The sequence below is a fragment of the Trachypithecus francoisi genome, unplaced genomic scaffold (assembly GCF_009764315.1).
Source record: "Trachypithecus francoisi isolate TF-2019V2 unplaced genomic scaffold, Tfra_2.0 Lachesis_group11, whole genome shotgun sequence".
Taxonomy (NCBI): domain Eukaryota; kingdom Metazoa; phylum Chordata; class Mammalia; order Primates; family Cercopithecidae; genus Trachypithecus; species Trachypithecus francoisi.
In genome coordinates this window covers 78,508,529-78,791,209 of record NW_022681456.1, presented here as the reverse complement: position 1 = coordinate 78,791,209, position 282,681 = coordinate 78,508,529, and the positions used below count along the sequence as shown (strand labels likewise).

Sequence of the window (282,681 nt, the reverse complement as noted above, 5' to 3'; positions counted from 1 at the left end):
ACTGCAAGCTCCGCCTCCCGGGTTTACGCCATTCTCCTGCCTCAGCCTCCCGAGTAGCTGGGACTACAGGCGTCCGCCACCTCGCCCGGCTAGTTTTTGTATTTTTTTTAGTAGAGACGGGGTTTCACCGTGTTAGCCAGGATGGTCTCAATCTCCTGACCTCGTGATCTGCCCTTCTCGGCCTCCCAAAGTGCTGGGATTACAGGCTTGAGCCACCACGCCCGGCCAGGAAATTCTTGCTTAAGCCAAAGTCTAAAGGCTTTTTCCAATGTTATCTTCTAGAATCTTTATAGTTTCAGGTCTTAGATTTAAGTCCTTAATCCATCTTGAGTTGATTTCTGTGTAAGGTGAGAGATGAGAATCCAGTTGCATTCTCCTACATGTGGTTTGCAAATTATCACAGCACCATGTGTTGAATAGGATGTCCTTTCTCCACTTTATGTTTTTGTTTGCTTTGTTGAAGATCAGTTGGATGTAAGTATTTGGGCTTATTTCTGGGTTATCTATTCTGTTCCATTGGCCTGTGTGCCTATTTTTATACCAGTATCATGCTAAAAACAGACTTTTTAATGAGCTAAAGATAAACGCCATAGTTCATTAACTTCAAGCCACCCATTTTAACATCTCTGAGATTGAGATTATCTTACAATCAATGGTATCTTAGCATAATGCCATAGTCTTCTTGGCAGTCTTTTTTCTTTCTTAATGGCACATAAAATAATACTGTATATCATATTAGATTGTATCCTAGATTTTATGAAATATCATATAACTTGAAGGATCTCATATCTCCTTCCCATACCCCAGTGGATCGTGTGGCCTATCCCGTGATGTGAGCAGCCTCCCCATTTAAAGACCAGTGGCAGAGGCCATGGAGTTCCTGGGCCATCAGTCTCAAACAAAAAAAGAGAGAGTGAATCACTCTTTAGATTTTTACAGATTTCTCCAGGGGGAAAAAATCCCTCTTCTACGGAGTAAAATAACAAGCCTGAGAGCCTTAGAGAATCTGATCATGGCAAGAAAATATTCAGGTGGCTCCGAGATAAGTTTTAGAATCTCACTATACCTTAGACTAATAGTTAATTTCTCTGGATTTTACCTTCCTTATCCAAAGATGAGTGTAATAAGCCTCACAGGGTTTCATTTCTGTAGATGACTATCAAATGCCAGGCCCCAAGAATGAATATGAGAGAGGGGAGTGAACAAGGATGAGTAAGATATTCACTATCTTCAAATCTCTTCCAGTTCAGATGCAAATGTCAGGCAGTTTTTAATGAGGATCTAGTGTAAGCAAATAGCAGGGTAAGTGAAAATGTCTTCTTCTTCCAAAACTACATGCTACATATGCAAGCAATACTTTACAAACTAGGAAGCTTTGCTGTGAATGCAGATCTGAGAAGGCCAGTGCCTCTACTAGAAAGGGGGAGGTAAATGCTAAGATACTCAGATGAACAAAAAGTCTGTGAGCTCAAAGTGTTGGTAGTTTAGCACATAAGACAGGCTCTAGCCTATATAGCTGACTATCGAAAAAGTATGTTATGGGAGCCATGAGGAAGCAGCTAATTCAGCCTAGGACTTACAGATAAGTCTTCATAGAAGAGGTCACACTTGAGCTGGATCTTGAAAGATGAGTGAGTGAGTGGCAGTTCTAAAGAGAACTGAGAAGAGCAGCAGAGAATTCTTTGTAAGCTTTCTCAGAGCCAAAAAAAAAAAAAAGGAAGCAATAAAAGAAAAAAACAGGGAGGAAAAAAGGGAGGGAGACAGGAAAGTCACTGTCATTCAATAATTCCTCAGATTCTGAAAGAGGCAACTTTTCTTTCTAGGGAAGAACCTCCAGAAGCTTCTGCTCTGCTTTCCTGAATCCATGGGGAAGTGGCAGGGAGGGGGAAAAAAATGATGCATTTCAGGAGAAATTTTTCCCTTTTCATCCTAATTTCTGATGGTCCTATCTGCCCAGAATTGCACATTTCTGGAAAGGGCTTGAGGTCCACAATGGCCAATCAGACTGTGGTGACTGAGTTCTTCCTCCAAGGCCTGACGGACACCAAAGAGCTTCAGGTGGCCGTTTTTCTGCTCCTGTTGCTTGCGTACCTCGTGACTGTCTCTGGGAACCTGACCATCATCAGCCTGACCTTGCTGGACACCCGCCTGCAGACGCCTATGTACTTATTTCTCCGGAATCTGTCCTGCTTAGAAATTTGGTTCCAGACAGTCATCGTGCCCAAGATGCTGCTCAACATTGCCACGGGGACCAAGACCATTAGCTTTGCTGGGTGCATTACCCAGGACTTTTTCCACATCTTTCTGGGAGCCACAGAGTTCTTCCTCCTCACAGCCATGGCCTATGACCGGTACATTGCCATCTGCAAGCCCCTCCACTACCCTGTGCTCATAAGCAGTAGAGTCTGCACAGAGCTCATCCTCACCTGCTGGCTACTAGGGTTCTCCTTCATCATAGTGCCTGTCATCCTGACCAGTCAGCTTCCGTTCTGTGATACCCACATCAACCACTTCTTCTGTGACTACACGCCTCTAATGGAGGTCGTCTGCAGTGGACCAAAGGTGCTGGAGATGGTGGATTTTACCCTGGCCTTAGTAGCACTGCTCGGCACCTTGGTACTGATCACCCTGTCCTATGTCCAGATCATCCGGACGATTGTCAGAATCCCCTCTGTCCAGGAGAGGAAGAAGGCTTTCTCTACCTGTTCCTCTCATGTCATTGTGGTTACCATGTGTTATGGCAGCTGCTTCTTTATGTATGTCAAGCCCTCTCCAGGAAAGGGGGTTGATGTCAACAAGGGAGTGTCTCTGATCAATACAATTATTGCCCCCCTGTTAAATCCCTTCATCTATACTCTGAGGAACCAACAAGTCAAGCAGGTAGTGAAAGACCTTGTCCGAAAAATGACTTGGTTCCAAGATAAATAAGGGCCCCAAAAGGCATCTTCTGGGGAAAAATGGGTGCCTTCCCCAGAGTAAGTCCAAATGATGTCAGGCCAAGAGGCAGGAGTCAGGGGCTTAGGCCCCCATTGCACCCCCAGTAAGGTGCAGGTTTCCCCACAGGCCATAAGGAAAATGTCCTGATATCATATGAAGTGTCTTATTACCTAGGCTCGGTCTTAGGTTTGCACCTTCTTTTAGCACTCTGTCAGCCAAAGAAATGAGAAAGGGCTAGCCTATATCCCCAGGTGCCCTCATCTAGACTCCAGTAACAGCTGACATTCATCAGCATGACAGTTTCATTTCTAACACCTATAATGTTTGTAGAACAATTCACAGTTTCAAAAGCATTTTCTCAACACTAACCTCACTTAATCTTCACAATAACCCTATGAAGTAGATGGAAAAATTATTATTCACATTTTACATAAAGATGTTGATATACTCAAACAGTTTAAGTGTATTGCCAAAGATCACACAGGACACCAGGGTTCAAATCCACAACTTCTGGATCTAAATGCAATACCACGTTTCCTACAGATGTGAGACATCTGGCTTTAATAGTCATCTTTTGCTGCACACAAATTATCCCAAAATTTAGCAGCTTAAAACAGCAAGCATTGATTATATCGGTTTCTATGGGTTAGTAATTTGGGTTCAGCTTAACTCAGAGCAGCTTGTTCAGCAGGGCTGTTGTCTCATCTAAAGACTCTACTGGGGGTGGCACATGGTGGTTCATGCCTATAATTCCGGCACTTTGGGAGGCTGAGGTGGGTGGATCACCTCAGTTCAGGAGTTTGAGACCAGCCTGGCCAACATGGCAAAACCTCATCTCTACTAAAAATATAAAACTTAGCCAGGTATGGTGGCATACACCTGTAATCCCATCTACTCAGCAGGCTGAGGCAAGAGAATTGCTTGAACCTGGGAGGTGAAGGTTGCAGTGAGCCAAGATCATGCCCCTGCATTCTAGCCTGGGTGACAGAGTGAGACTCCATCTCAAAAAAAAAAAGACTCAACTAGGGAAGGATTAACTTCTGAGTTGTTCACTCCAGTTGCTGTTAGCAGGCCCTAATTCCTCAGTGCTTATTGCCAAGTGGGCACTCCATAAGGAAGCTCATAACGTGGCAGCTGGCTTTCTTTAGAGCAAACAAATGAAAGAATGGCCAAAAGTATTTTATAACTTAATGTTAGAAGTGACATCACATCACTTTTATCATACGCTATTTGTTAGAAGCAAGTTGCCAAGTCCAGCACATATCAAAGAGGAGGAGAGCACACAAAGACATGAATATCAGGAGGCAGGGATGATTTGGGAAACATTACAGTCCACCCTCTGGCACAGTCCACCAATGATTCATGTCCCTCCCATATGCAATATATATTCCACCCTTCTCGAAGTCATCAAAGGTCTCATTTGTTATAGTTTCCAATCAAAATCCACAATCTCATCATCTAAATAAGGTCCAGGTATAGATGAAGTTCCTTGGGTATAGTTCCTCAGGTACATACAGCCCCCTAACTACTGTTCTCAATCTGTAGACCTGTGAAACTAAAAAAGACAAGTTAACATCCCCACACACACCCAACATACAATGATGGGGTAGGCATAGAATAACCACTATAACTATTACCACTCAAAAATAGGAAATGCATAGGAATTACTGGTCCAGAAAAATTATGAAATCCAGCTGAAAATGATGGAAACTCCTTGATTCATTCAAAACTTGGAAATAATTCATTATTGCTCTTGGGTCCTTGGTCCTGTCCTCTGAGTCATTTTTCCTTTTTCATGAAAAGTAGCACACAATTGTAGCCGAATAGTTTTCTCAGCCTTCTTCCTTCTAATAGAATTACAGTGACCCAAATGCCTTTTTTTATTTTGTACTGTCTTCTTTTCAATCCAAGATGACAGAGTTTCTGCTGATGTAACTCATTTGGGAATTTTATGAATCTCCAGTGTATCTTCTTGATACTTGTTTCATTAGATAAAATCCACAGCTAAGGCCTGAAAGATCTTTAAAGGTTCTAGTATCCCTATTATTTTATTGAAAGGACCTCTGAAATACATTCTTAACTTCTTGAAAAGGTCTTTTGTGCTTGGCACTCAGGCACAACCTTGATATTTCTGAGGTCTTAAAGTATTACAGTCACACTCTTGATATCACCTCTGGACTGGTTTTCCTGACAGTGCCCTGATTTGGACCCTTACTTAGAAACTATTTCTTAATTTTAGCATAATTTATCATTAGAAGAGAATTTCAAAAACTATCAAGTCCTGCATATCTCCTGTTTAACAGTGTTTACTTCAACCTTCCTCTCTCCTCTTACTATAACCATCAAGAAGAAATCAGGTGGCACATTTGACACTTTGCTTAGAAATCTCCTTAGCTAGATTATCCAGTTCACTAGGCACATTTTCCATTTTCCACTTAACTGCAGGAGACAGTGTTGCTAAGCTTTTGTCATTACATAACAAAGGTCCTTCCCCAGTTTCCAGTAAGATTTTCTTCAGTTTCCTGAAAGCCCTCATCCATAGCATCCTCAAGGTCCAAAATTCTACAAAAAGTATTTTCAAAGTCAAGCTTTCATCAGTAGTCTTCTAAAATCCTTAAAGGTTTTACAGCTTCTACCCACTACCTAGCTCCAAAGACATTCCTACATTTTAGGTAGTTGTTATGACAGTACCCCACTTCAAAAGGTGTATTTTCTATCTATTGCTGCTTAACAAATTACTTCCGAAACCTAGTGGCTTAAATAGCAAGCATCTATTATCTCACAGTTTCATCGGTCCAGGAATCTAAGTGTTGATTAGCTGAATGACTCTGGCTCAAGATCTCTCATGAGGTTGCAGTTAACCTGTCAACCAGGTCTATGGTCTCATCTGAAGGTATGACTGAGGGGGGATCTCCTTCCAAGCTCACTTCTATGGTTGCTAGCTAAATTTAAATCCTCATTAACTGTTGTACTCCCTCAATTTCTTGCCATGTAGGCCTCTCCAAAAGATAGTTTATAACATGGCCACTGGATTCCGTCAAGTTAAGTGAGCAAGAAAGTACCCAAGATAAAAGCCAGTCCTTTTGTAACCTAATCTAAGAAACATCATCCCATCATTTTTGCCGTATTTTATTTGTTAGAAATAATTCACTGCATCAACCCTATATTCAAAGGGTGGGGATTACACAAGTGAAAAAACAAGAGGTAAAGACTATTGGGGGCCATCTTAAAGGCTGCCTATCCTGTGGGCTTAGCCTCTTTATTTTACAAATGAGGAAATTGAGGCCAAGAACTCAAGGCCCTCCACTAGGGAGTTGTTCAATGTAAAGAGTCATTATACCCATTTCAATTAACAGTATAAAAAATTGTGTTCAATTTTTAACAAACAAAAATGAGTGACTCTACATATAATTAATACTCAAAGATGATTTCTCAAGAGAGATTACTTTCAAGGACAACAAGGGATGGAAGTTTACCAAGAGTTTCTTCTCTCTACTGTTGCCAATAAACCAGGAAAAGTCAATGGATGACAAGAATTCCAAATATGGGACTAATACATTAATAGAGAAATGAATGAGATGTTTGGAAAGATAGGAAAACGTGTTGCATGTGATGAGAGGTGACTTCTCACTTTCCTGCCTGATGCTAACATCTCCTCTAGCTCCCCCACCAAGTTTATATCTACATCTAGCCCCAGAAGAATGAGCTGCTTCCAGACTCCAACTCAGTAAGAAAAAGTTCCAAGTTTATTTGCCAGCAGGTCGGCAGGACTTCTCTTCCTACTACCTATCCCACAAATAACCAAGTCCTTACCACTCCTCAGCTCCCAGGGCCCTGTGGGTTTTCTGTAGGAAAATAAACCTAAGAGACAGTGTTGTCTTCAGACTTTCTCTTGCCTCTTCATCACTTTTTCCTCCATGTCTTGTATCTCATTTCATGCTCTACTTCTCTGCAAACCACATCCAATATTCCTTCTATACTTCACCTTTATTTGAAACAGAATCGTCCCTATTAATAGAGGCATGAGGCAGACAAATGCCTAAGTAGATAGGGGCGGGTCCCCAGTGAAACCCCACCTACAAGCCAAAGACAGTTTAAAGCCTGAAAGTCAAGCTACGAGTGAAATCCACAGATCAAATTGAGAACCTGCCTTCCTGCTTGGTGCACTTTCCTCTGATTGATCTCCACCCTTCAGCTATTTTACATATGCCTGCCTACCCTTCCCTAATTGGTTTTTGTAACACTATCATGCCCACCTTTGAATGATGCCTTTTTTTTTTTTAACTTTTTTTCATGCTCACAAACCAATCAGCATGCACTCCCCTATTCTGAGCCCATAAAAGCCCTGTATTTAGGCACATTGGGAGACAACTCAACTTCAGATGAGAAAGCATCTTCTCATCACCTCTCCACGGAGAGCTGTTTTGTTACTCAATAAAATTCTCCACCCTCATCACCCTTCAATGGTAGGCATATCCTCATTCTTCTTGGGCATGGGATAAGAATTCAGGAACTGCCAAACATGGGTATGAGCTATAACACAGGTGTGCAGGGGCACACCTGGCCCAGCCACAGGCTGAGCCAGTGCACAAGCCAAGCATGGCCCTGGCAGGCCAAGTGGGCGGGCTCTCTTCTGCAGCAGATAGCGTGGCTGAGGAAGGCCCAGGCAGGGGTGTCGCCAGTTGGAGGGCCCCAGCTTGTTGCAAAGTGACCAAGAAAAATCCTGCATCACTATTTCCCCTATTAACTTTCATCCCTAGCCCCTCACCATGTTGCCTCTTTTGAGGTAACAGAGATGCAGAGATATCACCTTCTCTGAGAGGAGTTTTATCTGAACACTTCAAATCATCCCCATTTACATCCATGGCACCATTAACCTTTCACTCTTTGAGACTAACCACTTTGAAGTCATCCCTGACTCTTCTCTACTATCTGTCACCCACTCCTGTTGTCTCTTCCTTTAGAATCCCTCTTGGATTTACTCTACTCCTGTATTTCAACAGCCCTCACATAGTCCACATGTCAAATGTGACCAACTGTCAGAGACTGCAAGAAATGATCACACATTCTTTGCCTCCCTACAGTCACCCTCTTTGGTAGTGCCCTTATACACTGACTCTGGAATTGGCCATGTGGCTTGCCTTGGACAATGTCACACTAGCAAACATAATGCGAGCAGAAACACAAAAGGCATATCCTCCGACTACCATGTGAACAAGCCCGGGCTGGCTTACTAGATGATAAAAGACACATAATCCCCTTGCCCCCAACATCCCACCTGACAATAATCTCACATACACACACACCCCTTGGCAGAACTGCCCAGCTGGCCACTGAAGAGGCATGGGCGAGCCTATCAAAGACCAATAGAAGAACTACCCAAATAAGCCTACACTAAATTGCCAATCCACAAATCATAAACTAAAGAAATGATGTTGTATAAGCCATTAAGTATTAGGGTGATTTATGAATCAATGAAAATTAGCCAATACACTAACAAAAAGTAAATATATATGGCAAACACATGGTGACCCTTGATTAAGGATCTAGGATTAAGAAGTCAAGATAAGAGAGTGTTTTCCCATGTAAGTTGAAGTTGATTTGATAAAATCAGGAAATTTAACTTGGTCTCTTCTCATGTATGGTCACAGGCTATAGGAAGCTATCAAGGAAATAAGCTCTAAACAGAAGGCCAACTGAGGCAGAACTATTTCTTTTTCTTCTGGAGCATTCAATGCTCTCCACACTGGGCAACTGGCCTCTGAGGTGAGACTCAGATGGGGATACTGACCTGGTGGATTTTGAAATTCTAGTCCCAAGGAGCCTGACTTGAATGCATATTCTATGTGAAATAAGATTGTAAAGTCTCCAGAAAAGCTCAAAAGTCATTTGTGGCCTGAAGTCCCACACTCTTGTCAGGAGCATTTCTGGGCCACCCTTCTCCAAGGAATAAAATTCTCAGATGGTCTGCAAGAGAGGTGCCCAGAGGTGCCCAGTCTGAGTATGTATTTCTCAAAAGGTACAGAAAATGGGCAGGAGAGCTGGGTGCAGTGGTTCGTGTCTGTAGTCCCAGTATTGGGAGGCCGAGGTGGATGGATTGCTTGAGTGCAGGAGTTTGAAACCAGCTTGGGCAACATGGTGAAACTCCGTCGCTACTAAAAATACAAAAAAAAAAATTAGCCGACCGGGTACAGTGGCTCACACCTGTAATCCCAGCACTTTGGGAGGCCAAGGCAGGCAGATCACCTGAAGTCAGGAGTTCAAGACCAGCCTGGCCAAAATGGCGAAACCCCATCTCTACTAAAAGTACAAAAATTAGCCAGGTGTGGTGGGAGGTGTCTGTAATCCCAGCTACTCAGGAGGTTATGGCAGGAGAATCACTTGAAGCTGGGAGGCGGAGGTTGCAGTAAGCCGAGATCTTGCCACTGCACTCCAACCTGGGTGACAAGAGTGAGATTCCGTCTCAAAAAAAAAAAAAAATTAGCCGGGTGTGGTGGTGCATGCCTGTAATCCCAGGTACTTCAGAGGTTGAGGCAGGAGAATCACTTGAACCTGGGAGGCAGAGGTTGCTGTGAGCCAAGACCACGTCACTGCACTCCAGCCTGGGATACAGGAACGAAACTCCATTTCAAAAAAATAAAATAAAATACAATTAGCAGGGCATGGTGGCTAAGCTACTGTGGTCCCAACTACTGAGGAGGTTGAGGTGGGAGGATTGCTTGATCCCAGAAGGTGGAGGCTGCAGTGAGCCAAGATGGCACCACTGCACTCCAACCTGGGTGACAGAGTGAGACCCTGTCACAAAAAAAAAAAAGAAGAAGAAGAAGAGGAAAAGAAAATAGGCAGGAGGAGAATGTACCCATCTGCTTACTTCCCAACCTGAGTTAGTCTTGATTGAATGTTTGAATGTCCAAACCCCATAGACATACAATTTATGAGCCAGGTGAAGGTAAACAAATACTGTATGTGCCAACAACAGGCAGTCTCACATTGAACACTAGTACACCGCATTAGTAGCTTGCAATTTTATCCCATCTTCCATTTCAAGGTTATTATGATGTGAAAATAATTCCTGTATAAGGCCCCCATGGGAACCATGCAATGGGAGGTGGAGGCTGAGGACCTAGGACATTGCTTTTAGCATGTCTATGTGTAGAAGGGACCAGATTATCAGGTCATGGACTCACTATTCCAGAGATAATCTGGGTAAATGGCTCCCTCTAGTGGGACATATTATTTTTACAATGTCTCACACACACCACATGTTAAGAAATTCTTGAAAGGACTTAAGTTCTCACAGGGTGGAATCACTGTCCAGGAATGAGCTAAGCAAATACTTCCCTCTAGTGGAGATTTTTTCTTTAGAAAATGTCAAACACTGAAGGGGAGTACTCACAGATTAATAAACTGCCTAAATACAATTGCCAAGTAGGCGCCTTAAGGGCACTCAATAAAAATTAAAATATCACCAGGTGTGGTTGGCTCACACCTGTAATCTCAGTACCTAAAGAGACAGACGGGCAGCTCACTCGAGGTCAGGAGTTTGAGACCAGCCTGGCCAACATGGTGAAAACTTGTTTTTATTTTTTTTAATTTTAAGGAAAAATTTAAAAATCAAATATGAAAATGAAATTATCAAAGAAAATCATTAAAATTGACCATAGGGGGTGGAGCAAGATGGCCGATTAGGAACAGCTCCAGTCTCCAACTCCCAGCGCGAGCGACACAAAAGACTGGTGATTTTTGCATTTTCAACTGAGGTACGGGAGTCATCTCACTGGGGAGTGCCGGTCAATCGGTGCTGCTCAGCTGCTGCAGCCCAACCAGCGAGAGCTGAAGCAGGGCGAGGCATTGCCTCACCTGGGAAGCGCAAGGGGGAAGGGAATCCCTTTTCCTAGCCAGGGGAACTGAGACACACAACACCTGGAAAATCGGGTAATTCCCACCCCAATACTGTGCTTTAAGCAAATGGGCACACCCAGAGATTATACCCACACCTGGCCGGGAGGGTCCCACGGCCACGGAGCCTCCCCCATTGCTAGCACAACAGTCTGCGACCTAACCGCAAGGCAGCAGCGAGGCTGGGTGAGGGGCGCCCGCCATTGCTGAGGCTTAAGTAGGTAAACAAAGCCGCTGGGAAGCTCGAACTGGGTGGAGCTCACAGCAGCTCAAGGAAACCTGCCTATCTCTGTAGACTCCACCTCTGGGGAGAGGGCACAGCTAAACAACAAAAGGGGAAGCAGCAGAGGCCTGTGCAGACGCGAACAACTCTGTCTGACAGCTTTGAAGAGAGCAGTGGATCTCCCAACACGGAGGCTGAGATCTGAGAACGGACAGACTGCCTGCTCAAGTGGGTCCCTGACCCCTGAGTAGCCTAACTGGGAGACATCCCCCATTAGGGGCAGTCTGACATCCTACACCTCACAGGGTGGAGTATACCCCTGAGAGGAAGCTTCCAAAGTAAGAATCAGACAGGTACACTCACTATTCAGCAATATTCTATCTTCTGCAACCTCTGCTGCTGATACCCAGGCAAATAGGGTCTGGAGTGGACCTCAAGCAATCTCCAACAGACCTACAGCTGAGGGTCCTGACTGTTAGAAGGAAAACTATCAAACAGGAAGGACACCTATACCAAAACCCCATCAGTACGTCACCATCATCAAAGACCAGAGGCAGATAAAACCACAAAGATGGGGAAGAAGCAGGGCAGAAAAGTTGGAAATTCAAAAAATAAGAGCGCATCACCCCCTGCAAAGGAGTGCAGCCCATCGCCAGCAATGGATCAAAGCTGGTCAGAGAATGACTTTGACAAAATGAGAGAAGAAGGCTTCAGTCCATCAAACTTCTCAGAGCTAAAGGAGGAATTACATACCCAGTGCAAAGAAACTAAAAATCTTGAAAAAAGAGTGGAAGAATTGATAGCTAGAATAATTAATGCAGAGAAGGTAATAAATGAAATGACAGAGATGAAACCATGACACGAGAAATACGTGACAAATCCACAAGCTTCAGTAACCGACTCGATCAACTGGAAGAAAGAGTATCAGCGATTGAGGATCAATGAATGAAATGAAGCGAGAAGAGAAACCAAAAGAAAAAAGAAGAAAAAAAAATGAACAAAGCCTGCAAGAAGTATGGGATTATGTAAAAAGACGAAATCTACATCTGATTGGGGTGCCTGAAAGTGAGGGGGAAAATGGAACCAAGTGGAAAACACTCTTCAGGATATCATCCAGGAGAACTTCCCCAACCTAGTAGGGCAGGCCAACATTCAAATTCAGGAAATACAGAGAACGCCACAAAGATACTCCTCCAGAAGAGCAACTCCAAGACACATAATTGCCAGATTCACCAAAGTGGAAATGAAGGAAAAAATCTTAAGGGCAGCCAGAGAGAAAGGTCGGGTTACCCACAAAGGGAAGCCCATCAGACTAACAGCAGATCTCTCGGCAGAAACTCTACAAGCCAGAAGAGAGTGGGGCCCATATTCAATGTTCTTAAGAAAAGAATTTTCAACCCAGAATTTCATATCCAGCCAAACGAAGTTTCATAAGTGAAGGAGAAATAAAATTCTTTACAGATAAGCAAATGCTTAGAGATTTTGTCACCACCAGGCCTGCCTTACAAGAGACCCTGAAGGAAGCACTAAACATGGAAAGGAACAACCGGTACCAGCCATTGCAAAAACATGCCAAAATGTAAAGACCATCGAGGCTAGGAAGAAACTGCATCAACTAATGAGCAAAATAACCAGTTAATATCATAATGGCAGGATCAAGTTCACACATAACAATATTAACCTTAAATGTTAATGGACTAAATGCTCCAATTAAAAGACACAGACTGGCAAATTGGATAAAGAGTCAAGACCCATCAGTCTGCTGTATTCAGGAGACCCATCTCACATGCAGAGACATATTAGGCTCAAATAAAGGGATGGAGGAAGATCTACCAAGCAAATGGAGAACAAAAAAAAGCAGGGGTTGCAATCCTAGTCTCTGATAAAATAGACTTTAAACCATCAAAGATCAAAAGAGACAAAGAAGGCCATTACATAATGGTAAAGGGATCAATTCAACAGGAAGCTAACTCTCCTAAATATATGCACCCAATACAGGAGCACCCAGATTCATAAAGCAAGTCCTTAGAGACTTACAAAGAGACTTAGACTCCCATACAATAATAATGGGAGACTTCAACACTCCACTGTCAACATTACAGATCAACGAGACAGAAAGTTAACAAGGATATCCAGGAATTGAACTCATCTCTGCACCAAGCGGACCTAATAGACATCTATAGAACTCTCCACCCCAAATCAACAGAATATACATTCTTCTCAGCACCACATGGCACTTATTCCAAAATTGACCACATAATTGAAAGTAAAGCACTCCTTAGAAATGTAAAAGAACAGAAATTATAACAACTGTCTCTCAGACCACAGTGCAATCAAACTAGAACTCAGGACTAAGAAACTCAATCAAAACCACTCAACTACATGGAAACTGACACCTGCTCCTGAATGACTACTGGGTACATAACAAAATGAAGGCAGAAATAAAGATGTTCTTTGAAACCAATGAGAACAAAGATACAACATACCAGAATCTCTGGGACACATTTAAAGCAGCATGTAGAGGGAAATTTATAGCACTAAATGCCCACAAGAGAAAGCTGGAAAGATCTAAAATTGACACCCTAACATCACAATTAAAAGAACTGGAGAAGCAAGAGCAAACACATTCAAAAGCTAGCAGAAGGCAAGAAATAACTAAGATCAGAGCAGAACTGAAGGAGATAGAGACACAAAAAAACCCTCCAAAAAATCAATGAATCCAGGAGTTGGTTTTTTGAAAAAATCAACAAAATTGACACACCGCTAGCAAGACTAATAAAGAAGAAAAGAGAGAAGAATCAAATAGACACAATAAAAAATGATAAAGGGGATATCACCACTGACCCCACAGAAATACAAACTACCATCAGAGAATACTATAAACACCTCTATGCAAATCAACTAGAAAATCTAGAAGAAATGGATAATTTCCTGGACACTTACACTCTTCCAAGACTAAACCAGGAAGAAGTTGAATCCCTGAATAGACCAATAGCAGGCTCTGAAATTGAGGCAATAATTAATAGCCTACCCACCAAAAAAAGTCCAGGACCAGATGGATTCATAGCTGAATTCTACCAGAGGTACAAGGAGAGCTGGTACCATTCCTTCTGAAACTATTCCAATCAATAGAAAAAGAGGGAATCCTCCCTAACTCATTTTATGAGGCCAATATCATCCTGATACCAAAGCCTGGCAGAGACACAACAAAAAAAGAGAATTTTAGACCAATATCCCTGATGAACATCGATGCAAAAATCCTCAATAAAATACTGGCAAACCGGATTCATCAGCACATCAAAAAGCTTATCCACCATGATCAAGTGGGCTTCATCCCTGGGATGCAAGGCTGGTTCAACATTCGCAAATCAATAATGTAATCCAGCATATAAACAGAACCAAAGACAAGAACCACATGATTATCTCAATAGATGCAGAAAAGGCTTTTGACAAAATCAACAGCCCTTCATGCTAAAAACCCTCAATAAATTCGGTATTGATGGAACGTACCTCAAAATAATAAGAGCTATTTATGACAAACCCACAGCTAATATCATACTGAATGGGCAAAAACTGGAAAAATTCCCTTTGAAAACTGGCACAAGACAGGGATGCCCTCTCTCACCACTCCTATTCAACATAGTGTTGGAAGTTCTGGCTAGGGCAATCAGGCAAGAGAAAGAAATCAAGGGTATTCAGTTAGGAAAAGAAGAAGTCAAATTGTCCCTGTTTGCAGATGACATGATTGTATATTTAGAAAACCCCATTGTCTCAGCCCCAAATCTCCTTAAGCTGATAAGCAACTTCAGCAAAGTCTCAGGATACAAAATTAATGTGCAAAAATCACAAGCATTCTTATACACCAGTAACAGACAAACAGAGAGCCAAATCATGAATGAACTTCCATTCACAATTGCTTCAAAGACAATAAAATACCTAGGAATCCAACTTACAAGGGATGTAAAGGACCTCTTCAAAGAGAACTACAAACCACTGCTCAGTGAAATAAAAGAGGACACTAACAAATGGAAGAACATACCATGCTCATGGATAGGAAGAATCAATATCAGTGAAAATGGCCATACTGCCCAAGGTTATTTATAGATTCAATGCCATCCCCATCAAGCTACCAATGAGTTTCTTCACAGAATTGGAAAAAACGGCTTTAAAGTTCATATGGAACCAAAAAAGAGCCAGCATTGCCAAGACAATCCTAAGTCATAAGAACAAAGCTGGAGGCATCACATACCTGACTTCAAACTATACTACAAGGCTACAGTAACCAAAACAGCATGGTACTGGTACCAAAACAGAGATATAGACCAATGGAACAGAACAGAGTCCTCAGAAATAATACCACACATCTACAGCCATCTGATCTTTGACAAACCTGAGAGAAACAAGAAATGGGGAAAGGATTCCCTATTTAATAAATGGTGCTGGGAAAATTGGCTAGCCATAAGTAGAAAGCTGAAACTGGATCCTTTCCTTACCCTTATACGAAGATTAATTCAAGATGGATTAGAGACTTAAATGTTAGACCTAATACCATAAAAACCTAGAAGAAAACCTAGGTAGTACCATTCAGGACATAGGCATGGGCAAGGACTTCATGTCTAAAACACCAAAAGCAACGGCAGCAAAAGCCAAAATTGACAAATGGGATCTAATTAAACTAAAGAGCTTCTGCACAGCAAAAGAAACTACCATCAGAGTGAACAGGCAACCTACAGAATGGGAGAAAATTTTTGCAATCTACTCATCTGACAAAGGGCTAATATCCAGAATCTACAAAGAACTCAAACAAATTTACAAAAAAAAACAAACAACGTCATCAAAAAGTGGGCAAAGGATATGAACAGACATTTCTCAAAAGAAGACATTCATACAGCCAACAGACACATGAAAAAATGCTCATCATCACTCGCCATCAGAGAAATGCAAATCAAAACCACAATGAGATACCATCTCACACCAGTTAGAATGGCAATCATTAAAAAGTCAGGAAACAACAGGTGCTGGAGAGGATGTGGAGAAATAGGAACACTTTTACACTGTTGGTGGGACTGTAAACTAGTTCAACCATTATGGAAAACAGTATGGCAATTCCTCAAGGATCTAGAACTAGATGTACCATATGACCCAGCCATCCCACTACTGGTATATACCCAAGGATTATAAATCATGCTGCTATAAAGACACATGCACACGTATGTTTATTGCAGCACTATTCACAATAGCAAAGACTTGGAATCAACCCAAATGTCCATCTGTGACAGACTGGATTAAGAAAATGTGGCACATATACACCATGGAATACTATGCAGCCATAAAAAAGGATGAGTTTGTGTCCTTTGTAGGGACATGGATGCAGCTGGAAACCACCATTCTTAGCAAACTATCACAAGAACAGAAAACCAAACACCGCATGTTCTCACTCATAGGTGGGAACTGAACAATGAGATCACTTGGACTCGGGAAGGGGAACATCACACATCCGGGCCTATCATGGGGAGGGGGGAGGGGAGGGATTGCATTGGGAGTTATACCTGATATAAATGATGAATGATGGGTGCTGACGAGTTGATGGGTGCAGCACACCAACATGGCACAAGTATACATATGTAACAAACCTGCACGTTATGCACATGTACCCTAGAACTTAAAGTATAATAAAAAAATAAAAATAGAAATAAAATAAAATAAAAAGAAACAGGAGAGGAAACACAGATCTAGTCACTGGAGGAATTGTTGAAAACTGAGAAGGCACCCCAGTTGTATTTCAAATGCTGAAATATGAATAATTCCTCATTTTAGCATTTTTTCTTAATAAATGACTTACAATATTCATATTTTTAAAAAAATTGACCATACATCTGCTCTTTCCACATCATACCTCAAGTAGGGAAAACAATAACGGAGTTTTCTTTTCCTCCCTTTGTAATAATATGTGCCAAGGTCTTCTATGAGGAGGAGGGGGACAATGGAGCTCAGAACTGCTCTAAGTTTGCAATGCTATTTTAATATGTGTAAAGTAATAAAGTTTTTATCCTCAAAAGGCAACATCTTCTGGGTGGTGGGGATATGGATGAAGGGAGAAGAAAGGGGGGAAATAAAGGCTAAAGAAGAATTGAAGAGGGCAAGAAAGGAAAGCAACAAAAAAATGGGAAGGCGAGAAGGAAGAAGGTGGGAGGGAGAGGAAATTAGGAACCCCGTAACCTCGAGGCTGCCATCTACAAATAGATTTTAAGGTGTTTTCTAAGGAAGACTTCTCACAAATTACTCTGTACTTGGAAATTTCCTTGTAAGTACAAGATTTTTAAATATATTATTGAAATATGAAACTTGATTTGTGAAGACACAAACCTTTTTTCAACTTCTATTTAAAGGTTGAACATATGGATATGTCCTGGCCAGATAGGTTGGATGCTTGGAACAAATCTAATGAGTAAAAATGTATTTCTAGATTTCAGTATTTCTAAGACCATCCATGGTTTCTAGATATAAAAATTAAGGCCGGGCGTGGTGGCTCACGCCAGTAATCCCCGCACTTTGGGAAGCCAAGGTGATTGGATCACTGGAGGTCAGGAATTCGAAACCAGCCTGGTGAACATGGTGAAACTCTGTCTCTACTAAAAATAAAAAATAAAACTTAGCTGGGCGTGGTGGCACATGCCTGTAATCCCACCTGCTCGGGAGGCTGAGGCAGGAGAATCGCTTTGAATCCCGGAGGCGGAGGTTGCAGTGAGCTGAGATCGTGCCACTGCACTGTAGGCAACAGAGAAAGACTCCATCTCAAAAAACAGAAAACAGAAAAAGTGTTATCAAAATCCCAAAATAGCAGAACTTGAGTAATTGGCATATGAGGATTCACTATAATCTTCTCTATTTTGCCTGTCTATAAAAAATGTTTAACTTTTGCCGGGCGCGGTGGCTCAAGCCTGTAATCCCAGCACTTTGGGAGGCCGAGACGGGCGGATCATGAGGTCAGGAGATCGAGACCATCCTGGCTAACACGGTGAAACCCCATCTCTACTAAAAATACAAAAACTAGCAGGGCGAGGTGGCGGGCGCCTGTAGTCCCAGCTGCTCGGGAGCTGAGGCAGGAGAATGGCGTAAACCCGGGAGGCGGAGCTTGCAGTGAGCTGAGATCCGGCCACTGCACTCCAGCCCGGGCGACAGAGCGAGACTCCGCCTCAAAAAAAAAAAAAAAAAAAAAAAAGTTTACTTTTTTAACGGGTAAACATAAAATGGGTGGTGCTCAAATCAAATCACTATCTTTTTTGGTCTCAGGTTTGATATACTTTCTAAATAAAAAGAGAAACAGAGACAGACTTCAGCAGCCCTGATAGGGTAAAGCAATCACAGATCAAAGTCGGAAACATTTAAATAGCCACAGGCCAACAATCAGTGGCCATTAGGCTTTGTTTTAGTTCTGTTTTAGAGAAAAGTTTAAAGCCTTAAAGCAAATGTGGCTTGAGTTCTTGGCCATTCTATTCATTTTATCTTGAAATCATGGTGGTCTAAGAAACACTAAAATCTACAGATACATTTGCTCATCAGATTTATCCCAAGCATCCAAACTGTCTGGCCAGATCACATCTATATATATATTCATCTTTTAAGTAGGCATTTCAAAAGAAAAATTTCGCATCTTTACAAATGAAGTTTTATGTCTCAATAAAATGTTTTAACAATTTATACTCAGAATGGAATTTCCAAATAGAAAGCAATTTCTGGGAACCAATGCTCTGAACTCCTTTAAATCAATTTGTACACAACAGTTTCAAGATTAGAGTCTCTCTCTCTCTCTACCCCACCCCCTAAAAGAATTTTCAACATCTTTCTAAGCTGAAAAGGGACAAGAAACTCCTTTTTGTTTCTGATAAAAGCAATTTTAAGGTGATTAAAGTAGCATGTTCCCAATATTTTTAAATGTGCATCATTCTCAGCTGGTGTTTATGTAAGAAAACTTCATGTTTCATTCCAAAAACTCCAGACATTTCAATAAAAGCATTGTGTAGTCCTGGGTTACATTCTAAATACACAGAGAAATAATTTGAAATAGGCGTCCTGAGAAAGAATGTGCATATTGAATGTTGCTGGCTAGAAGAAAGCCTATATTGTTACATACAATGCAACTGTTTGCTAACAACCATGTTAATTGATGATCAGGTGTGATGTTTTAAGCATTTTCTCTCCAAACATAATAGTCTGTTATTTGTGATAATATGTTACTTTATCATGTTTTAGGCAATTGGCTGAAGGTTTAGGGTAGACATGTATCACATAATATTTTTTCCCACTCAAAATGATGAGAAATAGGTTCCCAGTTAGCATATTTACACAGAACATCTGATTTTCATGAACAGATTATTGATATTAAACAGGAGATGGCTGTATAAGGATTCAGATAACTCAACACAGCATTGGAAGCCTGAAGACAACAAAACAATACCTTAGAAATTCTAAAGAAACATTAATTTCATCTAGACTACTATACCCAGCCAACTCTCAATCAAGTACAAAAATAGAACATTTTTCAGATGTGCAAAGTCTCAAAAATTGTATTCCACCATCCAATAGCACATGGAGCTACTGAAGCTTAGAAAAGTAAGCTAAGAAAGAGAAAGACATTGGGTCCAAGAAACGGGAGCTCTGATTAAAGGAGCTCTGATTAAAAGAGCTCGGCGCGGTGGCTCAAGCCTGTAATCCCAGCACTTTGGGGGGCCGAGACGGGCGGATCATGAGGTCAGGAGATCCAGACCATCCTGGCGAACACGGTGAAACCCCGCCTCTACTAAAAAATACAAAAAACTAGCCGGGCGAGGTGGCGGGCGCCTGTAGTCCCAGCTACTCCGGAGGCTGAGGCAGGAGAATGGCATAAACCCGGGAGGCGGAGCTTGCAGTGAGCTGAGATCCGGCCACTACACTCCAGCCTGGGCGATAGAGCGAGACTCCGTCTCAAAAAATAAAATAAAATAAAATAAAATAAAAGAATATGAGTCTTTGGTGGTCTTTCTCCACTGGTTTTCTCATGCAACCAGCACACCAGACAATCCCTTGGGGGTTGGTTTGGCTTGGTTGGTTTGGGGTTTGGTTAGGATCACTATGTTTTCCCTCTTGGGTTTTAAAGTGAGCACCTTCCTGCTCACATTGTGTGACAACCCTATATCAATAAGCTAATCACCATCAATCACCCCATCCAACATGAGATTCTCCTCTTTTTTGCTTATGTGCACAGTGTCATGAGAAGCCTTAAATGGACAGAAATAAGTCTGAACTTCTAATTCTATGAAACCATTATTTTGTCCCTGGTAGTGGCATTCCTGCTATGTCGGTTAAGGTACAGGTTAATCGCTATAACAAAGAAACTCAATAGCACAGTGGATTAAATAAGATTAAAATTTCTTTTTCTGTAATGAAACTGAGATATGCTGTCCAAAGGTGAGAGGTCCAGACCTGCCAGTGTGGATCTGCTATGTGAAGTGATGCCAAGATCCAGCTCCCTCCAATATCTTTGCTCCTGCCACCTCCTCAACTCCTCATACACAGGAGTATGAGGGTATGTGTTACCTCCATACCTTCATACTAACCCAAGGGAAGGAACAAAGAAATTCTGTGTAGGCAGCTTGAACACCAAGGAGATCACTGTCTTAGTATATTTTCTGCTGCTGTAAGAGAATATCACCTGAGTAATTTACAAACAGTAGGCATTTACTTGGGTCATGGTTCTGGAGGCTGCTGGGAAGTCCAGAGAATGGTGCTGGCGTGTACTGAGGGCCTCTGTGCTGCAGGAGGTGGCAGCCAGAATAGCAAAAGAGCATGCATGGGAGAGAGAGTCCATATAACAAAGCCACCGGCACAATAACCCACTCTCAAGAAAACAGCATTCATTAATCCACTCATGAAGGTGGAGCCCCCATGAGCTAATCACTCCTTTCAAAACCCACCTCCCAACATTGTTGCATTGGGGATTAAGTCTCTGACACATAAATTTTGGAAAATGCATTCAAACCATAACAGTAACCCAGAAGTTTCCCACATGAATTCTACTCACATCATTGACCCAAATTTAGTGATTTGATCACATTTTAAAACAAGAAAGCTTAATAACAGTGGGTTCTTGTTTGACAACCAAGTGCCCAGCTAAAAATAGGTGAGTTTTACTGCCAAAAAGTTAAGAGTAAAATGGATAATGAAAGGCCATTTATACCCCCTTAATGTACTAATATCTCTAAATCAACAAAGCCCAGAGTCACAAGGACAGGAAGCAAATATTTTGCAAGTAAGTTGTTAGGTTTAGTGGCAAGCGGTGCCACTCCTACTTCAGCCACTTGGTTACCAATGTATTTTGTATTTGTATTTTGTATTTGTAATTTGACTATTGTATTTCGGCTATGGGAGAATACCACATATTGGTCTGGAGTTCAGAGCCTATGTCTCACCTATAAGAGATCACTCAAACTTTTCAAGGTTTTTTTCTCCCAACTGGTGCTGTATTTGAGTTTTTAGTTGGCCATTCTATAGTTCAAAGAAGGCCAGGTGATTCTGGGGAATGAAATTACATGGGTAACCCCAATGAGTCCTGTGAGCATTAGCACATGGTCTCACTTGTTTCGCTATATATTTGTTCCTTGGTTAGATGCGATATTATGTGAAATATCATGACAACAAATGCAGCATTCAGTAAGTCCATGGATGGTAAAGCTGGCAGATGCAGGCAGGCAGGCAGGAAAGGTAAATCCATGCCCAGAGTAAGTGATTATCCCAGTGAGTGCAGAGCATTGCCTCCTTCAGGCAAGGGGTACAATGTAATCAAACTATCTCCAGACGTATTACTTACCCATTGCTATGTAACAAATTACTACAAAACGTCCCTGCCTAAAATGACAGACAATTATCATCTCACAGTTTGAGTTGACCAAGAATCCAGGAGAGAGCAATGAGCTGGGTGCCTCTCACTCAGGGTCTCTCAGGTGGATGGGGTCAAGCTTTCACTGAGGGTGCAGTCACCTTAAGGGACAACTGAGGTTAGGAAATCCACTTCTAAACTCATTCATGCGCCTGTTGGCAGGCCTCAGAAGATCTATTTCCAGGCTCACTCACATGGTTGCTGGCAGGCTTTGGCTCTTCAGTGAGTCTCTCCACTCTGCCGAGTGTCCTCAATATGGCAACTTGTGAGAAGGGGGAAGAGGAAGACAGAGACAGAGGCAGAGGAGAACCAGAGAGGACCCAAGATGAAAACCAAATCTTTCTGCAACATAATGTCAGATATCCCATCCCTTCTGCCATGATCCCTTCAATAAAAGCAGGTCACTGGTTCCAACCTACACTAAAAGGGAGAGAATTACACAAATGCATGAATATCAGAAGATGAGGATCATTGAGAACTTTCTGCCTACCACACCAAGCTATTTTTATTGGCAGGTTACACACTCAGCCATGGTGTAGCCAGACCAGTCTTGGTGAGGGGAACCATTGTTGGTAAGCCTGTGCCTAACCTTCATCCCTTACACCATGGACATTTTGATTGTGATCCCTTGAATAAGCACCAGAGATGCTGGAGAAAGCTGACTGACATCTACCAGCTGGGTCATCTTGATCCCTCAGTATTAACAGTATCTTCTGCAGTGAGAGAACTTTCGTGAGCATTCACATTGTCTCACATATTCACAAATAGTCTCGCAGTCTGGACCCATTTTCAAAAGCTCATTCATAGTATAGTAAGACAGTTGACAGCATGAACTCTGCAGCCAGGTCACCTGGATTCAAATGCCAGCTCAGCCTTTTACTAGCTGTATGGTCTTGTCCATGTGTCTAACCACTCTATGCCTCAGATTCCTCTTCAGTAAACCGAGCATAATAGTTGAAACTACCCCACAGCGTTCTGGGAGGATTCAATAAGTTAGTATATAAAAAGTGCTTAGGACAATATCCGACACAGAGTGAGTATTACAGAAGTATTAGTGATGATGATGATGATGATGATCAGCAGAATGCCTTGTCACTCATTCTCCTGTATTGTTCCTTCTACTTCCCAAACCTCCTACCAAATAAACCATTAGCTGCTGCTCATGGATCAATGTAAATCCGTATCTCAGACCATCCTTCTTCCGGGAAAAGGGGACTCTTTAAGTTGTACTATCAAAATTCTGCTCAGCAGTCATTTTTCTTCTCCACTCTTCCTTAGGTCACCCCTTTTTTCCTCAGGGTCAACCCCCATTACTGGGGCTATAATGCCATAGACGTCCATATCTAGTTAGTCACAGCAGAGTTGTGCAAAGTTCTCTGTAAGCTAGACTCAAATATTTTTCCTCTTCCATCAACCTGTCATGAGGAACACTTCATGAGGCCATAGGAAGAAAGGACATTAGTTTGTCAAGAATAGACGTGATGAGAGTGTGGACCATGAACTGGTAGAATATCCTTATGACTTCAGGACTTCTTCAAGTCTGATCTCATGTACGCCTCTTCACTTGAAGACAGGGTGCTTCTGGGCCTGACCATGCAGCTTTATCAATTGGAAAACACCCAGGTCATAAAGGGCAGTTCAGGTTGCAGAGTCACCTGGTATCCCAGGGTCAGGTGTTTATCCTCTGCCAGAGATCAGATAACAAACAATGGCCCAGAGCAGTGGCTCACACTTGTAATCCCAAAACTTTAGGGGGCCAAGGCAGGAGGATCTCCTCTGCCTCAAATTCTCAGGAATTTGAGACCAGCCTGGAGAACATAGTGAGACCTCATCGCTACTAAAAATTTTTTAAAAATTAGCCAAGCATGGTGGCACACACTCTGTAGTCCCAGCTACTCAAGGGGCCAGAGGCAGGAGGATCGCTTGAGCCCAGAAAGTCAAGGCTGCAATGAGTCCTGATTGCATCACTGCACTCCAACCTGGATGACAGAGTGAGAGTCCGTCTCAAAAATACATAAATAAATAACAAACAAGGAGGTATTTCTCAAAAGTATAGTAGTTACTTGCTGAAGAGGGCATGGACTTTCTCTGAATCCTTGGGGCCTCCACTACAACTCTCCTGAGAATGGGGCTTTTCACAGGCTCCAAACAGCACCAGTGTAGCCATGGCACTTCACACACCTTCAGATTCCCTTAGTCATAAAAGCCAGCAGCAGAAATAGCTGTTTTGCAGCCTGGACCGGCCAACATCCTTCTCTTACTCTGGGCCCCTGGCAAACCTACAAGTTTTATGTGTTCAGCTGAAAATATAAAAGTCCTAAGCCTGACAGTTTCTTTCTTTAAGCTGCCAGAGCAGTTGTGAACAGCAACCAAACTCACTGTCATTTAACTCCTTATACTCATACTATGCTAAGGAATTACCATTCAGTGGCACTTCAGATGATGATAGGTAATTATTTATGTAACTGTTTCACATCTGAAGGCTGAAAACGAAAGACTACCAGTCTTCTATCCTCCGATAGTACTGAATCCTCATTGTCTTTAAACCCAATGAGATCAAATGATCAATCCCAGATTTCCACCCTTGCAACAATTTCTGGTACTAAACTCTGTGTCAGTCTATGTCAGAGTTCAACTGCAAATAATGGATACCATCCTAGCTAGTTTAAGCAGAAATATGTTTAATTCAGATAATTAGGTGCTTATAACACAAAATCAATGGAAGGACTAGAAGAGCACCTTCTCAACTAAGTTTCTAGAAATAATTTTAGAATAACACTGTAGATCAGACCTGCCATAGAATCTGCTACACTGCCAAGGTCAAGAAAGTGAGGCATTAGGAAGACACTGCCCCAGCTGCTGGCTCCAAAACCATATCACCTCCAGCTCCATCCATGCCAGGCAAAATGGATACTCCAGGCCTTGCCTTTGGACACCCACAGCACTGAGACCTCTGCTACAACTGCCACAGAAAATCCCAACTAACCTTTTCAGGAGAAACAACAGAAGCAAGAGAAGCACCGCCTCTGCCTCACTCCCTCTGCCTTCCATACCTCACACAGGTGCTACAGCTTGGCAGAAACTAGGTCACGTGTAGAGCCTTGAGCTGTAAGGGGATTTGGGGAATGCAATCTTTAGCTTTCCAGGCTCCAGGGGACAGAAAGGCATGCATAAAAGTTGGAATGGAATTGAATATACAACCTACAATATGTGTCAAAGCAGCTCTCCTAAGCTGTGTACTCACTGTTCTTCCAAGCTCTAAAGCAATAGCTACAAACAAAACAAAGTCCCTGATTTCATGGATCCATCTTCTAGTGGAGGAGAAATACACTAAACACCCAAACAAATAAACAAATGCTATAATTCTGATTGATATACATGCAACGAAGAATATGAAACAGGGTGATCAGTGTATGGTGCTACTGTATCTAGGGCAGTTCAAGAAGGTCTTTCCAAAGAGGTGAAATTTGAGCTGAGACTTGAATAATAAGAAGTCACTTGGGGGAAGATCCAGGGCAAGAGCCTCTGGACAGACAGAACAGAAACTGCAAAGTACCTGAAGTGTGTAAGAGAAAGAGAAAGCAGGCTAGCATGGCTGGAGCATAATGGACAAGGAAGACAAGAGCAAGGGGTTTTTAAACATAGGTTGTATTATTATTATTCCGATATGGTATAACCAACAGATCAGGAGACAAGCCATTGGGAAGATAGTCTATTACAATTCCTGAGAAGGGGGACACATACAGGGCCACATGGGAAAGCACCAGGTCAATCAGAAGGCAGAGGGAGCAAGCGGTAAATGTGGGCAGGAGCCTTTCTTGTGGTTTTCATGGAAGAAATGTGCAAGACAGAGGAATCAGGCTAAACAGGCTCAGAATTGACTGGTTTGAGTAATTTCAGGGGGCTCTGGGGTATAGGGCTGTCTCTAGGTGTCTACCTGACCCTGGGATGATTAGGACTGGGGGATATTGCCCCAAAGTGTTAGAGCCCAGTAAAGGAGGCAGTTGAAGGTATGGACCCTGGATTGGTTAGTTTGCATACAAAAGGCACTGTTGGTGGGATTTTATCTAGGAATTAGCTGGCTCTGGGAGGGGCAGTCTCTCCAAGGTCAGTAAGGCCCCAGATGTCAAAACATCAGAAGAAAACAACAGGCCAAAGTGGGGTGTGGTGGTGCATACCTGTAGTCCCAGCTACTTGGAAGGTTGAAGTAGGAGAAATGCTTGAGCCCAAGAGTTGGAGTCCTGCCTGAGCAACATAGCAAGACCCCTTCTCTAAAAAACAAACACACACACACACACACCACACACACACACAAAGAAAGGAAAGGACAGGCTTAAGACAAGACAAGGGATCAATCCACTAGGGTCTTATAAATCAGTGAAAGGAGTTTGTATTTTATGCTCCCTATAATGAAAAGCTATGAGCTGTTCAAGGAAGGCAATGACCAGACATGGTGGCTCGTGCCTGTAATCCCAGCACTTTGCGAGGCCGAGGCAGGAGGATCACTTGAGGTCAGGAGTTCGAGACCAGCCTGGCCAACATGGTGAAACCTCATCGCTACTAAAAATACAAAAATTAGCCTGGCGTGGTGGTGCATGCCTGTAATCCCAGCTACTGGAGAGGCTGAGGCAGAAGAATTGCTTGAACCCGGGAGGCAGAGGTTGCAGTGAGCCGAGATTGCACCACTGCACTCTAACCTAAGCAACAGAGCGAGACCCTGACTCAAAAATAAAAAATAAAAATAAAAATAAAAAATAAAGGAAAGGAATGATATTGTCTGACTCACACTTGGAGAAAATCTCACCAGCTGAATGAGATGCAGAGGGCAAGAACGGCTCAGTGAAAAACAATTTGCTGAGCCCAGGTTTTAGCAGCAAACATGGTAAGAGAGGGTTGCTTGGGATTAACTTTTTGAGGTAGAACTGTGACAGGACTTGCTGAGAAAAATTAAGTGTGGGATGTTAAAAAAGAAATGTTAACAAAATGGACAGCTGGATTTTTGGCCTGAGCAACTGGGTGGCAACAGGTCCCTTACCGCACTGGGGAAGCTCAGGAGAGGAACAAGAGCTCTAGTTGGGACATGGTAAGTTTGGGGTGACTCTGAAACATCTAAGGGGAAGTATTCAGTTGTATCAATAAGGAAAGGTCAGGGACAAAGAAATATGTTTGCAAATCATAGAAGTTAAAGGAAGTGTTTCAGGAAGGGGAGGGAACAAAATGTGTTAAAGACTGCTAAGAGATTAGGATGAGGACTGAAAATTAACCACTGGATTTGGCAACATGGAAGTTGTTGGTTATCTTGATAAGAGAAAATTCTGGAGTGGTAGGGACAATTGGAGAAAATGGGAGATAAAAAGTGGAGACAGCAAGTGTCAACTAGAGGACATCAGGGATTTAGGCAAAGGCCCAGGTTATCTCAGGTAACACCTCTGTTCTACCCCTAATGTCACCACCCTCCTTCATCATTTCTATGCTGAAAATATTCAGAAGGCTGAACTCTCTGTGTAAGTGCCCCACTCGGTACATCTGCAATGACGTGGGAGATCAAAGATTGATGGAAACCCAGCTCTCCCTCCTGTGAGCCCCTGGATAAGCAGACAGGCGGTGTCCTCACTGGAACACTTTCTAAAAAGCAAACTAAGCATGGAGATCAATGACTTCACTGGCATAGCTTCTAGAATTCTCCAGGAGCATCTCCATTGAACAGAAGCTGAGATTTCACTCACAGGAGTTAGTTCCCAGGATGAGACTCTAGACAGGAGGGACAGAGACCCTCAAACCTCACGTCATCTGTAACCAAAGAGACCCTTCATGAGTGGGGAGGCGATAGTTATCCCAGAGAAAAAAAAAAAAAAAAGGTGTCAGGAGGTTGGCCAAGGGCAATGAGCTTAAGGAGAGGAGAAGAACACAGCAGGCACTGGGGATCCAGACAGAATTATCTGGCTCATGACACTCTCTCAGCTCAGGGTTACCCAGGGAAACCCCAAGAGTCAGGGTTCCCAAATCTCCAGCAGGGTGGAGGCACAACGCCAGCTGGAGAATGACATGGGCGCCACAGAGGCTGAGGCTTCCAGGGAGGAGAGAGGGCAACAGCAGAGCCTCGCCTGTGCCCAACAACCCCCCTCCCTGGCGGGATGATCATTTCACCTCCTCCGGTAAGTGCCGCACACAGTGCCAGGAAGCCTTGGGCCTTTCCCTGATGTATCTAGACCCTGCCAAAAACAGGAAGAGAAGAAGAACCAGTGAGCAGATCAGGGCCCATTCAGGGCCTTAGGACCTCTTGCTGTGTGTTGGGAGTCAGTATCTGTCCTTGGGCGTGGGAGAAAAAAGTCCCGAGAGGGTTCCCAGATCTCTACTATTGCATTTGCAGAGGTGTGATTCAGATGTCATTAAGCTGGCTGGACAGGGAGAAGGGCTGGGAAGGAGACAGAGAATGTTGGACAATTTCTGCCAGATAAAAGTGTACATAACAGAACAAGGCAAGTGTGTATATACACAGACTGTGCAAACCTTTGATGAGGGCATGAGTAGGTATGCTGTGGGGGATGTGTAGCATGTTATAAGTGTGGTGATAGGCATGTCTGTGGTGTGTCTAATAGGATGGGGTGTGTGGGATGAAGTGATGGAGTGAGGCAGTGGATAGTGTGCACAGGCTTGTGGGTTTGCATGCAGCGTGTAAACCAGCCGGGCATCACAGCCTCCACACTGTCTGTGGTCAGCATCTCGCAGGCTCCTGCTAATGGGTCCCATCCCAGAGCCCACAGACAGCTCCCTGCATCTTTGCTGCCCCACACCCTCCCCACACACACACACACACACACACACACCCCATGTGCAGCTCCCATTAATACTTTAGACAAAACAAAAAATCTGAAAGAACAAAAGCCAGTTTATTGCCTGGCTGTGCTCCCCCAGACCTCTCTGACCCAATAAAGGTTGCCCTTCCCCCATTTCCCCCATTTCCTGCATCCCCCATTAGGCTCCAGAATCCCAACTCCCTTGCCCCTGAGATGTCAAAGCTAACCCCTCAAGATCTGCTTTCTGTTCCATTCAGCCTTTAATGGCCTCACCTCCTGCATCCAGGGGTCACGGGGTGACCAGTCCTGTAGCCAGCCAGCCACACCCTGCCGGTCATCCTCTGTCCATCTAGCCGGTTAACTACAGATTGTCTCTTCCCCAATCCATGTGCCCATTCGCTGATGAATTTGCCCATCTGCCTGTCTCTCTAAGGCTTATTGGAGGCATAGGGATGGTTTTACGGTTTTAAAAAGAGCCACAGGAGGGGGAAATGGAGAGTTGCTTAATGGGTATAGAATTTCATTTTGCAAGATGAAAAAGTTCTAGAGCTCTGTTGAATATACTTAACAATACTGACACATACACTTAAAATGGTTAAGATAGTAAATTTTATGTTATATGTTTTCACCACAATTAAAAGTAGTGTTTTTTTAAAAAGAACTTCATCCCCTCTCTGTGACCCCTTGGGCAGTTACTCTCTGTCTTTCTCAACGATCCTCTGTGGGAGGCTTTGAAAAAGATAGTGGTGACTCCAGGGCCAATGTCTCTCTGAAGATTGTCCCAACTGTGTCAGGATGTGTGGGAAGAGGAAGAGGGAAATTCACAGAGTCAGAGTGGAAACAGGGAAGGAAGAGCAGACAGTCTGGGAGAAACTTGCCTCTCCACCCTCACGGATGACATCTTGAGGCAAAATCTAATTAAAGGTCTGAGAGTGAAGAAATGCTCACAGCATGGAAAAGGTGAGGTGAGTATGGAGGGAGGGAGAGGGCTGGATGAGGACAGGGAGGGTCAAGGAGTCCAGAAGGCGGCAGGGTGAGAGAGGGCTGAGGGAAAAAAAAAAACCCTATTGGCACAATGTACACTATCTGGGTGACCGGTGCACTAAAATGCCAGACTTCATCACTATACACTTCATCCATGTAACCAAAAACCACTTGTACCCCTAAAGCTACTGAAGTTTTTTAAGGATCCCAGTTTTACTAAGAGATGGAAGGTTGGTATTGCCACTCATGTGTCCAACTACAGGAATCCAAAACAATTATAACACAGCCAGACCCATAAAAATGTCCACATGCTTAGCCAATAATATTACTCCTAATTTACCCTAAGGGAATAAGCTAACAGAGGCAAACTGAGACGCACACAAAAATATTGTTTGCATCATTATCTACCATAGCAAAAAAAGATGGGACGGCGTAAAGTGCACGAGGATGAGAAGTGTCTGTTAAATATTAGTGGAGAAATTCAATGGACTACTACAAGAACTTTCTTAGAAAGATTGTTCAGAATACCATGTGGTCTCATGGCAAAAATGCTTACAGCAAACATTAAAAAAGGAAAAGAAGACAAAATGGTATATACACTATGACTACACACATAGCAAGTGGGTTTGCAGTGGGACAAAGATTTGAGGGTGATTACAAGAAAAAAAAGAATTTAAGGTGATGGAATAATGGTGGATTTATTCCAAATGTTTCCTAAATAGTTTTAATTGAAAAAGAAACAACACTTTTAAAATTTGAAAACGTCAGGATCTATTTCGTGTTTTCTTGGTGATGTGGACATCTGAAAAGTTGTTTTTTTTTTTTTTCCTTTTTAATCAGCCAGCCCAAAATGTCATGAAGATTTATTGACGAAAGTAGAGAGGACTAATGAACTAAGATACTCCTTCTGTCCAGACTGACTACATGCAAGTTCATCTCTCAAAAGTGTAGGGTGAGGCTGTTGGCCTCACTAGAGATATAGTAAGTATGTGGTTGATATCTCAGGCTCGAAATTAGAATCCTGGTTCTGCTGTTCACTGACTTTGTGATCTTGCATAGGTCGTTTAAACCGTCAGAGCTCTGGTTCTTTATCTGCAATGACAAAATAACAATTGTCACTAATGTTGTTATAAAGGTCAACTGATATACTGTATAATCCCCAGCACACAGCACTCTCTAAACATAAGCTAGAATAAATAGTTTAAGGCCACAAAAAAAAAAAATATATATATATATATATATATGGTGAGAGAGCAGAGTGAGGGTGGGATGGAAGGTAAGTGCAATCGGTAGAACTTTGAGGCTCTGTTTCCTAAATATGAAGATGGTTAGACTAACCTCATGTGTGGGTCAATGTGGGTGATCAAAGTTCCGCGAATCTTGGGACCAGAACTTCTGAAAGTCCAGTCCAGTTTCCTATCTTTGTCTAACTAGCTGCCTAAATGTAGGCAAATCACTTAACTGTTCTATTTATCAGTTCCTCTGTCTTTATAATTGAGATTCGTTCACTCGTCTAATAAATGTTTAGCGAACACTCGACATGGCCCAAGTACTGAGCTTGTTTTCCTGGTGATTAACCTCTAAGGCAGTTGATAACTTGGTGGTTAAGATCACAGGCTCTGGGGTTAGGCAGACCTGGATTTGAACCCAAACTCTGTCATTTACGAAATGTGCGACATTGAGAAAGTTACTTACACTGTCTGGGCTTCCCTCTCCTTATCTGTAAGATGGAGAAAATGAAGGTTTCTATGTCGTAGTGTAATTAGGAAGATTCAATGATTTAATGAATGTTTAGCCCTTTGCATGGTGCCTGGCAGGAACCAAGCACCTGGGAAACACTAGCAGCTGCTAAAATAGGCAACTGCCTCCCCACCTCCCCACCCTGTCCTGCAGGATCTCACAGTGGAGTAATAAGTGCTGGGACCAAAGGACAAGCAACATCTCATGAAAGCAGAGATAAAAGTGCCTTCCTCAAATACTCAAGAGCTCTCTGGTGCAAGAGGAGTTAAACATTGTATGAAACACTAAGCATTTAGCCAAGACCAATACAGTAAAGCCTTTTCCACAGGCAGAAGAGGCCATAGCTAGAAAGGGCTACCTCAATAAGTGGTGAGTTCCCCATCACTGCAGATGTTCAAACAGAGGCTGCATAGCACCCTTCTAAAATGTTGAAGATAAGATCCGAGTACTGTCATATGGAAATATATGTTCCTAAATGTCACTTTTAATCTCGAAATGCCATGGATAATTATTTCTGAGCCTGAGGATCACAGAAAGCTGCCACCGAGATAGCGGAACTTGAGTGAAGGCTTGGAGTATGATGGGATTTTAATACAAAGAATAGAAATATTCTCTGCAAGGAGATACTATGGCAATGCCTGGAGGCCTGAGAGAACAGGGTGTGCTGGGACAGGGCAGCTAGTGTAGCTGAACACAGGGGTCCAGATAAGAGGAGAATAGAGAAATCAGGGAAGGTGTCAGAATCCCAAAGATACAATTGGGCAGTATTATCACAAATAGTCATATCACTGTGTGACACTCTAAATCCACAGCTCACTATGGTGAACATTAGACACCAGTTCGAGACAGTCCCTAGTGTTACGAAGTTTCTTTTGGGCCTCAGCATCCGTCTAGAGAGTACAAAGGGGCCTAGGTCATAGCAGCTGCTCCACCCCTCACTCTGGAGAGAGATCCAAAGATCAGAGTTAGAGTCTCTACATATGGGAGTCAGGCCCCAGGCACAGGACGAGAGCACAGGAAACAGTGAGAAAGGCATCAAATTTGAAGTCAAGAGACCTGGATTCAAGTTCCAGGCCTGCCACTTTCTAGATATTATCTCAACCACATTATTTAATCTCTCTGAGACCCATGGCTCATTCAGAGAGAAGATATTAATTCTCTCACTTGATTTTGAGAGGAACTGTGTGGAAAGTGCTTTACCAAATTACAGAAATGTTGATTGTTATTTCTAAATAACTTCTCTTCTTGGCTGTGCCTCAGCTTCTGGCCTGGAGTGATGGCTGGGGAAAACCATACTACACTGCCTGAATTCCTCCTTCTGGGATTCTCTGACCACAAGGCCCTGCAGGGTCCCCTGTTCTGGGTGGTGCTTCTGGTCTACCTGGTCACCTTGCTGGGTAACTCCCTGATCATCCTCCTCACGCAAGTCAGCCCTGCCCTGCACTCCCCCATGTACTTCTTCCTGCGCCAACTCTCAGTGGTGGAGCTCTTCTACACCACCAACATCGTGCCCAGGACCCTGGCCAATCTGGCCTCCCCACATCCCCAGGCCATCTCTTTCCAGGGCTGTGCAGCCCAGATGTACGTCTTCATTGTCCTGGGCATCTCCGAGTGCTGCCTGCTCACGGCCATGGCCTATGACCGATATGTTGCCATCTGCCAGCCTCTACACTACTCCACCCTCTTGAGCCCACGGGCCTGCATGGCCATGGTGGGCACCTCCTGGCTCACAGGCATCATCACGGCCACCACCCATGCCTCCCTCATCTTCTCTCTACCTTTTGCCAGCCACCCAATCATCCCACACTTTCTCTGTGACATCCTGCCAGTACTGAGGCTGGCAAGTGCCGGGAAGCACAGGAGCGAGATCTCCGTGATGACAGCCACCGTAGTCTTCATTATGATCCCCTTCTCTCTGATTGTCACCTCTTACATCCGCATCTTGGGAGCCATCCTAGCGATGGCCTCCACCCAGAGCCGCCGCAAGGTCTTCTCCACCTGCTCCTCCCATCTGCTCGTGGTCTCTCTCTTCTTTGGAACAGCCAGCATCACCTACATCCGGCCACAGGCAGGCTCCTCTGTTACCACAGACCGCGTCCTCAGTCTCTTCTACACAGTCGTCACACCCATGCTCAACCCCATCATCTACACCCTTCGGAACAAAGACGTGAGGAGGGCCCTGCAACACCTGGTGAAGAGGCAGAGCCCCTTGCCCTGAAGGGACTCGGAGGATGTCTGCTCACTCACTCACTGCTCATCCTCCCGGCCTTCAGGGGCTGGATTTAAACCCCACTCTCACAGAAATCATGCAGCACTTCAAAAGAAAAGGCTTCTTGGAAGGAAGTGCTGAAATTAAAACAGAGATAAATCTATATATTGCCTCTTATTCCAGAGTCCACACTCACTATCAGAGCATGGGTTATTAGGCCAAGGTAGAATGGAAGTGATTGCTGCCTTAGGGAAAGAACATTTATTTAGCATCTTCTAGATTGTTTTGGATCCCTGAACACAGTGATTGCCATGGCTGCACCAGTAGCCAGAGGTCCGTGTCAGTCATGAAAGCAGGTGTCTGTGAACTTGACTTCCAACTAAGTGACCCACCCAAAGCCTGTGTAGGAGTTTACCAAGCCGCTGTGTTACATTTTCTTCCACCTGTGTCTGAGCCTTCCTCTACTCAGTGGAACATCTATTCTGCCCTTGGCCTTCAGGAAGAGGGGCATCTGAGGGTTCCAGTCATAAGGCTCTCTCCTTCCCAAGATACCAGCACAAAAGGCAAGATGGTCAGATGGCGTCAAAAAGGACCAAGTTAGACATCAGGAAAAGCTATCTCCAAGGACAGCCTATACATGTCTCTCAGAAACACACTGGGGTGTCCTGCTCTGGATTCTTTTAGGAAAGAGCTGGTCAGGGATTCCAGAAGACCCACCAGCCTAAGAGGCAGGATCCAGAGCTGGAGCTAACCAGGGAGCCAGAAGCAGGACATGGTGGAAGCAAAGCACTCCCATCCCTCTATGCTGAGGTGCCACCGGCTGCCCACCTCCCTCGGGCCAGGGACAGAGGTTTCTCCTGCTTTTTTACCTGGAGTCCCCCATAGCTAAAGAGCAGCAGAAGGCCGAGGCAAAAGGACAAGCTGTTCCAGGTCCCCTCTATTCCCTCACCTCTCACACACCATTACCACCTTTGTGTCCTCTAGCCAAGAAATGCCAGAAGCTCTGACTCTCGGTGAGGAGAGACCTCAGCATTTCATCAGTAACATGAGCTGTTCAGGAAATGACGGGAACCCAGTCTTCCCTCTTACCACCCCTGTGGACTTCAAGGAGTCCTTATCCCCCACAGAGACTCTGTTCTTGTGCTAAGGAGTATTCAATCATGGGAATCGGTGTGTTCTTCTGTAGCCCAGCCTCTGCACCCACTTCTTTCTTTTTTTTTTTTTTTTTTGACAAAGTTTTGCTCTTGTCGCCCAGGCTGCAGTGCAATGACACAGTCTCGGCTCACTGCAGCCTCCACCACCTCCCAGGTTCAAGCAATTCTCCTGCCTCAGCCTCCCAAGTAGCTGGGATTACAGGCACACCCGGCTAATTCTGTATTTTTAGTAGAGACAGGGTTTCACCACGTTGGCCAGGCTGGTCTCAAACTCCCGACCTCAGATGATCCCATCAAAATAAGTCTCATGAAGTTGATCTCATTCCTAGAAGTAGAGAGTAGAATGGTGGTTTCCAGAGCCTGGAGAAGGAAGTGGGGAAGGAGACATAGGGAGAGATTAGTCAGTGGATACAAAGGTATATTTAGAAGGAATAAGTTCTAGTGTTCTATGGCACCATAGGGTGACTCTGGGTAACAATACTGTACTGTAGATTTCAAAATAGCTAGAATAGAGAATTGTGAATGTTTTCAAAACATGGAAATGATAAAGGCATAAGATAATTATAAATTTAGAAAGGAGGATTTTTTTTTTTTCCCTAAGACAGGGTCTCACTTTGTCACCCAGGCTGGAATGCTGTGGTATGATCTCAGCTCACTGCAACCTCAGCCTCCCTGGTTCAAGTGATCCTCCAGCCTCAGCTTCCCAAGTAGCTGGGACTACAGGCACATGCCACCACACCAGCTAATTTTTTGTTTTTGTTTTGTTTTTGTTGGGTTTTTTTTTTTTTTTTTTTTTTTTTTTGTAGAAACAGGGTTTCACCACGTTGCCCAGGCTAGTTTCGAACTCCTGAGTTCCAGTGATCTACCCACCCCAGCCTCCTAAAGTGCTAGGATTACAGGCGTGAGCCACCACCCCCGGAAAGAGGCTTTCTTTCTTAAAAGACTGTTGCAGCATGTAAGGTGGCCATTCTAACAGGCTGGGAAGCACAGGCTCCAGTCAAAGCCCAAAAGGTAGGCACTTCGAGGGAGAGGCAGGTGGAACAGGGATTTATGTGCTAAGCAGGTTGGCCAAGTGTACACATTCAGTAGGTTATGGGAGGACCTAGGAATATTCCTGAAGGTGGTCCTAACATATCTGTGCTAAATAAACATGTATGTAGCATATGACCCATGTCCACCTTGGGGTGCAAACTTAACATTTAAATGCATTACAATTTAGGGGCCAATCAGAGCTGTAGCTATGGCTTGTGGAACAGGGGAGTAAGTCAGTAAGTGTCTGGTGGTGGAGGAGCTACAACTGTTTTACTATTGCTTATCTCGAGGCCAGAGTTGTTTAGCTGCTAAAGAAAAAGGAAAACCTTGTAGCAGTTAGAACGTAGTTTATTCTTTAAGTATAGGAATATGTGACTTAACCTTTGCCTGGCATGGCCTTAAGTCCTGTTCACAATTTGGTATCTTGTTGCCACAAAGAATCTATTATGTCAATCTCATGATCTCTATTTTAACATTAATGCTGGTCAATTGTTGTGTCTAAACCATAGAAGAGAGGAGGTATAATAAAGCGTGTCTGACCTTCCATTCCATCACGGCCGAGGACTCAGTTTTTAAGGTTTCTCAGTGGGTGGAGGGCTTAGGATTTCATCTTTAGTTTATAATATGCTAAATATCTTGATTTACTTATCATACAAATGTATACATGTATTGAAACATCATACTGTACCCCACAAATATGTATAATTATTATGTGTCAATTAAAATAATAGGCCAGGTGCAGTGGCTCATGCCTGTAATTCTAGCACTTTGGAAGGCCGAGGCAGGAGGATTGCTTAAGACTAAGAGTTTGAAATCAGCCTGGCCAACATAGCGAGACCCTGTCTCTATTTAGGTTTTCTTAATTAAAATAATAAAACAAAATAAGTGTCACACTCCCTGCATTCACCACTATCTCCCAGTTACAGACAGAGGATCCACACAAATTACAGGTCACTCCAAGCAGGGGCTCACCATTTGAAGGGAAAAGAGTACATGTGGCCAAAGGCAGGCCAGCCTGAAAGAAAAACCAAAGAAGGCAAAAATGCTCTCTACAGTACCATGAGTAACTAAGGTCACTCCCCCAGCCACGAAAAAGCAAGTCAGGGGCCAGAGAGGGCGGCAGGAAGTGTTTCTACCCTTGTTTCCCTCTGGGAGTGGAATAAAAAATCATTTCACCTTGTGGAAAGCCTAAGGATCGGGTAATTACTAGTGCTCCCATCTCCACTGAGAACAGACCATAAGGATGTTGTGGGTTACTTGAGAACTTGGGGGCTCATCCTCACTGACAAGATCAAGTTTGAGTTTTTAAAAGATCATTCTAGCTGTGGTATGGAGAATAGGTAATAGAGACACCAAAAACAGACACAGAGACCACAAACCAGTCCATCAGTCAGGGTACTTGGTTGCAAGCAACAGATTCCACTCTGATCATCTTAAGCAAAGACTAATTATTCAAAGAAGGTTTCACAGTGCACAGCGTCTCCAAGGGGACCAGGTTCCCCAGCCACGTGGCCGGGGTGGCACTCAGCACTGAGTGTCAACTCCACAGCACTGGCAGCACAGTTCATGCAGCACTGTCCAGTGACTACAGCTGGCTCTCGGGACGGCATGCCTGGGCTCCGCCAGATGCCTTCCCTACAAGCTCCTTAGATGATGAATTCTGCGTCCTCCTCTGTAGGATCTGGAAAAGCAACTTACCTTGGGGAATGAAGACCAGTGAGGCATAAAACTTCCCAAACGTTGAAAGCGTGTTCAAAGACACTGGACAGACAGAAAAAAAGACAAACATCCCCCAGAGATGCCACTGCTGCAACCAGGATCCAGGTGGCCAAGACACTCTACTGAAAAGATAGAGAGATACAGTGCAGTGATCTGGAGCAGGCAGAACTTGAGATGGTTAGAATCTGAACGGGAAGCATGGAAAGACAGTCAAACAGGAATGAATAGTAATAAGAATAGCTAACATCACATACATGCTATGTACCAAAGACTATACTAACCTCTTGACTAGTAACTGTCTTATTTAATCCCCACAAAAACTCTATGAGGTACAGATTCCAATTTTATGGGACCTAAAGCTTATACAATTGAGGACTGCTCTATTTAATACAAAGAACCTACAAGTACAAATATTAAATTAGCTACAAATATTTATTTAAAATAAAAACATAAATTACCAAACTTAGAAATGTTTTTAAACTGGTAAATGCCAGAAACATCAAACAATTCAGAAAAAAAATATTTGTATTAATTAACTGTCTATCTCAATAATTCCTTCTCTCTCATGGATTTTGATGCACACTATTTGATCACCTTTTCATATGACAATTATTTTTGTCTTTTGTCCTTTTATTTTTGAGACAGGGTCTTACTCTCATCCAGGCTGGAGTGCAGTGGCATGATCACGCCCCACTGTAGCCTTGACCTCCCGGGCTCAAGCAGTCCTCCCATCACAGCCTCCTGAATAGCTGAGACCACAGATGTGTGCCACTGCACTCAGCTTGTTTTTTGTTTGTTTGGTGGAGACAGAGTCTCGCTATGTTGCCCAGGCTGCTAACTCTCGGGCTCAAGTGATCCTGCCTCCTCAGCCTTCCAAAATGCTGTGATTACAGGCATGAGCCACCGCACCTGGCCCAACAATGATTTTGTAAGACAAGTTCTACAGGCAGATTAGAAAGATGATTGGTCTTACCCCTAGGATAGTTGACTGAAATGTATTTGTTCTTTTATTGATAGTGTAGGGGCAAAACTTTTTCAACTTCACAACTCATTATTGGTAATTTTATATAAATTTTTAGAATGGTTGTCAAATTTGGTCAAACCACTATCAACTTTCTCTTATATATTAGTTATGGTATTTAACAATATTCAAGTTTTCCTGTACAGTGACTTATCTTAAACAGGCTTTGCACTGACCCCACTCATTAACCAGTTTGTCTTCAAAGTTACCATTATAGTAGCATATTAAAATTTATGTTATCTTCTTTGATGTCAGTATTATATGTCAAATCTGCAAGAAATCTAAATCTTTTCCCAATGTCTTTATAAGACTCACTCCTCTTCATCAATTGGATGATGTTCAAGTTTTCTAAGGCTGCATAACAAGCCACCCCAAGTCTAGTGACATAAAACCACAATTACTTTTTTTTTTTTTTTTGTGAGATGGAGTCTCCCTCTGTCACCTAGGCTGGCATGCAGTGGAGCGAGCTCAGCTCCCTGCAAGCTCCACCTCCCGAGTTCACACCATTCTCCTGCCTCAGCCTCCAGGGTAGCTAAAACTACAGGTGCTCGCCACCACGGCTGGCAGATTTTTCTTTTTTTTTTTTTTTTTTTGTATTTTTAGTACAGACGGGGTTTCACCATGTTAGCCAGGATGATCTCGATCTCCTAACCTCGTGATCTGCCCGCCTTGGCCTCCCAAAGTACTGGGATTACAGGTGTGAGCCACTGCTCCCAGCCCAATCACTTTTTATTATGCTCCCAATTTGGCAGAACAGAAATTTAGACAGGCACAACAAGGAGATTTGTGTCTGCTCCATAACATCTGGGTGCTCAGCTGGGAAGACTCAACAGACACATGTGACTGGAATAGCTAAAAGCAGCAGCATCTAAAGGTTCCTTCCTTCAAATGTGTGGTGCTGCACTTTGTCCCACAATGCTGAGTGGCATAGCACAGTTTGGGGAAGAAGTATTCCTGGAAGTCAGTCATACATCAGAACAGCTATTAATAACTCGACTATACCCAAAAGTGACTGTGAACCACACAAACATATCCCACCAAACTCAATCTATACCGAACTCAACTTTGCCTTAGATCCAAAAATATCCATGGCTACTTCAACACCCCCCAGCACAAAAGGAAATGTGACAGAGAGGAAGCGAGAGTGAAAAAGACAGACATTACAACAGCCTGCAGTTAACACATCACTTCTGCAATTTATATAAGGACATTTGACCACAGGAACACGATTGCTAAGGCTCTTTCCACGCCTTTAGGAAGGACCCCATACAAATGAAGGGCCCCAAAGCTTAAGCTTGACAGTAGGTCCACCTGTAGGTCCACTCTATTGTTATCAACCAGTTGAGGAAACTGAGGCATAGAGACATTAAACAACTTTCCCTAGGCAACACAGCTAGGAAATAACTGACTTGAGTTTCCAACTCAGTTCTCCCTCTGAAAACACGAGTTTGGAGAAAGTAGAAAGATGAGGGCAGCCAAGGAGCTAAGGAGCATAAACAGAGGGGCAGGAGTGAGAAAAGGAGATCGGTGACACAAGGTGTCGGGGGCAGGGACAGGGGAGCCTCCTCTGCTGGAAGCCACTTCCTTTCACCTGGACTGGTTATGCAAATCTTGAGAAAGAAAATGCATTTTTTCCCATCTCATAAGCAGAGAAGATTCCAGAAGCTATTTGCTGTCGCCCGGCAGGGCACAAGGTCACCCTTCTTGTCTTGCCTCAGGGTTACATCGGCTTTCTCACTCTGTGTCACCAAATCCACAGGCACCTTGATCAGGTCACCACCCCATAGAGCACCACACTGGTTCATTCTATTGATGAAACTACACTGACAGCATCTGGAGAGAAGAAAATGGCAGGTATCTTTGATGTACATTTATACCTAGGAGATAAATTTAGGGGCCCGGCCCCTCTGTGAAGGTTTTCTGGGGATATCAAGGTATCTCCTCAAATGTTACAGACAAGTTGCCTCACCTTTTGCTCCCTACAGTAAGAAAAGACCTCCTGTGGTTATCTGGATTTGGGAAGGGACATATAGTCCTTTTGGGTTGGCTGCTTCAACCCACTTATCGGATGTCTCAAAAGCTAGAGGAAGCAAAGGCTCTCCCAGTGGCCCATGCTGCAGTTCTGCCACTGGGCCTCCCAACTGCCCAGCAGACCGTAAGAGGCTCAGTGTCAGTGGCACTGGAGCCTGTGGTAAATCCAAGAGGTTAATCACAGATTTGGGAGCCAAACCTTGCCCTTTGGGGCAAACAATCAAGATCCTTTTGTAAAACTGTTATTCGGCTGCTTATAGACAACGGTATACACTGAACAGCTGACCACTGGACACCAGGTAACTGTGGAACAGTATTGCACACCATGAATTGGGTGTAATTTGACCCACTCACCCAAAAGTTAGGTATCCCCAACAGCACTTAATAGACAAGTGAAACTGGTAAATTCAGATGAGGCCCAAGTACATCCTGAAAACAAAAGGAGGTTGCATCTACCTCATTGTCCAGCAAACCAATCTTTTTCTGGGGAGATGGGGATGTGGGAGCAGGAGCTTTCTCTGTCGCCCAGACTGGAGGGCAGTGGTAAAATCAAGGCTAACTGCAGTTTCGAACTCTTAGGCTCAAGTGATCCTCCCACCTCAGCCACCCAAATAGCTAGGACCACAGGCACATGCCATGACATCCAACTAATTTTGTATTTTTATTTTTGTAAAGATGAGGTCTTGCTATGTTACTCAGGCTGGTCTTGCACTCCTAGCCTCAAGTGATCCTCCCACCTTGGCCTTCCAAAGTGCTGGGATTACAGGTGTGGACCACTGAGCTTGGCCCCAATTCATTCTTAATAGGCCTGCAAATAGAAGGGTCATAATGGCAGGAAAGGAGGCCATCCATGAACTTAACAACAGGGTCTTCCCCACAAGCTCTAAGTGGATAGAGCTTGTGGGGGACAAAGTTCTATCCACTTCTACAGAAGCCATTAGGCCCAAATTTGTGGATTCCCTAAACTCTGACAGACAAGACACAGGCCTGTGATCTTAGCTAGTCCTAGCAGATGCAACTGCCTAAGACTCTGAATCAGGTGCAAGTGATTCAAAGAAGTAGAGGAAAGTTTACAATTCATTTTGGTGATGACCGCAGTGGCATCCAGGGCCCACCAGCAGCAGCCTCAGCACCTGCACGTGCCAGAGGAGTCACCAGCAACAGTGCCAGCAGTGCCTGCAGCGTCCTAGCCAACCACCCCTGCGCTATGACCTGGCCTGTGGTTCTGACCTCTCAGGTTCTTTTGGTTCCTGATCATTGCCTAAGCCTGGTTTTCCAAGATTCCTCTCAACAACTTGAGCTACCAGAGTGAGGTTTTCTCTAACCCGGAATTGTTCACCTGCTTCTTTCCTCCTCTTCCATGGCCCTTAGGGTCCATCTGATCCTTTCTGAGTTATCCCCCTCATAGCTCACACCAGGCTTTCCTCTTTTCCAAAAACTGAGGAAAAGTGAATTTGTGTCTTCATTGGATCCTTTCTGCATCATAAGAATATTAAGTATCTATACCTTCCCCATTCTTCTCTTCCCTGCGCCATCTCCCAACTCATTCCTGACTCTTAGTTCATTTCCCTACCCTGAAAATTGTGGAAAAAGAGGGGAAAGACATTCGATTGGACTGTAAAGCAATAAAAATTTCTGTGGAGAGAAATTTGGCAAAATGTTTCAAATGCTCTAAAACTATGCATGCGTACATTTTGACCCAGCAATTCGCTTTCTAGAAGTTTGTGCTAAGAAAAGCATTAAGTAATATATAAAGATATAAGTGCAACAATTTCCATCTCAGTAATATTTACAAGAAAAAAATGTTAAATTCCAGTGATGGAATATTGTTTAAAATTTTGTACATCTGGCCAGGCGCAGTGGCTCACGCCTGTAATCCCAGCACTTTGGGGGACCAAGGCGGGTGGATCACCCGAGGTCGGTAGTTCGAGGCCAGCCTGACCAACATGGAGAAACCCCATCTGTACTAAAAATACAAAATTAGCCGAGCGTGGTGGCACATGCCTGGAATCCCAGCTACTCAGGAAGGCTGAGGCAGGAGAATCACTTGAACCCAGGAGGCAGAGGTTGCAATGAGCCGAGATCGCACCATTGCACTCCAGCCTGAGCAACAAGAACAAAAAATCTCTGTTTCAAAATAAAAAAAATTTGTACATCCACATAGTAAGATGCTGTATGAATATTAAAATCATGCTTTAGAAGTCTACTGATGTAGAACAATGTTACAATATAGTTTAATAAAGTAGAAAATAACTGTTATGAATTAGTTTAGACAATATAATCCCATTTTTAGTATATATATATTTATTATATATACAGTTTAGACAATATAATCCCATTTTTAGTATATACATGTTATATATTATTATATATAAATTATTGCAGTCTGTATATATATACATATATACATAATAATATGTGTATATGTGTATTATTATATATGTATAATATGTATATATGCATATATACATATTATTATATATAATTATTATATATGTATTAATATTATATTATATTACATATGTATCATATTATATTATATATTATATTATTTTATATATAATATATACATATACATATCTAATACATATATATTATATATATATATGTATTATATATATATATGTATATAAATATTATACATATATTATTATGTATATATGTATATATATACAGACTGCAATAATTTGCCAAGGACATTATTAACACCAAAGTATTAAGATTTCATTTTCTTCTGGATGCAAAATTCTCAGCAATTAACACTGTAACCTTTGTAAACTAAAAATCAATGTTTTTTTAATTATAAAAATGAGGCATTTATTAAGAGAGTGACCTGAAAACTATGATTTTCCTGATTTTCTTTTTTTTTAACTTTTACGTTTAGGGGTACACGTGCAGGTTTGTTACATAGGTAAACTTGTGTCATAAGGGTTTGTTGTACAGACTATTTTGTCACCCAGGTATTAAGCCTAGCACCCATTCGTTATTTTTCCTGATCCTCTCCCTCCTCCCAACCTCCTCCCTCTGAAAGGCCCCAGTGTGTGTAGCTCCCCTCTCTGTGTCCATGTGTTCTCATCATTTAGCTCCCACTTATAAGTGAGAACCTGTGGTATTTGGTTTTCTGTTCTTGTATTAGTTTGCTGAGGATAATGGCCTCCAGCTCCATCCTTGTTCCGGCAAAGGACATGACCTTGTTCTTTTCGTGGCTGTATAGTATCCAATGGTGTATATGATGGTTAATACTGAATGTCAACTTGATTGGATTAAAGGATACAAAGTATTGATCCTGGGTGTGTCTGTGAGGGTGTTGCCATAGGAGATTAACATTTGAGTTAGTGGCCTGGGAAAGGCAGACCTGCCCTTAATCTGGGTGGACACCATCTAATCAGCTGCCAGTGCAGCTAGAATATAAAGCAGACAGAAGAATGTGAAAAGACAAGACTGGCCTAGCCTCTCAGTCTACATCTTTCTCCTGTGCTGGATGCTTCCTGCCCTTGAACATCAGACTCCAGGTTCTTCCGTTTTGGGATTCAGACTGGCTCTCCTTGCTCCTCAGCTTGCTGATGGCCTATTGTGGGACCTTGTGATCATGATCATGTGAGTTAATACTAATAAACTCATATATATTCTATTAGTTCTGTCCCTCTAGAGAATCCTGACTAATACAGTGTATGTGGATCACATTTTCTTTATCGAGTCTACCACTGATGAGCATTTAGGTTGATTCCATGTCTTTGCGATTGTGAGTAGTGCTGCAATGAACACATGCGTGTATGTGTCTTTAAAATAGAATGATTTCTATTCCTTTGTGCGTATACCCAGTAATGGGATTGTGAGTCAAATGGTATTTCTGTTTTTAGGTCTTTGAGGAATTGCCACACTGTCTTCCACAATGGTTGAACTAATTTACACTCCCACCAGCAGTATATAAGTGTTCCTTTTTCTCCACAACCTCATTAGCATCTGTTTTGTTTTTGTTTTTTGCTTTTTAGTAATAGCCATTCTGACTGATGTGAGATAGTATCTCATTGTGGTTTTGATTTGTATCTCTCTAATGATCAGTGATGTTGAGCTTTTTTTCATAAGTTTGTTGACTGATGTACGTCTTCTTTTGAAAAGTGTCTATTCATGTCGTTTGCCCACTTTTTAGTAGGATTGTTTGGTTTTTATTCTTATACATTTAAGTTGCTGGATATTAGACCTTTGTCAGATGTAGAGTTTGCAAAAATTAAGAAAAACAAAACAAGCTCAGTCATGCTGTGCCATTGCCACCTCCATGTTCCCAAGGCCAGACTGGAGGACGGGGCCAGAGGAGGGCTTGTGCTGCCCCAGGAGGCATCCAGGCAAAGACAAAGGCCACAGCAGGAAAGCTGTGGGAGAGGCCGCAGGAAAAGCCCAGCTCTCCTTCCCACCCAGAAAACCCCTCTGAACAGGAAGAAGATTAGCCGGGGGAGCTGAGGGAAAATGGCAGGACCTTCCTCAAGGCTGGGGACTTAATGGACACCAGGGTGGTTCCACTCACCCGAGTTCTGGGCTCTAGGAGCAAAGAGCTGGGACCGGCGGGACAGCTGCCTTTGAGAAAGTGGTTGAGAATGTGGGCAGAAAAGTGGGTGCGCAGACAGAATAAAGCTGACAGGAGACCAGAAGAAAAATGGATCCACCATGAGGCGGAGAGTGAGTGGGAGTGAGAGCAAGAGTGAGAGAGAAGACAGGATCGAAGACCACAGATAAAGGCCCAGTGGGGCTTTACCTTCAGATGGGACCCTCCTGGGCAGGCCTCGCAGCAGCTCAATCTCCCCAAGAGCCTGGTTCCCAGAGCAGAAAGTGGGGAGGGAAAGTAGGCAGGACAAGATGAAGAAGGGGGAATAAAGTTTTGCCTAGGGAACAGGGAAAAGGAAGTGACTTTCTCCTGACTCATCACCATGCCTGAGCTCCTGGGTCTGGAGACTCTATCCCAAGGACAGTGGAGAGACCACATGAGGAGGGGGCTGGAATTTATTTAGGGTCTGTCAGCAAGGCCTGAATGAAGCTGGGCTCAGAAATCAAGTGTTTCAATGCCTTGGCCAATCTCTATCTGCTAAACTGCCCAGCCCATTGCCCAAAGGGCTGCCTTCTGCCATTGTGGCCCATGTGTAGAATTATTCCCTAGCTTAGCTGCCTTCTTCTTTTATATACATACATATAATTTTTTATGAGACTCTCTGACACCCAGGTTGGAGTGCAGTAACACAAACACAGCTCACTGCAACCTGAAACTCCTGGGCTTAAGTGATCCTCCCACTTTAGCCTCCCAAGTAGCTGGGACTACAGCACACACCACCACATCTGGCTAATTCTGGAAAGTACTTTTCAAAAATCCTTTTGTAAAACAGTGCTAATCTTCAAAGAAAAAAACTGCTGAATGAGAAACAGGCCTGACTTGTGGGAGAATTTCCCAATCCAGCCGAGGGGTTCAGCCCACTCCCTAGCTGCTGCAAAAGACTTCAACTTTCTCTGTCCTTTAGAAATAGGAAACATTCTCTTAGACCTGAGTTGGGGCAAATGACATCTACTGCAGCAGGGGATGACAGAGGTGACACAAAAGAAAGGATTTCTCAAGCACTAATGGTTCAATGAATAAAAAATTGTAGGTCCTTAGTATGTGATATGGTCTGGCTGTGTCCCCACCCAAATCTCAACTTCAATTGTGGTTCCATAATCTCCACGTGTGGTGGTAGGGACCCAGTGGGAAGTAATTGAATCATGGAGGTGGTTTCCCCCGTGCTATTGTCATGATAGTAAGTTCTCACGAGATCTGATGGTCTTATAAAGGGCTTCCCAATTCACTCAGTTCTCATTCTTCTCTCTCCTGCCACCATGTGAAGAAGGATGTGTCTGCTTCCCCTTCTGCCATGATTGTAAGTTTCCTGAGGCCTCCCCAGCCATGCTGAACTGTGAGTCAAACCTCTTTCCTTTATAAAATACTCAGTCTTGGATATGTCTTTATTAGCAGTGTGAGAACAGACTAATACAGTAAATTGGTACCACACAGAGTGGAGCACTGCTGTAAAGATACCCAAAAATGTGGAAGCAATTTTGGAACTGGGTAACAGGTAGAGGTTGGAACAGTTTGGAAGGCTCAGAAGAAGACAGGAAAATGTGGGAAAGTTTGGAACTTCCTAGAGACTTGCCTAATGGCTTTGACCAAAATGCCGATAGTGATATGAATAATTAAGTCCAGGCTGAGGTGGTCTCAGATGGTGATATGGTTTTGTTCCTGAACCAAACTGAGGGTCAAGCTGCTATTTCTCAGGGCCCAATAATGAAATGCAGAGGAACTGGGGAGGAAGAGAGTTGTTATTTCTGCAACCAGCTACAGGGAGAATGCCTGGAAAGTATCGACAGACCAACTCAAAATTACAAAGTTTGCCAGAGGTTACATGCCTTCTAAGCTATATGTCTACATGTAAGTGTGTATTTATCTAAACACATAAGTGATTAACTTCTTTTAATCTATAACTAAGATCTGAGTCCTAAAGACCTTCCTCTCGACCCTCAGTAAATTTACTTAATCTAAATGGGTCCAGGTGTTGGGGTGATTACCCTTATCTTGTCTCCCACTAAATCATGGAGGTTTGGGGAGTTCCTTCAGACCCCTAATAAACTTGTTTGTGGAGGCCTGAGGAGTTTCTTCAGACCCACAATAAAATTTGTTTAATCATAAATGGGTCCTATTAAGAATTCCTTCATTATTTCATCATGCATTAAGGTCCAAGGAAGGCCTATGCAAAACTCTTGATGGGCTATTGTTACATCTCAGCGTTTGTATAAGGGCACTGGCTTTTAATATTTAACTTAAACCACTCAGTCAGTACTGAAACAGTTGTTATGGAGGCCTGTGTTAGTGAGACCTGGCCTGCCACAGTTGGTGGTGGCCCCACCCAAATCTCATTTTGAATCGTAGTTCCCATAATCCCCACTTGTTGTGGGAGGGATCTGGTGGGAAGTAATTGAATTACAGGGTCAGTTACCCCCATGCTGCTGTTCTCATGATAGTGAGTGAGTTCTCACAAGATGTGATGGTTTTATAAGTGGCTTCTCCCCCTTTTGCTCATCACTTCCCCTTCCTGCTATCATGTGAAGAAGGACATGTTTGCTTCCCCTTCCACCATGATTAGGTTTCCTGAGGCCTCCCCAGCCACGTGGAACTGTGAGTCAATTAAACTCTTTCCTTTATAAATTACCCAGTCTCAGTCCTTTATAGCAGCATGAGAATGGACTAATACAGATGGAGATAAGGAACTTGTTGGAAACCCAGAGTAAAGGGCGCTCTTGCTTTGCAAAAACACTGGTGGCATTTTGCCTCTGCCCTAGAGATCTGTGGAACTTTGAACTTGAGAGAGAAGATTTAGGGTACCTGACAGAAAACAATCTCTAAAGCAGCAAAGGATTCAAGAGGTGACAGGGCATAAAAGTTTGGAAAATGTACAACCTGACAATGCAGTAGAAAAGAAAACCTCATTTTCTGGGTAGAAGTTCAAGCCAGCTGTAGAGATTTGCATAAGTAATGAGGAGTCAAATGCTAATCACCAAGACAATGGGGAAAATACCTCCAGGTCATGTCAGAGATTTTCACAGCGACCCCTCCCATCACAGGGCCCCAGGCCTAGGAGGAAAAATTGGTTTCTTGGGCTGGATCCAGGGCCCCCTGGCTATGTGCAGCCTCAGGACTTGGTGCCCTGTGTCCCAGCCGCTCCAGCCATGGCTGGGGCCAAGGTATAGCTCAGGCCATGGCTTCAGAGGGTGCAAGCCCCAAGCCTTGGCAGCTTCCACTTGATATTGAGCCTGCAGGTGTACAGATGTCAAGAACTGAGGTTTGGGAGCCTCCACCTAGATTTCAGAGGATGTATGGAAATGCCTGGATGCCCAGACAGAAGTTTGCTGCAGGGGCAGAGCTCTCATGGATAATCTCTGCTACAGCAGTGCAGAAGAGAAATGTGGGATTGGAGCCCACTCACAGATTCCCCACTGGGGCGCTGCCTAGTGGAGCTGTCAGAAAAAGACCACCGTGCTCTGGACACCAGGATGGTAGACACACTGACAGTTTTTCCACCCTTGCACCTGGAAAAGCCACAGACATTCAACATCAGTCATTAAAGCAGCTGGGAGGGGGGCTGTACCCTGCAAAACCATGGGGGTGGAGCTGCCCAAGGCCATGGGAGCCCACCTTTTGCATCAGTGTGACCTGGATGTGAGACATAAAGTCAAAGGAGATCATTTTGGAAATTTAAGGTTTAGTGACTGCCTTATTGGATTTCAGACTTGCATGGGTCCTGTACCCCTTTGTTTTGGCCAATTTCTCCCATTTGGAATGGGTGTGTTTACTCAATGCCTGTACCCCCATTTATCTAGGAAGTAACTAACTTGCTTTTGATTTTACAGGCTCATAGGCAGAAAGAACTTGCCTTGTCTCAGATAGGACTTTGGACTTGGACTTTTGGGTTAATGCTGAAATGAGCTAAGACTTTGGGGAGCTGTTGGAAATGCATGATTGTGTTTTGGAATGCGAGGACATGAGATTTGGGAGGGGCCAGGGGTGGAATGATATGGTTTGGCCGTGTCCCCACCCAAATCTCATCTTGAATTGTAGTTCCCATAATCACCACGTGTGGTGGGAGGGACCCGGTGAGAGGTAATTGAATCACGGGGGCGGTTTCCCCTATGCTATTCTCATGATTGTGAGTAAGTTCTCACAAGATCTGGTGGTTTTATAAGGGGTTTCCCCTTTACTCAGCACTCATTCTCTCTCCTGCCACCCTGTGAAGTGGTGTCTTCCACCATGATTGTAAGTTTCCTGAGACCTCTCCAGCCATGCTGAATTGTAAGTGAATTAAACCTCTTTCCTTTATAAATTACCCAGTCTCAGGTATATCTTCACTTTCAGTGTGAGAACACAGTAATACATTATGTGTGTCACTTAACCAAGAAAGGAGTTTTCTTCATTGTCACAGATTCACATCCTCATAGTGTTCTTTGGAGATACTTCTAATACAAGGCAGTCTCTTGTTTGTTTGGGTTATTCTTTCTTTTTTAGGTTGCAAACGTGTGTTAAAAACTCCAAAACATATATGTAGATAGCTTGCCCTCAAGGACGGAAGACATAACCCCCTACTCCTTAAGTGTGGCTACAGATAGTGACTTTCTAGAAAGGAGACAAAAAGGAACAACTTCGCCGTAGACCAACCTGACAAACACACCACCTCAGGCAGGTGACTACGGTCAACATTGACAGTGACAGCCCCTTATAAAACCACCAGATCTTGTGAGAACTTACTCACAATCATGAGAATAGCATGGGGGAAACCGCCCCCATGATTCAATTACCTCACACTGGGTCCCTCCCACCACACGTGGTGATTATGGGAACTACAATTCGAGATGAGATTTGGGTGGGGACACGGCTAACCCATATCATTCCACCCCGGCCCCTCCCAAATTTCATGTCTTCACATTTCCTCTAGGGCCTTCCTCCCAAAATCCATAATCCCAGACTAATCGTGATAAAAACACCAGATAAATTTCAATAACTGGGCCGAGCGTCGTGGCTCATGCCTGTAATCCCAGCACTTTGGGAGGCCAAGGCAGGTGGATCATGAGGTCAGGAGATCGAGACCATCCTGGCTAACACAGTGAAACCCTGTCTCTACTAAAAATACAAAAAAATTAGCCAGGTGTGGTGGCAGGAGCCTGTAGTCCCAGTTATTCTGGAGGCTGAGGCAGGAGAATGGCGTGAACCTGGGAGGTGGAGTTTGCAGTGAGCCGAGATCACGCCACTGCCCTCCAGCCTGGGCAATGGAATGAGACTCCATCTCAAAAAAAAAAAAAAAATTCAATAATAGGGCATCCTAAAAATACCTAATTACTCCTTGAAATTGTCAAGATCATCAAAAACAAGGAAAGTCTGAGAAATTAGGGAGACATGACAATTGGTTGTAATATGTTATCCTGGATGGAGTCCTGAAACAAAAAAAAAAAAACAGAAAATCTGACTAAAGTACAGACTTGAATTAATAATAATGTATCAATATTGGTTCATTAATTGTGACAAATGTACCTACTAATTTAAGACAATAAGAAAGGAAACTGGGTGTGGAGTATATGGGAATTGTATGTACTATCTTAGCAATTTTTCTGTAAATCCAAAACTATTCTAAAACAAAATGTTATTCTTTAAAAGTCTTTTGACATAGAAGTTTATAATATATTGCTAAATGATAAAAAAAAGATTAAAAATATTAAATTTTCAGCCGGGCGCGGTGGCTCAAGCCTGTAATCCCAGCACTTTGGGAGGCTGAGACGGGCGGATCATGAGGTCAGGAGATCGAGACCATCCTGGCTAACATGGTGAAACCCCGTCTCTACTAAAAATACAAAAACTAGCCGGGCGAGGTGGCGGGCGCCTGTAGTCCCAGCTACTCTGGAGGCTGAGACAGGAGAATGGCGTGAACCCGGGAGGCGGAGCTTGCAGTGAGCTGAGATCCAGCCACTGCACTCCAGCCCAGGCGACAAAGCGAGACTCCGTCTCAAAAAAAAAAAAAAAAAAAAATTTTCCAATAAAATGTGTATTCAGATCAATACATGACAGATAGATACACACATATCTGGATAAAATATGTATCTAGATATATAAAATATATGCATTCAGGTCAATAGATGATAGACACATATATACCAAAGTATTAACAACGATAAGCTCTAAGTGGAATGGATTTGGGTGTTCGTTATGTTGTTTTGGTTTTGTATTTTTATATTTGAGATCCACTAATCATACAATAGGAAAATAGTGTATAAAACATTCAAACAAAATGATGGAATGTTTTATTGTATTTTGATATTTTTAAGAAAGGATATATATATATATTTTTTTTTTTTTTTTTTTTTTTTTTAAGCAGGCTCTGGGAGCAGGATTAGTCCATTAGGGCCTTCAGTGTTCTGGTGGTGATTTTGTCCTTCTCAGTGATGTGGACAATGACTCCCATGCCTGACACTGCATTCTGGTCCACAGCATTCCTCATGGCTTGGAATATGATTTCAAACAGGTGTTCTGGATCCATGTTGGACTCCTAGAGGGACTCGCACATTTCATACATTTGTTCTGCACAGGTGCCACTGACCATAAAGTCATCAGTCACCATGGGGCAGCCAGTGAGGTCTAGAGAGCAAATAAAGGGCTTAAAGGTCTTCAGGTCCAACCCAGCAATGACTGGCTCAGTATAGTAGGGGCCAAACCGTTTCTCAGACAAGAGGCCTTGGCCACCATGCTCATAAGGGTGTAAGATTTGACAGCTGACCTTCCTTCAACTCACACAGGTTCAGCCGGAACTTGAGGCACTGGACAACTGTCTGGATATCAGTGACGAGCCGGGCCAGATGGATATAGAGCCGGTCATCCATGGGAAAGATCTTCTGGAAGTCCGTGGTAACCATTTGGGCCTGGATTCCGAAGCGCCTGTCTGCAGCTATAGCCACGCAACTCTTCTTCTTCATGGCCATGACAGCCCCTCAGCTATGGGACATAATAGACATGATTGTGGTATACTAGGAACCGTCCATCACCAGCGCAATTCCGGTAAACTGGATCTAGCCTTCCCTTATTTTGACATTTTTAACGCGTAATTTATTTTTAACCAATTATGCCTACTTTACGCCTTTAGAAATGTTTTATCAATAGTAGTTTTGTAGTTCGGGTGCGGTGGCTCACGCCTGTAATCCCAGCACTTTGAGAGGCCTAGGTGGGAGGACGGCTTGAGCCCAGGAGTTCAAAACCAGCCTGAGCAACATAGGGAACCCCATCCCCCACCCGCTGCCGTCTCTACAAAAAAAATACAAAAATTATCCGGGTGGAGTGGCGCCGCCTGTGGTCCCAGCTACTTGGGAGGCTGAGGTGAGAGAATCACTTGAACCCAGGAGGTGAAAGTTGCAATGAGCTGGGATCGCACCACTGCACTCCAGCCCATGAGACAGAACCAAACCCTGCCTCAAAAAAAAAAAAAAAAAGTAATTTGGTTACTAGTGAATGTTTCCCAGTTGTCAGTGCATTTTTTATTTATTTATTTATTTATTTATTTATTTATTGAGACGGAATCTCACTCTGTCTCCAGGCTGCAGTGCAATGGCGTGATCTCCATTCACTGCAGCCTCCGCCTCCCGGGTTCAAGCAATTCTTCTGCCTCAGCCTCCTGAGTAGCTGGGACTACAGGTGCGCACCACCACGCCCAGCTAATTTTTGTTATTTTAGTAGAGACAGGGTTTCACCATGTTGGCCAGGATGGTCTCAGACTCCTGACGTCGTGATCCGCCCGCCTGGGCCTCCCGAAGTGCTGGGATTACAGGCGTGAGCCACCGCGCCTGGCCGTCAGTGCACATTTTTTAAATGCATGCGAGGTAGAAAGGCTACAAGCAGAACACAGAGTGCTAAGTACTTACATTGTTTCCAGCTTTAAGATGTGCAAAATTTCTGAAATTTCTGGTTAAGGTAAGTCAAAAATAAAAATAAGGAGTAGAGTCTGAAAATGGACCAAAACTTGAAGTTTTGTTTGTTTTTCCCAAAAATCTGCCGTTCTGGAGCCGGTTCAAATGAGGTCATATCGCCCCCGTGTGGTAAATCTCTGCACAGCCCTGTTCAACAAGGCATCCCCTCTCCCTGAGCTGCCTGGGAGCGGTAAAGGAAGTCTTGAACATCTTCTGCTGGTCCAAACACCTCAGTCTGCACAGGAGGACGATGAAGTCGAGAAGAACTCATTTAGTTTACCCAAGATCAATTAGTGAATTAATGAGTGAGCTAAGCCCACTAATAATATATGTCATGTACAGGACACGGCACTGTTACACAAATCACCACCTGATACAAAGTTTAAATAATCCCACTCTACTGATGAGGAAACTGGAGTGAGAGAAATGGAGTGCCTTGTCCGAGGTCACACAGCCCTACAACAACAGAGCCAGACCCAAACTTAGTCTATCTGCCCCCTAAGCCAGTGGAACTAGACACTATAAACCCAGCCTCCAAACACAATGCCCACCCCTCCTTTCTCTGTAACATGTCTGCATCTGGGTCACAGGAAGAAGATCCTTGGAGACATCTGCTCTTATTCCATCATGTGGCAGAAGAGGAAACAAAGGCAGAGAAGAATGTAGTTTATCCACAGTCACTGAGGGTCAGAGCTGGGGCTTGAATCCATGACTCCAGGATGCTGGTCTAACGCTGTCTCTAGGGCTGTTCCACCAGCCCATTTACTGCAAGTCTATATGTGGACATGTACCTTGTGTTGAATGTGTCAAGGTGTGTGTGTGTGGTGTGTGTGTGTATGTGTATGTGCAGGACAATCCTACCCACAGAAAGAGCAGCCAGGAAAGCCCAGAGTAATCACCACCAGTAAAGGTAGCTTTTCCAATCAGCACCTGTTCCATTGCAGAGCCATGAAGTCAGAGGCAGGGATCAAAGTTTAGGGAAAGGAAGGGGCCATTGGTGATGTAAGGTACCACAGCTGGGCCCTGGAGAGACTGAGGGTGCTTCCATGGGTGCAAGATCCCAGAGACTTACTTCACCGAAGTCCAGAGTGCAAAGCTCAGAGGGTCACATAGGCCACCATGGGACCAGACATTGTATGAATAGGAAGAGTAAGCCACAAGCCTACCTTCCCAAGACAGAAGCCTCTTCCATGCTCCTGCCTCAGCAGCAGAACTCAGTGTGTCTACATGGATCCTGGGGGAGGAACAGGCACATTGAGATAGGGGACAAAGATGGTGCAAGAATTGGCCCTGGCAAGAGAGTGTCAAGCATGGCCAGAGATAGGGGCAGAATTTCCCTGATGCCCCCATGGCAGGGGCTCCCTAAGTGCCAATGAGCTCAAGCCAGAGCACCTAAGGGCAAGGTGTGAGGCAGCACAGGACAGAGGCCACAGGTCCTGTGAAAATGTATACCCATGCACAAGACAGTTCACTCTCACTCCAAATGGGACGTCCTCCAAATGGAGAAGGAAGGAATGAGGGAAGTCAAGGGAAGGGAAAATGAACTGAAGAATAACATGAACATAAGAGAAGGGAGACTATGACCACAGAGGTCTACAAAGAAAAAACAAAAGGAAAGGGGATCAGAGGCTGTTGGCCAACCCACAAAGTTAGAAGGTGAAACTGGCCTCAAGTTGTAGTTGAAGACATTGCAATTAGACCCAGGAAATTAGAATTGTGGTGGTCTCTTCCCTAGAGATCATGAACACAGATGAGGGAACAGAGCTGCTAGGAGAGGGGGGCCCAAAGGTGGGCGGCACTGGGTGGTGTATTCCCACATAAGTCTGGGGAAGCCGTTTACCCTGAACCCTGCAACTTCTTGACTCTCCTGGGCAAAATTCTGGGGTGGTGGTGCCATTGTTTATTTATTTGTTTGTTTGTTTGTTTGTTTTTTCTTGCAGAAAATGTGTGAGCAAAGATCTTACCTGTGCTAAGAGTTCCTGAGAGAGAGTACTTGAGACAGGGGACTGGCCTCTGTAAACCCCTGAGATCCTTTTTACTCTAAAAGTCTAAGCAGTAAACGGTCTACATCCGAACGCAATGTAATAATTAACAAATACTTTCTCCCCACAGCTGCTGGGTAAGTTTTAATTAATTCCCTGGGGTCAGTCAAGTCTCACTGTTTCCCTGAGGCCTGCTCCCCAGCTCCACAGCACCCAGTGCCTCTGCCACAGTCATTACCTGCTCCAAATGGGACCATCTCCGTGAAGCACAACTGTAATCACAGCCAAAATAATTCCACAATTACTTTTGTCCCTCAACAGTTAAAAAAAGAAAATATTTGCAGCCTAGCAATGAATACAGCACTTGTGCAATTTCTTTTTTTTTTTTTTTTTTTTTTTTTAGACGGAGTCTCGCTCTGTCACCCAGGCTGGAGTGCAGTGGCCGGATCTCAGCTCACTGCAAGCTCCACCTCCCGGGTTTATGCCATTCTCCTGCCTCAGCCTCCTGAGTAGCTGAGACTACAGGCGCCCGCCACCTCGCCCGGCTAGTTTTTTTTTGTAATTTTAGTAGAGACGGAGTTTCACCGTGTTAGCCAGGATGGTCTGGATCTCCTGACCTCGTGATCCGCCCGTCTCGGCCTCACGAAGTGCTGGGATTACAGGCTTGAGCCACCGCGGCCAGCCGCACTTGTGCAATTTCATTGCATCATCTCATTTGGTAGTCACATCAACCCCAGAGATAAACCTAGCAGGTATTCGTTAATACTCTGGTTTAGTGATAGGAAATTAAGGAGCCAGGTGACTCCTTAGTCACCGGGCCAAAGTCACTTGGCCAACAAGAGCGGAACTCAGACTTGAAACCTAGAAGCCTAAGCCTCAGCTCCCAGTCCAGGACACTCCCTAATATACCACCCAGTCCTGCCCACCTGAGAGCCCCCTCTCCTACCAGCTCTGTTCCTACATCTGTTATTTGTCCTCTGAAAGCCCAGCTTTTTCCAACACTAAAAGACTGCAGTGTCCGGCACAGCAACCCAAGAACAGCTGATCTCCTCTAGGAACCCCCTACCTCTCATACCCTGATTCCTCAGCACCCGCCCAGGCTCCTGGAGTGGGAAGTACCCGCTATGGGGAGGTCACTGGTTCCTGCCCACAGACCTCACTATGCCTCTGTCATACCACCCACAACTCTTCCCGCCACTCCCATGTCACAGCTAAGGAGAGATTCGCTGCTTATATTTATTTTTTCAGAGTCCTGTTGCACAGCATAAATAGCTTACCAAGACATGTAAAACACCATGAGATGACAGATATTAAAACTAGGAACAAATAAATAAAAAGAAAAAAAAAAAGACTTTAAAAAAGAAAGACGGAAATAGGGATCTAAAATCGAACCAGGAATGGAACTTAAAAATGTGAAATATAAGACCTGTACCCTTCCTAAGGGTGAGCCACAAGTCTGGCTCAAAACTGCTCAGCAGCCAACCCAAAAAGGAAAGTCTGGTCTGTTCTGGAGTTCACAGTGTCCATGAGATAAAACAGACAGATGACACAGGGAAGCACAACTATTCTTGGAACTGAGACCAGACAGAAGTTTCTCCCAAGGACACTCCCAGAGAGATGACGGTGGTTCACAGCCTTACCATTGCCCTGACAGTGAGTTTCCCGGGATCGATTCTAAGAGCCGCCCTCAACACAGGGGAGGCCCTGGCACTGAGGGACCTCTGTGGTTGTGGGAGAGAGAGGATGCACCATGACCCTGCTCGTTCCCAATGAGTTTGATGTAAGGCAGGACTGTTCAACCTTGGTACTAGTGACGTTAAGGGAGATAATTCTTTGTTGTGGGGGCTGTTCTGTGCATTGTAGGATGTTTAGCAGCATTCCTGGTCTCTGCCCACTAGATGCCAGTAGCATCCTTCCCTCCAATTGTGATACCACAATGTCCCCAGACGTGGCCAAATGTCCCCTAAGGGACAAAATTGCCCCCAGTTGAGAACCAATGATCCAAGACTAGAAATCATTGCTATTTTCCTTTTAACATAGAAAGGCAAAAAAGGAACATCTAGTTTTGTTTCTATTTTGTTACAGGTTTATTGAGGTATAATTTGTATACCATAAAATCCACTCATTTAACATACACAATTTAGTGGTTTTTACTATGGGGTTATAGTAACCTATAGGTTACTATAGGACACAGGATTATGCAACCATCATCACTGATTTTATGGTCTCTCTATGGATTTGCCTATTCTGGACATTTTATACAAATAGAATCATGCAATGTGTGATCTTTTGTGACTGGCTTTTTCACTCAGCTTGATGTTTTCAAGGTTCATCAATGTAGCATGTTTTAATACTTCAGTCCATTTATTGACAAATAATATTCCATTGTATGTATATATTATTTCATTTATCCATTCATTGTATAGACATTTGTGTTGTGTAAACTTTGGGACTATTATGCATAATTCTACTACGAATGCACATGTACAAGTCTTTGTGCAGACACATGTTTTCAGCTTTCTTGCATGTATACCTAGGAACTGAATTTTGGGTCAGATGGTAACTCTATGTTTAGTATTTTGAGGAACTGCTAAACAGTTTTCCAAAATGACTGCATCACTTTACATTTTCACCAGCAATGAATGAGGGTTCCAATTTCTCCAGCTTTTCATCAACACTTGTTACTGTCTTTATTTTAGCCATCCTAGTGGGAATGAATTGGTATCTCCTTGTGGTTTTGATTTCCATTTTCCAATGGCTAACGATGCTGAGCATCTTTCATGTCCTTATTGGCCATTTGTATATCTTCTTCAGAGAGGTGTCCGTTCAAATCCTTTTTTCATTTTTTGATTGGGTTATTCAACTATTTGTTGTTGAGTTATAAGACTGCTTTTTGTATTCTGGATACAAGGCTCTTACTAGATATAATTTACAAATATTTTTTCCTATTCCATGGATTATCTTTTTACTTTGTTGATGGTAGCCTTAGAAACACAAAAAGGTTTTTTGTGGGTTTTGTTTTTTGGTTTTTTTGAGACAGAGTCTCATTCTGTCCCCAGGCTGCAGTGCAGTGGCGCAATCTTGGCTCACTCCAACCTCTTGGCCGGGTACAGTGTCTCAAGCCTGTACTTTGATCCCAGTGCTTTGGGAGGCTGAAGTGGGTGGATCACTTGAGACCAGGAGTTCAAGATCAGCCTGGCCAACATGGCAAAATCCCGTCTCTACTAAAAATACAAAAATTAACAGGGCATGATGGTACACACCTGTAGTACCAGCTACTTGGGGGGCTGAGGTGAGAGGATCACTTGAATACAGGAGGTGGAGGTTGCGATGAGCCAAGATTGCACCACTGCACTCCAACCTGGGTGATGAAGTGAGGCTGTGTCTCAAAAAAAAAAGAAAGAAGGAAGGAAGGAAGGAGGGAGGGAGAGAGGGAGGGAGGGAGGGAAGGAAGGAAGGAAGGAAGGAAGGAAGGAAGGAAGGAAGGAAGGAAGGAAGGAAAGAGAGAGATCAAAAATAGAAAAACAACAGAGAAAAATGCAACAAAATGAAAAGTTCATTCTTTGAAAAGATTAGCAAAGTTGACAAACTCATAACTAGACTGACCAAGAAAAAAAAAGAGAAAGAGTCCAATTAAATCAGGAATGAAAGAGGGGACATCATTACTGATCTTACAGAAATAAAGAGGATTATAAGGAAATATTGTCTGTCTAAGTCCAACATCTGAGCTTTCTCAGAGTTCTCAGAGAAACAAGCCCATTGATTGCTTTCTTTCTTTTTTTTTTTTTTTAATTGAGACAGAGTCCCGCTCTGTCGCCCAGGCTGGAGTGCAGTGGCGTGATCTCAGCTTACTGCAACCTCTGCCTCCCAGGCTCAAGTGATTCTCTTGCCTCAGCCTCCCGAGTAGCTGGGATTACAGGCACATGCCACCATGCTCAGCTGATTTTTTTGTATTTTTAGTAGAGACAGGGTTTTGCCATGTTGGCAGGCTGGTCTCAAACTCCTGACCTCAGGTGATCCGCCCACCTCAGCCTCCCAAAGTGCTGGGATTACAGGTGTGAGCCACCGCTCCTGGCCAACATTTTATTTTCTAATCATACTGTATTATCTTTGACTAAATGAAAAGACCTTTCCAACATGTCACCTAGAGACCATTTTACTCACTGCTCTGTTTGACCATCAATCAGTCTCTTGTCCCTCTCTTTGACAATGGTGAGGTGGACACATTTTCCTTGGGGAAGAGAAGTCTATGGTTTGTTGCCTTTGCCAATAACAAAAATGCTGAAGAGCTGGGTGGCAAAGCTGTTGCCACTGGCATCTTTCACAGGAACCACAATTTTTTTTATTATTACTTTATGTTCTAGGGTACATGTGCACAACGTGCAGTTTTGTTACTATGTATACATGTGCCATGTTGGTGTGCTGCACCCATTAACTGGTCATTTACATTAGGTATATCTCCTAATGCTATCCCTCCTCCCTCCCCCTACCCCACAACCAGCCCCAGTGTGTGATGTTACCCTTCCTATGTCCAAGTGATCTGATTGTTCAATTCCCACCTGTGAGTGAGAACATGTGGTGTTTGGTTTTCTGTTCTTGTGATAGTTTGCTGAGAATGATGGTTTCTGGCTGCATCCATGTCCCTACAAAGGACATGAACTCATCCTTTTTTATGGCTGCATAGTATTCCATGGTGTATATGTGCCACATTTTCTTAATCCAGTCTGTCATTGATGGACATTTGGGTTGGTTCCAAGTCTTTCCTATTGTGAATAGTGCCGCAATAAACATGTGTGCATGTGTCTTTATAGCAGCATGATTTATAATCCTTTGGGTATATATCAAGTAACAGGATGGCTGGGTCAAATAGTATTTCTAGTTCTAGATCCTTGAGGAATCGCCACACTGTCTTCCACGATGGTTGAACTAATTTACAGTCCCACCAACAGTGTAAACGTCTTCCTATTTCTCCACATCCTCTCCAGCACCTGTTGTTTCCTGACTTTTTAATGATCGCCATTCTAACTGGTGTGAAATAGTATCTCATTGTGGTTTTGATTTGCATTTCTCTGATGGCCAGTGATGATGAGCATTTTTTCATGTGTCTGTTGGCTGCATAAATGTCTTCTTTTGAGAAGTGTCTGTTCATATCCTTTGCCCACTTTCTGATGGGGTTGTTTGTTTTTTCCTTGTAAATTTGTTTGAGTTCTTTGTAGGGAACCACAATATTTTAAGTAATACACTGTGGCAACTTCAGAAATCAGATTCCTACTCCCTCAGGACTTTTTGTTGTTGCTGTTTGTTGTGGCTGCTGCTGCTGCTGCTATTGCCGCTCTCGTGTGTGTGTTTGTTCAGTGACTTTCCTGATCTGTAAATTGTGTATTCTTTGTCACGTGTGTCAGCTTGGTTAGCTTAGCAGTCAGCTACTGCTGAAACAGAGATTTTCTTAAATGCCTTTGGCCATTAAATCTCCCACCCTTTGTTGAGGGGCATGTGTGTGCGTGTGCGTGTGTGTGTGTGTGTGTGTGTGATGCCTTCAATACTCCAGCAGTTCATTACTCTGACCTAGCCTTCACTTGCTGCTTGCACAGGGCTTTAAGGTGAGCCAGAAGTGAGAAGTGCACAACCTTGCGCATGTGTGTTGCCTTCTAGACCCCCAGGAATAAGCAAGAGCTTTGCAAGTTCCCTATGAACATCCCCAGATTTTCTCTGTAAGATTTTGGCCAGCCTGATTTTGCCCCAGTGTGTATCACTATCTCAGGCAACTGCAATTTTTAAATTGCCACTGATTGTTTGACCAATGCCCTGGGGAAAGGGCTTTCCTCAGTGACCAAATAAAGATAAGCCCTATGAATGAGGCTTTCCCAGGGATCTTCTAGACAGGTCGAATAGTGACAATTCTCTGGCAACCAGGTCTTTTGGGATCTTGAAACCCACTCTACCACCTCCAATGGCTGCTAGGCCTCTGGTTTTCAGTGACTATGGTTCCAAGGCTGCTGGTTTCAAGGCCACCATAGAGCTAGGAAGAAGGGGTGGAAATAGGACAAGTTAAAACACCACAAAGCTCACCGTTCTTACGAAAGCCAGCACTTTTCTTGAAAAAACTCTTCAGATTGCTGTAAGGCTTTGGTTAATTTCTAGAGTTCTGAAAAACTTGATATTGATAATTTTTGCCTATGTTCTTGCTGCTCTTACAGAAGAGCAGATTTTCAGAAGTGTTTATTCCACCATTCCAGAAGTGCTTTCTCCTGGTATTATGTTTTAACCACACTTCCTTAAGAGTCCCCTAGGGCCTCAGGAGAGAGTGAGTCCTGAAGAAACAACCCAAGAATGAAATATAGATTGGTGTAGGCATTACGGAAAACAGTAAGGAGGTTCCTAAAGAATTAAAAACAGAGCTATCTGCAAGGTGCAGTGGCTCATGCCTGTGATCCCAGACTCTTAGGAGGTTAAGGTAGAAGAACTGCTTAAGGTCTGGAGTTCAACACCAGCCTAGGCAGCCCCATCTCTATTTATTAATTAAAAAAAAAAAAATACAACTACCATCTCCTCTGGGTCTTTGTAGTCAGGAAAAAAAAATTTTTTTTCAGGATCTTTAACTTTATTACCAGCTACTGAGCTACAGAATAAAGCCAACCAAAAACATTAAAGAAAGGCTGCTTGAAACAGGTATGTACAGGTGTACTACACGGAAGTGAAAGCTGTAGCATCCAATCCCAAAGCCACCCCTGTGGGGAAGGATGGCCTTAGCTATGGGCCAAAGGAGTACAGAAGTTACAACATCAGAGTCCCATCCATCCAGGAAAGCAGTGAACAACTGTAGCCACATGGATACCAAAAATTTATCTGAGATTAGGTTTGTTTGTTTGTTTGTTTGTTTTGAGACGGAGTCTCACTCTGTCTCCCAGGCTGGAGTGCAGTGAGGGGATCTCGGCTCACTGCAAGCTCCGCCTCCAGGGTTCACGCCATTCTCCTGCCTCAGCCTCCCGAGTAGCTGGGACTACAGGCGCCCGCCACCACACCCAGCTAATTTTTTGTATTTTTAGTAGAGACGGGGTTTCCCCGTGTTAGCCAGGATGGTCTCAATCTCCTTACCTTGTGATCCGCCCGCCTCGGCCTCCCAAAGTGCTGGGATTACAGGCGTGAACCACCACACCTGGCCCTGAGATTAATTTGAAAGGTTTAAAGGTTCCATGAATCAAAGTTTTCAAATGAAAATAGGTGCCCGTCTTTTCCTGTAGGCTTTCCAGCTCACTACCCAAAAGACTTGAGTACTTCTATTAAGGCAGCTGGAAGCCTACCCTAGACTTGAATGGCAACTTGTCCTTTCTCAGCCAGTAATGCAATCCAGCAGAATATGCTACAGGGAAGACAGGAATTCCCACAGTGCTGCCCTCCGGTAAAAGGCAAACACAGCACTCAAAGCCAAAGGCCACAGAGGGCTCCCTGAGAATCCAGTACAACTAAGCGAGGCCTTCAACCGTCCAGACAAACTTTGGAAGTGGATCCCGGTGGGACTGTGCCCTGTGGCAAGGAGTAGTGTATATGCCAATGAGAGGGTCCAGCTTCCAGGAACCGTTACAATGGCGTCCTGAGTCATTTTCTCTCTTCCACTTGCATTCGAGAGTGAGAAAACACACACCATGGCCTTGACTGTCACTCACCACAATCCCCCTGTACAGAGGGGTTTGTTTCTAAGTTTGGAACCTCAACACGAGGCTGGGATGCTTCATGACGTGCTCTCTCCCACTGTCCAGCCATCTTTGGTGGTCTCCCCACAGTGCTTCCCCATCCTCTCTCGCTTCTGTGGAGGGACCGTGGGACGGGTCCGGAGGAAACTTGGGATCGCTCTGACAGGAAACGGACAAGCACAGCTGCCAGCTGCTCCGGCCTCAGTCTCCAGTTGTTAGTCTCAGGATCAACAGAGAACTGGAAAGACCTCTGAGTCTTTGTAGTCAGGAAAAAAATAGAACTACCATAAGACCTAGCAATCTGTCTTCTGGGTATATATCCAAATGAAATGAAATCACTACCACATAAAGATATCTGCACTCCCACATTCACTGCAGCATCGTGTACAATAGCCAAGATATGGAAACAACGTACACGTTCATCAACAAACGAATGGAGAGGGGCAGTCGGAGGAGGCGGCGGCGCTGGAGCTCCTCCTGCAGACCAGCGACCCGGGGAGCAAGCAGGTCGCTCCGCACCGCTCTTCCTCCAGCCGCTGAGCAGTCCCTTCTCGCCATGTCCCAGAGCAGGTACCCTCCGAGGCCCTGCCGCTGGAGCGCGAGGACAGTGGGACCTTCAGTTTGGGGAAGATGATAACAGCTATGCCAGGGAAAACACCGATTCAGGTATTACACGAATACGGTGTGAAGACCAAGAACATCCCAGTTTATGAATGTGAAAGATCTGATGTGCAAATACACGTGCCCACTTTCACCTTCAGAGTAACCGTTGGTGACATAACCTGCAGAGGTGAAGGTACAAGTAAGAAGCTGGCGAAACATAGAGCTGCAGAGGCTGCCATAAACATTTTGAAAGACAATGCAAGTATTTACTTTGCAGTTCCTGACCCCTTAATGCCTGACCCTTCCAAGCAACCAAAGAACCAGCTTAATCCTATTGGTTCATTACAGGAATTGTCCATTCATCATGGCTGGAGACTTCCTGAATATACCCTTTCCCAGGAGGGAGGACCTGCTCATAAGAGAGAATACACCACAGTTTGCAGGCTAGAGTCATTTATGGAAACTGGAAAGGGGGCATCAAAAAAGCAAGCCAAAAGGAATGCTGCTGAGAAATTTCTTGCCAAATTTAGTAATATTTCTCCAGAGAACCACATTTCTTTAACAAATGTAGTGGGACATTCTGTAGGATGTACTTGGCATTCCTTGAGGAATTCTCCTGGTGAAAAGATCAACTTACTGAAAAGAAGCCTCCTTAGTATTCCAAACACAGATTACATCCAGCTGCTTAGTGAAATTGCCATGGAACAAGGTTTTAATATAACATATTTGGATATAGATAAACTGAGCGCCAATGGACAGTATCAATGTCTTGCCGAACTGTCCACCAGCCCCATCACGGTCTGTCATGGCTCCGGTATCTCCTGTGGCAATGCACAAAGTGATGCAGCTCACAATACTTTGCAGTATTTAAAGATAATAGCAGAAAGAAAGTAAATTTGGAGCAACTTTAAAAATCTATCAGTAGCACATAAAAAGTTCCCCTCTGGCCCCTTCCCAAGTAAAACTTTTAGCGTAGTGTTTGAGTTTATGTCTTATTTCTAAATCTCTTCATAGATTCCATCAGCACTCCAGATGTAACTGTCTCCTCGTGGTTGTTATTAAGCTCTTTTTAATGGCTTCAACTTTGTATCGGTATATTGTATTTATAAACTTTGTACCATAAGACAGAGTGTAGCACCCATTTTACAGTGCCATGCACATCGGAGAAAGAAACTGCATGTTTGTTGTTGATGATGAAATAAGAATGTTAGCAACAGTCTTTCTTACTGGTGCTTAAGCTCTTTGCACAAAGCTTTATAAAGGGAATTCAAAGGAAGCCCTTTAGAATTAGAGTCTTGAGGGACAGCACTAACAGGCCTTTAAGTATGATTGTTAAATTTCAGGGAACATGATTGGTCTGCTGTGTATTTGAATTCATGTAACAAAGAACTGTTATGATGGGATTCTGCTCATTTTATTAAAAAGTTACTGACTTGAGAAAAAAAAAAAAACACATGGATAAAGAAACTATGGTGGCCAGGTACAGTGGCTCACACCTGTAATCCCAACACTTTGGGAGGCCAAGGCAGGTGCATTGCTTGAGCCTAGAGTTCAAAACCAGCCTGAGAAATATGGTGAAACCCCGTCCCTACAAAAATAAAAATAAAAAATTAGCCAGGCCTGATGGCATGTGGCTGTGGTCTCAGCTGCTTGGGAGGTTGAAGTGGGAAGATCACTTGAGCCCGGAAGGTCGAGGCTGCAGTGAGCCATGATTGTGTTACCAATGGAGAGAGTCCAGATTCTTGGCATCTTGAACAAAGAATTGGACAAAATGCACAAACAAGGCAAGGAAAAAATGAAGCAACAAAAGCAGATTTATTGAAAATGAAAGTACACTCCACAGGGTGGGAGCAGGCCTGAGCATAGGGGTTCAGGAGCCCCACTACAGAATTTTCTGGAGTTTAAATGCCCTCTAGAGGTTTCCACTGGTTACTTGATGTATGCCCTATGTAAATGAAGAGGATGAAGTAAAGTTACAAAGTCGTTTACTCAGCGTACACCCTATGTAAATGGAGAGGATATTGCCTAACATAGCTGAAGTGTTTCCATCTGATTTAGTTCAAGGAAGTCAGCATGAATTGGCCTTATGTTCCCTGCCTCCAGACTCTATTCTCCTGCCTCAATTGTACCACTGCACTCCAGCCTGGGCGACAGAGCAAGACCCTGTCTCAAAAAAACAAAGATTGGCCGGGCGCGGTGGCTCAAGCCTGTAATCCCAGCACTTTGGGAGGCCGAGACGGGCGGATCACGAGGTCAGGAGATCGAGACCATCCTGGCTAACACGGTGAAACCCCATCTCTACTAAAAATACAAAAAACTAGCGGGCGAGGTGGCGGGCGCCTGTAGTCCCAGCTACTCGGGAGGCTGAGGCAGGAGAATGGCGTAAAACCCGGGAGGCGGAGCTTGCAGTGAGCTGAGATCCGGCCACTGCACTCCAGTCCAGGCGACAGAGTGAGACTCCGCCTAAAAAAAAAAAAAAAAAAAAAAAAAACAAAGATTAAAAAATAATAATAATAATAATAAACACAATAGAGTACTATGCAGCCTTTTAAAAAGGAGATCCTGTCATTTGCCACAATGTGGAGGAACCTGGAGGACATTATGCTATGTGAAATAAGCCAGACATAGAAAGAAAAATATTGCATGATCTCACTTACATGTGGAATCTATAAAAGTGGTCAGGCTAGGCGCGGTGGCCCACACCTATAATCCCAGCACTTCGGGAAGCCAAGGCAGGGAGATCACCTGAGGTTGGGAGTTCGAGACCTGCTGGACCAACATGGAGAAGTCCCATCTCCACTAAAAATACAAAATTAGCCGGGTGTGGTGGCACATGCTTGTAATCCCAGCTTCTCAGGAGGCTGAGGCAGGAGAATCGCTTGAACCTGGGAGGCGGAGGTTGCAGTGAGCCGAGATTGTACCACTGCACTCCAGCCTGGGCAACAAGAGCAAAACTCCATCTCAAAAAAAAAAAAGAAAGAAAAGAAGGGGAGAATGTCATTTTCACACTGTTTCAAAGCATACAGAACCATGAGTAACTTTCTGCAGCTGTCATAGCTGATTTCACTTTCTACCTATCACCTGGGTGCAGCAAGCAGGGCTACTCACAGGTATGGAGGTAGGAGGCAGGACTTGACTTCAGAGTGGGGGCTCAGACACTGAACCACATTGAGAAGGGCTAAAATAGGGACAGGTGAAAGCAGCTTTCCTTAAGACACACCCACCAGTGTGCCTTGTCAGTTTACCACTAACATGGCAACACCCGGGATTTGTTGCTCCTTCCCATGGCAATGACCTGATGACCCAGAGGTTTCTACCGTTTCTCTAGAAATTTCTGCATAAATCACCCCTTAATCTGCATGCAGTTAAAAGTAGGTGTAAACATGACTGCAGAACTGCCCTGAGCTGTTACTCTCAGCACACTGCCAATGGGGAAGCCCTGCTCTGCAGAAGCAGTCATGGAGTTGCAACACCGCCTAGGCTGTAACTCTGCCACTTCAATAAAGCTGTTCTCTTCTATTACAGGCTCATCCTTGAGTGTTTTCCTGGGAGAAGCAAAGAATCCTCCCAAGCTAAACCCCAATCTGGGGCTCGCCTGCCATGTATCAAGAGGACTAGACTTCTAGTTTTCAGCCTCTGGGTATATTTTAAAATGAAGAAATGCCAGAAATGAGTCAATATAACAGCGATATGATTTAGATGTTTGTTTTTAACCAACCAAAACTTTGAGTTCAACCAATAAATACAAAGGCAGTGTGATCTTATATGGCAATAATAGCAAAGGCCCTTCATGAATACCAGGTCCAGGCCATGGTCCTTCTGGTTCTCTGAGTGATAATAAGACCCTTCCTTTCCTTCCTACTGGGAGTTCTTTACTCGCCTATGGACAGAAGGGAATGAGAATTCAGATAAATCAGCCTTATGTTCTCTCTTGCTAGGAGAGCCACTTGCAGCTCAGTGGATCAAAAGTTGGCTCCTCCTAGCAAACCCAAGGTGATGGGGAGAAGTGCATCCCCTCCCTAACCATGGCCATCACATCTCAGCCCCTGCCACCATCCTCTTGCCTCTCCAGTCTTCCTCAGGGAGAAAAAAAAATCACTCTCACTGCTTTAGTGGATCTACACTATTTTATTTCCTGTCACACCAGGGAACTATTACAGAGAATTGTAGAGTAAAAGGACTAGAAGTTGCTGATTTATCTAAATAACTCATTCCCAGGCCACGCATGGTGGCTCCTGCCTATAATCCCAGCACTTTTGGGAGGCTGAGGCGGGTGGATCATTTGAGACCAGCCTGGCCAACATGGTGAAACTCCATCTCTACTAAAAATACAAAAATTATCTGGGCGTAATGGCGGGTGCCTGTAGTCCCAGCTACTCGGGAGGCTGAGGCAAGAGAATCGCTTAAACCCAGGAGGTGGAGGTTGCAGTGAGCCGAGATCGTGCCTGGGCGACTGCACTCCAGCCTGGGCAACAGAGCAAGATTCCCTCTCAAAAAATAATAATAATAATAATAATAACTAACTCATTCCCTTGTATCACATAAGTAACAGCCCTTTTAGATCTAGGTTTTAAGAAGAAAAGAATTTCTCGTGGATGATTCATTTCTCTCAACCCATGTTAAGCTTCAGATTTTAGCCAAATAATAACAATCTTTCTTCTTTCCAGATTTTATCAGGTCCAAAGTGGCAAGGAACTATCTCTGATTCCATGAATCCAGTTTCCTCACAGATTACCAAAGAAGCAAGCACACCTCACCATAACAAGGATTAATTTTTCTATCAAGTCAAGACAATCTAGTTTCATATTAAGAAAGCATAGGCCAGGTGCAGTGGCTTACGCCTATATCCTAGAACTTTGGGAGGCCAAGCAAATGGATCACCAGAGGTCAGGAGTTCGAGACAAGCTTGGCCAACATGGTGAAACCCCATGTCTACTAAAAATAAAAAAAAAATTAGCCGGGTGTGGTGGTGGGTGCCTATAATCCTAGCTACTCAGGAGGCTGAGGCAGGAGAACTGCTTGAATCCAGGAGGCAGAGATTGCAATGAGCCAAGATGGTGCTGTTGAACTCCAGTGTGGGTGACAGATCAAGACTCTGTCTCAAAAAAAGAAAAAGAAAGAAAGAAAGCGTATATTGCTCCTAATGTTAACATTTTTACCATATTCCTTGCAAAATGATAACACTAATATGACTGCACTAAGGAATAACTGAGTTCCTGAGCCTGCACTAGCTCTAACAGGTCACTCAGTCCCTCCCAGACCATGGGTGCAAGCTCCAAATTCTGATCCACAACTCTCTCTCCTGACAGAAAGAAAAGGGAGGTCTTAGTACTCTTCTTACGCATATAGTAGTTCACATTCTAACGTCTATCTGGATGGCTTCAATTATTTTTGCTGTGAAATATCAAACCATCATATTTGAACACGAGAGTGACATGTGGGAGTCACACAACAAATACATATAACAAGAGCACATTAGGGTGCTGGGAGGGCACATGCTCCTCTGCAACTTCACCCCATGCTCCCTGTGAGATATCCTTAGCACCAGAGGCCTGAAAGTCTGCTAACTTCAGTAAAAAGCAGTACATTTTAACAGCCACCCCTTCAAAATGTAAAAATATTGCTTCAGATTGCCAAAAACCATTTCACACTGAACATTCTGACCCTTACCCCAACTCTGAACCTCGCCCCATTCCTGAAGCTTGCCCTATCCCTGACCTTCTGAGCTGAGGGCCCAGCCCCAGTCCCTGCCCCAACCCCAGGAACTGCCTCATCTGATTCTTGCCCTGACCCATGCTTGCTGACCAGGCCTCTGACTATCTGGCCTACCAGTTCCATCTAGGCCCACTTCCTGCCACACCTAGCCAGCCTGATTTTGGCTAGATCTATTTAGACCTATTTAGCCAAGCCCAGTCCCAGTCCCCAGACAGCTCCTGTTTAACCCTGCCTGTGAGATGCTGAGTCTCCAGACCTGCTCATCTGGTCACACCTACTAGATTCAAGTCCCTTGCTCTATTTCTCCTGAAGTCCAGCTCTAACATCCATCAGCTGAGCCCCACAGAGCACTATATCCTGAGGAGCAAAAGAGACCTAAGACCCTGAGCTCACAGGTTCCATCCTTTCCCAGGCAACAAAGTCGTTTTCTTGGACAGTGCTTCTCAAAATAGAATGCACATACGAATGACCTGGGAGTCTTGTTAAAAACACAAATTCAGATTCAGTAGGTCTGGAGTGAGGCCCTAAAGCCTGCATTTCTAACAAACACCCAAGTGAAGTCAATATTGTTGGTCCAGAAAGCAAACTTTAATTAGCACAGTTTGCTAATTAAACTTGGAAAACCAATTATAGTTTTGCAAAATTTAAAAAAAAAAAAGTTTACAGTAACAACAGCCCTGATTTCTACCAAGGGAAGAGAACTCATCCCCTCCATAGAATGCTCCAGCCCACAGAACTTGGAGTCTGTCCAATTTATATTGTGCACTAATCACATAGTGCTTTGAATTTCACCCAATAGTTTCCTATATGTGTGTTTTATTACTCATTCATTTGGTTCCTTTACAGCATTTGTTCATTCTGCAAACATTATTGATCATTAATCTATTAGGGCCATAAAAATATATAAGGCATAGTCTCTGTGTCCGATAAGGCAACAGGCCATTAAAGAAGATAGATATGGTCCAGGTGCGATGGCTCATACCTGTAATCCCAACACTTTGGGAGGCCGAGGCAGGCGGATCACCTAAGGTCAGGAGTTCAAGACCAGCCTGGCCAACATGGTGAAACCCCCATCTCTACTAAAAATACAAAAAAGTAGCTGAGTGTGTTGACACATGCCTGTGATCCCAGCTACTCCAGAGGCTGAGGCAGGAGAATCACTTGAACCCAGGAGGTGGAGGCTGCAGTGAGCCAAGATCATGCCACTGCCCTCCAGCCTAGGCAACAGAGCAAGACTCCGTCTCAAAAAAAAAAAAAAGATAGGTAGATAGATATGTAAGCAGATCTTTTCAGCACAATAATAGTATCTGTATACAGTGTGGAGGAAAAAGACACCTGTAACCCCATCGGAGTTGGGGAATCAACAGGAAAGCCATTCTGGGCCAAAAAGTAGCCTGAGCTGAATCTAACAGAGGAGTGAGTCAAATGAAGTGCAAGGGACCCACCAGGCAGAGGAGTAGCCTGGCAGAGGCCCCGGGGTGAAATGGCTGGGTCGGAGAAGAGCTGCACGCACCCGGGTTGTTGGAGCACAGTTAGCAGGGAGGAAGCCTCCAAGAAGAAGCTGAGGTGTTGGCCAGGGGCCAATCACAGGGACCTTGCCTGCCACGTTAAGGATCTTGGACTTTAGCCTTTGGACAATGAGGAAACAGTTTAAGTTTTTAAACAAGGCCAAGGCACATTTGGGCTTTAGGTAAATCATGTTTGGTGACTGTGCAGAAAATTAAATTGAAGGTGCCAAAACTAGAAACAGGCGAGGCAAGGTAACTCACACCTGTAATCCCAACACTTTGGGAGGCCAAAGTGGGAGGATTGCTGGAACTCAGGAGTTCAAGACCAGCCTGGACAACATAGCAAGACCGCATCTCCACTAAATATAAATGTAAAAAATTAGCCTAACATGGTGGTGCCTGCCTATAGTTCCAGCTACACTCTGTTGCCCAGGCTGTAATGCAATCATATAATCATGGCTCACTGCAGCTTTGACTTCCTGTACTCAAGCAATCCTCCCACCTCAACCTCCTAAGTAGCTCAAGCAATCCTCCTGCCTCAGCCTCCCAAAGTGCTGGGATTACAGGCGTGAGCCACCACATGCAACCAATGCTACCTTTCTAACACCTGTATAAATATCCTCCTCTCTGTCCCCACCACTATTGCCTCCCTTCTCATGAGCCCTTCCTTGTACCATAGCAATTCATCTCTTAACTGATCTCCCAGCCTCCAGTATCTTTTCCCTTAAATCAAACATCAGAGAAATATTTCCAACAGGCTAATCTGACTATCTTGTCTGTTTTCTGCTGCTATAACATAATACCACAGACTGGATAATTTATAAAGAATAGGAGTTTATTTTGCTTGTAAGTCTGGAGGCTGGTAAGTCCAAAAGACCATGTTGCCAGTGTCTTGTGAGGATCTTTGTACTGTTTTATCCCATAGCATAAGGGAAAGCAAGTCTATGAAACAGAGAAAAAATTAAGCCTATTCTCATGATAACTAATCCGCTCCTGTGACAATGGCATTAATCCATTCCTGAGAGCAGAGCCTTCACAACTTAATCACCCCTGAAAGGCCTCCTCTCTCAATACTATTGTATTGAAAATGAAGTTTCGGGGCTGGGCGCGGTGGCTCAAGCCTGTAATCCCAGCACTTTGGGAGGCCGAGACGGGCAGATCATGAGGTCAGGAGATCGAGACCATCCTGGCTAATACAGTGAAACCCTGTCTCTACTTAAAAATACAAAAAACTGGCCGGGCGCGGTGGCTCAAGCCTGTAATCCCAGCACTTTGGGAGGCTGAGACGGGCGGATCACGAGGTCAGGAGATCGAGACGACGAGGCGGGCGCCTGTAGTCCCAGCTACTCGGGAGGCTGAGGCAGGAGAATGGAGTAAACCCGGGAGGCAGAGCTTGCAGTGAGCTGAGATCCGGCCACTGCACTCCAGCCTGGGTGGCAGAGCAAGACTCCGTCTCAAGAAAAAAGAAAAAAAGAAAATGAAGTTTCAACATGAGTTTTGGAGGGACCATTCAAGTCACATGGCACTGACCATATGACTCTTGCCCATTTCCTACAGGACAAGAGGCAAACCTCTTAGATTAGTGTATAAGATCCTCAATGACATAGACATTTCCCAGTGATATGGGTCCTTTCTCAATGATATGGATCTTTTATTACTACATCTACTAAATGCATATTGAGTGGTCCCTGAGACAGGCACTAGAAATGGCCCTGAAGATATTACCATGAAGAGAAAAATATACTCAGGTATTGTAGAGCTAACATGCTAGAGGAGACAGCAGATTTTAAAATATAGACAAGCCAGGCATGGTGGTGCATACCTGTAGTCCCAGGTACTCAGGAGGCTGAGGCAGGAGGACCTCTTGAGGGCAGGAGTTCGAGGCCGCAGTGCTATGATCACACATATGAATAGCCACTGCACTCCAGCCTACACAACATAGTGATACCCCATCTATAAAATTAAATTAAATTAAAATATAGACAAATTTAAAAGCTTAAATGTGATAAAGCTATTCATCATTTATTTGACACACATATTTTTAGCGTCTCCTACTTGCCAGGCACCATGCTAGATGCTAAACATGTGGTGATAAGGGGAAAAGACACAATCCTTACTGTTATGGAGCTCATGGGCAGACACTAATACCATAATAAGAGTTATAAACAGTATCACAAACTGGCCTAAGGGCTGTTGACCAAAGTGAAGAAGGGAAGGAATGCTTGATACAAGAACCAAAAAATGAGTGAAAAAGTTAACTAGGCAGGAGGGAGGAGGGACTGCTGAAAAGAAAGCAAGCATATCAGGAGGGGAAGACAAGCTCAACCACACTGAAGCTAAAAGGAGTGAGAGTATGAGGAACTGAAAGAAGATTGTAAGGCTGAAACATGGGGTTAAGGGAGGGTAGCCTGAGAGGTGGGCAGGGGCCAGATCACACAGGGCCTTAAGGGCTACAGTAAGGAGTTCAGATTTTGTACCAAAAATAATGGGAATTCACTAAAAGGTTTTAAGCAGTGGGTGAAAGTGGAGAGACAGTTAATGAGGCCCTTGCAGTGGGCAAGGCAGCAGAGGGTCATGATCTGGTCTAGGGTTATGCCAATGGAGATGAAAGAAATGCATGAAATTAATGAACTGCGAAGTCGAGCTGACAGGACTTGTGAGTAACTTGAAAGTTACATATATTTTGGCCTGGCACAGTGACTCACGCCTGTAATCCCGGCACTTTGGGAGGCTGAGGGAGGCGGATCACGAGGTCAAGAGATCGAGACCATCCTGGTCAACATAGTGAAACCCTGTCTCTACTAAAAATACAAAAATTAGCCGGGTGTGGTGGGCACCTGTAGTCCCAGCTACTCGGGAGGCTGAGGCAGGAGAATCACTTGAACCCAGGAGGCAGAGGTTGCGGTGAGCCGAGATTGTGCCACTGCACTCCAGCCTGGCAAAAGAGCGGGCTCTGCCTCAAAAAAAAAAAAAAAAGAAAGAAAAGAAAGTTCTATATATTTTATAGAGAGATGCAGATGGAGATGAAATGACATGATGTTTAGGATTTGCTTCAAAATGACACACAGGAGAAGGAAGTAGAAAGTAGAAAAGGATGTGGATGGGGAAGGATTGGCTGTGGGTTGATAGTTGTGCAATGAGTGATGTATACATGGGGGTATCTTATACTATTCTGCCAACTTTTGTGTATATTCAAATTTCTCCATTATACAAAGTTAGAAACGAGAAAAGAAAAGGAGGAGACAGAGAAGAAATAGAATAAATCCTAGGTGTTTGGTTGAGCAATCAAGAAGCTAACGGTGCCATTCACTGAGATGATGAAGAGGGGCAGAGTAAGACAAGAGACTTGGGGAGTACCATAAGAGTCATTTTGGACATGTTAAGTTTGATACGTCCAGAAGATATGCTGAGAAGGAGGATGTCGAGTACACAACTGGGTTTAAAAATTTGAAACTCAAAGGAAGAATCTGCACTAAAGAGATAAATGTGTGAATAATTTGCATATACATGGCATTTTAAATCATGAAAAGGGATGGGATTTGGTAATAATTACATGTCAATGTAGGTTCATCAATTGTAATAAATGTCCACTCTGGTGGGGGATATTGATAATGAGGAAGGCTACTCACATGTGAGGACAAAGGGTATGTGGAAAATCTCTGTAATTTCCTCAACTTTTCTTTTTTTTTTTTTTTTTTTTTTTTTGAGACGGAGTCTCGCTCTGTCGCCCAGGCTGGAGTGCAGTGGCCGGATCTCAGCTCACTGCAAGCTCCGCCTCCGGGTTCACGCCATTCTCCTGCCTCAGCCTCCCGAGTAGCTGGGACTACCGGCGCCCGCCACCTCGCCCGGCTAGTTTTTTTTGTATTTTTTAGTAGAGACGGGGTTTCACTGTGTTAGTCAGGATGGTCTCGATCTCCCGACCTCGTGATCCGCCCGTCTCGGCCTCCCAAAGTGCTGGGATTACAGGTTTGAGCCACCGCGCCCGGCCTCCTCAACTTTTCTATGAAGCTAAAACTGCTCTAAAAAATAAGGTCTATATTAAAAAAAAAAAAAAAAGATGAGGTTACTTAATAAGAGAATTTAGACAGAGAAAGACCCGAGACCAAACCCAAAGAAACAAAATTTCAAGGTTGAGTAGATGAGAAAGATCTATAAAAAGAAGTCTTGCCGGGCGCGGTGGCTCAAGCCTGTAATCCCAGCACTTTGGGAGGCCGAGACAGGCGAATCACGAGGTCAGGAGATCGAGACCATCCTGGCTAACATGGTGAAACCCCGTCTCTACTAAAAATACAAAAAACTAGCCGGGCGTGGTGGCGGGCGCCTGTAGTTTCAGCTACTGGGAGGCTGAGGCGGGAGAATGGCATGAACCCGGGAAGCGGAGCTTGCAGTGAGCCTAGATCCACCACTGCACTCCAGCCTGGGCGACACAGCGAGACTCCGTCTCAAAAAAAAAAAAAAAAAAAAAGAAGTCTCTAAGAAGTAACAGCCATGGGAATGTTCTAGAAACAAGAAGACTGTTATGTTAGGACAGCCTAGATAAGAGAATTTTTCAAGGAAGAAATAGTAGCCAACTATTTCTGAAGCTGTTGAAAGATCAGGTAAGATGAGAACAGGGAATATTTGCTGGGCCTGGCAATGTGGAAATAATTAACAGGCTTGATAATAATAGTTTCGGGTTTCTTTTGTTTTGTTTTGTTTTGCTTTTAGAGAGAGGGTCTCTCTCTCTCTCTCTCTCTCTGTCTCCCAAGCTGGAGTACAGTGACCCAGTCATGGTTCACTGTAACCCTGAACTTACAGGCTCAAGCAATCCTCTCACTCTGCTTCCTAAGCAGCTGGGGCTACAGGCGCATGCCACCACACCAGCTAATTGGTTAATTTTTTTTAATTTTTTGTAGAGAAAAAACACAGGCAACAGCCTATGCTGCCCAGGCTGGTCTCAAACTCCTGGGCTCAAGCAATCCTTTCCTCTTGGCCTCCCAAAGTACTTGGATTACAGGCATGAGCCACCACACTGGCCCAAAGTCATAATTCTTGAGTCATCTGCTCATGTTATCTTGGTTTCCTCACCTTCCATTCACTCTTTCTCCCACTCTAATCCATCACTAATAAAAACTTGGGCTTGGCACAGTAGCTCACACCTGTAATCCCAGCACTTTGGGAGGCCAAGACAGGAGGATTGCTTGAGGCCAGGAGTTCAAGATCAGCCTGGGAGAGACCCTGTCTCTACAAAAAATTTTAAAAGTTAGTAGGCATGGTGGTACACACCTATAGTCCTAGCTACTCAGGAGGCTGAAGCAGGAAGGGCAGCATGACCCCAGGAGTTTGAGGCTGCAGTCAGCCAGAATGGGTGCACTCCAGCCTCGGCAACAGAGCAAGATTCTGCCTAAAAAAGAAAAAAAGACTTTGACATAGATTTGTAAAATGGAATTTTAGTTAAAGTGACTTGTGGTGTCAAGAGGGTCAGTTTATTATTAACCTGAAATGTATTAGAGCATATTCATACTTTGAAAGATACATGGAAAGGCAGAGATTAATGATTTAGGAGAAAGAAAAGATAAAACAAAGACAAGAATTCACAGCAGCATTGTTTATAGCACCCCAAAAGTGGAAACAACCCAAATGTCTATCAACCGTTGAATAAACAAAATGTGGCATATCCGGCCGGGCGCGGTGGCTCAAGCCTGTAATCCCAGCACTTTGGGAGGCCGAGATGGGCAGATCACGAGGTCAGGAGATCGAGACCATCCTGGCTAACATGGTGAAACCCTGTCTCTACCAAAAAAATACAAAAAAACTAGCCGGGCGAGGTGGCGGGCGCCTGTAGTCCCAGCTACTCCGGAGGCTGAGGCAGGAGAATGGCATAAACCCGGGAGGCGGAGCTTGCAGTGAGCTGAGATCCGGCCACTGTACTCCAGCCTGGGTGACAGAGCAAGGCTCCGTCTCCAAAAAAAAAAAAAAAAATGCGGCATATCCATACAATGCAACGCTACTTGGACATAAAGTATTGATACATGCTACAATGTGTGTAAATTTTGGAAGCATTATGCTGTGTGAAAGAAGTCAGTCACACAAGCCACATGTAGTGTGATTCCAATTACATGAAATGTGAAGAATAAGTCAATCCATACAGACATAAGTAGAGTAGTGATTGCCTACAGAAAGGAAATTGATGGTATTAGGGTCGGGGTGGGGATGGGGGAAACGGGAGTAAGTGGTAAAAGCACAAGTTTCTTTTGGTGTAACGAAAATGTTCTAAAATTGATTGTGGTGGTGGTTGCACAACTCTGAATACACAGTCACATGTTAAGTCATGTGTTGCTTAACAACAGGAATAAGTTCCAAGAAATGCATCGTTAGGTGATTTTATCATTACGGGAACATCATCATAGAGTGTCCTTACACAAGCTTGGATGGTGTAGCCTACTATACATCTAGGTTATATGGCGTAGCCTGTTGCTCCTAGGCTGCAAGCCTGTACAGCATGTTACTGTACTCAATACTGTAGGCAATTGTAACACCATGTTAAGTGTTTATGTATCTAAACATGGAAAAGGTACCATAAAGAAAACAGTATAAAAGATGTAAAAAATGGCATGCCTATATAGGGCACATATCATGAATGGGCCTTGCAGGACAAGAAGCTGCTCTGGGTGAGTCAGTGAGTGAGTGGTGAGTGACTACACTAAATTTATTTTAATTTTTTTTTCTTTTCTTCAATAATAAACTAGTCTTAGCTTACTGCAACTTTTTTACTTTATAAACTTTTTAATTTTTTTAACTTTGACTCTTGTAATAACACATAGCTTAAAACATAAATATTCTACAGCTGTACAAAAATATTTTATTTCTTTATATCCTTATTCTATAAGCTTTTTTCCATTTTTTAAATTTTTTTAACTTTTTCGTTAAAAGCTAACACACAAAGACACACATTAACTTAGGTCTACACAGGGTCAGGATCATCCAGACATCACTACAGGACAGGGATTTTTCAGCTACATTATAATCTTATGGGACCACCATCATATATGTGCTCTGTCTTTGAGCTAAATGTGTTATGCAGCACATGGCTGTAGAGCTGACCCTTCAACAACTCAGGGCCTAGGGGACTGACACCCCTCACAATTGAAAATCTGTGTATCTGGCTGGGCGCGGGGGTTCACGCCTGTAATCCCAGCACTTTGGGAGGCAGAGGTGGACAGATCATGAGGTCAGGAGATCGAGACCATCCTGGCCAACATAGTGAAACCCCATCTCTACTAAAAATACAAAAATTAGCTGGACATGGTGGTGCACGCCTGTAGTCCCAGCTACTCCGGAGGCCAAGGCAGAAGAATCAGTTGAACCCTGGAGGTGGAGGTTGCAGTGAGTCGAGATGGCACCACTGCACTCCAGCCTGATGACAGAGTGAGACTTCATCTCAAAAAAAAAAAAAAAAAAAAATTGTGCATACCTTTTGACTCCCTAAACACCTAACTACTAATAGCCTACTGTTGACCAGAAGCCTTACTGATAACATGAACAGTAGATATATGTTTTGTATGTATTAATAAAATCATAAGGAACGTGTATTTACTATTCTTTAAGTGGACGTGGACCATCATAAAGGTCTTCATCCTCTTCACACTGAGTAGACTGAGGAGGAGGAGGAGGAGGAAGAGGAGGAGTTCATCTTGCTATCTCAGGAGTGGCAGAGGTGGAAGAAAATCTGAGGACAGGCATGATGGCTGACACTTGTAATCCCAGAGTTTTGGGAGGCCAAGATAAGAGCATTGTTTGAGGCCAGGAGTTCAAGACCAGCCTGGGCAGCATAGAAAGACCCCATCTCTAGAAAAAAAAACTTTAAAATTATCAAGGTGTGGTGGTGCGTGCCTGTAGTCCCAGCTACTCCAGAGGTTGAAGTGAGAAGATCTCTTTAGCCTAGGAGTTTGAGGCTGCAGTGAGCTAGGATTACACCACTGCACTCTAGCCTGGGTGGCAGAGTGAGACCTTATTTCTCAAAAAAAAAAAAAAAAAAGAAAGAAAGAAAAAGAAAAAGAAAAGAAAAGAAAGGAAAATCTTTGTGTAAATGGATCCATGCAGTTCAAACCTGTGTTGTTCGAAGGTTAACTGTATTAAATATCACTGAATTGTATAATTTAAATGGGTGCATTTTATGGTATATGAATTGTGTTTCAATAAAGTTATTCTGTTGCCTTGGTATCCACTTTTAACTGTAAGTTTCACTTTCTCATATCAGAAGCAAGGTTTAGCCACCCTTAACAGTTTTCTATATTATAATACACCCAGATGGTTCAGCCAGTGGCCAGAGATAAAACTCAGAAGCATCTCTCCCACCTAGAAGGCTGGGCTCCCCTACCACTTCATGTAAACAGACCATTCAAACATTTGCCCAAGGCCGGGTACAGTGGTTCACGCCTGTAATCCCAACACTTTGGGAGGCCAAGACAGGTGGATCACCTGAGGTCAGGAGTTCAAGACCAGCCTGGCCAACACGATGAAACCCATCTCTACTAAAAATACAAAAAAAATTAGCCAGGTGTGGTGGCGAACACCTGCAATCACAGCTACTCGGGAGGCCGAGGCAGGAGAATCACTTGAATCCAAGAGGCAGGAGTTGCAGTGAGCCAAGATCACGCCTTTTCACTCCAGCCTGGGCAAAAGGAGCAAAACTCCATCTCAAAAAAAAAAAAAAATTTTGGCCAGGCGCGGTGGCTCAAGCCTGTAATCCCAGCACTTTGGGAGGCCGAGACGGGCGGATCACGAGGTCAGGAGATCGAGACCATCCTGGCTAACACAGTGAAACCCCGTCTCTACTAAAAAATACAAAAAACTAGCCGGGCGTGGTGGCGGGCGCCTATAGTCCCAGCTACTCGGGAGGCTGAGGCAGGAGAATGGTGTAAAACCCGGGAGGCGGAGCTTGCAGTGAGCTGAGATCCGGCCACTGCACTCCAGCCCAGGCGACAGAGCAAGACTCCGTCTCAAAAAAAAAAAAAAGAGTTCTCCTTAAAATATAGTCAATATAATCTTAATAAAATGCCAACAGAATTTTTTTAAATAAACAAGCTAGTTCTAAAATTTATGTGGATAGGCCGGGCGCGGTGGCTCAAGCCTGTAATCCCAGCACTTTGGGAGGCCGAGAGGGGCAGATCACGAGTTCAGGAGATCCAGACCATCCTGGCTAACACGGTGAAACCCCGTCTCTACTAAAAAAATACAAAAAACTAGCCGGGGGAGGTAGCGGGCGCTTGTAGTCCCAGCTACTTGGGAGGCTGAGGCGAGAGAATGGCGTAAACCCGGGAGGCGGAGCTTGCAGTGAGCTGAGATCCGGCCACTGCACTCCAGCCTGGGCGACAGAGCTAGACTCCGTCTCAAAAAAAAAAAAAAAAAAAAAAAATTTATGTGGATAGGAAAAAAGAAGAAGCAAGAAGAGCAAGGAAAACTCTGGGAAAGAATAGTGGGATGGAACTAGCCCTCTCAATATTAAGACATATCAATCTGACAAACAGAGAAATTTCAGCAAAACAGAATAAAAAGTCCATAAATAGACCCAAATGTATGCCAAAAAATACTACATGGAACAGGTGACATTTCAAACCATGGGTGGGGTTGGGAAGAATGGATTATTCAATAAAAGTGTTAATAAAACTGAGTAGCTACCTGGAACAAATCAGGTTGGATTCATAGTTTACACCTTACACCAGCATGCTTTCCACACAAATCAAGGATTTAAATGATTAATAATAATCCCAACACTTTTGGAGGCCAAGGCAGGAAGATTGCTTGAGCCAGGAGTTTGAGATCAGCCTGGGCAACATAGCAAGACCCCCATCTCTTTACAAAACAATTAAAAAATTAGCCTGGCATGGCCGGGTGCAGTGGCTCATGCCTGTAATCCCAGCACTTTGGGAGGCCGAGGCAGGCAGATCACAATGTCAGGAGATCGAGACCATCCTGGCTAACACAGTGAAACCTCATCTCTACTAAAAATACAAAAAAAAAAAAAATTAGCCTGGCATGGTGGCGGGCACCTGTAGTTCCAGCTACTCGGGAGGCTGAGGCAGGAGAATGGCGTGACCCCAGGAGGTGGATCTTGCAGTGAGCCGAGATCAGGCCACTGCACTCCAGGCTGGGCAAGAGAGCAAGACTCCGTCTCGAAAACAAAACAAAACAAAACAAAATTAGCTAGGCATGGTGGCACATACCTGTGGGGCCCGCTACTCAGGAGGCTAAGGTGGGAGGATTGCTGGAGCCTAAGAGGTTGAGGTTGTAGCGAGCTGTGATCGCACCACTACACATCAGCCTGAATGACAGAGCAAGGCTCTGTCTCAAAAATAAAAAATAAAATGAAAATTTCTAGAAAAGGAAATACAGAATCTCTTAATTGTAAGAAAAAAAATTCAACCTCACGCAGAAAAGAGTAAGTAAGCCACTCATGGCAGCTCATACCTGTAATCTCAGCACTTTGGGAGGCCGAGGCCTGTGGATCACCTGAGGTCAGGCATTCGAGACCAGCCTGGCCAACATGGTAAAACCCTGTCTCTAAAAAAAATGCAAAAGTTAGCCGAGGGTGGTGGCACACGCCTATAATCCCAGCTACTCAGGAGGCTGAGGCAAGAGAATCACTTGAACCTGGGGAGCAGAGGTTGCAATGAGCCAAGATCACGCCACTGCACTCCAGCCTGGGCCACAGAGTGAGACTCTGTCAAGAGGAGAGGAGAGGAGAGGAGAGGGGAGGGGAGGGGAGGGGAGGGGGAGGGAGGGGAGAGGAGGGGGGATTAATCTGTACTGACAGAGAGCAGATCAGTGGTTATCTGAAGATGGGGATGAAAGAGGGGAGAATGGATTACAAAGAGGCACAAGGAAACTGATATAGTTTGGATGTTTGTCCCCTCCAAATCTCATGTTGAAATGTAATCCTCAATGTCAGAGGTGGGGCCTGGTGGGAGATGTTTGGCTCATGAGGTCCCATCCCTCATCAGTGGCTCAGTGCCATCCCCTTGGTGATGAGCGAGTTCTCGCTCTGGTATTTCACACAAGGTCTCTCTTGCTCCCTCTCTTGCCATGTGATACACTGGTCCCCTTCATCTTCCACCATGATTGTAAGCTCCCTGAGATCCTCACCAGAGGCCGAGCAGATGCTGGTGCCATGCTTCCTGCGCAGCCTGCAGAACTATGAACGAAGTAAACTTTTTTCTTTATAAATTAACCAGCCTTAGATATTTCTTGACAGCAATGCAAAAGCCTAACACATAGACATGTTCATTATCTCGACTGTGATAATGGTTTCCCAGATATATACTATGTCAAAACTAATCTAATTATATACTGTAAGTATGTAAATCTTCTTATATATATTATATCTCAAAAAACTATAAATAAATAGGGTATTAGGTTACAAATCAGTGAATAAAATAGGAATCTATGTATCCATAATAATATGAACACATAAAAGACACATAAAACCAAATATTGCTGATGTAAATGGGTACAATCACTTTGGAAAACCATTTGCTACTATCTACTAAATCCAATACATTGTTAAGAAGGGGGGGAAGCAAGGTATACAAGACTGTGTACAATATACTACCATTTGTAAAAGAAAAGGGAATATGTATACATTTATTACATGTACATGGATCTAAACACGTGGTATGTGTGCTCCCTGCTCATTCACAGGTCATCTCTGGAAGGATTCACAAGAAATTGGCAATGCAGTATTTAGTGCCTCTAGAGAGGAGATGTGAGTGGTTGGGACACAGGAGTAGAGGAGAGAATTTCCCCTGTAATCTCTTTAGTATTTTTTAATTTTGTACCGAGTAAATGTACTGCCTCTTCCAAAAAAAGTTGTTTAATAATGTTTTGTAAAAAGAATTCTTCTCGGCCCGGCCCAGTGGCTCACAACTGTAATCCCAGCACTTTGGGAGGTCGAGGTGGATGAATCACCTGAGCCCAGGAGTTCAAGACCAACCTGGGCAACAGGGTGAAACCCTGTCTCTAAAAAATACAGAAAAAAAAAAAAAAGCTGGGCTGGGTGGTGTGCACTTGTAGTCCCAGAAGCTCGGAGGCTGACGTAGGAGGATCACTTGAGCCTAGGGAGATTGAGGTTGCTGTGAGCCAAGACTGCTGCCACTGCACCCCAGCCTGGGCTTCAGAGACCCTGTCTCAAAAAAAGGAAAGAAGGGAGGAAGGGAGGAAGGGAGGAAGGGAGGAAGGGAAGGATCTCTAAAAAGTGGCTACTCTCTGACCTCACTTCCCCCTATTTCTCCAACTCACCCCATTCCCCACAGAACTAAACTTCTCACCCTTTCCAGGAGAGGGCATGCTGTCTCTGTCCCCTACACCTACTTTTTCCTCTGCCAAGAGCACCCTTCCTTTCCTATGGCCCCTCTGAAGTCCCAGACCTGAGGACGGAATGAGGCCAGGACATGTCCCATGAGTCAACTCTGTCCCCAGCATTCCCTACTACCCACCCCCAACGCCCTGCCAGTCCCCCACCCCGCCCCTCCCGCCATGAGTCTGTCATCTGCAACTTATCACCTCACCCCCTCCCACTCCCTCTGAGATGACTCAGCAATCCCTGCCCCCCTTCAGCTGGGCGCAGTGCCCCAGAACCCAGGAACATGGGTACCATCTGTCCCTCCGCCCTCAGAAAAGTCGTTGAAGAGCCTGTGGGGCTGTGGGACCTGCGCCCTCTGGAGGAATTCCATACACCCACTCAACCCTGGCAAATAGGAAATTGTCAAGTAGGAGACAAGGAGCAAAGTCCTATCACAGCGGGAGGGGACGCCAGTGCCTGCAGAGGCTGAGCAGGGAAAAAGCCAGTGCCCCAGCGGCAGCACAGCGCAGAGCTGGTCTGCCATGGACATCCTGGTCCCACTCCTGCAGCTGTTGGTGCTGCTTCTTACCCTGCCCCTGCACCTCATGGCTCTGCTGGGCTGCTGGCAGCCCCTGTGCAAAAGCTACTTCCCCTACCTGATGGCCGTGCTGACTTCCAAGAGCAACCGCAAGATGGAGAGCAAGAAACGGGAGCTCTTCAGCCAGATAAAGGGGCTTACAGGAGCCTCCGGGAAGGTGGACCTGCTGGAGCTGGGCTGCGGAACCGGAGCCAACTTTCAGTTCTACCCACCGGGCTGCAGGGTCACCTGCCTAGACCCAAATCCCCACTTTGAGAAGTTCCTGACAAAGAGCATGGCTGAGAACAGGCACCTCCAATACGAGCGGTTTGTGGTGGCTCCTGGAGAGGACATGAGAGAGCTGGCTGATGGCTCCATGGATGTGGTGGTCTGCACCCTGGTGCTGTGCTCTGTGCAGAGCCCGAGGAAGGTCCTGCAGGAGGTCCAGAGAGTACTGAGGCCGGTAAGCAGAGTGGGAAGGAGATGGGTGTGAGGCAAGCAAACGCAGCATCAGCCGCTTCAGGGTTCGGCTCCCAGAATGGGGCGTGTGAGGTAGTAAGTAGCCCATTAGACACCCCATCCATCCCTACCTGCTGGTGAATAAGAGACATGACCAGTGCCACGACAGGGAAAAATTGGGTGCTGTGGAAGCAACAGGAGAATCACCTACAACCGTGGGACAGGGAGGGGAGCAGGGAGGACACCTAAGGGACTGAAGTTTAAATCGAGATCTGTGCTTGGGAGGCTGAAGCAGGAGGATGACTTGAGCTCAGGAGTTCGAGCCCAGCCAAAGCAACATAGTGAGACTCCGTCTCTACAAAAAAAAAAAAAAAAAAAAAAATACAAAAGCTAGCCAGGTGTGGTGGCGCATGCCTGTAGTCCCAGCTACGCAGGAGGCTGAGGTGGGAGGATCACTGGAGCCCAAGAGTTCAAAGTTATAGTGAACTATGATTACACCACTGCACTCCAGCCTGGGCCACAGAGTGAGGCCCTATCTCAAAAAAAAAAAACAAAAGAGAGATCTGAGGGATTAAGCAGAGTGACAGGGTGGGGAAAATAAAAGAGTGTTCTAGATGAAGATAGTAGGGGAAGTAGAGTAGAATCCATCAGATTGTCGACAGAACATTCAGGATAGTTTCCAGGTTTCTAGCATGAGCAACTGAGGGGAGAGCCGATGAAAGTGCCATTTACTGAGATGGAAGAAAGCTGTTTTGGACTTACTAGGTTTGAGATCACCTAGATCACTAGGTGAGGAGCTTGAGGAACCCCAGCTTCAGTCAAGAGTTGGGCATGAGGTTTCCCTGGGATGTTCACAGCGATGTCCAGGAAGCAGTTTGTGTATGCATCTGGGTCTCGTGAGAGAGGCTGGTGTGTGTATCTCAGAACACAATGAGCCCAGCTGGGTGAGGTGGCTCACGCCTGTAATCCAGCACATGGGGAGGTGAGGCAAGTGAATCTCTTGAGGCCAGGAGTTCAAGACCAGCCTAGCCAACATGGTGAAACCCTGTCTCTACTGAAAAATACAAAAATTAGCCAGGCGTGGTGTCTCATGCCTGTAATCCCAGCTCCTTGGGAGGCTGAGGCAGGATAATCACTTGAACCCAGGAGGTGGAGGTCACAGTGAGCCAAGATCACGCCATTGCACTTCAGCCTGGGCAACAGACTGAGGCTCCATCTCAAAAAAAAAAAGAATAAAATGAGCCCTCCACTCCTGTTTCTCAATTTCCCCTTCTGCCTGCCCTCGGCTATTCTAGTCAGCCTTTAAAGATCTTCCACCAGCCATGTCCCTTCAGTTATGAGGTTCTTTACATGCACTTTGAAGGTGGTAGCAGGGGATGCAGAATAGGTCAGGGGCACAACAGTTTGCTCCATGAACTCTCAGACCAGCAGCTCCCATTTCACCAAGAAGTTTGACTGTCTTGATCAGCACGATAGGGAGCAGGGTCAGAATGGAGCCAAGTGACACTAACTCTCTCTTCCCTCCCAGGGAGGTGTGCTCTTTTTCTGGGAGCATGTGACGGAACCACATGGAAGCTGGGCCTTCATGTGGCAGCAAGTTTTAGAGCCCACCTGGAAACACATTGGGGACGGCTGCTGCCTCACCAGAGAGACCTGGAAGGATCTTGAGAATGCCCAGTTCTCCAAAGTCCAAATGGAACGACACCCCCCTCTCTTCAAGTGGCTACCTGTTGGGCCCCACATCATGGGAAAGGCTGTCAAATAACCTTTCCCAAGCCCCAAGGCACTCATTTGCTCCTTCCCCAGCCTCCAATTAGAACAAGTCACCCACCAGCCTGTGTATCTTCCACTGAGAGGGACCTAGCAGAATGAGAAAAGCCATTCCTGTCCCATCTCCTAGTTCCTCTCTCCCCAACCTCTGCCAGGGCAATCTCTAACTTCAATCCCTCCTTCGACAGTGATAAAGTCTACTTCTACCCTGACCACAGGGAGTAAACACTTGTACCGTGTTGTATCCTTAACTGCAAGTTTCTGGACTAGTCTCCCCATGTTTGCCTCCCAACGTTGTCCCTTTCCTTTGTTCCCATGGTAAAGCTCCCCTTGCTGTCCTCCTGAAGCTACACCCATGTGTCTCTAGGAACTGGTCAGGAAAGTCATGGTGCTTGCATCCCTGCCAAGCCCCCCTGACTCTCTCTCACCACTACCACCTTCATCCTGAGCTGGGGGCGCCAGGGGGAATCAGAGACGCTGGGGATGAGGGAGCAAAACTCTAAGAGGCAGAGGTTTTGTTCTCAAATATTTTTTAATAAATAGACAAAACCACAAAACCACTAGACTGATGCAGCAAATTAAGGTCAGATGAGAGGGGAAACTAGAGAAGAGGAGCCCCTGAGTCAGTGACGCAACCTCCTCCCCGACCCTCCAGGCTAAGGCACTTCTGCGGAGGCAGGTCCTTGGGGTCCTATTACCCCGGGTGAATGGGAGAGGAAGGGATGAGGATCCCTTCTCCCCACCGTTGCATCAGGACACCCCTGCCCTTCTCACCCTACCCCATGGCCCTATCCCTGATTTGCCCTCTCTCATCTCACAGCACTCTAAGGGGAAGTTGGGTGGGAGGAGTTCTTGTGGGTGGGGGAGGTCTGTGCCCCTGAGGAAGCCGATCCTGCCAAATCTTGATGCGACACCAGCAGCCCACTCTACCCTCTTCATCCCAAAGAGCCATCTCTGGGGAAGGGGTGGAGGGTAGCCACAGGCCAGGCTGGGACATGGGAACCTAGGCAGTGCCTGGCCCCGCATGCCCATCGGGGCCCAGCTCGGAATGCCCATCGGCAGCCAGGATGGGGTGTGCATCCGGGCCCTCCCGCCGGGGGCTGCCCCAGTTGTTCCTCAGGATGGTGCCCGTCTTCTCCTCCTTGAACTGCTGTCGGTCTTCCCGAGGAATCTTCACCGCATGGTACTGGGGCACGGTGGCCTCGGGGTGCTTCGCCCGTTTGAAGAATCCCATCTGTAAGGACACCAGGCCGGACCATGAGGAGCCTGAAGAGCTGTGGTCCCTGGAGCAGACGCCTAGCACAGCACAGCTCCTCACCCTCACCATCCCTGCTGCGGCAGAAAGGAAACAGGCTGAACAGCATCTGGTGCAGTGGGCAACACCCACGGTGCTCCCATCAGTGCCGGGTCCCCAGGTTCTCATTCACAGCAAGAGAGAGACCAGGAAGGCATCCAAGAGGCAGGACCAAGGGCATCTCCCTTGGCGCCTGAAAGAGGGCCTTGGACCTTGAGGGTGGAGCATCACGACCTGACTCAAGATTTCTACCCACTCTAGCTTCTTAAGAGACAATAGTGTCCCCCAGAACACAAATAAGACCTGAGGAAGAAAATGGCTTCCTAGTCCCCTGCATCTCTGGAATGATGCCTCTCAAGCCTCATAAACATGCACCCTGTGTACTTGTACCTTGGGCAGCATGCCCCTTACAGCAACGCCCTCTTGTCCATCAATACAGTAGTCTAGCCCCACCCTAAATCAGGACCATGCTGGCCCTTACACACCAGGGTGGGAATGTGCCCCTGCACACTCACACTCAGAGGCCCAAGACTCCTACACGCTCAGACTGCATGGCATCTCCTTACACATTCATCTCCTTGCACACTCATGCCCCTAGAAAAAAGCATGCATGCGACCTCCCCACACCCACATGCACACCCCATGAGCCCACCAACCCTTTGTGCACGCCTCAGGCTGTGTAGACTTACCCTTATATCTGCACCCTTCTAATTACCTCTCACCTCACATCACTCTCATGCAATCTCATTTTTCACCCTGAGCATTCCTGATCCCCTGAGTGCTGGGAATTCTCCTTATGTTCACACACATACATACCCACACACACATATACACATGCGCACACACAACAGTTACCCCACAGTCCCTGGACCCCCAGCTTCCATGGCTGAAGGCTGCACAGCCAGACAGGCCCGGTGATAGTTGGTGGGAAAAGGTGAGCTCTGACTGCTCCGATGGAAGAAGCCACACTGGGATGTTGAGGGAGAAGCAGGACAGAGGAGGCAAAGGAGGGAAAGATTGAGGAAGGACGGGAGCCCCTATCTCTGCTCTGTCTTCCTTCCATGGAAGCAGGGAGCAAGCATCGTGGGGCCAGTTTCAGAGAGGCATCAATCTCCCCTGGGAAGACTGGGAAGGTCCCCAACAGCTTGGATGCCACTCCAGAGCCTGGTTTACTGATGACTCACACTTGCCAAAGGGTGGCTTAGTCTGTGATTGGTCCCAAAGAGCAGGTGCAGGCAGGGGCAGTTCTCCAGCGCCCCAAGGACATGTATGGTTCTGAACACAGCCCCAGATGTGGCAGATGGCTCAGCATATGATCCCTGGTGATGTATGTGACTCCCTGTACTGACGTGTGCATGTGCATACTTTTACGTTGAGCCCTGGATGATAATATGATTCTGTATACAGCTCTGGGTGTACAAGAATGCTTCCGTGCAAAGCCTGGTATGTGGAAACTCCGAGTTCCGCCCTGAGGGCAGTTCCCTGGAGGCTGTTCTCCATGCTTGTTGGCTTTCTTGGCCACACTTACCTTTCCAGTTTTCACTGCCACATTCTAGTTAAGTCAGATCACACTTCTCTGCCTCCATGACTTTGCCTGCCATGGTCCTGCTAGACCCCACCTACCTCATATCCTTACATCCTGACCCTACCACCCGACCTTCCTCTACGGACCGGTTTCAGTGCTACCTCCTCTCAAGCTTGTTTCCCTCTAAACTCCCACTGCCTTTTCTCAACTCAACACTTTCTGCCTTGTCCTTGACTACAGGCTCACCACTCCTACCCCACTAGACTATAAAATCCTTGAGAATGAGGTCTGCATCTGATTTTTTTTTTTTTTTTTTTGAGACAGAGTCTCACTCTGTCGCCCAGGCTGGAGTGCAAGGGTGCCATCTTGGCTCACTGCAACCCCACTTTTTGAGTTCAATCAATTCTCCTGCCTCAGCCTCCCAAGTAGCTCGATCTACAGGCATGCACCACCACGCCTGGCTAATTTTGTATTTTTAGTAGAGATGGGGTTTCACCATGTTGTCCAGGCTGGTCTCAAACTCCTGACTTCAAGTGATTCACCTGCCTAGGCCTCCCACAGTGCTGGGATTCCAGGCATAAGCCACTGCACCCAGCCTGCATCTGATTTATCTTTGAAACATCCAGGGACTAATAGAGTTCCTGAGACATGCAGGGTAAGTGTCAGTGCAGATTTGCTGAATACATGAGTGTGTGGGTGGATGACAGAACCACAGTACAAAAGGCTGCCCACCCGACCAGGAAGTCCACCTCCATCAGCCCCACCCTCTCCAAGCCTCACCTTCCACAAGAGCAGCACCAGCAGTGCTAGCACCAGCAGCCCAGCCAGTACAGCCAGGAGGATGACCCACCAGGGCACTCCTTCTGCCACCACAGCCATGGGGTCCAAGTATACCATCACCGGGATCTGGGGAGCAAGGCATCAATGGAGCAAGAGGTCAATGGAACACGAGCTGGAGGGAGCAGGAAAGAAGAGAGTCCTCCCCACCCATCCCCCAGCCCTGCAGCTCACCACTATGGAGGCATCTCGGAGCATCAAGTTCTTTATGGAGGACTTCACTGTGATGTTGGCCCGGACAATAACTTCCAGGGACTTCACAGCTGAGTACTCCTAAGGGAACAGGAAAGGAGACCCTTCTCCTAAATGCCCCATGTCTCCCTCCCTTCCCCTTCCCTCCTGAAATTATCAATGTAATGGTGCCCAACACAGAGGATGTTTCTGCCTGCTTTGGGTTGAGTATGCTGCATTTCGGCTGGGCACAGTGGCTCACACCTGTAATCCCAGCACTTTGGGAGGCCAAGGAGGGCAGATCACCTGAGGTCAGGAGTTTGAGATCAGCCTGGCCAATACGGCAAACCCCCATCTCTATGAAAAATACAAAAATACCGGATGTGGTGGCACGTGCCTGTAATCCCAGCTACTCAGGAGGCTGAGGCAGGAGAATCTCTTGAACCTGGGAGGCAGAGGTTGCAGTGAGCTGAGATCACATCACTGCACTCCAGCCTGGGGGACAAAGGAAGACTCCGTCTTGAAAAAAAAAAACAAGGATGCTGCATTTGGACAGTGAGGAGGGAGGAGGAGAAGTGAGTCCTGGAGGGGCTTTTGGGGAAGAAGAAACAGACTAGAGCCCCAGTGGTATCCTCACCTCCAGGAAGGTGCTGTTCCAGAGACGGCCCCAGACATGCAACACAGCCGCGCGGTCAAAGCTGTAGAGTGGGCAGCTGAACACTACACAGTTGGCCGTGCCCCGGGCGCAGTCCTAGGGATAAGGACAGACAAGGGTCTAAGCCACTCAGTTTGACCCTGCTGAGACTGCCATCTCTCCCATTTTCCTTACTTGACCTCAAACTCCCCTCCTCCAGGAAGTCTTCTCAAACTAATCTTATATCCAAAACAGCTGCCTACCCCAAATCTGAGCTATTCAGCTTTGAAATGCATGGAGGCGGCAGCATGGAGGGGAATCTTTTACTTGACAGCACAGGCAGAGTAGCTTCCCCAAGTGATGCTTAGGTTACCTAATGACAGTCCCATTTCTTGAGCACCTACTACTTGTTGGGCACTTATCTCATTTAAGCTTCGTAATAGTCCTGCAAGGTGCACGTTATTATCATCCTCATTTTTCAAAGGAAGGAACTGAGGAAGCCCAAGGAGGCCAAGTGACCTGCCTCAGGTCACAGCACTAGCAAAGCTAATAAGTGGTGGAGTAAATATTTGAACTCAGCTCCATATTCAATACAGCCACACCCCTACCCTAAACCCAAACTCACTGAAGCAGGAGGAGGCTGCCTTAGGAGCTCCTGAGGGGACAGGGGACTCAGGCTCTGTTCTTTCCAGGACTGACCTAAATCCATTTGGCCCAAACACTACCTCATGACCCATTTGCCTGAAAGTTATGTTATATCATCACACCACAATCCAGACACAGAAGAATGGCTTTGAGAGTGTCTGAATTCTTTGAGTCATCTTTTCTTGTGCCACTTTTGAGCCATTCAAGAATCCTCAGCCAAGCTGTCTAAAAGCAAGGCCTTCTGCCTTTTTTGTAAAAGAATCTACTTTAGACATTATGCTAAGCAAAGTAAGCCAGACTCAGAAAGATAAATACTGCATTATCTCACTTATATGTGGAATCTGAAAGTTGAACTCACAGCAGTAGAGAGTAGAATGGTTGTTACCTAGGGCTGGGGTGAAGGAGGGGTGTGGCTGGGGAGATGGAGGAGGTGGTGGTCAAAAGGTACAAAGTTTCAGTTAGACAGAGGGAAGAGATATCTATTTAAGAGATCTATTGCACAACATTGGGACTCTAGTTAATTACAACATAGGGTATTCTTGAGAATCACTAAGAGAACAGATTTTAAGTGTTCTTACCACAAAAATAAGTATGTGAGATGATGTGTATGTTAATTAGCTCAATATAGCCATTCCACAGTATATACATATCTCAAAGCATCATATTATACATAAATAAAATTTTTGTCATTTAAGTGAATAAATACATTTCAACATGAAAACAAAAAGAATCTATTTCAAAGTTCCCATTTAAAAGGGAGACCTCTCAGGGGAAATTGGTCAGGTGGAGAAGGGAGGACTATCCATGTAACAGAGCAACAGCTATGACAAAGGTTCCTACATCCCCTGACATTCTTCAGCTTGCCTCATGCCATGCTCCCAGGGGAGCTGAGGGCCCAGTGCAGGGGCTGCAGCAGCTGCTAACATTCCCCTGCAAAGGATCTTCTTGGCTCTACCTGGGGTTTACCTCCACCTCCTTACAATCAGGCCAGAGACCTTCCTAATCTATATCCCCACCACATTCTCACTGTGAGCCCCATCCTAGCAGGGACGGGCACAGAGCATGTGCGGATCTGCTCAATACCTTCACCTAAACAACACAACTCTGCAAAACAAGCAGAAAAGGGGAAAGCAAAACTGCTCAAAAGGGGTAGACTTAATAAATCACATCTAATATACTAGCATCTTCATTATTAGAACTTTTAGAATTTAGTGTTTTTGCCAAGCATATGGCTCAGGCCTATAATCCCAGCACTTTGGGAGGCGGAGGCAGGCAGATCGCTTGAGGTTAGGAGTTCGAGACCAGCCAGCCTAGCCAACATGGTGAAACCCCATCTCTACTAAAAATACAAAAATTAGTCAGGTGTGATGGCATGCACCTGTGGTCCCAGCTACTCAGGAGGCTGAGGAAGGAGAATTGCTTGAACCAGGGAGGCGGAGGTTGCAATGAGCTGAGATCACACCACTGCGCTCCAGCCTGGGCGACAGAGCAAGACTCTGTCTCAACAACAACAAAAAAGAACTTAACATTTTTAATACTGTAAACATCGAGCAAGAGTCCTTACACAAATTGACTTTTTTATGTTATAAGAGTTCAGAAGAATGACCAACAGACCTCAAAGTGTGAGGATGGGCTAACCCCATCCCATCACCTATAAAATGTAATGCTTTATATAAATGTAAGGCAAATCAATTGCTTGGCTAACTAACTTGCTTCAGGTGGAGTGACCTGTTCTAGAGTGAGCAATTGCAGGGGCTGAGCAGGAAGGAGGTCTGCAGTGTCAGTAGCTGCCTCCCGGGCACCCCCTCCTATGTACTGTGATGGGAACATCTGGTCAACTTGCACCCAGGCGTTTGGCCATCATGTGTCTCAATAGGCTACCCTTCCTGGACACACAGTACCCTGCAGCTCTGTGCCCCCACACCCCACACTCCCATTCCGGCTCCCCAAGTCTGGCCTGCCCTCACCAGGGTGATGTTTTTCTTCTTCTCAGCAGAGGACACTGGCCACCAGGACATGCTGGGCTCCTGCCGCTCACCAGGCTCCCGCTGCTCAGGCTGCTCCAGCTCCCGCCGCCTCCTATCCCTACTGTCCACATCCTGGACACAGAAGGGGGGTCTCAGTGAGTGTCCCCCCAATCACAGCCGTCCTGAGATAGAATCTCCTCCCCACCGCCTTCCTCCTGCCCCATCACTGCATTCACTACCCTTATTCCGCATGACATCTCTCCCAACATCTAACCCCACCCCCACCTAAGCCTCACCAGGTGGAGGATGTTGGGCCTGGGAGAGCAAAGCCCTTGCTGCCCAGGCCCCTGCCCGCCCTCCAGCTCCACCCGCATTGGGTACAGCAACCACTTCCCATTGGCAATCTCATGAGGCCACATGATGTTGAGGAAGGCAGAGCCCAGGGTTTTGAGCGACTGGCCTTGATTGGAAACCTGTGGGAAAAAAAGAGTATGAGGGGAGGGACCTCAGTTTTTCTTTTTTCTTTTTTCTTTTTTTTTTATTTTTTTATTTTTCACAGAGACAGGATCTGGCTATGTTGCCCAGGCTGGTCTCTAACTCCTGGGCTCAAGCGATCCTGCCACCTTGGCCTCCTATAGTGCTGTGATTACAGGTATGAACCACCGTGCCCAGCCAAGGAACTCAGTTTTCAAGTGGATCATAAATCCACAGAGATGGAAGGAACAAGGGCTGAAGAGAAGGCCCTCAGGAAACATAATTTCAACAAACACTCAGGATCCTAGACCCCACCAGGCACCATTCTTCCCACCCATCAAATCCAGAAAACCCTGGAAGTGTCCCTGGAAGGTGTGAGGAGAGGCCCCAGCCAAGCAAAGGCAGAGTTCTAGGGAGAGACATTAACCCCCACCCCATGTTCCCATCTCCTAGCTGAGGCCTACAGCAGAGAAGCTTCCCTGGACTCTCATGGCCTACCAGACCAGCAGGTGAGACAGCCAGACAGAAGGACCAGGAAAGGTCAGGTGAGGCCCCAGCAGAAACACCTTACCACAGCTGAGGTCCAGATGCAGGACAGAAGCCTCAAACTCACTGGACCAGCATGCTGCCACATGGTAGAAGAGCCCCAGCCCTGGGGACACAGCTCAGCCTCTCCTCTGTGCCAAGGAGGGAGGGCAACCATGGAGGGGCCACATCCCTGACACTTACCGTGACCTCATACTTGACCTTGCTGCCCACATCCCGCTCAGACTGCATGGCTCTTTCGCCCCTCACCACGCCAGAGAAGAAGAGTTGCTGGGGAGTGGCCATCCTGGTGTGGAGAGATCAGAACAGGAGTAAGAAGGTCTGGGGCCTGGCTCAATGGAGGCAGGGCCCTGGCCAAGGTTTGGAAGTGGCAATGCCCCCTCCCTCCAATGGAGGTGCCCACTTGGGCCAGGCTTACCCTGCAATGGACAGTGGCAGCTCAATGAAGACACGGGCTCGTGCAGAGACTGGATGCAGCTCCTGCTCACTGATCCTGGTGAGTGGGCAGGGGCAAGTATGGGCATCAGGCACAGGTGCCTCCCAAGGGGTCAGATGAGGTCAATATGACAACCCCCACCTCACCCCTCAGGCCTCGCCTGGCTTACGTGGCCAACAGCAGCTCTACCTCCAGTTCCGTGGTCTCAATGCTGATCCCTGAGGTGCTAAGGATGAGGTAGAAGGTGACCTAGGCCAAGGGTGGAAAGAGATTAGAGTCAGGGGTGGTCTATGGGCTTACAGAGAGGCTACTCACATAGGGATAAGGGCAGACGTGCCAACCTGGGCACCTCTCTTCATGGGGTTCCCCAGCTCACACTCAACATGGGAGGCATTCTCGTTGGACAGGCAGAGTGGCTTCTCCTGGAATGGGAGAGAAGGCAAGGTCAGTCTGAGTTACTGCAGTCCCTCAAGACCCCACCCCATCCTGCCCCCAGGTCCTCACCGCAGGGTCCAGGGCCCGGACTCCTGAGTAGTGCAGTGAGTCAGGAAGCATGACCAGGAGCTGGGCTTCGTGAGCATCATCCCCATCAGCCTGGGGCTGGGCTGGGTCCGATGGCAGGTTGGTGACCATCAGCTCCAGGCCAATGACTGGCTGCCCACTCAGTGCAAACAGGGCTGTTGTTCCATCCGCATCCCTGGAGAGTCAGACCCCACTCCCGCTAAGAACACCTCCCCCTACCACTCCCCCTCCCAGTCTGCTCCCCCAGTACCTGCCTTCACTCCCTGAGCCTCTCTTCCCACTCCAGGTCCCCATCACGCCCGTCCAAGCCTCAGGCCTCTGTACACACAACTGGGAGTCAGAGGACCTCCATTCTCATCTCAGCTCCACCATTACTTACCTTGGGCAACTGACTTAACCTCTCTAGGCCTCAGTTCTCCATCTATAAAATGAGACTAATATAATTCCTACCTCACAGAGGTTTGAAGACTAACCAATGAGATGTATGTAGACTGCATATTATTAGTGTACTGTGAAGGATTGCTATCCCTTGCCATGGGAGCCCCTGCGGCCCCATCACTGACCCTCATCGCAGTCTCTAAGTCATCAGCAGGTCCTCTTCCACTTTCTGCCCTCTCTGCAGGCTCAGCCCTCCCTCTGACTGGTCCTCCTGAGGGGGCTTTCTCTCAATCCTTGAACTCTTGCCCTCCCACCCCCACCCTGCTCTCTGCCCCCCTCACATGGGCAGAGGCTGGAATTCCGTGTCGCTGACCCGGGCACAGAAGCGGGCGCGGACCAGCTGCAGATTGCTCTGGCAGATCTTGTCTTCACCACAGCCTTGCTTCAGGAAGTGGATCTGGGGAGAGACATGAGATAAGGGGCATTCCTAGGGGGCAAGGCAGGGGCAAACCTGTCACCATGGCATACGGTGGGTTAGAGTATCACAGGATTAAACAACCTGTGCTCAACTCTCATCTGCTGCTTACCAGTGTGTGATCCTGAACTACGTCCTCTCCTCTGCAGTAAAATGATGGGAGCACTACCATGCCATGGTAGAGACTAACAGCAAGTCAAGAACTGGACCCCACTACCCCAGCTCACATGCATGTCACTGAGTTCCAGATTTAGAACGGGAAGGGATGTCAAGGGCACCACTTCTGGGCCGGCCATAAAAACCATGCAAGGGGCCTCTTGTCCCCCTCTTCCAGCTGAACGGGATGAATGTGACTTCAACAGCTTGAAGGCCTCATTTGAAGATTACAGAATCCCATCAACCTGAGCCCCTGAATGACCACATGGAGTAGAGGAGCTCTGTCCCCTTGACTAGGAGCACATGGTCATTTGGGCACCCAGAGATATGAGGAATTACTGGAGCAGCATACGTGAAAGGGCTCTGCGAGCTACGAATGGGTGTCACTGGGGAGGGACCATGATCTCTGCCCTCCCAGCTCCTCCTCCTGGGCTAAACCAGAACCCATGCTCACCTCTGCCCGCTGGGTGCTGGGCTGGTGGGCATTGAGGATGGGGGCCACTGGAGGCAGCCCCTGGCCAGGAGCCTGTCGCCGGAGCCGAGGGGTCTGGAGACTGTAGGACAAGGTCACTACAATGGCCCGCAGCTTGTCTTTGACATTATCCTGGGAAGAGGAAGGGCTGTTCCTCACTGGGACAGTCCCCAGGCCTCAGCCCTGCTCTGTGCCCCAGCCAGACCTAGGACCCATCCTACAACTTGGAAAGAAGCTTAGGGAGATGAATGAGAGAGGTGGAGAACTGAGCAAGGAGGAGGGAGAAAGACTGGGGTAGGGGGCAGGAGAAACCCAAGATTTAAGGCTTTGAGGACCAGATGTGATGATAAAAGCTGCCACCTCCTCCATTCAGCTGGAAGAGGGGACATGAAGCCCTTGCACCTCCTCCTCCTCCAGGGAGTGCAGAAATGACAGGAGAGGGCAGCAGATGAGCAGAAAGTGAGCTCAGAAGACAGGCTTCCCACGTGTCTGGGTCTTAGAAGGAGGCACGAGTGTGTTCGGGAAGAAGCAGCTAAGAGGAATCACAGAAAAGAGATGGAGCCATGACAATGACCCTCAGAAGCCAAGGGGTCAGTGTCCACCTGGAGCTGGAACACGGCATCTCCACAGACTCGGTCATGCTGGTGCTTCAGCCACACAGTGCCTGAGGCCTGGTGCTTGGGTTCATCTGGGCTACGGCTCAGGAAGGTCACACGGGGAACCTGGCCCCGGAGCCTCCGGTCTGTGTCCGCATCTAACACATAGTCCAGGGCTGCGGCATGTTGGGAGAGGAGGAGTCACTGAGCTGCAGAGCTGCTCCAGCTCACCCTATTCCCAGGGTGACCTCGAAGTGAACCCCCCTCCCTGGGAAACCCAAAAGGGCGAGCCGCAGAGCGGGGACTGCACTCACCCACAGTAGGGCTGTAGCTGCTGGGGACTGCAATGTAGCTGAAACAGACCCTTAGGTCCACGCTGCGGGGGCAGAGGGTGGCTCCTGAGCCAAAAACGAGGCCGATGGGCCAAGGCCCCCACCCCCACCCCATCTGTCACATCCTGTCACAGCCCCAGCCCCAAACTGGGGAGATAAAGGGATCAAAGGGAGGGCAGGGGAAGCTGCCAGGGTCCAGGTGCCACCCCATCCCGCCTCACCAGACCGAGTGGCCGCCAGCACAGTTGGGCTGCTCCAGGTCAATGCTTCGTGGAGCAATAGAGACCTCATGGGAGACATGGAGGACGGGTCTGGCCCTGGGATTGGGGAGTCAAGGGCACCAGAAACATGAGAACGCGAGGCTGGGAAACAATCTTCAGCATTAGATTTGGCACTGGGATGGGGGTCAGAGTCACAGGGAGGGGCTGACACCCTCAGGGAGGGAGAAGTGGTGGTGAGGGGCTCACCTGAAGAGCACGACAGTGTCAGCCAGGGAGCCCACCAGCAAGTCAGGGTATTGGTTCCCATCCATATCCAAGCTGCCTGACAGGGAGTAGCCGAAGCTCTTGATGCCCACAGCCTCGCCCTCCAGCACCTACAGAACCAGCTGTCAGCCTCCCTCAATCCCAACTCCCGCAGGCCTCTGCCTCCCCGATGCCTCTGCTGATTCCACCCACACCCATTCCCTCATCCCAGCGACTCCCCTCACCTGCGAAGGTTTGGCAACAACCCCCAGGCTGCTCCCATGGTAGATGAAGACTTTACCATCACCATCAAAGGGGGCGCCCACTGCAATATCTGCAGGGCACAGGGAAAAGGCAGTCACCCTGGCTGGGGGCCTTGCAGACAAGGTCCAGGCCTCAACTTTCCCCCAGTCACTCAGGTATGTTTTCTATTTTATTGAGAGGCTACAAAATCCCAGGCACTCTACGTACATCATCTTTAATCCTCTTGGCCACTCCCTTCAGATATTACTAATGCAAAAAGGTTAGGTAACTTGCCAAGGTCAGAAAGCCGGTCAATGGTAAAACTCAGACATAAGCCCAGGAACCCTCACTCCCTGAGTCCTCAGAAGACCACACCCTGACCTCTGAGGGGCTTCTCCATCCCTCCTGCGGCCCCTCCCTCCCCTGAGCGTTTCAGTTCCCAGTCATACCTGGAAAGCCATCTTGGTTGAGGTCCCCCAGGACAGCCAGGCTGATCCCAAACATGGAGTCAGGGGAGCCGCAGAGCCGGAGAGGGGAGATCTCAGCCCAGTGACCCCCCTGGTTCAAGTACACATACACGGCACCCCCCAGCTCTTCTTGGCGCTCAAAGAAGTAGGGGGCACCCACTATCAGGTCTGGCCAGCTATGGAGAGAGGGAAGCATTCAGTGCGGGTCCTCCCTGGCCAGAGGAGCCAGCAGGAGACTAAGTGGCCTCAGCCAGAGTAGGGCTACTGGACCCAGCCTCCCTCAGGTGGCACGGCCCTCCACCCACTCACCCATCACTGTTGAGGTCAGCCACAGCCAGCGAGTAGCCAAAGCCGGAGGTCAAGCGCTCCCCAGACAGCATAACTTCGGGCACCAGGCGACTGGCGCTGTCCTTGCGCAGGATGACCACAGCACCCTTATGGTTGGCACGGGGGGCCCCAGCCACAAAGCTCAGCTCTTCTGCACGCACCAGACCTTTCCCCGAGTCAATAGAGAAGCCTGGGGGAAGGGTGACTTACCCCTAAGTCTTCACCCCAAGACCCAGAAGCTGGGGTTTGTCACAGCTCCCCCAGCCCCTGCCCCCTCCCCTAGGTTAAGAGTCAAAAGATAGGTTCCCCCAAGTCATCAGCACCACAGCTGGATGGCTCTTCCTCCCTGCAGGGCCTGGCAGCCCCCCACACCCACCAGGCCCAGAGACAAGCTTGGCACAAAAAAAATGCAGTGAGGTCAGCCTCAGGGAATGGGCAGGAGACAGAAAGGTGATGGCTGAGAAGGCCAGGAGCCCAGATAGGAGGCTGAGCACAGTGGCCTGATCCTGCCCACACCCAGGGAGCTAGAAGAGCTAGAGGTCCCTCTCAGGCCCGAATCCCACCCAGTGCACCTCTTCCCCCCACTCCCTCATCCTGACAGGAATGGGAAGTCTTCACAGGGATGAGGGGGAGACAAGGGGGAGTGAGAGAGAGCCTGCTTCACCCAAACATCTCCCAGGCCTGGTTTTCTCCTCCTCTACAGAGGGAGGCAGATGAGACAATGAGAGGGCTTACCAACAACACTAGCCCTTTCCTCAATATGTGCCCACCATCCATCCCTCAAGGAAAGTCCCCCTAGAAGGCAGGACTGTCCTTCCCAGGATATCCTCAGCCCTGGCCCTCTCACTCCACCTGAATCTTCCTCCCTGGAGACCCCTGGCTCACAGCCCCAGAGGCCATCACCCTCGGGGCCTCCTCTTCTTAGGCCTGGTCACTGGACCCGGCTCTTCTCTGCAATTTGGGCCCAATGTGTGTCTCCCTGGGTGTGTGTTGGGGGAGGAGGAGATTATAAGGCACCAAAGGTCAAGTTCCCTGGGGAAGGAGGGGAGGCCAGGCCATGCCCCTAGAGTCCAGGAGGTGGGAGCTTACAAACCTAAGTAGCTATTCAGGGCCAAGTCTCCGGCTGGTCCTGGGAGCCGGTCAGCAGGGTCCAAAGTTTTATACACCAGCTGGTCAGGGTCTGAGCTATCAATGTTGGTCACAAAAAGCAACCCTGTGGGGGATGGGGGAAGACACCAGGGAGGGGACATCCAGAGGAGGGGCCACAGAGTAGGGAGACAGAGCCACAGAAAGGCCAGAAAAAGGTGGAAGAAGAAGAGGTAGAGAGAGAAAAAAAGACCAGAGAGATCACAGCCAGAGACAGAAAGACAGAGAGAGACAGGGTGAGAGACAGAAACAGAGACAGAAGGATGGGAGCATGGAGAGGGAGGACAAGAGAGAGGAGCAGAGGATTAGAGCAGCTCTGGGCCGGGGAGGGGTCCCTACCAAAGTAGCTGTTGGCAGGGACCGGGATGAGGCGGGGGTCCTGCTCCTTCTCACCCCCCGCCTCGTAGGGACCGTCGTCCAGGTGTGCCAGGTCCGCTGAGCCCTGAGCACAGAGCTCCACCCTGGCCGTGCCTGCAAGGACAGTCCTGTTAGTGCCCAGGGCAGGGTGCAAGGAATACCCCTCAGGCTGGACACTGAGTTAGACAGGCACACGGGGAAGCCCCTCCTCTTCTTTCTAGCCCTCTCCCCACCCTGTTCCCAATCCAGGCTTCCTGGGGTCCCCCAGATGTGGCATCACACTCACCGAGTGTCAGCTCAGCCAACAGCAGCGTGCGGAGACGGGAATGGCAGTGATGAGGTGTGGGCTAGTGTGTTGGAGCATGCAGGCCCCAGCTGCAGGCCCAGCGTGCACTTGGGGCCCATGCCAGCACGTTGAGGAACACTTGGCCGTGCAAGGGAAAGGAGGCACCCCCCACTCACGTGTGCACTAGCTCAGTGGGGGTGGAAGGCATGGCAGTGCCCTGGGGCCATACAGCAGTGCACATGTGGTCATGCTTGGCCATGTCTCTGAGGTAAGAGGAGGTTTCGCTCCCCTTCTCCCCTCCCTGAGGAGTGACTCACCCTTCCAATTATAGGTTCCTGGGGCCCCAAAGAGGAGGTAGTGGCTATCAGGGGAGAAGGCGGCAGCTGTGCCCTGCTGGCAGAACCCAAATTGCTCATGGCCTTGGGGGCGCCCCTCACAGAACTTCCATTCCCCACCATCCAACTCATCCCGGATGGCCAGGTCCTGGCTTAGCACAAAGCAGCGACCAATCATATCCCGTGTCTCCAGGATCTGGTCCACTCGCTGCCTTGCCTCATATCGGTGTGCACAGGTCTAGGGGAGGAAGGGATGGGGATCATTTCACTCTGTGGGCCAGGGACCTGCTTGAGGCATGCTGCCCACATGCAGAGATTTGGCAGACACTGATACGTGTGTGCTCACACACACACGCACATGCACACATACACACACATACCCCTATGCTGGCACCACTCAAGCACCATTACCCTGCCAATTTTATGCAGGTCCATGCATAACCCAGCAACCTGTCTGGACCCACTTCCTTGCCCTCAAATGGACATCTCCTTGTTCCACATTCTGCCTGGAGCCAAAAGACACGACTAAGCCACCATATAGGATGTGTGTCTCCCTGATCATTTCACAGTCTTCCAAAATGCTAAGCTTGGCCCTGTCCCTGGACCTTTGTAAGTGTTAGCACCAGCTCTGCAAAGAACTTGCTGTCCTCTTCACTCTCCAAGTATTACTATATTTTTTTCCTGAGGCAAGGTCTCACTCTGTCACCCAGGCTGGAGTGCAGTGGCACAATCATGGCTCACTGCAGCCTCGACCTCGAGGGCTCAAGTGATCCTCCCACCTCAGCCTCCTGTGTAGCTGGGACTACAGACATGCACCACCATGACTGGCTAATTTGTTTCTATTTTCTGTAAAGATGAGGTCCCACTATGTTGCACAGGTTAGGTATTACCTATTGTTAAAGCCTGGCTCCAATCACCCCATCTGCAGGTCTTCTCTCTACTCCTCCTTTGGATTTTTATAGACTGGAGACTAGACCACTCACTTAACATTAACCAACTTCTGCCCCATAGTGATCTGTATTGGTAACTGTGTGTCTGTGCGTCTTACTGAAAGACACAGTGAGAGTGAGAAACAGAGAGCCCTGCCTTTTTTTTTTTTTTGAGATGGAATTTTGCTCTTGTCTCCCAGGCTAGCATGCAAGGGTGTGATCTCAGCTCACTGCAACCTCCTCCTCCCAGGTTTAAGTGATTCTCCTGCCTCAGCCTCCCGAGTACCTGGGATTACAGGCACCTGCCACCACGACTGACTAAATTTTTTGTATTTTTAGTAGAGACAGGGTTTCGCCATGTTGGCCAGGCTGGTCTCGAACCTCTGACCTCAAGTGATTCACCTGCCTCAGGCTCCCAAAGTGCTGGGATTACAGGCATGAGCCACCAAGCCCAGCCTTCCCCTGTAGTAACTAGCACAATGCCTGATGCTTAAAAGGTTCTCAGTAAGACTTTGACAAATGGATGGATGAATGAATAGACAGACGTTTTTACATTTATAAGGACAAGGACCAGGCCTCACACCTTTTTATATCTCCCTGATGTACTTGATATCATACCATATTCCTAACTTATGTTCTCTAAGCACACCTGTGCATATGCACACACCATAAACACACACACACACAAACACACACACCATCTTTACATTCAGTCATGAGAAGCAATACTCACAACAATCTTGCCCCCAGGCCCCTGGCTCCGAACACTGACTCCCAACCACTGGTTCTCCTTGCTTTCCTTTTGCACATCAGCTGGAGGCAGAACACTGGGAATTAGGGGAGGGAAGAGGAGCTCAAGTCCTCTCCTCCCTGCTCACACGCTTCCCCCACTCTGCTCATGCAGGGCCACACCTCCCTGGTCGATGTCCACTCTGTAGCAGTCGGTCTCCTCCAGGCTCAAGGGGCAAGCGAAGAGGCCTCCAGTGCGATTCGCCTGCTGCCCAGGAAGAGCCAGGGCCTGGGGAGCACCCACCAGCAGCCTGCAAGATGGGGCAGGGACAGGGACAGGAGTTAGATGTCAAAATGATCCAACCTCCTTATTGCTGCCCAGGCCCAACCCCTCAGTACTAAAGAGAGTGTTCAAGGACTAAAGAGAAGGGGCAAATGTCAGTTTTCTCAAACCCTGGCAAGGACAAATTAATATACTTGGTCATGCAGTCATCATGTTGCATGTACATACCAGCTGGATGAGGAATCAACATGCACAGTAGATACACACACACACACACACACACACACACACACACACACACAAGCCAACCCAAGCAGCCAGGCCAGCACTGCTGGTTTGAAAGAACCGCCTGTTCCCAGCACCTGTTCCTGTGTAGGCCTTCCCTACCCCCTCCTTGGCCCCAAGCTCTGCCCTGCTCCCCCAACCCAGTCCAGTTGAAACCCAGCCAGAAATGCCAAGAATGCTGGGAGCAAAAGTAACAGGGCCCCAGACCGGCATCAGACTGTGGCTCAGGGACCAGCTTCAGAGGACAGGCAAGAGGCTAGATACGGATCCACTTCCCCTTCATCAGGGAACCAGCAAAGACCCCATCTCCCAGAAGCTGTGCCAGCCCAGGATTCGATCAGTCACTCTGGCTGGCATAGAGGTAGGGACAAGTTTCTCCTTCTGAGTCCAGTGCTACCCCATTCTCTTCCCGACATCCTGAATCCTCTTCCCCATCCTTCCTTCTCCCCATGTCTATGATTTCTCCTTCCCTTCCACCCCCACCCAGTCTTCTCTCCTGCCTCCCCCTCAGCCTCTTTCCCAGCTACAACTTTCTTGGCAGGACAATTTTCCATGATCACAGCCAAGACATCTTCCCCAGGGAAGCACTGTGCTGGGAATGGAGGCTGCCTGGGTCCCCCGGGGCTGAAGCCCCAGGCCAGAGTGAAGGCTGGGATGAGGTGAGATGACTGACACCCAGCTGGCTCCATAGGTCCTCTCTTTGCAGAAGGAGAGACTCAGAAGTGGCAGTGGCACAAACCTCAAGGCCTCTCTCCCACACTCTTCTCCTCCATCTCCCTTCCTGGGGGGGCAAAGCCCAAAACCATGTTAGGCAGTATTACAGATAGGCATCTGTGGGACACTGTGCCAGGTCTGCTGGGGTGGAGGGGGAGGGCAGAGAACCATTCTTCCTTCCCACAACTCCTCCTCGTCTCTTAGCAGCTGCCACCCCTTGTCAGAGCCAGTATCAAGAGAGAGAAGTAGAGCATAGGGAGTAGTAGAGAAGAGAAGACACATTTGACATTCAACTACTTATTGAGAGTCTATCATATGCCAAGCCCTGTGTCAGGTGCTGGTGAGACAAGGAAATCATATTTATTCAGCACCTACTATGATGTCAGATCCGAAGCTAGACACCAGGGATATGAAAAACTAACATCCATCACTGTCCACATATGTGCCAAGCACCAGGATAGGCAAGTCACATGCATTATGTCATTTAATCATCACAACAGTCCTACGAGATAAGGATTCTTTTCTTGTCTTTCAGATGAGGAAACTCACTCAAAGACATTAAGCAGTGATGCTGGAATTCAAATCCACATGGGCCTAACTCCAACACTTTGTCATTCCACTCAGTGACTGACCTGTCTCTAGAACACTGAGACCACCCCAGAAAGGGAAGAAGGGAGAGGGGAGATGAAGGTATCCTGGGCAGAAAACGAAACAGGGTGATACAGCCCTGTGCAAATAAATGGCTACCTTCAGGCAAGTCAGCAGTTCCCCCAACCTCCAAACATAGAGGTGATCATCTCACTGAGGGTTGGGGCTGTCTTTTCATCTTTGTGCTTGCCCCATAGGGAGTGTCAGGATGTGTTTTACTGAACACACACATTTTGTGGACTCATAGAGATACCCAGTGTCACAGCTGGTCAGTGCATAGCTAAGCACCCAGACAAGTTAACTTTGTTCTATGTTCACATCTCCTCTGGAGGCCAAAAGTAGGGAGGAGGGGAGGGGCCCATGTGGAGGAAAGAAGCTGAGTGCATAGATATGCCCAGTCCACTCTTGGTGGAGAAGAGATCACTCGATCCCTAGTGGAACAAGAGCACCCAGCCGCAGCCTCTCTAGTCCCTCCACCTCTGGTCCAGCCACACACACACTCCTTCCTGACTTCATGCCATAAGCCCTAACCACCCCAGGCTTCTGGACAGCCACAGTGCAGCCACTGCAGAGAGAAAAGCAAAAAAAAAAAAAAAAAAAAAAAAAAAAAAAAAAGTGTTGGTAGCTGGGGGCAGAGGGACTCCCTGGGAGCTCAGCTAAGTGAAGACAAAGGAGTAGCCCACGACCACTGCACTTCTCGATTCTCCACACACTCCAGGGCCCCAGCCCAAGTCCAGCCCCTCTTTGGCCCCTCTCAATCTGGGTGGCCCTCTGGAGAGGATGCTTGGCCTGGAAGGCTGGCTCAGCAGGGGAGGCCCTCTAGCCAAGCCTTTGGATCCAGAATCTCTGTAAAGCGCTCTGTGAATCACAATACAAGAATAGCAGTACTACTAACACTTTCACAGCACTCACTGTGGGCTATGGACTATTCTAAGCATTTTACATATATTAAGAACTCTTAATCTGCACAACAACTGTATGTAGTAATACTATTGTTTATATCCATTTTACAATTGAAAGAAATAAATAAGGCTGGAACCAGCAGCAAAGGTTAGACCTCAAAGTCTCATCCCAGAGCTAGACTAAAAGACATCGAAACAGGCAAGAAGTTTTTTTCATCAGGGCGTGCTAAGGCAGGCAACCTGCAACTAAAAAGTTAGGGACTGAGCAGTTGCCTGGCCTCTCACATGCCCCCCTCCCCCACCCCCCCCTGCCGCAGAGCACCCCCTGCTGGAGCAAAAGCAGGGTGAGGCAGTCAGGCCCTCTGGGAATGCCCCCAGCCTGGCTCTGGGAGACAGAATCAGGGGCCACCTTCAGAGAGGAGGGGGAAATGACAAGAGACCAAGCTATTAAAAATAACCTAGAATTTCCCTGGAAATAGCTTAGAGAGTTCAGCATGTCCTAAAAAGGTCTCCAGTCCTCGAACTCTGGCAGATGGGGGAAGGAGGGAGGAAGGGAGGAAGGGAGCAAAGGTGAAGGAGGAAGCAGATGGTAAACAGAAGAAGAGATGAAGTCCATTGCTTTCTATCTCTCCCAAAGTTTTGGGGACCACAGCCCCAGCTACCAGATGATAGGGATAATGGAGGAAGAAAGATTAGAGCTAGGCCCCCACTCCCCAAGCAAGTGAGGAGAAATGAGCTCTTGTCTCTGTCCCCTGCCCCCAGACCAATAGTAGAGGGAGAAGACAGTCCCAGTGGACAGCATTGATTCCAGTAATGGATACTTAATGTGGCTTAGGCACTGGTTGGAGAGAGAAAAGCCCCCTAGCAGGAGCGGGTTTCGAAGCTTTCTTCATCTCTGGCCTCTCTTTTTACAATCGGACATGTAGCGAGAGCCAAGGATACAGGAAACATGACCAGTCACAGGCCCCTCACAAAAGTATATCCATCTCCCATGGGTCCTGAACTGATTAGAAAGAATTAGAATTGTCCTCCACCCCTTACTCCTCCTGTCTTTGACCTGCTACTGAGATTCCTGGAGCTGGAAATTTGCTGAAGAGGAGGAAGGGGAGCAGCCTGGCCGGCATCCTTCCTGGATCTCTCTCACTGTTACAGCTGCTGCGGCTACTACTACTGCTGCTACTAGTACTTTGGGGGCTCAGTTTTCTGCCACTGTCTATCACCAAGCCACCTACTGCAGGCTGCCAGACCTGGAGATCCTCTCCCAATCATCCCATGGTCTTAAACCACAGAAGTGGAAGCTCTGTCCTGGCCTTCCAGTGCCCTGCTGCCCTCATTCTATCCATGGCAATGCTCTGGCAGGAAGTTATTTCTGGAGTCTGCCCTGCATGCAGCCCTCTCATGGCACCCTCAACCTCTATGTCCTTTCCATCTCCTCCCATTCTAAGCAGAGACAGACAGTCTCCCTCCCTTGGGGAATCCAGCCCTTGGAAGAAGCAGGGGAGCCAGAGGCCCTGGGGCTGGATCAAGGATGCAAGTTGGGGGAAAGGCCCAGAAGAAGGAGATGGTTCGCTGCCAAGACAAGAACCTTCCTTTCCAACTCATCCCTAAGGCAAAATCCTGGGTCTCAGTGCCGGGAAGTGCAGCTTCAGACCCAAGTCAGATGAGGCAAGGCTCCAGGTTGGGGTGCGAGATGTCTGTGGGCAGTCAAGGTCTTGGTGGGGCTGGAAGACAGAGAAATGAGGTGCCCCGCAGAGTGGGGAGGAGGACGATCTGTGGCTCGAGCATGGGGACTCCGGGCGGGTGCAGTGACTCACCAGCTCTGGGGTCGGGGCTGCAACTGCCGGTGCAAGGCCACAGAGAAGCCGAAGAGACTGCCTGGCTCGCCCTCCTTGCGCAAGGCACCCATCACGTCCAGATTGAAGGCGACAGCCCGTGAGAAGAGCAGTTCGACGAGCAGGGAGCCAAGAAGGTAGCAAATCCAGGAGGCCCCCCAAGGGTCGCGGCTCGGAGCCCCGGCCATGGGACGATCCCCGCGCGCGTTCCCAGCGAGTGCAGGGGAACTCTCGCACGCCCCAAGCCCCAGGTCCCCCCAGGCGCGTCTCTGGTTTCCGAAGTCTCGTTGGTCTTTCAGAGGTTTCCCAGTCTTTCGCCCCGCCAGCCCTCCGTCCCGCCGCTCCGCCGCCCCAGCACCGGCTAGGATAACTACAGCAGCCGCAGCTCGGGCGTCCACTCCGGCTCCCGCCTCCTCTCCCGGGAACACCGCGCAGGCCCCGCCCCCTGCCCCGCCCCTCGTTCCCGCAGCAGGTGGAGACCCAAACGCGTCGCCAAGGGAATGCCCAGGCTGGTGGCTGGGGTGGAAACTAGCCTTGCTGACCCCCCGCCACCACGCCCCCCAAGCCCAGCACCGGCTCCGGCTCCGCCCCTGCGCGGCGCTCTCCTCCCCTTCTCCCCCCGATCCCATCCCCAGCCCGGGAGTGGTGGAGGCGGCGCCTTGGAATGCGGTGGGAGAGAAGCACAGATAGAAAGAGAGGGGCCGAAACAGAGGAAGGAGGGTAAGAGATGAAAAGTGGGAAGACGCTAAAAGACAACCTGGGAAGAGAAATTTGCAGAGAGAGAGGAAACGTAAGGGGAACGGTCCTGGGCCTGGGTCCAGCGTGGCATCTTAGTGCTCCCTGTTCCCCATGGTCACATAGAGCACTCTTTCTGCTGTTGGGATCAGATCGCTGCCCTCCCCCATCCTATCCCATCCCCCGCCCCCAGCCTGGTAATGACCACAGCAGTGCTAACCACATCGTCAGGATTCAAGGGAACAGAGAAAAAGAGGCAAGAAGAGAGAGAAAAACTCGGGAGATACGGGGAGCAAATGGAGAAATGGAAAAAAGGAAGGAATGGAGAGGAAGAAAGAAGGGCAAGAGGTTAATTGACAAGGGATAGAATGAAGGGAGAAAAGAAAACGACTGGGGATTATTACAGGAAGAGGAAATTAAGCAGTGGGGAAGGGAGGGGGTGTCAAAGAATGCAAAGATGAAAGAGACTGGACCCGAGAGGCAGAGGGATGTAAAGGGTGTCCCCAGCTACCAGACCCTTCCCAGGACTGCACATTTCGTATCCATGAAAGGGGATGGGAGGGGGCAGAGTCCTGGGCTGGCTCAGTAGGACCTGGGTGGGGCGGAGATGGGATCTCCACAGGGACCCAATGGCTTGTCCCTCTTCCTCTCCCTTTCCCTCAGGCTGGGACAGAGGCAAAGGGGTGGGGGGACACGTTCCAACTCTCTGCTGTTTATTACTCCGATAAAGAAATGGGGCCAGGAGGAGAGACAGGAAATAATTTGGCATAATGGGAACCTCGATTGCTCCCACTTCCCCTTCCTACTCCTCTTGCTTACTGGTGTTGGTCTTGTGAATATACATCTGTCCGTCTTCCCTTCTCTCTCTCACTATCTGATTTTGTCTCATCCCAAATTATGTTTGGTCATCATTCTTGTCTCTGTCACACTTGGAATCTTTCTCAGAGTATTTCTCAATGTTTCTAATGTTGTCTCTGCCCCTCAAACACTGTCATATTCTTACGATTCTCTCTTCTCCTTCCCTTTCTGAAAAGTTCCAGTATGTGTCCTACCTCCTTCCTCTTCCTGTGTTCTCTTTGTCTCTCCTACTTCATTGTTCAGGATTATATTTCTTTGGGAAAAAAAAAAACTGGGTTCTCACTCTGCTGGCCCCGGGACAGTCTTTGCCTTGGATAAGTTGACATTTGGAAATCTGGCCCTCTGTTTTCCAATACTACACCTGTGGATATCCCCTCCAGAGCACTAACACATCTCTAAACAGGTACTATAAGGAAATACATATGCTGTCATCAGGGCTGGCTCCAGGATTCTACTTTCACCATGCCCTCCCCATTCTTTTTAATATCTCAGAGCCCCAGACAGTAGAGAAGAGCTGACATGGGAATGCAGAATTGCAAAATCAGGATAGAACAGGGACTACTGACTCCCTGCCCAGGCCTCCCCGACCCCAGCTCAAAATACCTTTAGAGCCCAAGCTGCCTCCTATCAGCACCTGCAGCTTCTGCCTGCCTCCATTCCCACTCCACTGGCTTCTGTGATCGAGGGCTGAAATCAGATGCCAAGAATCTGCCTCTGACCTCCTCTGCCCAAATATTTGAGAAGTCACCTCACCACCACAGGAGGAAAGATCAGGAAAGAAGAGAGAGAGAGGCCACCCAAAATTAGCCTGGCTATAAATAGAGGGTCAAGGGAGGGAGGGGAACACACAAGAGTACACTAGACCAGCCTAGTAAATTTAGACATGTAGATTTCTCTCAAGGAGAAATGAGACCAGAATGTTGGAGTGGAAGATAATATTGTAGGTGAAGAGGGAAATTAAGAAACTAGAGGGGGCCGGGCACGGTGGCTCATGCCTGTAATCCCAGCACTTTGGGAGGCCGAAGCAGGTGGATCACCAGAGATCAAAAGTTCAAGACCAGCCTGGCCAACATGGTGAAACCCTGTCTCTACTAAAAATACAAAAATTAGCCGGGTGTGGTGGCGGATGCCTGTAATCCCAGCTACTCTGGAGACTGAGGCACGAGAATCACTTGAACCCAGGAGGTGGAGGTTGCAGTGAGCTGAGATGGCACCACTGCACTCCAGCCTGGGTCATGGAGACTCCATCTCAGAAAAAAAGAAAAAAAAAAGAAACTAGAAGGATCCAGAGAATGGGGTAAGCTCAATATTAAAACAAATAAACTGTTAGAGAACTTCTTGTATTTCAGTCAAGAACTTAGGAATTAGTTAAATTAAAAACTAATGCTGAGCTGGGCACGGTGGCTTATGCCTGTAATCCCACCACTTTGAGAGGCCAAGGCATGAGGATCACTTGAGCCCAGGAGTTGGAGACCAGCCTGGGCAACATAGGGAGACCCCCATCTCTACAAAAAATACAAAAATTAGTCAAATCTGTGGTCCCAGCTACTCAGGAGGCTAGGTGGGATCATCGCTTGAGCCCAGGAGGTCAAGGCTTCAGTAAGCCGTGATATTGCCACTGCACTCCAGCCTGGGCGATAGAGTGAGACCCTGTCTCCAAACAAAAAATGCTGAAACTGTATTATTCCACTTGCATATCATTCTCAAAATGACAAAACTATAGAGATGAAGAGCAGATTACTGGTTGCCAGGGGACAAGGAGGGAGGGGGTGGGGACAAATACAAAGGAATAGCACAAGAGGGTTCCTTTGTGGTGATGGGTTTTGTATCTTGATTATGGTGGTGATTATCCAAATCTATACATGATATAAAACTGCACAGAACTACAAACAAACAAATAAATGCATGTAAAAAATGGTGAAAACTGAGTAAGGCCTGCAGGCCAGTTAACAATACTGTACCAATATCAACTTTTTGGTTTTAATTTTGTGCTACAGTTATATAAGATGTCGTCATCAGGGGAAATTGAGTGAAGGGTACACAAGATTTCATGTGCTATTTTTGCAACTTCCTCTATAATTATTTCAAAATAATTTCCAAGCCAGACATGGTGGCTCACACCTGTAATCCCAGCACTTTGGGAGGAAGGGAGGCGGATCACTTGAGGTCAGGAGTTTGAGACCAGCCTGGCCAATATGACAAAAACCCATCTCTATTAAAATACAAAAATCAGGCCGGGCGCAGTGGCTCACGCCTGTAATTCCAGCACTTTGGGAGGCCGAGGTGGGAGGATCACGAGGTCAGGAGATCAAGACCATCCTGGCTAACACGGTGAAACCCCATCTCTACTAAAAATACGAAAAATTAGCCGGGCGTGGTGGTGGGCACCTGTAGTCCCAGCTACTCGGGAGGCTGAGGCAGGAGAATGGTGTGAACCTGGGAGGCAGAGCTTGCAGTGAGCAGAGATTGTGCCACTGCACTCCAGCCTGGGCAACAGGGCAAGACTCTATCTCAAAAAAAAAAAAACACAAAAATCAGCCGGGCATGGTGGCACACGCCTGTAATCCCAGCTACTCAGGAGGCTGAGGCACAAGAATCGCTTGAACCCGCAAGGCAGAGGCTGCAGTGAGCAGAGATAGCACCACCGCACTCCAGCCTGGGGGACAGAGTGAGACTCTGTCTCCAAAAAAAAAAAAAATTAAAATTTTTTGTGCTTCTAAGGATACCATTAACAAAGTAAAATGATAATCCATGGAATCGATTATCCACTCCACTCCATGGAATAGATTAATCCACTGTACTTCAGCCTGGGCAACAGAGTGAGACTCTGTCTCAAAAAAAAAAAAAAAGAAAAGAAAAGAAAAAGAAATGTGGCTAGTATGACTGATAAACTAAATTTTTAAAATAAATTTAATTTAATTTAAAAATGAAAGATTAATAATTTTTATAAAAATTTCCAAAATTTTGGAAGTTGAGAAATGTCCAGATCCAGCCAAGATTTTAGCCCTTTAGCTCTTGTATGACTGGAAGCTGAGGTTTTCTCCAGCTCCTTCCCTTTTTAACATCTCCTTCCCTTCCATTTGAGATCAGTATTTTTCAGCTCTCTCAAATCACACTTTTTGCACCTGTTGTCTCTAGCTTACAAGCAAACACTTCCAGAACACACACTTCAGGGCTAACTTCTCTCTCCACCTCATCTGGCAACAGAGGCTTGGAGCTTATGTCCCAGGGTCAGGCTTTTCCATCCCAACACGCACACCGTGAGGACTTTTTCACTTCACTTGCCTCTCCAGCACCAGAATCCTTCTGCCTGCCTCTGAATTCTGGTTGTAGTCAAAGCTTGAACTATGGGAGTGGCCGGGAGGAAAAGAACATAAATGTGATGGAGGGCATTCAGTGGGGAAACAGCTTGACTGCTCTGGTCTTTGAGGATCCAAAAGAAACCCTTACACTTGAGAAGGACTAGGAGGTCACTCACCAAAGACAGCCATTTAGACTGTCTTGAGGGCCCCTTTTCTTTGAGCACTGGCTTCAGGCCAACATTTGGAACTTAGCCACACCACCAACAACCCCCTCTCTTGAAGCCCAGCCAGATTTCCAGTATGTGAAGCCTTCTCTACTCACTCTGTGTCCTGCCTCAGTCCTCATCCAACCCCTAACAACTCAGCAGCTTCCAGCCCTCTTTGGCCAAGCCAGTCAGTTTGGAGCTTGCTAATTAAAGCTAACTCTGAAAGAGACCTCAAAAGAAGAGGGAAATGAGTGATGACTGTGGAGTTGCATTCATTCAGTCTAAGGGAAAATAATCTGAGTAGGAAATTGTTAAGGAGAGGTGAGCAGAGACTTCAAATTTCAAGAGTCATCCTCCAGATAGATATGTATGTGAATTGTGTCCATCTCTACCAAGGACAAGTGAAGCTGAGCTTCAACCGCAGCAGAAACTAAGGTTAAACAGAGAATAATAAAGGCCCAGAAAAAGAACAGATGAAGGATAACCCTAGAAAGATCAGATGGGGACGCTAGATACAGATACCCCATGTCCTCTGCTCCGCTCTAGGGCGAAGGAACAGCCAGTGTGCGGGAGAGGAGGGAGAGGTTAATGTCTGCAGAATCCTGGCATTCTCTATACCGATTGTGAAAATGTCAAGCAGTTGTGCCAAGAAGGGTGAGGGTAATACAGGATGGGCCTGACACTCTCCCTGAGTCGGCCTAATCTTAACATTTAGACTCACCCTTGAAAGCCCCCCAACACCAACCCCCCACATTAGCCCTCACCCTCTGTTTCACTTATCCCATGTCACCATTATCTTGACACTTCCAACCCATGTCCTTCTCTCCCAGGCCCCACAGCTCTGGAGGTGAGGCACCAGGCATTTCCAATCTGCCTCTATTTTGCTTGCTCACTGCAGTTGGAAGCTGGAGCCAGAGAGGGGGAAGGACTGCGCCAGCCTGCCCTGTGATGTTCTCACTCTTCCCGCTTCTATTGATTAGCCCTTCTCTGGAGCAGAGCCTCTTTCCAAACACTCCTCCCCTGCCAGGATTCCCTACAGCTCATGCCCAGCAAGCTAGAGGGGTGTAATGATTAGAGATACGGAGATTCCCAGAAAAGTGCTCTGGGTCTACCCTCCTGGGGTCTCAACTATGGTGTATGCAGTATACAGTGGTAATACTCAGGCTCTGGAGTCAGATAGCCTGGATTTGTATCCTAGCTCTACATGAATGAACTCTATTACTTAACTGCCTTGTACCTCAGATTCTTCATCTGCAAATTCGGGATACTCATAATAATATTTCACAGAACTGTTCTAGGGATGAAATGAATTAATACATGGAAAGTGCTTGACCTTGATTGATGAGTCCTCAGGAAATGTTTAAAAAGAAGGCACAGTACACATATAATTTAGACGCATACACACAGTATCTCACGTTTTTATTATAATTTTTATTTTGGCACTTAAAATGTTTTGCTTTATCTACCACTTAAGCATTTCATGTGCTTCTCCTCACTAATCCTCTGACAGTTGCACATCTCCCAGGATTTGGGATGCTATTCTGCAAATAGCTGAATGAATCATTCATTGATCAGTAATTCTCAAATCTTACTCAGAAAATTCAAGAATGTTTTCTTCTAACTCAATCAGCACCCATTTCTCCCCCCCCGGAAGTAAATATAATGAAGTCAACTTCAACTATGCCAATGAATCACAAAATGAGAGAATGCCAAAGTTGGAAATAGTTTTAGATATGGTTTAGCCCAGTGAGTCTCAACCCCGGATACACATTAGAATCACCAGAACAGCTTTTAAAATATACTGATGAGGCCGGGCGTGGTAGCTCACACCTGTAATCCCAGCACTTTGGGAGGCCGAGGCAGGCGGATTACCTGAGGTCAGGAGTTCGAGACCAGTCTGACCAACGTGGTGAAACCCAGTCTCTACTAAAAATACAAAAATTAGCCAGGCGTGGTGACACGCGCCTGTAATCCCAGCTACTCAGGAGGCTGAGGCAGGAGAATCGCTTGAACCCGGGAGGCGGAGGTTGCAGTCAGCTGAGATCATGCCACTGCACTCCAGCGTAGGGGACAGAGCAAGACTCTGTCTAAATAATAATAATAATTATTATTATACACACACACACACACACACACACACACACACACAGTGATGTTTGGTCTCCACTCCTTAGATTCTATTTAATTAGTCTGGAATCAAGACTTTTTTTTTTTTAAGACAGAGTCCCACTCTGTCACCCAGGCTGGAGTGCAGTGGTGTGATCTCCGCTCACTGAAACCTCCGCCTCCCAGGTTTAAGCGATTCTCCCGATTCTCCTGCCTCAGCCTCCTGAGTAGCTGGGATTACAGGCGCGCATCACCACGCCTGGCTAATTTTTGTATTTTTGTATCTTTAGCAGAGCCAGGGTTTCACCGTGTTGTTCAGCCTGGTCTGGAACTCCTGACCTCGTGATACACCCGTCTCGGCCCCCCAAAGTGCTGGGATTACAGGCGTGAACCACCGCGCCCGGCTAATCAAGGCATTTTTATAAACCTTGTGATTTTTGTGATTCTAATGTTTAGATTCTAATGCTTAGCCAGGATTGAGAACCACCGATTTAATTCAATCCCTTCTCCTAGTTTTACTAAAGAGAAAACTAGAACCCAGAGTGGTAAGCAACTTGCCCAAAGTCACCCAACATGTTAGTGCAAAGTGCACCGAGAGAGATTGTACCAGTAGCAAGAATAGGCTGATGATGTTTATATTTGTTCTCGTTGGAGTTAATCCCGGAAGCATTTCTTTTTAGTTCACAGAGGCCTTATATAAATTACTTTTTACTTTGGCACAGCACTTAAGCTTCTGCTAAGACTGAAATGGGTTCGCATTCCTGACCACAAAAGGACAGAGATGAAATTCTACATTCACACCGCTCGCCAAGTTAGCCAAGCTCCCTAGGAGGCTGTCTGAAGTGCCTAAAATGCTTCTCTACAATGATCACCCAGAGTTGGGAGACTTCAGCGGGGTAGTGAGAAGAAAGAGGGTTGGGAGAGACAGGAAAGCATTCTCTCCCTGAGGGAAGGAACTGGGAATCAACTGAGAACCAGCTAGCACTGCCAGGAGGTAAGGAGAGGGAAGGAGAATAATTTAAATGAGCACAGGGAGCTTCTGCTCCCTCAACAACCAAACGGTGATAGACGGCCTGGCACCACCAGCCCTCGAAGCCTGAGAGCCACAGAAAATGTTAAAAACTGGCTTGGCAATATGAGTATTAAAAAATACTTCTTCCAACACTCACCAAAAAGTAAGCTCCCAATAAAGAAAACAGTTCGCCTGCCCTCCGCAACCCTCTATCTCCCTTCTCCGCCAAGATTTTCACCCAGCGTCTCAAAAGAGGGTGGTTCCCAACCTCACGTGACACAGCGGCCACGTGACATGGCCCCGGGGAGCCGAGGTGAGCGTTCCAGCTTCCGAGCCAGAGGGGGCCCGGCGTACCCAGCCCCCAGCCCGACGTGACCATGCTGTCCCGCCTCCTAAAAGAACACCAGGCCAAGCAGAATGAACGAAAGGAGCTACAGGGTGAGCCAAATATTCTGTCGGCCGTTTTCTTTCCGGCCGCGGCCTAGCTTCAGCCCGGAGCCTGGATCTCGAGTGACTACCCATATCCAGGGAAGGACGCTAGCTAGCGGGCAACGGGCATGGGGGAGAGGGAATTTCAGGGCGGCTTTTTTTTGAAACTCCTTTCCCTTGCCAACTGGCTCTGGTCCCTTGGGCAATACTCCGGTCCCCTCGACAACGCCCCTAACCCCCGACCTGCCGCACCTCAGCCCCGCCCCTGCCCCGGAGCGCCCTGCTTATTGGCCCTGGGAGCCTCTCGTCCTGGCGGTAGGAAGGAGCGATTCTGTAGGGAGGAGGGTGTGGGGAACCCTCCAGAGATGGGCTTCTTGGAGGCCTGAAACCCCCGGAACGGAGGTGGGGCATTTGTTTCCTGAGTCCGGGCTGGAATCTCGCAGTTACCGATTCTTCGGCCAAGATAGTGGAGAAAGAGTGTCTGGGAGTCGGGAGTCCTGGGCGCTGCCGCTGACTTCCTGGCGTCCCTGAGTGAGTCCGTTTCCCTCCCAGGGTACCAGTTTCCTCATCTCTAAAATGAAAGAGGTTGCGCTGTGTTTTGCAAGGTCCTTTTCAGCTCCGGCATTCAGAGATTAGTTAAGAAATTTCGGCAACTAGCAAAATAGTAATGGGTGGGTAAGGAACCTTTAACACTACCCCTCAAAAACCCAAGTCTCCCCTCCAATTCCTTTTCCCCCTCTCCCCAGAGAAGAGGAGGCGAGAGGCTATCACTGCAGCGACCTGCCTGACAGAAGCTTTGGTGGATCACCTCAATGTGGGGTATGAACCTCTTTCTCATCAACACCAGTTTCCTCCTTCCCCAACCCGCCCAAGTTTAGGCACTGGCCAGTCTGGCCCTCAGACCGCTGTTGAAGTGGTGGGATGTTCCACTAATTCACCTATCCTACCCCGCCCCTCCCAGCTCTACATAGAGAAACTTGAGTCAACTCTGAGTCCTAGCACTGGGCAAGGGAGGAACAGCTGCAGTGGTTAGAGAAGCAGCCAGATTTCCTCTTCCCCACATTAACTTCCCTGGCATTACAACTTGATGCCATCTGCCCACCTCCCTTCACCCTTCCAAGTCCAGCTGTCATTTCAGCAGGAGGGAGAGCACCCTCCTTCATTACAGCTTACCACCCTTTCCTTGCCTCCCACCCTCTGGCAAGCCTGGGGAGCAGCTGGCAGGAAAGAGATGGCACAGCTGGTGGTGGTGAGAATAGAACCTGTTCCAGGAGCTATGGCAGAGCCAGGCTGTCTCTTACCCTCCTGCTGGGTCTCTGGGGACCACACCCTGCCCCAGCTCTAAATGAGAATGCCAGTAACAGCCAAAGACTTGGGAGAAAGCAAAGAACATTGTCTCTTGACCCTGAGTGACCCAGAAGCGTGCAGAGATGATGATTTGCTAGTCTGCCTGTTGGAAGAAAGGCAGTATGGTACCTTCCACCCCAGGTCAAGTAGAGCAGCTTGGTGTGAATCCAGAGACTGAGTCATCCAAGTGATCCATGCAGAGGCTGGGGTCATCTTCATTATTCATCATGGGGGAAGGTTGAGAAAAAGAAAGTTGTGGTTGGGGCCTCTGATCTCCCTTCTCTCCAGGCAGCTCTCTTTACTCAGTGTGAATATAGAAGCAGGTGGTCAATGGGGAAAACCAGGAGTTCAGGAACTCTCAGGGGAGTCTGTTTCAGTTCCTACCCCACCCTTGACAGTGACCCAGCTGTCTCCCAAAAAGAAGGGACAGGGTCTGCCCTCCCACTTCCTCCCTCCCACATTGATGCCTCCTGGGCTCTGCTGTGCCCATCATTAGTGAGATTGGCCCAGGCTTCTCCCTCTTCTTTTCCTTTGCTAGAGGCCACCCCATTTTCAGCTTAGAGGGCAGCTAAGCCAAAGCCAGATTAGAAAGGGTTTTGTGTTGCTGCCCACAGCTCCCCTCATTCCCAGGAAAGGAAAACAAAGGCTTAGTCTATCTTGGCCCCTGTCAGGTGTCCTGCCCACTCCCTCAGCCCTCACCAACCCCTTCCCCGCTCTAGCCCCCACACATTCCAGTGGGTAGGGGCACCGGATGTGGAATCTCCTGGCTGACTAGAGCTTTGGGGTGGGAAGTGAAAAATTCAGCAGCCAATAAAGGAGAACAGTTATTGCGGGGGTGGAGGAGGGCAAAAAACATTGGCAGAAGGTTGGGGACACCAACCCCATGGTAGTAATGGTAACCACAGCCCATACCTTGATTGAAAAGAAAAACTAGTGTCTAAGACAGAAGGGAGGGAGCGTGTGTGTGTGTGTGTGTGTGTGTGTGTGTGTGTTCCTTGATCTGTGTGGGCGAAGGCTTGGAAGAGCAACTGAGAGCTGAGGAGAAACCCCTGGGATATCCTCTTTTGACCCAGAGTTTCTGGGGAGGGGTTTGCGCTCCCATCCTACCCCAGCTTCAGGGAGGGGCCCAATTTCCCTCTCCAACTTCTTGCATAGATCCCTGGGTTTCCAATCACTGCCAGATGTGTCCCTCCTGCTGGATTTTCCCAGTTTTTCCATGCCCCTTTTTCCCTCCCAGCTTTTTCCTCAGGGATATCACTCCAGGTTTTCCCTCCCTTCCCCCACTCAGCTGCAGGAACTCCTTTTTGGGGGTTGGAGCTGGTATGTTTCTAGTCAGCTCCGAGCTTGGCTCTCCTGGGAATCCTGGGAGTGAGAGGAAGGAGCTGGGTTTATTTGCATGTACTGGTAGTCATTTGCATCACATCCAAAAATGGCCAAAATTATGAGCCCTGATTCTTGGCTGAACTCCCACTGCTGCAATGGAATATTGGTCCTGGAGACCACCCCCAACTAGCCGGGTGAGCTCATCTCTTCCCTCCTCCAACCCCTCAGTGTGGCCCAGGCCTACATGAACCAGAGAAAGCTGGACCATGAGGTGAAGACCCTACAGGTCCAGGCTGCCCAATTTGCCAAGCAGACAGGCCAGTGGATCGGAATGGTGGAGAACTTCAACCAGGCACTCAAGGTGGGCCATACTCCCTACCTCACCACCCCAATCCTGGGTCTCCATTGGCTGCCTCCAGTCAGTTTACCTCAGGTTTAGGTCAAGGAGGAAGTAGGGTGGTCCCAGAAACCCCATCTATAGCCCCAGTGTCAGAAAAGGTAGAGAGAGAAAGAAAAGCAGTTGGTGGGTCCAAGTAAAGCCTTTTCCAGGAGATGAATAAAACGTATTCCCCAGACTGGAAGCCATACTCTACCCATTCTGATTCCTGGGCTCCCACCTCCTCTCCCCCTTCCCAGGAAATTGGGGATGTGGAGAACTGGGCTCGGAGCATCGAGCTGGACATGCGCACCATTGCCACTGCACTGGAATATGTCTACAAAGGGCAACTGCAATCTGCCCCTTCCTAGCCCCTGTTCCCTCCCCCGACCCCATCCCTCCTACCTCACCCACAGGGGGAAGGAAGGAGGCTGACAAGCCTTGAATAAAACACAAGCCTCCATTTCTCTGTGGTGTGTTTCGAAGAGCTACTAGCTCCTGTGTTGGGGGTGGGAGTGGAAGGTTCAAAGGTGGTTTCCCTGAGGGACAGGTATCTTTTGGGTAGAGGGTGGAACTAGCTTCCTCTTACTGTCCCAACTCTCTTCTTCTCCATGGCGTTTGTGCAGGTGTCTGTTAGGCAAGCAGAGGGTGGGAGTTCCCATCCCTCCTGAGAGAAGGTCCTAGTAGCCCTGCCCCAAGCTTCCTAATTCAGGACTTATTTCCTACAGAAGAGAAACAAGGCAAGGTACAGGCCTGGTCCCCAGCTCTGGCTCTCTGCCTCTCCACGTGCTCATGGCCTCTCCCAGGCTAACACTAAGCAGTGTCATGAGTCTGAGCCAGGTGGGAGATTAATTCCTGGGGGCGCTTCAGGGCTGAGAAGGGAGAGGGATGACAGGTCCAGTAACCATTACCAACAGAGCAGTGCAGCTGCCATCCTTGACAGCTCCCTCCTCCTCCGAGACCATGACATAGATGGTCAGGAACCCAGGCTGAGAAAGACAGCCAAGGGGTGGGGGGAGCCTAGGCAAATCTGGCCTCTGCCAAGTCCTGGCTTCAGCCAGGCAAGCAAGCTCCAGCCTCCCTGGCTCCTCCTCCTCCCCAGCCCTATCCCCACCCTGTCACACATACACTTAATACGCCTGGCATCCAAGTCCACCCACTCCAGACTTTGGCCTTAGCAGTAGCTAGTGTGGGAGGCTGGGAAGACTGGGAGGAGTCCTTTAAACAAAAGCAAAAGAATCAGCTTTGGGTGCTGTAGTACCTGCCAGCTTTCCCCCCAGGAGGTAAGTAGATACTGGGAGCTGGGGGAACTATGATAAGACTAGCTAGATATTACATGTATTGCCAACTCAAAACTTTCAGCTTTTAACATGCTTCCTCACACATTGTCCCCTTTGATCCTCCACAACTCTGAGGTGGACCTGGTGGGTCTTAGCCCCGTTTCGTAGGTGAGAAAATAGGTTGAGAGAGACAGTGAGATGCTCAGCATCACACAGCAAATCTGAGGCCACCAGGACTAAATGCAGGGTTCTTGGCCCTATACATCATTCCAAACACAAGACCCAGGTTGCATATAGAAGGTTCAGTGTCCCTGGTTTAGTAGGAGAGAAAGTGTGAGGCAAGCAAGAAGATGCCTCTGCTCCATACAACAGGTCTGTACACAGGACCTGGCTCATGTGGCTTTAGTTAAATTAGCCACAAATACAGGGTCTGCCCACATCTTTGCTTTGCACAGATGAGCCATAGTTGGCCAATTATCTACCAACCAGATAATTTCTCAATATGCTCACACCAGATGCTTCCAGCTAGGGAAGGTATTAGGGGAAACGGCTTGAGGGCTGCAGTAAACTGGACAAGTTTTTCTGCCCAGCCTAGGCTGCCACCTGTAGGTCACTTGGGCTCCAGCTATGTGGCTGCCTCTGCTGCTGGGTGCCTTACTCTGGGCAGTGCTGTGGTTGCTCAGGGACCGGCAGAGCCTGCCCGCCAGCGATGCCTTTGTCTTCATCACCGGCTGTGACTCAGGCTTTGGGCGCCTTCTGGCACTGCAGCTGGACCAGAGAGGCTTCCGAGTCCTGGCCAGCTGCCTGACCCCCTCTGGGGCCGAGGACCTGCAGCGGGTGGCCTCCTCCCGCCTCCACACTACCCTGCTGGATATCACTGATCCCCAGAGCGTCCAGCAGGCAGCCAAGTGGGTGGAGACGCATGTTAAGGAAGCAGGTAAGTATGGTAGACCACCAGGAATATGGTGTGGGGTGTCCTGATCCCCACAGTGACCCCAGGAGTCACCTGCAAGGGCTGTGGTAAGCTAAAGGGACTATTTGAGGAGGAGCAGTTTTCAGATGCTCCCAGGAAGAAGAGGGGGCTGTGGGAGTGCCTTATCTACCCCCAGCATCCTTCTCATCTCCCCACAGGGCTTTTTGGTCTGGTGAATAATGCTGGTGTGGCTGGTATCATCGGACCCACACCATGGCTGACCCGGGATGATTTCCAGCGGGTGCTGAATGTGAACACAATGGGTCCCATCGGGGTCACCCTTGCCCTGCTGCCTCTGCTGCAGCAAGCCCGGGGCCGGGTGATCAACATCACCAGCGTCCTGGGTCGCCTGGCAGCCAATGGTGGGGGCTACTGTGTCTCCAAATTTGGCCTGGAGGCCTTCTCTGACAGTCTGAGGTGAGGGGTACAGGGCTCTGGGTTCCAGGACTAAGAGCAGCCCACTCAACAAACATGGGCCAGCAGAGATGGTTAAGATACAGCACATTGGAATAGTTAAGAAAAGACAGTTTAAGGCTAGACTTCATGAGTTCAAACCCCACCCTTATGTAAGCTTTGTGACCATAAGTAGATTACTTCTCTTTACCCATTTTTAACGCATTTGTTTTTTGTTTTTTGTGATGGAGTCTCACTCTGTCGCCAGGCTGGAGTGCAGTGGCGCGATCTTGGCTCACCACAACCTCCGCCTCCCGGTTTCAAGCGATTCTCCTGCCTCAGCCTCCCAAGTAGCTGGGGCTACAGGCCCGTGCCACCATGCCTGGCTAATTTTTGTATTTTTAGTAGAGATGGGGTTTCACTATGTTGGCCAGGTTGGTCTCTAACTCCTGACCTCGCGATCTGCCCGCCTCGGCCTCCCAAAGTGCTGGGATTACAGATGTGAGCCACCACACCCGGCCTTGCCTCTCTCTCATCTTTAAACAATAAGGTTCAAAGTTCCATGGGAGCATGAAGGAGACATGATGAGGACAACAGGGGAGCAGGGCCTGAGTTCTTTTTGTTTGGTTTTTGTTTTCTTGTTTGTTTGAGAGTTTTCCTCTTGTTGCCTAGGCTGGAGTGCAATGGCAAGATCTCAGCTCACTGCAACCCCTGCCTCTCAGGTTCATGCAGTTGTCCTGCCTTAGCCTCCCAATTAGCTGGGATTACAGGCACCCACCACTACTCCCAGCTAATTTTTTTGTATTTGTAGTAGAGATAGGGTTACACTATGTTGGCCAGGCTGGTTTCGAACTCCTGACCTCAGGTGATCCACCTGCGTGAGCCACCACACACAGCCCAAGGCCTGAGTTCTTAGCAGAAGTACAAGGCGCCTAAGCTTAGTCCACCTTCTAAGGAAGCCTGCCTTTGTCACCATCACTCAGCAAATAATCTCCTTTTGTCCCTCTCAGCCTGAATTTTCCAGGCAGCATCATGGAACACACGCTTTTTTTTTTTAGTTTTGAGACAAGGCCTTGTTGTCATCCAGGATGGAGTGCAATGGTGCAGTCACAGCCCACTGCAGCTTCAAACTCCTAGGCTCAAGCAGCTCAAGCGATACTTACACCTCAGCCTCCTGAGTAGCTGAGACCACAGGCGCGTGCCAGCATGCCTGGCTAGTATTTTTTTTATAGATGGGGTCTTGCTGTGGTGACCAGACTTGTCTCAAACTCCCGGCCTCAAGTGATGCTTCCGCCTGGGCCTCCCAAAATGTTGGGATTATAGGCGTGAGCCACTGCATACTGGAACACATACTTTATGCTTGGATTTTTTCTCCCTTCCCCTCCTGCTCCTTACCTATACTTGGATTTCTACATCTGTGCCAGAGCAATGGGATGTATCCCCACTTTCCCCATCAGCTTACCCTCCAGCAAATATGAGACTATACCCTTCAATATCCAGCACTCAGGGCTTAACCCTGTGTTTCAGGAGCAAGGAAATGGGTTCCTCTAGGTCAGGAATTGGCAAACTCAGTACTCAAGCCAGATCTGGCCAGCTGCCTACAAGCTAATAATGGTTTTTAGATTGTTAAATGGTTACATTGTAAACTGTTATATAAGTACCTGATAATATCATTAATTTTGTTTCTTGGCCTGCTGTGCTTAAAATATTAACTCTCTGGCCCTTTAAGAAAAAAATGTGCTGACCCCTGCTCTAGATCAAAGAAAACAAACCTCAAAAATACTTTCCTCCCTCTACCCCACTTGACCCTTGTCCCAGGGCAGTAGGCATCTCCGTCAAAACTCTTGTCCCTGGTCTGTGGTAACTTTCTCAGCTCCCCAACCCATGTCCCTCAAAGTCCCCTCCCTATAGAGCAAGAACCCAGCAACTTCCCTCTGCCCCTCTTCTAGGCGGGATGTGGCTCATTTTGGGATACGAGTCTCCATCGTGGAGCCTGGCTTCTTCCGAACCCCTGTGACCAACCTGGAGAGTCTGGAGAAAACCCTGCAGGCCTGCTGGGCACGGCTACCTCCTGCCACACAGGCCCACTATGGGGGGGCCTTCCTCACCAAGTGTGAGTAGCCAAGCCCACACAGGGCACATGAAGGGAAACGAGTACCAGAAAGGCCAGTCCTGCAGAAGACTGCTGGAAGGTGGGTGGGGCACCCAGGGCAGGGTTGAGGGTGAATGGGATGCCACAAGAGTGCTCAGGCCATGTGGAACCTGCCCACTCCCCACACTGAGGAGGGGACTGAGGGTGACAAGCCCAGGGCCCCAGAAGACAGTACCTAAGATGGGCTGGAGTGGGGAAGGGAAACTGATTGCAACCACCTATGGGGTGCAGACCTGAAAATGCAACAGCGCATCATGAACCTGATCTGTGACCCGGACCTAACCAAGGTGAGCCAATGCCTGGAGCATGCCCTGACTGCTCGACACCCCCGAACCCGCTACAGCCCAGGCTGGGATGCCAAGCTGCTCTGGCTGCCTGCCTCCTACCTGCCAGCCAGCCTGGTGGATGCTGTGCTCACCTGGATCCTTCCCAAGCCTGCCCAAGCGGTCTACTGAATCCAGCCTTCCAGCAAGAGATTGTTTTTCAAGGGCAAGGACTTTATTTCTGCCCCCACCCTGGTACTGCCTGGTGCCTGCCACAAAATAAGCACTAACAAAAGTGTATTGTTTAAAAAATAAAAAGAAGGTGGGCAGAAATGAATGTGCCCAGTGGAAGGCTGACCCCATTTAAGTGCCAACTACGCCAAACCGACATGCTCACGGTCTGTGGCCCGTTTAGTGCCTGCAAAACAGCTAGCACCCACAGTGGGGCGCCAAGGAACTGCCTCACATCTACAGCTGCACCTCGAGGAGTGGCCATCAGAGGGCACTTTGATACGTTTCCCTTATTTTCTGAAGGGGAGTAAGGTTGCAATTCAGTGTCTGTACTGGGAATGGTCTTTATATTCCTTGGGGGAGAAGAGCAGGTGATGAAGAGGGGTCAGGGCCACGCTGGGTGGCTTCCATGGAAGAAAAGGCAATGTTCACGTAAATTCTCCTGCTAAGGACACTGGCCACACAGGTGTCAAGGCAACTTAACCACACTTTGAAAGGAGCTGCCGGGCGTGGTGGCCCACGCCTGTAATGCCAGCACTTTGGGAGGCCGAGGTGGGCAGATCACGAGGTCAGATCGAGACCATCCTGGCCAACGTGGTGGAACCCCGTCTCTACTAAAAATACAAAAAATTAGCCGGGCGTGGTGGCAGGCGCCTGTAGTCCCAGCTACTGGGAGGCTGAGGCAGGAGAATGGCGTGAACCCTGGAGGCAGAGCTTGCAGTGAGCCGAGATGCACCACTGCACTGCAGCCTGGGCGACAAAGCAAGACTCCGTCTCAAAAAAAAAACAGGAGCTGGATCCCTTGAGGATTGACCAGGAAGGGAGGTGCTGGGCCCTTAGCAGTGCACAGAAGGCCAGGAAGATGTCCAAGGCAGATGTGGGCTGGGCTCTCCCAGGTGGGACCTTTCTGGGGAGCTGCTTTGACTTACGCAGCAGATGGCTTCATGAATGTTCATAGTGAGCCTGGCAGCATAAGACTAGGGGGCAGAAAGCACTACAGTCTCTGGATCCTCACTTTTCCCACTGCCTGTCCAACCAACACCTTCAGCAAAGTCGTCCTTTCCCAAATACCCCCCCAGAATAGACCTTCTCGAAGTACACATGCAGCAAGGTCCCAGAGGACAGGCAACATGAGTAAGGAAAGGAAGGAATCAAGCATCACTCTAAGACAAACTCAGACCATTTCTCTTTTCGGTCTGAAAAAATAATCCGTTTAATTGAAAAACCTGGAGGATACTATTCCACTCCCCCAGATGAGGAGGCTGAGGAGACCAGACCCCTACATCACCTCGTAGCCACTTCTGATACTCTTCACAAGGCAGCAGGCAAAGACAATTCCCAAAACCTAGAAGGAAAGATGGGGATGGGGATGGAGAGGAGTCAGAAGGGCCAGCTACCCGAGACCCATGCAAGAGACTCCAAACACACACTCCCAGGTCAGTACCTCCTGCTCAGCACCCTCCTCCCCTTGGCCCCTATCCTCCAGGCACCCTGGATTGAGTCCCAGCCCTCTCTCAGGGTTATCTCTTACCTCGACAAAAGCAATTCCAAGAGCTGCTGCAGCCACCACCAGCACGTTTTTCCTCAGCCAGCCCCCAATCTTCTCCACACAGCCCTGAAGGGTGGCAGGCACAAAGGATAAAAGCACCATCAGAAACTTCCCACCCCAATCCCCTCCCCTGGTCCATCAGTCTCTTCCCTGCCCCGGTACCTTTCACCCCACCCTTACCATTTCCAGATCCCCTCCCCATCCCTGACGCTGTCCACCTCCATCCTGGGTCTCTTACCTTCTAAAACATTTCCCAGGTTTTCCAAGTCCCATACACAGTTTCCTCCCTACCTCCTTATGGATCGCCTTCTCGTTGAAATTAATCCCACAGCCCACAGTGACATTAATGCAGCAGGAGTCAGGGACTCGGTTCTTCGACATGGAAGGGATTTTCTCCCAATCTGTGTAGTTAGCAGCCCCACAGCACTTAAACTGGGGGGAGGGAAGAAATATGGAGAAGAAGGGTGTTAAGTGAACCTTCACCATCAATATGGAGATGAGAATTCTTTTTTTTTTTTTTTTTGAGACAGACTTGCTCTGTTGCCCAGACTGGAGTGTGGTGGCTTGATCTCAGCTCACTGCAACCTCTGCCTCCCAGGTTCAAGCGATTCTCCTGCCTCACCCTCCTGAGCAGCTGGGATTACAGGCACTCACCACCACACCTGGCTAATTTTTGTATTTTTAGTAGAGACAGGGTTTCGCCATGTTGGCCAGGCTAGTCTCAAACTTCTGACTTCAGGTGATCTGCCCACCTCGGCCTCCAAAAGTGCTGAGATTACAGGTGTGAGCCACCACACCCAGCCGTGGAGATGAGAATTCTCTATTCCCATCACCCCTGCTCCCAGCAACCCCACTCACATCTGCCTGCATCCTGTCCAGGATCGAAGCAGTGTGGTTGTTTTTCGGGTAATTCTCCATCTGCTGCCGGAAGTTGTTATTAAACTCTGACATCACCTGAGGGTACGGAGGAGCACTGCTGCCGTCAGAATTCAAGCACCTGGGTCCCAGACCAGGCTGAGGCAGGCCCTTCCCGTTATTCCCTGCTTACCTTATCTCTAAACACATAGCCAGCAATGGCTGCAGCCACCTCCACCAACATGATAAGAGACAGAAAGATGGCAAACTGCAGGAGCAAAGGACAGGAGTCAGGTTTGGAGTCTATGCATTACAGGGGCCCGTCCTGGCATAGCCGGTCCCTGGACACTCACAAAGGTCTTCCTTACCCACCCACCTCACCTCACCCACCTTCCTGAGCCCCAACCAAGTTGCTCTGGCAGTCCCAGACCACCCATGTTGGTCCTGCCTCCCACTCACCGTGATCATAAGACAATAGTTCTCCTTGCAGGCCCCGCAGCAGCCCACAAAGGCCACGAGGAAGAGGAAGACACCCACTGCGATGATGACCACAGGCAACAGAGAGCCAGGGGTAGCCCCCTGGATTATGGTTTGACTCAGGACAAGCTGTGCCCCAACACCCACAGCAATCAGTCCCACTGCACAGGCCTAAGAGGAAAGCAGGTGAGCATTAGGCCTGATCCACAACACAGTGGTCCTCCGTGGTGGAGGGCAAGGGGTACACCTAGGACACAGACGTGACCCCATCCGGAGGAGAGATTCTCACACCTCCAGGGAACTTCTTTGGCTGTAGGGAAGGGGGATGACCCATCCTTGCCTGCCCCCACCTCCCTTGATCCCCTCCCAGCTCTTCAATCAGGGACGTGACCAAATTCAAAGACCTCCCAGAAAGCCTTGACCCCAAGGCACGTATTTCTGACCTAGAATAATGCTTTCTAAGGGCCTCCAGGACTCCCAGTTCAATTCTCTCCCAGAACTGCTCCCTCACTATCCTCCAGTGCACACCCCACGCGCATCAGCTGTGACTAAGGTTCCTCTGGCCAGTTAAGCCAGGAGAAGAGAAGAGGAAAAGGGGGCAAGAGTGATGTGCCCCTCCCTAGACAAACAGTAGCCTCTCAAGCCAGGAGCCCAGGGCAGGAGCAAATTGACGTGGGCAGAGCCCTTCCTCACCCCCAAGCGCTGGGAGGACGGAAAGGGGGAGAGGGACTGGAGAGGGATGAGGGGGGTGGGGAGGAAGAGAGGGGAGAAGGGAGAGCAAAGGGAAGCCTCATGGCGATAGCATCAGGCGGTTGGCTGGTTGCCCCACTGCCCCATATCACAAGTGGTTGGGTCACCAGACAGGAAGGGCCAGGCAGGAGGGATGGGGGTAGGGGTTGCTGCACACCCAGGATGGCCATTCTCGGTGGAAACAAGCCTCAGGTGTCCAGGAAAACTGGAGGAGGGAGTGGCCGCGCTGTCTTTCCCTGGCTTTCTTTCCACATCTGGTCTCCAGCTGCCTTAATTCTTATTCCCTCAGCCCTCACCACTGTGGAGCCAGGTGTCCCCGAACCCTGCCGGCGCGCCCCCCAGGACCCCTCGCCACTCACGCAAAAGGCCAGCAGGAGGACGTAGAGCAAGAACTTCACACATTTCATTCCTCCTTCCACCGCCATGGCTGCCGGGCCTGGGGCAGAGACGAGGGCGGGGGGATTAAAACTGGCCGAAGGGGGACCTCGGTTTCCGGGCTCCCGGCCGGCCCTCGAGGGCTTCCCTACACGGCCCCGATTCCCGGCCCCTCCCACCCGGAAACCCGCGGTCGGAACCACGTCTCCCAGCCCCCTCTCTACCCGCAGGAGAGGGGTGGGGGCGACGGCCAAGAAGCCCGGACCCCGCCCCGCCGCCTCTGGGGCGCAGGATAGATCCGAGGGCGTCGGCAGGGGCTCGAGCCTGACGCCGACCCTCGGCCCTTCAGTCTCCGGGCGTCAAACACCCTGTCCCCACCCAACACCCAGCCGGGAGAAACGGTCTTCAGCCCTACCCCGACCCCTGCCCCAGTCGCTTTCCCCTGGGCTCTGACCTCCCGCCCACCAAAAAAAAAAAGTGCGGCCGGCACCCCCGCCACACCCTGCCCAGGCCCAGGGAAGTTCGAATCAAAGTTGCTCGAGGGCGGCTGGAGAGCGCCGGGCGAGTCTCCGCGGGCCTGGGGCGAGCCCTGGAGGAAGGGACCGCCGGTGGTCTCTCCCAGCCCGCGCCGAAGTCCGCCGGGGCCCCGCGGCCTCACCTGGGCTCCCCAAGGCTGCGCGCTCCTCTCCCGCCGCGGCTCCGGGGCTCTCTAGCTGCGCCCCCCAGCTCCCGCCCCGCCTGCCGCGCGGCCCCGCCCCGGGCTCCAGCCACGGTCCCCTCCCCCGCCCAGTGGCCGCCGGCCTCCCTCATGTGACGCGGGAACAGCTGCGGCCTGAGTCACTGGGCCCGGCGCGGGGTGGGCCGAGCCCCCCGCCCGGCCAGGGCCACGTGGCCCCTACCCGGAAGAAGGCGCCCACCCCCGCAAACGGAGAGCCGCAAGGGCAAGACCTCGGGGCGCCTGGGGCCCCCCTCTGGCGCCCCGCCTCCGTGCCAGCTCGGGGTAGGAGAGCAGGGCGGAGCGCAGCCTGGGTCACTCTGGTTACGAGAAGCGGACGAGGTGGGTGAGAGTTATCCTCTGAGCGCCGGGTCGGAGAGCTGAGGCCGGGTGACAAGGTGGTCTGAGAAAGGTTTCACCATCCTTCTCCAGTAGCCCAGCTCTGTCCTCTGGCTCCAACTCTGTGCAAGCCCCCTCCCCATACGACTGTGCAGACAGCTGGGGACTGCCTGGGGTCGGGTGGGGCCAGAACCAACAGTTCCAGAAAGTCCCTGGCCTCACATCCTGGGTGCCTCCCAACATTCTAGAGCATTCTAGAGTGGGAATTTCTGGCCCCACTCTATTAGCACAGCTTCTCCATTTTCCAGGGTTCCTAGTCTGAGAAAAGGGGAGGAAGCCCTTCCCCGAAGCCACGCTACCCAGTCAATCAATACACGTCCGCGTCGGGTCCCGCCCTCTGGGGGAGGATTGACAAGGTCTGCGCTCCCAACTCCCGGACAGCTCCTGCATCGTCTGTGATAGCGAGGGTTTGGGGGAAGACACGAAGGTGGGAGAGGCTTACATCCTCTGGATTTCCTCGTCTTATCCCAGAAGACAAAGCCAGGCTGGAAGCGGGCTAGGGGGTCAAGCTGCCTCCCTCCCTTGTGTGCCAGGGGTGGTCTCCAGAAGGAGCTGATCTGAACAGGCCAGAGAGTGGGACCGGTCGTCACACCCCCACACCTCCAGCCTCGGACCCACTCCTTGGGCTCTTAGGGTCCTGCCTCAAGAACCACTTCCTGAGTCTTGGTGTATGTGTGTACACAAAGAAGGAAAGAAGTCTCGAGAGCAAAAGGAAGGAGATCCGGGCTGGGCTAAGAAGCATCTTCCAGGATCACGGCCTTCCCGTGGGACACACCAAGCCCATTCCGGACCTTGTTCTTCCTGACCATGGCGGGCAGGCTGTGGAGGAGGAGTGGAGAGCTGAAGAAAGGAGTATTCATCAGGTTCCTTATTGTGCTGCCACTAGATGCCAGGCATATGCTAGGCTCGGGGGCTGCAAGGAGAGGAAGACAGCGGCCCTGTCCTCTGCCAGCAGGCAGAACCAAGTTCTGGCCACACTGAAGAAAGGCAGAAGCCTGCGGTGGCAGCTGGTTAAGTTCAGAGGGAGGGAAAGGGAGAGGAGAATGGATTTCACGGAGCAGGTGGATGTGCTCAAGGTGACCTTGGAGAATAAAGGGGAGAGCTCCAGGGACAGAGAAACAGTTGACTGTGGAAAAAAGGAGCATTTTTTAAAGTACATGGCGGTTGGGTTTGACTGTTTCAAAGGACTTGGGAAGGATGTGGTGAGATGGGTTGAAGGTGGTCTGAAGATCAAGATTGAGAGACTCTAGATACATAACAACCAACTGCAATGTTTCGTCCTTCATTGAATGGTTGAACAAACCAGCTGTGAAAGACATTTTGGGACATACGAATATGGACTGAGAATTAGACATGAGAAAATTATTTTGTTAACTTGTTATCATGGTTAACAAAACGGTCATATAATATGATTATGTGGAGAAGTTACTCTAGTTTTTCCTTTTTTTTTTTTTTTCTTTATTCTCATATCAGCTAATGCATTTGCTACAGGAAAGGGGTCCCCATCCAGACCACAAGAGGGGGTTCTTGGATCTCATTCAAGAAAGAATTCAGGACAAGTCTCAGTGCAAAGTATAAGCAAGTTTATTAAGAAAGTAAAGTGGTGAAGGAACAGCTGCTCCATAGACAGAGTAGGATGTTCCTGAAAGTAAAGAGGAAGGGCCAGGTGCAGTGGCTCCCCAGGCCTGTAATCCCAGCACTTTGGGAGGCCTAGGCGAGTGGATCACCTGAGGTCAGGAGTTCGAGACCAGCCTGGCCAACATGGTGAAATCCCGTCTCTACTAAAAATACAAAAAGTAGCTGGGCATAGTGGTGTGTGCCTGTAGTCCCAGCTACTCAGGAGGCTGAGGCAGAAGAATCGCTTCAACCCAGGAGGCAGGGGTTGCAGTGAGCAGAGATCATGTTACTGTACTCCAGCCTGGGTGACAAGAGTGAAACTCCGTCTCTCTTTTTTTTTTGAGACGGAGTCTTGCTCTGTCACCAGGGTGGAGTGCAGTGGTGCGATTGATCTTGGCTCACTGTAAGCTCTACCTCCTGTGTTCAATTGATTCTCCTGCCTCAGCCTCCTGAGTAACTGGGACTACAGGCACGCGCCACCACGCCCAGCTAATTTTTGTATTTTTAGTAGAGATGGGGTTTCACCATATTGGCCAGGATGGTCTTGATCTCTTGACCTCATGATCCACCGCCCCGTTGTCCTTCCAAAGTGCTGGGATTACAGGCATGAGCCTCTGTGCCCAACAAAACTCCGTCTCAAAAAAAAAAAAAGTAAGAGGAGGAACACATTCACTGTAGGTATAATGCTTGTGTATATGGAGAGATGTGCTTTGCTACAAGGGTTTGTAATAAAGGATTAATTATCTTAATTACTATGTTTTGTAAGAATCAATATTATCTTTTTTTAGTTATTATTATTAATTTGTTTCCTTAACCATAAACATCTAGAAGCTAAAAATGCCTAACATTCTGAGAATGCATCCCAGCAAGTCCCAGCCTCCTTTTCCTAGCCCTGCTCAAAATGGAGTCACTCTGGTTCAAACGCCTCTGACACATTGATCTAACCCAGTGAAAGGCAGTCTTAGAATTTGAACCCAGATCTCTGGGGAGTTCCAAAGCCTTTGTTTTTTTCCCCTCATTCTAGGGGGTCAAGAGAAAAGACAACTTTTTTTTTTTTTGAGACAGAATCTCTGTTGCCCAGGCTGGAGTACAGTGGCACTATCTCAGCTCACTGCAACCTCCATCTCCTGGGTTCAAGCGATTCTCCTGCCTCAAGCCTCCCAAGTAGCTGGGATTACAGGCACGCACCACCACGCCTGGCCAATTTTTGTATTTTTAGTAGAGACAGGGTTTCACCATGTTGGCCAGGCTGGTCTCGAATTCCTGACCTCAAGTGATCCACCCGCCTGGGCCTCCCAAAGCACTGGGGTTATAGGTGTGAGCCACCGCGCCCGGCAGAGAAAAGAGAACTTTGATAGGAGGCCTGGGCACTGTGGCTCACACCTGTAATCCCAGCACTTTGAGAGGCCAACGCAGGCAGATCGCTTGAGCTCAGGAGTTTGAGACCAGCCTGGGCAACATGGTGAAACTCCATCTCTACCGAAAAAAAAAAAAAAAATGCTGGGCTTGGTGGCAAGCACCTGTAGTCCCAGCTACTCTAGAGGCTGAAGTGGGAGGATCGCTTGAGCCCAGGAGGTGGAGGTTGAAGTGAGCTGTGATCACACCCACCACTGCACTCCACCCTGGGCAACAAAGCAAGACTCTGCCTCAAAAAAATAAAAAGTAAGACAGGAAGAGGGAACTCTGCCAAATAGTGTAAAGAGGGCAACTTGGGTAAGAAACAAGAGAAGGCCATTGGATGGGATGCTTTCTCTGGAGCAGTGTCAGGAGCACGTGCTGGGGCCCCAGAGTAAGGGGAGGAAGTAGAGACATCCAGGTGAGCAGAGGGATAGCTGAGGTGAAGGCCAGGAGAATGGGACCCTCCTAGAGGAACACCAGGGGAAGGGGCTGAAAGCAAACTAGCAAGTGCAGAGTGGTGGCAGCAACTTGGTAAAGCAACAGGAGAAGAAAGGAGAAGGCCAGGGAAACCCAGAGAACAAGCCTGTGTGGAGTTGGAAGCCAATGCATTTGCCACAGGAAAGGGGTCCCCATCCAGACCACAAGAGAGGGTTCTTGGATCTCATGCAAGAAAGAATTCAGGGTGAGTCGCAGTGCAAGGTATAAGCAAGTTTATTAAGAAAGTAAAGTGGTGAAAGAACAGCTGCTCCATAGAGTAGGATGTTCCCAAAAGTAAGAGGAGGGGCCAGGTGCGGTGGCTCACCATGCCTGTAATCCCAGCACTTTGGGAGGCCTAGGCGGGTGGATCACTTGAGGTCAGGAGTTCGAGACCAGCCTGGCCAACATGGTGAAACCCTGTCTCTACTAAATATACAAAAAGTAGCTGGGCATAGTGGTGTGTGCCTGTAGTCCCAGCTACTCAGGAGGCTGAGGCAGAAGAATCGCTTCAACCTAGGAGGCAGAGGTTGCAGTGAGCAGAGATCATGTTACTGCACTCCAGCCTGGGCAACAAGAGTGAAACTCCGTCTCTCTTTTTTTTTTGAGACGGAGTCTTGCTCTATCACCAGAGTGGAGTGCAGTGGCGCGATCTTGGCTCACTGCAACCTCCACCCCCGGGTTCAAGTGATTTTCCTGCCTCAGTCTCCCGAGGAGCTGAGACTACAGGCGCGTGCCACCACGCCCAGCTAATTTTTATATTTTTAGTAGAGATGGGGTTTCACCATATTGGCCAGGATGGTCTCAATCTCTTGACCTCATGATCCGCCCCCCTTGGCCTTCCAAAGTGCTGGGATTACAGGCGTGAACCACCATGCCCGGTGAAACTCCGTCTCAAAAAACAGTAAGAGGAGGAACACATTCAACCTAAGTACAATGTTTGTATACATGGGGAGATATGCTCTGCTACAAGGGTTTGTGATAAACGATTAATTTTCTTTTCTTTTTTTTTTTTTTTTTTTGAGGCGGAGTCTTGCTCTGTCGCCCAGGCTGGAGTGCAGTGATGCAATCTCGGCTCATTGCAAGCTCTGCCTCCCAGGTTCACGCCATTCTCCTGCCTTAGCCTCCTGAGTAGCTGGGACTACAGGCGCCCGCCACCGCGCCCGGCTAATTTTTTGTATTTTTAATAGAGACGGGGTTTCACCGTGGTCTCGATCTCCTGACCTTGTGATTCGCCCGCCTCGGCCTCCCAAAGTGCTGGGATTACAGGCTTGAGCCACCGTGCCCAGCCTAATTTTCTTAATTACTATATTTTGTAAGAATCGATATTATCTTTTTCTATTATTATTATTAATTTGTTTCCTTAACCATAAACATCTAGTTTTTTTTGTTTTGTTTTTTGTTTTTTTCGAGATGGAGTTTTGCTCTTGTTGCCCAGGCTAGAGTGCAGTGGCACAATCTCGACTCACCACAACCTCCGCCTCCCGGTTTCAAGAGATTCTCCTGCCTCACCCTCCTGAGTAGCTGGGATTACAGGCATGCACCACCATGCCTGGGTAATTTTGTACTTTTAGTAGAGCCAATATTGTGCCACTGCACTCCAGCCTGGGCAACAGAGCAAGACTCTGTCTCAAAGAAAAAGAAAGATGAAAATGTTGTGGAGATGGATGGTGCTGATGGTTGCACAACAATGTGTATGTACTCAATGTCCCTGAATTTTATGTTACATATATTTTTCTACACACATACACACAAAGAATGGCCCACTTCTACAGCCTGGAAAGTTGACACAGAGCCCCATGTGTTTGCTGGGCCGAAGGATAGAGGGGCCTCTTAGTGGGAAGTGGTTGATCTCAGACCTGGCCCTTCACATCCTTCAGATCCTCCAGCACCTGCTCCAAGTGCCTGACATCCAGATATGCCACCAAGCCATCCCAGCCAGCCCAGGCTGCTGCCCCTTGGTTGTCTGGCACCAGCTGGGGATAGGTGCACTGCGGAGGGGACCCTTGCCCCTCCACGCCAAGCAAAGCCAGGTTGCCCTCCAGCTCCACTACGCCTCCACCTAGGCCCAGCGACACAGCATGGGGACCACAGACGTCTCAAGCAAAGGTGCAGCCTTCTGAGAGCATGTAGGCATCAGCCAGACCCAGTGCCATGCACAGCAGCTTGTAGCCAGCACCCAAGCACAGGAAAGGGTAAGGGGATTTGAGGAAGGTGAGGAGGAAAGAAGGAATCCAGAATCAAGGGGAAAGAAGAGTTGAGAAGAGTTGGGAGAGGGATGAGGAAAAAACAGGAAAGTGGGAGACACAGAGGAGGGTGAGAGGCATGGGGAAGGATGGGGGCAGGGGAGGCAAAAATGCATGAGGGATCAATGCTTCTTGGACTTCAGTTTAAAAAACATTTTCTTTAATTTTTGAAAAATAGGTGTAAGAGAGGAGTGGGGAGAGGGAAGAGAAGGAGATAGGGATGGGAGGGAAGAAGGAAACAAGGATGCATCATCAAAGCCATCTCCCCACTGAGGAGGGTAAGGAGAATGGTGGATAAAATTCAAGGTCCAGAGGTTGGGTCTGAATTGGGGGCCTGAAATTTAAGTCCAGAGGCCTCAGCTTTGGATAAGGAGAGAGGCACGGTGCTTGATGGCATCTCAGACTGCAGGGTGAAGGAGGGACTGCACCTGCGCGTTCGCAGGTCCTGCTGGCAGCAAAGCTCATAGACCACCCCGCGGGGCTCCCCAGAGAGTGGGTTATAGGCCCCAGCACTAGCACTGAGTGCAGCCCCCAGGGGAATACTGTGCATGGGCTCCACGGCGACATCACCGCTATGTACTTACCGGTTGGTGGAGACTGGGGAACACAAAGGAGTCTCCAGGCTGGGCGTGGTGGCTTATGCCTATAATCCCAGCACTTTGGGAGGCCGAGGCGGGTGGATCATCTGAGGTCAAGAGTTTGAGACCATCCTGGACAACACGGTGAAACCCCATCTCTACTAAAAATACAAAAATTAGCCAGGTGTGGCCAGGGCGGTGGCTCATGCCTGTAATCCCAGCACTTTGGGAGGCCAAGGCAGGCAGATCATGAGGTCAGAAGTTCGAGACCAGCCTGACCAACATGGTGAAACCCCCATCTCTACTAAAAAATACAAAAATTAGCCAGGTATGGTGGTGCACGCCTGTAATCTCAGCTACTCAGGAGGCTGAGGCAGGAGAATCGCTCTAACCCTGGGGGTCGGAGGTTGCAGTCAGCCGAGATCACGCCACTGCACTCCAGCCTGGGCAACAGAGTGAGACTGTCTCAAAAAAAAAAAAAAAAAAAGCTGGGCATGGTGGTACATGCCTGTAATGCCAGCTACTCGGGAGGCTGAGGCAGAAGAATCGCTTGAACCTGGGAGGCAGAGGTTGGTTGCAGTGAGCTGAGATCATGCCACTGTACTCCAGCCTGAGCAACAGAATGAGACTCCATCTCAAAAAAAAAAAAAAAAAAAAAACAAGAAAGGAATCTCCAGTCACTGGGTGGCCATCTCTGCTCCAACTTTTTGAGGGAGGCCACACCCTTCATAATTGGCAAGACTGCATTACTATGGTACCCAGAAGAACATATTGCCAAAGTCCCTTTATATCTCACTTCCAGGAAAGTGGGGCTCAGAAAGGTAAAGCCACTCACTCAGGGTCAACAGGTCAACCTGCAGGCAAGAATCAGGGTCTTTTTTTTCTGGAGACAAAGTCTCACTCTGTCGCCCAGGCTGAAGTGCAGTGGCAGTCGGCTCCCCAAAACCTGCACCTACCAGTTTCAAGTGATTCTCCTGCCTCAGCTTCCCAAGTAGCTGAGATTACAGGTGCCCACTACCACAACTAGCTAATTTTTTAAATTCTTTTTTTTTCCCCCGACAGAGTTTCACTCTTGTTGCCCAGGCTGGAGTGCAGTGGCACCATCTCAGCTCACTGTAACCTCTGCCGCCTGGGTTCAAGCGATTCTTCTGCCTCAGCCTCCTGAGTAGCTGGAATTACAGGTGTCCACCACCACGCTCAAGTGATCCAGCTGCCTCGGCCTCCCAAAGTGCTGGGATTGCAGGCGTGAGCCACCACACCCTGCCAGGGTCTTGATGTACCACTCCAGTGCTGTCACACCTGCTGCCAGCAAGAAGCTCTCTGAGGCCAGAAGCCCTGGTGTGAGACCTGGTTCTGCTGCTCACGAATGGGGTGACCTCTCCTCCTGAGCCTCAGTTTTCTCCCAGTTGAGTAGGAGGAAAACAACTCCCTTCCCCACCTCACAGGGCCGTTGTGAGGATTACAGAATAAATTAAGGGAACTGGTTTTATTACTTTAAGAATGGTGGCCGAAGGCCGGGCGCTGTGGCTCAAGCCTGTAATCCCAGCACTTTGGGAGGCCGAGACGGGTGGATCAAGAGGTCAGAAGATCGAGACCATCCTGGCTAACACGGTGAAACCCCGTCTCTATTAAAAAAATCCAAAAAACTAGCCCGGCGAGATGGCGGGCGCCTGTAGTCCCAGCTACTCAGGAGGCTGAGGCAGAGAATGGCGTGAACCCGGGAGGCGGAGCTTGCAGTGAGCTGAGATCCGGCCACTGCACTCCAGCCTGGGTGACAGAGCGAGACTCCGTCTCAAAAAAAAACAAAAAACAAAAAAAAAACTCAGTGGCTCACGCCTATAATCCTAGCAATTTGGGAGGCCAAGGTGGACAGATAACCTGAGCTCAGGAGTTCAAGACCAGCCTGGGCAACACAGTGAAACCCCATCTCTACTAAAATACAAAAAATTAGTCGGCCATGGTGGCATGCACCTGTAGTCCCAGCTACTCGGGAGGCTGAGGCAGGAGAATTGCTTGAACCTGGGAGGCGGAGGTTGCAGTGAGCTGAGATTTCAGCACTGCACTGCAGCCTGGGTGACCGAGCAAGACTCCATTTCAAAAAAATTAAAAAAAAAAAAAAATGGTGGCTGGGCACAGTGACTCACGCCTGTAATACCAGCACTTTGGGAGGCTGAGGCGGGCAGATCACCTGAGGTTGGGAGTTCGAGACTAGCCTGACCAACATGGAGAGACCCCCCCGTCTCTACTAAAAATACAAATTAGCTGAGCGTAGTGGTGCATGCCTGTAATCCCAGCTACTGGGGAGGCTAAAGCAGGAGAATCACTTGAACCCAGGAGACGGAGGTTGCCATGAGCTGAGATGGCACCACTGCACTCCAGCCTGAGCAACAAGAGGGAAACTCCATCTCAAAAACAAACAAAAAAAAGGAATGGTAAGGCTTGGCTGGATGTGGTGGCTCACACCTGTAATCCCAACACTTTGAGAGGCTGAAGTAGGAGCCCAGGAGTTTGAGATCAGCCTGGGCAAGATGGTGAAACCCCATCTCTATTAAAAAAAAAAAAAAAAAAAAAAAAAAAAAACAGGATCAGGTGGCTCACGCCTGTAACCCCAACACTTTAGGAGGCCAAGGCAGGTGGATCACCTGAGGTCAGAAGTTCAAGACCAGCCTGACCAACATGGCGAAACCCTGAATCTACCAAAAATACAAAAAAATTAGCTGGGTGTGGTGGCATGTGCCTGTAGTCCTAGCTACTCAGGAGGCTGAGGCAGGAAGATTGCTTGAAACCAGGAGACAGAGGCTGCAGTGAGCCAAGATCATGCCACTGCACTCCAACCTGGGCAACAGAGCAACACAGATCAGCCCATCTGCCAGCGTTTTGAGGTCCTTCTCCAAGGACCTCAAAAAACAAAAAAGAATGATAAGGCTTTATCATACCCTATTTTTAGACTCATGGGAATTAAAATTATTTTGCTTTGAAAAATATCTGGATACTCCACCCCAACTGACGTAGCCAAGGTAGGAGTGGGAGGGATAATCCAGCCTCCTTCTGCCCCTCACACTCACCTTGGCCTTGGCCTTGGCCTTGGCCTAGAACCCCCAATTTAAGCCTCAAGGTCTAGCTCCTCTCACAACCCCACACTCCAGCCCCACCCCTCACCAGGATCTGTCCTCAGGGCCCGCCTCAATTCCTTTCCCCATTTCTTGGGCCCCTAGTTCCTGACCTCTGGCCCCTCATTGTCACTCCTGTCCCAGTCTCTTCCCAGCCAGTGCCATCACTAACAAGAGGTCCATCCAAATGCCCAGCTGGTGAGTGGGCAGGATGAACAGCTCCAGCCCATCCAGCTTGGGAGCCTCGTCCAGGCTCATGTCTTGCTTATGCACTCCCTTGGCCAGGATCTTAGCTGATATGTGGTTCTGGCCCAGAACCAGGCGCAGGAGCACAGAGGTATCTACCTGAGAATCACAGAGCCTCACAACTGAAGTTTTTCCTAGGATGGAACAGAGATGAACATAGGAGAAATGACAAGAGGTGGTGCTGGGGCTCGGTGGCTATCTCAGGTTTCTGTTCCTTGGGACTAAAAGGTCAAGAGGCCTAGGCAGGGGCTCAGGAAAAATTCATTCATGGATTCATCCATGTATGGGGAGCCTAAACATGGAGATAAGGAAGACATGTCCCTGCCTTCAGGGTGCTTACAACCTTATAGACACAGACAAAAAATATAGTGTGGCGAGAGGGCTATGACAAAGAGAACCCCTGGATTCTGGAGGCTGCCTAGCACAGCCTGGGGGATGCATTGGGGCAGCAGAGGACCTGAGATACCTGCCAAAGAAGAGCCTATGGCAGACTCACCCAGGCTGTTCTCAAACTGGTTGGGTTCTTCCCCATGGATGTGGTCTTGCAGCCCAGGGAACCGAGCGGGGATGAGGAGTGCTGGCACCCCTTGTTAGAGCCCAGACCAGTTTCTCCTGCCCTCACCAATTTCAAGTTCCCATTCCCAGATCCCAGCCAGACCCTCTGGTTATCCTCACACCCTCACCATTCACACACACACACGCCCCTCATCTGACAACTTTGACCTTCACTATCCTCTGCTTTCTCCTTCATTCCCTCTGGAGACAGAATTTCCTCTGAACACTCCTGCAGTTCCCTCCTGCTTCCCAGCAGCTCCCTCACCTGGCAGCTCAGGCCGTGCTTTGTCGCCTCCCGGATCAGCCCATCTGCCAGCGTTTTAAGGTCCTTGGAGAAGCTGACATTTCCCTCAGAACTGTTCTTTTCCTGGAGCAGCAGCTGGAATAGTGGTGCCTCCTGCTGGTAGCATTGGCCACTGCCAGAAACAGGGCCTACAGTGAGGACCCACCATGGGCCCGGAGAGGGAGCAGTAGGTGAGAACTCAGGGAAGAGGTGGGGACCCTAGGGAGGCCAAGAATGAAGATAAGAAGCAGCTTGCACCCAGTGGAGTTGTAGAGCTGGCCTGCCATGAAAAGAGGAGAGGGGACAGATTGGGGATGAGCAGGAGGGAGGCCAGAGGCAAAGGAAGACATAACCCCAAATGATTCTTAGAGTCCCCCAGTTGTATCCTGCCACAGTGTCCCCCACCCCAAACACAAACTCTTTGGCCCCCTTCTCCCAACTCCCAACTTCTCTTAGAGGGCCCTGGGGCTAAAGAGGTTAACAAGACTGCCAAGTGATCCCAGCAAGATAATTGTAGGGTTTAGAATGTGGTGTGGGAGAGGACAGTAATTACAGTGACATCCTCTCTGGGGCTGCAGGATTTGTGGGCAGAGGACTGGAAGGGGTCCACTCTGCTAACACACCATCCCCAGCCCAGAATAACCTCCCCACTCCCCCAGAGGCACATGCAGGGAGAGCAGGAGAGCTGGGGAGTAAACCTCTCCCCTCTGCTACATCTCAATGAGATGTAGCCCCTCCCCTCCTTAGAAAGCCCTGCAGTGCCAAAGAATGAGTCCACTGACCCTCAAAATAGAAACTTTAGGAGAAAAAAGGAAGAAGAGATAGGATTAGGGATCCTCCCCAGGGAGGAGAGAAAAATAGCTACTCCCCACTGAGCCTAGCTCTGATAGACAAGGCAGTTTGGGTGTGGAGGTGGCCATTGTGGTGAAGGTGTGAGGTGGCAGGAGTCCCTCCTTACAGGGTTCCCTTACAATGGTTCTCCTGTTCTGGCAGCAGCACTTCTGATCATGGTCCAGGCAACTCTGGCCTCAGACCCCGGTGACAGGCTCCAGGGAGCTGCAGCTCTTCCTGAGGATGTAGCAGACCATCTACCCAAGCACCTCTCTCTCTAGCACGTCCTGAAACCTCATACACTCCCGCGGAACACAGCCGCCTTCTCTCCTGGCAGTTCATACATTTTAAGCCTAAATGCCTCCCTTAGGCTGTGACCCACATTTGCTATGAACCAGTCAGGACCTTGAAGAAGGCGGGCCTGAAGGTTGCCTGGGTAACTCTGGGAGAGGGGCACCCTTGGCAGGAAGACAGTTGCCAGGGAGACTAGGACAGTGGGCGGGGCCCCAAACCTTAGCATGTACTAGGATAAGGAAAGATCTAATGTCCAGACCCCTCCAAATTTCTTTTCCGTAAAGCCACCAGTGCCCCATTTTTAGGGAGTCTGGGGAAGCTGGAGTTCTGAAGCTCCTAAAAGAAACCACCCGGGGTTAGTTCCTGAAACTCAGGGGATCCCAACAGGACCATACCTGAGGGAACTCAAGGAAAGAGGCAACATCTAGGAGGCGCTGTAGAAAGGACAAGGCTTAATGCATTATGATATAGAACTTTTCAAACTAAACATCTAAAATGAAAATGTACAACGTATGCAAAAATAAAACAAGCCATGGTTTTAGTTCCACCTCCAAGGAGCTGATATTCCAGATTCTACCATCAGATGGCAGTCTTGTCCTCTTATTGGATTAAGTTTAGTCTTGGAAACTGAGGAGGCTATCAGGAGATACTAATCCTTTCTATCTCAAATGTTCCTGACTCTAATTCCCTGTATTTGGCAGATACCAATAATCCCTCATATATACAAATACACTGTTTTGTCTCCCCTACCCAACTCTAAATGAATCAAATTCATTTAGTAGGGCTCATTCATTCTTTATTCAAAACTGTTAAGGAATACTTTGGTGAAAAAGTTCTTGCTCATTCTGGTCTCCCAAGGTCAGGGTTGTACCTTGGAGTAACTAATGCATTTAGAATCGTTTTTCAGACATTTAATCCTCATAACCTTATGAAATAGGTACAATATTGTTATCCTTGGCCAGGCACAGTGGCTCACACCTGTAATCCCAGCACTTCGGGAGGTGAGGCGGGTAGATCACTTGAGGTCAGGAGTTCAAGACCAGTCTGGCCAACATGGTGAAACGCTGTCTTTACTAAAAATACAAAAATTAGCCAGGCATGGTGGCGCGTGCCTGTAATCCCAGCTATTCAGGCAGCTAAGGATAGGTGAATCGCTTGAACCTGGGAGGTGGAGGTTGCAGTGAGTCGAGACCTCGCCACTGCACTCCAACCTGGGTGACAAAGCAACACTCCATCTCTCTCCCTCTCTCTCTGAATATACACACACACACACACACACACACATATATATATACACACACACACACACACACAATTATCCCCATCTTATAGGTGAGGAATCTGAGGTATAAAGAGGTTTAATAACTTGTCCAAGTTCACACAACCAGAAAAGTGAGAGAGCTGGAACTTGAGCCCAGCCAGCCTACTTCTAGTCTAGAAGCTAGGTGATTAATCTCCATACCTCATAGAATGGTGCAGATATATCTGGAAGAAGCAGCTACTCTATACCTGAAGTCAGGAAAGGATTCTTGGATGGGATCTATGCTGAGACCTAAAAAAAGAGTAAACTTGGCCAAGAGATTGGTGGGTGGAAGGGAGTGGAAGTAGTCGGGTGAGTTGTTCCAGGAAGAAGAAACAACCTGTGCAAAGATTCAGAAATGATCAAGAGGACAAGGGTGAAACACAACATTCAGGTTTCTAGCCTGGATGATTGTCATTCACTAAAGTGAAAAGCTGCAGGATGGGACACATTTTAGGGAGAAAGAAAGGAGGAGTTCTCTAACCTGTGATGTTTGAAGTGCCTTGAAACACCCAGATTGAGATACCCAGGGGGCATCTGGCCTAGAGTTCTGGCTGGTCCTGTTTACTTTTTCTTTTCTTTCTTTTCTTTTCTTTCTTTCTTTCTAAAGAACTTCTTCCTTTCTTTCTTTTCTTTTCTTTCTTTTTTTTTTTTTTTGAGACGGAGTCTGGCTCTGTCGCCCAGGCTGGAGTGCAGTGGCCGCATCTCAGCTCACTGCAAGCTCCGCCTCCCAGGTTCACGCCATTCTCCTGCCTCAGCCTCCCAAGTAGCTGGGACTACAGGCGCCCGCCTCGTCGCCCGGCTAGTTTTTTGTATTCTTATTAGAGACGGGGTTTCACCATATTAGCCAGGATGGTCTCGATCTCCTGACCTTGTGATCCGCCCGTCTCGGCCTCCCAAAGTGCTGGGATTACAGGCTTGAGCCACCGCGCCCGGCCCTTTCTTTCTTTTTCATCCTTCCTTCTTTCCTCCTTTCTTTCTTTCTTTTTTTTTTTTTGACAGAGTCTCACTCTGTTGCCCAGGCTGGAGTGCAGTGGCATGATCTCAGCTCACCGCAACCTCCACCTTCCAGGTTCAAGCGATTCTCCCACCTCAGCCTCCTGAGTAGCTGGGACTACAGGCACACACCACCATGCCTGATTAATTTTTGTATTTTTAGTAAAGACGGGGTTTCACCATGTTGGCCAGCCTGGTCTCGAACTCCTGACCTCAGGTGATCCACCTGCCTCAGCCTCCCAAAGTGTTGGGATTACAGGCATGACCCACCGTGCCCAGCCTACCTAGTGTCTTTTCTAGTTTATTTGTTCTCTGAGGAAAGGAGCTGTCTTACTTACTTTTGTATCTCATTTATTTTTGCACCTGCCACTAGATACATGTTTGGTGAGGAAGTGAAGTCTGTACTACCTTCTCTAAGGGAGGAGAAGAAGGTGACACCAACTTTGCTCTCACAGCCTTTCCAATTTTGCTGAAGAAATGACATCAGAGAAACATTTTAGAAAATAGGATATGCCGTTGGCCGGGCGCGGTGGCTCAAGCCTGTAATCCCAGCACTTTGGGAGGCCGAGACGGGCGGATCACGAGGTCAGGAGATCGAGACCATCCTGGCTAACACGGTGCAACCCCGTCTCTACTAAAAAATACAAAAACTAGCCGGTCGAGGTGGCGGGCGCCTGTAGTCTGTAGTCCCAGCTACTCGGGAGGCTGAGGCAGGAGAATGGCATAAACCCGGGAGGCGGAGCTTGCAGTAAGCTGAGATCCGGCCACTGCACTCCAGGCCGGGCGACAGAGTGAGACTCAGTCTCAAAAAAAAAAAAAAAAAAGGCCGGGCGCGGTGGCTCAAGCCTGTAATCCCAGCACTTTGGGAGGCCGAGACGGGCGGATCACGAGGTCAGGAGATCGAGACCATCCTGGCTAACACGGTGAAACCCCGGCTCTACTAAAAAATACAGAAAACTAGCTGGGCGAGATGGCGGGCGCCTGTAGTCCCAGCTACTCGGGAGGCTGAGGCAGGAGAATGGCGTAAACCTGGGAGGCGGAGCTTGCAGTGAGCTGAGATCCGGCCACTGCACTCCAGCCTGGGCGACAGAGTGAGACTCCGTCTCAAAAAAAAAAAAAAAAGAAAGAAAGAAAATAGGATATGCCAGAATACGTGCTAAAGGCAATCACTGCTCTGGAAAATCAGAAAGGAAGAATCATGAAAGAGAAGAAGCCCATGAAGGCCACTATCAATTGCTTATATGTAATCCCCACAACCAGTTAAGGGTAGGAATTGTGACCCCCATATTATAGATGAAGAAACTTGATGAAACGCTGAAATGCCCATGTCTTGGTTGAAAGCAAGGGAGGGAACAAGCTGTCTAAGTTTTTATTCCAGTCTGTTTTGGTTTCAGTTTCTGTTGCCCATGGAAATGGATTGTCTCTTCAAAGCTCCCCAGCTTGGTCCTCCTAACCCCTACCTAACCTCCTCCCCTCATACCCAGATCCCCAGTTTCTTCCCTTATTCTACACCAGTTCCTCAACCCAACCGTATCCTTATGTCTGGTACTCCTGATGCCTATGCCAACCCAACTTTAAGATATCTTATTGGGCTTTAATTCCAGAGAGGAAACCAATGCCCCTGTATTCTGAGAAGCCCAATAATAAAGTTCATCAATTTATTAAATAAACATTGTGGATGCCAGGAAATTAGCAAGACCTGATTCCTGCAAACATTTTCTTTTTTTTTTTTTTTTTTTTTGAGACGGAGTGCCTCTCTGTCGTCGCCCAGGCTGGAGTGCAGTGGCGCCATCTGCCATCTCAGCTCACTGCAAGCTCTGCCTCCCCGGTTCACACCATTCCCCTGCCTCAACCTCCCCAGCAGCTAGGACTACAGGCGCCCGCCACCACACCTGGCTGATTTTTTGTATTTTTAGCAAAGACGGGGTTTCACTGTGTTAGCCAGAATGGTCTCGATCTCCTGACCTCGTGATCCACCCGCCTCCGCATGAGCCACCCACCCAGCCTGACCCAAACATTTTCAATTTGACTATTGCTCCAGGGCTTTCAGATCCAGAAATAAGCCTGGAAAACCTAAAGTCAGAAGTTAAGCACCTTCAAAACAGTTTTTCACCTTAGTACTGTTCTACTGTGCTCTCTGGCTGTGTCCAGGGTCACACCTGAAGACTAGGGATGGTCCCACATCTGTATTTCATCTACTACATCTGAGCGCAGACTTCTCTCCCATGCTCACCCTTGCAACCTCCAGCCTCTTCTCAGACTTCTCAGACCCTGCAGTTCCAGATATAGCTAGAAATCCAGAGATCCAGATTTCTCCCCAAGTATAGCAGCCTCCAGCCATCTCCTTCCCACCCCTCCCCCAGTGGCCTCTAGCTCCTGCCTTTTCCAGCGGCTGACTCCCTTAGCCCTGTTAAGCCCCAATTTCAAGCTCACAGTCTTCCCAGCTCTATGTCTTCCCTCTGTTTCAGTTCTTCCCATCACCTCTCCACCTTCTTAGGTTGTCCCTGACCTCTTCCTCTCCTAGTCCCCTTAATCCCTCTGATGAGCCTAGCCTGATGCTTCCTTCCACGGCTTCCTTGAGCATCTTCTTTGGGCTACCTCTGATGGCTAGAGCTCCTCTAGTCTCAAGTTCTCCACCTCTGTCCCCTGGGCTCTCCGTGCTCCCACTGAGGCTGACTCTCGTGGCTCCTTCTCTCAGGAGTTTCTGCCTTTCCTCTCCCCTACCCCCAATCCCCTGCACCTACCTCCTCAGGGGCTCCCTTGGTATCTCCCTATCTGTGTCCCTCTCTCTCCTCCCCAATCCTGATTTCTCTCCCCACCTCTCTTTCCCAGGGCACTTGTCTGTCCTGTGTTCCTCTGCCCCTATTCCCATCTCCATGACCCCCGATCTCTTGCGGTCTGGCTCTGTAGACCTCTGTCTCCCCCCTATCTAGTGGTACCCCTCTTCTCCCTATTTTTGTCTCCACTCTGTCCCACTAGTTGTCCCAGTCTTTCTCCTTCTTGGTTCTGTGTCTCCCACAGACACACTATTTCCCTCTCTAGCTAAGTCTCTCACCTCTGCGTCTTCCCCCTGACTCTTCTTTTCCTCCTTTGTCTCTCCCTCTCTCTCCTCCTCCTTTTCCTATCTCTGTCTCTTCCCCTTTTTCTCTGATTCTCCTTGGTCTCTCTGGCTCTGACTTTCCCCTATATCCGCCCCCCCGCCCCCTCATATCTCTGTCTCTTCATCTCTCTCTGGCCCTTGCTCCCTCACTCCCTCCCTCTCTCTATTCCTCGGATCTCTCCGGCTCCCTCTCTCGCCTCGGATGACAGCGCTGCCTCTTTTGTTGGCTCCGCAGCCAATCGCGGCCGCTGACGACACGGGGGCCGGGGCTATAAAGGGCCTGGCCCGGGCTCGGGCCCCCCCAGCCGCCCGCCCCGGCCGCCCTCCCGCCCCGCCCGCGCGCCCGCCGCCCCCGGCCCCCCGGGTCCCCCCTCGGCCGGGCAGCCCCCAATCCCGCGCCGCCCGGACCCCCTCCTCCTCCTCCCTCCTCCCTCCGCCCCCTCCCCGCGGGACTCCGGCGTCCCCGCCCCCCAGTCCTCCCTCCCCTCCCCTCCAGCATGGTGCTCGCGGCCCCGCTGCTGCTGGGCTTCCTGCTCCTCGCCCTGGAGCTGCGGCCCCGGGGGGAGGCGGCCGAGGGCCCCGCGGCGGCGGCGGCGGCGGCGGCGGCGGCAGCGGCGGGGGTCGGGGGGGAGCGCTCCAGCCGGCCAGCCCCGTCCGTGGCGCCCGAGCCGGACGGCTGCCCCGTGTGCGTGTGGCGGCAGCACAGCCGCGAGCTGCGCCTAGAGAGCATCAAGTCGCAGATCTTGAGCAAACTGCGGCTCAAGGAGGCGCCCAACATCAGCCGCGAGGTGGTGAAGCAGCTGCTGCCCAAGGCGCCGCCGCTGCAGCAGATCCTGGACCTACACGACTTCCAGGGCGACGCGCTGCAGCCCGAGGACTTCCTGGAGGAGGACGAGTACCACGCTACCACCGAGACCGTCATTAGCATGGCCCAGGAGAGTAAGTGGGCTGCGGGGCGCGAGCAGTGGGGTGCCGGCTCTGGCCCTGCGATGGGCGCCTTCTGCTCCAAGCGGGGCGCTCCCTGCTGCCCCGGCCCGGAAGCTTTTTCTGCGAAAACTTGACGAATTAGGGAGCGGGGGCTGCTTCATAGAAGTTTTTCCAGCGATGGAGATGGGCTGCAAAGTTGTATGCACGCCCAGTTCCCGGAGGTTGGGGCGGGGGGAAATGGGGCGGGTTTCGAGATACTGCCTTCCACCCCCAGTATGCGAAAAAGACCGTTATTGGAGTCCGGGGAAGCTGGGGCTGGGCAGCGACTCTGTCCTGAAGAGCCTTGGCGGGGAGGCTGGAGAACAGAATCGGGAGGCTGCAGGACCCCCGCACCCCCAGCTGGACTGCAGTGCTCCCTGCCTCCCAGTGGCCCTGGCGCTAACTCCCCACTCCGTGCTCCGTTCGCAACGTGCCCACTCGGCTGCAGAGAACTGTGTGCTCTCTCCCAAGAATAGGGTCCCAGAGCCCTGTACACCTCCTGGCAGCCCAGCTGGCACCCTTTCCATCCTGAGCCTTGTCTCAGACCGGGTATCTGAAGGGGTGGAAAAGCTGTGCCTTCCTGATACTGACCGAGCTCAGAGAACTCAACTCCATTGCGCTGGGGGCTAGGGACACTCATTGGCTACTCAAACCTTAGTGTTCCATCCCTTATTTGCCCGCCCCTACCGCAGCTGGACTTGAGAGGAGGAAGACCTAGGAAAAAAGAGAAAGAAATAGATGGGGGAGCAGGAACCCAGGCATCCAAGCCCCTGACCAAACGGAAGATGAACATATAATAGACATGAGCTGCTTTGAAATTTTATGACCTGGAAAATCCAGGCGAATACCACACACGCCCCCCCCCCCCCCGCCCTTTCCAGCTCTCCCTAGGGTCAGGTGACTCCTTCTCCTCCTCCCCCACTGAGGTCTCCCCCCCTCCCCAACTACAGGGAACCAGGCCTCTCTCATTCCCTAGTGGTTTGGCAAGGTTCCCCCCTTCCCACAGCCCCCTGCAACACACACAGAGTTTGGTTTTATGGCTGTGAACAGAAGACGGGGGAGACTGGTTTATTGGCAGATGGGTCATAAAAAGCTGGGGGCTGAGGGGAGTCCCAGTGGCCCACCCCCATGGGAGAGGCACAGGAACCCAGGTGTGCATCTGGGAGGCTGAGTGCCTCACACTGCCCTTGGTATTTCTGCAGACCTCAATTCCACAATAGTTGGTCGGGGCTGTTAAGCTCAAAGAACCAGGAAACTAACTGGCTGTGGGGGTGGGAGGCATGGGGATCTGGTCTCGGGTTCCTCAGTTTCCCTTCTATTCTTAAGGCTTCTGCTTATGGAAGCTAGTAGGATCAGTCTCAGATCGACTGAGGGTAGGGGGTGGGGTTTCTAGGAAACAGAGTTATAGAGGAATTCAGATCAAGAGTTTGCTGGAAGATGAAGGTTACAGAGGGAAAAGATACTCTAGTCTATGTGGTGTAGTGTGTGTGAAGATTTCCAGGATGGGTGATGGGGCTGTGGACTTCCCCTTGCCCCTAAATATCCTTAGCATCCCTTAACCAACAGTCCCGAGCCCGCCAGAGTTAGCTCTGGCAATGGGAATACACGAAGTGAAGGGACCCTGCCTACATGAGTTGGGCTGTGCAGGTGAGGCCTGGGTGGGTGGGGAGGGGACACTAGCTGGTGGGATCCCATCCCAACTTCCACTCCGGTGCCACCCCAGGACTTGTGCAAGTAGGGAACTGGGTCTCTGGCCAGGTATTGTACGTCCCCTTTAAGAGCCTAGCTGAGCTCTTAAGAGAGGGAGGGGGAGTGGAGGGGAGGAGAGGGGAGGGAGAGAGGGGAAAAGGAAAAAAGAGACTTTTATAGTCTAATCCCCAGGGACCCGCTTTAATAAGAGACTTGTGCTCTGCTAATCGGGGGAGGTGTTTGTCAGCAGAGATGGCCTCCGTTCCCCTCCCCCTCCCTCCCCTCCCCCAGCCCTCAACCCTGGACCCCAGCCCCCACCTCTCCTAGGCTGCTCTGCCTGCCCTAGTTCCCTCTACCCTCTCAGGCTCTCCCACCGAGCCTTCATCCTGGGAACCCAGCCCCCTGCCCTTCTGGGAGCCAAGCCCAGCCCCTGAGTTTCTCTCTCCTCCCCACACCAAGAGGCCCCTGCCCTCTCAGCCCAACCTCCTGCCCTTAGGCCTTCCAGCCATGGTTGGGAGTGTGTGTGTTGGGGGGGTTAGGGTGGGGGGAAGGGGAGGTGGTGTGCACGGAGGGGGTTGGGCATTTGCTGAAAATAGTGCAGTGACCTCTCTCTCCCACCAGCGCCGCCTACTAAACCTGACCTGCTGCCTGCCACCAGCCCGATCAATTCAACACAGATGTGGCCCCTTTTCCTCCCCATCAGAGCTTGGCATATGTGTGTTGGGGACTCTCTCGAGCCCCGTTTCCGTCTGTGGCTCTACCTGCTTCTCCTTTGTTCCTCCGTCTGTACCCTTTCTATCCTTTCTCTCCTTTACCCCACTAGGTTTAGCTTCCTCCCACCTTTAGCTTTCTAACCATCACCCACTCCTTTCTATCACTGCCCCCGCATCAGGATTCTCAAACTCCCAAACTTATTCTCCCTTTGCCATGATTATCCCCTGCATTTTTCCACTCTAGCCTCTATTTCTCTCCCTATATCTACTCATCTGCCTTCAACTCTTAACTCATCTCCCTCACCATCTCCAGTCTCTCCCCTGGCTCTTCTCTCTGCTCTTTTCCTTTTCCCTATGCCCTACCTCCTTGTAGCACTGACTGTCCCCTGTCCACTGGGGGACAAGTACGTGGAACCAAAGACTTAGATGTAGCCCTCATCTTCAAACCCTGGATCAGCTTAGGTAGAGGGAGGGTTATGTTTAGAGCTTAGTAGAGAATGCGAAAATAGTAGTAGCTTCTCAATAAATGTTGGTTTGTTCGTTTTCTAATTTTCACATTCTCTAGTTAATGCTCAGCACTCATGTGAAGCAAGAATTATCTGTATCACACGGAGAAGTTTGGTAAAGTTAGATAGTGGTTAGCAAGGAATCAGGCAGTGATTAAACCCACTTCAATTATAGTCAAAGAACAGAATTTAGATGCCAGGAAGAACTTTCAGGCACTTGCCTGTATAATTTAAGATTGGGAGTTTAGGGAGTTCATTCACTGTGTATTTACTGAGTGCTGTCTGCCACTATGGGAGGCACTAAAGCTACAATGGTGAGCAAAACAGACACAGTATAAATAACATAGTGTCTACTCTCATGGAGGTTGGTACCTAATGGCAAGAAAATAGACAATTCCTATGCTGAAATTAGGTAGAGTATGCTATTTGGGATGTTGCTTGTCACTCCCCATCTCACTAGTAGCTTCCCTACCCCAGCTACTTCTAATCTCTGAATTCTCACTCCCCAAACCCTGCTCCATTGCACCATCACTGAAGCTCCAGCCAGTAAAATAACTGGACTACCAGGGCCCTGGGACCTCAGAGAATAATCAAGGAAAAAAAAAAGCTATAGAGACTTTGGGTATCATATCCTGAATATATGAAGTTCATTAAGTATTTTCCTCCTCATCTCACTTAGAAGGTCCTCTTTCTCCCAGGGTGGGAGTGGGGAAGAGCTGACAGGACATCCTAAGTCCGTCCTGATTTTGCAGAACTCAAGACATGGGGAGGATACTTAAAGGCCCAGACTTCCTGACCCTGCTTCTATGGCTCTGGAAGCTCATTCCTGATTCTTCCTATCTAGAGCGAGGATAGACATATACTGTCTAATGGAGACATGTTGTAGGGCACTCCCAACTGACTTAGGAAAGGCAGTGAAGAGGAGCTGGAATGGAAGCAGAGGCAGATATTTATTGAGAATCGTTCATTAGACCCAAGAAGGATCAATTTATGGTCCAGAGCAAGGGGAAATGGGTCAAAATGTAAAACTGGGATGTTAAAACTTTGTAATGACCTACTGGCACTAGACTGAGAAGCCAAAGGAAGCTCAGGGGAGAAAAAAGGCATTGTAGTTGATCTGGTGTATTTAATATTATTTCTGGTGCTTTAGGCAAATAGGAGGCAACACCATGAAGGTAATTATTTCTTTCCTCAAGAGCTGGAGCAGTCATGGTGATGATGATGAAGCGGCAGCTGAAGAAACTTCTTAGGAGAGAATGGGGAGACAGATGTATAGGAAGTGCTTGGATAGTTCCATTTTGCTAGGTGTTATTCCTAATGGGAGTGAGGCAAGAAGCCTAGATCTGAATTCTGGTTTACATAATGGGATAAATTTAGCTCATGCTCCCTATCTGGACCCTGGGTTATCCCCTCTCTGAGGCCATCTGTGTTTTTTTGTGGGGAAGGGATGTGCCAGGCTCTACCTGCCCAGCAGATAAGTCAAAGCAGATAGGGGGCAAGGTGACGTAAGGGCAGTAGGTGTGATAAGAGGTATGGCTTCTATAAAGAGCTTCAAAGATTCAGAAAATGTTGGAGCCTTACATGCTGGGAAAAGTTGGAGGCCAGTAAGGATGGTGGTGGAGGAATAATTTTGCAGGTTATCTGGTAGACGGGAATCTATACATTAGGGCAAGTGGATTAGGAAATGAATACATATCAGTAAGGCCTTATAGGGCCATCATCCTATAGAGGAAGTGCTGTTTTAGGTACCAGAGACATGTTATAAGACAGGCATGGGAGAAGGGTAAAGAATTGGAAAAGTCAGGCTGAGAAGTCCAAATTGCCAATGCCACCCAGGACTACTGATCCCCTGCACAAACACCCTTTGCTGATGCTGTGCCCTTCTCTCTTATCAGCGGACCCAGCAGTACAGACAGATGGCAGCCCTCTCTGCTGCCATTTTCACTTCAGCCCCAAGGTGATGTTCACAAAGGTACTGAAGGCCCAGCTGTGGGTGTACCTACGGCCTGTACCCCGCCCAGCCACAGTCTACCTGCAGATTTTGCGACTAAAACCCCTAACTGGGGAAGGGACCGCAGGGGGAGGGGGCGGAGGCCGGCGTCACATCCGTATCCGCTCACTGAAGATTGAGCTGCACTCACGCTCAGGCCATTGGCAGAGCATCGACTTCAAGCAAGTGCTACACAGCTGGTTCCGCCAGCCACAGAGCAACTGGGGCATCGAGATCAACGCCTTTGATCCCAGTGGCACAGACCTGGCTGTCACCTCCCTGGGGCCAGGAGCTGAGGGGCTGGTGAGCAGGGGGCCTGAGGTGGTGGATATGTGTAACCTGGCCCTGAGGAGATGGGGTTACATTGGAAAAGATAGACAAGGAATGTGAAGGAGGTTGGGGTAGATCTAGCATTACTTCTCTGGGGTCAGGAGCTCATTCTAGAGGAGCTGAGGAGTGGGGTGGCAACTGTTACTTCTCAAGGATCCAAATCAGACAACAGCTGAAAACTGGATTTGAAGGTAAAGGTGTCAGTTAATGGAAGAGCTGTGAGAACACAAAAACTGGCTGTTGAGGCACTGGGCCAAGGGGCTGACGGGCATCAGTTTGCCAGAAGAGTAAGAATTAGAGATGGTGAGTTGAAGGAGAGCTAGCTAGCTGGCAAGAAAAGTGGGCAGAAGATAAATTCTGGGGGTGGGAGCAATGGAAAAGCTGAGAAGTCAGCGGTCTCTATTCTGATGCCCCTGGCAGGTGGGAAAGGAACAGGGAAGAGGAACTGTTCAGGGCCGTATCACATTTCTTTCCCCTCTCCCTGACCCTCAGCATCCATTCATGGAGCTTCGAGTCCTAGAGAACACAAAACGTTCACGGCGGAACCTGGGTCTGGACTGCGACGAGCACTCAAGCGAGTCCCGCTGCTGCCGATATCCCCTCACAGTGGACTTTGAGGCTTTCGGCTGGGACTGGATCATCGCACCTAAGCGCTACAAGGCCAACTACTGCTCCGGCCAGTGCGAGTACATGTTCATGCAAAAATATCCGCATACCCATTTGGTGCAGCAGGCCAATCCAAGAGGCTCTGCTGGGCCCTGTTGTACCCCCACCAAGATGTCCCCAATCAACATGCTCTACTTCAATGACAAGCAGCAGATTATCTACGGCAAGATCCCTGGCATGGTGGTGGATCGCTGTGGCTGCTCTTAAGGTGGGGGATAGAGGATGCCTCCCCCACAGACCCTACCCCAAGACCCCCAGCCCTGCCCCCATTCCCCCAAGCCCCAGAGCTCCCTCCACTCTTCCCATGAACATCACACCCTGTTCCCCGACCAAGCAGTGTGCAATACAACAGAGGGAGGCAGGTGGGAATTGAGGGGTGAGGGGTTTGGGGGAAAGGGGAAGGAGGGGCATAGTCAGGGTGGGGAGTGTTTGAAGTTTGCAGATGCGAAGGTTTGACAAAAAGACAGAGAGATGTAGAGACAGAGGGATAGAGACAGAGGAACAAAAAGAGCAGCAGTGAGAAGGCAAAGAGAGAGAGGCAGAAGAGACAGACTAGGCAGAGACAAAACACTGAGAAAGAGACTGAAATGGAGTAATAAATGAAAGCCCCACACCAAGCCTCCTTTCTTCCACTGGCAAGGTGAGGGGCTTGGTATAGTTTGGGGAGATCCCCTGACTACTCAGTAGGAGAAGAAATCAAAAATCCATTCTTTTTCCCTTCTCTCCCTCCACAGTGGCCAGGGGAAGGGAAGTGAGGGCAGGGGCAAAAGGATTTGGGAATTTTTATTTATTTATTTATTGTGACTTTTCATTTTTTTGGTATTTGGCTTTACTGGAATAGGAGGGCCCCTGCCCACTGTGCCCCATTTATCCCTTATTCCCCAAACCCTGCTCTCCCCAACACCTACCCACTTAAGCACTTGTATAAAGCCTCCAGGGTTGGGAATGGGAGTAAAGGGCAAGAGGGCTGACACATGAAGTTTAGTTTCTAACCCATTATCACCCTAACTCAACCTTTTCTGAGCCAAATGGGTTGAATTTAAGCCAGTTGTCATGGAAATAGTAAGAGGTTAGGGTTTAAGAGCTGGGGATAGGGGGGTGGGAGAGAGAACCCTCAACATCCAGGATCTATATAATGAGAGCTACTTTAAACCCTCAGGTCAACCCTCATGATACTGAGTTACTTAGCCAGAGGGTGCAGCCTGCTTAAGCCCAAATTCCCTCAGCCAAGAGAGAGACCAAAGAGCCTCTGGAATGGCCCTGCTCCCAGCCTCTATCTTCAGGTCAATAAGAAAGAGTATAGAGACCCTAGAGTCCCCTGGGTCTGGAAAGCATTAGGAGAGGTCAAGAAAGGAGCAGTAAGGAGGCTGAAGGTTACAGGGCATTTGAATCCAAATCACTGCTCTGGGCTGGGGAATAAAGCCAGCAGACCAAGGTGGGAGGGATTCTGGAAGGGGGATATTTTAGTCCCCTAACCCCAAAGCTCAGGGTGGAAGAGGGGAGAACAAGGAAGCAGAGTGTATAATTATTTTCCTTTTATTTTTGGAATCTAACAGTACCTGGCAGCAGGGAGGGGAAAGTACAGTGGGGAAAAGCATCTGACAAGGCCAGTTAGAACAGAGGATGGGAAGGATGGAGACTCCCGGGTTTGGAAGGCTAGGAAGCAGGCAGAGACTGGTTGCCATTTCAAGTTACTAGCTAGGCCCATTAATTCCTCCCACAACCCTGACCCATTCTCCTCTGGACTCGCTGTGCCTCAGTTTCTTCCCCTCAATGGAATGAGAAATGACAGCACCCGCCACAGCCAAGAGATGAATTCTGAGCACTTACCACGGGCACTTTATGGACATAAAATACCTCTCGCTGTGGGACAGATAACCAGGGCACCAGAGTAGTGGTGAAGAGATGTGAGGCTTAAGAGGAGTCACAGGCTTCAGAGTACAAGTTCCCCTCTGCCTCCCAGCTGGACAGTGCCTAGAAGCCAAGTTGAGAATCTCCTGATCCACACCCTATCCTTACTTCACCACCACGCCTCTTGGCTCCAGGCAAGAACTTAGAGGATGTCAGGAGAGGTGGGGCAAGAACCTTCAGCAAAACTGTCACTCTAAGTAGAGCCAGCAGTTACGGGTCTGATAAAAACAGTACTGAACTAAAGTAAAGCCCAAGCTGGTGAGCAAACCTGGATGGCTCATTGTTCCCAAGAGTATGACTCTCCCTCTTGGCCAGTTGGTGGAAGGGGCAAAGGTATGTGACCACCCTTGAGAAGGTGATGTTGGTGAGCTTTAACATCTTATTCCTATTCTTATAGTGAGAAAGTGAAACAAGGTGTTTCAGTAGAGGAATGGGCAGGGGCTGTTAGGCTCTTCAGCTTGCCTTCACCCATATAGCAGCTATGCTAACCCCAAGCCTCTCTGGCCCTGTTCTTCATCCTTCCTTCTGCCCCAATCCTGGAGAACAAGACACACCTGGCCATCAACACCACTCACATTTCCTTGGTGGAAGGAAAGGAACAGAGAAGTGAAGAACAGATGATATCTCCCTCCAAGGTCAAATGCCTCTTGATCTTCGCAGAGTAGGGATTGGGCAATATGCATCAGGTATAACTTCCTTCTACAGATTCTAGAGAGCTGGGCCATTAAATATGGGGGACACTTAGAATACTGCCCCTTTAATACCACCAAATAAAGACCTTTATGTGTGTGTGTGGTGGCGGGGGCAGGGGTCTTTCTCTTATGAACATAAATCTGTGAGCTGAACTCTCATTCCCCTGTTCCTCCCTACCCCCAAAGAGGCATGGAGTAAAGGGGCTTGGGGGACAGCTCAGCAACCCAGTGGGAGTTAGCACCCCCTCCCACCTATGATATGTGTGGACCTGGCCAGTGCCCCTCTGAACATATCATTATTAGTGTAATTATCATTTATTTTGTGTATTTGTTACAATGTGTGCATGACAGCCTTTGTTAAGGGTGTCTGAGGAGTATGGAGCTGACAGGGGCACTGGAATGCCGGGAAAGAACTTCTTCAACTGAGATCAAGGCTTCCTGGAGGGAACCACTGCAAAAAGGCCATCAGGCAGTTTTCAAGTTATGTGACAGAGGGCAAAGATGGCCATAGGGTGCTCTGAGTTTTGGGATGGTCACATGACACAATCCAGCACTTGAACCTGAAAAAAAAAATAAAAGCAGTCAAAGAGTTTAGAATTCAGTGCTGAGCTCTTCTCCCTAATCAAGTGCCACATTTACACCTTGGAGAACCAGAGGTGAAGAGGATCTGAGACAGGAAACCTCGTATTCAATGACTAAGAAGATGGGGTCCTGGAGCAAGACAGAAAACACTAAGGGCATGGTGGTATGAGGTTTGGGACATGGAGGCCAAGGAAGGATGGGAAGAGGACAGGAAACTGGGGGTGCCTAGAACAACCCCTCTCTGAAAAGCTTGAGCCGAAACAGTCCCAAAGACTACAAAACCCCTCTCCCAGCCTCCACAGAATGGAAGATCTAAAGATTCTCTTGACATGATCCAGCTAGTGTCCTATTCTCCTGCAGTCCCTGTTCCTAGATTTCCTCAACGAAGTTTGACAAAAATCTGTAAACCAACATAGCCATCCAACTTGCCTTGTTACACAAGAGTGGCTAAAATAGCGTCTCAAATATTCTTTCAGTTCACTGTAAAATTTTTTCCCATGTAACTAGAGCACAATTCCCCGGGCATATGAGTTGGGAATGGCAAAAGAATATTGCCTGACTCACATTTTTAAAAAATAAGGAAAGCAGGACCCAGTGGTGTGCTCCTGTAGTTCCAGCTATTCAGGAGGTTGTGGCAGGAGGACCACTTGAGGCCAGAGGGTCAGGACTGCAGTGTGCTATGATTGGACCTGTAAATAGCCACTGTACTCCAAGATGAGCAACATAGTAAGACACTGTCTCTAAAAAAAAAGTAAAATAAAAATAAGGAAAGCTCCTGTGACATCAACCTGATCCAGAATTGGGGACAGGGCTACTGAGGGTTCAGTGTACTGCCATGCTTTCCCTGTCTTATCAGTTCTATCAGCACATTGACCCTACCGGAGACCAACTACAAGACTGAGGCTGGAACTGGTTGAGTAGCAGAAGTGTTATGTATTCTATCTTCCCAAGGGAACTATATCCACATCTACCCCTAACTTTGTCCTGAGCTGAAAATGGGTTTTCTCTCCCCGTGGCTCACTTGTTTCCTATATTGAGAGAACACCCAAAAGAGACCACTCAAGATGACTTTTTACAAGTCTTTTCTTCTTTATCTTAAAACATCCTCCAACTAAGGGCATGAGAAGCTATCCTAAACTCTGACCTTGCCCATATTTTAAATGGCAGGGTCCCCAAGCTAAGAATCAGCAGGCAGTGGCATTTACAGCTTCTGGTCTATAAGTGGAGCAGAAGCAGGAAAGTCAATGCTCCAAAGCAACAATGTCCAGCTTTCCTGTCAGTGAGCTGGGGTTGAGGGAGTGAATGGGACTCTTTCTGCCTTTTCTTTTTCACCAAATACAACTGCTAACTGGGTGTATGCACACACAAACATGTTCAAACTAGGGCACTCACACCTAGCTAGAACCTACTCGGAAAGAAATATGTATTTCCATAGTATCTTGACACCCAGTAAGATTAAGAGCTAATATTTATTAAATGATTACTATGCAAATTACGGTAATCAAATTGTAGTGTGAATACATGATATGAGAATATCACTTCATTCACACAGCAACCTTCACAATGGGGTTCCTTTTGGTACAGTCTGAAAAGAGAATGATTATCTGCCCAAGGTCTCAGAGCTAGTGTGGCAGAACAAGAAATTAAACCTAAGTAGTTGCTAAACAATATTACATTCTAATCTATCCTATTAAAAGTGATCCAGGAGGTAGAAACCTAAATACAGGAACAACATAAGGGAAAGAGATAACAAGAAAGTTGGGGACACCTTAGGCTCAAAGAATCTGGAAAGATGTGAAATCTGTAATTGTCAATCCTTTTGGAGGGAAAAACAAGAAAAGCCTAGGTATGGCAAGAGAAGGGGAGGTTAAATTTTGGGGGGATTCCAATAATCATGTAAGAGAAGAGCAAAAAAGTTATCCTCCCTTAAGTTCCTCCCTCACTCCTCATGTCAGACACAGCAAGAGAACTCAGCTCAACACCAAGAAGTCCTGACCTTATTCACACCTTCCTTCCTATAGCCCTCATCCTCACAGAATCTTCTAGCCTCTATCTTCAGCAGTTCTTAAGAGATGGGGTGAGGGGCTGGGCAGTTTAGAGTGAAAGTGGAAAAAAAGAGAATAATCCTAGAGAACCATAAAAAAGTACAGATTTACAGCTGAGGAAGCTAGTTCTCCCCACAGCTTTTACAGACTCCCTCATTAAGAGCTTCCAGGTATGCAGAGAATGTCACAGCTTCAGAAATTGGAATCAGTTAACCACATCTGGATGCTGGATCAGCTACAGTAGGGAAACTGGAGGATAGGAAGGAAGGGTACTAAGATCTCAGGTAAACAATTACAAGCCCCAATGTCTGTTCCATCTCCAAATGGAATTACTGTTTTAAAACTGAATTGGGAAAAAGGCATCCTGAACTATTCATGTTCAAAGAGTACGTGGGGAATGATTCTAACGAGATAGGAAGGGGAGGATTTGATCTGGCTTGGAGGTTAGAGACTTCTGACCAACATAGGAACAGCTGCTGAAATGGGAAGAAAAAGGTTAGTAAGAAAAAAAAAATCCTCACCAACTGGAAAACACTGTTCAAAGATCTGGGGGAAGATGAGTGAGGAGAATAATTAGGCTTCAAGAAAAGAATCCTGGCAAGTAAGGCTGAATATCTTTCTGGAAGGTTATAGAGGATAAAGAGACAAAGTGAAGAAAACTTCCAAAAGATCCACTGTTCCACTTCATAGTCAGCATCTGCTCTATTCCCTCACGTATTTTTCTCTTTTTAAAACCACATTGAGGTAGAAACCATTAGTGAATCTATGATCTCTCAAATTACAAATAAGATCTATTCTGTTTTCAGATGCAGACACAGTACAGACAGGAAAAGCTAGCCCCAAGATCAGAGCCTGAGGTAAAGAAAAGGGAGGCAGACAGAAAAGAGGGAAAAAGGGAAGGTCATTCCAATTGTAAGGTTTATTTGGATGAGGAGGTGTCAGAAATTTAACCAGCATTCCCTTTTGCTCACTTCTCCAAAGTCTCAGAATGGGGCAAACTTCACAACAAATGGGCAGCAGTTTTTGGATCTGCTCTCCGAGGCACAATTTTCCTAAAGTATCTAAGCTTCCTCACCAACCAGAGACTTTAGAGAAATTTTCCTAAAGTATCCCTGCCTTCCTCACCAACCAGAGACTTTAGAGAAATAAAGAGATTCTTGACATTAGAAAGGTGATCAAACCATTACCATTTCATTAAGCACAAAACCAGGCAGGTTTTAGTAGAAATAAGGATAAAGGATTATACCACAGTAACATGGGATCTGATATAGTACCAAAGTTTTCAGGTAAGGTGCCAGGCTCCTAAATCTTATTACCAAAAATAACTCAAACAAAAACCAAGCTTATATAAAGATTAAGAGGAGAAACTCTGCACGAACATATCCAAAAAGATTAAGTAGGAGGTTTCAGACCTACATGAACTTGAAGCCTCCAGTTCCACTGCTTATGTTCCAATGACTTAGCTAACAATGTGTAACAGCTCTGACATCCTCTGTCATGCTTTGATTCTGCATACAAAATTTCTTCTATCTCTGAGGGATATCCAACCCATCTCCCTTCCTGAACTGACTGACCAACACAGTATCATGCCAGGCCACCCTTGAAATGAGGGCCCTTTTCCTCTAATGTGGGACCCTGGACTCCATTTTATCCAAGAAAAAGTCTGCATGATTAGCTCAGAACAGAAGGCTGCTAATCACTGCCCTTGTATTTATGTCCTTTGCAACACCTAAAACCTCCCATGTTCTGTTTTATTTCAGTGGGTCACTACAAGCTGCTGGAGCAAAGACTTGGTGGGTGGGTAACTTAACCTCTTCACAGAGGATAAAAAATGCTTGTGAGTATGAGAGAAGGGAATAAATAGGCTTAAAGGGTAAACTCAATCTTTTTCCTTGTCTTCTCTTCTAAGGGATAAAGATGTTACGGCCAATTCTCTCTCTATAATATTGCCCTTGAAGCTCCTCTTATCTGGTCTAATCTGGCTCCAATAAATCAAAGGAGCACCTAATAAAACACATTGTTCTCTATTTTTTTTTTTTTTTTATTAACGAGCAACATAATCAAAAACAAAAACACAACAACCTTAAAGCTGAAACAGCAATAAGTCAAACTGCTGCCGCAGTTCACGGATGTACCTGGGGTACATGCTCCCTCATTGCGAGGCAGGACGTAGGCACGTGACTGTGCATTTAGGCATATATGTGACCAAGAAGAATGAGAGAAATGGAAAACACTGGAGAACAGAAAGTATCAAGAACTTTTCATCAGGCAATCCCAAAGCGCTCTGCTCTTTTCCTCTTCTTTGCCTGTAAAGAAGCAGCAAGAAGAAAAAAATTAGACTGAAGACAATAGTTGCCTGGGTTCCTGGCCACTTTAACCCAAACTCACATGAACTGTCACAAGACCCGAGAAGGAAGGATGGCCCAGACTTGAGCTTGGCAGCTAGAGATTTCATTCCTGAATCTCTCCAATCTTTCTAGTTAACCAGGAGGAACTGGGAAAGTTTAGCGGCTAAGGAGGGTGAGAAGTAAAGATTATTGGGGGCGAGGAAAAGAGAGAACAGTGGTAGAAAATGGGAAGATTCCTGAAGGAGGACCACTCAGCCTGAGATCAAGCTAGCCTGGAAACAACGGGCTCTTAACAGGCTGGGGAAAGTCTTCCAGTCAATGGGGAGATGGAAGATTTCAGAGGATAAAGGATTAAGAAATGCTATTCATAGAGGTGAAGGAGATGCCTTTCTGAGCAGTCAGGCCCAGACAGTAGCTATTCCTTAGGACTCCAACTCACAAAAAAGGCATATAAATCTTTGATGCCAACAGAATGAATAGGGAGTGAGTGGTATGTGGGTGAGTCCCTATCATAGATCTCTTAAAGGAGGCAGCAACACTGGAGAGGACACAAAATGGTGAGGGAAGACTTCTGGTTCTGGAAGTGACTCACAGAACAGTACTGAGTCCTTCATGGGCACTCCCAACCACTGCCCCTCACAGAATACAAACTCCTCTGGCTTTTTTCTAGTGAAGAGTGCTAACTGATCTGATTCTAAAATTTTCAGGGTTTAATTTACAAGACTAACTCTGATACTTATTCATAAAGAAGCTTTTCATAGGCCGGGCGCGGTGGCTCACGCCTGTAATCCCAGGACTTTGAGAGGCCGAGACAGGCAGATCATGAGGTCAGGAGTTTGAGGCCAGCCTGACCAACACGGCGAAACCCTGTCTCTACGAAAAACACAAAAATTAGCCAGGTGTGGTGGTGCGCGCCTGTAATGCCAGGTACTCGGGAGGCTGAGGCAGAAGAATCACTTGAACCCGGGAGGCGGAGGTTGCAGTAAGCTGAGATCGTGCCACCACACTCCAGCCTGGACGACAGAGCAAGACTCTGTCTCAAAAAAAAAAAAAAAAAAAACCTTTTCATAAAGAATCATCCTGTTGGTACAGTCCTCAAGATAGTAAGTTTTTGTAAGATATGGCCATTTCTTCCACCATGATTGTAAGCTTCCTGAGGCCTCCCCAGAAGCCAAGCAGATGCCAGCACCATGCTTCCCAGTCTCATGTATTTCTCCTTTATTGCAATGCAAGAACAGCCTAATATACTTTTTTTTTTTTCTTTTTTTTTTGAGACGGTCTTTCTCTGTTGCCCAGGCTGGAAGTGCAGTGGTGCAATCTGGGCTCACTGCAACCTCTACCTCATCCTCTGGAGTAGCTGGGACTACAGGTACATGCCACCACACCCAGCTAATTTTTTTTTTTTTTTTTTTTTTTTTTTTGAGACGGAGTCTCGCTCTGTCGCCCAGGCTGGAGTTCAGTGGCCGGATCTCGGCTCACTTCAAGCTCTGTGTCCCAGGTTTATGCCATTCTCCTGCCTCAGCCTCCCGAGTAGCTGGGACCACAGGCGCCCACCACCTCGTCCGGCTAGTTTTTTGTATTTTTTAGTAGAGACGGGGTTTCAACTTGTTAGCCAGGATGGTCTCGATCTCCTGACCTTGTGATCCACCCGTCTCGGCCTCCCAAAGTGCTGGGATTACAGGCTTGAGCCACCGCGCCCGGCCACCCAGCTAATTTTTAAACAACTTTTAGTAGAGATGAGGTATCACTATGTTGCTCAGGCTGGTTTCCAACTCCTGACCTCAAGTGATCCTCCCACACTGCTCTCCTGAAGTGCTGGGATTCTTTCATTTTGAGAAACTATCTGTAAACAAAGTGACAAGAACAGGAAATCTCATTTGAGTCCATTGTCCTTTTCCAGAAGGGAGTTAGGCACAACCAGTACTTATTAAATATTTTTAAACTATCCCTTTTTACACAGAATCGTTTCATTCTTTAAATATCACTTTGAGGTAGGTATATTATCTCCACTTCCTGGATGATGAAACTGAGGCTCAGGAAGTACTATAACTTATTAATACTAAGTGGCAAAGCCTTTCTTTTTTTTTTTTTTGAGACCAAGTCTCACTCTGTAGCCCAGGCTGGAGTACAGTGGCATGATCTTGGCTCACTGCAACCTCTGCCTCCCAGTTTCAAGAGATTCTCAAGTCTCAGTCTCCAGAGTAGCTGGGATTACAGGCACACGCCACTGCACCCAGCTAAGTTTTTGTATTTTTAGTAGAGATGGGGTTTCACCATGTTGGCCAGGCTGATCTTGAACTCCCAACCTCAATCTGCCCGCCTCAGCCTCCCAAAGTGCTAGGATTTCAGGCATGAGCCACCGTGCCCGGCCACCTTTTTCTTTTTTGAGACAGGGTCTCACTCTATTGCCCAGGCTGGAGTACAGTGGCAACATCCAGGTTCACTGCAGCCTTGACCTCCTGGGCTCAAGTGATCCTTCCATCTCAGCCTCCTGAGTAGCTGGGACTACAGGTGTGTGCCACCACGCCTGGCTAATTTTTGTATTCTTAGCAGAGACAGGATTTCTCCATGTTGCCCAGGCTCGTCTCGAACTCCTGGGCTCAAGAGATCTGCCTGCGTCAGCCTCCCAAAATGCTAGGATTACAGGCATGAGCCACCACACCCAGCACAGAGCCACTTTTAAAATCCAAGCCTACCTGATTCCAAACGTTATACTCTTTGCCACTAGTCTAACAGACTCTAACACTGAATTAAGTATACTGATGGAATTCAGTGTTGCCACTTCATCCAGAAAAAAATTTATCAAGAAAAAGGCAAAATATTTGGGCACTTAAGAAGTAGGTGGGTGGCCAGACATAGTGGCTCATGCCTATAATAATCACAACAATTTGGGAGCTGAGTGTGGAGGATCGCTTGAGTTCAGGAGTTTGAGACCAGCCTGAGCAACAGAATGAGACCCCATCTCTACTTAAATAAATAAATAAGTAGTAGGTGGGAAAACAGTGTTTCTCTACTCAGTTTATTCACTCACTTCGAGAGTAACAGAGACCCCATCTCTACTTAAATAAGTAAGTAAGTAAGTAAATAAATAAATAGGTGGGGAAACAATATTTCTCCATTCAGTTTATTCACTCTAATTTCCCTTCAAGGTCTATAACGCATTCCAGGTATATTTTTACCTCTGTATCCTCTGTGGTTCCAGTTCCAGCTGAACTTGTGACAATCCCAAATCGCTCCTTCCTCTTTTTCAGTTTCTCATCATCTTCAGACTGTTCAGGAACAAAGGAAAGAATTGAAACAAACTAGCCTCCATTCACCAAGTAAATGGGAATGAAATGATAACTTATTGGTCACAAGGTGCTAACCAACCTTGCACCAAGAACTAAGGATCACATAAAGAGATAAGATACATAAGAAACTGAATAAGCTAGCATATACTATATTGTACCTAGAATGACTAAAAACTTAATTTTAAGCAGGGCCTCAATACTCATAAGACAAGTAGAGTACATAAACAGTAAGAGGCCGGGCATGGTGGCCCACGCCTGTAATCCCAGCACTTTGGGAGGCTGAGGCGGGTGGATCCGGAGGTCAACACCAGCCTGGCCAAGATGGTGAAACACCATTTCTGCTAAAAATACAAAAAAATTAGCCGGGTGAGGTGGCAGCCGCCTGTAATCTCAACTACCAGGGAGGCTAAGGCAGAGAACTGCTTGAACCTGGGAAGCAGAGGTTGCATGCACTAAGCTGAAATTACACCACTGCACTCCAGCCTGGGTGACAGAGCAAGACTCTGTCTCAAAAAAAATAAACAAATAAAATAAACAGTAAGAAACACCCATAAAACAAATTTCTATGCTCAAGCAATTTTGGCAGATGAGGGATATGGAAAACTAAGGTTTCACTGAGTTAACACCCAGTTACACCTAATAACACCTAGTTAGAAGGTACCCAAACTACTTGTTGAACACTGCTTACACGTTAACAAGGAAAGAAAGGGGAAGAGGACCAGAGTGGTATTTCTGAAAAACTTATTTGCTTGAAACACCCAGCAAAGCCATAGAAGGCTTCTTTGAAATGATTCTTAAAACAGGTCAATCAAGGTGACAGCCACGGTCAACTTTCTAAGAGAGATGCTGTGGACATTTTCCAACTGTGAAACTCATGATGTCTGCCTGGGAATGAGACAATATTTCAGTTTACCATGAGTTGGAGCTGGCCATTATCCTAGGTGTTGGACATCATTCATGTCCAACACTGTTCAGTATAAGAGTCTATATATTTTCCTATCAGAACCTAAACCCTACCACTTTATTTAGCCCACTTTAACAGTTATTTTCTCTTTCTCCACCTTCCCCTCACATTTTATCACCAGTCATCAGAAGCTCAGCCTCAGGATTAGAAAACATCTGAAATCAGGTAGGTTCCTCAGGTGTCTTTCCCCCAGGAAGGATTTTCTAAAATTTGGCATATATATACAAAGATCTCATTCTCTCATAATCTCAAGAGACCCTCTACTCCCTACACATGTACCCATCCTCACTAAAGAGCAGGACAGTTTCTTTGACTTTATTTACATAAGTTAACCCAACAGAAGGACAGATCAGAAGAGTTCAAACAAGGGCACGGTGGCTCACACCTGTAATTCCAGCACTTTGGGAGGCCAAGGCAGGCAGATCACTTGAGGTCAGGAGTTGGAGACCAGCCTGGCCAACATGGTGAAACCTGTCTTTAATAAACATACAAAAATTGGCCAGGTATGGCAGCAGGTGCCTGTAATCTCAGCTACTTGGGAGGCTGAGGCAAGAAAATAGCTTGAACCCGAGAGGCGGAGGTTACAGCGAGCTGAGATCATGCCATTGCAGTCCAGCCTGGGTGACAGAGCGGGACTCCGTCTCAAAAGAGTTCAAACAAACCACTTTTTTTCTTTTTTTTTTTTGAGACAGAGTCTTACTTCATTACCTAGGCTGGAGTGCAGTGGCACAATCTCAGCTAACTGCAACCTGTGCCTCCTGAGTAGCTGGACTACAGACATGCGCCACCACGCCTGGCCAATTTTGTATTTTTAGTTGAGACGGGGTTTTTCCATATTAGCCAGGCTGGTCTCGAACTCCCAACCTCAGGTGATCCACCCGCCTCAGCCTCCCAAAGTGCTGGGATTACAGGTGTGAGCCACCGCACCTGGCCTCAAACCAACTTTTAAAGAATGTCTGTGTGGTGCTTCTGAGCTGGATTTGTTTTTAAACCCCAAGGAAATTATATTCCTACAGTCCATAGGCAGGCTGTCTCTCTGGGTGTCCCAAAACTACAGGGTCAAAAGCAAAGGTAACCAAAAGACCTACAGAAACACAGGAATTTTTCAATGCCTCTACTCTCAACCCCAACTAAGGAGTTGCCTTTGTCCCTGTGGCCACAGCAGCCACCTGTACAAATTAAAAGCAGGGCAGCTATCCAGCTTTCTGTGCTCAATTTAACTAGTCCACCTGTCTGAACACAGCAGGCAGGAGTACTGTCTTGGTCTTTAACACTTTCAGCTTGAGAAAGATGTTCATTTTCTCCCTTTTGCTGCATCTGCTTTCTAGTGAGTAGGAAGGGACCTAAGAAAGAATGACGGTTACAAAGCAATTAAAAATACTATACAAGTTATCATTTAATCACAGTGTTGGGATCACAGGCGTGAGCCACCGCACCCAGGCTCATTTACTACTTTTATTTTCATTTTTGCAGAGAGGGGGTCTCGCTATGTTTCCCAGGCTAGTCTTGAACTCCTGGGCTCAAATCAATCCTCTTGCCTCGGTCTTCCAAAGTGTTGGGATTACAGGTGTAAGCCACTGTACCTGGCATCATTTACTTCTTATAATAATCCCATGGAGTAGGCACTATAATTAAATTCATTCCATAGATAGGAAAACTGAGTCTTGAAGAGATTAAGTGACTCGCCCAAAATTTCACAAATAATACAAGGATTGGAATCCAGGACATTTTACTCAGCAATCCACTTTCTTAGCTTTACCACCTCCTCAAGGTATCTCACTTAAGTATTTCTTTGGAAGAACAGTAGGACAATTAAGTGCTTAATTCAGAAGGAAGAAGGATCATCAGAACCCTTAGCTAAAAAAACTTGTAAATTTTAATTACTTCACTCAAATAATCAGGTCAAGAATACTAGGACCCCTTCTTTCTAGCTTACCATATACCTACAATTTATAAATAACAGTATCTAGGGAAAGGGCTCCAGTTAGTAATCTTGTACTAATGTTTTTCTCAGCTGAATCTGTTTCTAATTTTGCCTCATTGGCTATTCTATTTGTTGAGATGTAATAAAAGAATAAGGGGCTAGGAGCAGTGGCTCACACCTGCAATCCTAGCACTTTGGGAAAATTCCAGGAAGGATTTTCTAAAATCACCTGAGGTTGGGAGTTCGAGACCAGCCTGACCAACATGGAGAAACCCCGTCTCTACTAAAAACACAAAATTAGGCTGGGTGCGGTGGCTCACGCCTATAATCCTAGCACTTTGGGAGGCCGAGGCGGGTGGATCACCTGAGGTCAGGAGTTCAAGACCAGCCTGACCAACATGGAGAAACCCCATCTCTACTAAAAAATACAAAATTAGCCAGGTGTGGTGATGCATGCCTGTAATCCCAGTTACTCAGGAAGCTGAGGCAGAAGAATCTCTTGAACCTAGGAGGCGGAGGTTGCAGTGAGCCGAGATCACGACATTCTCCAGCCTGGGCAACAAGAACAAAACTCCATCTCAAAAAAAATAAGACTAAAAATAAGAATAAGGCTGGACGCAGTGGCTCACGCCTGTAATCCCAGCACTTTGGGAAGCCGAGGCAGGCAGATCACAAAGTCAGGAGATTGAGACCACCCTGGCCAACACAGTGAAACCCTGTCTCTACTAAAAAAATACAAAAATTAGCTGGGCGTAGTGGCGCACGCCTGTAGTCCCTACTCAGGAAGCAGAGGCAGGAAAATCACTTGAACCCAGGAGGCGGAGGTTGCAGTGAGCCAAGATCGCACCACTGCACTCCAGCCTGGTGACAGAGCCCAGACTCCGTCTCACAAGAAAAAAACAAGAATAAGGTTTCCAACAAACATTAAGTCCCACCACATTTTTTACTAACAAAGTCAAGAGGGAAAGTTTTCTTAATCTACTACCACTAAGATAAAGTGAATATAGAATATAAATAGAGATTTCAAATTGAGAACCTCTAGAATGTTCTAGTTGATATATCTTCACTAAGTCTCCTGGCCAAGTAGGAAACAGTTTTCAGGAAAATAAATGGAGGCTCTCTTCTTGTGGAGAGGCAAGACTAGACCACTATCTTGTTAAACTACCATTATAAACTTTTTTTCCATTCAATTTAGCACTAGCAGTACTTCAGCAAGTTCAAATCACAAAGGAGATAAGACTTTTGAAACTCAGAGATTATATTAGCACAAACCCTGAGGCCACGCCCTCCCCCAATGTATGCACTTGGAATGTGCGGGCCAGTTTTGCTCCTGGTTCTTTATTTTGCTATATCCTGAAATGGGGAGTCTGATTTCTCCATTAGCCACCTGCCTCGCTCCCCACCTTTTTAAGAGACAAGGCCTCACTCTGTTGCCATGCTGTAGTGCAATAGCATGATCATGGCTCACCGAAATGTTGAATTCCTGGGCTCAAGTAATCCTCCTACCTTAGCCTCCTGAGTAGCTAGGACTACAGGTATGTGCCATGCCTGGCTTTTTTTTTTTTTTTTTTTTAAATAGAGACAGGGGTCTTGCTATGTCGCCCAGGCTGGTTTCAAACTCCTGGACTCAAGCAATCCTTTCACCTCACCTCCCAAAGTGCTGGGATTACAGGCATGAGCCACCACACCCAGTCTAGCTTCCCTCTTTATAAGATCTTTGGTGCCTCTTCCAGAGATACAGGCAGAGCATCTGTTCTAAACCCATCAGGGGCTCCAGGGGAAACAACAACAACAACAATACATCTTTTCCCCAACTCCCCACATATAGATTGCCCTTCCCTCCCCACCCAGCACCCCTCAGCTCCTCTCTTAAAGCCTCTTTCCTCCTTTCCCTGCAGGGAAAGTGCACAACTGGGCCCAGTAAATCAACACAGTTCTAATGATCTCTCTCACTTGACCCTTCTAGCGTGACGGTGTCGCATGGAAACAAATGTACAATAAACTTCACTCCATCTTTAGCTCCTTGCTGACAGGTTTTGATTCATGGGATGGCAAAACCCATCTGAGGGAAATTACCTCGATCAAAACGCATGTCTCTCTGCATTCATCAGGCCAATGCTCCCTCAGGCCATGCTCAAGTGCACAAATGGGGTTGTGGCATCTGCAGGCAGCAGTGACCCCTCTAGCCCAGTGTCACATGCATTTGCAAACCTTTCCCTTCTTCATCCCTCCCCCACTACCCTCCCTCAAATCCTCAACTACTAACAAATCTCTTTTTTCTTCCCATGCCTACTGCTGTGTGAGAAGAGAAGTGCTTGAGTCTGAAGTGCCCTTATTTCCTATCAAATCTATACTCCTAAAAACAAACAACTTGCACACAAAATTAAAAAGAAAACTGTCCTTACTGGCCAAACACAGGCATTGGAAGTTCAGGTTAATCCATACATTTCAATTCCTCCCTCCTCTTCCTTCTCAAGATTTAAAACACCAAGCCAAGCAACTGACGGATGCCAGTAATTTCAATATATGCAACCCTCATGGTACCCAATACCTGCCTTGTTTGCTTTCCTTAAGATCTCATTTATAAAAAAGAGAAATAACTGTGCAATATCTGCCTTGTTTGCTTTCCTTAAGATCTCATTTATAAAAATGAGAAATAACTGTGCAAAAGAGGAGAGAGTACCTATATAAGAACATAAAGCATAGTTTTTAGGGTTTTTTGATTTTTTTGTTGTTGTTTTGAGACAGTCTCGCTCTGTCACCCAGGCTGGAGTGTAGTGGCTTGATGTCGGCTCACTGCAACCTCCACCTCCCAGGCTCAAGGGAGCTTCTTACCTCAGCCTCCCAAGCAGCTGGGACCACAGGCACAAGCCAATACACCCAGGTAATTTTTGTATTTTTTGTAGAGAGAGGGTTTCACCATGTTGCCCAGGCTGGTCTTGAACTCCTAAGCTCAAGCAATCTACCCGCCTCTGCCTCCCAGTCTCTGCCTCCCAAAGTGCTGGGATTACAGGAATGAACCACCATGCCCAGCCCCAGGGTCTATATTTAATAAAACCAAATACCCTTACTATCATTGTATTTTCCATTGTAGAATACAGTTCCAAACTGAGCCCTTGAAAACAATACCTGGAAGAGAAAAGACAGACATTCAAGTCTGCTCTAAGATACAAATTACATTTGCACACAGGAACTATAAAACGTATTTAATAAATGTTAGCTATTACTTTTATTGCCGTATTGCTCCTGGTCCTTGAAACTAAGTTTGAGATCACAATCAAAATTTAAGCTAACAATGCTATTCATTCTTCTAGATAAGAAGTGAAATCATGGTGGCCTAGTATGGTGGTTCACACCCGCCATCCCAAGCACTTTGGGAGGCCGAGGTGGGAGGATTGCTTGAGCTCAGGAGTTCAAAACCAACCTGGACAACATATTGAGATCCCATCACTTAAAAAAAAAAAAATTTAGCTGGGCATGGTGGTACATGCCTGTGGTTCCAGCTACTCGAGACTCGAGAGGCTGCTGGGGGAGGACTGCTTGAGCCAAGGAGGTTGAGGCTGCAGTGGGCCATTGTCATACCACTGCACTTCAGTCTGGGCAACAGAGTGAGATCTTGTCTCAAAAATATACAAATACAAATAAACAAATAAATAAATGAGCGAAATCACCAAAGGCTGGTAAGAATCAGATCCATTACCAAGGCAACAAGAAAACTCCCTTTAGCTGCAAGAAAAATGAGTATATACTTGGACAGATGACTAAGGGTTAAATTTTGGGTTGTGGAAGAACAGTTACTGGACAAAATCAGTCTTCTCCACAAAGTCCTATTAACCATCTCCCTCCCTCCCTCCCCACCGCCTTATTTATTTATTTATTTATTTATTTATTTATTTATTTAGAGACGGAGTCTCACTCTGTCATCAGGCTGGAGTGCAATGGCGCGATATCAGCTCACTGCAACCTCTGTCTCCCAGGTTCAGGCGATTCTTCTGCCCCAGCCTCCCAAGCAGCTGGGATTACAGGTGCCCATCACCATGCCCAGCTAATTTTTTTTGGTACTTATAGTAGAGACAGGGTTTCTCCATGTTGGCCTGGCTGGTCTCAAACTCCTGACCTCAGGTGATTCGCCTGCCTCAGCCTCCCACAGTGCTGGGATTACAGGCGTGAACCACCGTGCCCGGCCCTCTTATTTATTTTTTTGAGACCAAGTCCCACTCTATTGCCCAAGCTGGAGTGTAGTGGTGTGATCTCAGTTCACTGCAACCCCCGACTCCCCGGTTCTTGAGATTCTCCTGCCTCGGCCTCTGGAGTAGCTGAGATTACAGGTGCCCGCCACCACCACACCAGGCTAATTTTTGTATTTTTAGTACAGACAGGGTTTCGCTAAGTCAGCCAGGCTGGTCTTGAACTCCTGACCTCAGGTGATCTGCCCGCCGCAGCCTCCCAAAGTGCTGAGATTACAGGCATGAGCCACCACACCCAGCCTCTTTCTTTTTTTGAGACAAAGTCTCATTCTGTTGCCCAGGCTGGAGTGCAATGGCACAATCTTGGCTCACTGCAATCTCTGCCTCCTGGGTTCAAGCAATTCTCCTGTCTCAGTCTCTCGAGTAGCTGGGATTACAGGCGTGAGCCTGATGCCCAGTTAATTTTGTGTATTTTTAGTAGAGATGAGGTATCACCATGTTGGCCGGGCTGGTCTCAAACTCCTGACCTCAAGTGATACACCCGCCTCAGCCTCCCAAAGTGCTGGGATTACAGGTGTGAGCCATCACGCCAGGTCAAACTATCTTCTCTTTCTCAGACCTTGAAAATCTGGGCTGCTAGGCTTTACTGATTTCATAAACCCTAATAATTAATGACTACCAATAAAAGATATCTATTTAAGGTAATATATGAGAGGATTGAATCTATCTATGTAGATCCAATCCCAGGTTCTCTAAAGGCCCCTGCGGAATCTCTTTCACTGAATTATGTGACATCAACATTTTCTTTTTTTTTTTTTTTTTTTTTTGAGACGGAGTTTCGCTCTGTCGCCCAGGCTGGAGTGCAGTGGCCGGATCTCAGCTCACTGCAAGCTCCGCCTCCGGGTTTACGCCATTCTCCTGCCTCAGCCTCCCGAGTAGCTGGGACTACAGGCGCCCGCCACCTCGCCCGGCTAGTTTTTTGAATTTTTTTTTTTAGTAGAGACACGGTTTCACCGTGTTAGCCAGGATGGTCTCGATCTCCTGACCTCGTGATCCACCCGTCTCGGCCTCCCAAAGTGCTGGGATTACAGGCTTGAGCCACCGCGCCCGGCCACATCAACATTTTCAATAGCACTGCAGCCATAAAATTAATTCGTTCATTCACTAGTCAAATGAGTATCTACTTTGGGTCAGGTACTGGGAATACAGAGACGAATAAGATAAAGTTAAGGAATATGATCCTTAACTTCATGAGGCTTATGAATTCACCAAGTTACTATAAAGGTGTATACTACTGTTCTTTTTTTTTTTTTTTTTTTTTTGAGACGGAGTCTCGCGCTGTCACCCAGGCTGGAGTGCTGTGGCCGGATCTCAGCTCACTGCAAGCTCCGCCTCCCGGGTTCACGCCATTCTCCTGCCTCAGCCTCCCGAGTAGCTGGGACTACAGGCGCCGCCACCTCGCCCAGCTAGTTTTTTGTAGTTTTTAGTAGAGACGGGGTTTCACCGTGTTAGTCAGGATGGTCTCGATCTCCTGACCTCGTGATCCGCCCGTCTCGGCCTCCCAAAGTGCTAGGATTACAGGCTTGAGCCACCACGCCCGGCCTACTGTTCTTTACATAACTGCATTATGAGGACTCATGAGGGAAATTTTCTTTCTAGCCCCCAGATCCAAAAGAGTTATGCTTTTCTTAGGCAACTTGTTAGTTTTTACCTTCTGAATCCTGTGAATAACCATAAACAGCGCAACTGTGCTTTCCCTTTCTACTGGCTGCCATAAGGCTTGGAGCCAAATGTTTGGCCTGTCTTTAGCAAGTGATTTTGAACATACAAATGGTCCCCAACTTACGATGCTTTGACTTAAGATTTTTCAACTTTACAACAGCGAACGATGCATGCTCAGTAGAAACTGTACTTGATGTATCCATATAACCATTCTGTTTTTCACTTTCAGTATTCAATAAGTTACAAGAGACATTCAACACTTTATTACAAAATAGGCTTTGTGTTAGATGATTTTGCCCAAATGTAGACTAATATAAGTGTTCTGGGCATGTTTAAGGTCAACTAGCTAAGCTATGATGTTCAAAAGGTTAGGTGTATTAAACGAATTTTTGACTTAAGATGGTCTTTTTTTTTTTTAAGATGGAGTCTCGCTCTGTTGCCCAGGCTGACATGCAGTGGCACGATCTCAGCTCACTACAAGCTCTGCCTCCCGGGTTCACACCATTCTCCTGCCTCAGCCCCCCCAGTAGCTGAGACTACAGGCACCCGCCACCATGCCTGGCTAATTTTTTTTGTGTGTGTGTTTTTAGTAGAGACGGGGTTTCACCATGTTGGCCAGGATGGTCTCGATCTCCTGACCTCGTGATCCGCCTGCCTCGGCCTCCCAGAGTGCTGGGATTACAGGCATGAGCCACTGCATCCAGCCTAAGATGGGTTTTTATCAGGATATAACCCACATCGTAAGGTGAGGAGTACTTGTTTTTCTATTAGAAGAGAGAGGCCAGAAGTATTGAGGTGAGAGAAAAACATGAGATCCAGAGATGAAAAGCAAACACACAGAAACAGAGATAGGAATTTAGAAAGCAAGATGAAGTGCAGTTAGTTACAAAGTTGCTGTTGGTCTCTTTAGAAGGTACTCCTCTATAAACATTAAAATACTTACTGTCCTGAGAAGAAAAAAGAGATGGGATAAGAGTTACCAGGTTACAACTACAATTTTTTTTTTTTTGAGACGGAGTCTCGCTCTGTCACCCAGGTTGGAGTGCAGTGGCGAGATCTCAGCCCACTGCAAGCTCCGCCTCCAGGGTTCAGGCCTTTCTCCTGCCTCAGTCTCCCGAGTAGCTGGGACTATAGGTGCCTGCCACCACACCTGGCTAGTTTTTTTGTTGTTGTTTTGTTTTGTATTTTTAGTAGAGACGGGGTTTCACTGTGTTAGCCAGGATGGTCTCAATCTCCTGACCTCATGACCCACCCACCTCAGCCTCCCAAAATGTTGGGATTACAGGCACGAGCCACCACGCCCGGCCCTGAATTTTTTTTTTTTTTTTTCCTGAGACAGAGTCTTGCCCTGTCGCCCAGGCTGAAGGGTAATGGCACAATCCCAGCTCACTGTAACCTCCACCTCCTGGGTTCAAATGATTCTCCTGCCTCAGCCTCCCGAGTGGCTGGGATTACAGGTGCCTGCAACCACACCCAGCTAATTTTTGTTTTTTAGTAGAGACAGGGTGTCACCATGTTGGCCAGGCCAGTCTCAAACTCCTGACTTAGTGATCCACCCACCTCGGCCTCCCAAAGTGCTGGGATTACAGGCGTGAGTCACCACACCCAGCCTATAACTAGAAATTTTAAATTAAGGCTTCTTAGCAATGATTTCCATGGCATATATACTGTAGCCAGGAAGTAAGTTGCAAAAGTAAGATCGGATGCAACAATTGGCAGCTGAATACCACAGATATTTTCTAAAGTGTCTGTTCCCTTTTTACAGCAGAGTACCCTTACTATGTCTACCCAAAATGGAGTTCTAACTTTATTTTCTAAACCCAACCTGTGTCTTCAAGATTCAAATTCATGAGAACATTTTTCGAATCTTACTAATTTTAACCTAAATACAATAAAGAATACTGCTCTTTGCTTGTGTGCCATGGCTATTTACTCTGCCAAAAGGGGTCCAATTTGATTTAATTAGCACCCCATGGGTTGTGTGTTGAAAGCATTCACCTTCTTCATCACCTTCTTCAATCTTTTTTTTTTTTTAAGACAGTTTCGCTCTTGTTGCCCAAGCTGGAGTACAATGACGCAATCTCGGTTCACTGCAAGCTCTGCTTCCCAGGTTCAAGTGATTCTCCTGCCTCAGCCTCTCGAGTAGCTGGGATTACAGGCACGTGCCACCATGCCTGGCTGGGGTGGGGTGGGGAGGGTGTGTGTGTGTGTGTGTTAGTAGAAACAGGGTTTCACCATGTTAGCCAGGCTGGTCTCGAACTCCTGACCTCAGGTGATCCACCTGCCTCAGCCTCCCAAAGTGCTAGGATTGCAGGCGTGAGACACCGCGCCTGGCCCACCTTCTTCAATCTTATTACCAGTGCCACTCCGGATCATATAAAAAGAAACTAGGATAAACAAAGCAAAGTGTAACCCAAGCATCATTAGGGAATTTGAACTCAGTAATTCCCAAGAACATAAAACATGAGTACTTTTACTGGATTCAAATATGAAACATCGTTATTCTCTGCAACCAAAAGAATTAACCAAGCCAGGCACTGTTCCTGGTCAAGTGTAACAAGCTCACTCACTTATCAACCCTCCTTATACCACGTGTGAGAAGCAGAAATTCCAATCTAAAGAGTCCAGTGAGAAAAATCCTTACAAGCAGCAAGAAGCATTTCAGGGGAGCTCAGGTACTGCTATTATTTTCCCCCCTCAGAAGTCTTTTCCCTAGAGTGATAGAAAAGAGGTTGACAGAGAGCTAAGATGTCATATTTCACAAAAATAACAAATAACTGCCCCCCTCTGTAAATGAGTTACCATATTAAGATGTTAATAGTTCTCAGGCCAGTCTGATTTCCAAGGGAATGCAAGGTAGTATGGAAAAAGGAAAAGAGGGAGCCTTTTGGCCACTTTTCTTTTTTTTTTTTTTTTTTTTTTGAGACGGAGTCTGGCTCTGCCGCCTAGGCTGGAGTGCAGTGGCCGGATCTCAGCTCACTGCAAGCTCCGCCTCCCGGGTTCACGCCATTCTCCTGCCTCAGCCTCCGGAGTAGCTGGGACTACAGGCGCCCGCCACCTCACCCGGCTAATTTTTTTGTATTTTTTAGTAGAGACGGGGTTCACTGTGTTAGCCAGGATGGTCTCGATCTCCTGACCTCGTGATCCGCCCGTCTCGGCCTCCCAAAGTGCTGGGATTACAGGCTTGAGCCACCGCGCCCGGCCTGGCCACTTTTCTTGAATCTCAGTGCCACATGACTGATGGCAGGATGAAAAGCAGAGCCTGGGGGCTTTCAGGCGATGGTAGATTAATGATGACATGGTCTTGACTTCCCAGAGGTAAAGGTTATGAGACACTCCAGGGTAAGCAAGCTTCCAATTTCATACTCTCAGGATGAATGACAGCAACTGATGGTTATTCTCTCAGAAACACTTGGATGCTTAAAAACACAGCTGTCACCTCCCCTGCCCCAGTTTCTGAAACTGTTTATTCCCGAGCCTTTATGCCAGCCAGACAACAGAACATACGGTGATCCCAAAAATCAATGCACAGAGCTTAAGTAGATGAAGGTGAGAGACTAGACTAGCAGCAAGTACACCACCTTAGCAAATAATATGGTAGAGACACTCTAACACTATCCACACACATACACCTAACACACCTCCCCAATATAACCATCTTAACCTACTCTCAATAGTCTCTTTCAAGTGTGAGATCAGTATCAACTTTCTAGGGCTGGTAGGGTGCTAGGAACTTTAAAGAGAACACCAGGAATCATATCTCCTCTTATCTTCACAGGATTTGAAGCCCAAGAACACAGTCAGGTAAGAACTACTCGCTCACTAGGTTCCACCACCTTTTCTTTCTCTTGTCCAAATCAAGCTCTTTCCCCAACCCCCACTCCTCTTCAACCCCAGAGGAGGTCGTTTTGGTCTTGCTCTAGCTGATTGTAGGACAAAGCAAGGCAGGTAGAGGAAATGAAGGCTTCACACTTGAGACCCCCAGAAATCAAGTTTCTATTAAAAGTCCCTATCTCCCTCTCTTAAAAGCCAAGGAGCTGCTGCTTTTAAGGATAAGTGACGCAGAGCCTGGCAGAAATGTCAAGAAGTCAGTAGAGGGAAGCTGAAATTTTTTTTTTTTTTTGGAGACAGAGTTTTGCTCTTTCTGCCCAGGCTGGAGTGCAATGGCACAATCTCAGCTCACCACAACCTGTCTCCCAGGTTCAAGCGATTCTCCTGCCTCAGCCTCCCGAGAAGATGGGATTACAGGCATGTACCAGCACACCTGGCTAATTTTGTATTTTTTAGTAGAGACAGGGTTTCTCCATGTTGGCCAGGCTGGTCTCTAACTCCCAACCTCAGGTGATCTGCCCACCTCGGCCTCCCAAAGTGCTGGAATTACAGGCATGAGCCACTGTGCCCAGCCTGGGAAGCTGAAACTTTTCAGGAGAGGTGTATGCTGTTTTAGCCAAAACATACAGAGAAGGGACAACAGTTAACTGACCATTCAGAAATTTAAGAGTGAGCACTAGGAAACCAGATTATTTTCATATAAAGTATTTAAAAATGCAGATTTCAGGCCACAACCCAACCTAATAAATCGACATCTCAAAAGGGAAGGCCTACAGAACTGTATTTTAAAAGGTTCCCCGTAACCCTTATGTGCAACCATTATTTGGGGCCAATTTCAAGTAGCTTTGAAAAAATACAGACCAAATAACTTTTTAAAATTTCTCATTAAGTCCAAAGAAGACTCCCATCCTGCTCCAATTATCTCCTATAAATGCTAAGGGTATTCCAAAGTTTATGCTTCCTACAAACACTATTTCAGTCGCAGAGATGTGAGGGGTAAAAAGAGAGCTGTGACGAAATCACAGAGGATTCTGGGTAGCACACCTGTCTTACTGCTCTCCTACAATTCAAATAGAAAAGCAGAGAGAATCTTTCATCATAGTTCAATACAGGAAGAACATGCCAAAACAAGATCAGGGCACACTGCAGTTATGTGGGGAAAAGAGGGAGGCAACTAGGTGGCAGCACACAAAGGCATTTTTTCCTACAGAACTGATACAAAGGAAAAGGAGGAATATCAATAAAGTGGGGGAAAGGCAAAATGGGATTTCTTCTTCTTCTTCTTTTTTTTTTTTTTTTGAGACAGTTTTCCTCGTTGCTCAGGCTGGAGTGCAATGGTGTGATCTCTGCTCACTGCAACCTCCACCTCCCAGGTTCAAGTGATTCTCCTGCCTCAGCCTCCTGAGTAGCTGGGATTGCAGGTGCCCACCACCACACCGGCTAATTTTAGTATTTTTAGTAGAGACGGGGTTTCACCATGTTGGCCAGGCTGGTCTCAAACTCCCGACCTCAAGTGATCCACCCACCTTGGCCTCCCAAAATGCTGAGATTATAGGCATGAGACACTGCACCTGGCCCTTTTTTCTTTTTGAGACAGAGTCTCTCGCTCTGTCACCCAGGCTGGAGTGCAGTGGCACGATCACAGCTCGCTGCAGCCTGGACCTCCCTGGCTCAAGCAATCCTCCCACCTCAGCCTCCCAAGTAGCTGAGACTTCAGGCATGCCACCCCGCCCAGCTAATTGTTTATTTTCTTGTAGAGACAAGGTCTCACTATACTGCACAGGCTGGTCTCAATTCCTGGGCTCAAGTAATCCTCCCACTTTGGCCTCCCAAAGTGTTGGGATTATAGGCACGAGCCACTGTACCACCTCTGTTCATTTCTAATTGCTCCTTCTTTTCAACCACCTCATACCTAAGCATGGGTATGATATGCAAATTCTGTAACTGCCTCCTCTATACCCCAATAAACTCCCTACCAATAATTACTTTCTAATGTCAAGATCAAGGGGCTGGGCACGGTGGCTCACACCTGTAATCCTAGCACTTTGGGAGGCCTAGGCGGGTGAATCACTTTGAGGTCAAGAGTTCAAGACCAGCCTAGCCAATATGGTGAAACCCCGTCTCTACTAAAGAAAAAAATACAAAAATTAGCCAGGCGTGGCGGCATGCACCTGTAATCCCAGCTACTCGGGAGGTTGAGGCAGGAGAATCGACTGAACCCAGGAAGTGGAGGTTGCAATGAGCTGAGACTGCATCACCGCACTCCAGTTTGGGTGACGAGAGTGAAACTCCCTCAAAATAAATAAATAAAATAAAGTCCAGATCAAGTATTTCAAATATAATCTTCTCAGTTACATATCTCCCTGCTAGGGACTTCCAGATTTAATATTTGTTACAAACTCCAAGTGTACAACACCCTGAAAACAAATTTCTATTTGTATTTTTTTTTTTTTTTTTTTGGAGGTGGAGTCTTGCTCTGTCGCCCAGACTGGAGTGCAGTGACGCAATCTTGGCTCACTGCAACCTCTGCCTCCCGGGTTCAAGCCATTCTCCTGCCTCAGCCTCCCAAACAGCTGGGATTACAGGTGCCCACCACCACGCCCGGCTAACTTTTTTTGTATTTTTAGTAGAGACAGGGTTTCACCATGTTAGCCAGGATGGTCTCCACCTCCTGACCTCGTGATCTGCCTGCCTTGGCCTCCCAAAGCACTGAGATTACAGGCACGAGCCACCACGCCCGGCCACACATTTCTATTTCTGTCCTAAGAATCTGCTCTGGAAGTTAAAAGGTTAAATTAAAAAAAAAAAAAAAAAATGAAAAAGAGATGGACAAGTATGGTGGCTCACACCTGTAATCCCAGCACTTTAGGAGGCCGAGGTAGGTGGATCACCCGAAGTCAGGAGTTTGAGACCAGCCTGGCCAACATGGTGAAACCCGGCCTCTACCAAAGATACAAAAATTAGCCAGGCGTGGTGGTGCCTACTTGTAGTCCCAGCTACTCAGGAAGCTGAGGCAGGAGAATTGTTTGAACCCAGGAGGCAGAGGTTGCAGTAAGCTGGGATCACATCACTGCACTCCAGCCTGGGAAACAGAGCGAGACTGTCTCAAAAAAAAAAAAAAAAAGAAAGAAAAAAAAAAAAAACTACGAAAAAAAGAGTAGCAAAGGAAGGGGAGAGGAAAAAAGGAGTTAAAATTTTCTAGATCTTAACAAGGGACTTCATATTATATTAAAAATGGGGTCTTTGCTAATTTACAAACATCACCACCAAGTAATCCCCTTAAAGTATCTCCAATTTGATGTCCTGCCTCGTCCCCACCTCCACCTCCAAAATACTATGGGATCTGACCTCCTTTAGGTATCTGTCATGAAGAGCAACTCTGCTACTTTGGTGAGTACATAAGAAAATGAACTATCCCATAATTGTTCAATCTTATTTTAACTGAACCCACATGTATAAACCTCTCAAGTATTAACATACATTTTAAACATTCCCATTCTGCTGTAGCTCTCACAACATGAGGAGCCTTTAACCAAAATTTCCTATCAAAAAAATTAATCACATACACATATGCCAAAAAATTCCTTCCCCAATACCACTTTATTTCCTCCCATAGAGACTCTGAAGGATATACAGTTGTCCCTCAGAATCCAAGAAGCATTGGTTCCAGGACCACCCCTGCCCCCACCTGCAGATACCAAAATCTGTGGGTGCTCAAGTCCCTTATACAAAATGACATAAGGCTAGGTGCAGTGGCTTCCGCCTGTAATCTAAGCACTTTGAAAGGCAGGAGCACTGCTTGAGCCCAGGAGTTTGAGACTAGCCTGGGCAAAATAGGGAGACCTTGTCTCTGCAAAATAAAATTAGCCGGGTGTGGTGGTGCATGCCTGTGGTCCCAGCTACTTGTGGGGAATGAGGTGGGGTTACTTGAGCCTAGGAGGTGGAGGCTGCAGTGAGCCAGGATCTGGGACACAGCACTCTATAAGACAGTGAGACCGTATCTTTTAAAAACAAAAACAAAAAAACCATAGTATTTGCATATAGCCTATGCTCATCCGCCTATATACTTTAAATCATCTCCAGAGTACTTACAACTAATAGAATGTAAATGTTATATGAATAGCTGTTATACGATCCTGTTTCACTTGTATTATTTTTTATTGTTGTTTTTTTCCCCCCAAATGCTTTTGATCCACAGATGTAGAATCCATGGATACAGAGGGCTGAGTATACTTGGATTCAGAGAGCTCACATTTCACCACAGCTGGGGAGAGTATCTGGGAGCGTGGATAGATATTGCTTCACTCAGAAAGGCCAGGCCAACTATCTATCACCCCAAAATTGGATATATAACCAGATATAATGTAATTTTTAAAATTATTTACCTTATGTACTAAGAGTGGTACTTCCAAAAGAAAAAAGAAAAAACTCTTACCCAGAGTTATATATAAGCCCATCTCAAGAAAGAGGCTGGCAAAAACGACTGAACATATTGAAAAGTAAAACAGACTTAACAGAATCCACCACTCCTCTCCCTTTCAGGCTGTGTTTACTCTTGCATATTGAAAAGTAAAACAGACTTAACAGAATCCACCACTCCTCTCTCTTTCAGGCTGTGTTTACTCTTGTGGCAAAGATGAACAGGGGGCCAAAGAGAGGCATAAAACTTGTTTTTTTATCAAAGTCATCAATTCTGACATGTTAGACAAAGGAATGCAAAGACATTATGGAGAGGGTATTGACCAGGGGAAACAGAAAAGAGTTTTTTCTTACTACAAATTTCTTTACCTGAAGTTCTTCAGGTGCAAATTCAATGAATGAAATGAGAGAGAAATACATAAAATTAAAAGGTACGAGAGCTTTATGATCTCAGCTATGCACCTTCAGGGAAGTCTAAACATCTAACAGAACTTTCCCAAATACCCAGTTTACCATAAATTTAGCACAAACTGCCAGCCATGAATGCTGACATAGCATCAAAAATTTCACCTTGTTTCCCTAAACATTAAAGACTTTTCCTCTTCATTATTATTTTTTTTTTTTTTGAGAGAGAGTCTCGCTCTGTCACCCAGGCTGGAGTGCAGTGGCGTGATCTAGGCTCACTGCAACCTCTGCCTCCCGGGTTCAAGCGATTCTCCTGCCTCAGCCTCCCAAGTAGCTGGGACTACAGGCGCATGCCACCACGTGCTGCTATTTTTTTATATTTTTAGTAGAGACAGGGTTTTTCCGTGTTAGCCAGGATGTTCTCGATCTCCTGACCTCACAATCCACCCGCCTTAGCCTTCCAAAGTGCTGGGATTACAGGTGTGAGCCACTACACCCGGCCAAACTTTTCCTCTTAAAATGTTCAATTTTTATTTCCAACATCTCTTGTCCAATTTTTTCCTCATACATTGGCTAGGTAAAAAGTATGTGTTGGAGGATTACAGGGAATAGTCGGACAGTAGAAGGCGAAGTTGAGCAAAGAAAATCCTGTCTCCTACTTCTCTGGTTGAAATTAGAATACATTGTCTTGCTCTAGTCAGGAGAGAGAAAAATTCCATTCTGCCTCTTCGCTCTTCCAAATTCCTATAGCCAACTTGTTCAACAGCAGTTGAATGGTGCACATAATTGACATCACTGACTGGACCCATAATAAAAGGAAGTGAGATATGTGGGTGTAGGGGAAACTGGGAAGGGAGGGAGATGATGTATTTGTGTTACAGACAAAAGACAAGTTCTGTTCCTCTGCAGGGACCCAGATGAAGAACCAGATGATGGAATAAACTGAGGTCAGAGAGTTTCCCCTATTGTTTCCTCTTTATTATTATTATTTATTTTATTTATTATTATTTTTTTGAGACGGAGTCTTGCTGTGTTGCCCAGGCTGGAGTGCAGTGGCGCGAACTCAACTCAATGCAAGCTCCGCCTCCCGGGTTCACGCCATTCTCCTACCTCAGCCTCCTGAGTAGCTGGGACTACAGGCGCCCGTCACCACGCCTGGCTAATTTTTTTTTTGTATTTTTTAGTAGAGTTGGGGTTTCACCGTGTTAGCCAGGATGGTCTCGATCTCCTGACCTCATGATCCGCCCGCCTCAGCCTCCCAAAGTGCTGGGATTATAGGCATGAGCCACCACGCCTGGTCTATTTTTCTTAATATTATATTTGAGACCAAGTCTCTCTCAGTTGCCCAGGCTGGAGTGCAGTGGCATGATCTCAGCTCACTGAGACCTCCACCTCCAGGGTTCAAGCAATTCTCGTGATTCAGCCTCCCAAGTAGTTGGGACTACAGGCGTGAGCCACCATACCCAGCTAATTTTTGTATTTTTACTAGAGATGGGGTTTCACCATGTTGGCCAGGCTGGTCTCAAACTCTTGACCTGAGGTGATCCACCCGCCTCGGCCTCTCAAAGTGCTGAGATTACAGGTGTGAGTCACTGTGCTGGCCTGTTTCCCCTTTAAACAGCTCCTTTTACCACTCTCTCAAAGTTTGTTCCACTGGGAGGGTGGGCAAGAGTACTGCATTTTTTTATCTTGAAGGGGAGGAGACAAAGAAGAAAACAGATATAGGATTACACATTGTATCTCTCCTTGAAAAGGCCCAATATTTATTTTCAAAGTATTATGAATGAAAAGGGAATGTAAAAGAGAGGTTAAACATTTGTTTAGTCTTAAAAATGCTCCAAGAGGCCAGGTGCTGTAGTTCATGCCTGTAAGCCCAGCACTTTGGAAGGCCGAGGCCAGCAGATCACGAGATCAGGAGTTGAAGACCAGCCTGGCCAACATGGTGAAACCCTGTCTCTACTAAAGATACAAAAAATTAGCCGGCCGTGGTGGCACGCACCTGTAATCCAAGCTACTCGGGAGGCTGAGGCAGGAGAATCGCTTGAACCTGAGAGGCAGAGGTTGCAGTGAGCCAAGATAATGCCATTGCACTCCAGCCTGGGGAACAGAGTGAGACTGTCTCAAAAAGCAAAGCAAAACAAAACAAAACAAAACACACAAAAAAACAAAAAAACTAAACAAAACAAAACAAAAAACTCCAAGAAACATTATCTAAGAAATCCTAAAGACGGCCGGGCGCGGTGGCTCAAGCCTGTAATCCCAGCACTTTGGGAGGCCCAGGAGGGAGGATCAAGAGGTCAGGAGATTGAGACCATCTTGACTAACACGGTGAAACCCCGTCTCTACTAAAAATACAAAAAATTAGCCGGGCGTGGTGGCGGTCGCCTGTAGTCCCAGCTACTCGGAGGCTGAGGCGGGAGAATGGCATGAACCCGGGAGGTGGAGCTTGCAGTGAGCCGAGATCGCGCCACTGCACTCCAGCCTGGGCGACACAGCCAGACTCCGTCTCAAAAAAAAAAAAAAAAAAAAAAAAAGAAATCCTAAAGACTATATGAGGTTGAGTTTTAGCTTTTCCTGAAATTTATCTTCTAAGATATCCACTCTCTCAATTGCTATCTCTGTCTACCATAGAGTAATCTTTTCTTGTTGGTTAATCTAAGTTGAAAAGAACAATTATTGAAATAACCTAGGATGAAGGAGGGGGGAAATTCCCCCAAAAGCTCTTGATCAGTGAGGTATCAATGGCTGAGGCACCTACATTTAGTTTTGTTTTTTTCCACTTACAAATCTATTATCTGCGTTTTTCTTGGTCCCATGGCTGTATAAGAAAGAGAAATGGAGAATTAAATTTTACACCAAGCCTAGGCACTGCTGCTTGAGTATATCTGAATAGAACCCAAACTTACTAAGCAGGCTACTTTTCCAACCTATTCTGGGATCTAATTCTTCTACCACTACTTCCTTTAAAGATACTCTACCAAACTCTTCACCATAGTTTATGGTTCCTTAGGTTTATAAAGTTCCATGTTGGTAATATCCTATGCATGGCCCCATCATTCTTCCTTTGGAAAAGGTTTATACAGCCATACTTAAACAAACAAATCCTAATTACAGACCCTCTGAGAAGGCTGGTGACCAACTTCTAAAACCATAGTAGTTGGGACTACAGGCGTGAGCCACCATACCCAGCTAATTTTTGTATTTTTACTAGAGATGGGGTTTCACCATGTTGGCCAGGCTGGTCTCAAACTCTTGACCTGAGGTGATCCACCCGCCTCGGCCTCTCAAAGTGCTGAGATTACAGGTGTGAGTCACTGTGCTGGCCTGTTTCCCCTTTAAACAGCTCCTTTTACCACTCTCTCAAAGTTTGTTCCACTGGGAGGGTGGGCAAGAGTACTGCATTTTTTTATCTTGAAGGGGTTCAAGTATAGTAGTTCCTCTTATACAAGAGGGATACATTCCAAAACCCCCTGAAGCCTCAAATAGTACCAAACTCTATATATACTGTTTTTACCTGCAATTTTAATTTTTAAATCAGACACAATAAGAGATTAACAGCAATAATGAAATAGAACAGGCCAGGCATGGTGGCCCAACCCTGTAATCCCAGCACTTTGGGTGACCAAGGCGGGAAGATCACCTGAGCCCAGGAGTTTGAGACCAGCTTGGGTAACATAGTGAGACCCTGTCTCTACAAAAAAATTAAAAAATTGGCTGGGCGTGTTGGTGTGTACCTGTGGTCCCAGCAACTCATCAGGCTGAGGTGGGAGGGTCACTTAAGCCCGGGAGGTGGAGGCTGCAGTGAGCTGTGATCATGCCACTGCACTCCAGCCTGGTGACAGAGCAAAACCTTGTCTGTCTATAAATAAATAAATAAATAAATAAAGCCGGGCGCAGTAGCTCATGCCTGTAATCCCAGCACTTTGGGAGGCTAAGGTGGGCAGATTACAAGGTCAGAAGTTCAAGACCAGCCTGGCCAATATGGTGAAACCCCATCTCCACTAAAAATACAAAAAAAATTAGCCGGGCATAGTGGCACATGCCTGTAATCCCAGCTATTCGGGAGGCTGAAGCAGGAGAATTGCTTGAACCCAGGAGGCAGAGGTTGCAGTGAGCTGAGATTGTGCCACTGCACCCCATCCAGCCTGGGCGACAGAGCAACTCTATCTCAAAAAATAAATAAATAAATAAAAATAAAATTAAAAACTAGCTGGGCATAGTGGCACATGCCTGTAATCCCAGCTACTTGGGAGGCTGAAGTAGGAGAGTCACCGGAACCCAGGAGGCAGAGGTTGCAGTGATCCAAGATCACGCCACTGCACTCCAGCCTGGGCAACAAGTGCAAAACTCCGTCTCAAAAAAAAAAAAAAAAAAAATTACAACAATATGCCAGCATCACTACTCTTGTGGATTAGGGCCAATATTAAGTAAAATAACAGTTACTTCAACACAAGACATTGCTCTAATGGGGAAGTAGTAGGGATATGCTGGACAAGGGGATGATTCACATACCTGAGCAGGACAGGGCAAGATTTTATCATGCTACTCAGAACAGTGTGCAATTTAAAAGTTATAAACTGTTTCTGGAATTTTCCACTTAATATTTTAGGACTGTGGTTGACTGAGGGTAACTGAAACAACAGAAAGCACAACAACAGGTAAGGAAGGACTGCTGTATGAACTTCTTTCATCTTTCCACATCCCAATGACTAACCTCTACACCAAAACCCAGCACAGAAGCAAAGGAACAAACAAGTATTTCTTCACTTATTTCAGATGGTGGGAGAATAGAAGATAGAATACAACAGGCCCTCCAGAGAGTGAATTGAGAACAGCATGCCATTAGTTAGCTACAATGAAATCTGTATGCTAGAAGACTGGTGCCCGTCTGTACTGTGAATTGACTTTGTCTCAGCTTCCTCTTTGGTACCTCAATGCAGTTAAGTGACAAGCTCCTAACAAACAAGGCAGGTCCCTTTGGGAGGCCAAGGCGGGCAGATCACAAAGTCATGAGTTCGAGACCAGCCTGGCCAACATGGTGAAACCCGATCTCCACTAAAAATACAAAAATTAGCCAGGCGTGGTGGCGGGTGCCAGCAATCCCAGCTACTCGGGAGGCTGAGGCAGGAGAATCACTTAAAACCGGAAGGCAGAGGTTGCACTGAGCTGAGATCGCGCCACTGCACTTCAGCCTGGGCAAAAGAGCGAAACAACATCTCAAAAACAAAACAAACAAACAAAAAAAGGCACATCCAATATCTCACTTACTGTGAAGTGGTTCATCTCCTACCAATGGTGATAAAAAATGTAATACAAAAGGTTCATGACAATGATCACTGCAGCTACCCAAGAATATTCTAGTCACCAGCCTCATGAAGAAGTCAGTAGAGGCATAGTCTATTTTCAACCTTTTTATATTCTTTTTTGTTGTTGTTCAGATAGGATCTTGCTCTGTTTCCCAGGCTAAAGTGCAGTGATGCCATCATGGCTTACTGCAGCCTTGACCTCTTGGACTCAAGCAATGCTTCCACCTCAGCCTTTCAAGAAGCTGGGACTACAGGCACTCACCACCATACCTGGCTATTTTTATTTTTTGTAGAGATAGGATCTTATTATGTTGCCCAGGCTGGTCTCAAACTCCTGGGACAAGTGACACTTCAAAGTACTGGAGCTAGGATTACAGGTGTGAACCTCTGTGCCCAGTCTAAACTTTTTATATTGTGACACTGTGTTAACACAGATCATACCCATCAGAAAATAAGCGTGGCAAAAATCATAAACCTGGGAAAAGTATCCTTCAGGGTTTACTGGACTTAAGATAACTCTTTTTTTTGGATATGGAGTCTCGCTCTGTCGCCCAGGCTGGAGTGCAGTGGTGCAAACTCGGCTCCCTGCAAGCCCCACCTCCCTGGGTTCCCACCATTCTCCTGCCTCAGCCTCCCGAGTAGCTGGTACTACAGGCGCCCGCCACCATGCCCGGCTAATTTTTGTATTTTTAGTAGAGATGGGGTTTCACCATGTTAGCCAGGATGGTCTCAATCTCCTGACCTTGTGATCGCCCGCCTCGGCCTCCCAAAGTGCTGGGATTACAGGCGTGAGCCACTGCGCCCGGCTGAGATAACTCTTTAGGACAGTTACCTATAGGAAGGGCTGGAAGTAGAAAAATCCTGGTACTATTCTAATACATAAAAAAGGAAGATGTACTAAGGTCAATAATGATATAAGATGCTTGTACCTTCTATTAGTAACCAAGGATCAGTAACATATACCGCCCTCACATTCCTGGGGAAAGAAAAGAATATCAACCACATTCCAGTTTTCTGCTTAGTGCCTGGGATTAGACTTGTTTTGTTTTTTAAATACCCATGTAGATGAATTTCCTATAATGTCCTAAAGTACCAAGTTCCTCCTTCCCGAGGTGCCAATGTTTGAAAAATACAAAACAATCCACTCAAATTAACACAGCAGTTAATACTATAGCACTAAGCCCAGACTTAGTTTTTACCAAAACTAATATCCCTTGACTACAAATATATTAACTGAGCTGGCTTTATTCCCTCTATCCATCTCCCATTCTCTTCTTTTTAAAAATTTTTTATGGAGATGGGGTCTCGCTCCATCACTCAGGCTGGCATGCAGTGATATGAACATGGCTCACTGCAGTCTTGACCTCCTAGGCTGAAGCAATCCTCCCTCCTAAGTCTCCTAAGTAGCTGGGACCAGAGGCGTGTGCCACACTGCACCTGGCTAATTTGTTTTTACTTTTTATAGAAGACAGAGTCTCATTATGTTGCCTAGGCTTCAAACTCCTTTCGAAGATGAGTTTCCAGTCACAGTGGCTCACGGTTGTAATCTCAGCACTTTGGGAGGCTGAGGCTGGAAGACTGCTTGAGTCCAGGAGTTCAAAAAGACCAGCCTGGGCAACATGGTGAAACCTCATCTCTACAAAAAATACTAAAATTAGCTGGGTGTGGTGGCACACACCTGTAGTCCCAGCTACTCAGGAGGCTGAGGCGGAAGGATCACTTGACCCTAGGAGGCTGAGGCTGCAGTGAGCTATCATTGCGTCACTGCACTCCAGCCCGGGTGACAGAGTTAGACCCTGTCTTAAAAGAAAAATAAAAACGGTTTCCTATGTGCCAGGCTAAGTTCTGTCCTTCACCAACGGCACTGACCCACTACTTCTCTTGGGAGGCACGGGAAACAGAGGGAGGAAAAACAACCAGTCAAGCACAAGACAGAAAACCCAGCTGGTGATCAATGAGAACAAACCAGCTAGATGTTATTTATTTGAGTTTTGTTTTGTTTTGTTTTGTTTGAGGGGGGGTGGGAGGTTCGTTAGTCCATTGTCACCATGAGATTTATGAGAAAAGCCATGCCACTCCATCCTCAAACAGTCCAAAGAGTTGAAGGGGACAATTTACAGCCTCTTGTGTAAAAAATTTCTGTAAATGCCAATGCCATTCTTCACCTTGTCACTTTCCATTAGTCTAAACCAATAAGATTCTATTCACTGAGACTTAAGCTGGAAACATGAACGAACAGACTTTTCTTGGGCAGAGGGAAAAGGAGATGATGATTTAGGGGAGGCTGGGGGAAGGTGGGAGAGAGATTTCTTTACATTTCTGTGTAGTGCCTGATATGTGTATAGTACACTAGTGGAGCTAAAAACTGAAATATATAAATAGTCATGCAAAAGTCAGCCTAGGAAAAATAGCAGAGATTCAGGTTCCTTAAATCTGTAATATGCTCAAGCCATAAATCTAAAATATGAAAAGGAGATGAGCAGATTGTGTCAATAAAAAAACAAAAACAAAAACAAAAAAAGGCTGGGCACAGTGGCTAACACCTGTAATCCCAGCACTTTGGGAAGCTGAGGCAGAAGGATCAGTTAAGCCCAGGAATTGGAGACCAGCCTGGGCAACATATGAGACCCTATCTCTAAAAAAAAGAAAAAAAGAAATCAATCATAAACATTATTCAATCCATGGCTCATTTGCTCTCACATACTTCCTCTCTTTATTCATATACTACACTGATCAGTAGCCAAGTCCACTAAAGAGAAATCAGCAAGCAAGCAGGGACATAAGTGGGATCAAGCAGACAAACCCCATGCAATAGAGATGACAAAAAGTGGGTTTTTCATTGTCTTGCTTAGAATACTAGGAGAAGAGGCTACATTACCTGCTAACTGCCACTATGTGTACCACATCTAACTGAGTAAAATCTGTACCTAGAGAATTACACAACTTGAAAGACAAGTGACCAAATTATATAGAAGGTTACACTGGAACCCAGAATCCCAGGATGAAGTGGATAAAAGTATGCTCATCTGGCAGTTCCGCAAACACAAACTTAACTAAGTCACTAACCTCTGCCAACCAACCAAACACTAGGTAACAACTCATTCTGGTGATAAATAGTTAAGCACAAGAACTAGCCAATTCTCACCAGACAATGTACCCAGCTGCAATTCCAGGATGTGGAACTGTTCACTAGAACACTAAGTTCTAGAAAAAAAGAATCCTTACTTTTCTTATGTCTTACTCCTTTTCCTCCAACTTCTCTCCTTTCATAGATTTACAATGAAACTGCTTATATTTTCTACAATTATTAAAAAAAATTCTCAGCTACAGATTAACAGTGGTGCAAGTATGTGGTCTGACAAGTAATTTCTATGCCACTTCCAAGTATGAAAGCTGTGTGGGAGATATTAGCTAGATATGAGTTGTCCAATACGGTAGCCACTAGCCATAAATGGCTTTGTAAAATAAGTTTTATTGGACAGTGCTGGTGTAGACAGCAAAACATCAGCATTTCTGGGACACTGTGATGGTTTACGGGATAAAATAGACCAAACTGTTTAAATTAGGATGGTTCTGAAAATCAAGACTTACAACCAATGTAAATGGGGCCTATACTCAAAGAGGACATCTCAAAAGGTCACAAATCTCCAAGTGAAGTAGTCCCTAGAAACCATACAGATTCTAGTAAAGTGCTACTTAAAATATAGTCTGCCTCCTGGTGCTAGTTTCTTACCAGTGTGTAAAGGTCCAGAAATTGAAAATGTTAAGAAACTTTCAGAATAATTTAATACTGTTGTAACATTTTAATTGCATTTTATAAAAGTTATCACTCTGCAATAATCAAAAAATTTTTTAAACTAGTTTTTTGCCAGATATTTCAGAAGCACTACGCTAGCACATATGCAAATAAAAAAATATGCTATACATATTGGCAATCAATGTTATTAGAGAAGGAAGCTCATAGCCAGAGTTCTGCCAGTTACCATTATTGTATTACAACCCTCCAGAGACTTAAAATGGGCGCTGAAATCTTATCAATGATCAACAAAAACTAAAATTGAGTCAAGTTAATTGACTCAATTTTAAGGCCATAAAGGCAATTTACCAACAGAACTGAACTAAGAAAAAAGGAAGAAAACCAACATTTATTGAGGGTCAAAGTATCACTGTTAGGTAATTTCAAATGCTGTATACAATTTTTATTTTTAAAGACAGAGTCTAGGCCATGTGCAGTGGCTCATGCCTGTAATCCCAGCACTTTGGGAGGCCAAGGTGGGTGGATCACTTGAGACCAAAAGTTCGAGACCAGCTTGGACAATATGGAGAAACTCCATCTCTACTAAAAATGCAAAATTAGTTGGGTGTGGTGGCGCACTCCCATATTCTCAGCTACTCAGGAGGTTGAGGTGGGAAAAATCACTTGAACCCAGGAGGCAGAGATTGTAGTGAGCTGAGATCGCACCACTGCACCACTGCACCACTGCACTGCCTGGGTGACAGAACAAGACCGTCTCAGGAAAAAAAAAAAAAAAAAAAGACAGGGTCTCACTCTGTTACCCAGGCTGGAGTGCAGTGTCACTATCATGGCTCACTGCAGCCTCAAACTCCTGGGCTCAATTAATCCTCCTACCTCAGCCTCCCAAAATAATGGGATTTCAGGCATAAGACACTGCACCTGGCCCTGTACCCAATTATTTACTCTTCCCAATCAGGTTGCTAGGTATTGCTCTAAGTCTTACAGATGAGGATCAAAGAAGTTCAGTAATTTGCTCAAAGTCACAAAGTTAATATATGTATCTGTTTTACTCAGCCTCCTGTGGACTAAAAATGAAAAAAGGACAAGGAAAGAGAAAAAGTCTAGGGAAGGGAAGAGAAAGACCTGATATTCCTGTAATGAAATACTATAAAAATAACACAGGTATATAGTATAGCATTGATAGACAAATTCTACTCAGCAATGTGTAGTATGAGCTATGAGCTATGTAGTAAGAGATATGGTTCAATTTTGTAAATTCTGAAGGAACACAGACAATTCCTTAGAAGATGGAGTGAATTTTTACTGCTGGGGTTCTCAGACATCTAGCCCTCATATAAAAGAGGAGAAGACAAACGAGAACTAGGGCCACAGATCCAAGGCACCCTTCCCCTTGGCCATCTGGCACAACACAAGTGACCTTTGGTTTATAACAGCCCTTCCCAATTAAGGTGCATGTGGCTTAAGAATCACATACTCTGCCTCTCAACTCCAAATTTTTTCCTACTTCACATAAATGAGCAAGTATTCCCACTGATCATAGATGGTCTCAGCATCATGCTAGGCACACGGACCTGATGCTATATTTCTGGTTAATACAAAAAATGATAACCCAGGCCAGGTGCAGTGGCTCACACCTATAGTCCCGCATTTTGGGAGGCCAAGGCAGGAGGATGGCTTGAGGCCAGGAATTCGAGACCAGCTAGGCAACACAGGGAGACCTCGTCTCTTAAAAAAAATTCAAAAAACTAGCATGGCACACATCTGTGGTCCCACCTACGTAGGAGGCTGAGGTGGGAGGCTTGCTTCAGCCTGGGAAATTGAGGCTGCAATGAGCTGTGATCATGCTACTGCACTGCAGCCTGGGTGACAGAGTGAGAACCTGTCTCAAAAAAGATTGGAAAAAAAAAAAAGTTAACCTAAATGGAAGATGGAACAAAGTTGTGCACAAGTGTTCCATAGTGACACAACAATGATTACCTTTAGTGTTTAGTTTTTTTACTAAGCAAAATATATAACCAATGTCAGGTAAGTTTCTTCCAACGGCTTTCTAGAGAGCTAAATACTTTTATGCTCAGTTGGAAATAATGATTTTTTTTCTTTTTTTGAGACAGAGTCTCACTCTGTTGCCCAGGCTAGAGTACAGAAGCATGATCTCGGCTCACTACAACCTCCGCCTCCTGGGTTCAAGTGATTCTCCTGCCTCAGTCTCCCAAGTAGCTGGGATTAAGGCATGTTCCACCACGATCGGATAATTTTTGCAGTTTTACTAGAGACAGGGTTTCACCATGTTGGCCGGGCTGGTCTCGAACTCCTGACCTCAGGTGATCCGCCCGCCTCGGCTTCCCAAAGTGCTAGGATTACAGGCGTGAGTCACCATGCCCGGCCGATTTTTTTCTTAAATGATGGTTTTTCTGGTTTCAAATACCCTGCCACCACTTTGACAACCAAGAAACATGTTCCTGTTCTAAACAACAAAGATTAAGAGATCACCTGCTCTAGGCAAATAGAAAACATCCTTACCATTTTCTCCAATGTGCCTAGCAAAACTACAAAGGCAACTATGCCCTGGGGAACCAATCACCCCACACAGCATGAAGTAAATAAAGCCATCTTGCTTAATGTTAAAAACTAAATAACATCAGTTAGCAGAGGGGCATAAAGAATGAATTAACTTTTTTATTTTTGTTCCACCAATCCTCCAAGTTTTATTTCTAAGTACTTTTGACCTAAAAACAAGACTATCTTCTCCTGATTATTTAATTCCCATTATGCCTATTATCAAAGTTAAAGTAGTTGTAATAAGTTTTAACTTCACTGAATTCAACATCTTAACCAACAGAAATATAGACCATACTCAGGCTGGGTGCAATGGCTCACGCCTGTAATCCCAGCACTTCGGGAGGCAGAAGTGGGTGGATCTCTTAGGCCCAGGAGTTCGAGACCAGCTTGTGTAACACAGCAAAATCTCGTCTCTACCAAAAATAGAAAGAAATTAGCTGGGCATGGTGGCACACGCCGCAGTTTTAGCTACGTGAGAGGCTGGCGTGGGAGGATCACCTGAGCCCAAGGAGGCCAAGCCTGCAGTGAGCCGTGATCACACCACTGCACTCCAGTCTGGCAACAGAATGACCCTGTCTCAAAGGAAAAAAAAAAAAAAAGAAAGAAAAGAAATATAGACCATGCTCTAGCAGCCTGGGTGAAAGCTATGAAAACAATCCACGGGAAAAAGCAATCGGCTTGTGAAATAATTCCTATAATATAATCAAGAGCCAGCAAGAGGAGGTGACAGTCAAACGAGTATGTGAAATGAAATGTTTTGTAGCCAGTTACATTCTCAGGAGGGTCATTTCCAGACTATGTAGTTCCCATAAGCTGCTCTAATGTCACGAAAACATTACTACCATCGAACCTACATTACCTTTCTGGAGATTGAAGAGACATTCAAACCAAATCTTTGAGCTCTTTCCTTCAGCTTATCCAAGTTAACCTATAAAAACATAGGGGAAAGAATACAGTTTTAAAAAATCAAAACAGAAAACAAAAAATGCAGAAACTATAGTCTAAAGCTAAGAGTTCAAACAAGCCTATAACATCAAAGATACCCTATGAGAAAAATAAGAAAACTAAGCAGCAACCATCCAGTCCACTGATTATTAAAAGGCCTCTTCTGGAATGCAGTGAAACATTCAGTCCTGCCTCCTGCATTTATCACAGGTGTCAATAGCCTAAGGAGGGCTTAAGATCAAGGGAAGGAAAACACTGCTGGAGAAAGCAAACACATGTCTAAATCATCACCTCCAAACAAGTCTACTATTCTCAATCCAAAATCATTAATTCTCATATCATCTCTGCAAGTAATTTTTTTTTTTTTTTTTGAGACGGAGTCTCGCTCTGTCACCCAGGCTGGAGTGCAGGGGCCGGATCTCAGCTCACTACAAGCTCCGCCTCCCGGGTTTATGCCATTCTCCTGCCTCAGCCTCCCGAGTAGCTGGGACTACAGGCGCCCAACACCTCACCCAGCTAGTTTTTTTTTGGTATTTTTTAGTAGAGACGGGGTTTCACCGCGTTAGCCAGGATAGTCTCAATCTCCTGACCTCGTGATCCGCCCGTCTTGGCCTCCCAAAGTGCTGGGATTACAGGCTTGAGCCACCGCGCCCGGCTCTGCAAGTATTTCTTAAATCTATCTCCAAGCAAAGAGAAACTATCACAGAAGCACCTTTTGCAGAAGACAATCTATAACCACTACCCACTCGATTCTCTTCCCTCCTCTTTCTTGGAAACTTTGGTACATGGACTCGTTACTACTGTAAGAATTATTTAGGGCCAGGTGCAGTGGCTCATGCCTGTAATCCCAGCAGTTTGGGAGGCCGAGGTGGACAGATCACCTGAGGCCAGGAGTTCAAGACCAGCCTGGCCAACATGGTGAAACCCCGTCTCTACTAAAAATACAAAAATTAGCCAGGCATGGTGGGGGGGCACCTGTAATCCCAGCTACTTGGGAGGCTGAGGCAGAATAATTCCTTGAACCCAGGAGGCGGAGGTTGTAGTAAGCTGAGATTGTACCACTGCACTCCAGCCTGGGCAACAAGAATGAAACTCCATCTCAAAAAAAAAAAAAGAAAAAAAAGAATATTTAGGAATTTTCATTAATAACATTAAATCTTAACTTACAATGTTAAACAGCAACCCCTAAAGCAGGATTTCATAAAGCTGATTCTATTTCACCACAGTATTCGTTACCATTCTTTTTTTTTTTTTTTTTTTTTTGAGGCAGAGTCTCGCTCTGTCGCCCAGACTGGAGTGCAGTGGCCAGATCTCAGCTCACTGCAAGCTCCGCCTCCCGGGTTTACGCCATTCTCCTGCCTCAGCCTCCCGAGTAGCTGGGACTATAGGCGCCCACCACTTCGCCCGGCTAGTTTTTGTATTTTTAGTAGAGATGGGGTTTCACCGTGTTAGCCAGGATGGTCTCGATCTCCTGACCTCGTGATCCACCCGCCTCGGCCTCCCGAAGTGCTGGGATTACAGGCTTGAGCCACCGCGCCCGGCCTCGTTACCATTCTTAAAATATGCTGACTAGTAACAATGGTCCAGAAAGCCATTTTATTCTACCATTCTTTACTCAGATTTCACATTTCACGGATAGTATTTAAAAAAAAAAAAAAAAAGCACTATCTACAAACAGAACTCCTAAATTGCTTCCATAGATTCTCTTGTGGTAATTAGGAATTTGACATTATCTAAGGCCATTGGACAAGGCTTTAGTACCATAAAACAAAGAGTTACATACATAGGTTGTTCTCTAGCTAACAAAATCTATTCTTACTTTCGAAAAGAGTGGTAGGAAGGAAGACGTCTGCAGTAACTGAACATGTGACAATTTTCCTGACTTCTCAGTATCTCCAACAATTTTTTAAATTCAGGACATATAACACTGTACTGAAAACAGTCAACAAATTAATGTTCTCAGAGTTTCCTCTAATCTGGTGAGGAGGAGTCTCTAAAGTTAGCTATACAGAATTAAGCTCTGGGTGTGTAAGAAACAAAAAAAGATTTCTTACCATAGGTTTGTTATCAGATGACAGACCTAAGGAAGTAAATAAAGTTTTATTTAATATTTTTAAAAGTCATAAAAGCCGACAGTCTTCAAGTCAAATTAGGCAACATAAAAACTGTAAACAGGACACACCCCCTTTATCCTATGATGACAAAGAAAACGCAGAAATTCCATCTAGCGATCATGTCTGCATTAACTGCTAACAGGAACATAAAACGGTACAGCTGCTTTGAAAAACAGTTTGGCAACAGTTCCTCAAAAGGTAAATACAGTTACGTATGATCCCACAATTCCACTGCTAGTATACAGCCAAGAGAAAACTAAAACATATAATTACACAAAAACTTGTAAATAAATGTTCACAGCAGCATTATTCATATTAGACAAAAAGTTAAAAACACCCATCAACTTGATGACTGGCTAAATTAAGTATGGTATATCCATACAATGGAATATCATTAAATAATAAAAATGAATGGAGATACATGCTACAATATAAGTGAACCTTGAAAACTATGCTAAGTGAAAGAATCCAGTCACTAAAGACAATATACCATATGAATTCATTCATATGAAGGCAAATTTCTACGGAGAAAAAAACTCAGTGGCTGCTGAGGGCTGGGCAGGGAGAGGTAATGGAGGATATCTGCTAATGGGCACAGTTTCTTTTTGGGGTGATAAGCACAGTGATGATGGCTGCACAACCCTGTGAAAATACTATGAAATAATGAATTATATACCTTTAAATGGATGAATTGTTATGTCATATAAATTGCATCTCTCTAAAGCTCTTAAAAAAAAAGATCACGGCCGGGCGCGGTGGCTCAAGCCTGTAATCCCAGCACTTTGGGAGGCCGAGACGGGAGGATCACAAGGTCAGGAGATCGAGACCATCCTGGCTAACACGGTGAAACCCCGTCTCTACTCAAAAAATTCAAAAGGCTAGCCGGGCGAAGTGGTGGGCGCCTATAGTCCCAGCTACTCGGGAGGCTGAGGCAGGAGAATGGCATGAACCCAAAAGGCGGAGCTTGCAGTGAGCTGAGATCCGGCCACTGCACTCCAGTTTGGGTGACAGAGCGAGACTCCGTCTCAAAAAAAAAAAAAAAAAAAAAAGAGATCACATCTGGACAAACAAGAACTACTATCACGAGTTGAAACTTTGGCTCTTGGCCGGGCGCGGTGGCTCACGCCTGTAATCCCAGCACTTTGGGAGGCCAAGGCGGGTGGATCACCTGAAGTTAGGAGTTCTAGACCAGCCTGACCAATATGGTGAAATCCCACTTCTACTAAAAAAACAAAAATTAGCCGGGCGTGGTGGTGTGCACCTGTAGTCCCAGCCACTCAGGAGGCTGAGACAGGAGAAGTGCTTGAACCCAGGAGGCAGAGGTTGCACTGAGCTAAGATGGCGCCACTGCGCTCCAGTCTGGGCAACAGAGCAAGACTCCATCTCAAAAAAAAAAAAAAGAAAAAGAAAAAGGAAATTATGCTTCCTTAAGGCCAATTTTCTGTCCTGAAATTATCACCAAGAACCTAACCAGTAATTATTTACTTCAAACTTTTCAGGATTTCATTCAAAAAACAATGCTTCCTTTTAAATGTTCCCAAATTCCGTTATTTTAGAGTTACTCTATAGTTCTAAGATGTCAGGATTATGAGTAACACTGAAACTGTATTTTTTATCAGGTTCCCTTTTCAGACTATTAACTATTATCTTTCTTCAAATAGCATTTTAGCCATGCACCTGTAGTCCCAGTTACTCAGGAGGTTGAGGGAGGATTGCTTGAGCCCAGGAGCTCAAGTCCAGCATGGGCAATATGGTGAAACCCTGTCTCTTAAAACAAATAAAAAAGCACCACCTTCTATAATTTCTGTCGTACCTTCACCAATTATATTATATCTCTCTTGATATAACTAAGAGTCAGAAAAAAATTTTTTTTTCTATAACACTTAGTGATAGTGGCCAGAATTTTTCCATCTTTTTAAAAGCACAGCAAAGACCTCCCAGGCTCAAGAGATCCTCCCACCCCAGCGTCCCAAGTAGCTGGGACTACAGGCACCTGCCACCATGTCTAGCTAATTTTTTAATTTTTTGTAGAAACAAGGTGTCACTTTGTTTCCCAAGCTAGTTTCCAACTCCTGGGCTCAAGCAATCCTCCCAGCTTGGCATTCCAAAGTGTTGGGATTATAGGCGTGAGCCACCACACCCAGAGTTTCTTAAAAATAATAACTATTTCAGGCTTGGCACACCTGTAATCCCACCATTTTGGGAGGCAGAGGTGAGTGGATCACTTGAGGTCAGGAGTTCAAGACCAGCCTGGCCAACACAGCGAATTCTGTCTCTACTAAAAATGCAAAAATTAGCTGGGTGTGGTGTCACGCACCTGCGGTCCCAGCTGAAGCAGGCTGAAGCAGGAAAATAGCTTGAACCCGGGAGGCAGAGGTTGCAGTGAGCCAGATTGCGTCCCTGCACTCCAGCCTGGGAGACAGAGCAAGACTGTGTCTCAAAAAATAGTAATAATTTCCTCTAATTCATTATAAAAGTGATACATATTCATCGTACGGATTTTAAAAACACAGACAAGCAAAAAGAAATAAATCATTCAAAATTCCACCAACCAGAGATAATGAGTACTAACAATTTAGAATACAGTCATCCCTCCATTTCCTCAGGGGATTGGATCCAATCCTGCAGCTGATACCAAAATCCACTATGCTCAAGTCCTACAGCAGATTATAATAAGTTGCTCCTCCATATCTGCAGGTTTCGCATCCCAAAAATACTGTATTTCTGAACCACATTTGGTCATGAAGAACCCTCAGATACAGAGGGCAAAGTGTATTTATTGAAAAAAAAAAAAAAATCTATGTATAAGTGGACCTGTGCAGTTCAAACCTGTGTTGTTCAAGTGTCTACTGTATATCCTTCCAATCTTTTTTCCTATCTATACACGCACTCTTACATGACTAAAATGGGAACATACTGTTAATATAAATTTGTAACTCTTTTTATTAATATCTCTGATAAATATCTTTCAATATTATTTCAGCACAGTATAGTCTTCTATACCATGGCACACATTTAATAACAAATTCTCTGTTGTACAGTTGGTTGTTTCCAGTTATTGATCACTATAAATAATGCTGTGATAATCCTTGAGGCTAAGTCTTTATGCACATTCAAGACTATTTCCTTATACGCTCCTAGAAGTAAAACTGTTAAGGTAGAAAATACTCTTTTCCCTTTTATCACTTATAATAGCCAGTATAACACTGGATAGTATGCAATAATTTTGTGCAGTTGAGACCCTAGAATAAGTAAGCAAAGTACTAGAGAAACTTCTTTGAAGATGTTCAAGAAAGAAAGACAAATGTTGGCACTTCCTATCCTCTTATAACATTCAGTATCTCTTAATTGCCCAGGAAGGCCTAAGTATAATTTTATCTAAAGCAGGAGATGAATGCTATAATCTCTTAAGAGTTTCTACAGCTAGCAAATTTACCTTATTTTGGAGAAATGAAACCTGTTATACCAGAAAAGAAAGAATAAAAAGGTAACTTTCTCAGAAGTATCTCTGTACTCTTACCTTTTGTTGGAACTGAAGAAATCCCAAACCTGAAGAAGGAAAAACAAACTAAATTTTAGGAAGCTGTTCACACTCCTGGTTGTCTCCGTGTCAAGAATACATATGACACTTCTTGCTTGTGATCTCAAGTCTTGCAATCATTAGCTAATTCTAACAACCCCATGAAAGAGGTTCAGTTTACTCTCCCTCTTACCAAGTCCAGAGATTAAGCTAAGAGGAAGCCTTATCAGAATTAGTAGTAGTAGTCAGTTCCTGGCTTTAACTGTTACAAAAACCCTTCTCAATAAAGCCCAATTTATAGCTACTATAACCAAACCAGTAGATATGTTCTGAATAGGGTCAAAAAATTGCTCATATCCTTCAGCAAGCCTCTATTCTACTTAAATCAACAATTATATCAAAAACCTAGGATCACATATCTTCACCTTTACAACATCACTATCGCAGGCCCAAAAGGCTGGGGACACTCACCTAGCTGCCCGAGCAGCTTTCTTACTCTCCAAGCTCACAGGTACATTGAATCGTTCGGCCCTCTTCTGCATTCTCTAAGTAAAAATAGACAAAAAAAAAAGGGAAGAAAAAAGAATCAATTTATGGTTTAAGAAAGTCAGAGGTAGGTATCTTTAAAAAAATAAAAATAATAAAAATTTAAAAATTAAAAAGAAAGTCTCACTCTGTCCCCCATGCTGGAGTACAGCGGCATGATCTCAGCTCACTGCAACCTCAGCCTCCTGGGTTCAAGCGATTCTCGTGGCTCAGCCTCCTGAGTAACTGGGATTACAGGACTGTGCCACTGTGCCCAGTTAATTTTTGTGCTTTTAGTAGAAATGAGATTTCACCATGACGGCCAGGCTGATCTCGAACTCCTGACTTCAAGTGAACTGTCCACCTCAGCCTCCCAAACTGCTGGGATTACAGGCTTGAGCCACCCAGCCCAGCCAAAAGAAGGTATCTTAAAAACATCAGAAGTAATTTCTTAGGGTCCAAACTGAAAATACTGACAATCCTAGAAGATAGCAGGTTGTGTCCATACTAGGACTTAACAGCCCTTCCCAGAAAGCAAACACAAGAAGACTATTATTACATACCCTCAGAAACAAAAGGGAGAAATAAAATAAAACTTACATTACGCATGAAGCCAAGAAGTCAAAAGCTATGTTTGGCTGACCTTTGAAAAGTGATCAAAGGAATAGCTTGGTTCCAACACTAATGGCATTCTTTCAGTTAGAAATGAGGCAGCATTGTTTTATGCCATTCTAAAAGAGTTTAATAATTCTCTACTTTGTAAGTATGACACTGAACACAAGATCTCAACTGGAACCTGGTTTCACAGTCCTATACCACAGAAACCAGTGGAATTTCAATCCCAGTTACTGGCCAGTAGCAACATAAGAGTCACATCTACCAATCTATTTTCAAGGTACAATCCTCCCAAATTCTAATCCTAGGTTTGTAAACATCTCAAAGAGAGTCATTGTTAAGACAATAGTGTTACATATAAAAAGACTACAGCTTCAAGAATGACTACCCCTATGCCAGCCAAATATTTTCCAAAGAGCAGTTGGCAGTGAAACGTATCAACACCAAAATCTGTCAATACTGATTTTCTGCCTGTGAATAAATTTTAGAGGATGATGCAGATATAATAAAAGGTAAGAGGGAAACAGAAATGTAGAGACTGTTCTACTAGGGAACAGAATACCTACCTCAGTCTGTGGTATTTCAGATGTAATTTTCACCACTTTCTTCTCTGCTGCCCTAGAAAAGAAAGAGATCTTTTAAAATGAGAAAACTGATATTCTAAACCACAACCTCAGAAACGTGTAAGAATTCACTTGAATTATCTCTGCCCTATTATCTCTCTGCCACCCCTTATGCCAAAGAAACATGAAGTCCACTAGAGCTTTGGTTCCTTTAACTGTCATCTATTGAGAAGAAAGAGTTCAAATAACAAACTAAGCTTCTTTAGCTAAAGTACAATAAAGAAATAAGGAAAGAAGTCTGGCTAAATATACTGGGCTGAAGGGAAACACTCAAAGGACACCAGAAACCATCTCATTTGCTTTTAGGAACTTTTTTATTTACTTTTTTTTTTTTTTCTGAGACGGAGTTTTGCTCTTGTCACCCAGGCTGGAGTGCAACGGTGCAATCTCGGCACACTGCAACCTCCACCTCCTGGGTTCAAGAGGTTCTTCTGCCTCAACCTCCCAAGTAGCTGGAATTACAAGTGCCTGCCACCACGCCCAGCTAATTTTTGTATTTTTAGTAAAGATAGGGTTTCACCATGTTGGCCAGGCTAGTTATGAACTCCTGGCCTCAAGTGATCCACCTGCCTCGGCCTCCCAGAGTGCTGGGATTACAGGCGTCAGCCACCAAGCCCAGCCTTTAATTTACTTTTGAACTAATGAGTAACCCTCCAATCCTCCTTTAAGTACCAGCTCCCAATGTTCATGACAACAATTAAGTACTCTGCAAGGTCTGGTTTCCTTCTTTTAAAAATCCCTTATTTCTCCCATGAGGAATGTAGCTCTAGTTGGAACAGTCAAAGTGGAACAAATAAAAATGCCAAAGAAGGTAGGAAGAAAAAAGTCTAAGGGGAGTTTGAATTAGGAAAACATAGCAAGTTACTGGTCAAAGGTTTAAGAGAAAACAAAAGAGGGGGGACCATAGGGGCGGGAGACAAAGTTCGGAAGTACCCAGGATAAATGGAAGGGCATTAACCCTCCACCAAACGACTCCCATAAAACTGTGGGTCATAACCAGTCTCATTAAGGTCCCTCATTTAGAGACATGGGCAGCTTTTGTTCCAATATCCCGGACACTTTTCCCATTTGATGCCCTGAAAGGTAGTAATGGTTTAATGACATTTTCAGAGGAAGCAATTCTGAAACAAGTACTCTCTTCCACCCTTTTATTGGAAATCCCTGGACTGACAGACAAGCAATGGGTGCCCCCTGCTGACCATAACAAAGTCCTACAATATGTAACCGCTTTAGCTGGTTGGGGGTGGGGAATCACACTAGAAACAGATACATTTTTGGAGAACCTCAGGCCAAAGATAAAGAAAGGGATCTCCTTTTAAACAGTCAAAGAATCTAAACTAGCCCTGACTATTCTGATGTTTAAAGAAATTTCTACACAATTCCGATTTCCTTGCCATCCTTCCCTAACCTTGTCTTATAATTTAGGCACAAAAGGCCAAAGCAATGTAATGTTTTACTTGAAATACAATGCCATCAAGAAAGCAGTACTCTCCATCAACCCAACTGTAATGGCTTCCTCCCTATTCCCACTCTGAAGCACAGTCAATGCAGTGTACCTCATGGCAGAAAGGGAACCCCAGAAGGGAAGTTTCCTTCCATTCTATTCCAATTCCCTTAGGTATAACTAAACTCAAGCACAATAAATAAACATCGAATGCATGGGAAATTTCCACTCTTCACTGAGAAATTTCTCTCCTACTCAATCACATAAACAACATTCTCAGAAATACAGAGACCCAGAATCTTTTTGTACATACTTCAGTCTAACCACAACTATCCTCTAAAAATCAAAATGATCACCCCACCCACTTCAATTTCCTAGCTTCAAAATTCATTAATAGAATTAAAACCCCCTGAATAGAATGCACATTTTAAATATTCTATGAATAATGAATTTCAAACTTTTGAACCTCTATTTTTTAACCCACACAAGCCAATTATGATGGTATTCATTTGATCTTCTTTCTTGTTCCAGAAATCCCCGTAACATTTCTATTTTAAAACTATCTCACAAAGTCATTTTTTCAAGGCACTATATCTAATCATAAACATCTTATGATGGAAAGATAATTAAATGGTTTTAGAAAGTAATATTTGATAGGCTGGGCATGGTGGCTCACACCTGTAATCCCAGCACTTTGGGAGGCCAAGGCAGGTGGATTGCTTTGAGCTCAGGAGTTTGAGACTAGCCTGGCAAACACGGCAAAACCCTATCTCCACAAAAAATACAAAAAAGAGCCGGGCATGGTGGCTCATGCCTGTAGTCCCAGCTACTCAGGAGGCTGAAGCTGGAGGACTGCTTGAGCTGGGAAAAGGAGGTTACAGTGAGCCAAGATTGTTCCACTACACTCCAGCTTGGATAAGAGTCCGTGTCTCAAAAATAAATAAAGGGATATTTGACAAAAATCTATCAAGATGTTAAATGTACATCCTCTGTGATGCAGCAAATCCACTGCTAGGAATTTACCCTACGGGTATACTTGTGAGTATAAATAATTAGAAAAGGACATGCAGAACTACATTTTTTTTTCCTTTATGAATAATCTAAATGTCCATCAACAGAACACTGGTGAAATAAATTACTGTTTATCCACAGAATGGAATACTATTAAATGCTAGAAAAAACAAGGTTCTAAGTTGATAACTAGTAAATGTGGGTGATAGGTAGATGAGTGTCTATTATACTAGTTGAACTTTTGTATATACTTGTAATTTCCCATAATGACAAGCTAAACAAAAAAGAGACCACTTCCTAGGATAATTATCCTGACTTCATAGGGTCTACTGAGGATAAAATGAAAGTATTTGTAAAACATTTAGAACAATGCCTAGCATATAACTCTTAAGAACAATGCCTAGCGTATAACTAACACTTACATAAGAAAATGATATAAAAAATTTCCAGATGTGAAAAAAATCAAGAGTGTACAGTGTGTGTACACGTGTATCTATATATACACATACATACGTATGCACATAAACACACGCAGACCCATATAAAATCTTCCAAAAGTATGTACTGTTCTAAAAACCTCAGTAAAGTTAGATGAGAATGGATACAAAGAGTACTTAATTTTTAATTGATATACTCCACTATGTACTGACTATTTACTTGTAAATATATTGCCTTTTAAAATTAAATGCACTAACACAGCTATGAGGAACAAAAATGTTAAAAGTTTAGGACTCAACTGTTCTTAATGTGCTGTAATACACAAAATGACCAGATATTTGTGGAAAAAGTCCCAAATTAAAGATGTTTAGGATCACCCTTGTGGAATAGTTTAAACAAATCAAGATCTACTTTCCATTCTAGCACTTTGTCCTCCCCTCCTCCCCTGTAGATCAGAAAGCAAGAGAGAACAGAGTGCTACTTCAGAAACATAATCTCTACCCAACACCTTCCTCCCTTACAAAACTCCTTAAATACAGTTTCACACTTTTTTTTTTTTTTGAGACAGCTCTGGCTCCCAGACTGGAGTGCAGTAGCACAGTCTCAGCTCACTGCAACCTCTACCTCCCAGGTTCAAGCAAATCTCCTGATTCAGCTTCCCGAGTAGCTGGGGTTACAGGTGCCCACCACCATGCCCAGCTAATTTTTGTGTTCTTAGTACAGACAGGGTTTCACCATCTTGGCCAGGCTGGTCTTGAACTCCTGACCTCGTGATCCACATGCCTCGGCCTCCCAAAGAGCTGGGATTACAAGCATGCGCCACTGTGCCTGGCCTCAGTTTTACACTTTTACAGAAAAGTGCAAAACTCTTATAAACAGTTAAGAGAATGGGCTGGGCATGGTGGCTCACACCTGTAATCCCAGCACTTAGGGAGGCCAAGGTAGGTGGATCATTTGAGGTCAGGAGTTCAAGACCAGCCTGGCCAACATGGTAAAACCCTGTCTCTACTAAAAACACAAAAACTAGTCGGGCAGTAGTGGCGCATGCCTATAATCCCAGCTACTCGGGAGGCTGAGGCAGGAGAATTGCTTGAGCCTGGGAAGCGGAGGTTACGGTGAGCCAAGATCACGCCACTGCACTCCAGTCTGGGCAACAGAGTGAGATCCTGTCTCAAAAAAAAAAAAAAAAAAGAGTTAACAGAGTTTATATAGTTTTACACTGCATACAGAATTGTACAGATTCTCTATAGAGTAACAGAATAATCTATTATAGTGACTCTACAAAAGAACAACAAAGGCTAGGAGAATTAAACTATGTCTGGGCTTGAAGTCGCCTTGTCCTAATTACCTATTACATAACTCAGAGACAATTTGCTTTGTTTCACTGGGACCAAGTACTTTGAAGTAGTCCCTTCTAAAAAACAAAAACTGACCTAATCAGAAATGAAAAGGCCAATGGGAACATGTAAGAGGTAAACAGAGTTAAACATTAAACACAATAAAAAAAGAGCTGCCTGCTCTGTACTCAGATTATAAAAAAGAGATAATTACACATCAGCAGTTTTTTCAGGGGGTTCTTCCTCTTTGACAGGCAGCTCAATGGGCTTTGTTTCTTCTTCCTAAAACCAAATGAAACAAGGTGGTTAACATAAATCTAAAGAATAAATATCTATCAATAGAAGAACATCAGAACTCCAAAATAAACCAGTCTCTCAGAACCTTCATACCCATCTTATGCTCCCCTAATAAATTTAAATCTAAGTCTTCCAATGACTGATGTTAAAGCAATGTGGCCAAAGCAGTGGCATATTACCAGACCAGAGACTAACCTTACTCTATCCAACTCACCTCTGTTTCATCTCCCAGTACATCTTCTTCATTTGCCTCCTCTTCAGCTAAAGAATATTAAAATATTCAGGTCAAGCCCTGCTACAAAACCATCTTGATCACTTACCAAGGTTAAAATTATAATCACTTTGCTTTCCCCCAAAAAATCCAATAGTGAAGGCAGAAATTGATGCACATAAAATCTGCTACATCTGGAGAAGACAAAACCAGATCTCTACCTAACATTAATTACAAATGTGAACTCCAGTTGGACTGAAGAACTAAATGTGAAGTCAAACTAGAAAATTAATTTTAATTTTAAAAGTAATCTGGGGCCACGCACTGTGGCTCTCTGTAATCCCACAAATCTGGGAGGCAGAGGCAGGTGGATCGCTTGAACCCAGGAGTTCAAGCGACCAGCTTGGGGAACACAGCAAAACCCCGTCTTTACAAAAAATATTTAAAAAGTAGCTGGGTGTGGGGGTGTGTGCCTATAGTCTTAGCTACCGGGGAGGCTGAAGTGGGAACATTACTTGAACCTGGAAGGCAGAGGTTGCAGTGAGCTGAGATGATGTCACTGCACTCCAGCGTGGGTGACAGAGCAAGACCCAGTCTTGAAAAATAAACAAATAATGTGGAAAAGTATCTTTGAGATTTAGTGGTGGGGAAAGATTTGTTTAAAAGAAAAACAACTCAGAAGCAAAAGTAAGAGGTGAAAAACTGAGTAGTTTTCAAAACTAAGTACTTCTACTTAAGGATAGCACAAAGAAAGTTACAAGACAAATGACAAGATATTTGTTTCTGTTGAGACAGAGTCTTACTCTATCGCCCAGACTGAAGTGCAGTGGCACAATGACAGCTCCCTGCAGCCTCCACCTCCTGGGCTCAAGGGATTCTCCTGCCTTAGCCTCCCAAGTAGGTATAAGTGCACATCACCACACCCAGCTAATTTTATTATTTTTCTTTGAGATGGATCTCACTATGCTGTCCAGACTGGTCTCAAACTCCTGGCCTCAAGAAGTCATACCACCTTAGCCTCCCAAAGTGCTGAGTTACAGGCATGAACCACCCTGCACAGCCAAAGAAGATATTTGTGCCTAAAGCCAACAAAAGAATAGTTATTAGAATATAAAAGAAATGCCTGCAAACCAACAAGCAAATTATGGGAACCTCAATAGAAAAATGGGCAAAGAAGAAACAAAAGTATTGTGAAATGTTTAAACTTTTTTCATGGAGAACATAAAACAGCCAACAAATTAGCAAAACTTAGGCCACTTGATAGGACAGTGCCAAGTTTAGGTTTGTGGAGATACAAGAACCCTTATGTACTAGTAATGAGACTGTAGATCTATAGAGCAATTCTGGAAAACAATTTGGGAGTCCTTAGTCACATTAAGTATATATGTATGAATATTAATTAGAAATACTATTCTCGGGCATATATCCCAAAAAGACTTTCACAGGAACTTAAAAGCATGAAATAAGTAGTTCATAATAATACACTATGTATTATTAGTATACAGAATATAGTACACTATATCCTACAGATTAAGCATCGCCAATCTGAAAATTCAAAACCTAAAATGCTTCTAAATCTAAAACTTTCTGAAGGCTGATACAACACCACAAGTGGAAAACCCCACACCTAACCTCATGCAATGGGTCACAGTAAAAACTTTGTTTCATGTACAAAATTATTTTAAATAACTGTGTAAAACTACTTTCAAATATATGGATAAGAAACAAATGAATTTTGTGTTTAGGCTTGCATCTCATCCCCAAGATATCTCATTACATATATACACAAATATTCCAAAATCCAAAAAAATCTAAAAACTGAAACATTTCTGGTCCCAAACATTTCAAATATATAATATTCAACCCATAGTATAATATATATATATACTATTATATACGTGTATTATACTATAAGTAGTATCACTTGCAGTAGCAGGGGCTTGGTGGCAATATGTTTCTGTCACCGAGTGAATTAAGTAAAATGTGTGGTTATCCATCATGGAATGCTATGCAGGAATCAGAATCAACAGACTAGATAACTACACAGTCAAATTCCACATGGACACATTTAAAAAAAACACAACACTTAGTGAATGAAATGGGAAATAAAGCAAGGCTATGGCCAGTTATATAATTACTAATTATATAAATGAAAACATTCTATGAAACAACACTATATATTTTATCATGAAAAAGACCAAAAAAATACATTCAAACACATTAGAATGGGTGCCTAAATGGGTTGGGGAGGAAGTGAAATGAGGAATGGAAATAAAAGGGAGTAAGTAAATAAAAATTAGAGAGGGGACTTGTACAACCTGAGATGAAGGTTGTACAAGATGGCCAGGCACGGTGGCTCACACCTGTAATCCCAGCACTTTGGGAGGCCCAGGCGGGTGGATCCTCTGAAGTCAGGAGTTCTAGACCAGTCCGACCAATATGGTGAACCCCCGTCTCTACTAAAAATACAAAAATCAGCCAGGCATGGTGGCGTGCACCTGTAGTTCCAGCTGCTCGGGAGGCTGAGACAGGAGAACTGGTTGAACCCGGAAGACGGAGGTTGCAGTGAGCTGAGACTGCGTCACTACACTCCAGCCTGGGCGACAGAGACTCCATCTCAAAAAAAAAAAGAGTTTTCTTGATGCCATTAATTAAGAGCTTACAACACTAATGACTTAAAAAAAAAAAAAAAAAAAAAAGAAAAGAAATCTTTTCAGTGTCAAAGCCTAAAAATCCCCTCACTCACATCACTCTGCCTCCATAAAGTACTCCCCTCACTCACATCACTCTGCCTCCATAAAGTACTCACCATGTTCTTCAAGATATGCCTGGAGTCTGTGGATAAGATCTTGCTTTATTCCCTTGGTCTCCAAACCACGAGCAAGACATTCTTGCTTTAGTTCAGCAAGCTGAGGGGAAAAAAATAAAACTTTTCCTTAGTTAACAGGATAAACATCAGTGAATAAAATGGTAGTTCCCACAAGGAAAAGAAAAAAAGAAAATGAAGTTCCATCCCAAATTACTGCCATTAATTCTACCAAGACTCTAGGTCCACAACAATGATCCATTTTCCTCTAATGATATTCAATACACAAGAAGAACTGCCTAAAAATAAACATCACACTTTAATAAAAACCTCATCTATTTGCACACCTACTGTCACAAATCTCTAGTTATTTCTAAATATTCTAAGGGGGAAAAAGGTTTTATTCCAAAGATTACTGTGGCAGCCAGCATATTGGAAGAATGAACCCTCAAGCAGAAAAATCCAATGATCTAAAAGCAGATTCTCCTTACCACTTATTATCCCAGATCCTTTATTACAATCTACCATATACATGCATACAGATCTAACCACCGTAGAATCAAGTAGATACATTAGCTAATGTCAACAATGAACCGATTAAAGGATCTATGTCAAAATGGGAAGAAATATCTAATGGTATACCCTAGAGTTCTGCTGAAGATTTTAAAATCAGTAACTTATCTAAAGATATAAAAGCTATGTTCATCAATTTTACAGACAATAAGAGGAGGAGAATTGATGTATTACGGACATAACTAAGCTTAAAAAAAAACCACAGAAACAGAAAAAAAAAAAAAAAAAACACTTCTTCAGGACTAATAATAGGCCAAAACAATGACTCAATTTAGAAGGAATAAGGTATACATATAAATTCCCACACTTAGATTCAAAACTTAAGTTATACAAAAACTGGATAAGTGAGGATTGGCTCAATAGTAACTCAAAGGATAAAGACCTCAGAATTTTAGGCAAAGAAGGTTAACAGTATGATTTGCTACCTATAAGTCATAGGTAACTGAAAGACAGACTCCATAATAAATGATGTAATGGCCTTACTGGGCTCTATATTCTTATTTTATGAAGCACAATGACATGCTGACCCAGGAGAACAAGTAGGAAAGAAAGGCTCCAGAAATTCTATATGCAGATCAACACACAGATAGATGTTTGGTCTGAAAGATGACCTTTTTTGTTTTGAAGCACAGATCTATGACCAATCAGAAGCTAGAAGGCAGATTCCTTTAGACAAAAAATTTTACAACTATGGAGTATGCTCTGCATTTCTACATTTTTCAGCCAGGGGAACATTTCATAATGAAGAGTGGAGAGTTTTTTTCTATTTTTAAAACATACCACAATGACTGGTAAAGCATTTAGTGAATGGAGCAGGCAGGCGGGGATGCTGTGAACGGAAGTGCCCAACCCAACAAGCCGAAAGCAACCTCTACTGAGGAACATGGTAGGCAATCATCCATTAAAAATTATTTTTAGGCCGGGGACAGTGGCTCACGCCTGTTACTCAGCACTTTGGGAGGCCAAGGCGGGCAGATCACCTGAGGTCAGGAGTTCAACAGCAGCCTAGCTAACATGGTGAAACCCCATCTCTACTAAAAATACAAAACTAGGCTGGGTGCGGTGCCTCACGCCTATAATCCCAGCACTTTGGGGAGCCTAGGCAGGCAGATCAACTGAAGTCACGAATTCAAGACCAACTTGGTCAACATGGTGAAACCCTGTCTCTACTAAAAATACAAATATTAGCCGGGCATGGTGGCAGGCACCTATAAATCCCAGCTATTCAGGAGGCTGAGGCAACAGAATTGCTTAAACCCAGGAGGCGGAGGTTGCAGTGAGCCGAAATCGTGCCATTGCACTCCAGCGGGTGAAAGAGTGAGACTGTCTCAAAAAAATAAATTAAAATTAAAATATAAAATACAAAACTAGTCAGGCATGGTGGCGCATGCCTGTAATCCCAGTTATTCAGGAGGCTGAGGCAGGAGAACAGCTTGAACCTGGGACGCAGAGGTTGCAGGGAGCTGAGATCCCGCCATTGCGCTCCAGCCTGGATGCCAAGAACGAAATTATGTCTCAAAAAAAAAAAAAAATTATTTTGAAGGCTTTAGCCTGTTTTTTTAAAAAAAAAAAGACTGCAGAGTGACTGGAAAGCATAGACTCTGAAGCCAGAATACTTAGGTGCGAATTCCAGTTTTACTACTTGCAACCTTATATGAATAACTTCACCTCTCTGTGCCTCAGTTTCCTTACTTGTGAAATGGGAACAATAACAGTACCTATTTCATTGGGTTGTTATGAAGATTAAGTAAAAAAAAAAATTTTTTTTTTTTTTGAGATGGAGTCTTGCTCTGGTGCCCTGGCTGGAGTACAGTGGCACGATCTCGGCTCACTGCAACCTCTGCCTTCTGGGTTCAAGCAATTCTCCTGCCTCAGCCTCCCGAGTAGCTGGGATTACAGGCGCCCGCCACGACGCCTGGCTAATTTTTGTATTTTTACTAGAGGCAGGGTTTCACCATGTTGGCCAGGCTGGTCTCGAACTCCTGACCTCAAGTGATCCACCTGCCTTGGCCTCCCAAATTTCTGGGATTACAGGTGTGAGCCATAAAAAAAAAAAAAGTATTTTTTTTTTATATATAATGAGGATCATTAGGTCAAGAGGATCATGAGGTCAAGAGATCCAGACCATCCTGGCTAGTACGGTGAAACGCTATCTCTACTAAATATATATATATATTTTGGTTTTTTTATGAGACGAAGTCTCACTGTATCACCCAGGCTGGAGTGCAGCGGCACGACCTCAGCTTCTGCAACCTCTGCCCCCCGGGTTCAAGTGATTCTCCTGCCTCAGCCTCTCGAGTAGCTGGGACTACAGGCGCACGCCACCGTACCCATTTAATTTTTGTATTTTTAGTGGAGACAGGGTTTCACCATATTGGCCAGGCTGGTCTCGAATTCCTGACCTTGTGATCCGCCTGCCTCGGCCTCCCAAAGTGTTGCAATTACAGGCATGAGCCACCGCACCCGGCCTTAAATCAAAAATTCTATAAAGCATTTAGAACAGTGCCTGACAGCTAGTAAGTGCTTTATATTTAATAAGTACTAAATCACTGGTCTCAGATTTCATAGTTTCACAAATCAATGTATTTTTATTTTCTTTATTTATTTTTAGAGACAGTGGTCTCGCCATGTTGCTCAGGCTGAACTTAAACTATTGAACTCAACTAATCCTCCCACCCCAACCTCCAGCTGTGACTACAGGTACACACCACTGTGCCCAGCTCAATGTACTTTTAAATAGATAGGCTGATAAGGTTGCTTTTTACAACATTCCAATCAGGTCATGGAGCAATACTTTTGCAATAACAATAAAAATCAATTACTACAAAAATGAGCGCACACTTGGATATTGCAGTGTTATCCAACTGCTATAAAACTTTCTAAAAGCTTACACTCAATTTTTGTATTTATCTCACCACTAACCAGGAACAGCTAGTTCATGGACCAGCAGAGGCCTGTGAACCATACCTTAAATAACATTATAAGTCATCTTTAATGTCCATTTATTAAGTAAGAATCTTGATTTTAGTGGTTCATGGTCCCTTGTGAGGCCAAAGCAGGAGGACTACCTGAACCCAGAAGTTTGAGACCAGCCTGGGCAACACCATGAGATGCCATCTCTATTTTAAAAAAAAAAGGTTTTTTGGTCGGGAATGGTGGCTCACGCCTTTGGGAGTGATCCCAGCTCCTTGGGAGGCCGAGGCAGGCGGATCATGAAGTCAAGAGATTGAAACCATCCTGGCTAGCATGGTGAAACCCTGTCTCTACTAAAAATACAAAAAAAAAAAAAATTAGCTGGGTGTGATGGGGGACACCCGTAGTCCCAGCTACTCGGGAGACTGAGGCAGGAGAATAGCGTGAACCTGGGAGGCGGAGCTTGCAGTGAGCCGAGATCGTACCACTGCATTTCAGCCTGGGTGACAGAGCGAGACTCCGTCTCCAAAAAAGGAATTTTTTTTTTAAAAGAATCTTGTTCTTTCTTACGCTGATACTTTATTTTCTTTCCACTTCCTGGAGAACAAGTCTTCTGATTTTAATTACACTTTAAATTTTTTGTTAGTTTGTTATAAAAGTATTACGTTCACTGTAGAATAGTTAGAAAATTCTGAAAAGTTTAGAGGAAAATAAAAGTCATATGTAATCCCAGCACTTACAGATCACTTAACATTTACATATATAATTTGTAGGGAGGTGTGAGCCACTGCATTCAGCCTACATACAGCTTTTACATAATGTTGTATTACTTCTTTTGTTATATAGTGAGTTCTTCTCATATACTAGGACATTATTTTAAAAGGGAAACAGAGGCTGGGCATGGTGGCTCTTGCCTGTAGTCCCTGCACGTTGGAAGGCTGAGGCAGGAGGACAGCTTTGAGCCCAGGAGTTCAAGAACAGCCTGGGCAATAGAGTGACACCCTGTTCCTAAAAAAAAAAAAAAATTTTTTTTTTAATTAGTCACACAAGGTAGCACATGCCTGTGGTCCCAGCTACTAGGGAAGCCAAGGTGGGAGGAACGCTTGAACCGGGGAGGTCAAGGCTGCTGTATCACTGTGATCACACCATTGTACTCCAGCCTGGACAACACAGCGATACCTAGCCTCAAAAGAATGAATGAATGAATGAGAAACAGATTAATAAAAACATAAAATAGCTGAAAATGATGTCATTTCTTTTTGCACATATTTCAGCACAATTACATTAGCAGAACTAAATAAAACCTTTTAAAACTTAAAATAGGGGCCGGGCGCTGTGGCTCACGCCTGTAATCCCAGCACTTTGGGAAGCCGAGGCGGGCGGATCACGAGGTCAGGAGATCGAGACCATCCTGGCTAACACGGTGAAACCCCGTCTCTACTAAAAATGCAAAAAATTAGCCGGGCGTGGCGGCGGGCGCCTGTAGTCCCAGCTATTTGGGAGGCTGAGGCAGGAGAACGGCGGGAACCTGGGAGGCGGAGCTTGCAGTGAGCCAAGATCGTGCCACTGTACTCCAGCCTCGGCAACTGAGCAAGACTCTGTTTCAAAAAAAAAAAAAAAAAAACTTAAAATAGGACTAACATAAAATCTTACCCCATTTTTCTAAATTGATTTGATTTGATTTGAAATGTTTTGACTCCAGCACTTTGGGAGGCTGGAGGTAGGCGGATCACTTGAGTCCAGGAGTTCGAGACCAGCCTGGCCAACATGTTAAAACCCCATCCCTACTAAAAATACAAAAACAGGCAGGCGTGGTGGCATGTGCCTGTAGTCCCAGCTACTGGAGGGGCTAAGGCTGGAGGATGGCCTGAGTCCAAGAAGTCAAGGTTGCAGTGAGCTGAGATCATGCCACTGCACTCCAGCCTGGGTGACAAAGGGAGACCCTGTCTCAAAACAAACAAAAAATATTTTAACAGGTATACTGAATGAATTGTATGGTATGTGAATTATATCTCAGTAAGGCTACTGAAGAAAAAAAAAATCAGCCAAGCATAGTCGCATGTGCCTACAGTCCCAGCTACTAAGGTGGCTGAGGTGGAAAGATCACTTGGATCTGGGAGGCTGAGGCTGCAATGAGCCATGATCATGCCACTGCACTCCAGCCTGGGCAACATAGCAAGACCTTGTCCCAAGAAGAAAATAAACAAACAAACAAAAAAAACAGCTAGGTAGGCAGAGTGGTTCACATCTGTCATCCTAGTACTTTGGGAGGTCGACACAGGAGGATCACTTGAGCCTAGGAGTTCAAGACCAGTCTGGGCAACACAGTGAGACCCTGTCTCTCAAAAAACAAAAAACTCGCTGAGCAAGGTAGTGCACACTTGTAGTCCTAGCTACTCTGGAGGCTAAGGCAGGGGCATCACTTGAGTCCAGGAGGCTGAGGCTACAGTAAGCCATGATCACACCACTGCACTCCAGTCTGGGTGACAGAGGGGAGACCCTGTCTCAAAAAAAAAAAAAAGTTATAGAACATTCTATATAGGACACTAACATTAATGTAAAAAATAATAGGCCGGGCACGGTGGCTCAAGCCTGTAATCCCAGCACTTTGGGAGGCCGAGACGGGCGGATCACGAGGTCAGGAGATAGAGACCATCCTGGCTAACACGGTGAAACCCCGTCTCTACTAAAAAATACAAAAAATTAGCCGGGCGAGATGGCAGGCGCCTGTAGTCCCAGCTACTCGGGAGGCTGAGGCAGGAGAATGGCATAAACCTGGGAGGCGGAGCTTGCGGTGAGCCGAGATCGCGCCACTGCACTCCAGCCTGGGTGACAGAGCGAGACTCCGTCTCAAAAAAAAATAAAATAAAATAAATAATAATAATAATACACACATATCTCTGTATAACGTATATAAACAAGATGTCTGGAGAAGAAACAGGTAAGTTAACACTGGTTGAATCTGAGAAGAGGAAGCTAGTTCGGGAAAAGTGTAGGAAAGAAACTTTTTACCATATACTCTTGTGAACCTATGCATGATTACCCATTCAAATAATTTTTTAAATCTTATTTTTCAGGGTCAATAAAGCATTCTCTATTCTACCTATCCAACCCACAGAGAAAGGACATACCAACTTACCCCCATAATACATTTGACATTAATCATGCATTGCCCTGTGATTTCTATTTATGTTTATTTTGACTCAGGGTTTTGCTGTTCCCCAGACTGGAATACAGCAGCGTGATCAAGGCTCACTGCAGCCTTGACCTCTGGGGCTCAAACAATCCTCCTGCCTCAGCCTCCTATATAGCTGGGACCACAGGTGTGTGCCACCACAGCCAACTAATTTTTTGATTTCCTGTAGAGATGAGGTCTCAACTATGTTGCCCAGGCTGTTCTTAAACTCCTGGGCTCAAGTGATCTTCCTGCCTCAGCCTCCCAAAGTGTTGGTTAGGATTATAGGCATGAGACACCGTGCCCAGCTTGCCCTGTGATTTCTTCTAATTAATTGATCTTGAATTTTTTTTTTTTTTTTGAGACGGAGTCTCGCTCTGTCGCCCGGGCTGGAGTGCAGTGGCCGGATCTCAGCTCACTGCAAGCTCCGCCTCCCGGGTTTACGCCATTCTCCTGCCTCAGCCTCCCGAGTAGCTGGGACTACAGGCGCCCACCACCTCGCCCAGCTAGTTTTTTGTATTTTTTAGTAGAGACGGGGTTTCACCGTGTTAGCCAGGATGGTCTCGATCTCCTGACCTCGTGATCCGCCCGTCTCGGCCTCCCAAAGTGCTGGGATTACAGGCGTGAGCCACCGTGCCTGGCGTGAATTTTTTTTTTTTTTGAGACTCAGTTTTGCCCTTGTCACTCAGGCTGGAGTACAGTGGCACAATCTTGGCTCACTGCAACATCCGTCTCTCCAGTTCAAGCAATTCTGCTTCAGCCTCCCGAGTGGCTGGGATTACAGGCACACACCACCATGCCAAGCTAATTTTGTATTTTTAGAAGAGATGGGATTTCACCATGTTGGTCAGGCTGGTCTTGAACTCCTGACCTCAGATGATCTTCCCACCTCGGCCTCTCAAAGGGCTGGGATTACAGGTGTGAGCCACCACACCTGGCCAAATTTTGATTTAAAATATTTTATCAGAAATATTTTTCACATTGGCTAGGCGTGGTGGCTCACGCCTGTATTCCCAGCACTTTGGGAGGCCAAGGCGGGTGGATCACCTGAAGTCAGGAGTTCAAGACCAGCCTGACCAACGTGGTGAAACCCTGTCTCTACTAAAAATACAAAAATTAGCTGGGCGTGGTGGCAGGCACCTGTAATCCCAGCTACTCGGGAGGCTGAGGCAGGAGAAGAAGGGCTTGAGCCCAGGAGGCAGAGGTTGCAGTGAGCCGAAACTACGCCATTGCACTCCAGCCTGGGTGACAGAGCAAGAGTCCGTCTCAAAAAAAAAAAAAAAAAGAAATCATCTTTTTCATGTTATGTCAACGTATAGTTTGTAAATTCTTTGAAGGCAGAAATGTTTTATATCACCTATAACATATATGATAGGAACTCAAAATCTTTACAAGGAACCTAAATGGTTGGTATTACAATTAGGCTTAAAGAAATTCAATAACTTGCTTAAATATCACACAGCTTGGCCAGATGTGGTGGCTCATACCTGTAATCCCATTACTTTGGGAGGCTGAGGTGGGAGGACTGCTCAAAGCCAGGAGTTTGAGGCCAGCCTGGGCAACACAGGGAGACTTGGTGTCTACAGAAAATTAAAAAACACAACAGTTCAGGTGTGGTGATGTGCCCCTGTAGTCCCACCTCCTGGGTGGGAGCAGGGGCTGAGGTGGATCACTTGAGTCCAGGAAGACTGAGGCTGCAGTGACCCCTGATTATGCCACTACACTCCAGCCTGGGAGAAAAAGCAAGACACTGTCTCAAAAAACAAACAAACAAACCACAGCTTGTAAATAGTAGGCCAATATACCAGCTCAAGTATCTCTCATTTATGCCCAATATTAACTGCCAAAGTCTTGGCACTTCTTTCTTTCATTCTCTTCTCCTCAGCCTCCTTGCTAGCTCTTCTTCCACCCAAACCTGTAAATATTCACTAAGATTCCTTCTTTGCGCCTCTTGTCATTCCACTTATATCAAAGGCTAATTCACTTCCTGATCTCAATCAGTAGCAAAGTTTATCAGCATTATCTTTAAAATATATTCAGAATCAAACCCTTCTCACCACTGCAAACGCTACTACTCTAGTCTTTCTTTCATACAGATTATTGTCAATACTCTTCAGCCCTTGCCTCACTACAACTTATTCTCAACAAAGTAACAGTGATCCTTTGAAAATTTAAGTCAGAACATGCCACTCCTCTAGTCAAACATCATACACTGGTTTCCTATCTCACTAAGGGTAAAAGGCTGAATCCTATCACCTAAAAGGTCCTACAAGTTTGCCCTCCCCTACCATTATCTAATTACCATCGCTCACTCTGATAAGCCAAACTGGTCTTGTACTATTCCTCTAACACTTTGCACATAGCTAATTCCTTCACCTCCTTAAAGTCTTTTTGTAATCATCTCCTTGTTAATGAGGCCTTCCCCAGTCACCCTACTTAAAATTACCATACCCTTCCCATTGTACTCCCTATTCCTTTCTCCTATTTTTCTCTATGTGCCTCATCAATCACCATTTGACATACCATAAATTTTACTTTTTATTTTGCCTTCCCTCAGTAAAATACAAGCTCTATGAGAGCAAGGATTTTGTCTGTCTTGTTCACTGCTGTATCTCTGGCACCCACAGTAACTGGGACATGGCAGGTGCTCCATATTTTCTGAATAAACCAAGTCTGCATCATCAAACCAGCTCTTGAGTGAAAGACCCACGTTTCCAACTGACTACCTGACATCTCCAAATGGATGTCCCACAGACACTTAAGCCTCAAACTGAACTTATCTCTTCTGCACAAAACTGGCTTCTTCTCCTCCCAACCCAGACTAAAGGTATCACTGCCCAAACCCTGGAGTCATCTTTCATTCTTCCCGTATCTAACTGATCCATAAATACTTGAAATTCTACTACATCCTAAATGTCTTTCAAATTCATTCCCATTCTTTTGAACTCTTGACATGCTTATTCACTCGACAAATCATTATTGAGCGCCTACTGTGTATCAAGTATTATCTTGGATACAGGGAAACAATCATGAGCAAAAGAGAGAGTCCTTTCCCATTCGGAGCTTACAATCTTGCAGGGAGGGAACAAGCCAATCATTGATCAGATAGTGTTTGTTGATTTTTTTTTTTTGAGACAGAGTCTCACTCTGTTGCTCAGACTTGGAGTGCAATGGTGCGATCTCAGCTCCTGTAACCTCTGCCTCCCGGGTTCAAGCGATTCTCCTGTCTCAGTTTCCCGAGTAGCTGGGGTTTCAGGTGCGCACCACCAGGCCTGGCTAATTTTGGTATTTTTAGTAGAGACGGGGTTTCACCACGTTGGTCAGACTGGTCTTGAACTCCTGACCTCATGATCCGCCCACCTCGGCCTCCCAAAGTGCTGGGATTACAGGCATGAGCCACTGCGCCCGGCATGTTCAGCTGATTTTTAAAGAACATACAGGGTCCTATGAAACTATATAAAAAGTGGCCTGACCATGTGTGTGGATAGAACAGAGAAAGCTTCCTTGGGTAAATAATATTTGAGTGAAACACCTGAAAGGGGTGTAGTAACTAATTAGATAAAGGTGTTAGGGAGGAAGGCTGGCAGAAGTACTACAGCCAAAAGAAAACTCCAACTGCAGCATATGTGAAGGTTCTGGGTTGAGGTAAGAAGGAGAAGCAGTGTACGATGATTAAGAACAGGAATTCTGGAGACAGGCTGCCTGGATTTGTTTTTGTTGTTTTTTTTTTTGAGACGGAGTTTCACTTTTGTTGCCCAGGCTGGAGAGCAATGGCGCCATCTCGGCTCACCGCAACCTCCGCCTATCAGGTTCAGGCGATTCTCCTGCCTCAGCCTCCCGAGTAGCTGGGATTACAGGCATGCGCCACCACGCCCAGCTAATTATGTATTTTTAGTAAAGACGGGGTTTCTGCATATTGGTCAGGCTGGTCTCGAACTCCCGACCTCAGGTGATCCACCCACCTCAGCCTCCCAAAGTACTGGGATTACAGGCGTGAGCCACCGCGCCCAGCCTGCTTGGATTTAATATACCACATACTAGCTGTGCAACCTAAGGCAAGTTACTCAGTTACTCTCTCTGAGCTACAGTTTTTCTGATTTTCAAATGAGGATAATACAGGTATTTACCTTATGGGGTTATTATGAGAATTAAATCAGTGCATGCAAATGGCTTCAAACAGTGCTTTGCCACATAATAAATGCTAAGTGTTAGCAACTGATGAAGACAACCATTCTGAAGAAATGAAATAAAATAAGGCCGCAGTAGTTGAAGTGTTAGTAACTATGCTGCAGAGACTGGCAGGGACACAATTTAAAGGTTTTAAGCAGGGGAATGACTCTAAAAATAAACATCTAAGTGGTGAAATCACTCCCCCTACAAATCCCATCTGCCAACAGAATACAAGCTGATCACATCAAGCTCTTCCTTTCAAACTTCCAAAGGCTCCCAGCCCTACTTATTACATGACAAAGGCCAGAATTCCTTATACAACTTAGAAAGCCCTTTTCAACATCACTCTTGATTTACCTTTATAGTTTACCTATTTTCCTTTCCAAACTATCTTCAACTGCCAATGTATTTCCTCACTTCACTTTTCAATACAAATGTCTCACTATTCTCAACACTCTGACACCACTACCGCTTTCTCCTCTCCTCTGCAATAGTTCCTTTTCTGATGTTTGACTGGATATCTGATACTGTTACAGTTCAAGCCATTTTCCTTTTTTTTTTTTTTTTTTTTGAGGCGGAGTCTCGCTTTGTCGCCCGGACTGGAGTGCAGTGGCCGGATCTCAGCTCACTGCAAGCTCCACCTCCCGGGTTTACGCCATTCTCCTGCCTCAGCCTCCCAAGTAGCTGGGACTACAGGCGCCCGCCACCTCGCCCGGCTAGTTTTTTTTTGTATTTTTAGTAGAGACGGGGTTTCACCATGCTAGCCAGGATGGTCTCGATCTCCTGACCTCGTGATCCGCCCGTCTCGGCCTCCCAAAGTGCTGGGATTACAGGCTTGAGCCACCGCGCCCGGCCGCCATTTTCATCCACAGTTCAATCTCTCTTTCCAAATGTGTTAGAATGGGCCAGGTGCGGTGGCTCATGCCTATAATCCCAGCACTTTGGGAGGCCGAGGCAAGAGGATCACCTGAGGTCAGTAGTTCAAGTCCAGCCGGGCCAACAACATGGTAAAACCCGGTCTCTACTAAAAATACAAAAATTAGCCAGGCATGGTGGCACATGCCTATAATCCCAGCTACTCCGGAAGCTGAGGCATGAGAATCGCTTGAACCTGTGAGGCGGAGGGTGCAGTGAGCCAAGATCTTGCCACTGCACTCCAGCCTGGGCGACAGAGCAAAACTCCATCTCAATGAAAAAAAAAAAAAAAAAAAGAATGCATTTCTACAAAATCCTCAGAAATTTGCTGTTGATATGACATTACATATCAACTCAGATACATACTATGTTTCCTTCCTGCTTCAAAGGTATTCCCTTCCCCTGAAGTTCCATACCAAAGCGCAAAATTCTCTTTATGACAATGGAGATTTTTTTTCTTTTCTTTTCTTTTTTTTTGAGACAAGGTCTCCCTTTGTCACCCAGGCTGAAGTGCAGTGGAGCAATTATCACACAGCTCACCGTAGCCTTGGCCTTCCAGGCTCAAGCAATCCTCCCACCTCAGCCTCTTGAGGAGCTGGGACTACAGGTGTGCGCCACCATGCCCAGCTAATTTTTTAATTTTTTGTAGAAACAGGGTCTCACTATGTTGCCTAAGCTGGTCTCAAACTCCTGGCCTCCACCTCCCAAAGAGTTGGGATTAGAGGTGTGGATCACTGGGCCCAGCCAAGATTTTTTTTAAAGGCAATAAAACCCCAAGTCAACCCAGAAGTCAGGATCATTGCATCAAGATCGCCAGTGAAACATTAACTGCCCTAAAAATCAGAATCAAAGGCATGAGTTCTTTTTTTCTTTTCGAGACGGAGTCTCACTGTCCCCCAGGCAGGAGTGCAGTGCACCATCTCGGCTCACTGCAACCTCCATCCCGGGCTCAAGCGATCTTGTGCCTCAGCCTCCTCAGTAGCTGGGACTATAGGCACTTGCCACCACACCTGGCTAATTTTCGCGTTTTTGGTAGAGGCGGGGTTTCACCATGTTGCCCAGGCTGGTCTCGAACTCCTGGCCTCAAGCAATCCACCCGCCTCGGCCTCCCAAAGTGCTAGGATTATAGGTGTGAGCCACCACGCCCAGCCAAAGGCATGAGTTCTTAACCAGAGGTCCATGGACTCCTCAGGGCTACAAGGTAGTTTTATGAAGCCCCTCAAACTGCATGCAAAATATGTGTACATGCCTTTTTCTGGGGAGAGGGTCCATACCTTTCATCAGAGTTTCAAAGATATCTGTGACCTCCAAAAGGTTAAGAAGTGCTCTAGAGAAAAAGCAAAGACAAGCAAATGTGATTAAAGAGCGAGTCCTTTTTAGGCTGTCAGGAATGCCTAATGTTCTCTTAGACTGTAACACTAAAATCAGGTCAGAGGACTTTATGTAAAAGTTACTTATCCAAATACAAATTTAACATAGACCTGACAAATACAGATTTGATGAAAGGAGGAACTCCATAAACCAACACAATCTATAAATGCAAGTAAGTCATCGGGCAGCTGGTGACTTACTCCAGGGATTTCAAAAATAGGACAAATAGGAAGAAAATATTAGCTCTTCTATTCATAGTTCCTTTTTATCTCATTCAAAAATTCCTTTTCTGTGTATGTTTTATAACAGTACGGAAGTATACAATTTCTATAAGTACAGTATATATACACAAAGTGGAGATGATTGCTCAATTTTTTTTTTTTCTCATCACAATATCAGGAGACCACTGATATAATCTATGCATTTCAGTACCATCAAGTTAACAATAACTCCAGAATAACACAAAAATCCACTAATAGAGTTTAGAATCCAAGTGTAAGAAAAACACCAGCTTTCACAGAAAGACTAATTGGGGTCAACTAACAAGTGACTAAAGAAGGGTCCTCTCCCTACCCTTACTACCTTTAAGCTTTCTTAAACAACAACAACAACAAAAACAAAACAAAACAAAAAAAACTCTTCAAGCTTTAAAGGATCACTTTTCAGTTTCAGCTATATCAGCCTGGTTTGTCCAAAGCATGTAATGAGAAAACTACTTGTGAAACCACAATCAAGATTATCTTAATTTACCCTTAAAGAAAATACTTTTTAAACTTTTCTTCTTTTTAATATATTTTCAACGTTTTTATATATCTAAATGTGAGAAAACTACCAAGATTCTCATAAGACAATTTAAAACAGCTTCTGTGATTCGGTGTCAGCCAATGGTAACACCAGGAGATGCAGGGCCCATCCGAGATATGAAATGGAAAAGAGATAATCTTAACCTTGGAACTGTTTTTCCCAAATATTGCAGGTATGAGTTCTCTCTGGTGGTAGAGGAGATGGTGTGTGAGGAAGGCTGGCGGGCCGAGAGCCGCGTAAGAGAACTCGAAAACTTTTAAATCTGAGGTGTCTGTACTTCTACTATTCTCAAGGTCTCCTCAATCCCAGGCTTCTAAGGCGAGACCGATCTTTTCTGAGAGGCCTCTCCCCGGTTTCAAAATTCGGCCCGGGGGCATAATCCCACCTAGAAAAGGGGAGTGGAAGTATTTTCTGAGTGTCTGGGACCTATTTAGAGGAAAATACACAAAAATGCCACCATTTGCTAACAGGTGAATCTCAGCTTCGGACGACAGACAGGAAACATCATCCCAGGGAAGAAAAACGGATCCTGGGTCCGACATGGGGCAAAAAGGAGGGACCAACTGACGTAATGTAGCCCTGAAAAGCAACGAGGAGTATAACAGGTAGAAGGCACTTACACAACCCGATGGGGAAGGATGACGGACGATACAACGACGAAGGGAGCAAAAATAACAAATAAATATAGCAGTAAAACCGTGAGGAGAAATGGGAAATTAGGGAAGGCGTAGTGTGGAAGGGTGGCACAAAAGAGATACAGTGGGAGCCGAAAAACGAAGTGGAAAAGGCTGCAAAGACAACACGTAGGAGAAGGCGCAAGCCACCCTGTAGAATTCAGTTTCTAGAAAAGTCCAACTCAGCCCTTCCCCGATTCACTGTACCTTCAGCTTATGGAGCTCCACCGTTTCGGTCGCCATCTTGTTACCCCTCACTCCACTAGGCCCCCACCCGCTGCCTCCGCCTCCAGGAGCTCCCGCCTTAGGCGTAGAGATGCAAGACTGACCAATCGTTGTCACTCTTGCTCCCACGCCATACCATCAACTCTTCCCATTGGTCAATAGCTGACGCCGTTCTCACTTCTCTAGGCAGCTTTCCCCACCGCTTTCAAAAGGTGGAACAGGGAAAGGGGCGGGCATTGTATCTTGAGAACGACAGAAATGGAAACCAACTGTGCATCGCATTACAGATCACCAACCAATGGGTGGTGGCAGCGCTGATTCTGTTCCCCCAATAGGAAAGGGGCAGACGGGGAGGCGTTACTTCCTGGAGACTTCAGGTGTGGTAGCCGGCGCTGCGCCCGTAGCTGGGACGGGGATCTGAGCTGGCAGGTAGGGGCTGCGAAGACCGTAAGGGTTGCTGAGGAAAAATGGTGGGAGACGAAAGGGGCGCCGAGGAAGCGGTGACCTAAATATTGAGAGGGGAGCGCTGAAGGGAGCCCTGAAAAAACCGACGAACGTGAGGAGGAACCTGGGAGGGGCATGGGGCGGGCTTAAGGAACTGGCGGTGGGGCTGGGGCGGGCAACAGCTGCTTCCTAACCAGACATCATCAGCTTAAGAGCTACCACAATTTTAAAGAACCGAGTTCAGATAATAATCACTGCCGCCCCTGGAGTCAGAGCCAAGACTCCATCTCTCCAGGCGTTGAGCTCAGGTCCCTTCCGAACCCAGTCCAGAAGCCATGGGCAAGTTGTCGTGCCCCACGCTTGAGAGAAGTAATGGGGATGCTGACTGCTTACATGCCACGGAGGTGTGAGAGAAGGTGGACAAGCCCCAGAGAACAAAGTGGGGACCAGAGTGAGCTTTACTCTGTCATCCCTTCTTAGTGGTTCTTTGATGATTCCATGACTTTCTCCTGGAATACTGGGTGTGCGTGACCTCTTCATGGTTATTAACTTCTTCAGGAAAGTTAGATACTCCTATTTCCCTCGCTCACTGAAGGGAGTGCCCCAAGTCTACATACACCTTCATGTTACAGTTGAAGTGTAAAGATCAGAGCAAAAATGACTATGTCTCTAAAATGTAGTAAGGACTCTTCTTGTCTTTTAAAGTTTTCCCCAAGTTTTCAGTTTTTATTTTCTGCATGATGGGTAAGTTCTTCATTCCCAGTAGAGTTCAGTCAGGGAATTGGGGCTGAGAGACAGCTGGGAGAAAGCTCAAAGAGGGGTTGAGAAAAAACTGAGTTGGACTCCTGCCTGATCCCCCATTATGGCTAGGATGAATGTGGGGGTGGCACACAGCGAAGTAAACCCCAACACTCGAGTGATGAATAGCCGAGGCATCTGGCTGGCCTACATCATCTTGGTAGGACTGCTGCATGTGGTTATACTCAGCATCCCCTTCTTCAGCATTCCTGTTGTCTGGACCCTGACCAACGTCATCCATAACCTGGTGAGCACTAAACCACAGCCTTGTACCCACCCCAGGGTTTCCCGACCAAAAGCAAAATAAAATCACCAATTGTTTGGGGATTTACGTGTTCCTTTTGGGATCTTAACATAATTCTTTGACTGAAGAACTACTTTCTGCCCCTCACACTGCCACCTTCCCTGTTCCCAGGCTATGTATGTCTTCCTTCATACGGTGAAAGGGACACCCTTTGAGACTCCTGACCAAGGAAAGGCTCGGCTACTGACATACTGGGAGCAAATGGACTATGGGCTCCAGTTTACCTCCTCCCGCAAGTTCCTCAGCATCTCTCCTATTGTGCTGTGAGTCTATGGGGGAAATGAGGATATGCTGGGTTAGAAAGAGCTCCAAGAGCCAGGTAGAAAGGCCCATAGGGAAGCTGTTAAAAAACAGACTACCCATCTAAAACCCTTTGAAGATACTAAGGTATACTAGTTCTAAGTCTACAGAGAGCGGTAAAATGTAGAAGTCAATGCTGTAATCAAGCATTCCTTGCTGCCTCCTTGGTAGTAAGGAAATGAAGGGACTTAGAAAAGATAAGTGCCAAATAAAACCAAATGATTTTACACTGCCAAAATAAGTAAATCAAGGCAGAACTAATAGTAATATTCAAAAACACTGTAGGGAGTGGAAGCAAAGAGGACTCTTAACAGTCATACAGACAAATAGCTTCAGCCGTCATTTGCCATGTCATTAACAATTAACGGCCGGGCGCGGTGGCTCAAGCCTGTAATCCCAGCACTTTGGGAGGCCGAGACGGGTGGATCACGAGGTCAGGAGATCGAGACCATCCTGGCTAACACAGTGAAACCCCGTCTCTACTAAAAAATACAAAAAACTAGCCGGGCGTGGTGGCGGGCGCCTGTAGTCCCAGCTACTCGGGAGGCTGAGGCAGGAGAATGGCGTAAACCCGGGAGGCGGAGCTTGCAGTGAGCTGAGATCCGGCCACTGCACTCCAGCCCAGGCAACAGAGCGAGACTCCGTCTCAAAAAAAAAAAAAAAAAAATTAACAGGTACTGACTTATAGTCTCCAGTTAAAGGTGCTATCTCCTGAATCCCAAAGTAAATGCTGTTGATATAGCTGGAATAGTTTTAGATACTCTAGAACAGTAAATATACAGTAAAACTGGTCATTTAAAATAGAAGAGAAAGAGCAGGGCACTGTGGTGCATGCCTGGAGTCCCAGCTACCTGGGAGGCTATGGCAGGATTGTTTGAGCCCAGGAATTTGAGGTTGTACTGCACGTATCACACCTGTGAATAGCCATTGCACTCCAACTGGGAAACATAGTGAGAACTGTCTCTTTAAAAAAAAAAAAAAAAGAAAGAAAGAATATGGATAGGGAAGGCCAACCTCACTCACCCTATTTTTTTCTCTCCCCAGCTATCTCCTGACCAGCTTCTATACCAAGTATGATGCTGCTCACTTCCTCATCAACACAGCCTCATTGCTCAGTGTACTGCTGCCGAAGTTGCCCCAGTTCCATGGGGTTCGTGTCTTTGGCATCAACAAATACTGAGGGATGGGTTTTGGGACAGCTCCATGGGCATGGGGAAGGCAGTGAAACAGAGGACTATAAAACATCCTTCTCTTATTCTCTATACTGTCTTCTACACCTTGAAAGCGTGAGACCTATACAACCTTTCCCAGACTCCCAAGAAGAGAAGAGATTGGCAAATGGGGCTCCTGGGCCTAGTCCTGCCAGCGGCAAGTTTCTTTGAATCAGGAAGGCAGGTGAGGTAAGGGCCAAATCACTCTCCTCCATAGCAGGAAGCCATTTGGGCAGCTTGTTCGGTGATTACATCTTTCCATATCTTCTACACCTACCACCTTCCAGCTCTGTTTTGCTGTGTATTTTTCTTATAATAATTTTTTCCAGCTATAGCTGCAGTTTAATCAGCAGGAAGGGCAGAGAGCTGTCCTCATAAGGCTGGGGGTAGGAAGATGGAATACTGACCTAATGTATAAAACTTAAAACAATTCTCCAGTCCCCTCTCCTTTGGTCCAGTAGGAGGTGCCCTTCACTCTAAGCTTAACACTTCGTAGGGAAGGGATTCTCAAATGAGAAAAAGGGCTCCAGTTGTATGGGCAAAAAAGAGGGGAGATACAGGTTACCAGTTATACATTTATAGAAAGATAATCCCCTGGCTTTAAATAGGTATGTACATACAAATATGAACAAACTTAAAAAAAAAAATACAAACCCTTGAATCACATGGGGGCTTCTGGGAACCCCTGCATCCTTCCCCCTCACCCAAGGGCAGTGGGCATGAATCTACTTTTTAAAAATGATTAATTTTGGCCATCCTTGCAGAAAAGAGCCTAAAATTGGGTGATTTACCCACAAAGTGAAAGTCGAGGGAAAATTCAGTTTCCACTCTCCGAACTCTATGCGGTAATCTCCTATCATTAGGGCTACATGCTTTCTTGTTCTGTCTTTTAAATATTATATCAGGGTAAAGGAGAGGGCTCCTCCTGAAATGGGTCAAGAAAGAAGACAGACTTGTGGCTTTAAAAGGGTGGGAAAAAGTGTCATCTGCCCTAAAAGCAAATGACAAGACAAAGGCGTACAGACCCCAGGGAAATACCCAGTTCCCACACCTAAAGGGATATACTGTCCAGCCCAGGTCCAGGCCCTAGGTTCTTTGCTCTAGCTACCCCCTATTTCTTTGGTATTGTCAAAAGACAAGATTCAGGCCAGGCGCGGTGGCTCATGCCTGTAATCCAGCACTTTGGAAGGCCAAGACGGGTAGGTCACCTGAGCTCAGGAGTTTGAGACCAGCCTGGGCAACATGGTGAAACCCTGTCTCTACTAAAAATACAAAAAAGAATTAGTTGGGCCAGGTGTGGTGGTGTGTGCCTGTAATCCCAGCTACTCAGGAGGCTGAGATGGGAGAATTGCTTGAACCCAGGAGACAGAGGTTGCAGTAAGCTGAGATTACACCACTGCACTCCAGCTGGGCAATAGAGCGAGACTCCGTCTCTCAAAAACAAAACAAAAAAAAGATTCAGTTCCTAGGTGTTGGGGGAGGAGGGATAAATCAAACTCCATCCTGTGCTGTACACAGCCCTTTTGACTCCCTGACATTGTTTTGAGGAAAGAGAAGGGGCGTCAACGTTGGAAAGGCCTCCTCACTTTCTTCCGCCGCTTCGGTTTGGCTTCTCCCTTGGGTACTGTGCTGTTGGGCTTAGAAGCTGCAGTGGCACCAGGGGCAGGCTGAGGAGCTGCAAAGAAGTTCCCATTGGGCATCTGCCCTGGGGGTACTTGAAAGATCCGACTTAAGAAATCCTGAAGATCAGCAGGAGGGGCATCTGGGGTGGCTCTGAGATAAAACAGAAATAAGGCAAGAGATGTTAGAGTCATATGGTTACCTAAAGTTAGATATACCTACCAGTTCCCAAACTTCCTAGAAAATAAGGCCCCTGAGTGTCCTAAAAAGCAGGCCATCTGAAACCGTATTCAAAACTGAAATAGTGGGTAGATTATTGACAGAAATACCACCTACCTCTGCCGCCCTCTGGTGCCTGGAATCCGAGAACCAAATGAGATGTGATAGGGGACTCTGTGGGTATCTGGGGAGATACCTACACGCTGGCATCCAGCCCACTCTGTAAACATGAGAAATAATTAGCCAAAACATTGCGGTTTAGAGCACATAAAAGATCAGGAAGTATGAGCCTGTATTTCTAGAGGACAGAGAGTACCTGTGATGTCATACACCTTTCCATCCATCAGTGCAAAGTAGGTGATCTTGAGGCCCAACATGCTTGACTCTGCCCAAAAGTCCCCTTCCTCAGCAGGATGCAGTCTATTACACTCAGCACAGTATCTGGCACTCTTAGGTTCCCGGTCCATTTCAAACCTCCTGCAACCAACAAAAGGATAGTTCTTTAATAATTTGTCAAGCCTACTTAGGGCATTACTAGTAGTCTTACCATTATTCACAAATAGGGCTGAAACATCTAAAATTACCCCCACTTAGATATTTCATATGCCTTCAATGTTCTATCTTAAAGCTAATTTTTCTTAGTGCTAATCAAAATAGTCAATCTCTTGACAATATGACAAAGGTAGAAACTTAAGGGTCTTTTTACTAATTATGAGATACAGATGTAACTCATAATTACCAATACTCACTAGGAAGATCTTTGGTTACCTAATCCCTGAGCTGTGATTGTCCCATCCCTCTCCTTCTATTTCATACCTATGCTTTCCTTGGCAGCGGCTACACATCATAGTATTCATTGCCTCCTTGAGGTCATCTTGCAGCTTGGACAGAAACTCATTTACTGACCGGCTCAGCTCATTCTCTGCCATTCGTTTCCTAAGAGAAGAAACACTTTGTAAGTCAGAAGGTATTGAGGGAGGGACAAAGGGAGACACATCAATTGGCCTCTTGAGGCCGGTCTAGCGAGAAAGACAAGTGACTTCAGTTCTCTCTACCTCAACGAGCCTCCACCCCCAAGTCCAGATGCCTCTCCTATTGAGGATTTTTCATTTACCATTATCTGATGATTTCCCATCTCCAACTTACATCTCATATTCCTTTCGCTTTTCAGCATTGCTGACAATGTCCCAAGCTGCTCGCAAAACCTTGAAGGCCTCCTCAGCCCGGGGATGATGATTTTTGTCAGGATGAACCTACCAAAACAGATTTCATTACATTTCATTTCAAATCCATTCCAACCCTCTCCCCACCTTGAGTTTATTCTCATATCAAAGGGCTCTCTTTCATCACCCTTTTGAAGAGTCACCGTAGCTTAATGATTAATTGCTCTGGCTCTGCAGATCTGGTTCAATTCACGGCTCTGTTAATTAGCTATATTACCTTGAATATCTATCTTTTTTTTTTTGAGACGAAGTCTTGCTCTGTCGCCCAGGCTAGAGTGCAGTGGCACGATCTCAGCTCCCTGTAACCTCCGCCTCCCAGGTTCTAGCAATTCTCCTGCCTCAGCCTCTCTAGTAGGTGGGACTACAGGCATGCGCCACCACACTCAGCTAATTTTTTTGTATTTTCAGTGGAGACGGGGTTTCATCTAGCTGGACAGTCTGGTCTCGAACTCCTAACCTCAAATGATCTGCATACCTCAGCCTCCCAAAGTGCTGGGATTACACGCGTGTGCCACCGCACCCAGCCTGAATATATATATCATGGATTGTTGGGGGGATTAAATAAGAATATATATGAAGTATGTAGCAAAGAATCAGGCACTACGGTGGATTCATCATCCCAGTTTGCCTGAGACTGTCCCAGTTTTAGCACTGAAAAGTCCCATGCCTCTAAAAACTCCTCAATCCCAGATGAATTGGGACAGTTGGTCTCCGGCACACACATATATCAGTCATAAAATAAGAGTTCCAAAGATGTTACATCTTGAAACTCATTCTTTTTTAACTAGAAAATTCTCATATCCAAAACTTCCTACAGTGATCTACCTTTCAGTCTCAGAAATGAAAGAGCATATCATGGTCTCAGAGGCTTTTTATATACTTTCAGCCTTCTCTCCAAGACAAATAATATCCTCTCTTCCTACAGCTTCCTGATTGTATGCATCCCCATTCCCCAAAAAGAGATAAAGCTAATCTCCTGACTGATGCCAAATAACTAAAATGCTGTTAAATTTCCCACATTCCCAAGCTAATTGAACAGCCTTTTAGTCATGTTCACACTAGGGCTTAGTGGCAGTGAGAGGTTCAATAAAAGCCCAGAGACACTCTGGTCCAGGACAAGAGAGATCTTTGGGGTATAGGGATAGATGTTTTGAGGGTAGGGGAACTTAACTACATCTCTACTCCAAGAGAAATTGAAAAATGAGAATTTTTGTTAAGAATATTCTCCAAAAAAGGATGTCTACTCAAAGAAGGTGAGAAAAGAGCTCTAATACTAGTAACAACGAGAGTAAACAATTGTTACCCACTCTAAAAACAGAGCACAGGCCAAGCGCAGTGGCTCAAGCCTGTAATCCCAGCATTCTGGGAGGCCGAGGCAGGTGGATTGCTTGAGTCCAGGAGTTCGAGATCAGGCTAGGTAACATAGTGAGACCCCATCTCTACTAAAAATAAAAAAAATTAGCCGGGTGTGGTGGTGCACAACTGTAGTTCCAGCTACTCGGGAAGCTGAGGTGGAAGAATCACCTGAGCCTGGGGGGGTCAAGGCTGCAGTGAGCTGAGATCCTGCCACTGTACTCCAGCCTGGGGAACTGCAGTGAGACCCTGTCTCAAAAAAATATATATATATACCAAGCTACCTACTAAGGGGCATACATTTCCCACCAAATTAATGCAGTCCTTTGGTAAGTTACAGGTGTGGTGGTTTACTGTACCTTTAATCATTAATGGAAACTTTAGTTGCCCATTCCTTTTTGGTGTCATGCAGCCACTGAGGTAATTTGCACACTGATGTTTTACCAGTCCAGCTCCATACACTCCAGTGTAAGTAGGCCTCCAATTTACACACCTTACTTACATTCATAATATAGTTTTATTTGTACAGAAATAGTAACAATCCGGTATCTAATATCAATCTAATATCTACTTCTAATACAATTTGATAGCATGCTTGTATTAAACCATTTCCCTCAGTCATAAGTTGCAACACAACTCCCATCTGCACACCCTCTTTTTTTTTCTTTTTTTTTTTTTTTGAGACGAGGTCTTGCTCTGTCGCCCAGGCTGGAGTACAGTGGCACGATCTCAGCTCACTGCAAGCTCCCGTTCCGGGTTCATGCCATTTTCCTGCCTCAGCCTCCCGAGTAGCTGGGATTACAGGTGCCCGCCACCATGCCCAGCTAATTTTTTTTTGTATTTTTAATAGAGATGGGGTTTCACCACGTTAGCCAGGATGGTCTCGATTTCCTAACCTCGTGATCCACCCACCTCAGTCTCCCCAAGTGCTGGGATTACAGGCATGAGCCACTGCGCCCGGCCCTGCACACCCTCTTATCAATAAAAGCAACCATATTTTCATGCATGACATACATATGCATACACTTCCATTTTCTTTCCCTCTCCTATTCTGAGTTGCTGACCTTGAAACAGCCTGTTTTCTCCTACCTGGTGCTAAAATACTTACATGTACTCCCTAACCCTCCCACACTAGGTCCATATTTGCTTCTCTGGGAGAAATAGTTGGGTTGCCCCACGTTTAAAAAAAAACAAAAAACCCCATTTGTTCAGGGAAGAGCAACTGAGGTGCTCTCTGAACAGGTCTTTTTCCCATTCTAGTTAGAGGGACCTAGATATTCCAGGTGAATGAGTGCTACATTGCCTAATATACCAGGTTCAAAAAATATATCTCATGACAAGAAACAAAATGGAGGGAAGATCAGACCCCATAGTAGAGGGGAAGATATCTTTTTTTTTTTGACATGGTCTGGCTTTGTTGCCCAGACTGTAGGTACATGATCCCGGCTCACTGCAGCCTCGACCTCCTGGGCTCAACTGATTCTGCCACCTCAGCCTCCTTAGTAGCTGGGATTACAGGCATGCGCCACCAGGCCTGGCCTCCCAAAGTGCTGAGATCACAGGTGTGAGCCACTACACCTGGCCCAAAAAGTCTTTATGACTCCTTCCTAAGAATATGTTAACCGGCCGGGTGCAGTGGCTCACACCTGTAATCCCAGAACCTTGGGAGGTCGAGGCGGGCGGATCACAAGGTCAGGAGATCAAGACCATCCTGGCTAACACGGTGAAACCCCGTCTCTACTAAAAATACAAAAAATTAGCCAGGCATGGTGGCAGGCGCCTGTAGTCCCAGCTACTCGGGAGGCTGAGGCAGGAGAATGGCGTCAACCCGGGAGGCGGAGTTTGCAGTGAGCCAAGATCGTGCCACTGCACTCCAACCTAAGAGATAGAGCGAAACTCCTTCTCAAAAAAAAAAAAAAAAAAAAAAAAAAGTTAATCTTCACCTACCCGTTAACTTTCTACTCTGCCTTCCCTTTATTCCACTCTCACTAAAACTGGAATAGAAAATATAGGAACAGGCCAGGAGCCGTGGCTCACACTTGTAATCCCAGCACTTTGGGAGGCTGAGGCGGATGGATCATGAGATCAGGAGTTTGAGACCAGCATGACCAACATGGTGAAACCCCGTCTTTACTAAAAATACAAAAAAAATTAGCCAGACATGGTGGTGCGCACCTGTAATCCCAGCTACTCATGAGGCTAAGGCAGGAGAATCGCTTGAACTCAGGAGGCGGAGGTTGCAGTGAGCTGAGATTGTGCCACTGCACTCCAGCCTGAGCGACGAGGTGAGACTACATCTCAAAAAAAAAAAAAAAGAAAGAAAGAAAATATGGGAACAAAAGAGAGGAACAGGAAACAGAAGGGTACTCACCATCACTGCCAGCTGTCTATAGGCCTTCTTCAGTTCAACATCTGATGCTGTGGCCTCAACCCCCAGTACATGGAAAGGGTTTAGCTCATCCTCAGGAACCCCAGTCATGGTCAAGAGTCGAGCCACTTCCTCTTCAGGCTGGCAGTAGCGCCCACTAGCTACAGGTGCATTCCCCTGCCTATTAGTATTCTGCTTGACCCAAGGCAACTCCAGCCAGCCCCACTGAACTATTCTTACCAGCCGCTGCCATGGCCTGCTATCTCTCAGCAGAGTCAAGCAACGCTGCAAGGCTGGGGAATCCAGCCAAGAGAAGAGCCAGGTGGCCTTATCCCTCCAGCCTAACCGGTCACCTAGTCCCACCAGAAACCGCCATCCCAACTGTAGAAAGCCCAAAAAGACAGCCAGAGCCAGGAGCAGCAAAGCACCCAGCAGCTTAAGAAAACGGGTAAACAATCCTACTCCACAGTAAAACCCCTGGCTTAGAAACTGAAACATGACCTGGGCCCAGCCCCCCAGCCGCCCTGTCCAGACTCCCATCCAAACTCGAAAAAGGTCCAAATCACTGCTTTTCAGCTGCCTGCATGCATAGATGAGATGGCCACAAGTTTCTACGTACTCTCCCACCAATACCAGCAGTTCAATCAGCCACCAAAAGCCTGCCTGTCCAAGTTGACATAGTTCCTCAGCTCCCCACAATCCCAGGCCTCTGCGCTTATCTGCTTGACTTCGTTTCCGGCCCAGCCGATGTCGACCAGGGGACCTGGGATCCCTTCGTCCACCCTCCCGAGTATCCTCCTTCGTTGGAAAGCGGTGCCGCTGTCTCCGGGATGCGGGTTTCTTTCCGCTGGACACACGTGAAAAATCAGTGGGGAACTTAAGAGATTCTTCATCATCATATTCCTCTTCCAACTCTTCATCTTCCCCCAAGGCTGGAGAGGTACAGTGGTGGCAAAAGTTGCTAGAAGAGCCATTTCCTCCCTCAGAGTCAGGCCCTTCTGGAATTCCAGGTGTTCCCTGGCAGTTGCAAGCAGATGGAATGGAAAGAAAAGAAGGGTTCCCATCCTCCTGGTACCCTGCCTCATCATCTTTTGAGAGTTCCTGGTCCGCTCCTGATTCTTCTTCTGAAGATGTCTCACTCTGGTCAGGGTCCTCTGCATCTCTAGGTGGTCCTGGACCCCTTGGGGGGCCATGGCTTGGGTCCAACCAATGGGCTGGGTTTGGGTGCTGTGTGTACTTAGGACCAGAGTGGTCTGTGAGGCAGCGGGTACCATTAGGAGCAGTCCCTGCTGAGTCCCTGAGTCCTGAGAATGAAGGTATTTCAGGGTCCACGGAGGGTCCTAAAGTCCTGAGGGAGGCACCACCACTGTGGTGGGCTCCACACAACCCTCTTTCTCCGGGGTGCTTCTGGGCCATGACCCCAGGGCTTCCTGAGGGTCTTAGGTCACAGCCATCATGGTGTGTTCTGATGCCTGTAACAGATGTCAAGGTGGAGACGGTCAAGGATGAGACCAAGAGAGGAATTAAACAATCTTAAGTAGTGGACACATTTAATTCATTCACCTCCCTTGTTTTCCCAAGTTCTTTGGGGACATTCGCTATTCCTAGCAATAAGCCAAAACTAGACTCACCACAACCCTGCTTACTCGGTCCCCTCTCCTCCAAATCCCCTAAGTTTTTCTTCTTTCCCCAGAAAACGATAACCTTCAATCAGGGAAAGAGGGAGGTACCGTAAAGGGTGTGGTTGGGGGAGGGTGGGTCACTCTTAGGAAAATGGGAAAGGCGGCCGGATAGGGGGCCACAGACTGCCAGTAAATGGGGGGGGGGGCCGTGCGGCCCTGGAGGAAAATCTGGAGGCGGAGCTTAGGACTGCCCCTAAGAAAGACTACCAGGGAACCCACCGGCTGTGTAGAAGGGACGAAGGTGGCCCGGCACGGTGGCTCACGCCTGTAATCCCAGCACTTTGGGAGGCCGAGGCGGGCGGATCACGAGGTCAGGAGTTCGAGACCAGCCTGGCCAATATGGTGAAACTCCGTCTCTATTAAAAATAAAAAATTAGCCAAGCGTGGTGGCGCGCACCTGTAGTCCCAGCTACTCGGGAGGCTGAGGCAGAAGAATCGCTTGAACCCGGAAGGTGGAGGTTGCAGTGAGCCGAGATCGTTCCACTGTAGTCCAGCCTGGGCGACAGAGCGAGACTCCATCTCAAAAACAAGCAAGCAAACAAACAAAAAAAATAAAAACAAAAACGGACGTACCGAAGAACGGCGGTAACTCCTCCCCCTCGAGCCTCCCGGCCTGGGGCCAGGGTGAGCTACGAGAGCCGCTCTCCCGGCTCCGCCTCCCGCTCACGCTCTGCTTCCGCCTTCCGTCCCCGCCGCCGCCGCCGCCGACCTGGGCCTACTTCCACTTCCGGGGTCACCAGGGAAGAGACGGGAAGGAAAAGAAATAGTGGTTGGCTGAGAGGCGAGCCAGTCCAGCAAGCGCTGCGTCGTCCACGGAGGCGGTCCTAAGGAAGTACTGGCCCCGCCATTTAAAGACCCCTCCCTCCGCGTGTGGGAATAGGATTCCCGCAGGTTGCACCGCTGGAAGCAAGGCAAGTGGGCTCTGCACCAATGCCTGCAGACTAAGGGCAGACTCTCAGGGTTGCTCTGGGTGGATTCCTGGGAGATGGAGGGCAGCCACCGAGCCACACGTAGTCTGTTTCCCTTGCAGACAAAACCGGGGAGCTCAGAAGAATCACTGCCCTGATCCCTTCCGCGCTGGCAGCTGCGAGGACAGAGGCCCCTTTGTATCCTGCGGTGCGGAGGTGGAGCAGAGAGGGTGCCCCGAACTGGCCCCCACCCTCGCCCTGCAGCGCTGCCCCTCCTTTCACAGCAACCCACGGCCTCCTCCTCGCTTGACCCAGCTGGCGAGCTGCCCCTTATACCTGAATCCGCCTCTCGGGACGCAGCTCCCCAGGCCCGATCACCGAGCGGTGCGTAGAAACTGGGAGCGTAACTCAGCTCGGCTCAGAACCTTACCCGAGAGCCAAAGAACACTGAACTCATCTACATGCTGCTTGACATCTTATCTGCATACCAAGCTATTTGGTGGACGTCCACATGCGCCCCCGACTCCCGTTCCGTCGGTCCCCTCCTCTGCACACGCCTCTAGCCTTATAGCTCTCCTGTCAGTGCCCCTTCCAGGCCCTGTCTTGATCCGAAAGTTTTTCCACCCATGAACCCCCCGCTGGCGCTCCCAGACTAGCAAAAGCCCCTTTCCTGGGTCCACGATCCCGACCACCCGGCTCTCCAGGAGACAATACTCCAATTCTCTGGGAAGTGGAAGAAACCAAGCTGGAACTAGGGGGGCGCTGGGACCCCTACTGGGGCTTTGAGAGCTTCCGGTTGTCATCTCCTAAGTATTCGGAGACCCTTCTCCAAAACTCTTGGGGTGACTCTCAAGACTCTTACCTGTTATATAGTTGGGGGTCTCTGGTCCTGGACTAGAGCAGTAGGCAACCTGGGTCCCCCCACACACAGGGGAAAGGGTTGGAGGGACCTGCCTTGTGATGTCACCCCCCTCCACCTACCGCGGGCGCGCGCGCGCGCGCACACACACACACACGCACACACACAAACACACACGCCCTGTCCCCTTTCTCCACCCCGCAAGCTAGTTGCATTTAGCTCACAGAGCCTGAGCTGCGACTTGAAAGAGTTTAGGCAGCAACAGAGTGGCCCTGGGGGTGCCCTCGACCGACAGCCGACCCCTCGGCGTCTAGGACCTCCGAGCGGGGATGCAGCTGGGGGTCTAGGGAAGCACTTCCACCCCCTCCTCCTCAACCCTGGCAGGGTGGTGAGTAGTTAACATCCCCTCCCCAACCCCCATCTTGTTCAGGGTCCCCAGACTTCCAAGCAGATTGAGGAGAGGAGCTCCGAGAGCCAACCCTCCAGCCTGTAAGGACCTTGATATGCAAAGGACAGCTGAAGGAAGTAAAGTGCCTGCATTTATGCCACTTCATTCCCACAGTGCCCGAAATGCCAGCTCCTCATTGGTGTTCTCCTTTCAGGATCTGAATTCAAATCCCACTGGCAGCCCTGATACTGCTGGGGGAAGGGTAAGGTAGGAAAATTCCCACCAGTATCCTAAGGGGAGGTGCAAGTGGCTACCAGGATGGGAGATGTCTGTGGGCAAAGTCCCTGCTTATTCCATGAGGTGCTGTGGGATTAGGACTGTGGCTGGATGTCCCTTCCTCCAACAACTCCATCTCAGCATGAAGCTGAGGCTTTAAAACCCTGACGAACTGTGGGTGTGTCTCTACTTAATTCCTTCTTCCAAACCCTTGGTGTCTGGTTTTCTCCCTCTTTCTGCCCTGTGGCTGGAGGAGCTGTGCAGAGACCCTACCATGACTCATACTCTCCTGGTCTCCCTCCTTCTCCCCTCTCTATTAACCTCACCCTTCCCAATCTCGTGGGGTAGTATTAAGTCCCAGTCGCAGATGGGGCAATAATGTCCCTGCCCCCCTCCCTCCACACATCCAGGGCTTCTTGTTCCTTCCATCCTCACCCTGAAGAGCTGCAGGGTGGTGCGGGCAGGCAAAGGCTCATTATTTGTAAGATTTTCATTACTTTATAAGATTTCCTTTTACATTTTACTTAAGTGTCCTTGTTTCAGGGAGTGGTCAAGACAGATCCTGCTCCTCTCAATCCAATCCTGTAGATTTCTTCAGTTACCTCAGCAGGGTCATACTGGCTTCTGAAATGGGCACCATTATTTAAAATAAATAGAGGTACAGAATCCTCAAGATTTATGGGCACCGAAGTTTCTGCCCCGTACCCCCCTGCAGGTTTCCCTATCCCCTAAAGACATTCGTGGATGGATGAGAGGAGCTGACATCTCCCCGTCTGTGACCACTTTCTCTTTGGCCCTGGAGGAAGTCTTGCCGCCCCTGGCTGTGACATCTGACCCCAGGCCCTTTAATCAACAACTCCCAGAGCCTCCAGACCCAAGATGTGTTTTGGAACCCCAGGACAATCCTGAACTGGCACCTGCCCTGGTGTGTGCCCTTTGCTGCTGCTTTGGAATCATCTACTACTGCTTCGGTGAGGGCAGGGCCAAGGACCTAGGGGGCCATTGCCCAAGACTGTCACCCTCAAGGATGATGCCAACTTTCCTCCTTGCTCCTGAGCCATCTCACCTCCCTGCCAGGGGTTCCTACCTCCAGTGTGGCCCATGTTGCTCTGGCTGTATTCCTAGGCCTATTCTTGCCAGCTTCTTGTCCATCCTCCATGCCCATGCCTTCTAGCTCTCACTTCTGGCATCTGTCATTTGCCCTTCTCTTACCTCCTACCTGAAAACCCCATTCCTCAATTATTCTCTATGTTTCAGGCTTCTTCACTCTTCCCCAAAAACCTGAATCAGCTTGTGCTGATTTTTTCCTATCTGCTATCCCTGAAAGGACTAGACCTTCTTTCTATCCTTACTGCCCTCAATGTATCCATCTTACCTCTTGATTTTCCCTCCCATTCCCTCACAGTTCCGGAAACAGTGACTTCCCGACCCTAAGCTACCCCTTTCTGCCCCTGGGATTGAGGTCTCTTGATGTGCTGCTCCTGTCTTCTCCTCTAGTGAGCCATTCCTCTCCCTTGGAATTCATCAGAGTCATCCCCATAGAGCCCCCTTCCTGCCTCTCAATGCCTCCTGCCTCACTTCCCAGGCTACCGCTGCTTCAAGACAGTGATGTTTCTCTCTGGTCTGCTGTCAGGAGTTTCCTACTGTGCCACAAGGTGCGGGTGCTGGAGACACAGCTGAGCCTGGAAATGAGAGTAGGCATGGCTGTGGTCATCACCACAGCACTCTCTACGTAGACCACTCCTCTACGGCGTGGTCACCATGCTGGTTCACTGTTTTGGGCTCTTATTAACTGGTCTCCTGCAAGGCCTGACCTTGGGTGCTGGAGTCCTGCTCTCCACTGAGCCTATCTACCAACCACCTTCAGCATGGGTGCCAGCTGGGGGGCTGGGGGGCCGGCGCTGCTGGGAACCCTGCTCACACTTGAGTGGTCACGTCCATTCACAGTTCTGGGCACAGCCCTGCTGAGTTCTGCAGTGTTTGTGGCCTATGCTGACTAATTCCTGGAGGGGCTGGCACTGGGCAGTCGGCTGGGCTAATGCCTGTAGACACTTCCACCCTTGTCTTCTCTCTGCTGATATAGCTGGGTCTTCCTGGGGATTTGGCCAGTCTTGGGGGCCCTGGCCCAGTGGAAGCTCGTGCCTGAGGAACATGGAGGCCATACCAATGGTGAGTTAGTGCTGTGGTACAGAAGCAAGGTCATGCCTGAGGAACATGGAGGCCACACCAATGGTGAGTTAGTGCTGTGGTACAGAAGCAGCCAAACTGTGCCTACTCATGTCCCCAGTTCCTAGCCTTGAGGAGGGAAAGGGGAGAAATACATTTGAGGAAGGAGAGTTGGGGAGGATGTCCAAGGTGAATGGGGCAGGGCACTGAAAAAAAAAGTTGAAGGAGTCAGGGGAAGCAGGAAAGAGTTACAGAAGGAAAGGAGGATCTCAGGGAAGTCTAGGAGGAAAGAATAGAATTCCAAAGAGTTTCTTTTAGAATAAATGGGGGGCCGGGCATGGTGGCTCACGCCTGTAATCCCAACACTTTGGGAGGCCAAGGCAGGCGGATCACGAGGTCAGGAGATCAAGACCATCGTGACTAACATGGTGAAACCCTGTCTCTACTAAAAATACAAAAAATAAACTAGCCAGGCGTGGTGGCGGTCGCCTGTAGTCCCAGCTACTCTGGAGGCTGAGGCAGGAGAATGATTTGAACCCGGGAGGCGGAGCTTGCAGTGAGCCGAGATCACGCCACTACACTCCAGCCTGGGCGACAGAGCAAGAGTCCGTTTCAAAAACAAAAAAAGAATAAATGGGGGGAAGATGAGGCTTGAGAGAAACATAACAGGAAGGTCAAATGGGTTTCTTTAGAATGTGTTAGGATTCAGGTCTAAAGAGGCCTCCTTGAGTCTGTATTGCCCCCTCCTAAGCAGTGGTCTTTTTTTTTTTTTTTTTTTTTTTTTTGAGACAGAGTCTCACTCTGTCACCCAGGCTAGAGTGCAGTGGCATGAACTTGGCTCACTGCCTCTGCCTCCTGGATTCAAGTGATTCTCATGCCTTAGCTTCCCGAGTAGCTGGGATTACAGATGTGCACCACTATGCCTGGCTAGTTTTTGTATCTTTAGTAGAGACAGGGTTTCACCATGTTGGCCAGGCTGGCCCTGAACTCCCGACCTCAAGTGATCCATCCACCTCAGCCTCCCAAAGTGCTGGGATTATAAGCGTGAGCCACCGCACCTGGCCAGCAGTGGTCTTAAGCCACCAGCAAAGGCATCTCTAACTCCTTCGGACCCTTTAGCAAAAGGCCAAATGGCACTGGATCCCCTCTGGGGTGGGGCTTTGTGAGGGCAGCTATCGGCACCAGCTCCCTGCCACTACCTGGAGCCCTGCTGACAGTCTCACTCCAGTGAGTGGGGGGCTTGGGGACACCCTGGGCAGATGGAGCAGAGGGCTTATAGGGATGGTCAGGGTGGGAGGGGGGCTCTGACCCAGGCCCCTCCTTCCTCTCTGCCCTGTGTCCCTCCAGAGTCTTCAAGAGTGCCAACTGGGACCAGGACCCCAGGCCACAGCCCCCTACACCGTCCTGGACCTGGATTCTGACTGTGGTTCCACTGTACCCCTTACCTTAATCTCTGGTTCTGACCAGACCTGAGCCTAGACTTCCACTTTTGCCCTCACCCCTGTGAGGGCCTGGGAACACTAGGTAGACAGGGTTTGAGTCACAGGACCTGCACATAAACTTCCCCACCTCTTGGACTTGGGGATAGAATTTGTGCCTCAACCCAGACCAGCCTTGTAGGGATATGTTCCAAGAACAGAGAAGAGTCTTATGGGGAAGGGGGAAGAAGAAAGTATGAATATTACCTCTGACCATAATAGAGGTACCCTGGTCCCCAAAGAAACTGACTACCGAATTCCCTCCAAGCCTTACCTATATAGTGGTTTTTTTTTTTTTTTTTTTTGAGACAAGGTCTTGTTCTGTCCAGTGCCGTGGCGTGATCATAGCTCATGACAATCTTGACTTCCCCGGCCCAAGCAAGCCTCCCATTCAGCCTCCTGAGTGGCTGGGACCACAGGCGCCACACACAGCTAATTTTTATTCATTTGTTTTTAATTTTTTTTTGCAGAGATAGGGTCTCCCTATGTTGCCCAAGCTGGTCTTGAACTCCTGGGCTCAAGTGATCCTCCTGCTTCAGCCTCCCAGAGTGCTAGGATTATAGCCACCGTACCTGGTCTTGAAATAGCCTTTTAAATATCCACCTCAGCATGCCTCACAGTGGTAAAAACAAGCGGTTTTTGTTTTGTAGGATCAGGGAGCTTCTAAGGCATTTGATAGCTTTTTGATGGGAAGAAGGGCTCTGAGGAGCTCCAAGATACCCCAACCTCCAGGCACTTCATTAGGGGGTAGTTGGGTTTGTTTGACCTTCCCCCTGGGCCCCATAGGCTTAAACCCCCACCTCCTTCCTCAGCTAGGAGCACTATCTTCCATGGTGCTTCCACTTTCCTCCTCAACCTGGGGAAGACCACAGGGCAGTGCCTGCCTCAGGACCTGCCTTCCCCAAAAGCTGGCTTCTTGCTCTGAGGAGAGAGCATTAGCCCACCTGCCAGAGTCTTGTGTTTTGCCCAAAGGAGCCTGGTCTTCAGGGCTGCATAGGAGACAAATGCTTTCTCTGCTTCTCACTGTGGGTGGCACTAATTTCCTCCTTAACCAGAACTTTGTTCCAGCCACTAACCCATTCTAACTCTTCCCCCTCTGACTCTCCTGCCCAAGGTCTGTTCCTGGTTTCCCAGATGCATAAAGGAAGACATATCCCTCCCCTGGGCAGCAAGGCTACAATGGGAGGGAGGGAGAACATGGGAGCATGTGAATAAAATGGCATTAAATACTGAACCAGGAGTCCAGCCTCTGCTGTTGCTGCTCTTTTCTTTCTCTGCACCCCAAAACAAAGAGCTAACCATCTTGACAAATCCTCTGTCCCCTAAAGATCTAATAGAGGTACCTTTATCATACAGACTACTGTAACAGTTATACAGCTAGACAGCTAGAGGAAGAGTTGTTCAGTCCTCTCTTATGAACATGGAGTTAGCCTTTATTAAACACAAATGTACCAGACACTGTGCCAGGCACTTCACATACAGTATTTCATTTAGTGCAACAACCCTGCAGGACTGGTCTTAACCTAATGTTGCAAATGGAGAATCTGAGGTTCAACAAGGTTAATTAGCTTGCCCATAACCATAAGCACGTAAATGTGATTCTCAAGGATTCCAAGGCCCTTGCTTAGTTTACTGGCCATGCTGTTTTCTTGCATTTTATGTAAGAAGAACAGGACCCAGGCATCTGCCTCCACCATTGACCTCCAGAGAAGAGATGACACAGTTGGAAGGGCTGTCTAAGACAGACAGGAAATGGAGTTGGGGGCCAAATCTGAGTTAGGGGAGCACTTCTCAGGATTGAAAGAGCACAGGAGAGTGGTGGCTGGAGCTGGAACTGTTAGAGGCCTGAGGTCTACAGTCATGCCCCTGCTACAGCACCTGTGAGGTTCAACTAAGCAGACAGGTATTTCATTCAGGTATTAGGCCTCTGGGAGGGAATGAAAGGGTGGGTGGTGGAGCCTGAGGGCGTAATGTCCAAGATTGTGTCTGTGGGTGAGCAGTCAGTATTCAAACATGGTATCTGTGGCTGAGAGTGGTATCCAAGGTTGTGCCCGTACCTGAAGGAGTGGTATCCCCACCTGATGGGGTAGTGTCTACAGTCTGGGGACGACAGTGCATCCAGTTGTGGGCAATATTTCTGGGATAGCCTTTCTCTACTCGAAGCTGCTGGTTGAGGCGCCAGTAGACTTTGCCCTTGAAGAAGAAGACTCGGCCATCTTGCCAACTCATAGCAGCTGAAGGGTGGTTTGGCACTCCCGTAAACAAACCCTTGATTGGTTTGGGGTAGCTGCTGAAGTCAGTTCGGGCCAGCTCGTCCCACTGCCAGTACCCAGAGCCCTGGATATGGGATGGGTGGGGAGAGGAAGAGGAGAAAGCTTAGGACCCCCAGAGGTCTACCCCCAGCCCAGTGCAGCTGCAGAACATCTCCCTTCAAGCACAAGCTTTGATTCTCAGTATAAGATAGCCCACCCCTCCTAAGAAGGGATTTGCCCTTGCTTTGAACTTTATACCTTAAAGAGGAACACCTTTTGGTTGAGAGGCCAATAGAAAGCGGCATCCAAGTTAGGTTCTACCCTATTCAGCTTCTTGGGGAAGCCAGGAGACATCTTGAAATTAATGTAGCGCCACACCTTGTCTCCTGAGAGCACGTGAGGAGAGAACAAGTCACCTCTGTCCTCAGGTGATAGCTTTTTGTCTCCTCCGCTCCACCCATTCAGAAACTTCTCATCTCCCTCCCTTTTGTAGTTTAAGATTAGGTCCTCCTCAAGGAAGATACTGTAGCCCCCTTACCCTTAAAGAAGTGAATCCATTGTGTTCGAGGCGAATAGACAGCAGCATCCAGGTTTCCAGGGAGCCCCTCCCAAAGGGCAGACACTCGGAACAAGGGGCCGGGTCCTGAACCTGATACAGTCCACACGTAGTCCCCCTTGAAAGCATAGGTCATCCCATGGGGCCCTTAGAGTAATGGTGTGTCAACAAGTCAAAAAGACAGAGGTCAAGTAGACAGAAACTTGGGGGTATCTCAGGCTGACTAACAATTTGCCCTCTCCCTGCAGGCTGATTCTTCAAATATTCATTCAACTTTGATTCAAGGAGAAAATTAAAGGCAGAGAAAGAGGACTCAGAACGCTTTGTTGCTCAGAGCATTTCAGCTTTGGTCTACTCAACAAAACAAAAGTCCTGCAGATAACTATTCCTCCTTAGGAACCTCAGCCTCCCCTCCAAGTGGCTTCCTAGTTGTCCTTCCAACCAGGTGCAACACCCTCTCTAACAGGCAATCTGGTTAATGTAGTTTTCTCCATCTTGCTGCATTTCCAGATGTGTTCTAGTGGCCCTTAGAGGATGGCAGCCTTGGTAAGTGCCTGCCTAAGCCACCTTTAATTTGGCTCTGAACTCTCCCTCCCCATGTCACATGTCTCCTTCCATGGTCATTAATGCCTGGGATCTAACCTCCATTGCTCATGCTGAAGTCCCATGTCACTCCCATATGTCCAGGCCTCAGGATCAGCAGGCTGCCCCCACTGCCTGCCAACAGCCTGGAGGGGAAGGACCTCACCCAGCATCATGGCATCCAGTTCACTACTGCAGGGGTCTGGCATGGGACTGGGTTCTGTGGGCACTGGGGACACAGTGGGCAGCTCTGTCTCTTCTTCCTCATCCCTTATCACTGGACTCTTCTTGCCTATAAGGTAAAGTAATGCTGCTTAGGGAGAGAACTCACAGCACCTGTCCTCCACACCAGTCTCCTGTAAGTTTTGCTCAGAGGCCCCGTACAGAGGTGAAAAGGGAATCCTAGAGCGTTGTCCTTCGTGGTAGGCAATATTATGTTGATATCAGTGGAAGACACATTATAGGTTTGAGAAGCACCAGAAAGGGAGAAGGAGGATTGTTAGAATGTGCATTCTTGCCGGGTGTAGTGGCTCACACCTGTAATCCTAGCACTTTGGGAGGCCGAGGCGGGTGGATTGCCTGAGCTCAGGAATTCAAGACCATCCTGGGCAACATGGTGAAACCCCATCTCTACTAAAATACAAAAAAGAATTAGCTGGGCATGCTGGCATGCAGCTGTAATCCCAGCTACTTGGGAGGCTGAGGCAGGAGAATCGCTTGAACCGGGGAGGCAGAGGTTGCAGTGAGCCAAGATTGTGCCATTGCACTCCAGCCTGGGTGACAGAGTGAGGCTCCATCTCAAAAAAAAAAAAAAGAAGAAGAATGTGCGTTCTCCATCCCCAAGCATGGGTGTAAGGAAAGAGAGGCCTGGAAGGTAGATTAGGCATAGAAAAGTCAGAGAGAAACTGTTCCTGAAAATGAAGAAGACTGAGTAACTGGGCTGGAAGAGAAGAAAGACACTAAGCTATATCCCTACATGGAGGCTAGACCTGTCTCTTCAAACCTTGACATGGGAGTCAGACCCTCCCCCTCACTAGGAGGAGGGACTGACCATAGAGAGCCTGGATCCCTGCCACATCATCTGGGTGTAGCTTGAAGTGGGGCTGGTAGCCCTGGTAGACTGGGGCCATGAGGGCCTGGGAATATCGGGAGTGCCCCAGCCCCAGGGCATGGCCCACTTCATGGGCTGCAATGATGCGCAGGTTCACCCCACGGTAGGTCCCCTCAGTCCAGAACTCGTCTTCATCGAAGTGCACACTGCCCAGCTCTGGGATGTCGGCATGGGCCAGGACTCTCCCTGGACAAAGGCAAAGGTGAACAGGAAGGAGGTCAGAGCCCGCTAGGCCAGAGCACACCCTGCCTATTATAAACTCTAATTAATGCATGCCCTTAAAATTCCCCCAGCTATGTTCACTGTCTCTTGGATGCTTCTTTCTCTCCTTTCAGATTCCCCTGTCATCACCCAGTTCTCTCAGGAATGCTCATCACTGTCCCTTACATCCCCAGCCACTCCGTGCTCTCTGACCCAGTCCTCTCTGACCCATACCTCTAAGGTAGGCCTTGAACAGGGGAACTTAAGGGAGAAAAAGAAGCATAGGCAGCCAGGGGTGATGGCTCACACCTGTAATCCCAACATTTTTAGAGGCCAATGCAGGATGATTGCTTGAGTACAGGAGTTTAAGACCAGCCTGGGCAACATAGCAAAACCTCATCTCTACAAAAATTGGCCAGGTGTGGTAGTGTTTTCCTGTAGTCTCTACCTGGGAGGCTGAGGCGGGAGGATCATTTGAGCCTGGGAGGTTGAGGCTGCAGTGAGCCATGATTGTGCCACTGTACTCCAGTCTGGGCAACAGAGTGAGACTCTGTCAAGCAAGCAAGAGAGAGGAAAGAAAGGAGGGAGGGAGGGAGGGAGGGAGAGAAGGAAGGAAAGAATAAAGGGAGGGAGGGAGGGAAGGAGGGAGGGAGGGAGGCACCATGTAGATGACCAACTGCTCCCCTGCTCCCGTTAGAAGGTAATTAGAGTGTATGGTGCAGGTGGGATAAAGGGCAGCCCAAACATCAAGGTTCCAGAGTCACGGGTTCAAGGAGACAGAGGTAATCTCAGAGGTCTATGAGGTGGGAACTGAGAACTGTTGCCTACCAGGCCCATCAAAAGAATTGGAACAGTACAAGCTTTGGCGGCCATGGAAGGAGAGGCGGATGTCAGCCCCACCAGCCTGCACCTCTCGGAAGGTCAAGGGAGCCACTTTGCTCCAGTCCTGGAAGGCTTGACGCAGGGCTGCCCGGGCTGTGTGGGATGGAAGGGTGGAGGGCAGGTTCAAGATGCGGAAAGTCAAGTGTTTCTTTCTCCAGCGGCCTAGTTAATGACCAGAAAACAGATTAGAAATACAGATCCTTCTGCCAACCCCAGAGAGCTCCTCTGGGTTTAGGCACTCAACCCCCAAGACAGGTGATAACCAGGTAATCACCAGGTATTCAACACTGAGCTGGTCCAGACTGTCCTAATGCCACCCACAGTCCAGAATCACAGCACCCCCTCCTCTCCCTCCCTTTTCCAGGCTCCATTCTCACCCAGCAACAGGTATTTAAGGGTCTTCTGGTTGAAGGGATCCTCTAGGCCACAACGAGGCTGCCTCATGTGGGCCCTTGTGGCATCATCCAGCTGACCTGAGACTGGAAGTTCAGATGCTTCCTGAAAAGCTCTGAAGGAGGGAGAGGGATGGGTCTACCAGGACAGGAAAATCTGAAATGACCGGGAGCTGGAGATGATTGCTCTTTGACTTCCTGCTGCCCAAGGTCATGGCCAAGAATAGCACAGAATCCCTGAAGCTGACAGGGTTACTCCAGCCTCCAGTCCTCATAATTGGGACTTTCTGCAGAAATGGAGGTACTCCAGCTTCATCTCCCCATTTCAGGCTCTTTCATTCGAGTAAGCTGGCCCTCAGGTGTAGCCTTTCTCCTCTACTGTAATTTCTTTCTTTCTTTCTCTCTCTCTTTTCTTTCTTTCTATCTTTCTTTCTTTTTTTCTTTCTTTCTTTCTCTCTCTCTCTTCCTTTCTTTCTCTTTCTTTTTCTTCTCTCTCTTCTCTGTCTTTCTTCCTTTCTTTCTTTTTTGGTAGAGATGGGGTCTCACTGTGTTGCCCAGGTTGCTCTCAAACTTCCGGGCTCAAGCAATTCCCCTGCCTGGGTCTCCCAAAGTGCTGGAATTACAGGCGTGAGCCACCGTGCGCAGCCCCTCTACTGCAATTTCTAACCTTCTCCTACTCTGTGGAGGTGTCCGGCTCCCCTGCTCTGGGGAGCTTCCCACTAGTGCTCCCACCTGACAGCCTGTCCTCTTCCAACCTCCTCCCCTCCTGTCTGGATAACCCTCCCAGCCCAGCTTGCTCTGGAGCAATTTCATCCATCTACGGACTGTCATAGGACCTATGGGCTTTTCAAGGGACCTGAACATATCTGAGAGCAGAAAGAAAAACAATCCATTATATCAACATATAAAATTATAAAACAGAAATAAGTACTGAATTAAAGGCCCACAAAAGGTAACAGCATGTCAACAACTCAACTCAGTTTTACATATCATTATACTTTATGTGGGCTATAACTAAATATTAGTATTTGAGATACGATGTGGGTAGAGACTCCAAAGGAGTGCTTAGGGCCTAGGGAGATCCAATGACTGTATTCCTCATCTGTGAATCCCCATCTCACCCCATGCCCCACCACCATAATCTAGATCCCTGCCATGGTTTAGGGTCAAGAGGAGGTGGGCCTAGGGAGAGGAAGGGATGAGAAGGAAGAAGACCTTCAGACCTTAGCCCTAAAGGCATGCACCTCACAGCTTCTCACCTCAGAGCCTCGGTGATATCTTCTGGCTTGAAGTTATTAGATCCTTCTAGAGGCTTCTGTAGGTACCCATATTGCGACAGGTACTCCTATGATGGGAGTGGAGGTAAGCAGGTTAAAAGGGGGTTAGTCTCAGAGTAAAGCTTCTAAGTGACCTAACAGGTCCCTCAGGAGAGAAGGGGCCAAATATGGAAGCACTAATGCGAAGCACCTTAGAGAAGGGGCTCAGGTGGAACAAGAAGAAGCAGCGGGAGATGGGCAGGGTAGACCATGGGGCAGAGGGAGCAAGGCAAAGGCAATCAGGCTGGGGGTCAGGAGGGAGGCTTGGATGGGCAGTAACCCCTGTCCCTCCCCTGGCCCAGGTCTCTTTCTTGGGGGACTTACCACGGCCATCTCCTTCTCTGCAAGCCCCAGGACCCGACCTGAGACTGTCATGGGGAGTAGGAAGCCCAGCCACAGCTGCTGCCAGTTCATGGTCCCACCAGACAAGAGTTCCAGAGGCTGTCTGTGCCCTCTGACCTGAGATTTCTGGGAGCCTGGGGGAAGCAATACTAGGCAGAGGGACTCTTTCCTCCAGTTCTTTTTTACTCTCCAGCCTCTGGTCCTCTTTATAACAGCTGAGGGGAATTGTGGGAATAGGCAGAGGGAGGTGACTCAGAGATATGTTGCAATTCACCATTAACGCTTGCCCTACCAGAGAGCGGAAGCCAAAGAGAGTTCCCAATCCCTTCCCTCAGAGTCCTCTGCTGGAGATGGAAAAATTTTTCATACTGCCCTAGGGTGAGCATCCGGGCAGGACAAGAACCAGAATCTCTGGAGAGTCTAGAGATAGGGACCATGGACATCCCCTGGAGTTAGACATCGCTGTGCCCCAGGGACCCTGGGCCAGCAAATCACTCCGCCCCTACCTTTCAGTTTCCCTAGAATAAGCTGAGAGGTAGGAAACAGCTGAGGTAGCTTGGGTTTCAGGTGAAGGAGTCAAGCGTGAAGTCCTCAGTCTCTTTGTACCCAAGACCAAGTTGGGAATATAAATGCTCCTGAAACCCACTTATGTCCGCTTTAATAAAAAGCCATTATTTCAAGAATCTGATGAGCTTGGAATATGTGGGTGTAGGTGGGGCTTAACAAGGGCACAAATAAGTAAAGGACCCAGAGCCTACCCTCAGGGAGCTTACAGATCTGGTGAGGCAGATCCAAACACCTGAGAAGAGGGGAGCCAGCATTCCGGGCCAGCGATGACTCACCCTAAGGGGCTTGGGGCTGGAGGGAGGTTTGCTGAGAAGGCAGGCTTTGCGATGGGCTTTGAAGGCCAGCTAAGAATTGATGGGGGAAGGCCAGACATGGTGGCTCACTCTTGTAATCCTAGCACTTTGCAAGGTCAAGGCAGGGGGATCACTTGAGATCAAGTTCGAGACCAGCCTGACCAACATGGTGAAACCTTGTTTCTACTGAAAATACAAAAATTAGCCGGGTATGGTGGCGGGTACCTGTAATCCAAGCTACTCTTGAGGCTGAGGCGGGAGAATCGCTTGAACCCAGGAGGAGGAGGTTGCAGTGAGCTGAAATGGCACCATTGCACTCCAGCCTGGGCAACAGAGCAAAAACTCCATCTCAAAAAAAAAAAAAAAAAAAGAATTGATAGGGTAAAAGGATACTGAGAGGCAGACAGTGCAGGTCTTGAGTAAAAGTGCAGAGCTGAGAGCCTGCTGTACTCAGTAAGTCAGAAGGGTCAGGACTGCTTCATTCACCACTGAATCCTGAGTGCCTGTCCCAGGCCATCTCCACGCTTTCGAGGCCCTACTTAATAAATCACTGTCAAAGAATGACAGGGTGGGAAAGTGGTTGGGAGACAGAATTTGGAGGGGGCCTTAAATGCTATGCAAGGAAAAGAAGAAAAACTTACATTTAAAAATACTGGCTGGGCGCGATGGCTCACACCTGGAATCCCAGCACTTTTGGGGGCTGAGGTGGGCGGATCACGAGGTCAGGAATTTCAGACCAGCCCGGCCAACATAGCAAAATCTTGTCTCTACTAAAATACCAAAAATTAGCCGGGTGTGATGGCATGCGCCTGTAATCCCAGTTACTGTGGAGGCTGAGGCAGGAGAATTGCTTAAACCCAGAGAGGGGGAGGTTGCAGTGAGCCGAGATCGCACCACTGCACTCCAGCCCAGGCAACAGAGCAAGACTCTGTCTTGGAAAAAAATAAAATTAAATTAAAATAAATAAAAATATGGCTGGGCACAGTGGGTCATGCTTGTAATCCCGGCACTTTGGAAAGCCAAGGCAGGCAGATCACGAGGTCAGAAGTTCGAGACCATCCTGGTCAACATGGTGAAACCCTGTCTCTACTAAAATAAAAAAATTAGCCCAGTGTGGTGGCATGCACCTATAGTCCCAGCTACTCGGGAGGCTGAGGCAGGAGAATTGGTTAAACTGGGGAGGCGGAGATTGCAGTGAGCTGAGATCATGCCACTGGACTCCAGCCTGGTGACAGAGTGAGACTCCATCTCAAAATTAATTAATTAGTTAATTAAAAATACCTACTATTGGGTGATGGGTGCACCAAAATCTCACAAATCACCACTAAACACTAAAGAACTTATGCAACCAAATACTACCTGTTCCCCAAAAACCTATGGAAATAAAAAATTAAAAGTAAATAAAGACCGGGCATGGTGGCTCACACTTGTAATCCCAGCACTTTGGGAGGCTGAGGTGGGTGGATCACCTGAGGTCAAGAATTTGAGACCAGCCTGGCCAACATGGTGAAACTCTCTCTCTACTAAAAATACAAAAAGTAGCCAGGCGTGGTGGCATGCGCCTGTAATCCCAGCTACTTGGGAGGCTGAGGCAGGAGAATTGCTTGAACCTGGGAGACAGAGGTTGCAGTGAGCCGAGATTGCATCACTGCACTCCATCCTGGGCGACAGAGCCAGACTCTGTCCCAAAAAAACAGTTAAAAAAAAAAATAGCTACTATGTATTACATGCTTTATATATTATCTCCTTTAGTTCTCACAGCCATCTGGTGAAGGGAGAATTATTCTGACCACTTTCTGTAGGAGGAAATAGATACTCAGAAAGGGAAATTTAACCAAGAACATGGAACTCCCAACTGGCTTGACCTTATTCAAATCCCTCTGCTGACTCTATAACTCATGATCTTTCCATACACCACAATGACACTTAGAGCTTTGTTCTTTAAGTAACTAGGAGCCCCTGAAGGATCCACCATCAGTTATGCATCATACATTTGCATATTGTTCTAAAGCACAACGAAGTAGACATAGGATTGGGGGGAAAGGTAGCTGAACCTATGTTCTCAGAAGGGCTGAGAGGCCACAAGGGAACACCTCATAGCCCAGGATCAAGGTGGGGGATGCTCCTGATTCACGCTGCTGCCCTCAGTGATGCTGGTCCCTCTGAGCCATCCACCACCCAACTGGTAACCATTGGGTGACTAAGTCTCAAGTGACCAGTGACAGGCAAGGAAGGACAGAAAACCTCTGAGAGATGAGTGACAGGGCCCATCACCAAGGCTGATGCACCTAGGAAATGATGGAGTTTGGGGACAAGTTCCTGCTTAGTCCCCTGCAGGGCTCTTTGTCCTCTCTTTCCTCCCTCTTTCTACCCCTGTTCCAGTCTTTCTCCTTTTGAGAACAGAACATAGGCCAATTGAAAATTAATTACGATTTTTAAAAGTAATGTTTTGTGTTTTTTTCCTGAATAAGTTATTCAGCATTCATTATAATATTTGGTATTAGAAAATACCAAAACAAACAAAGAAGAAAATGAAAACCACTAGTAAATTCTACCCAAAAGAGAACCACTAGTAACATTTTGATGCATTTCTTTGAAACTGTCTGAGGATCTGAGTTTACTCAGCTCTGCCTGCCTGGCCTCAGCCCCTGGAGACTGGCTGGGATGGAGGAGAAAGCTTTAGGAGCCAGAGAGGATAATGGAGGAGACGTGAGGGGAGAGGTGGGGAAGAGACAGACAAGGAGGATGCAAGGGACAGGAGTAAAGTAAAATGAATGCTATAGCAAATTACTCCCTCCCCTTATAAACCTCATGTAAGGAAAAAAAGAAAAGAAAAAAAAAATTTTTTTTTTTTTTGGTCTCCCAGGCTGGAATGCAGTGGCACAATAATCCTGGCTCACTGCAACCTTCGCCTTCTGGGCTCAAGCAATCCTCCCACTTCAGCCTCCAGCATAACTGGGGCTACAGGCATGCACCACCCAGCCCAGCTAATTTTTGTATTTTTTGTAGAGAAGGTGGGGGGTGGGGGAGGCAGGTTTCCTATGTTGCTCAACCTGGTCTTGGGCTCAAGTGATCCGCCCACCTCGGCCTCCCAAAGTGCTCTGATTATACCTGTGAGCCACTGTGCCTAGCCAGAAAATATATATAGATATATAATATATTATATTATGTTATATCATATATATATATATATATATATATAGTGTGTTAGGGAGAGAGATGGCGGTCATCATAAGGTGAGGTTGGGTACTAACTCTGGCCTCAGAAGGCCTGGGGGTGGAACCACATTCTAGCAACGTAGGAGCCAGGAGAGAGAGAATAAATCAAAAGTAAAAGCTGCCAAATAGGCCGGGCGCGGTGGCTCAAGCCTGTAATCCCAGCACTTTGGGAGGCCGAGACGGGCAGATCACGAGGTCAGGAGATCATAGACCATCCTGGCTAACACGGTGAAACCCCGTCTCTACTAAAAAAAAATACAAAAAATTAGCCGGGCGAGATGGCGGGCGCCTGTAGTCCCAGCTACTCGGGAGGCTGAGGCGAGAGAATGGCGTAAACCCGGGAGGCGGAGCTTGCAGTGAGCTGAGATCCGGCCACTGCACTCCAGCCTGGGCGACAGAGCGAGACTCCGTCTCAAAAAAAAAAAAAGCTGCCAAATAGTTAACTTCATTTAAATTTTAACAACAACCCTTGAGCCAGTATTACCATCTTTTTTACTCCTTTTCTGAGACTGAGTCTTGTTCTGTAGCCCAGGCTGGAGAGTGCAGTGGTGCAATCTCGGCTCACTGCAACCTCAGCCTCCCGGGATCAAGCAATTCTCCTGCCTCAGCCACCTGAATAGCTGGGATTACAGGCATGTGCCACCACACCCAGCTAATTTTTGTACTTTTAGTAGAGATGGGATTTCACTGTGTTGGCCAGGCTGATCTCAAACTCCTGAGCTCAAGTGATCCACCCACTTGGCCTCCCAAAGTGCCGGGATTATAAGCGTGAGCCACCCCACCTGGCCAGTATTATCATCTTTTTACAGAAAAAGAAACGAGTCTCTAATAAGTTGCTTCAGGTCACATAGCTAGGATGCAGCAGAGCCTATAGCAGGCTCTAAAGCTGCCATCTTTGCTCAGCGCTCTTCAGTCTCCCAGAGTTCCCAGAGTTCCCACTGGCACCCAAATAAAAGCCCCTAGAGTCAGGAGCTGCAGACCGGGCACATGTGCAAGGACTGGATGACTAATTGTTGCCAGCGCAGCATCATGACCACCCCTCCACCAGCCCCTACCCCCTGAGCCAGGCTGACCCAGCTCTTTTTCCCTCTAAATTTGTCATCTCTCACTGGGGGAGATGAGGGCATGTGTGCGAAGGGTTAGGACATGTGGCTGGCCTGCCGCAAAAAGAGAACTTGATCTGAAAGGAAAAAAGTGGGTTATTTGTCTTGCTTGCTCCCTTCCTGCAAATTGGTTTCCCTCTCTGTCCACAAATTGCGGCAAAAGAGTTTTACAGAAATATTTTTAATACAATATTTTAAACTATAGCAAATGGGAGTAGGGTAGACCTCTGAGAGTATTTTCTAATGATCAGGGGCCAAGGGGCTATGGATGGAAGGCAAAAGTTTGCGGAGATTTCTAAGCTCAGGAGAAGCTAATCTTGAAGCCATCACCCACCTCCTCTGACAGCCACCCTTACCCTGTGGAGGCAGTGCGCAGGGAAGCTGGGGAAAGAAGAAAGGGGAATCCTGGAGGGCAGGTATAAGGGCAAGTCTGGAGTCTGAAACTGGAAACTGGAGGTGAGAAAAACATGATCTGTAACCAAGTTAGGGCTGGCCCCGACTTTGCCCTTGATCTGGAGAAATGTGGGAGTTGGTGGTGTTAGCCTCTGACCTGTTTCCTCCTCAGAACCCCGAGGGAATCAGGAGATAGGGAGCTTTCTTTGGCGGAGTGGGGTTGAATTTTTAAGCTGTTACCCTGGAAACCTCTGTTTTTAGGAGGACTCCCCTACATACCCACAAACACAGACATACACACACACTTCTTTAATTACTCATAATTTCCTAGAAGCCATATGGGAAGTGATGGTCAGGACTGTGCACAGCTGGAACCGGTTAGTGGCCAGGGAAGTGGGAGGGGCTTGGGTATGGCTCAGGGCCAGGGCCAGCACATTCTGTTCCCATGATGCTCCAAACTTCCTCAACCCCCATATGAACACTTCCTGGCGTTCCCACCCACCCGCCACTGCAGCATGCACACACACTGTATCGGGCACTGGCCTGCATCAGCTTAGTTGAGAGGACGTCAGATCCAAATCCAGAAGTTCTTCAGTTTCTGCCAAAGTGTGAGGGAGACCAACATCTGCTCCCCTTCTCCATTTCTCAGAAAAGGGTGCTGTCCCACAGAACTCCCCTGGAAATGGCAACTTTTCTCTTCTTTTTTCTATTTCTTTTTGTGTGTGTGTGAGACAGAGTCTCGCTCTGTTGCCCAGGCTGGAGTGCAATGGCATGATCTCAGCTCACTGCAACCTCCGCCTCCTGAGTTGAAGCGATTATCCTGCCTTGGCCTCCCGAGTAGCTGGGATTACAGGCGCATGCCACCGTGCCCAGCTAATTTTTGTATTTTTGCTAGAAATGGGGTTTCACTGTGTTAGCCAGGTTGGTCTCAAACTCCTGACCTCAGCCGATCCACCCTCCTTCACCCACAATCTTGGCTAGCCGCAACCTCTGCCTCCCAAAGTGCTGGGATTACAGGCGTGAGCCACTACCCCCAGCCTGGAGACTTCTACTGGTGGTCTTATTCCCCAGCACAGCACCTGTTGCATGAAGGGATACATACTAGCCCCTGGGACAAGGAGGAGACTAGAGAAATAAGAAATGTCAGTGTTCTCTCAGCATCTGGGATGATAGGGAAATGAAGGTAGCACAGGGGTTTTTTGCTTCTTCTGGGAATGGCAGCCTTTTCTTTCAAGAAAACCAAACTGCTTTTTCTAAGGGAGGTAGAATGTGGGTAAGCACTTTGCCCTCTTGTCCTCACCCTGTGACACCAGGAAACAGGTCTGTCTTGACGTTGGGGACTGTCATGGGCCTGGAAAACCCATGTTTGGTTCCTTTTTTTTGTTGGCAGAAGGGCTTGATAGGGGATTGGCAAGGGGATTGACAAGGGAAAGAGCCCAGCACTGACCTCTCCTTTTTTTTTTTTTTTTTTTTTTGAGACGGAGTTTCGCTCTTGTTGCCCAGGCTGGAGTGCAGTGGCATGATCTTGGCTCACCGCAACCTCTGCCTCCCAGGTTCCAGTGATTCTCCTGCCTCATCCTCCCAAGTTGCTGGGAGTACAGGCATGTGCCATCATGCCCCGCTAATTTTGTATTTTTAGTAGAGACTGGGTTTCTACTAAAACCCAAAGGATGTCAGACCCAAATCCAGAAGTTCTTCAGTTTCTGCCAAAGTGTGAGGGAGACCAACATCTGCTCCCCTTCTCCATTTCTCAGAAAAAGGTTCTGTCCCACAGGACTCCCCTGGAAATGGCTGGTGGCTTTTCTTTTTCTTTCTTTCTTTTTTTTTTGGTGAGACAGAGTCTCGCTCTGTCCTTACCTTGGGTGAGAACAAGAGGGCAAAGTGCTTACCCACATCCTACCTCCCTTAGGAAAAGCAGTTTGGTTTTCTTGAAAGAAAAGGCTGCCATTCCTAGAAGCAGCAAAAAACCCCTGTGCTACCTTCATTTCCCTATCATCCCAGATGCTGAGAGAACACTGACATTTCTTATTTCTCTAGTCTCCTCCTTGTCCCAGGGGCTAGAATTTATCCCTTCATGCATCATGGTGAGCCACTGTGCCCGGCCTGACCTCTCCTTTTGAAGAGGGTAGTAACTAGATGAGGGAGAGAAAGTTGGGAAGGACCTAGCTCTGTTTGTGCCAGGCCAGCAACTGCAGAGAGGAGTGTTGGAGTAAGAAGTCTGTCCTTGATGGCAAAGGGATGCCTTGACACCTGCTTTGATGGGGTGGGGGGTTCTCCCCAACCCCTATTTTGCCTCTAAATTTCTTAAGAAGGATACTGGGTGTTCACCAGTGTGTTTTTATTCTTTTTTAAATGGAATTCATTAATTTGACCATAGGGGAAGGGTTGATGCTGTGTACAAGTATATCTTGCACATAGGAAGAAAGAACTAAAAGGTTTTAAAGTGGTTTTAAAGGGGCACAATTCCAAACTCAAACTGGAATTGAGCTGTGTGCAACTTTGGCACAATGAGCACTGCTGCTCAGCTGTGAAAGGAGTGTTTGAAATGTGAAATAGGAAAAGATAACTGAGAAAAAAGACTGTTGATCCTAAGGAGACTGTTTTCTCAGATTTTTTATCTTTCTTTACATTCACTGGTTTGGTTTGTTTTTTTTTTTTTTTTTTTTTTTTTGAGACGGAGTCTCGCTCTGTCGCCCAGGCTGGAGTGCAGTGGCCGGATCTCAGCTCACTGCAAGCTCCGCCTCCCGAGTTCACGCCATTCTCCTGCCTCAGCCTCCCGAGTAGCTGGGACTACAGGCGCCCGCCACCTCGCCCGGCTAGTTTTTTGTATTTTTTAGTAGAGACGGGGTTTCACCGTGTTAGCCAGGATGGTCTCGATCTCCTGACCTCGTGATCCGCCCATCTCGGCCTCTCAAAGTGCTGGGATTACAGGCTTGAGCCACCGCGCCCGGCCACATTCACTGGTTTGGAACCTCCTTCACTGTGCGTCTCTCCAGGGGAAACAGAATGTGAGCTGGTGCCTTCACACAGCCCCACAAACTACAGAGGACATTTTACAGGGCTAGTGTCACCCTCCCCAGTGAATTCTTAGAGCCACACAGTCTTGGTGCATAGCATGGTCTTCCGGACTCAGTTCCCTTCCTAATCCTTAGTCTTGTGGGTTTTAAGTGGAATCAGCATCCCAGACTAAAAAGCAACATCTATAGCTGCTTGAACGTGCCACCAGGGAGGCACAAATACCTCCCTGTTGTCTATAATACACCCTTGCATATCACAAGCTGGCTGTGTGACTGTCACCCTGTCTGACCTGGGGTAAGAGGGCACAAAGGAGGAAGCAGAAGGGGAAATTAAGTCTGAACTAAACAATGCCATAATACAAAGAAATTCCAGACTGCTTTTTTATGCTCTCAACTTCCAGAGGGACCTAAGACCCTGTTAAGTGAAAACACAGGAAATGTTGACAACGTTTTTGCAAAAGGCTGAAAGACAAGACAGAGTGAGGTTGCAGGACCTGAGGATTGATCCCTGGTCTTCAGGGCCTTTTAACTGAAATGGGGAGGACTCAGCCAGGCAGGACCTAATAGGTTATTTGGATATTTCAGATAATCTCTCCTGGGGTTGTTGCCTCTTCTCAGCACCCGGTTTAGAGAACATATGTCTCAAGCCATAATAGTCCAAAGGGGACATTACGTCCTCAAGTCTTCCATTTTCAAGTGCCTCGTCGTGAGTTGGAGAAACCTGGGCCAGCACTTTGTTGACTCCTGATCACATTCCAGGCTTTGCTGCTAGCATAACAGGGAATTACTCTTTAGTGAGATCAAAAGCCTTGTTACAGGAAGGAGTTTCATAAAAGGGGAACCTAACTCTGTGGATGCCCTAGCTCTCTTTTTTGGTTGTGGATGTTCTCTACTTAATGTAATACTTGGTTAATATATTTTTCTTAATTGAGAGATAGCACACATGCAATAAAATGTATAAAGTGCACTAATTTTAAGTGTGTATTTTGATTTTTTTAAAAATGTGTATATTGGTCTATGAAGCCATCACTCAGATCAAGATAGAAAATATTTCAGGCACCCCATAAGGGACCCTCATGTTCTTTCCCTGTCTGTATTCCATCAAAGGTATTCTAGGCCAGGTATGGTGGTTCACACCTATAATCCCAGTACTTTGGGAGGCTGAGGTGGGAGGATAACTTAAGCCCAGGAGTTTGAGACCAGCCTGGCAACATAGGGAAGCCCCCATCTTAAAAAAAAAAAAAAAAAAAAAAAAAAATCCATCCTGGCCAACATGGTGAAACCCTGTCTCTACTAAAAATACAAAATTAGCTGGGCATAGTGGCGCACACCCGTAATTCCAGCTACTCAGGAGGCTGAGGCAGGAGAATTGCTTGAGCCCTGGAGGTGGAGGTTGCGGTGAGCTGAGACAGTGCCACTGCACTCCAGCCTGGGTAACAGAGTGAGACTCCATATCAAAAAGAAAAAAAAAAATTATCCAAATGTCATAGTGCATGTCTGTGGTCCCAGGTACTCTGGAGGATGAGTCAGGAGGATCACTTAAGCTTGGGAGGTTGAAGCTGCAGTGAGCTGTGATCCTGCCACTGCACTCTTAACTGGGGAACACAGCAAGACCCTGTCTCAAAAGATCGTCTACAAACACCTGTTCTGCTTGCTGCTTGTTCTTTTTTTTAATTTTTTTAAATTTGAGACAGGGTCTCCATATATGGAAAGGTAAAAATAAACAAAACACAACAAAACAGAATAGTCAACTCAATATTCAAGAAGAACAAAGTCAGAGGGCTAATACTACTTGACTTCATGACTAGTAAAGCCATAGTAATCAAGACAGCGTGGTACTGGTGAAAGAATAGACAATCATGACAGCGTGGTACTGGTGAAAGAATAGACAATCATGACAGCGTGGTACTGGTGAAAGAATAGACAATCATGACAGCGTGGTACTGGTGAAAGAATAGACAAGTAGGCTGGGTGCAGTGGCTCACACGTGTAATCCTAACACTTTGAGAGGCTGAGGTGGGTGGGTCACTTGAGCTCAGGAGTTTGAGACCAGCCTGTGCAACATAGTGAAACCCCATCTCAACAAAAAATGCAAAAATTAGCTGGACATAATGGCGTGCACCTGTAGTCCCAGCTACTTGGGAGACTGAGGTGGGAGGTTGGCTTGAACCCAGAGGTTGTAGTGAGACAAGATCGCACCACTGCACTCCAGCCTGGGTGACAGAGCCAGATCTTGTCTCAGGAAAAAAAGAACAAACAAGTAGATCAATGGAGCAGAATAGAGAGCCCAGAAACAGAAATAGAGCTGCATAAATATAGTCAACTGATCTCCGACGGAGGAGCAAAAGCAATACAATGGAGCAAGATAGTCTTTTCAATAACTGTGCTAGAACAACTAGAAATCCTCATGCAAAAAAAAAAAATGGATCTAGACACAGACCTTATATCCTTCACAAAAATTAGCTCGTCGGCCGGGCGCAGTGGCTCACGCCTGTAATCCCAGCACTTTGGGAGGCCGAGGCGGGTGGATCATGAGGTCAGGAGATCGAGACCATCCTGGCTAAGACGGTGAAACGCCGTCTCTACTAAAAATAGAAAAAATTAGCCGGGCATGGTGGCGGGGCCTGTAGTCCCAGCTACTCGGGAGGATGGGGCAGGAGAATCGCTTAAATCTAGGAGGCGGAGGTTGCAGTGAACCGAGATCACGCCACTGCACTCCAGCCTGGGCGACAGAGCAAGACTCCTGTCTCAAAAAATAATAATAATAAAATTAAATTAAATTAAAAACTGCTCTGCTAAAGACAATGTCAACAGAATGAGAAGACATGACACAGACTGGAAGAAAATATTTGCATATCTTAACCAGATATCTGATTTGTTTACCAGATATGTTTACTGATTAAATATTGCTGACTAACATGCAAAGATCATTTAAAACGCAATAAATATATAACCCAATTAAAATGTGGGCAAAAGATCTGAAGAGTCATCTCATCAAATAATACATAAAGATCGCAGGTAAGCATATGAAAAGATGTTTGACATCATATGTCATTAGAGAACTGCAAATTAAAACAACAGTGAGATATCACTTACACCTATTAGAATAGCCAAAATCCAAAACACTGGCAATACCAAATGCTGGCAAGGATGTGGAGCAACAAGAACTCTCATGCATTGCTGGTGGAAGTGCAAAATGGTACAGTTACTTTGAAAGACAGTTTGGCAGTTGCCTACGAAATTAAACATACTCTTACCATATGATCCAGCAGTTGTGCTCCTTCATATTTACCCAAATGAACTGAAAAGTTATGTCCATAAAAAAAACTTCCACATGGATGTTTACAGCAGCTTCATCCATAATTGCTGAAATGGAGAAGCAACCAAGATGTCCTTCAGTAAGTGAATGTATTAATAAACTGTAGTATATCCAGACAACAGAATATTATTTATTACTAAAAAGAAATGAATTATCAAGCTGTGAAAAGACACAGAGGAAACTTAAATGCATATTACTAAGTAAAAGAAGCCAATCGGGGCCTGGCACAGTGGCTCATACCTATAATCCCAGCATTTTGGGAGGCCAAGGCAGGTGGATCACCTGGGGTCAGGAGTTTGATACCAGCCTGGCCAACATGGTGAATATACAAAAAAAATATACAAAAATATATTTTTGTCTCTACTAAATATACAAAAAAAAAAAAAATTAGCCGGGTGTGGTGGCGGGTGTCTGTAATCCCAGCTACTCGGGAGGCTGAGGCAGGAGAGTCGCTTGAACCTGGGAGGTGGAGGTTACAGGGAGCCAAGATCACACCACTGCACTCCAGCCTGGGCGACAGAGTGAGACTCCATCTCAAAAAACAAAAAACAAAAAAATTAGCCTGATGTCGTGGCACACACTTGTGGTCCCAGATACTCAGAGGCTGAGGTGGGAGGATCGCTACACCCCAGGAGGAGGAGGTTGCAGTGAATTGAGATGGTGCCACTTCACTCCAGGCTAAAGTGACAGAGTGAGACCCATTCTCAAAAATAAATGAATAAATAAATTAAATAAAATAAGCCAATCTGAAAAGGCTACATGCTATGATGTAGCTTGTATGTATGATTCTAACTATATGACATTCTGGGAAAGGCAAAATCATGGAAACAGTAAAAAGATCAGTGTCAGGTTGGGCGTGATGGACCATGCCTGTAATCCTACCATTTTAGGAGGCTGAGGCAGGAGGATCCCTTGAACCCAGGAGTTCATGACCAGCCTGGGCAACATGGCAAAATCCCATGTCCACATAAAAACAAAAATGGCCGGGCGCGATGGCTCACGCCTGTAATCCCAGCACTTTGGGAGGCCAAGGCAGCGGATCACGATGTCAGGAGATCGAGACCAGCCCGGCCAACATGGCGAAACCCCGTCTCTACTAAAAATACAAAAATTAGCTGGACATGGTGGCAGGCGCCTGTAATCCCAGCTACTCGGGAGGTTGAGGCAGGAGAATCGCTTGAACCTGGGAAGTGGAGGTTGCAGTGAACCGAGATTGTGCCACTGCACTCCAGCCTGGGCAGGAGAGTAAGACTCTGTCTCAAAACAAAAACAAAAACAAAAATTAGCCGAGTATGGTGGTGTGCACCTGTGGTCCCAGCTACTCGGGAGGCTGAGGCAGGAGGATTGCTTGAGCCCAGGAGGTCAAGGCTATGAGGAGCTGTGGTCATACCCCTGCACTCCAGCCTGGGTGACAGAGTGAAATCCTGTTTCAAAAATAAATGAATTAGTTAATTAATTAAATAAATACATGAATTTATGTTCACTCTGTCCTCTAAAATGATAATAAAGGAATAAATCCACAAGGACCAGGAGAACAGAAGAAGACTCAATGCATGGGAGACAACAACATATTTTTGGAAGAGGGAAATCAAATAGAGGAATGATAACATTTAGTTTGGAGAGAGTTGAAGCCTAAATGCCGATGGAAGGTGAAACAAACAGGAAGCAAGCCAATTTATGCCCCAACCCTGTCTCTTTTTTTTGAGACAGAGTTTCATTGTTGTCACCCAGGCTGGAGTGCAATGACATGATGTCAGCTCACTGCAACCTCTGCCTCCCGGGTTCAAGTGATTCTCCTGCTCAGCCTCCTGAGTAGCTGGGATTACAGGCACCTGCCACCACACCTGGCTAATTCTTTGTATTTTTAGTAGAGACGGGGTTTCACCATGTTGGCCAGGCTGGTCTCGAACTCCTGACCTCCAGTGATCCACCTGCCTTGGCCTCTCAAAGTATTGGGATTACAGGCGTGAACCACCATGCCTGGTCGACCCTGTCTCTTTTATTCCAGAAGTATCAGCAATTGAAGGCATCAGTCTCTCAGATGGCAGGGGTAAGGGATAATTTAAATAAGACATATAGTTTATATAAGATCCGCAGTAAAAAAAAGTTTGTGGGCCAGGCACAGTGGCTCGCGCTTGTAATCCCAGCATTTTGGGAGGCAGAGGCAAGGAGATCACTTGATGCTGAGAGTTGGAGACCAGCCTGACCAACATGGTGAAACCTCATCTCTACTAAAAATACAAAAATTAGATTACAGGTGTGTGTGCGGTGGGATAAGCCTGTAATCCCAGCTACTCGGAAGGCTGAGGCACAAGAATCGCTTGAACCTGGGAGGTGGAGGTTGTAGTGAGCCAAGATCATGCCACTGAACTCCAGCCTGGGTGACACAGCAAGAATCTGCCTGAAAAAATAAAATGTATTGAGGCCCGGCCGGGCGTGGTGGCTCACGCCTGTAATTCCAGCACTTTGGGAGGCCGAGATGGGCGGATCACAAGGTCAGGAGATCGAGACCATCCTGGCTAATACGGTGAAACCCCGTCTCTACTAAAAATACAAAAAAAAATTAGCCGGGCGCGGTGGCGGGCGCCTGTAGTCCCAGCTGCACGGGAGGCTGAGGCAGGAGAATGGCGTGAACCCAGGAAGTGGAGCTTGCAGTGAGTGGAGATCGCGCCACTGCACTCCAGCCTGGGCGACAGAACAAGACTCTGTCTCAAAAAATAATAATAATAAAATGTATTGAGGCCCCTATACTTGTGTTTCTCTCACCAGGCCCAGGCAAATTCCCAGCAGATGTGAGATTTGTTCTCCAGAGAAATTGAGCCTGGAGAGGCAGAGCGGGGCATGAAACCAGACTGAAAGCAGGGGTTTAAGTGAAAGTCACTGTATTCGTTTCCTATGGCTGCTAAATCAAAATACCATAAATTGGCTGGCTTTCAAACAACAGCTATGTATTCTGTCACAGTCCTGGAAGCCAGAAGTCTGAAATCAAGGCATCAGCAGGGTCACACACCCTGGAAAGGCCATGGAGAAAATCTATTCCTTGCCATTTCCAGCCCCTGGTGGCTCCAGGTGTTTTTTGGCTTATGTCCACGTTATTCCAATCTCTGCTTTCGTCTTCACATTATCTTCTCCTTTGTGAGTGTCTCCATCTAACCATCTAATTTCCCTCTGCCTCTCTCTTATAAAGGTGTGTGTAACAGTGTTTAGGGCCCATCTGAATAATCCAGAATAAAAATCTTTTTCTTAAAAATCCTTAATTTAATCACATCTTTTGCTATACAATTTTTTTTTTTTTTTTTTTTTTTTTTTTTTTTTGAGACAGCATCTTGCTCTGTTACCAGGCTGGAGTGCAGTGGTATGATCTTGGCTCACTGCAACCTCCACCTCCCAGGTTCAAGGGATTCTCCTGCCTCAGCCTCCCGAGTAGCCGGGACTACAGGCGTCCGCCCCCACACCCAGCTAATTTTTTGTATTCTTAGTAGAGACGGGGTTTCACCATGTTGACCAGGATGGTCTCGATCTCCTGACGTCATGATCCGCTCACCTCAGCCTCCCAAAGTGCTGGGATTATAGGCCTGAACCACTGCACCTGGCCATATGTAAGGTACTTTTAACTCTTTCATCAAATAATGTAATAGTCACAGGTCCTGGGGAATAGGAAGAAAATATATCTCTGGAGGTGGGGGCATTCTTTCTGCCTATCAGAGTTACCACACCGAAGAATGAGACTCCTTTTCCTTCCCCACTGCCGGTGTACTAGCAGCCAAAATTTCACCCACCATACAGAAAGCTGGAGTATTCTTCTCTGGCAGGACTGAACAGCTCCAGAGGAAAACACACACACTGATACTTGGGTGCCCCTTGACAAAAAGCCAACACACTGCCTGCCTCCCCACAGTGAATCTCATCAGCAGGTCACTGTGAAACACACAGAGCTTCTAACCAGGTTTTTTAGTTATACACTCTCACATATAAATGAACAGTCACAGTTCACAAGACATCTGAGGAAAACTCCCAACATGGAAAACTGAGACCAGAACAAACAAGAAAAAATAAATAAATAAATAAATAAAGACTTGGAAGAAGCAAAGGGAATAAACAACAGAAAAAGATTGCTTTTTAAATATATAATTTATATTTTTGGATAAGAGAAAACATCAATGCCATGAAATGAAAGACGCTATTCTTTTTCTGTTCTTTTTTTTTTTTTTCGAGATGGAGTCTCACTCTGTCACCCAGGCTGGAGTGCAGTGGCGCGATCTTGGCTCATTGCAACCTCTGCCTCCTGGGTTCAAGCGATTCTCGTGCCTCAGCCTCCCAAGTAGTTGGGATTACAGGCGAGCACCACCACGCCTGGCTACTTTTTGTATTTTTAGTAGAGATGGGGTTTCACCATGTTGGCCAGGCTGGTCTCAAACTCCTGACCTCAGGTGATCCACCTGCCTTGGCCTATCAAAGTGAAAAGGTGTGTTATTTTTCATAATTCAAAGAAGAAGAAAAAAGTCATGGAAATTTGAAGTATGATAACCAACATAAAAACATTCCATTGGAAAAGCTGGAAGCTAAAGTCAAGGAAATCTCTAAGTAGAACAAAAAGACTGAACGAGTGACAATAGAAGTGAAAAGGGTAGAAAACTCAAATGTCAGTTGAGAAGATATAATATCAGAAAGGAACAACAGAGAGATAAATAAGGAGGAAATTACCAAGGAAATAATGTGAAAATGCTTTCCAGGCCAGGTACAGAGGCTCAAGCCTGTGGTCCCAGCACTTTGGGAGGCCAAGGAAGGAAGAACTTGAACCCAGGAGTTTGAGACCAGCCTGGGCAACACAGGAAGACCCCATCTCTACAAAAAAATAAAAATAAACTAGCCAGGCATGGTGGCGAGCACCTGTAGTCCCAGCTATTCCAGAGGCTCAGGTGGGAAAATCTCTTGAGCCTGGGAGGTCAAGGGTACAGTGAGCTGTGTTTGTGCCACTGCACTCCAGTCTATGTGACAGAGCAAGACCCTGTCTCAAAAAAAAAATGCTTTCCAAAACTGAAGATTAGTCTCAAAATTTAAAAAAGTGTCCTAAACATTCAGAAATATAAAAATAAAGATAGAAATACACCAATCATATCATCGAGTTAAAGAGCAGATCCCAAAAACTTTCTTTTCTTTTTTTTTTTTTTTTCTTTTTTGAGACAGAGTCTCACTCTGTTGCCCAGGCTGAAGTATGCAGTATCACAATCTTGGCTCACTACAGCCTCTGCCTCCTGGATTCAAGCAATTCTCCTGCCTCAGGCTCCCGAGTAGCTGGGATTACAGGCGCCCACCACCACACCCAGCTAATTTAAGGAAAAAAAAAAAGGAATCTCGCTCTGTCGCCCAGGCTGGAGTGCAGTGCTGCGAGCGATCTCAGCTCACTGCAACCTCCACCTCCTGGATTCAAGCATTTCTCCTGCGTCGGCCTCCCGAGTAGCTGGGATTACAGGCACACACCGCCAGGCCCAACTAATTTTTTTGTATTTTTAGTATAGACGGGTTTCACCATGTTGCCCAGGATGGTCTTGATCTCCTGACCTTGTGCGCCCGCCTCAGCCTCCCAAAGTGCTGGGATTACAGGCGTGAGCCACCTCTCCTGGCTTTTTTTTTTTTTTTTTTTTGAGACAGAGTCTCGCTGTGTCGCCCAGGCTGGAGTGCGTTGGTGAGATCTCAGCTCACTGCAAGCTCCGCCTCCTGGGTTCACGCCATTCTCCTGCCTCAGCCTCCCTAGTAGTTGGGACTACAGGTGCCCGCCACCATGCCCAGCTAGTTTTTCTTTCTTTCTTTTTTTTTTTTTTTTTTGTATTTTTTAGTAGAGATAGCATTTCACCGTGTTAGCCAGGATGGTCTCGATCTCCTCACCTCGTGATCCGCCCGCCTCGGCCTCCCAAAGTGCTGGGATTACAGGCTTGAGCCACCACGCGCAGCCCTTTCTTTGTTTTTTTGTTTTTTTTTAGTAGAGATGGGGTTTTACCATGTTGGCCAGGCTGGCCTCAACCTCCTGACCTCAGGTGATCTGTTCACCTCGGCCTCCCAAAGTGCTGGGATTACAGGCATGAGCTACCGCACCCGGCTCCTAAAACTTTCAGAGAGAAAACACAAGTCGTATATTAGGTATCATGAATCAGATGACACCTGTTTTGTCAATGTAATATTGAAGGCTAACATTAAAAGAGCAATGCCTTTAAAATTCTGAAAGAAATTATTTTAACCTAGAATTAAATACCCAGCCAAACTATAAGTCAAACGTGAAAGGTGAATAAAGGCATCTTCAGAAATTCAAGCTCACAATTGATCTTTCTTGTACCTTTTCTCAGTAAGGTGTTGCAGGGGCCAAAGGAAAACTTCCCCTCTAACCTCTAAAGGTTCACCGAAAACTCAACTCACAAAAGGCAGATTGATTGGAGAAAAGGTGTACAAACTTATTAATGTGTCCAGGGGAGAGAGCTGTAGAATGATTACCCTATCCCCAGTGTGGTACAGAAGCTTATATACCATCTTGAGGTTACAGATAGAATGGGGCTCAGAGCGTGGCCAAAAACAGGTTACAGTGGTAAATCATGTTATAATGGCAAAACAGATAATGGGAAGGAGAGAAAAGGCCTGGCTAGCAAAGGTGGTCTTGTTTTGCAAATGAAACCTCTCAAGCAGCAGCCCTCAAAGAGGATTGATGGTACATGTTTCAGAGGTTTAAAGGTGTCAGACTCTCAGTGAATCTTCTCTGGATTTGGGCAAGGGAAGGCCAGGCTGTATCAATGCAGATTCTTACAGATGCAAATCTTCCCCACAAAATACAGATTTACAGAGCTACTATTTTCTGGCTCTCTGACAGCCATCTCAGAATATGTCAAATAAATATATTTTGGGGTAAAACATTTTTATTTCCTTCACTCCCCACTTTGAAACTTAAAAATGATTCAAATATTAAAAGTCAGGTTGATAGCTTTGGAGAGATTTGAGTTGAAGATTGTTAGATAGAGATAGAGAAAGGAGCTGACAAATTTGGATAAGCAGAAAAGAGCAAATTTAAATATATCATCCCATATCTTCATTAATCAGTCTTAGTTCTGAGAATAGATCGGTTTGGTTAAACAGCTGTGTCCCATTCCAGGAGGTGCCACTGCAGATGAGCTAGGCCTCTATATATGATGCAGACAAACAGATCTTTAGTAAGAGTCATTTCTATGGAAACGGAAGAAAAACAAAAGTTAATGTCTGGAGTAGTCTATAAATTCATTTTTACAGAGTCTCTAAGGTATCTTCAGATTGCCAATGCAATCTGACAGATTTTTCTGAATTGTAATTCAAACAAGATGTTCGGGTGAATGTTCTGAGTATTCTATACGTTAACAAGCACAAATGCTGTTTCTATGTAAGTTGCTATGGTGATTTCTCCTGGATTTTACATCAGGCTATCTAGTTTCAGTATGCAGGGCTTCAATAAAGGCACAATTTTAATTTTTAGTGAGTCCAAGTCAGAAAAATTGTAGGAAAATTTGTTGAAAACGTTAGTTTGGAGACTTGTGTCTGGGAAAGAATTCAGATTCTGTCCAAATTGTAGGCAAATAATAAAGATTCAAAAACAATGGCCAGGGTTATAAGCTAATATCATGTGTACTATATTTTTTTCTGAAACATAATTTTTCTCTTTCCAGTTCCCCATTTCTACCAAAGACAAATAATAATAGGATAAATTTATTTGCAAAATACATTTTAGTTTTATCATACGTGGCCTGATTATCTGCATAAAGTGCAGCAAGAATAGTGATTGGTCATATAGGCTCTTTTAAAGTTATCTTTGCTGAATTTTTTTTTTTTTTTTTTTTGAAATGAGGTCTCACTCTGTCTCCCAAGCTGTAGTGTGGTGGCACGATCTTGGCTCACTGCAACCTCTGCCTCCCGGATTCAAGCAATTCTACTGCGTCAGCCTCCCGAGTAGTTGGGATTACAGGTGTGCACCACCATGCCCAGCTAATTTTTTGTATTTTTAGTAGATACGGGGTTTCACCATGATGGCCAAGCTGGTTTTGAATTCCTGACCTCAAGTTATCCTCCTGCCTCAGCCTCCCAAAGTGCTAGGATTACAGGCATGAGCCACCATGCCTGGCCAGAATTTTTTAATAAGGAATTTTGTACTAGACTTTTAAAAGCCTGAAGGCTAGAAACTTACATCAAAGATTTATTATGAGATTGTGTTTGTAACACCTATATGAATCTGCTGAATTCTTTTATTCTCAAGGTCTTCAAAATACCTTGAAATTCCTAGACCTGGGCTAGGTGCGGTTGCCCATGCCTGTAATCCCAGCAGTTTGGGAGGCTGAGACGTGTGAATCACTTGAGGCCAGGAGTTTGAGACCAGCCTGGTCAACACAGCAAAACCCCGTCTCTACTAAAAATACAAAAATTAGCCAGGCATGACGGTGGGCGCCTATAATCCCAGCTTGGGAGGCTGAGGCTTAAAAATCACTTGAGCCTAGGAGGCAGAGGTTGCAGTGAGCCGAGATGACGCCACTATACTCCAGCCTGGGTGATGAAGTGAATCACTGTCTTAAAAAATAAAAATAAAAATAAAATAAAATAAATTCCTAGACCTATCAGAAAGTGACATTCTTTACTTATCACAAGTCAGAAACCTTGTAAGGGAACTATGTAGACAAGGTAGCAGGTCAGGCTTTATATCAGCTCTACAAAGTCTACTTCAATTCCTGAAAGCAATCTGGTCATATTTGAAAATATGCCAATCCAGTCACAGCCTTAGTAAAATAAGACTCCAATTGTGTCTCATTACAAAAGAAAACAGATTATTATTGAACTTATTCAAATAACCATATTGCCATAAACTAAGAATACTCACAAATAGTTTCTGAATTCTGGAGAAATCAGGCACAGAGAAAAGTAAATATTTTGATTTTACTCATAGAAGTATAATTTACCCCATTGTTATAAACTATAAATAGCTCAAGGCCAAGTGCAGTGGTTCGTGCCTGTAATCCCAGCACTTTGGGAAGCCAAGGCTGGTAAATCACTTGAGTCTAGGAGTTCCAGACCAGGATGGGCAACATGGCAAAACCCCATCTCTACAAAAAATACAAAAATTATCCAGTGGCATGCATCTGTAGTCCCAGCTACTCAGGAGACTGAGGAGGATTGATTGAGCCCATGAGCTCAACACTGCAGTGAGCCATGATTGTGCCACTACGCTACAGCCTGGGTGACAGAGAGAGACTTTGTCTCAAAAACAAGCATTAGGCCATACACAGTGGCTCATGCTGTAATCCCAGCACTTTGGGAGGCTGAGGCAGGTGTATCACTTGAGATCAGGAGTTCAAGACCAGCCTGGCCAACATGGTGAAATGCTGTCTCTACAAAAACTAGGAAAATTAGCTGGGTGTGGTGGCATGTGACTGTAATCCCAGCTACTCAGGAGGCTGAGGCACAGGAATCACTTGAACCTGGGAGACAGGGGTTGCAGTGAGCCAAGATTATGCCACTACACTCCAGGCTGGGTAACAGAGACTCTGTCTCAAAAATAATAATAAAAAATAATAATAATAATTAAAAGTTGGGTGCAGTGGCTCATGCCTGTAATCCCAACACTTTGGGAGGCCAAGGTGGGTGGATCACAAGATCAAGAGTTCAAGACCAGTCTGAGCAACATAGCAAGACCCTATCTCTGCAAAATCTTTTAAAAATAGGTAGGTGCCAGGCATGGTGGCATGGCCCAGTAGTCCTAGCTACTTGTGAAACTGAGGTGGGAGGATCACTTGAGCCCAGAAGTAGTTCCAGGCCTCAATGAGCAATGATCATGCCACTGTACCCTAGTCTGGGTGACAGATTGGGATCTTGTCTCTAAAAAACAAAACAAGGAGCCAGGTGCATTGGCTCACACCTGTAATCCTAGCATTTTGGGAGGCCGAGGTCAGAGGACTGTTTGAGCCCAGGAGTTCAAGACCAGTCTGGGCAACATAGTGAGACCACATCTCTACAAATATTGTTTAAATTAGCCAGGCTTTGTGACATTAGTCAGCTAGTCAGGAGGCCAAGTAGCTTTGGCAGTTTAATTAAAAAGTAAGCAAAAATTGACCAGGCATGGTGGTTCACGCTTGTAATCCCAGTAATTTGGGAGGCTGAGGCAGGTGGATCACGAGGTCAGGAGATCAAGACCATCCTGGCTAACACAGTGAAACCCTGTCTCTACTAAAAATACAAACAATTGGCTGGTCGTGGTGGCTCACCTCTGTAATCCCAGCACTTTGGGAGGCCAAGGCAGGTGGATCACGAGGTCAGGAGATCGAGACCATCCTGGCTAACACGGTGAAACCCTGTCTCTACTGAAAATACAAAAAAATTAGACGGGCATGGTGGCAGGCGCCTGTAGTCTCAGCTACTGAGGCAGGAGAATGGCATGAACCTGGGAGGCAGAGCTTGCAGAGAGCTGAGATCACACCACTGCATTGCAGCCTGGGTGACAAAGTGAGACTCTGTCTCAAAAATAAATAAATATATAAAAATACAAACAATTAGCCAGGCGTGGTGGCAGGCACCTGTAGTCCCAGCTACTTGGGAGGCTGAGGCAGGAGAATGGTGTAAACCCGGGAGGCGGAGCTTGCAGTGAGCTGAGATCGCACCACTGCACTGCAGTATGGGCGACAGAGAAAGACTCTGTCTCAAAAAAAAAAGTAAGCAAAAATCTTTTACTATCTCTTAGTAATACTGCACATAAACCTTGTTTAAAAGAGAAAGCCAGGCCGGGCGCGGTGGCTCAAGCCTGTAATCCCAGCACTTTGGGAGGCCGAGACGGGTGGATCACGAGGTCAGGAGATCGAGACCATCCTGGCGAACACAGTGAAACCCCGTCTTTACTAAAAAATACAAAAAACTAGCCGGGTGAGGTGGCGGGCGCCTGTAGTCCCAGCTACTCGGGAGGCTGAGCCAGGAGAATGGCGTGAACCTGGGAGGCGGAGCTTGCAGTGAGCTGAGATCTGGCCACTGCACTCCAGCCTGGGTGACAGAGCGAGACTCCGTCTCAGAAAAAAAAAAAAAAAAAAAAAGAGAAAGCCAAATTCTCTCTTTGCATGTTTATTATTAATGCCAAAGCTAATTTTAATAAAATCTCATAAAGAAATCCATCTAATTTCAACCAGTTTTGACCACACAAGGTAACATTTTCATAAACCTTTTATAACCTCTTAATAATTTTTCCATTCCCTTTTTTTCCAACTTTTTATACCCATTTCGTTTTATCTATTATCATTCTTCAATTTAAAATAACTTTCTTTTTTTTTTTTTTTGAGACGGAGTCTCGCTCTGTCACCCAGGCTGGCGTGCAGTGGCGCAATCTCCGCTCACTACAAGCTCCACCACCTCCCAGGTTCACGCCATTCTCCTGCCTCAGCCTCCTGAGAAGCTGGGACTACAGGCGCCTGCCACCACGCCTGGCTAATTTTTTTTTTTTTTTTTTTTTGTATTTTTAGTAGAGACGGGGTTTCACCATGTTTGCCAGGATGGTCTCGATCTCCTGACCTTGTGATCTGCCCGCCTCGGCCTCCCAAAGTGCTGGGATTACAGGCATGAGCCACCACGCCCGGCCTTTTCTTTTTTTTTTTTTTGACACGGAGTCTCACTCTGTCACCCAGGCTGGAGTGCAGTGGCTCCATCTTGGCTCACTGCAAGCTCCGTCCCCCGGGTTCACACCATTCTCCTGCCTCAGCCTCCTGAGTAGCTGGGACTACAGGTGCCTGCCACCATGCCCAGCTAATTTTTTTTTTTTTTTTTTTTTTTTAGTAGAGATGGGGTTTCACCACATTGGCCAGGATGGCCTCGATCTCCTGACCTTGTGATCCACCCGCCTCGGCCTCCCAATGTGCTTGGATTACAGGCGTGAGCCACCATGCCCGGACTTTTTTTTTTTTTTTTGAGACGGAGTTTTGTTCTGTTGCCCCGGCTGCTGGAGTGAAGTGGAATGATCTTGGCTCACTGCAACCTCTGCCTCCTGGATTCAAGCAATTCTACTGCCTCAGCCTCCAGAGTAGCTGGGACTTCAGGCGCCTGCCACCATGCCTGGCTAATTTTTTGTATTTTTAGTAGAGACAGGGTTTCACCATGTTAGCCAAGATGGTCTGGATCTCCTGACCTGGTGATCTGCTTGCCTCGGCCTCCCAAAGTGCTGGGATTACAGGTGTGAGCCACAGCGCCCAGCACTAAAACAACTTTTTAAAAACTTCTAAAGTAGACAAAAAATCAGTTTTCCTTTAACAAAAACCACATTCTCATGTCTTCTTATAACATTTTTTACTTTTATCAAAACCACATCCTACTTTTCTTATATACTTTGCATACAGAACTGTTTCTCCTGTATGTAGTAGTTTTTTTGTTTGTTTTTTGTTGTTTGTCTTTTTCCTTTTATATCTAGTAGTTTTAATTACACATATTCATTACAGTATTAGCTCTTAGTAACCCTAATTTTTAGTGTAAAACCTACGAAGTAGGCAATTTTAATTATGTACCAGGTGCAGATCCCAGGGCAAAGGACAGATCTGTGAAGATGCTGCCTGGAGGATCCAGCCACTCCAGCATGGCCAGAAGGCACAGCTGGAATAGTGAGGATGGAGCTGGGTGCTGTCCCCGGGCCTCACCATGGCCACTTGTCTAGACCTGGAAATCTAAAGGCTCAAATTCAAAGACATAAGCTCACAGACAAAACAAGGAAGTATCAAAAAATATCATAGAAGCAATAATTTTATGACTTTAAAATATCTAGCAGAGATAACATAAACCTGGTAGACTGATCACCCAGGCAAAACAATGTCTAAATTAAATTTTGAAGATGTTTCTGTTTGATTTTTACCAATTTTTGAACTGGTTTTATTTACCAAAGATTATTAAAGTCACTTGAACTTGAAAAGTATTTGGGTTTATTTACTTAATTTATGAGTATTCATTTATTTATAATCTAGTTTGATACCATATGGACAATATATAAACATAGATATGTACACATATAACACATACAAACACAAATAAAGACTTTATATCTTTATTTTTTAAAATTTTAGCCATGAGACTGGTAAAACTCACTAGTTTAAAAGGACAGTTGGATTAAAACTCTGCCTTTGTAAATGGAAAAGTTTAAAGTGTATTTTTTTCATTCCTGCTCCTTCTGTAAGGTTTGTTTCACATGGCTGAAGCCCTGAGTTTTAGAGAAAACAAAGTGGCAAATTTATATCTCAAAGCACAGAAAGAAAATTTAAGCTTTTTGAAAAAGGAGTTTGGGTGTGTTAGATAAAGATTAAAAATGAATGCCATTCATAGCTTGCCAGAAGTTTTTTTTTTTTTTTTTTAAGCGCCAGACTCTGTGGCTCATGCCTGTAATCCCAGTACTTTGGGAGGCTGAAGTGGGTGGATTATATGAGGTTGTGAGTTCAAGGCCAGCCTGGCCAACATGGTGAAACCCCATCTCTACTAAAAATACAAAAATTAACTGGGTGTGGTGGCAGGCACCTGTAATTCCAGTTACTTGAGAGGCTGAGGCAGGAGAATCACTTGAACCCAGGAGGCACACGTTGCAATGAGCCAAGATTGTGCCACTGCACTCCAGCCTGGGCAACAGAGCAAGAATCTGTCTCAAAATAAAAAAAGGAAACACAAAATCACAAGAATTTACCATAGGATTTTACAAGAAAACATATAGATGAGCTAGAGGGAATTTAGAAATCGTATTAAAATAACCAGCTAAATCCCAGAAAGTTGTATTTTGGAGACTAACCTAGCTAGACAGTTTTTAATTTAGTCTCTGTTTTCTCACTGCATTGCTGAACTCAGGGCAGGGCCCATTAATGAACATGGCCAACAAAGCATTTGCAGTTTGGGGGCGCCTAATAATTTAAATATGTGAAAGCAGGCACAGCTGGAAAACAGAGCACCCAGCTCTTTAAATATATATATATATTTTTAGACAGGGTCTTGCTCTGTTGCCCAGGCTGGAGTGCAGTGGCGTGATCTCAGCTCACTGCAACCTCTACCTCCCAGGTTCAAGTGATTCTTGTGCCTCAGCCTCCTGGATGAGTAGCTAGGATTACAGGCACGCACCACAATGCCCGGCTAATTTTTTGTATTTTTAGTAGAGATGGGGTTTCACCATGTTAGCCACACTGGTCTCGAACTCCTGACCTCAGTTGATCCACCTGCCTCAGCCTCCCCAAGTGCTGGGATTACAGGTGTGAGCCACTGCGCCCAGCCTAAAAATCAAGAATTCTGGCCGGGCGTGGTGGCTCAAGCCTGTAATCCCAGCACTATGGGAGGCCGAGATGGGTGGATCACGAGGTCAGGAGATGGAGACCATCCTGGCTAACACGGTGAAACCCCGTCTCTACTAAAAAAATACAAAAAACTAGCCGGGCGAGGTGGCGGGAGCCTGTAGTCCCAGCTACTCGGGAGGCTGAGGCAGGAGAATGGCGTGAACCTGGGAGGCAGAGCTTGCAGTGAGCTGAGATCCGGCCACTGCACTCAGCCTGGGCGACAGAGCGAGACTCCGTCTCAAAAAAAAAAAAAAAAAAAGAATTCTAATTTTACATTGAATCCTGGGTCCCCCCAAAAGAGGGAAATACCATGAGACAGCACCATGTTTCCACAGTGCACCTTGCTGCAAGTCATTCCTCCAAAGCTGGTGGGTAACTCAACACCAACCAGCCCACTCTGTGATCAGCCCATCCCCCATAGAAGTTTTTTTTTTTTTTTTTTTTTTGAGACGAAGTCTCACTCTGTCACCCAAGCTGGAGTGCAGTGGCACGATCTCAGCTCATGGCAACCTCCACCTCCCAGGTTCTAGTGATTCTCCCGCCTCAGCCTCCTGAGTCGCTGGGACTACAGGTATGCGCCACTATGTCCGGCTAATTTTCGTATTTTTAATAGAGACGTAGTTTAAATTTCCCTCTAAGCCAAATGCAGTGGCCCACGCCTGTAATCCTAACACTTTGGGAGGCCAAGGCAGGCAGATCACTAGAGCCCAGGAGTTTGAGACTGGCCTGGGCAACACAGCAAAACTCCATCTCTACAAAAATACAAACGTTTGCTGAGGGTAGTGGCACATCACGTACCTGTAGTTCCATCTACTTGGGAGGCTTAAGGGTGGGAGGATCACTTGAGCCCAGAGGTCAAGACTGCAGTGAGACATAATTACGCCACTGTACTCCAGCCTGGGTGACAGAGTGAGACTCTGTCTCAAATACTAAATAAAATAAAATAAATAAAATAAATATTTAAATAATAAAAATAATAATAACAAAATAAATATTTATAAAAAGAAATAAAATAAAAGTCCCCTCTAGATCCTTTCTTGTGTTAATGAAGGGGAAAGAGAAGCCGGGAGAAGTAGAAGTAAATGGGAGAGCAATTCCTAAGAAAGTAAGAGAGGCCGGGCGCGGTGGCTCAAGCCTGTAATCCCAGCACTTTGGGAGGCCGAGGTGGGTGTATTACTTGAGACCAGGAGTTCAAGACCAGCCTGGCCAAAATGGTGAAACCCCATCTCTAGTAAAAATACAAAAATTAGCCAGATGTGGTCTCACGCACCTGTCGTCCCAGCTACTTGGGAGGTTGAGGTGGGAGAATCACTTGAACCCAGGAGGCGGAGGTTGTAGTGAGCCAAGATCAAGCCACTGCACTGCAGCCTGGGCAACTCTGTCTCAACAACAACAACAACAACCACAAAATTCCCTTATGAATGGAACTTATTATTATTACTATTATTATTATTATTATTATTATTATTTGAGACAGAGTCTTGCTCTGTCACCCAGGCTGGAGTGCAGTGGCACAATCTCAGCTCACTGCAAGCTCTGCCTCCCAGGTTCACGCCATTCTCCTGCCTCAGCCTCCTGAGTAACTGGGACTACAGGCGCCCGCCACCATGCCCGGCTAATTTTTTTTTTTTTTTTTTTTTGTATTTTTAGTAGAGACAGGGTTTCACCGTGTTAGCCAGGATGGTTTTGATCTCCTGACCTCGTGATCCGCCCCTCTCAGCCTTCCAAAGTGCTAGGATTGCAGGCGTGAGCCACCGCGCCCAGCCGGAACTTATTATTAAGACAAACTCTCCTGAGAGCTTGACACATTCAGAACAAAAAGTAGGTTGCTTAAAATCTTACATGTCCTGGGTTCCCAGCCATTTTCAGACTGGCAATCTGGCATGACCTGAAAATCACAACCCCTCAGATGGCAGAAACTACAAGAAAGTGCTCCCACTTGGTCATCCATCAAGCTCTCAAGGACATACAACAAGCTGAGAGGGGAACTTCACTGGGCTTATATTTTGGGGACCCACAACGAAATGTATATGCCAGTGTGATCAGAACCACAGAACTGAGCAGTCTGCAGGGTTGGCTGGAATAATGCTCTTCTGTGGTACCTCTCTTTACGACAGAGCAACACAGAAAGACAAAAACAAAGGAAGAAACTATTTCTGGGAGGAAAGAGATCAAACAATATGAATAGTCATACCAAAAAGTGCACCAGAGTGGCTATACTCAAGATTTAGTCACACAAATTGTTTTCTCCCATTAGACTTTGCAGAGGAGAAAGGGACAAACAGTGATTTTTTATCATCTGCCTGACCGAATTCCACAGAAAGAGAGGCTGGAAGCCTGACTGAGAAATTCTTAGCCTTCTTCTGGCTTGTCACGCACTGGGTTCCCTTCACTGTGGCTTCCAGAAGAGTGGAGCCTTGGTCTTCCTCTCACAGTGCCAGAAGTGTTAGGAGCCAATGGGAAACTTCCCCTTTGCCCACTGAAGTTTCACTGAAAAACCAACTCACAATACTTACCTGGCAGGGGAGATATCATGATCACAAAGGGGATTTTTCCAGGGCGAGTCTTCTCCTTTGCACTCCGGATGTGCTGACTCCTGCAATTTCCCCAAATGTGGGAAACTCAAGTAAACAATTTGTGGTAGTGGGGAACTGCGTTTGCACTCTTCCCTGATGTTTTTCATTCCAAAAAGCAGGTCACTTGCTTTTGCAAATATATAATACATTTGTTTGTTTGTTCGAGATGGAGTCTCACTCTGTTGCCCAGGCTGGAGTGCAGTAGCGTGATCTCAGCTCACTGCAACCTCCGCCTCCTGGGTTCAAGCGATTCTCCTGCCTCAGCCCAAGTAGCTGGGATTGCATGCGCACGCCACCATGCCCAGATAATTTTTGTATATTTAGTAGAGACGGGGTATCACTATGTTGACCAGGCTGGTCTCAAACTCCTGACCTCAGGTGATCCACCTGCCTCAGCCTCCCAAAGTGCTGGGATTACAGGCGTGAGCCACTGCACCTGGATGGCCAGGTTTTTTTTTTTTTTTTTTTTAAGAAAATAGTGCCGGGCGCGGTGGCTCACGCCTGTAATCCCAGTACTTTGGGAGGCCGAGACGGGCGGATCACAAGGTCAGGAGATCGAGACCATCCTGGCTAACCCGGTGAAACCCCGTCTCTACTAAAAAATATAAAAAACTAGCCGGGCGAGGTGGCGGGCGCTTGTAGTCCCAGGTACTCGGGAGGCTGAGGCAGGAGAATGGCGTAAACCCGGGAGGCGGAGCTTGCAGTGAGCTGAGATCCGGCCACTGCACTCCAGCCTGGGCGACAGAGTGAGACTCCGTCTCAAAAAAAAAAAAAAAAAATAGTATATAAAAAGAAGAAAAAGAAAAATTATCTCACGAAAGGCAGACTAATTGGGGTAAAGCATACATATTTATTAATGTGCACATGGGGGAAAACCACAGAATGATTACCCCACCCCCCAGTGTGGTGCAGAAGCTTATATACCATCGTGAGCTTGCAGAAAGAATGGTGTCTTAGAGCATGGCCAAAAACGAACTATGGTGGTAAATCAGGTTATAGTGACAAAACAGGTTATGGGAGGGAGAGAAGAGGAGGCCTGGCTAGCAAGAGTGGTCTTGTTCTGCAAATGAAACCTCACAGGTAGCAGCCCTCAAAGAGGAATGGTGGTAAATGTTTCCTTCAGACCTTTAAAGATATCAAACTCTTGGTTAATCATCTCTGGATCTGGACAACACAAGAGATGGCTGCATCAATACAGATTCTCTGCAGATGCAAATCTCTCCAACAAAAGACAGCTTTGCAGAGCTACTTCTGTTTTCTGGCTGTCTGACAGCCGTCTCAACATATGTTAAATAAATATATTTTGGGGTAAAATATTTTTATTTCTTTCAGTGTTCTCTACCAAAAAGAATTAAGCCAAGAAAGAAAATATGAGGGCCAGAAAATGAGAGTCTACCCATGAGATGGGTGAAGATCATTGCTACGATGTGGCAAAGGGAAATTCCAGGATATCAACTATGTAGCAGGCCCAGTTCTGCTGCTGCAGCAGCCAGTCCCAACTAAAAGGCATAGAGGTAGGCCCCAGAGGGATGTCACCAAGGAGAAACAACAGAATCAATAGATTATCTAGGCAGTCACTCCAAATCTATTCTAGAATCTTCGAGTTCTGGTGGGCTGCCTGTAAAAAGGAAATGAAAAGAAAGAAAAGAAAAAAATAGATTATCTACATTATCTAAGGATTCTAGGAAGATGGCAGAGTGGGAAGCACTGGGAATCTGTCTCTCCACCTACATGATAATTGCACTGGCAGAATCTGTCTGGTGTGAACTATTCTGAAACTCTAGAGTCTATTGAATGCTTGCAAATTCCAGGGCAGGGCTTGGACTGTAAATTGCAGCTACTTTCAGTCAATTTCAGCTCTTAGCACAGTAAATTTTTTCAGCCCTTAGCCACTCATTCCTCACACTTCAGCTGCAGGCAGCTATGCCTGTGTTCCTGGAGCGGCTTGCCACAGTTCGCAGAGCCAGGGTAGACAAAAAAGGACCTTATTTTCCAAATATTGGTTATCTATGCTCTCATCATTGATTGCTGCTTCTGGTCTCAGAACTGCAGAAAAAGGGTTGGGTGCCCTTGTTTTTTACTCCCTTCCATCGTCACAAACCTCTCCCCTTTAAATCCTTTAAAGCCAACACCCTTTCCTCTTGCCACACTTCATTTTTCTCTTTTTCTCCTTTTGGAACCCAGACATTAAAGACTTGGACTTTCAAAAGCAACTACATATGTGGGGCAAAATTAGAAAATGACCATGCATATACAGCGAAAATCTCAGAAAAGACCTAAGAAGGAAGACCCTAAGTTCACATCTCAGGCCAATCCTCAGAATGGACACAGCCTACAATAATTAAAAAATAAAAAAGCAGGCTGGGCGCGGTGGCTCATGCCTGTAATCCCAGCACTTTGGGAGGCCGAGGTGGGTGGATCACGAGGTCAGGAGTTCAAGACCAGCCTGGCCAAGATGGTGAAACCCTATCTCTACTAAAAATACAAAAAAATCAGCCTGGCGTGGTGGCGGGCACCTGTAATCCCAGCTACTCAGGAGGCTGAGGCAGATAATTGCTTGAACCCAGGAGGTGGAGGTTGCAGTGAGCCGAGATAATGCCACTGCACTCCAGCCTGGGTGACAGAGCGAGACTCCATCTCAAAAATAAAATAAAATAGACTGGGTGCGGTGGCTCACACCTGTAATCCCAGCACTTTGGAAGGCCGAGGTGGGCAGATCATGAGGTCAGGAGTTTGAGACCAACCTGACTGACCAATGTGGTGAAACCCCATCTCCGCCAAAAATACAAAAAAAATTAGTTGGGGCCGCCTGTATCTGTGACCAGCCCGGGTCCCGACTGTCCCAGCTGCGCGCGCCCCTCAGTCCCGCACCCGTTCGACCCAGGCTAAGTTAGCCCTCACCATGCCAGTCAAAGGAGGCACCAAGTGCATCAAATACCTGCTGTTCGGATTTAACTTCATCTTCTGGCTTGCTGGGATTGCTGTCCTTGCCATTGGACTATGGCTCCGATTTGACTCTCAGACCAAGAGCATCTTCGAGCAAGAAACTAATAATAATAATTCCAGCTTCTACACAGGAGTCTATATTCTGATCGGAGCCGGCGCCCTCATGATGCTGGTGGGCTTCCTGGGCTGCTGTGGGGCTGTGCAGGAGTCCCAGTGCATGCTGGGACTGTTCTTTGGCTTCCTCTTGGTGATATTCGCCATTGAAATAGCTGCGGCCATCTGGGGATATTCCCACAAGGATGAGGTGATTAAGGAAGTTCAGAAGTTTTACAAGGACACCTACAACAAGCTGAAAACCAAGGATGAGCCCCAGCGGGAAACGCTGAAAGCCATCCACTATGCGTTGAACTGCTGTGGTTTGGCTGGGGGCGTGGAGCAGTTTATCTCAGACATCTGCCCCAAGAAGGACGGACTCGAAACCTTCACCGTGAAGTCCTGTCCTGATGCCATCAGAGAGGTCTTCGACAACAAATTCCACATCATCGGCGCGGTGGGCATCGGCATTGCCGTGGTCATGATATTTGGCATGATCTTCAGTATGATCTTGTGCTGTGCTACCCGCAGGAACCGCGAGATGGTCTAGAGTCAGCTTATATCCCTGAGCAGGAAAGTTTACCCATGAAGATTGTTGGGATTTGTTTGTTTTGTTGTTTGGTTTTTGTTTTTGTTTTTTTTTTGCCACTAATTTTAGTATCCATTCTGCACTTCTAGATAAAAGCTAAAGTTATTTTATGTTTGTCTTTTAATGCTTCATTCAATATTGACATTTGTAGTTGAGTGGGGGGTTTGGTTTGCTTTGGTTTATATTTTTTCAGTTGTTTGTTTTTGCTTGTTATATTAAGCAGAAATCCTGCAATGAAAGGTACTATATTTGCTAGACTCTAGACAAGATATTGTATATAAAGAATTTTTTTGTCTTTAAATAGATACAAATGTCTATGACTTTAATCAAGTTGTAACTTATATTGAAGACAATTTGATACATAATAAAAAATTATGACAAAAAAAAATTAGTTGGGCTTGGTGGCGTCCACCTGTAATCCCAGCTACTCAGGAGGGCTGAGGCAGGAGAATCACTTGAACCTGGGAGGCGGAGGTTGCAGTGAGCTGAGATTGTAACATAGCACTCCAGCCTGGGCAACAGAGCAAGACTCCATCTCAAAATAAATAAATAGTGGCCGGGCATGGTGGCTCAAGCCTGTAATCCTAGCACTTTGGGAGGCCGAGTTGGGCGGATCACGACGTCAGGAGATCGAGACCATCCTGGCTAACACGGTGAAACCCCGTCTCTACTAAAAATACAAAAAAATGAGCTGGGCGTGGTGGCAGGCACCTGTAGTCCCAGCTACTCAGGAGGCTGAGGCAGGAGAATGGCATGAACCTGGGAGGTGGAGCTTGCAGTGAGTGGAGATCGTGCCATTGCATTCCAGCCTGGGGGACAGAGCAAGACTCCATCTAAAAAAAAAAATGAAAGTAAAAATAAAATTAATTAATTAATTAATTAAAACAAAAAAAGATCAATAAAAATAATATCTAAGAACAAAAATAATATCTAAGAACTCTCAGGGAAGGGAGAATTTCCAGAGTTACCACATTATTAGATTCAAATGTCTAGTTTTCAGTGAAAAATCAGAAAATATACAAAGAAGAAAGGGCCCAAAGGAAAAACATAAATCAATAGAAGCTGTCCCAGAAAAAGACATGATGATGGATAGACTAGACAAAGACTTTAAAACAACTATCATAAAGATGCTTAAAGAACTAAAGGAAGATATGGACAAAGTGAAGAAAAT

At 46.5% G+C, this 282,681-nt stretch overlaps 14 protein-coding genes, 1 non-coding gene and 1 pseudogene across 40 annotated transcripts; 10 read left to right on the top strand and 6 right to left on the bottom strand.

The window, feature by feature from the left end:
- Window positions 1-32,745: 32,745 nt before the first annotated feature.
- Window positions 32,746-33,784, top strand: LOC117091052 (olfactory receptor 10P1). The gene has a single exon (XM_033223529.1). The coding sequence runs from the start codon at window positions 32,772-32,774 to the stop codon at window positions 33,711-33,713; it is 942 nt and encodes a 313-aa protein (XP_033079420.1). The 5' UTR covers window positions 32,746-32,771; the 3' UTR covers window positions 33,714-33,784.
- A 17,810-nt stretch (window positions 33,785-51,594) lies between these two features.
- LOC117091051 lies at window positions 51,595-52,226 on the bottom strand (annotated as a pseudogene).
- Window positions 52,227-63,292: 11,066 nt separating this feature from the next.
- On the top strand, window positions 63,293-64,872 carry LOC117091050 (interferon-inducible double-stranded RNA-dependent protein kinase activator A-like). The gene has a single exon (XM_033223528.1). It carries the CDS (start codon window positions 63,475-63,477, stop codon window positions 64,339-64,341), a length of 867 nt encoding a protein of 288 aa, XP_033079419.1. The 5' UTR covers window positions 63,293-63,474; the 3' UTR covers window positions 64,342-64,872.
- Window positions 64,873-83,318: 18,446 nt separating this feature from the next.
- On the top strand, window positions 83,319-86,352 carry METTL7B (methyltransferase like 7B). The gene is made up of 2 exons (XM_033221779.1): window positions 83,319-84,029; window positions 85,554-86,352. The coding sequence occupies exons 1-2, from the start codon at window positions 83,532-83,534 to the stop codon at window positions 85,788-85,790; spliced, it is 735 nt and encodes a 244-aa protein (XP_033077670.1). The 5' UTR covers window positions 83,319-83,531; the 3' UTR covers window positions 85,791-86,352.
- On the bottom strand, window positions 86,309-109,521 carry ITGA7 (integrin subunit alpha 7). 6 transcript variants are annotated; one of them, XM_033221771.1, is made up of 27 exons: window positions 107,185-107,739; window positions 102,722-102,849; window positions 102,543-102,622; window positions 100,863-101,118; window positions 100,242-100,373; window positions 99,850-99,969; window positions 98,739-98,946; window positions 98,412-98,605; window positions 97,965-98,053; window positions 97,723-97,850; window positions 97,477-97,572; window positions 97,238-97,299; window positions 96,930-97,099; window positions 96,310-96,459; window positions 95,566-95,681; window positions 94,829-95,021; window positions 94,666-94,746; window positions 94,494-94,573; window positions 94,307-94,381; window positions 94,072-94,174; window positions 93,165-93,341; window positions 92,869-93,000; window positions 90,260-90,373; window positions 89,626-89,724; window positions 89,395-89,520; window positions 87,945-88,057; window positions 86,309-87,029 (listed from the first exon to the last, which is right to left on the bottom strand). In XM_033221771.1, exons 1-27 carry the CDS (start codon window positions 107,388-107,390, stop codon window positions 86,969-86,971), a joined length of 3,489 nt encoding a protein of 1,162 aa, XP_033077662.1. In that variant the 5' UTR covers window positions 107,391-107,739; the 3' UTR covers window positions 86,309-86,968. The 6 variants fall into 6 exon arrangements, with proteins under 6 accessions (XP_033077662.1, XP_033077665.1, XP_033077661.1 ...); XM_033221774.1 differs by lacking the exons at window positions 87,945-88,057; window positions 107,185-107,739 and adding an exon at window positions 109,399-109,521; XM_033221770.1 differs by lacking the exon at window positions 87,945-88,057.
- A 6,051-nt stretch (window positions 109,522-115,572) lies between these two features.
- On the top strand, window positions 115,573-119,361 carry BLOC1S1 (biogenesis of lysosomal organelles complex 1 subunit 1). The gene is given in 5 exon segments (XM_033221780.1): window positions 115,573-115,752; window positions 115,755-115,859; window positions 116,597-116,669; window positions 118,749-118,881; window positions 119,157-119,361. Coding segments are annotated over 5 exon segments (459 nt in total). The 5' UTR covers window positions 115,573-115,715; the 3' UTR covers window positions 119,268-119,361.
- Window positions 119,362-119,512: 151 nt separating this feature from the next.
- Window positions 119,513-124,308, top strand: RDH5 (retinol dehydrogenase 5). Of its 2 annotated transcripts, none has more exons than XM_033221777.1 (5): window positions 119,513-120,179; window positions 120,772-121,113; window positions 121,308-121,566; window positions 123,492-123,655; window positions 123,926-124,308. In XM_033221777.1, exons 2-5 carry the CDS (start codon window positions 120,804-120,806, stop codon window positions 124,147-124,149), a joined length of 957 nt encoding a protein of 318 aa, XP_033077668.1. In that variant the 5' UTR covers window positions 119,513-120,179; window positions 120,772-120,803; the 3' UTR covers window positions 124,150-124,308. The 2 variants fall into 2 exon arrangements, with proteins under 2 accessions (XP_033077668.1, XP_033077667.1); XM_033221776.1 differs by having other exon boundaries at window positions 120,767-121,113.
- A 1,044-nt stretch (window positions 124,309-125,352) lies between these two features.
- On the bottom strand, window positions 125,353-129,111 carry CD63 (CD63 molecule). Its single transcript, XM_033221769.1, has 8 exons — window positions 128,853-129,111; window positions 128,179-128,255; window positions 127,052-127,240; window positions 126,786-126,860; window positions 126,596-126,691; window positions 126,029-126,169; window positions 125,720-125,803; window positions 125,353-125,533 (listed from the first exon to the last, which is right to left on the bottom strand). Exons 2-8 carry the CDS (start codon window positions 128,242-128,244, stop codon window positions 125,468-125,470), a joined length of 717 nt encoding a protein of 238 aa, XP_033077660.1. The 5' UTR covers window positions 128,245-128,255; window positions 128,853-129,111; the 3' UTR covers window positions 125,353-125,467.
- A 17,657-nt stretch (window positions 129,112-146,768) lies between these two features.
- On the top strand, window positions 146,769-155,878 carry GDF11 (growth differentiation factor 11). Its single transcript, XM_033221761.1, has 3 exons — window positions 146,769-147,275; window positions 152,106-152,503; window positions 153,023-155,878. Exons 1-3 carry the CDS (start codon window positions 146,834-146,836, stop codon window positions 153,401-153,403), a joined length of 1,221 nt encoding a protein of 406 aa, XP_033077652.1. The 5' UTR covers window positions 146,769-146,833; the 3' UTR covers window positions 153,404-155,878.
- Window positions 155,879-156,095: 217 nt separating this feature from the next.
- On the bottom strand, window positions 156,096-224,131 carry SARNP (SAP domain containing ribonucleoprotein). Of its 4 annotated transcripts, none has more exons than XR_004439820.1 (12): window positions 223,827-224,116; window positions 209,028-209,127; window positions 206,222-206,268; window positions 205,925-205,992; window positions 201,424-201,475; window positions 200,189-200,262; window positions 199,718-199,746; window positions 196,138-196,163; window positions 193,998-194,066; window positions 163,954-164,043; window positions 160,562-160,732; window positions 156,096-156,359 (listed from the first exon to the last, which is right to left on the bottom strand). XR_004439820.1 is itself a non-coding variant. In XM_033221763.1 (11 exons), exons 1-11 carry the CDS (start codon window positions 223,860-223,862, stop codon window positions 156,333-156,335), a joined length of 618 nt encoding a protein of 205 aa, XP_033077654.1. In that variant the 5' UTR covers window positions 223,863-224,130; the 3' UTR covers window positions 156,096-156,332. The 4 variants fall into 4 exon arrangements, 2 of the variants coding, with proteins under 2 accessions (XP_033077654.1, XP_033077653.1); XR_004439821.1 differs by lacking the exon at window positions 156,096-156,359 and adding an exon at window positions 170,024-170,081 and having other exon boundaries at window positions 160,709-160,732; window positions 223,827-224,131; XM_033221763.1 differs by lacking the exon at window positions 160,562-160,732 and having other exon boundaries at window positions 223,827-224,130.
- ORMDL2 (ORMDL sphingolipid biosynthesis regulator 2) lies at window positions 224,082-227,334 on the top strand. Its single transcript, XM_033221768.1, has 4 exons — window positions 224,082-224,273; window positions 225,159-225,333; window positions 225,502-225,653; window positions 226,735-227,334. Exons 2-4 carry the CDS (start codon window positions 225,160-225,162, stop codon window positions 226,868-226,870), a joined length of 462 nt encoding a protein of 153 aa, XP_033077659.1. The 5' UTR covers window positions 224,082-224,273; window position 225,159; the 3' UTR covers window positions 226,871-227,334.
- Window positions 227,335-227,462: 128 nt separating this feature from the next.
- On the bottom strand, window positions 227,463-239,952 carry DNAJC14 (DnaJ heat shock protein family (Hsp40) member C14). 3 transcript variants are annotated; one of them, XM_033221755.1, is made up of 8 exons: window positions 237,137-239,952; window positions 235,940-236,090; window positions 233,688-235,156; window positions 229,887-229,993; window positions 229,557-229,676; window positions 229,057-229,217; window positions 228,858-228,960; window positions 227,463-228,674 (listed from the first exon to the last, which is right to left on the bottom strand). In XM_033221755.1, exons 3-8 carry the CDS (start codon window positions 235,098-235,100, stop codon window positions 228,464-228,466), a joined length of 2,115 nt encoding a protein of 704 aa, XP_033077646.1. In that variant the 5' UTR covers window positions 235,101-235,156; window positions 235,940-236,090; window positions 237,137-239,952; the 3' UTR covers window positions 227,463-228,463. The 3 variants fall into 3 exon arrangements, with proteins under 3 accessions (XP_033077646.1, XP_033077648.1, XP_033077647.1); XM_033221757.1 differs by lacking the exon at window positions 235,940-236,090 and having other exon boundaries at window positions 227,466-228,674; XM_033221756.1 differs by lacking the exon at window positions 237,137-239,952 and having other exon boundaries at window positions 227,466-228,674; window positions 235,586-236,090.
- LOC117089970 lies at window positions 237,607-242,675 on the top strand. Of its 12 annotated transcripts, none has more exons than XR_004439825.1 (4): window positions 237,653-237,788; window positions 239,383-239,452; window positions 239,881-240,029; window positions 241,311-242,675. XR_004439825.1 is itself a non-coding variant. In XM_033221764.1 (4 exons), the coding sequence occupies exons 1-4, from the start codon at window positions 238,546-238,548 to the stop codon at window positions 242,654-242,656; spliced, it is 480 nt and encodes a 159-aa protein (XP_033077655.1). In that variant the 5' UTR covers window positions 238,517-238,545; the 3' UTR covers window positions 242,657-242,675. The 12 variants fall into 12 exon arrangements, 4 of the variants coding, with proteins under 4 accessions (XP_033077658.1, XP_033077655.1, XP_033077656.1 ...); XR_004439827.1 differs by having other exon boundaries at window positions 239,383-239,491; XR_004439826.1 differs by having other exon boundaries at window positions 237,699-237,783.
- On the bottom strand, window positions 241,727-249,456 carry MMP19 (matrix metallopeptidase 19). 4 transcript variants are annotated; one of them, XM_033221758.1, is made up of 9 exons: window positions 249,058-249,434; window positions 248,677-248,762; window positions 247,403-247,533; window positions 246,972-247,187; window positions 245,883-246,128; window positions 244,998-245,123; window positions 244,232-244,396; window positions 243,952-244,079; window positions 241,727-243,778 (listed from the first exon to the last, which is right to left on the bottom strand). In XM_033221758.1, exons 1-9 carry the CDS (start codon window positions 249,145-249,147, stop codon window positions 243,449-243,451), a joined length of 1,518 nt encoding a protein of 505 aa, XP_033077649.1. In that variant the 5' UTR covers window positions 249,148-249,434; the 3' UTR covers window positions 241,727-243,448. The 4 variants fall into 4 exon arrangements, 3 of the variants coding, with proteins under 3 accessions (XP_033077649.1, XP_033077650.1, XP_033077651.1); XR_004439819.1 differs by having other exon boundaries at window positions 242,850-243,778; window positions 244,892-245,123; window positions 249,058-249,450; XM_033221759.1 differs by having other exon boundaries at window positions 242,850-243,778; window positions 247,403-247,504; window positions 249,058-249,285.
- A 28,358-nt stretch (window positions 249,457-277,814) lies between these two features.
- LOC117091275 lies at window positions 277,815-277,978 on the top strand. Its single transcript, XR_004440377.1, has one exon. It is a non-coding gene; the product is annotated as a U1 spliceosomal RNA (small nuclear RNA).
- A 2,711-nt stretch (window positions 277,979-280,689) lies between these two features.
- On the top strand, window positions 280,690-281,891 carry LOC117089965 (CD9 antigen-like). The gene has a single exon (XM_033221754.1). It carries the CDS (start codon window positions 280,785-280,787, stop codon window positions 281,469-281,471), a length of 687 nt encoding a protein of 228 aa, XP_033077645.1. The 5' UTR covers window positions 280,690-280,784; the 3' UTR covers window positions 281,472-281,891.
- The last annotated feature ends 790 nt before the right edge of the window (window positions 281,892-282,681 follow it).

Excerpts from the sequence above, each read along its gene's own strand:
- LOC117089970 (XM_033221764.1), top strand. The coding sequence starts at position 238,546 with ATGAGAGGAGCTGACATCTCCCCGTCTGTGACCACTTTCTCTTTGGCC. Across the intron at positions 238,769-239,382 it reads AATCATCTACTACTGCTTCG|GCTACCGCTGCTTCAAGACA; the intron begins GTGAGGGCAGGG and ends CTCACTTCCCAG. Across the intron at positions 239,453-239,880 it reads GTTTCCTACTGTGCCACAAG|CTGGGTCTTCCTGGGGATTT; the intron begins GTGCGGGTGCTG and ends CTGCTGATATAG.
- GDF11 (XM_033221761.1), top strand. The coding sequence starts at position 146,834 with ATGGTGCTCGCGGCCCCGCTGCTGCTGGGCTTCCTGCTCCTCGCCCTG. Across the intron at positions 147,276-152,105 it reads CATTAGCATGGCCCAGGAGA|CGGACCCAGCAGTACAGACA; the intron begins GTAAGTGGGCTG and ends CTCTCTTATCAG. Across the intron at positions 152,504-153,022 it reads GGCCAGGAGCTGAGGGGCTG|CATCCATTCATGGAGCTTCG; the intron begins GTGAGCAGGGGG and ends CCTGACCCTCAG.
- ITGA7 (XM_033221770.1), bottom strand. The coding sequence starts at position 107,390 with ATGGCCGGGGCTCCGAGCCGCGACCCTTGGGGGGCCTCCTGGATTTGC. Across the intron at positions 96,460-96,929 it reads ATGCCGTGTTCCAGCTCCAG|GATAATGTCAAAGACAAGCT; the intron begins GTGGACACTGAC and ends TCCTCTTCCCAG. Across the intron at positions 94,574-94,665 it reads CCATGAAGAGAGGTGCCCAG|GTCACCTTCTACCTCATCCT; the intron begins GTTGGCACGTCT and ends CCCTTGGCCTAG.
- LOC117091052 (XM_033223529.1), top strand. The coding sequence starts at position 32,772 with ATGGCTGGGGAAAACCATACTACACTGCCTGAATTCCTCCTTCTGGGA.
- LOC117089965 (XM_033221754.1), top strand. The coding sequence starts at position 280,785 with ATGCCAGTCAAAGGAGGCACCAAGTGCATCAAATACCTGCTGTTCGGA.
- ORMDL2 (XM_033221768.1), top strand. The coding sequence starts at position 225,160 with ATGAATGTGGGGGTGGCACACAGCGAAGTAAACCCCAACACTCGAGTG. Across the intron at positions 225,334-225,501 it reads CCAACGTCATCCATAACCTG|GCTATGTATGTCTTCCTTCA; the intron begins GTGAGCACTAAA and ends CCCTGTTCCCAG. Across the intron at positions 225,654-226,734 it reads AGCATCTCTCCTATTGTGCT|CTATCTCCTGACCAGCTTCT; the intron begins GTGAGTCTATGG and ends TTCTCTCCCCAG.
- SARNP (XM_033221762.1), bottom strand. The coding sequence starts at position 223,862 with ATGGCGACCGAAACGGTGGAGCTCCATAAGCTGAAG. Across the intron at positions 209,128-223,826 it reads TGGAGCTCCATAAGCTGAAG|CTTGCTGAACTAAAGCAAGA; the intron begins GTACAGTGAATC and ends TTTTCCCCTCAG. Across the intron at positions 206,269-209,027 it reads GGCATATCTTGAAGAACATG|CTGAAGAGGAGGCAAATGAA; the intron begins GTGAGTACTTTA and ends AATATTCTTTAG.
- CD63 (XM_033221769.1), bottom strand. The coding sequence starts at position 128,244 with ATGGCGGTGGAAGGAGGAATGAAATGTGTGAAGTTCTTGCTCTACGTC. Across the intron at positions 126,861-127,051 it reads ACTATTGTCTTATGATCACG|TTTGCCATCTTTCTGTCTCT; the intron begins GTGAGTGGGAGG and ends TTGCTCCTGCAG. Across the intron at positions 126,692-126,785 it reads GCTATGTGTTTAGAGATAAG|GTGATGTCAGAGTTTAATAA; the intron begins GTAAGCAGGGAA and ends CCGTACCCTCAG.
- DNAJC14 (XM_033221755.1), bottom strand. The coding sequence starts at position 235,100 with ATGGCCCAGAAGCACCCCGGAGAAAGAGGGTTGTGTGGAGCCCACCAC. Across the intron at positions 229,994-233,687 it reads ATAGACAGCTGGCAGTGATG|GTTCATCCTGACAAAAATCA; the intron begins GTGAGTACCCTT and ends CTGTTTTGGTAG. Across the intron at positions 228,675-228,857 it reads GGCACCAGAGGGCGGCAGAG|AGCCACCCCAGATGCCCCTC; the intron begins GTAGGTGGTATT and ends GTTTTATCTCAG.
- LOC117091050 (XM_033223528.1), top strand. The coding sequence starts at position 63,475 with ATGATAACAGCTATGCCAGGGAAAACACCGATTCAGGTATTACACGAA.
- METTL7B (XM_033221779.1), top strand. The coding sequence starts at position 83,532 with ATGGACATCCTGGTCCCACTCCTGCAGCTGTTGGTGCTGCTTCTTACC. Across the intron at positions 84,030-85,553 it reads TCCAGAGAGTACTGAGGCCG|GGAGGTGTGCTCTTTTTCTG; the intron begins GTAAGCAGAGTG and ends CTTCCCTCCCAG.
- RDH5 (XM_033221777.1), top strand. The coding sequence starts at position 120,804 with ATGTGGCTGCCTCTGCTGCTGGGTGCCTTACTCTGGGCAGTGCTGTGG. Across the intron at positions 121,114-121,307 it reads GACGCATGTTAAGGAAGCAG|GGCTTTTTGGTCTGGTGAAT; the intron begins GTAAGTATGGTA and ends ATCTCCCCACAG. Across the intron at positions 121,567-123,491 it reads GCCTTCTCTGACAGTCTGAG|GCGGGATGTGGCTCATTTTG; the intron begins GTGAGGGGTACA and ends CCCCTCTTCTAG.
- MMP19 (XM_033221758.1), bottom strand. The coding sequence starts at position 249,147 with ATGAACTGGCAGCAGCTGTGGCTGGGCTTCCTACTCCCCATGACAGTC. Across the intron at positions 246,129-246,971 it reads CAATTCTTTTGATGGGCCTG|GGAGAGTCCTGGCCCATGCC; the intron begins GTAGGCAACAGT and ends GCCTTTGTCCAG. Across the intron at positions 244,397-244,997 it reads ACTGGATGCCATGATGCTGG|GGCCCCATGGGATGACCTAT; the intron begins GTGAGGTCCTTC and ends CATTACTCTAAG.